General features: G+C 41.9%; 3 protein-coding genes and 1 non-coding gene across 5 annotated transcripts; all 4 read left to right on the top strand.

Annotated features, from left to right (window-relative positions):
- Nucleotides 1-9,300: 9,300 nt before the first annotated feature.
- On the top strand, nt 9,301-150,963 carry IQCA1 (IQ motif containing with AAA domain 1). 2 transcript variants are annotated; one of them, XM_069985201.1, is made up of 19 exons: nt 9,301-9,538; nt 28,531-28,858; nt 33,113-33,232; nt 40,907-41,098; nt 43,201-43,272; nt 80,884-81,089; nt 112,160-112,244; nt 114,338-114,472; nt 122,707-122,782; nt 122,980-123,086; nt 126,786-126,878; nt 127,651-127,718; nt 128,794-128,876; nt 129,100-129,207; nt 134,889-135,088; nt 141,150-141,236; nt 142,667-142,841; nt 143,892-144,127; nt 150,737-150,963. In XM_069985201.1, the coding sequence occupies exons 1-19, from the start codon at nt 9,528-9,530 to the stop codon at nt 150,854-150,856; spliced, it is 2,502 nt and encodes an 833-aa protein (XP_069841302.1). In that variant the 5' UTR covers nt 9,301-9,527; the 3' UTR covers nt 150,857-150,963. The 2 variants fall into 2 exon arrangements, with proteins under 2 accessions (XP_069841302.1, XP_069841301.1); XM_069985200.1 differs by lacking the exon at nt 9,301-9,538 and adding an exon at nt 17,300-17,458.
- LOC138802239 (U2 spliceosomal RNA) lies at nt 125,457-125,647 on the top strand. Its single transcript, XR_011364715.1, has one exon. It is a non-coding gene; the product is annotated as a U2 spliceosomal RNA (small nuclear RNA).
- A 15,526-nt stretch (nt 150,964-166,489) lies between the features above and the next one.
- ASB18 (ankyrin repeat and SOCS box containing 18) lies at nt 166,490-174,277 on the top strand. Its single transcript, XM_069985199.1, has 5 exons — nt 166,490-166,719; nt 168,231-168,498; nt 169,042-169,540; nt 173,019-173,132; nt 173,482-174,277. The coding sequence occupies exons 1-5, from the start codon at nt 166,497-166,499 to the stop codon at nt 173,671-173,673; spliced, it is 1,296 nt and encodes a 431-aa protein (XP_069841300.1). The 5' UTR covers nt 166,490-166,496; the 3' UTR covers nt 173,674-174,277.
- A 49,369-nt stretch (nt 174,278-223,646) lies between these two features.
- On the top strand, nt 223,647-226,582 carry GBX2 (gastrulation brain homeobox 2). The gene is made up of 2 exons (XM_069985198.1): nt 223,647-224,151; nt 226,044-226,582. The coding sequence occupies exons 1-2, from the start codon at nt 223,647-223,649 to the stop codon at nt 226,553-226,555; spliced, it is 1,017 nt and encodes a 338-aa protein (XP_069841299.1). The 3' UTR covers nt 226,556-226,582.
- The last annotated feature ends 1,703 nt before the right edge of the window (nt 226,583-228,285 follow it).

Raw genomic sequence — 228,285 nt, 5'->3', positions numbered from 1 at the left:
CCCAATGAGTCGCCAACCTTTCTCTTCACATAACTGTGCAGTGATGGGACAGCTTTGCTAGAGAAGTGGCGGCTGGGGACTGGCCATCGGTGGTGCACACACGCCACGAACTCCCTGAAAAGCTGGGAGTCCACAAGATTAAATGGCAGGGACTGAAGCACCAGCAGCTTAACCAGGTGTCCGGTCAGTTTCGGTGCCATGGGATGGCTGCTGCAGTACACCTGACGTTTGGCCATGGACTCGGTCAGGGATTGCTGCCTCATTAGGGGTGTATATGGCAGTGACACTGTGCTGCTGCTGGCACCTGAGGCTGACGAGCCCTGAGTTCCAGTGAGAGGATGCTGCATGATGGGATCTGCAGTGTATGGTGCATCCTGACAGGAGGTGGTATTTGGGTCACGGTTTTTCCAGGCCTGTTGGTGTTGCCTTTCCATGTGCTTCCTCATGGATTTTGTCCCAAGATTATCACCCCTGCCACGACTGACCCTCTCATTGCACAGCAGGCACAGAGCGATGTGCTTATCTGTCCCCAGGCGAAAGAACTGCCAGACGACAGAGGACCGTGGTTTGCTGCCAGCCACGGGGGGTCTTGCTGGTTGTTCACTGCCACCGCTGCCTGAGGGTGCCCTCTCAGGACCAAGGCTTAAAGGTATTGATGAAGTCTGCCTGGTAGGTTGTCTTCTACCCCTCCCTCTTGTGCCTCACTTCCTTGCACCAGTGGGATGTTGCTGCTTCGGTAGCACCTCACTTTCCTCCCCTGATGACGCCGAGGATAATGCTGCTTGAGGGCGCCACATCCGATCAGCGACATCATCATCACCACCACAGCTACTTTCCTCCAGGGACTGGGATAGCATCTCAGGTGTGGCACTGGATGCCCCTCCCTGACTCTGTTGACTGCTTACAGCCAACACCTCCTCTGCAGTCTCTGCACTTTCCACCTGCTGCCTTTGGGGGACTACTACCTCCTCCTCCTCATCACTAAAAAGTGGTAGAGACTCCAAGGGCAAATCAAGGTTTGCCAAGAGTTCCCTGGCAGAAGGTGCCCCAAAGGTGAGTGGCATATTAATAACAGGGGACGGGGCAGAGGACTGCTGCTGACCGTCCCATGTAAGGGTGGTGTCGGATGATCAAGCCGACCTCGTTTGGGAACTTTGGGCAGAGGAACTGGAGGATTGGGTAAGCCAATCTAGAACCGCTGGCTGTGTGGTTCTTACATGACCCGTGGGCGTCTGGGGTAGCTGCACCCTGCTGCCATGCCTGTTGCCCCGGCTGCCACCGAGCCTGGTGCTGCCACTTCTCCTACCCTCACCGCCTGCCGTTGCAGTCCTTGCCTGGGAAGTGCTGGAAGTAGGACGCTTGGCCATAGTTCTTTGGTTGGTGTAAATTTTGAAAAAGAAATAATCTATTGGCCAGAAGGCACAAAGTTTCAGTGACTATTGCTTTGTGGGTTTGAGGCACCCAGCAATGCAGAAATGTACAGGTTATCACAAAAAAAAACCATTTTTTTTTTTTATTTATTTATTTTTTTACTTTTTTGGTTGCGGGTGGCTAAACGGGTTTGACGGCAACCAGCAGAGCAAAAACGGACAGCTTTTGTGGGGTGCTGACTTAGTGTCACCTAGAACAGCTTATCACAAACAAACAAACAAACTTTTTTTATTTTTTTTTTAAGTTTTTTTTTTTTTTTTACTTTTTTGGTTGCGGGCAGCTAGACGGGGTTGACGGCAACCAGCAGAGCACAAACGGACAGCTTTTGTGGGGCGCTGACTTAGCATCACCTAGAACAGCTTATCACAAACAAAACAAACTTTTTTTATTTTTTTTTAAAGTTTTTTTAACTTTTTTGGTTGCAGGCAGCTAGACGGGGTTAACGGCAATCAGCAGAGCACAAACGGACAGCTTTTGTGGGGCGCTCACTTAGCATCACCTAGAACAGCTGATCACAAACACACAAACTTTTTTTTATTTTTTTTAAGTTTTTTTTAAAGTTTTTTGGTTGCGGGCAGCTAGACGGGGTTGACGGCAACCAGCAAAGCACAAACGGACAGCTTTTGTGGGGTGCTGACTTAGCGTCACCTAGAACAGCTGATCACAAACAAACAAACAAACAAACAAACTTTTTTAATTTTTTTTAAAGTTTTTTTTAACTTTTTTTGTTGCGGGCAGCTAGACGGGGTTGACGGCAACCAGCAGAGCACAAACGGACAGCTTTTGTGGGGCGCTGACTTAGCGTCACCTGGAACAGCTTATCACAAACAAACAAACTTTTTTTTTTTTTGAACTTTTTTTAAAACTTTTTTGCTTGCGGCTATACGCGGTTAATGGCACCCAGCAGAGCAGCAACGTCTAACGTCTCCTCTCTGATATGGAACAGTAGCTGGTTCAATGCTACGTGTCCTGAGTGACTCTTCTCACTTTTCTCTCCCTATTTCTTTTTTTTATCTCCCTATCTCTCCCTAGATATCACTATTTTTGAGTTAGATACCTATCTCTCCCTCTCTCTACCTAACTCTTGATTTCTCAGCCTCTTACACTATGTATGGGCTTATCAAGCTTTCCCTGGATATTGCGATTTTTTTTTTCATCTTCCTCTCTCCTGATTTTCTCACAAACAATATATACTCCTCTATCCCTCCCTGTACTTATCCAGTTGTTTGGATATGTAATCTATGTGTTTTCCCTCTCTGCCTAACATACACCTCCTTTCTCTCTGCCATCTGTAAACACAATGAGGAGCAGCCAAGCTCAGGCACTTCCTGTTCCTGGAGTGACGTCACACACCTTTAAATTCACATAAAAACAGGATACAAAGGATTATAGGAGTAATAATCCCTTGTATCCTGTTCTATTCTCTGATTAAAGTACAGTTTTGCGACGCCGTTGCGATTTTAACGAGATTCGTAACGAACTTTCTCAAAGTTCGGTTCTGTACCGAACCGAACTTTTTGCAAAGTTCGTAACGAATCTGGTTCGTATCGGTTTGGTTCACTCATCCCTAGTTCACACTATGTCAAAATTAGGCCCTCTTTTGTAGCAACGTCCATCATTGGCAAATAACGTCAATTAACGGATATTATTGCCCAATGACAGCCACTGGTATGAAAGATGGATGTCATTTTTACATATGTTTTTCACTGGCAATCAATGATAGTCTTTTCTTTTTGAGTAACATTTTTGTTTGGTCAATTGTGTTAGTTATAGTAAATAACTGAAGGAGCCATACTATACTATAATAAAAAAAAAACATTAGTTGTTATAGCTGTTGGTAAACATATTGACATGATAAAAATTATCTAGAGAACATAACATGGAGGTTGTGTGCAAATATGACAACAGATTTTATTTCCAGCATATGAGCTTCATTTGGAATTATAGGTCCCTCAGCCTCAATTACTTGAATGAGGCTGAGGGAGACTAGATAGGGTCAATTCATAAACAGCAATTGTTAGAGAATTTTCTGTGAATAAAAATTCATTTATCCATTTTCCAAGTACCTGAATGGGTTGTTTTGGTTGCAGGCACATAGGGGGACGTTTTTCAAAACGGGCATAAAAAATATGCCAGTCTTAAATAGAGCCCTGCCCCCTTTTCCCTTAGAGGCACACTCCTCTTAGTACAGCCGGATACAGGCATTGCACAAGAATCTACACCTGCTGCCTGGTTTAACTGTTGTTATAACTTTCTAAATCAACAGAAGATGTGAAATAAAGCAAGTTTGCAATTTACATTTATTATTTTTTTCAGTTATCATGCTGTAAAACAAAGCTGAACTTACCAGAAATCCAGGTCCAGTCTCCTGAAGCTTTTTAGTCTTGTGTGGATTAAAATAAAAAAAGACTACATATATGAAGTCCCGGACAGTACAGAGAGTCATGGCTTAATGTATCCATCAATCACATGACTGCCTTCTCTGTGAGCGCTCAGATGATCTGGGAAACATGGGACTTCCTGTGTTTAGACTCCTAACACAGAACACAGGAAGTGCTATCTAGTGTTTTCTATAATAACTAGAAAAAAATTATGAATGTAAATTGCAAACTTGCTTTATTCCACATCTACTGTTGATTTAGGTTTTGAAAGTTATAACAACAGTGACACTTTAATAAATCAGGCACAGAAGGAGGCCATGCCCCCTACCCGCTTTAGCCGCCTCCCGTCTCCCTGGGTTGGACTCCTCCTGGGGTTATAGCTGGTGTATGCCAGGGACAAGGCAAGAATCTGCGCCTTCTCCTTGGCATACGCCAGGGGCAAAACCTTAGTAAATCTCTCCCATAGATTTCTGCAAACCCTAGTCTAAAGAATAGAACAGTTGCTGTAATCTCATTAACAAATCTGCCACATATGAATACACCCATACAGGTGTGCTGATATGTCTAGTGAAAGGGGAAAAAAACAGAAAAAATAGGGCTTCCCCTAAAAATATTATATTGTGGTTTGTGATCTCTTTATAACCCGTCATTACTTTTCTATAAGTCACATCTGAATTGATGCCCAGACTTTATTTTCTCGGGCATATTTGGAGCTTTCATACAGCTACAATGCCCATATCTCCTTAGTGTCCCTGTGGAATAAAAGTAATAATACATCCTGCACAAAATTAAAAATTGGATGGATTATTTCATGCTGAAGGGTATCTCTTTCCTGCCATCTGCTCCCTCCTCTAGCAGTATATATATATATATATATATATATATATATATATATATATGCAGTATATATCAATAATACAGATAACAAGGAAAAAACAGTTGGCAATTTTTTTTTTTAACAATATTCCAAATCCTCCGAACAATCAGACCATAACAAAGGTCAAATAAACAAAGGTAAAACCCTCATGAGACGCAGCTAAATAATGTAGAACTGACCAAATGAACACAAATACATGGGAATATAGATAAGAGCATTTCATGCTTTAGTAATGGTATGGTCTAGTCCAGTGTTTTTGTTTAATTTTTTTTATTTTATATTTTTACTTTTTTGCAAGGGGTTAGAAGGGGTGGTAACAGCAGGACAGTCTTGATTCATCAGGTCAGTATGACGGTCATGTAAAAACCCTTCTAGAAGCAAAAACAGAGAACCAATAAGGGTGTCTCCTTTTATGACAAATCCAGCTTATGACGTATTTGTACTCAGCAAATTATTTGTAGATAAGTGCCAGGGATTCCAGTAGCTAGGATCATGATGATCAGCGAATGGCAGGAATCAGTGGTGTTCAATAGTCAACCATTTAAAAATATTACTGGAACAGTAACTAGATTTTACATTGAAAAAGGTGTACAAATGTTGACTTTATATGGTAAATATTTTCAATAGTTTCCCATGTAATGCATTATCACTTAATGGCCTAAAATGCCCCGTTTATAGCTTGTCATCTAGGGTTACAACCTGTGGTTCAAATTTTGCTTTAACTGGTCACATGGTGAGCTGTTCGGCTATGAAACAGCAGAGTATGAAAACAAAAGGGGAGGAGTACAGTCTGGAACAAATGTCAGCAATGCATGATGGGAACTGTAGTCTACTACCTTCATGGGCTGCTGCCGAGGTCCCTTCCACCCTAGCTGCAATGAAAAGGACATAGAAGGCAAAAGTATGACATAAGAGGTAAGCATATATGTTTAGGATGTAGAACTTTAGAATACACCTTTTAAAGGGGAACTATAAGCAGGTAAGATTACTCTAACCTGCTGATAGCCCCCTATAGCACCTGGGACATTGAGGATCACCTGGCTGGCCAGGTGACACTGTGGGGGCAGGGCAGTGCTCCTAACAGCTCTCCTGGCCCGAGATTACGCTACTATCAGCGCGGGAGCAGCACCGAGGAGGAAGGTAAGTCCGGGGCGCCATAGATTTGTCTAACCTGCTTCCCCTTTAAGTCTCCCATATACCTTTTATAACTGTCAGACAAATGGCCTTCAGTTATATTTCCCGCCTGACACCCATCCGCCCCATACACAGGAGCGTTCAAAACAGCTCAGAGTTCCAGTCCTTTTTATGAGTGGGGAGGGGTTGGTCGAAGTGAGAGTGCTCTCCCTGCAGGTTATCTCTCTGAACAAATGGGTTGTCTACTATTTTGCATATATACCTTACAATGGCAGCTGAGTCCTCCACGGCGGGTTCTGCTGACATATGTTGGCTTTGGGCTAAAGACATGGGCACTTTGTAGTCAATATTATTTAACTTTTCCGGTCTCCATCCGATACTTAGATTATGTATAGAAATGCTATGTCTAAAAACAACATATGGTTTTGGAGCTGTAAATTTACACTTGGGTCTAAAATAATGAATCCTGATTATTTGTTATAGTTTTTTAAATATTTTAAGTTCAGAATGGTTTTAATTAGGGATGAGCAGACCGTCAGACTTTTGGTCCGACGGCATCGACGCTCTATTATCATGCCTTTGATCCCGGCCGCACAAGGGTGTCAACCCTCCAGCTGTTGCAAAACTACAATTCCCATAATGCCTGGTCAGCCAGAGCCAAAGCTTTAGCTGTCCATGCATGATGGGAACTGTAGTTGTGCAACAGCTGGAGGGCCACAGTTTGACACCTGTGTTCTATGGTAAATGAAGCTTGGGCAAGCAGTATAACAAATCATGTATGGGCCCTATGTATTGTGCCCCACAGGTCCCAGCTACCTCTGGATTCCTAAAGATACACCCCTAAGTCTAAATAAGGCTATTCCCCACCCCATTTATTTTTTCACCCCTACTCCCTGTCCCGTGTTTATGTGCTCTACTTCCCCATTCATGTGTTATGCTTCCTTGTTTGTGCCCTGGTGCCGCTGCTCCGCCTTTAAATACTTACCTGTTTACTGTGCTTCCAGCCTTCTCTCCATCATGCTTTCTGCTCTCTCCCCTGTTTATGCCATCTTCGCTTTGTGGTCTGTAGCTTATGAAAGTTTATTACAAGCCCTTTGCTTTTTTTCCTGGTTTTAATCCATATGATGCTTCATTGTTATGAAAAAAATCTATAAGGTATAGGAAAGGATTAGTAGCTATATAACAGACAACGTTTTTATCAAAATAAAGTTCATTATATGCAAATATCACAGCTATACAGTTGAAGTCATAGGTTTACATAAACTTAGGTCAAAGTCAGCAAACTCATATTTCTCCCTTCCACAGATTCTTTGTTTCGGATATCTGCTTTGTTCATGACCCAAGCAATTTTTCCAACAAATGTTCCAAACAGATCATTTCAATTCACTATATCAAATATCCAGAGGGTCTAAAGTTTACATACATCAAGGCAACTATGCAAAATTAGTTAAAGGGCATGTAGTGACTACATTTTTTTAGTCAGATATTTATACATTCTTTCTTGTTGAATGGTTTCTATTTCATTGTTTGTAATTATTGTTTTCAACAACATTTAGAAATTCTTTACAGCAAGCCCCATGGACATACAATATACAGGAGTTGTCCCATTGACATGAGTAGGTAGGTTGCTGAGAGTGCAAAAGGTTATTCATGGAGAGGGGGTCTGAGCTGTGAGCTTCATCTTCTTATCTACTGGTGTTACCTTTTACTGTCACTCTTAGGGCCATATGAGATATTTTGAATATTTTGAAGCAAGTGAGCACTGACCTCTCATGTCAGCGCTCGCTTGCTCCTAGTTCCCTGCTTGCTGTCAATGCTATTACACACACACACAGACAGACAGACAGCGAGTGGGGAGGAGCGGGGGTGCCGTGGGAGGGGCTTCCCGGTTGATCTTTAGATCGTCCGGGTGGCCCATAAAACATAATTGCAATTGTTATCAGGATTTTGGTTCATGCAGAAAGGCAATGATTAGCCGACATTGTGCACGTCAGCTGACCGTTGCCTTTCAGCATGAGCTATTACACAAAACGATTATTGGCCAGTCGGCCAATCGCACTTATAATTGCTTCGTGTAATAGCACCCTTGGAGTTGGGCAAACTTTGAGAATGCTTAAATTCATTCGAACCTGAGCGCAAGACATTTGATTAGGGGTGGCTGCTGAATTTGGATGTAGCCCTATTAATGTTTTCCAGGATTCCCTAGCGCTGCATCCAACTTTTTCAGCCACCACTAATCAAATGCTGCACCCAAACCTGCAGCTCAGCTTTAGGCTTCAAGAAAAAAAATAGCTGTATTTAGCTCTTCTTTTACTGTGTGTGAACATAGCCTCAATATTCCTACGGTGTATGTAAACTTATAACTTTAACTATTCATATAGGTGACAATATAAATCACAAGCTTATTTACATGCATGTATGAAAAAATAGGGCACACGATGCAAGTATGACTATGTACTATCATGACATATTGTCCTCCTTTTTTTTCTCCACATATAGGCTACGTTCACACAACGTTTTCCAGCTCTGTTTAAAATGACGTCCGTCAATTTGAGTCTAAAATAACGGACGTCATTTAGCAGCCTGGCCTCCCCTTGCAATGTGCAATGTGCAATGATGGCTGCTGGTACATTATTCTAGATCGGGGTTACTAATTGGCCTTTGGGTGCGGCTTAATGGAAAAGTCCATTGAATTTAATAGTAAAAGTTGAGAAAGAACGGTGACACTGTGTGTGAACAAAAGACGTCCGATAATAATGATCATGTTCATTATTTTGACGTCCGTGGTAAAAACGTCCGTTATTCAATACATTGTGTGCATTAGACGTCCGTCTTTCCATTGACTTCAATGCATTGCCATTGCAGTCAGTTAAATCGGACGTTTTTTAAAATATCAAAATCGGCCGCCTCCTTTTCTCTATTTTTGACATTGTGTGAACATAGCCATATAGTGCTATGTCTTACTCCTTCATTAAAAAGTTTTTAAAAAGTTTAAAAAGTTCATAAAATATTTACAACAAACAGCAACACTAACAAGAAAAGTGAAGGTGGCATCGACATTTTACTGGTTTACTCGATTGCTTGTTTTGGACCCAGTGCTTTGTGCCAACTATATTCCCAGCCAGCTTCATGACCCTAAAAGTGTCCCTGGATTTTTTTCTAGAAGGTTTTTTCATAGGTATTTTTTTTCTAGGAGGTTCGCACCTATGTTACGCCTGTAATTCTACTATGGTATGGTGCACATTCTTAGACAATGTCAGGCAGATATCAGTCAGCATTGTCATTGTTCCAGCAGTCACACAAGACGGATTGTTCTGCAGTCTATGCACCGTCTTGTGTACCTGGCAATGACGAATTAATAATGTGCTGGTGGTGTCCAGCAGAGCTGTAGTAGTGACTGAAACAGGAAGCCAGAGCATTGCTAAGCAACGTCCTTTTAAATGGAGATGGCTTCTTATGCCTCTCCCTAGTGTCTCCCTAGTAACCAAATAAACAGAAGGAAGCCCAGACAGTCATGGCAGAATCACTCTTCTGTTAAAATACATATATATACACAGTATGTATATGTTCTCATTGAGATAATCAATGCAATCTTCCCCTGGGGTTAGAGGATATCCTCACCCCTCTTTCTCAGTGTGTTTCTAGGCAATATCAGATATTGGATTGTCCTTACCCGGCAGCGATCACACAGAGCTGCAGAAGTCATGTCTCACACGTAAGTACAGGCTTTGGCTATTCTAATTTTTAGTTATAAGCCAGGAACTCTTGAAATCCCCTGCACTCTTTGAGGGTTGAGGTTTTACATTCACATCACACCACGTTTTACGTAAATCTTTGTGCCTTAGAAAAAAATAAATTGCTCAATATTGTGGAAATTCTGAAACACTGTCTGCAACGCTGATCATTGCATAAGATAATCATAGTCATTGAAAGGGAATACTTGCAGGCACGTTTCACTCAGTTCAGTTATAACTAAGGCTATTGATGTCTCAATGTGTAAAGACAAATTTTAACTAATGGAATTTAGCAAGCTGCTTCTTCTTCCTCTTCCCTCTCTTTTTTTTTTCAATTATTTTTTTTTCTATTTTGTGGGGCAAACAGGGCTTTAACATGGTGCCACAATGGAAACAAGATGTAAAATACAGAAAAAAGTTCCTTCCTTACTGTTTTCTTATTTAATTTAGCTTATTCTCCTGCGCTAGGAGTGGGGTGCACTATAGCTCTAGTAATGAAAGACTCTTATTGTAGATCAACCATGTGTACCTTGTAAGACACTCATGGAATGAAAACTTTAATGAATGGAAAGAGGGACATGTTAGGTGGTGTGCCCAGCCACAATTTTCTTGTTACGCCACACCCAACCCTCCTAAGAATAAGTCCAAGAAGATACTGATGAAGTGAATCTGTGAAATGCATGTTACAGTCGAAAGCGGAGGCCCCTGGGGGATGAGGATTTACATATATATATATATATATATATATATATATATATATATATATATATATACTTGTCACATTAGGTGGTGATGTCTTACATCCTATATGGTTGTCTGTGCCCTGGCTATAGGGGCTGCACTATTCTGCCTTTGTCCTTTAAGAGTATGTTCACAATAAGGTAGAATTCCACGGTGGAACTTTCCGCCATGGAATCCCACCTGTCTCAGCGTGACACTGCTTTTCTATGGGAGAGCGTGCGCTCCTCCGCTGCCGCCGCTCTCCTCTCAGGGGAGTCACATGTCACTTCTTTGAGAGGAGAGCGGCAGCGGAGGAGCGCACACTCTCCTATAGACAGGCTATGATACACTGAGACAGGTGGGATTCCACCTGATTTACTCAGTGTGAACATACACTTAGGGGGAGATTTATCAAAGGGTGTAAATTTTAGACTGGTGCAAACTACCCACAGCAACCAATCACAGCTCAGCTTTAGGCAGTGCTGAAAGGAAAGAGGAACTGTGATTGGTTGCTGTGGGCAGTTTGCACCAGTCTAAATGTTACACCCTTTGATAAATCTCCCCCTTACTCTTGATATTATCCATCATTTCTCAATAATCATTTTCAATTTTACTTGCTTGTGTTTATGTTTTTAACATTTGTATTGTGTTCTGTTTATTTGTTATAAAGTTACAGCCCATTGTATTCTTTTAGTATGTTGCATACTGCTGGAAAATCAGTCTATGCAAAGAGGCCTGTTCTGCAGGTTCTCTTAGGGTCCTATTATGCAGCCTGATCAAAAAGTCTAAACAAGCGCCAATCTGCTAGATCGTGCAGCCCTTGCCTTAATGTAAAAAAATATATATGTACTTACCTTACCACGTTCCCCGGTGCCCCCAGGCCATTGCTGGTCTCTGCAGCTCTGACTTTTGTTCCAATCTCTACACTGACAGGTCACTCAGCCAATCACGGGCCATGGCCTGTATCGGCCAGTGATTGGCTGAGCTGCTGCGGCCTCTCAGTGCAGAGGCTGGAACAGAAAGGAACAGTAGGTAGAGCTGCAAAGATCAGGGAGGACCTGAGGACACACGGAAACGTGGTAAGGTAAGTTAATACTTTATTATTTAATACTACAATGATCATCCATTGGCCGTGCATCGCTATTACACATAGCGCTGTGTGGGCGATGCCCGATGATTTTAGATTTGGACCGATGATCGTTTCATCGGCTGATTGTTCTGTCTGTTACACGGAGCGATAATCGGACGATCAATTTCTACACTGCTATCTGCCCTTAGGTTTCCCACTCTGCTACTTACCTCATCCCCTTTAGTTTTGCTTGGCATCTTCTCCCATCTTGCAACAACCAAAATACACAAGCAGCATTGGCCAGGGCTCCGCTTTTCTGCTCCTCTATATTAGGCCTGTCATGGATGATGGGCTGAGGAGCACTTGTCATCAAAAATATGTCATCAGGCATGTGAAAAGTTAGTGATCCCATCTGGTCTCACTGCTGAGACTCACTGGAATCAGGAGACACAGCTGGGGAGAGAATGCGGCATCAGCGTAATCCACTCCCCGGCCGCCTGCTCTGTCCATATAGGTGGTCTCATAGACTTCCATTGACGGATTTTGGTACACCTAGCGGAACATGCTGTAGCCCACCTGGTATAGCGGAAGAGTAGCAGAAATGTGTGCCTGTCTTGTTGGATCTGAATTGTTGGTGGGGGGGGTAGGTAATGGTATGATGGGGGCACTGTAAGAAGTCAAGAAAGTGACAAAGAATTGCTTGTTTGCATTTGGGGATCACATATATTCTGCATGTCATAACTTGCTATATTGTAAAATACGCCCGGCTAACAAAGGATGGCAGTGGAAGCATGCTGGAGGAGGACTGTGTGCATTTGATATATAGTTATAAAATATGTTTTTGCTTTATTTATTTATCTATTTAACTTTTTTTTCCCCACACATAATAATTACCTTATATATAGAAGGTTTGTCTCTCTTAGCAGTGATGTCATTTTAGAGGACTTAAAGGAACCCTCCAGGGAGACTATTGTGCAATATTGATGACCTATTCTTAAGGCCCTATTACACAAAGTGATTATTGGCCGATATTGGCCGTTACGGACAATTATCCGATTTGTGTAATACAAGACATTGATCAGCCGACATGCACAATGTCAGCTGATAATTGTCTTTCAACGGGCTGAAACACAAACGATCAACCTGTCAACGATCTGCTGCCATCACTCCGCGTAATAGGAGCCGCGGGAGCAGACCACCGCTATCTTCTATGGGATGCCCGGACGATTTAACGATTGCCTGGGCAGCCCATCCGCAGCTCCCTACGGCCAACCCCAGCTCTTGCCCACTCGCTTTCAGTGTGTGTAGAGGGTGTGGAGCAAGACACCACACTGTACACGTGGCTGTGCCTGATACTGCATCTCAGTCTTTTTTAGTTGACTAGAGCTGAGCTGCTGTAGCTGCAGTACCAATCACAGGGACAACCAACTGTATGGCATCCTGCCCAGATTAACAATAAAATGAGGGCTGTGACCCCTTCATTCAACTGAATGCTGAGATTTGGAGCCCCACAGGTCAGATATTGATAACTTATCCTAAGGATAAGCCAGTAATGGTGCCCTTCCGGAAAACCCATTAAGTGACTACTTTTTACTGGGGAATCTTCTGTTCAGTCACCCATGTACAGTCAGGATGGGGTTAAATAATTCATTACTTTGCACACTTAAATGATGTAATATTTCAAAGTAGGTAACAATTGTTCTATTGTCATCTGTGTCACCGTGCAGCAATTAGGATGATACTTATATGTTAGAAGCTTCCAGGAACTCAGCCTACAATGTTATTTATGACGCATAAATCAGGTTAATTTGCATAAATTATAGTTCTCTTTAAGCCAATGAGTTTTGGAATGCAATATTATAAATCTTAACAGCAATTATCTATTGTTTATGTATATATGATTTGTGCAATCTTGAAAACTGTCCTTAGTCAGCAGAGGTGCTCAATCCTTTATGCTATGTTCACACGTAGTATGAGACTGGCCGGGTCACGGAATGGCCGATCTCAGAAAAGATCATCCCGATGATCCGGATGATCTCTAGCGTCGCTGAGTTCTGATGCGGGCACATCCATGAGCGTCTGCATCAGAGCTCCCCACTGCACACTATGGAGCATGAGGCCGGAGCCGCTCGCTCCATAGTGTGCACTGAAAGGGTTTTCTACATGTCAGTTTCCTACGTCACCTCTAGGGATCCCGGCCAGAGTGTATACCCTGTGTATACACTCCAGCCGGGATTCCCTCGGCCTGCAGCACAATGCAGATTCCTTACGTTGTACTTACGTTGTGTGAACATGGCCTTATATTGTATGGGATCATGCACACATTGAAGCTCCACAATACAGCTCCACTAACAGTGTCAGAGAGTAACTATGCAATGAGCTAGTGTGCCTTCCCAAACAGTGCTGGAGTGTCCTCTAAACAGTACCAGAGAGTGGTCCATAAATAGTGCCAGACAATGAGTGTCCTCAATAACTGGGCTTAGCAGTTGGGTTGGGGAACCTAATGATTAAACTTAGGTAGAGAGTTCCCACAGTCCTAGGCTTTTTTAGAATAAATAAACAAAGTGAAGGGACTGTGGTGAAAATGCTATAATACGTCTTATAGCATGTATTTATTAATATGTACATTAAACACAAACATGAAAAACAGGTTTTATAATTAGATGATTATAGGTAGAGGTATAAGGGGTAAGGGGTAAAGGTACGAGATAGGTTACCCCTGGTTTAACCCTGCCTATTACTGAAGTGGGACCCCCTGGTTTAGGCGTCCCCAAACAACAGGAGGGACTGACCCTGTGCTAGGGTTGTGTAGGTCTTTCCCGTTACAGATGTCAGTTGTCACTGTGTCTGGTAATACGGTAATATACAAAGTGTGTAGCATATAAAAGGCAGGTGTAGATGTTTTTTTGTCGTGGTTCTGATATCCCTTCTTCCGTTTAACCAACGCGTTTCCCTTGTTCTATGGCGACAAGTTCCTCAGGGAGTAGGAAGAGTGTTGGAGTATCAATGGGATATGCCTTGATACATGTCTCAGTCTGATCCAGGAAAATTTTAATTTACAGATGAATATTGTGGGTGCTCCCAAGTCTGTTGTAGGGGATCACCGTTGTATGTATAGAGATACGTGTCTGGTCTTGTGTGTTAGTTGTTTTCTGCCTTTACAGTATGATCAACTGTATAGTATTAATACGAGCTGTAGTAGATAAGTAACCAGCAATCTCAGTTCCCAGATGGTGTTAGTAAACAGATGTAGTTAGTTTGATACAGATAGTTTTTCTCCTGCAGAGTGATGAGCTGCGGAGCGTGCACTGAGTCTGCTGTGAGGTCTCAGAGATGCTGAGACATCTACCCTCTGTGCGAGGTGCCTGGTGGGGGCGCGTCCTCGTGTGCTGGCTACAGGGTCAGGGTCAGTCCCTCCTGTTGTTTGGGGACGCCTAAACCAGGGGGTCCAACTTCAGCAATAGGCAGGGTTAAACCAGGGGTAACCTATCTCGTACCTTACCCCTTATACCTCTACCTATAATCATCTAATTATAAAACCTGTTTTTCATGTTTGTGTTTAATGTACATATTAATAAATACATGCTATAAGATGTATTATAGCATTTTCACCACAGTCCCTCCACTTTGTTTATTTATTCCTCAATAACTGGGATACAAATTCTCCTTAAAGTGCCTTCACACATACAGCGGATTTGCTCGTCCTGCTCAGCCAATCAGCGCGCTGCCCCTCCACAGCCACTGATTGGCTGAGCGGGATGTCCAGCCGAGAACCCCCGAAGCAAGCCGGAGCGGAGAGCAGGTGATGTATGCTCCGGCCGGCAGGGAGTTAACTTACATACTTGCAGTGGGATGTCAATGCTGCTGCGAGTATGTGTTCTCATAGGGATGTACAGGCACTGGATCAGCTGCGGATCCAGTACACGTAAAGGCATGATTCAGGTGCGTTGACATGTACAGGATCCGCAGCAGATCTAAAGCAGATTTGATGGTGCATATTTGATGCTGTGTTCAGTTATTAAGATCAGATCTGCAGCGGAAAGTCAGCTGCGATGTGGTGTGTGTGAAGCTACCCTTAAGGAGAGTCAGTCATAAAGACATGTAAAGACTTACAGGCCATTCCACTGGATTTCTGGGGGAAAAAAATGTGTGAAATAGCCCTCACACCTCAGTTTGTACCATGTTCATTGTGGCCCTCATCAAATCTTACCTGTGACAGAATAAATCTAATCAAAGTTTGCTCCTCATAATATCACAAAAAGCTTAAAGGGGTTGTCTAGCGAAAATCTTTTTCTTTTAAATCAACTGGTTTCAGAAAGTTATATAGATTTGTAATTTACTTCTATTTAAAAAATATCAAGTCTTCTAATACCTATCATCTGTTGTATGTCCTGCATGAAATGGTGTTTTCTTTCCTGTCTGAGGGTAGGTTCACACTACGGGACCCGAGTGGAGAATTTCAGACGGATTCCGTAGCTCGTACCCGTTCACGGCCGCGCACCTCTCCGCCACACTCTCCGACACTATTCTATGCACGGGCGCATTCTGCATTCCACTGAAAGAATTGACATGTGAACGTGAACAGGTACAAGCTACGAAATGCATCGGAAATTCTCTGCTCCGGTGCCATAGTGTGAACCTACCCTCACACAGTGCTCTCTTCTGACATCTCTGTCCGAGACAGTAACTGTCCAGAGCAGGAGAGGTTATTGTTATTGTTCTGGACAATTGCTGTCTCAGACAGAGATGTCAGCAGACTGCACTGTGTCAGACTGGAAAGAAAACACTATTTCCTGCAGGACATACAACAGCTGATAAGTACTGGGAGTAAATTACAAATCTATATAAATTTCTGAAACAAGTTGGTTTGAAAGATAACCCTTTTAATATAAGGACTGGATTTTGTTTCTTGTCTTAGGGTGCGTTCACACCTACAGGATCTGCAGCAGATTTGATGCTGTGTTCAGTTATTTAAATGAAATCTGCTGCAGAAAATCAGCTGCAAATCCTGTAGGTGTGAATGCACCATTAAGCTGGCCATAAGGCAGCAATCCCTGCCAATCGCCCTATGAACCTGTACGCTCAGCTTGGACACATCCTAATCCTCGTTTCCCCCCAAATACATTCAGTCGTCAGTGTATCCTGCCAACATCACACGTGTCTGGAATTTATTACAGATGGCAGATAACAAAGAGCTGTCTGCCATTTATGAAATATGTTTTTTACTATAATCTAATATAATATGATGATATTTTCATTTGTAATGTTTTTATAGCTATTCATCATAATGATTTACAGAGTGTTGTGATATAGAATACCTTTGTCATGATTTCACTGCTGTATATATATCCGTATTATAGAAAATAATTGTACGTGTTCCCATAGTTATGCACACAACGTTTCATTACGGCTTAATGGGGAACTCTCTCCTGTCAATTTATTAGTCATCCATGAGGTATTGGGCTCGATTCACATTGCGTATTTGTGGACCCTAGTTTTATAAAGTAGCTATATGTTATACAGCAGAGTTTGTTTCCTATTGAATTACTTATAAAAAAAAAAAAACACATTGTAAAGTATCCTTTTTTTGCTGCACACAATAATATGGCTGACTACGTAAAATTAATCATAATGAAAAAGAAACTACAACACATTGTGAACTCTGCCTTAGTTTATACTGTACTAGAGCAGCCATTTATAACAGCTATCCCATTCCTCCACCATGTTGATGTGTGGACTATACCATCAGTACATTATAATGGGGGTAATCTGCCCCAGATTACATGTATCCAATGTTTTTCACCAGTTTGGGGTAGGTCCGAACAGAGCCTATGGGCCGTAGGGACAAGCCTCCAGCATTGCAGCCATCTCTCTTCTTCTGATAGCTTATATCCAGCTGTTTAGCCCCCCGTGACCCAAATGGTTGAGCTGTACAGGAAGTAGTGCCCCCAGCCATACTGTAGCTGTGCGTATGATGATCAGACAGTTGGGCACTGGGTTAAAATATAAGAATCAGACTAGAGATGGGCACAACATATACCAATGAGCAGGAGGTGCCATATACTGGAGATCCCCCCAGTCACCAGACCCGCCTTGTACCAGTGACCACCAGGTACTGGACTGTGATCAACATGGGGAGCAGTAATATTTAAAAGGGAGTCATGTGACTCAGGAACAGTGGGGAGATTTTTTAGGGGGCGACTGGGGGTCTCATACACCAATCTCAAAATGAAGAGCAGCTACCTTGGGTTGTCCTAAAGGGACAATGTGAGATGTGCACCTGATATGAGCAGTCATAGCATGTGATTAGTAGGGTCCCAGCTATCGGACCCCCTACCGATTAGTTAGGTATAATCCTTTCTATAGGGAATATCACTCGGGCTAACCCCTTTAGGTTACCCTATTCCAATCCGATAGCTGAAATACAGTTATTAGGGCACACAATATAGCTGTCGGCCAATATCTATCGGAACTCACCCAAGGGCTGGGCCCCTGAGAAAACTTTTGATTGCCTCCCCCCTCCCCCCTTCCAGACTGACCACTAAGCCCTCATAACTGCATAACTGCAAGGGACATTTGCAGAACCCAGGAGGCCCGCTCAGCCACCAGGTGCTGTATATGATGACAACCCAGGGGGGCCCAGTGTATTGCAGGATCGGACAACGGGGCCCCGTGATATGCGCCAGACCCCATAGTAGCCGCTATGATGGCTACAGTGGTAGTTACACGCTTAGTGCCACCCAAACGCTCTATGCGGTGGTAAGGATATCCAAAGTAGTGCTTTCCTTGAAGTAAAAAAAAAAAAGTTTGCTCTCTGGTGCCACCTATTGGAGGTAGTGTTATCCTCAAGGAGAAACTTTGCCCCTTTACTCCCAGGGTAATAGCAGATATTTCAGGTCATAGACCTTACTATTGGAATAAAATAGCTAATATTTGACTTTGTGTCTCTGTAGTAGTTTGCATCAAATGCAAGATGTCAGTTTAGCAGGTTGGTTACATCCATGTCAAGCAATAAAGTAGCATATAATTTATAAAGCTTCGCCTTTCACATGACTGCAAACGGTGAGTGTATTCACTTCCAGAGAGCAGATTTCCCAGTCTAGTGTTCCTTGCAGGTGTGATTTATAGAGTCACACTGACAAACTCGCACTTCTCGTACCATCTGATCCACTTTATCAGACCATCTAAAAACATTATGTTCCAGAGAGCAAGAGCGTCCAGTAGACTCTCTGGGCATTTGAGGATCTAATGTGCTGCAGCCGGGCTCCTCAATGGGGCTTTTAATAAGTTCATTGCCCTTCACGCTGGTTATATCTCCGTAAGACTCGCCTCTTATCCCATCTTTCACCAGAATGAGGAGATTTGAACACGGGACGCATGCTGCACCCATTAATTCAGCGAGGACCGAGAGAGATTTGCCAGAGTTATTTTTAAAGGTGAAATGTGTGTAGCGATCAGGAGCGTTCTGCCTCATTATATCACAGCCATTCCTCGATACGCCAGATTTGTTTAATAGGCGAGAATCAGTAGATTAAGCATTTATGACTAATCTTCCCTGGATATAAGCCTTGTATTATGTCTAACCTGGATAAATTATGGATCGTTAGGGCACTCACTGTTAAACAGCTCCTTTCTGTGGGTTATAACAGGCAGCCATGCAGAGGTACTGATTATTCCTTTATTGCTGGAGGGGGCAAAGATGAGTACATATGATATATATATACACTCACTCTACTCACATACATTGATTCAATTGTGGCTCGTTTCAGTATTTTAAATGCATGAAATGATAATGGACATCTTTTGGTTTATTATTTTAATTGCATGGCGGTCAGTAGATATAACACAGTCACAATTAGGCTCAAATTTCTTCTCTAATCTTCTCCCATGTCAGGTAACTGATACAGACAGCAGCCAAGAAGTCGTATACTTACATGTACAACCTGACAGTTCTGGTCTGGAGGCAGAAATTTTATACTTTTATACATTATTTTCAGTATAGAACAATATTATACAGGGTAAGAGAGCAAGGGAGGCCACCAAGGACCATCTCGGGATCCCTATTGTGAAGAAATAAGCCATCTAATGGGGATATGTAGAGGCCCTATTGCTGAATGGCAGATTAAACCATATTTTCTGATGTCATGAATTTACTTTATACAAGTTTCCTTTTTTGTGTAGAAAAGCAAATAATCTGTGGGGTAAAATGACACTAGGCCTCGCTACTTGGTGATTGATTTTGCTTAGAGAACGGTGGGCAACCTTCCCTTAGAATGCTGGATTGTCCGTTTTCTCTGTAACTGGAATTAATACAGAATTATTGGATATTGGCACAGCTGATTAGGGCTTGCATCTGCAGGGATCTCTTGATCGTACATTGGCTATTTGTGTTATTTAGCAGAATGCAACGAGTTGAAAATGGTGTGTGTGTGTGTGTGTGTTACCCCTAATGATGGGGAGCTGGCATTGTCTACTTGGGACTTTCTTTGGAAGACACTGTAAATAGAAAAACAATGGTGGATGCTGTAAAGTACTGTAGAAGTATCTGAGAAAGTGATTAAAAGAAAAAGCTTTTGTGTACCGTGTTAGCCAGTGAATATAAGGGATAAAAGAACGAGAGTTCGCAGTAGTTGATACCTTTCATTGGCTAAAGATGATGACAATATGTGAGCTTTCGAGGCCTCTTTATCAGACATCGTGTGAGACAACAACTGAAGAATCACTGACAATTCATATCTAGAGTTGCTGAGGGCAACATGAAAACTACATCCTATATTACAGAAGCATGACTGACTAAAATCAGTAGACATCCCACTTCTGTTTTTTGGGCAGCCCCCCAATCTGAGAAGCATTATTGTGCGGGTCACTATCCTCTCCAGTAACTCCAGGAACCTTTCCCTGCAACCAAAAAAAATGTCCATATGCCATGTGCTGGGGTAGTTATGCAGTGTTGTGGCAGCTAGGTGGGTGTTGGGTCACTTGGGCACTTGTCACGGAGGCCAGGAGTGGTGTTGGAACCCACCCCCGGACAAACCGACACTGCGTTTGAGAGAGGAATAACCCAAGTGTAGGTGTAGGTGCAGCACTCACCCAATGGAATAGTTTACTTGTAAACTTCAGTGCAATACAAGGTAATAATAGTTGGCTTTCACTTTAAGGGTTTAGGGCAGATAAATAATAGAAGAGGCAGAAGTTGTAAAGCAGAGGGTAGGATGCATCTTGGGGGTCTTGTCCAATGTGGTTGTTAGCTCTACCAGAGATAGTGTATAGAAGAAGTAGAAGAAGAAAAAGAAGAAGAGAACACTCTTAGTTACATTTAGAGTTGTGTATCTGACCTCTTTGTGCCCTAACTAGTTCACAGAGTGCAAAGTTGGGGTAATACGAGCCCTAGGCCTTTCTCACTATGAGTAGTAGACTTTCCAAGATTTCCCAGAAGTGCTGTGCATTGCACAGTAGGATACTTCAGCTCTGTTACAGCTGTTTGTCCTACTGGGGTCAGTACCTATCTCGTGGAGGCTACTGCCCTGCACCGTTTATAAGGATCACCAGCATGGACAAGGTTATCCTCAGAGGACAATTTTCCCTTTTTAAAGCTTCTTTGTAATCTATCAATGCCACATTATACACCAAAACTCCACAGAAATAGGGACTATGTTTGTCACACACACAATCTCTACTGGACTACTTTGTTCAAGCAATACAACAGTCTGACCATTCCAGATTTTCTGCGATTTTTTGTTGTCAAACTTTCAAATGATCCTAGTGTTTATCCTTGAGACTATGTTCACACAATGTACGAACAACGGCCATTGTAGTGAGTGTCAAACGTTGTTGCCCTAAAATTTGCGTTCATTTCAATGCACAACGGACAGAAATAATTGACGTCTTATTTATCTCCACAGCCGTAGGGAACAACGACCGTTGTTCAATACATTGTGTGAACTACGGCCGCTGTTTGCATTGACTTCAATGCAACACATTTTTTATGACAAGAACAGCCATTGTTTTATTTGGAAACAACGTCTGTTCTTGTCATAAAAAATACATTGTGTGAACAAAGCCTTAGGGTGTGTTCACCTTTAGCTGTTTAGCAGTATATCTTTTGCAGATTTTTGGGGTAGAAACGATACATCCTCTTTAATGTAAATAAAAGGGGCTAGCTTGTCCCCCCATAACCAGATCAATGACTGTCTGGTAACATAGTGTACTTCACAAGGCTTTATAAGAGCAGGTGCATTCATAAAAGAATTAGGAGGATGTGTTGAGCTGCACATTCTCGGCCTGGCTGGGAAATCCACATCTGAGGCTTTACTCCCCACTCTGTGGTTTTTTGTTACTTCTCTCCAAGTCGTTTTTTATCCAGTTCTTTAATGTTTTTCTGTGAGAAATCAGAGATGAAAAAAATCATAGTCTGCTAATACTTACATATGCTCATAAAATGTGTAACTATGTCTGTGCCAGGCCGCTCCAACACTATAGTAAATGGGGAAAGAGTCAATTGTTGTTGCTCAAGATGATAGTTTCCAAATACAATGGGGATAATCTTTATAGGATTTTAAATAACATCATGTAAAAGCAAGAAAAGAAATGGAAAATTGAAACTACTACATAAAAATGGTGGATGCTATAACTGTGTGGGCCGACAAAGATCTAGGCTTTTAGTTCCCTGGGAAATCAATGCCCTGTGCACTACGTGGCAGTCATGGCTCATTGGTGTTCCTAGTGAAGTGATAGGTTTGAAGATTATTTGACTCAACAAAACTTAACACTCTACCTACTCTATGTCTTCCTATGTGTCACCTTACAGCAGATTGTTCATAAATTCAATTGCCATATATTTGTTGCTTTTTATGATCACTTTATCGTTAGGCCTTATAAGTAGTGCCGATCTTCAAAAAGGGCTCTAGGACTTCCCCAGGTAACTATAGACCGGTAAGCTTAACCTCTTTTGTGAGAAAACTATAAGGGCTTATAAGGCACTACATACAAGTATATGTAGGGGGTAATAGTATTATATAAGTCATAACCAGAGGTGGCAAGCCTTCTTTACTAAGTGAACAGTGAATTTGTGAAACAGTCCACCTAAGAATCTAGTCAAAGAAAGGACGATGGAGGGCTTCAAAACATGCTAAAGGCCCTATTACATGAAGCGATTAGCAGCCGTATTTGGCTGATATTGGCTATTAAGGCCGATAATCATTTAGTGTAATAGAAGACAAGGGTCAGCCGACATGCAAGATGTTGGCTGATTGTTGTCTTTCAACAGGCCGAAATGGCAACGATCAGCCTGGCAATGATCTGCTGCCATTGCTCCATGTAATAGGAGCGGCGGCAGCAGACCGCTGCTATCTCCTATGGGCTGCCCGGACGATCTGACGATTACCCAGGCAGCCCACCCCCACAGCTCCCCATGCCCCCCCTTACGCTCTCCTCTTTGCTCACTGTCGGCGCGTGTAATAGCAGGCGGGGGAACGAGGAGCAACTGAGCGCTGACCTGACAGGTTGGCGCTCACTTGCTCTCCACATCACCCTGTGTAATAGGGGCTTTAGACAAGTTCTTAGACCTAAATAACATAAATGCACATGTAGAGAATGTACCCATCATCCCCTCCTTGGTTGAACTTGATGGACATGTGTCTTTTTTCAACTGTACTATGTAACTATGTAAATAGGTCGGATTGTGCATGTCCCAGTTTTGTTTTTTATAACTTTGGTAACCATATTATTTTAATGAAAGATTAGTGGATGCCTTGCACAAACTTCCAGTATTTTTGATTGGTGCATTGTAACACCCCAATAGGTATGTACCTTCTGTGCTACTAAACGGTTTCAAATTTGAGAAAAACTTTGGATCATGGTCTAAATACCCTGCAGGTTTTCACCCTCTATCCCATTCCAGTATAAGAAGCTGGACTTCTGCTGCTAGGGGGCACCAGGTAACTCCCACAAACCTGGTCCCAGTTCAGATCACAGCTGGCTTGGCAAGCCAGACAACCCTTGCCCAAGTCATACATAGAAGGGTTAACTGAGTACACAAGGGGTCAAGCAGGAGCAACATCAAATGAACAGGCACAAGTCAGATACCTGTACCAAATCAGGAAGAACAAACCCTCCTTTATTATCGTAAAATCAGTCTATTGCTCTGGCACAGGTGAGTGGGCAGAGTACAGCGGCATAGCTACCATGATGGCAGACCACACGACTGCTATGAGGCCCATGCAGGCCCATACTGGCATCTGGCCCTTTAACTGTGGGCATTCGTGATGAAGGCTCTCTTGTGCCCAAGGCAGCATTGCCATCAGCCACAACAGGCCACTCTCTGTCTCAATTCCCCGACACACAAGTAACATCACTGTGTGCTTCAGAGCTGGGAGAAAGTAGGAGCATTGGGGGACTGCGGACCAGGTGCATATGTGTATGGGGGTTGCATACAATTTTTTTGCTATGGGGAACCATGAATCCTAGCTAAGCCCCTGGCAGAGCAGATGTAAACAAGTAATGATGGAGCACAGATGGAGGTGGAGGCACACGTACTGGCCTTTTAAGTTTCAAGCCAGTGCACGTGTGTGACCCCTAGAGGCAGACCAGGAACTGCAGCCACAGCAAAGGAAACAGAAGAGATAAAGAGGAGGAAGCCTAGACTAGACTGTGGGGAGGCAAAGTAGCAATTGCATTCTGGCAACAGTGGGTCAAGCCACATATCAGCAGTTGCCAACCACTGCCATTACATATATCTACAGTAAACATACCTTTTATCCTAAGATAAAATATGAAGAAAATATAGTAATATAAGGGCATTCTAATGACAACTTATTGTGTGTTTTTATGATGTTCATGTTATATGAATCCATACTATGGCACCCCTAGATATAAATTATAGCCCATACTGTGCCCATGGTTTTATATCTCCTTTAGAGTAAAGTCCCCATTGATGCCCCAGTACAGCAGCATACAAGTCTATGGCTCTGTCATATGCATTCTTAGGGGTTTTATGCATGCTAACATACAGTACAAGGACTTTGCATCCAGCCTTTCCATGTGTATTCATTGATTTCCCATCATTTACAGAAACATATACATTGCAGTGATATGAAGAAAAGCTAAAAAAATAATGTCTCTTAAAAACCTTCAGCTATGCATTGACCGATTAAAGATCCCATTCGGTTTAATTGCACTTGATTATTATCAGACTCCACAAACATGGGCGATGTGATCTCTGTGTGGCCCCACATACTTGGTAAAAGGGTCTGCCCATTAATGTGGTCAGAATGTATTCATACATCACAATCAGCTCGGTACATAAAATAAAACATATGAATAGCATTCCCTTGTATAAGTTAATGGCTGTTAGATTTTACAGTGTCTTTATTTACATCAATCAGCAATAGAACACCAGTCAGCCTGTCTGATTCCACATGCTTTTTATTATTACGGGTTATGACTTTTTGCACATTAGTTCCACTTGTAATATTACTTTATTACAGGGAATTAAGAAATTTGTAAGAGCTATATTCAGTTATATTGAGCCAAAGGGAATAGCTGGGACTCTCACAATACTGAAGCAGGGCCTTGTCTGCTTTCCCTGGCCGGCATGGGTAACATTTACCCAGAAGCTCATTACGGGCCTGCATCTGCCAGGGTGTGTTAAGGTGAAACGGACGTGAGCCTCAAACTCACAGCACAAATACAGAAAGAATTTGGCAGGGTAAGCAGTCTGCACATTAAAGCTGCCCAAAGACCTTCTCAGCTGAACTTGTGCCAACCTCACTATTATCTTTAAACAAAGCGGGCACCATGGTGACACCAGAACCCATTACATATATGCATTTTCAGCCCCACCTCAGCACAGGACGCCTGGCACCTCTAACCCTTCCATCCACCCCCTCTATTGAGTTCAGAGATTTGCAGCTGCCATGTGCACCAAGTGAACTCAATAGCACAATGCCATAATATTACCTTATTGTTCTCTATACCCAGGCTTTAGAAACAGAATACTACATTCATCCATCCGGGATAAGTGGATGTATTGTGAGAAGAAGGTGCTTACCCTATAGACATTACTGTTTAGATCTAAACACCAGGTTGCACAGACCTTTATGCAAAAATGTAAACTTTCAAAAACAATATTCTCCTTGGACTGATACATTGCCGACCATCTGAGCCACACAGAGCTGAGGCGGGTGTACGAGCTGTCTGCTGGAGGAAATAGGGAATTTATAGCAATTCCCTGATTTCTAAGGGAAGCTTCACCAATGTGTTGTACTTTGCTCTAGATTAGTACACAGTCTTGTTTTATGTTTTAATGGTCTTGGGTCAAATAATTACACTATAGCACTTTATTATGAATAAGGGTATGTTTACATAGTAGTGTGAACATACCCTAAAGTGTGAATATATAGTAAAAAGCAGCACGTTTGTCATCACTGACCTCATGTATGCTGTAATCTTCTTTGGTGATGTCACTATTTGGAGTGGCGTTCCAATCCATGACGTGCAATACAGAGTGACCTCAGAGCTGGCTCATTGTGTTACCTACCTGTACAATATAAGAAATATTTTACACTAGCATATGGATATACATTTGTAATACAGATTCAAAATATGGTTGTACTAAGTATGAAATACCATCAGCATTGTATTCAGTGGCATAGCTACCATAGAGGCAGACCACTCAACTGCTACGGAGCCCATGCGGCAAGAGTCTGCCTCCCTGAAACGTGGTCTCCCTCCCTGGTAGCTACGGGTCACAGCACCCACTGGCAGGGCCCTGACAGTTTCTCTTGTGGCTGGAGGCAGCACACAAGAGCTACCCTCCCTATAGTCCTTCGGCGTTTTGTTCTCCCAGCTCCTCGGCATATCAGTTATATCACTCATTCGCTGGGGATCAGGGATAACAGAACGTAGCGGGACTGCACCGGGTCATGTATGGGGGGAGGGCGTACAATTTCTTGCCATGGGGCCCCATGAATCTTAGCTACGCCCATGATTGTATTATTTCTGAATAATAAATACTAAGGGGTTGTCTTCTAGATACATTGAAAATAGTTACAAATGTGAATACAGTGTGACTCATTTCATTCTATCTCCATAGATGGTCTGCAAAATACTGATGTAATATGAATTCTAAATTCATGTAAAAGCAGCCTTTGGTACATTTGGGAGTCCACCATATACATAAGATGGTCAACCAAAATCAGCAGGTTTAGGCTATGTTCCCACACAGTCTTTTTTTGGCCGTTTGATGGCATTCTTTAAGGATAGCCATGACTTTGAGGCCAAAAAACAGGCCTCACTTCATAACAAGGGCTGTTATGTGTAATCATACCCGTCATTATGAAATTACGCCCATTAATTGGCATCAAAATGGCAGCCGTCGAAAAAGATGGCCATCAAATGGCCAAAAAAAGAGTGTATGAACATAGCCTAAAGGAGGTTTCTGGAATTAGGAAAAAAATATCTGGTTTCTCCCAAAAACACCACACATGTCTTCAGGTTGTGTGTGGTATTGCAGCTCCATTCACTTCAATAGAGCTAAGTTGCACCACAAACAAACTGAGGACAAGTGTAGAGTTATTTCTGGAAGAAAGCAGCCAATTTTTTTTTACGCTTGGAGCACCCCCTTTGATATGTTTGACAATTTTTAAAGAGGTATTTTAAAAAATATATATTCTGGTTCAAGGTCCTGTAAAATAGAAACAGAAATATACTTACCTTACTGCTGTGCAATTCTTTGTGTCAGTTTTGGCACAAGCACCTGCCCACTCAGCCAATCAGTGATAACAGTGGTGCGCCCCTCAGCCACTGATTGGCCAAGCAAACAGGTTTTTGTGGCGACATGCAACGCACCAGGAACTGGCACCATGACAGTGGTGATGGCGGGGAGCGAGAGAGGTAAGTATATATATCTTTTCCTTTTTTACAGAAACCTTAGCAGGAATCTTCATAATAAAAGAAAAAATGTGCTGATATGGTTTTTAGATATATGAAAGAAGGTGTATGATCTCACATTTAGAACATATGGTATATTGTTTGACCTCAGATGGTCTTGGACTTTTATATCAGGATTAATATGGGAAACTGTCTGGATAACAAAGCATATCTTGACATCATCTGTTATGGTGATAAAGTGAAGAAATAACTTTTCCTTTGTCGTTTATGGATGATTTTTCTCCCACCCACACTAACAGACTACAATGGATGTATAAGTAATCCAGCCCCTCATGACGTCCAGCCTTATGTCCCTGACATATTACAGCAGTATGCATGAGCTATTTATTTAGCCATTTAGATGCAAGGACAGGACTGGACTTAGTGTATGAGAGAAGGAATGGCTTTATACAGAGGGCTTTCCTGACCTAACAGGATGTGGTCTGAACCGTCCCTGGCCTTCAATATACAGCTACTGACAGTTTTATGTTTTGTTGTGGGGAAGTGCAGTCATGTTGGCTTCTGAGAAGCTGATCTAATACTAATACATTGCTCCACAGAGAATTTACTGACAGAATTACAGGTCAGTTTCTGAGAAGCTGATTTGATGGTAATAACTGACTTTGCGGCACATTGATAAAATAATCAGTAACCATTAGCTTTGCCATGCTTTCATGGTAACCAGTTTAAGGAAGTAACTGGGCTTTCCTTTACCTTGGGCCAAGCAGTGAGGCCCAGTACCTGGCCCTGAACCAGTTTATCTAAAGGACAAAGAATAAATATAACTTTATATCCTATTCTTGAAGAACATTACAGTTAAAGGGGTATTCCGCTCAAATTAAACTTTTAATATTTTGCTGCCCTTGGGGAGAACATGACAAACAACCTTTCCATGCTCCCTCGATGTCCTTCTATGTCATCTCCAAATGATGAAAGATCCCGCCTACACTTCCGAGATTGACTCGTTTCTGCAGTGACAGACTGCTCAGCCAATCATTGACTGGGTCAGGACAGCACCGCAGTCAGTGATTGGCTAAGCGGGATGTCACTGCCAGACTAGTTTTTCTTCGATGATGATGATTAAGATGATTTAGGAGGACACCAGGGGGAGCGTGGAAAGGTTGGAAAAGGCTGTTTATGTTCATCCAAAGGGCAACAACATATTAAAAGTTTACTATGGCAGAATACCCCTTTAATCTTACCTAATCTTTGTATCTGTGAATAATGCTATTTACTTCACATGTGATCTCTTTGTAGATTCTACAACAGACTATGGGTGGAAGCCCAAGAAGATCTGTCCCAGCTGCTCCAGCAGGAGATGCCAGATGTGCCACCCAAACCAGAGAAGGATCGCATGGTGGTGGCCCAGCAGCTAGGGACCCTGTATGTCCGATACCTACAGATCTTCCGCAATCTGGAGTTGGCATACGATCAGATAACCCATCCACAGAAAAGAAGGGTGATCAGGCTGGTTCTAGATGGCGTGATGGGACGGCTATTAGAACTGAAGGAAGAGCTTGTGGAACTGGAGATCTCCGAGTTTCAGTACTTTGATGACATCTTGCAGGATCTGAAGCTGGGACCTGTGAGTATTGAGAAACCTTACCTAGACGTTCTGTCATGGAGGTCAAACAGAGGTGAAAGTGGTCTTACCGCGACTTTTATAGCTTTGGACTGTAACCAAGCTTCTTTATTGCTACACATCTGTCTAGTTTACAGCCACTGTTCGGTAATCCAGATATCTGGAAACATAAATATGAGTACAGTAGATACCCACTACAGAGAATCGCTAATACTCTCCTAAGATGTATATTCCCTGTACATTGTCATGAAGCCATGCCTCTCGTACCTCATTGAAGTTCAGTTTGTGTAGGTAAGCCTAAACATATGTTGTAATAAATCTAAAGGGGTAATTAATAATAGGGGCAACTGTGCTGAACTTTCAGTTACTATGAAAAACTTTATCCTGGTTGAGATATTCTTGTTCGTCCCATATGTTTTCAATATGCTTTCCCTTGATCAATGCTTTATAAATCTGTTATCCTTAACTTACTTATTCATTAAGAAACCTGAATACATCTTGTCTGTGACCTAAATAGAAAATGTGCTCAAAATTTGCTATCTAACTTTCATACACGCAATGTAATGGATATTGCTGGTGGTCAATAGTCTAAGGGGCCAATTCCATGGAGCGATAATCAGCCGAATCGGCCCGATTCACCCGAAAATCCCTCCGTGGAATAGAGACAATTATCAGTCGATGATCGTGTCATCGGCTGATCGCTTATTTAGGTTCAAACCCAAAATCATCGGGCACCGACCGCGCATCTCTGCATGTAATAGCAATGCGCGGCAGGCAACCAACGATTTCACAAACACCATACTTTACCTGCATGTTGCAGGTCTTCTCCTGCACTCCTTCATCCTTCCGGTCCCGCGTGCAGCAGCAGCTTCGGTGCGGCCTGTCTGAGCTGACAGACCGCTCAGCCAATCACTGGCCAAGACCTCTGCGGCCAGTGATTGGCTGAGTGGTCTGTCAGCTCAGACAGGCTGCACCGAAGCTGCTGCTGCACGCGGGACCGAGAGGAAGAAAGAGCACAGGAGAAGACCTGCAACATTTTTAGGTAATGTATGGTGTTTAAACAAAGGCTGCAAGGACATCGGTAACGATGTCCGTGCAGCCCTCGCTAAACGATTATTGGGCCGTGTAATAGGCCCAGTAAACGAGCACCGATCTAGCAGATCAGCGCTCGTTTACATTATTGATCATGCCCCTATCGGCCTGTGGAATAGGACCCTAAGGGGGAATCTAAAGTTTCCTAATCTTTACTATTTAGCAGGCCGAATAGATACCACAGGCAGTAGATGGCGTCATTGATTCCTTGCAATGCACATTGGTACTTCTCAGCGTCTTAGATGCTAAAACTGTAAGATACTTGCTACTGGAGCAAGTATTGGGACAGCTACATTTCTATACCATCTAGAAAATTTATCTTGACATGAATTCCAGTGTGGATTTAATGATGAAACCCATGCATGTCAAATCTAACAAAAATTAGCCTCTCATGCACATGAATGGTGCTTCCTCAATCCGTTCACATGCAATGGAAAATTTCCGCTTGGATTTTTGCCACCACTACAGAAATAAAATTGGCACCGGACTAAGCGGTATGTCACTTTTATGGAAAGACAAAGATTAACCCCACTAAGTGACAATGAGGTTAATCCTCGTGTGAATCTGCTACCAATCTTCAATTCACCCCCAGCACATCCAATGCATGAATATAGCAAAGACATAGCATAACAAAATCAGCAGCACAAACCTCTCTTGTATTTAGCATTAGCTACAATGTATCAGTGTAGGCAAAATGTAATAGATAGAGTCCATAGACTAATAGAGTAGTAGATTCCAGGCTGTGTAAATCCCAGGAGATCCAACCCCTAGGTTGGATATGTTTTAGCATGGAGAAAATGTATAAATGTGCACCTTTCTGACTTGTATGCCGCTCTTGATAAATGTCCCGTTACATATTGAGCCAGGTTTAAAGTGTTAATTCCAGTGAAAATCCTTTTCTTTCGATTCAACTGGTTTCAGAAAGTTATATAGATTTGTAACTTACTTCTATTTAAAAATCTCCAGTTTTCCCATAATTATCAGCTGCTGTATGTCCTGCACGAAATGTTGTTTTTTTTTTTTGTCTGACACAGTGCTCTCTGCTGCCACCTCTGTCCAAGACAGGAACTTTTCAGAGCAGGAGAGGTTTTCTATGAGGATTTGCTGCTGCTCTGGTTAGTTCCTGACATGGACAGAGGTGTCAGCAGAGAGCACTGTGTCAGACTGAAAAGAGTATACCATTTCCTGACGGACATACAGCAGCTGATAAGTACCAGAATGCGTGAGTTTTTTTTTAAAAAAATAGAAGTAATATGCAAATCTGTATAATTTTCCAGATTATTTGAAGAAAAAAAAATCTTCTCTTATATCAGATTTTGCTGCCTCCACAGTATAATATATGTAAGATGTGTGAACCCTGCCTCTGAATATAAGCAAGACGCTTCCATACAATGGTAGCCAGCAGAAATCCAAACTTATCCAAGAATTAACAAAGTATATTATAAAGTCATATATATTTTATTTATGAAATGTGTTTTTCTAGATAAAACCTGTATCACCTACAGTATCTCAACATTAAATTTCATGCACTATGTGTTACTAATAACACGATAAGTCCTTGGGATAGAGACTCATAGCTATCTCAGGGCTCCATCATGTTATGGTTAGAATTAGCACTTGGATATTGGTATGTAGCGGAATATCATTGTTCTCTATATTTTTTTTCTTTCAAATAGATGGGGGGAGGGGTCTGGATTTTAATACATTTTCCTCCGCATTTGTAAACCAGACCCATTGAATGTGGGAATTAAAAAGTACCTGCATACACACAAAGGAATAATAAAAGGAATGAAGGCTGACATTTTTCCAGACTGGGCTGGAAAAAATTGTTATAATCTCATGCCAGCAATGTCTGTGTCTCTGTGTTAATGTTTTCAACAGCTTTAGTACAGTGTGGCGCGACTATGTAATAGTAAAATGTACTGTAGCAATCACGCAATATAACATCCTAGTAATATTACAATACTGTATGGTCATACGAGTTCACTCCAGCAGTATTTCAGTAGGACAGATCATTATATCCTTATAAAAATATAATAAGATAAAAATCGTATACTAATAGCGTCAAAATAATTTAATGTTAATGTTTATTATACAGAAACAAAACGATTTTAAATATGTTTTCCAGAATTTAATATAGCAGACAGTACCGTAAAGGGGTTAACCTAGAATTAAACACATCAATATTTGGTTAGTAAGGGTCTGACTGATGGGGCCACCATACTGAGATCCCTTAACCCCTCCCCCCATGAAGAGATAATATACTGAATGGGACCACCACATTTCCAAGAATTGGGGTTCCTAACCCCCCTCCTCGGTGAATAAAATGAATAAATGCTGCTGTTGCATGAACTCGCTATGGGAGTACCGAAGATAGCTTAGCATTGCATTCGGCCGTTTTCATCAGTCCTATAGAGACAAGAAAGAGCAGCAGTATATATCTTCAGCAGCCACTTTATTCAAACAGTAGAACAATAGATGTCTATTTTCATGATTTGACGGGGTCCCTGGGATCAAACTCCCACCAATAAGATAATTACGGATATTTTATTTTGGGATAACCCATTAAAAAGATGGCCCATAGTTGTTAGATACGATCGTCATTACAATCCTTATTATGATCATTATTTCGATCGTTATTGCGATCGTTTATTCCTTCTGATCTCAGGAAAACAATGGGCAATGTGCTATTACACTGAACGATTAGTGAAAAAGTGCGGAACTTGAGCGAACGAATGTGGAATTACAGCGAATGATTGGCGAATGATTAACGATAATTTTTGGTTCAGAACTAAATCAACGATCAACGACATACAAGCGATTTTTTTAACATTGCCTGCAATTACACAGAATGATTATCGTTTAAATTCGAACGATTTAACGATTTTTCGCACGATAAACGTCCCGTGTAATAGGGCCCTAAAGTTCGGTCCCATCGACTTGATTGAGCTGAACCGCATTACCAGACATAGCCGTACTCACACAGACGTCACTGCATCTTTTACTGCAATGTGGGCCTGTGGAGCTCTACTGAGTCCCCCTAAAACTTCATTTTGCTTAGTTTGGTTCCTTAGGGAAGATGCTCGCCAATCTTATATTTAGGGCTATTAAGGATTTAAAGCCATTGAGTTTGGGGTCATTCACAAAATTTTCTTTCTTTTTTAGGAAAGTTTGGAAATTCCAATTCCAAAATACTTCATCAAAGAAAAAATGAAAGTATTAAAGGATCGTGAACAAATACTATCCCAAATACTGGATCGCAATGGAGCCAAGGACAAGGAAGAGGTAAGTTTGCTTGGAGACAAGGGGGGATATTTATCAAACATGGTGTAAAGTAAAACTGGCTCAGTTGCCCCTAGCACCCAATCAGATTCCACTTTTCATTTTCCAAAGAGTCTGTGAGGAATAAAAAGTGGAATCTGATTGGTTGCTAGGGGCAACTGAGCCAGTTTCACTTTACATCATGTTTGATAAATCTCCCCCAAGGTTTATATCCTATAACATTACATTAGTCTATGTCAGCCCTTTAAAAAAAAATATTGAAACCTAAAAAACAAGGCTTGTGTACACCGATGACTCTTGATGTAGGAGATTAGCATATTTTTTATCAATTTGGTTGAGACAGCTGGTATACGGCTCCGTGTGGGAACCGTATAATTTAGTGTCAAGAACAGAATCGGACCCGTCGTGTATATTCAGGAAAACCATTCCCAAAGGCTTATCTGATTACACATAATGGGATATAGTTCTTGACACTAAATATACAGCTCCCTAATGGGTACACGTTACAGCCTTGTGAATGGACCTTTCTCTGTAAACGTTCCCCTACGGGTATTACCTTATATTAATCATCATTAGTTTTCTCAGGGGGTGAGAACTAAAACCAAAGCAACACAAACATTTGGGACAGCAGTTTCCGACAGTCCTAATAGGAGTCTTAACACTTGATTTTATCCAGGACGAAAACAATCTTTTATAAAGATAAGTGAATTGTAGATTCAGCTATTTGCAGCCACCAGGCACAGCCTGTTTAAGCCATCTTTCAAAGTTATAGATGGGATTAAGCAGGCGTGAGAGAGTTGCGTGGGATTCCCATTTAGAGCTCACAGGTACAAAGTGTTACAGAAAGACTGGAGAAATAGCTACACCCTACACAATAAATTCATTGGTTTTAAAAGCAGATCTTTCAGGCACCGCCATGTATAAATGGGAATTCATGGATGTGTCAGGGTAGTGAAGTGACCTACTGAGACATTGTAATGTATAGTAGAAACAAATCAAGGCTTTTATGAGAGGTTATTAGGTGAACCTGAGAGCAACTGATAGCCAATAAAGACAAGCAGATCAATCTGACAACTTTGGGACTGTAAATCAGTTTGCAAATCTTTAGATATTTGTAGATGTGCAAATAGACTTGCCGCCTCTAGGCTGACTAATTGTATCCGAGAAAAGACGAGTTTCCAATGTCTAGTAATGGCTGCCAAAGTTGTGGAGTCAGATCCTCCATTGTACCAAAGTTTAAAGGTCCCCATACAGTTTAGTTAAAAGTTGGCCAAACCTTGTATAATGGTGGTCTCCCAACTTTCCCCAATAGATGATGTTGGAGAAGAGAAGGGTCAGGCATGTTGGATTTTAATGTTTTGTTTTAAACTTCTGTCAGATTGTGGCATGTTCGACTATCAGTATAAGGTGTATGAGGCTCTCCTGAGACTCCACCAACAGATTATGTTGGCATAAATTGTGGTCTGGCTTGAAGGAAAATCACTGCCCGACCTCTTAGTTCTTGGAGAGATTAGCCAATGCCAGAGCAGTCTGGCTGTAACTTACCCCTCCCCATAGATAACGCAGTAATGTTTGGCCACGATGAATGTACTTGTGAATGTGAAAGACAGGAGAACAACTGTTGGCAGAATGATTGTTAAGGCAGTGATTGAAGGTGTATGCCCACCTTAAAGAGTCACTGTCGTATTTTTATTTTTTTTTTGCAGAAATCAATAGTCCAGGCGATTTTAAGAAACTTTGTAGTTGGGTTTATTAGCCAAATATGCCATTATCTGCATTTAAAAAGCCTTTTTCCAGGTCCCCTCCTCCCTCCTCTTTACCATCCACTGCAAAAAAATCAGGAAATTGTGACTTGTTGGTACGTCTGATGCAACAAGTCACAATTTCCTGATTTTTTGTTTGTTCTAGGGAGAGGGGACAGGGGAGGAGGGAGGAGGGAGTTAGCCAACAGCAGAAAGCTAAGAACAAAGGGATTACAGGCACGGAGCTGGGTGACAGCTGTAATCTTAGCTCAGAGAGGTCAGTGGTGACTGTCAGAGGAGATAAAGGGTGAGGTATTTGTAGATTAACTCTTTGTTGTCCTGTTTTGGTCTTTTATTGCATGCAAATGCAAATGCATTTTTCGGCTAATTAACCTAATTACAAAGTTTCTTAAAATCGTCTGTACTACTGATTTCTGCAAAAAAAAAAAAAAAAATTCACGACAGTGACACTTTAAAAGAAATAAGTCTGCATTAGAACTGTCTGGCAGCAGCTTCCCTTTCCTCTCTATTGAGTATACCTGAACATCTGGCCAAGCCGGGCATTTCTATGGGGAGTTCTGGAGAGTTAAAGAGGAAGTCCAACAAAACCTAAACAACATAGATAGGTGGGGGAAGGGGGGGGGGTTGCAGGACTATAATAAAGAAAGTATACTTACCTGTTCCCATGCCCCCCATTGCACAGCTCTTATTGATGTCAGTTTCGGCCAGCATCCAAGTATGTCACGGGCCTGGCTACTGCAACGTCATGGACTCGCTGATGGATTGCTTGCTCAGCCAATCAGTGACTGCAGCGGTATCCCATCTTAGTTACTGATTTGCTGAGCAAGCAACCCATTAGCCGAGTATGTGACATTTCATTAAGTAAGGCAGCACTGTGGGGGCACAGGGATGGGTAAGGATACTTTCTTTATTAAGTCCCCACACCTCCTACCTGCCGGTGATTTTTATGTTTTGTGGGACTTCTCCTTTAAGTTGGCCATACACCTTCAGTAACTGATAGTGGAGCATTCAGCCGTCAGTTATCTCCACTGTGCTCTTCCTTTCCTCCCGATACACAGGAAAGTTTATGACAGCCAAGAATTCCAGTATTCTCTAAGGGGAAGTTGGCTGTGGCTAATCTCTCCTGGAACTAAAGGGTCAGGCGTAATTTAGCATCACATCATCTGTTGGTGGTTGTTTGGGACAGTCCCACACACCCTCTACCGGTGGCTGAATTTGCCCTAAATGGCAGGTACGGCCAACTAATGTCTACGGTGTATGGGGACATTTAACTGGTCGTAAAACAGATACGGTAGGTATATGGGCACCTTAACGCTTTATCTCCAAGTACAGATAAAAAAATTTAATTAGAAATACTTTTACTTTTGATAAATCCTCATAGCTAAGCTACTCGTGTGATTCAAGATCCCAATGGTATGGTCACCAGTCATGAACGTTAGTCAAGTGTTATCACTTTTCTGTTGTCAGAAAACTATAACCACTTGACAGATTTACATTTTTCTATGGTGTTTTCATTCACAGTCAGTCTGGAGAACAAAGACACTCTTCACTTTAACCGCAGGGTTCTGGAGTTGTGACCCCGGCTGTTAGAGATTTATTAAATTCATTGTGAATATATTGTGCGGTATGGGCGCAGTTAAGTGCATATCTAAAATTCCATATTAATTGGCGTCATCTGGATAGGGAGGCTGCATTTTATACTAACAAAATATAGACAAGAAGCCAAACAATAACAGCAATAGCCCAGCACAAGCCTTACCATGCCAGAAACAAATGCGGTTAAATGAAGCTGCTGTTCCACCCTATGAACCATAAATACCCAAGGTTAATAGCTCATACAAATGGGGATGTCATAAAACGTGCAATCCTTACTATAAATCATTAGGTTCCTATATAAACAAGAGAGCCTTATAGTGGAGAACATGGAAAATAGGAGATGAAGTTGGGAGAGGTCACAGAAAACCATAGAAGGCTATGACCTGATTGTTAGACTGTTAGACTGAGTAAGTTCGGGTTTGAAGAAGTTGGATGCAGCCTTAAGGCCACCTTGAAAATATGGATACTGCCATAGGCTGCGTCCAACGTCGTCAGCCACCGGTAATCAAATACAGAGAGTTCGGGTTCAGACGAACCTGAATGTACTCAAAGTCCACTCTTCTCTAGTAAGCAGTGAATTTTTGCACCAAAAATTGGTGCAATAATTGGTCGTAACATGCAACTGTGACTTGCTTACAACTTGATCTTTTTTAATAAAGATGAGCAAGTTGTACAGATATTTTGGTTACCCGATTGCATTTTGCTGTTGTGTAATATGTGTCACCGTGCAGCTCTAGCACCATTAGCTTGTGCACAGAACTTACTGGGAATTATGACACTGAACCATCCAGCATGGAATGTGTCTCTCCACACCAATCTGAAAGTTCAATTCTCCAGGTACCCTTTAAATTTGGTTAAAAAAAAAAAAGTATGCTACTTTTTAACTCAGACCCTTTTCCCTTTACATTTTCCAAAAGAGACAAGTATTCACCACTATAGGAATTTTTTCCCCCCCTATACCCTTCTCATACACAATTTTTAAAAAGACCGGAAAACTCTAGTTATATATATATATTCCCTCTAGAATATATATATTCCCATACACTAACTAAGCAATGTGGTAAAATTCTGTAGTTAAAGGGGTCTTCCAGAAAAAAAAATGTCAAATGGTTTCAGAAAGTTTTACAGATTTCTAAATTACTTCTATTTAAAAATCTCAATCTTTCTAGCACTTATCAGCTGCTATATGCCCTGCAAGGAGTAGTGGATTCTTTCTAGTCTGACAGTGTGTTCTCTGCTGCCACCTGTGTCCATGTCAGGAACTGTCCAGAGCAGTAGCAAATTCCCACAGAAAACCTCTCCTGCTCTGCACAGTTCCTAACATGGACAGAGGTGGCAGCAGAGAGCACTGTGTCAGACTGGAAATATTACACCACTTCCCCCAGGACATACAGCAGCTTATTAGTACTGAAAGACTTGAGATTTTTTAATAGATGTAATTTACGAATCTGTATAATTTTCTGGCACCAGATTAAATATTCTCCATAGTACACCTTTAAAAATATTAACAAACTATACAATATGGCTGTTTCCACATAGCAATAATTTGGTCAGTATTTGTAAGCCAAAACTAGGAGCTGAACAAAAACTATAAGAGAAAGATTTGCCCCTCTTCAATGTTTTAGACCTGCACCTAGTTTTGGCTTACAAATACTGATGTAAAATACAGACCACAATACTGCCGTGTGAAAGTGGCCTTGGAGCGTAGCTTAATAGAGCGGATTTCCTCCATAACCAGCCTTAGAGGTTTGGCCTCCATAAACTCCAGGGCCCAATTCATTAAGGCTTACAGGGAGGACACCTTGTATGAATTTATCAGATTTCCTGTGCCTAATCACTGCAGGAAAAGAGGGGCGAGGATGTTACGTATCTAATCACGTTTTAAGTTGTTGGTAATTGTTCAGGCAGTGAAAGGGTTAAGAGGTGTTATGGAGGACGACTCTCCAGGTCAGGCATCCTCCATGTAAAGATTTGCATAGCTGTACGACAGGCCGCTCATCAATCCTCTCTCTTCTTTCAGGAACGCCTCATACCAAGTACTCCCCTGGCACATTGCAGGAAATATCAGTTTGATCCCTGATCTTTCAGTTCCTAGACATAATTTAACGTCAGTTTGTTTAAACAATTAAGCTCTTTTATTTTGGGAGGAGAAGAACGATAGCAGGAAAGATTAGGAACGCAGCATTATTTCAATTCCCCCAAAACATACATGGAAATACATCACAGGGGTGTGTACCGGCTGACAGCATCAATAAGAATGTACAGCAAGTGATTTCATACCACCATTGTTAGGAGCGCACAGCCATTACTGTACTGTATGGGCAACGTATGTATTCTTTGGCCAGAGAAATATAACACATAACGAGGGGTCAGCTAGGTCTGAGGGGTAGTGTTTCTCTTTGTGGGGACTGCCAGCTGGCAAAGGGAATCTTATAGGCCAGGCAATGTTCCCTGGGAAAAATATTATGTAAATTAACTGCCACCTATAGGAAATAGCTACCAGGTAAATCACTATTCAGCCCATTAAAGTGCAAGGTTAGGGGACAAGAGATAGTGGGGGGGTCCAACCTCCGTGCCCCCTATGCTGTACTCTACTCTCTCTAGCAGTTTCATAGAAAATGAATAGATCCGCAGTTCATGTGCCGTATCTGTGACTGTATTCAAATGAGCTGGGGCCGATCTGGAGATGGCCGGGAGGCACAGAGGTCGGACCCTTGCAATCTTTTACTTGTCCCCGATCCTGCAGATAGGAGACAAGTATGTTTTAATCGGAAGACCCCTTTAAGTAAATGAGAACTGAATAATATCTTTGTATGGTAGTAGGGAACCTTAGGGGAACATGACCTCTCTGTACTTTGCGTGCCCCCAACAAGAGACCCCCCCCTCTTCATCAGGAAAGCATGGGGGAACCCACCAGCTATGATGGGAAATGTAGTTTTGCAACAGCTAGAGCGTCAGAGATTCCACATCCTTCTTTTGGTTGGTGGAGGACCTAGAGTACCTGGAGTACACATGTGGATTACATATACTCTGTATGCAGAAATGTTCCTATATTGAGTTAGAAAGAGGTAAAGTATCTTTGCTAGGGATGTAATGAGAAGATGAATGTATTTTATTATTCATATTGAAGAAACTAATATAAAATATATCAGACTCTCAGGACCTTGAACACTTCAGAAAATATAGTAACAGCTTTTATCATTTCCTATTCTTTCACCGTTAATATACATACTGGGAGCCTCTTACTATAAACATTTTCAAGATGTTTCATTCTTAAGGGTTTCCTAATTTTTTTTTCTTCCATTTTTAATTGGTCTATTAAAGTTTAGGGTTATTTTCCCTAAGATGTCTTGCATGTTTTTACTATGCAAATTAAGGTCAGGTTTTCTTTTATTAGGCATTATTTTAATTATAAACACACAAAAACAGAAAAAAAATGCAACAGCTTACCGCTAATGGCAAAATACAGACCCACTACAGACATGAAAATTGGTAAAAGCAGCCCCCCCCCCCCCCAACTGCTAAAAAAATCTCCATAAAAATAATGAGGTTCTTGGTTACTATTTGCAGATAGTGTAAACCATCCCACCAAGATAAGGTGGCCTCATGCTCGGGATGGCTCTACACTGTACTATGGCCTCTCCATGGCGTATAATAAGCCTATGCTCTGGGCAAGCAGGACCCATCTAATACTGGCAAATATAATAACCACCTGGGTGGGATAGGTGGAGTGCACGACCAAGTAGAGGCAGCCACTACCCCCATCTGGAACACAGGCAAAAAGAGAAATTTGGTCAGCTGTCCAACAACACCATTCACACTAGGCAGGAGGACGTTGCTATGGCTGAAATTGCATCAATAGACAGTAACATAGTAGGCTGAAAATAGACAAGGCTCCACTACGTTGAACCTATAATCCTACTGTGTTGATACAAAAGAACATAAAAACATTATTTCCCCATATAGGAGAACGAACTCTAAATATGACAATTGGAACAAATCCCTGGAACCCCGTGCTGCCGCCAGAAATCTAGTAACCATAACCTTAATATTTTCATTAATAGCACCCAGACCCCTTTTGAGCTTGTTTAATGAACTAGACTAGAAAGATCCCTGCTCTGTCAATATATAAATTTGTATATTGTGATGACATGGCATGGCCTTGACATAGCGCCAATGGCACAACACGTTTATTGGTCTGTCTCTGCAATGTGGACACCTTCTCCCAAACTAATTAACTGCAAATTAAAGTGATTGAATTAACAGTCATGTCCTTAGTTTGACTAAGTTCCTTTTTTTACATTTTCTCATACCCCAGGTAAAGCCATTGAAGTCAATGTCACTAGATGAGGCTGTACGTTTGATCCAGGTGTCTGAGAGGGCTCGACAGGGGCGGCTGAGAGCCAAATTTATGAGGGAGATCCATCTAGAAGAAAAGAGAGAAAGGATGGCCAAACTCCACGGAGAGAAGGTCCTGGACCCAGACCTGGCTGCACAGCGTATCCAGAAGGTATGAGTATTCCATTTATATAGAGTGGCCTTCTAGTGACCTTGCATTGACTCGGTATAAGTTGGTACCTAACAATGCTATATATTGCAGAGACTTAAAAGGGGTTTTGTAATCTAATAAATTGATGACATATCAGTAGGATGTATAATCACTTTATTATCAGTAGGGACTACAGATCCTTACCAGTCCTAAAAAATAAAGGGTTACAGCACTGACTCACTGAATTTTCCTGCATAGGGCAGGGGAACTGCTAGATCGGTGCTCGTTTACTCAGCCTATTACACAGCTTGATAATCGTTTAGCAAGGGCTGCATGGACATTGTTAGCGATGTCCGTACAGCACTTACCCTAAACTGTTAATACATTACCTCTCATGTAATAGCGATGCACGACCAACAGCTGACGATTGAATAAACTGTTAATACATTACCTCTCCATGCTTCTGGTCTTCTCCTGCCCTCTGCTTGCTTTAGGCTGCAGCTTTAGACCTGTCTCTGAGCTGACAGGCCCCTCAGCCAATCACTCTCTGGAACCGCAGTGGCCAGTGATTGGCTGAGTGGCCTGTCAGCTCAGTGACCTGCTCTGAAACTACAGCAGTGGCTCCAGGGAGCAAGCAGAGGGCAGGACAAGACCGGAAGCGTGGAGAGGCAATGTATTAACAGTTTATTCAATCGTTAGCTGTCAGCCTCACATCACTATTACACGTAGTGATGCACAGTCAGTGGCTGATTTTGATGTCAGACCATTTGACATGATCAGCCAATGATCGTTGTCATTGGCTGATCATTGTCTCTATGATTCGGCCAATTATCGCTTAGTGTAATAGGACCCATACTTCTTCTACAGTACCAGTCAAAAATTTGGACACACCTTTTCATTCTGTGCTTTTTCTTCTACAATGTAGATTCCTATTGGAGGCATGACAACTATAATGGGGCACATATGGTATTAGGTAGTTAACAAAAAAAAAAGTGTTAAACAACTAGAATATGTTTTATATTTTAGAGCCTTCAGAGTAGACCCCTATGCATTGCTGACAGCTCCGCTCGCTCTTGGCATTCTCTCAGCTTCACAGGGCCGTCACCTGAAATGGTTTTCATGCATTCAATATAAATCTGTAGAAAGAAGAATCATGGAGTGAAAAAAGTTTCTCCAAACTTTTGCCTGGTACTATATGTATCTCACTTAGGTGTCTAATCTGAAGATTGATGGGTTCACATAAGTAGTGTGAAGAAATGGCTCCATCATTAGGCTATGTTCATGAAGACTTTTATGGACCAAACATAGTCTACTGGTGTTTGGTCTCTTTTTCAAATGTATACTCTTTTTGTAGGGTTAATAAGCACGGTCCATGGTGCTTCTACGGCGCTCCTAAGTCCTGCAAAAAAAAAATCATAACAATAATAATAAAAAAAAAACATTACATTTGATCCAAGATTACATTTGATCCATGAAAAAAAAAAAAAAAGAAAACAATGGGGACTTTTTATATTGGGGTACCTCTTATGCTCCCTTGAGGACCCAAGCTTTGGTGGAGCTACACTTTATGTAACTAAGTACAGTATATCCACTGATGACTTTTCAGATCAGCAATGACTTTTCACATCACTGTTACATATTTTGGATCTTATCAAATAGATGAAAAATGGAAAACAATAGAAAAAGAATGAATCTGAACAAATACCTTTATTTTTTGGAATGAGAGCACATGCTGCCACCTTGAAGGTCCAGACAATGCTCCACTACTATTTTCAGAAAAAAATAAAAAAGTGAAAAACATTTTTTCTAATAGACGCAACGAAACATTCACAGTTATGCACAATTCTTCCTAATCCAGTAAGGTTAAATAAGGAAACTGAGCTATTTCCATTTCCCACATCAGTCATACTGTTTATAAATGGAATATTCTGACTTTTTCGAGGGTAAGTAATGTGAAAGGTTCACAAAGCCTTAGCCCAAAGCCAATCTGCAGTTTATTTACTGCCTATTCCACTCCACACTCCCTTCCTGTACACTTTTCTGTATTTCCCCAATCGCTCTGCAGCTCAGGAAGCCTATTCCATTCCTGCCATATCCTTACTGATTTTCCGTTCACACCGTAGGTCTGGCGAGGCTATATTCAGAGGAAGAAAACCAAGCAGCAAAGAGAAGAGGAAATGATCTTCCTGGGCATGGTAGGTTTTCCAGAGGGCACACTTCTTCAGGGCAAAATGATATGTTTACCGCATGAAACTGAAAATTTTCAGCCATACACAAATCTTATAAGTTCTCATTCTTGTGGGTTTTGTTTTGGAAAAGAAGAATCTTTTGTTTTCCCAGGAAATGTTGCTGTCACACTGTAGGAACATTCAATGTCCAGTACCGTTTTGGCTTTATAATGGGATTTATACACCTGTTACTGTGCTTAATGAGGACGTATTCAGAACAATGGAGTTAAGTTACTTTTTCAGATTCACAAGATATCTGGCCTAACTACAATGTCAACTTAAAAAACACAGCATAGGGTTCAATTTGACAGTTTACTTTCTATACCACCCATCACTTGCACGTAAAGGCCCAATCTTATTGACACCTCCTCCTGCAGGATTACAGCCCAAAAACAACTTTCCTAGTTCATTAAATAACATAAGAATGGAGACTTCAATAAAACAATGGTTAGCCAGCTCCTACCGTATGCTGCAAGGGCTGCAAGGACATCGGTAATGATGTCCCTGCAGCCCTCGGTAAACGATCATCAGGCCGTGGAATTGGCCCAGTAAACGAGCGCCGATCTAGCAGATTGGCGCTCGTTTACATTATTGATCGGCCCGTGGAATAGGGCCCTTACATTATGCAGCCATCCTGGTCATGTGACACGGCCGGCATGGAACTCACTGCATGTGGACTTCTCCCTGCTCGTTCTCCTGATTTGTCACAGTCTCAACATTCAGACCCCAGACAATCAAAACCTTTGTCATGTCTCTGTAACATGACAAAAGTTTCTTTCTAATGACAATTGCACTTTAAAGGTTTACACTTTAATTATACCTAATTTTGTGCCCCTTACAGCATAATAATGTCCTCTTTGTGCCCCTCTCCTGTATATTGCTCCATGTGGCCCCTATATTACATATATTGTTCTCTATGGCCCTCTTTCTCCCATAAACTCTTCCATATGGCCCCCTAACTCCCATAGTTTCTCATATCCCCATCTCTTACATGCTCATGCCACCATAGACTGGTCCTTAGGGCCAGTTTACACTGAGGAATCAGCGCTGAATGTTCTTGTGGAATTCCACACGGAATTCTCATGGAATTCCACAAGGAAAGTATTCCACCTGGAATCACCTCTGGCGGAATTCCGCACAAGTTAAAGGAGAAGTCCGGCCAAAATTAATTTTTGATATGTTGTTACTTATGAAAAGTTATATAGTGTCCAGCAGGGACTTTATTGTTTCTATGGATTTCTATGTAATGTAATGTAATGTAGTGTACAGTGCTTTATTGAATGAATACATCTATGGAATACTTTGGGGAGCAAGTGTCCTTGCTGCCCAAAGTATTGCATAAATGTATTCATTCAATACATTAGGATATCACAGTAAGCCCGCCGATCCGCCGCATGCCGATCCGCCACATTCCCGCCGCACTCCCGCCGATCCGCCACTTATACACTGAACTACAGCTCCCATCATCTGCTTATAGTATGAACAGGTGATGGGAGCTGTAGCTGGGTAATGGATAACACTTGCCGCTGATGCCACTGCTTATGCCGCCGGGCGCAGGGGGGAGCCGCTCAGTACACAGGAGTGCTCACCCCTCCTCCTTCTTCCGGGTTACCTTCCCCCTATAGCACTGCTGACTCCCTGCCTGGCCGCCGCTCTCCGCTCTCATATACCGGCTCCCGATGCAACAGCGCGAACACCAGGAAGCATCGGGAGCCGGTATATGAGAGCGGAGAGCGGCGGCCAGGCAGGGAGTCAGCAGTGCTATAGGGGGAAGGTATCCCGGAAGGAGGAGGAGGGGGGAGCGCTCCTGTGTACTGAGCGGCTCCCCCCTGCGCCCGGTGGCATAAGCAGTGGCATCAGCGGCAAGTGTTATCCATTACCCAGCTACAGCTCCCATCACCTGTTCATACTATAAGCAGATGATGGGAGCTGTAGTTCAGTGTATATGCGGCGGATCGGCGGGAATGCTGCGGATCGGCATGCGGCGGGAATGCGGCGGATCGGCGGGCTTACTGTGATATCCTAATGTATTGAATGAATACATTTATGCAATACTTTGGGGAGCAAGGACACTTGCTCCCCAAAGTATTCCATAGATGTATTCATTCAATAAAGCACTGTACACTACATTACATTACATTACATAGAAATCCATAGAAACAATAAAGTCCCATAGACTTCTATATAGAGAGCGCCCCCTGCTGGACACTCCATAGGAATTACACCTTTCGTCGTGACGTCACTGGATCTGAGAGAATTCTAACACTTCCTGATCTACTAAATTAAGGGAAATAGCCCTATATGTGCATTTCCCATAATTAATGTACATTAGAAATTTGCATAACTTTTCATAAGTAACAACATATCAAAAATTAATTTTGGCCGGACTTCTCCTTTAATTATTTTTTTCCAATTCCACGCTGAATTTCCATGAGGATTCCATGCTGACAAATTTCAGAGCACAAACTCAGTGTTCATTTCAATGGGATTCTGCCAGTGGAATCCGCTAGAAGAATAGATACGTGAATTTTTCTGGCGTAAAGCGGATCCGCCATGGAAAAGTCAGCCCGGAAATTCCGCTGTGTGAACTGCAGAGCGTAAATTCCATTGAACTCAATGGAATATGGCTCTGCACTATATTTTCAGGCGGAACTTTCAGTGTAAATTAACCCTTATGCGCACCTTCCTTAAAGCCCCTTCCCCTACACAATTTCCTCCTCTGTATGGCCCCTTAAATGTACAGAACCATCCTTAAAGCAAATCTATTTGAAGGAATAAAGTAAATACAGTGGTGGTTGCTGCAGCATCTCTCTCTTTCCCTTCCGCTCTCTCACCCTTTCTCGCGGTATCTTTGAAACTGCATGCTGTGAGAGGGGAGGAGGAGCAGAATATTTAATGCTGAATGTACCTTGCGCAGCACTTGGACGGGTGTGAGCAGCAGGAATCGGCACCAAAATATAGGTAAACTCCACCACAATAAAAGCCCACTATTTCAAAAAGCTTGATAGGAAAACTAATATATTTTCAGAAACCAGGCAACATGATAGGAAAAACAGGTAAAATATGCAGTACAACTGCGCCCTCTAGCTTAGTAATATTAGCACATCCTTATAAAGGCTCTATAGCGAGTTATATACAGGCCTATCCGCTGTGACGTGTTCCCCTAAATGCGGCTATAGAAGTGTTTATGTGAGGCAGCAGGGGGCGCTGTAATGAGCTGTTTTTGGCGCACATCCTCTTTATTAATAGGTTTTTTAGTATCTCAGAGTCTTCCAGTGTCATTTTTCAACGTCTGATATGTGTGACATAAACCGAAAAGAAAAAATGATGAGCATATGCCGAAAACTAATGTCTTGCACTTAATGCAGCATCTCGGGATGTAATAGAAAGGCACTCACTGTGTGGCATTAATATAGCGTGATACATAGTCTTTACAGTGTAAAATGACAGAGTCTCAGCACTATGGTGGATAATGGCTTTGTACACACGCGGGGAGCTTCTTCTGCAGTTGTGTAGCCAATCTGAATCCGTTCTATTTATATCGGCACAATCTGCCTGACAAATTAGCTGTTATGGACACTTTGCATAAATATTTATGCCTGTGTTTGCGTGGGGGCAGAACAGTTTGATTTACAGGGTAATGTTATGTTTAATGACCCACTCTCCCCTCACTGCCGAGCCAAAGCCACACATCCAAAATACACCACTAAGAAAGATAACATGCCGATTCGGCACTGCTGGGTCCAGTTAACTCTTTATTTTCCAGAAAGCTGTGTAAAAAAAAAATAAATTTAAAATTGCACCAAGATACTGTCGCTCTGTCATCAATTTATGGAGTGTGAGAAGATGTGAGGAATAATATGCCACTCGCTATAACCTGATGAAGTCACTATGAAGGGCTGAACTTTCTCAGGTTCCCAGGGTGCTGAAAACTTTACATTTTCTTCTTATGTAACTAATGACTTTCAAAGTCCTTAGAATAATATATAAACAGACTGTCGAAGAATCTGAAGGATTACAAATACTTGCCTTATTTTTCTAATGTCATTTGGGTTCTCTTATCGCGACAACCTCTTTCTATCGTGAAGCCAGTGATCGTCAGTGATCGGCTGATCTCTGCACATCCAGCTCTATAAACTCCCAGTAATGGAGGAGAAGCTTCTCCCAGACAAATATTTCCCATAAGAAGGCTGAAATGTAATATTACATGGTGACCATGGCACCTACTATGGGGCCCAGAGGTTAAAGGGTCCAACCATTGTAGAACATTGTACCTTTTTATAGGAGATCAGTGGCTTTTTGCTGTCTGATTATTTTACTCACATATATGAAGCTATCACCCATAACGTAGATTATTGTTACTATATTGGTACTGTTTCAGTTTTAGGTCATTAGGTGGTGAGGGCTCATCTCATGTAGCTACAGGCCCTATGTTACTCCATTGATGATGGACATTCATATTACCATTACCGTATTTAAAACTAGGATAAATCCTCCAAAAAATGTTTCTTTTTATTGTAGGTTTTAAATGTGTGTCTTCAGTAAATCTTGTTTAACCCCTTAGTGACTAATTTTAGCTCATTCCTATTTTTTCTTATGTGTGGCTGAATGAGGTGTTGGGACATATTTAATTAGCATGCGCCCCGGGTGTACGCCACAGAAAAGGCACAGGTTATGCCCTTTTCGGTTGAATACACCAGCCATAACCCCCTGCTCGCCTGATAGAGGGTGCAGCAAGGCAGGGAGGAGGTATGGTGTCTTCCTGCACCTAATTTATCATGGTTTACGCCTGAAAACAATGGTAAACCTTGCAAAAATGTACAGCTGCTCTGGAACTGGTATAGATTTTTGCGCAATCCCTGTGACAGGCATGCCCCTCTTAGTAAATTCAACCGAGTAATTGAGGACGGGACTTTATTTACGACTGGCATACAAGTACACCTGTTAGGACTCGAGTCAGGCGCTCGGCTCGGCTTTTTCAGCCATAATGCTTCACATGTTTTTCACATACTCAGCTCTGCTGTTCTTTGTTATAGCAGAGGCCAGGGTTTCACTCCCCTGGCTGTTCAGCATAGGTGTTGGGTGTGTGCACTGATTATTGATTGACAGCTGACTTACCAGTTAGCTTTCTGTATCTGGCAGGACCTGGAGCCTCAGCCCCAATCAAGTCTGGGGCTGGGACTCCAGGCTGAATAAATATCAGACCTGTGCTCTCATTTCTTGCCTGCGATAGAACCTGGTTCCTCCTGTGTATCTTGACCTAGCATTACTCTGACTTTGTACTTCCGATACCTGACCTTTTGGCTTTGACCTCGACTATTCTTTGGATCACGATTTTGTACCTATACTGACCGGCTGTTACCGACTCGGACCTCTGACTTTTCCTTGCTTGTTTGTTAGTCTTGTCTCTGTTTTTCGTGTATGCACTTTGCCAGGTTAGGGAACGCCGCCCAGTTGTCCGCAGCTGTTTAGAGCTGTCGCGGCAAGCAGGTAGGGCCAGCTGGGGTGGGTGCCAGTTCTAGGGCTGCACTCGTCTTGTTTTCCCAGACCCCCTACCTGACAACACCAATATTCATAAATCTCCCCCTTTGTGTTTTCTGGGGCAAGTTTTAGTTCTTTTAGGAACCATTTTAGAGTACATTTATTGTATCCATTACTTTGGTTGATATTTTTTGAGGGAAGCTGGGATGAAAAAATTCAGAAAATATTATCTTTTCTCAACAGCATTCCCAATTAAATGTAAGAAATGTGGTTAAGTTGTGTTGTATTTACGCAAATACCAAATACTGTATGTGTTTTGGTTTTTTACACTTTTGCAAAATAAAACTATTATGTTTTTTATTTCTTTATGTATTTTTTTTAAAATCACTTTATATAATGCTTGGCCTGACAAACACTATCAGGACTGCCAGGGCTGTAATGTGTATTGGACTGTGCCGAAGGAACTGACAGGAGGTAATAATGCATTGGCATAAAGAGTATACCGAAGTATCACCATTACCTGTCAGTGCCTTTGGCACAGTGTAATACACATTACAGCCATGGCAGTCCTGATGGTGTTTGTCAGGCTCCTGACTGCCATGGCAACCATCATTACATAGTGATCACTATATGCCGATGGTGACAAAGGGAGCTCCCCTCACCTGTCAAATCTATTACCTGCCACACGATTCTAATAGGGGAAGTTAAAAAATAAAAGTCACAGGGTACCTCTACTAGCCATGGAAATAGACAGATGACCAAGTCCATCAGAATGAGAGGGGCTGTTTGCATCAGCTCTCCTGTATAGCTTACGAAGTTGTTTCTCAAGTGGAGGTCCTCACGTTCACTCCAAGGGCTTATTATTATTATTATTATTATTATTATTATTATTATTATTATTATTATTATTCTTTTCAATTTCCTCCAAACTTGTAGTTTTCATTCTAGCTACTAAACCTAATGATAACCTGATACTTCCTACTGATCATCACAGACAGGAATGCAGTGAAAGTTATAACAGAATAAACATAAGACAGGGTCAGATCATTCACAACAGAGCTCAGCATCCCCCTCCCCGCACATTCACCTCTGCACTGGTCACAGAGCATGCCTAAAAACTCTCTTATAGAACTGACTAGGTCCCTTCTGGTCTATTATGCCTATGTCCATTGGGTTTGATGTACAGCATTCATCTAAATTCGATTAAAAGCTGCTCTGGCAGGATGGATACCCCACAATAATTTACTTTAAATTGCATTTTTTTTAAAATTACATTCAAAATAGAAACATTAGAAAAAAAGAACAAGTTTCTGTATCCATCTCTGAATATTAAAACAAATAAAAAAAAAACCTATGCAACACATTTATTATAATACTAATAGTTACCATAGGGTTTAAGTATTAAAGTTAATCTACATCCACATAATGAGGCATATATCCACATTTCTTGTTTACTTACACAACAGTCTGTTCTACAAAGGTGTTTTCGCACTGTATATAGGACAGATAGTTGCAATTACTGTCAACCATATAACAGCAAAGTCCCCTGGGCATCCATTTACTGTACAGTGATCCATATGCCTTCCCATGTACGCATACTCTTCTTAGCATGCTCCTCTCTGCACCCCTTCCTCTGTGATAGACCTTCTTATACATCCTTTACCTATCCTCTAGTCTTATATCTGTACTGTAAAATACGATTCCCTACATGACAGCCTATACGCTCATGTAAAAAAATAAAATAAAAAAAGTGCATTAATGCCATTATTAAATAGCAATATTGCTGTATTAAAATATTTTTTTAGAAATGCAGAATTCCAGAAATATATAGTACCATGAAGACCATGCTAAAGATTATCATCTAACAGATCAAAAATTGTTGGAAGACAGAGGATATGTCTGGGGTGAAAAATCAATCACATGGTAGAACATTTTCTTCTGTCTAATGCTCAGGAACACCTTAACAATCTCAGTATACACTACAGTGCTGGGGGAAGTGTGCAGAGCTTCACTCCAATAACCCTCTTATTGTTTGAGAAAACTGGAGACATAAACTATGCATTCTCTGCTCCATTGTGTCTCCTTAGACTTGCCAGGGAGTTAAGCGGAAGCAATATTTGTCCTGTTAGCAGAAAAGTCTTTGCTGACTATCCATTTTACAAACCATTTCATGAGCGCAAGTATATAAATTGTATCTAAACTTCTGTATATGTTGTTAGTTTTATATCTACTTTATAGCTATAATACATATTATTGTTTACTCTTGCAATAATTCAGATTGACTATTCCTCAAAATTAGATCCATTTCTTGTAGACCCAGCATGGCTGAGTAACCATTAAATGGCAACCATCCACTCAATATCAACAGTGTATGAACACTCAATTCTGTGTTTTCAATCCACTCCTGGTTTTGGTTGCAAAATACTGACCAAAATACTGAGCAAAAATACTGTGTGGGAACCCAGCCTTACTGTAAATGTATACCTTGTTTTCTGCACAATGAAAATACATAAGTAGATTTATTTATGTTTTCAGCAGTTAATACGATTCAGACAATGTTTCTACATGTAGAGAAATGCATGTGGCCTAAAGTAAACCACTCTAACCCATGCTTCCCAAGATGGGGCGTCTTCAGGTTTAGTGCCTAGGGCAGCTGCAGCTGTTAATATGGCCCTGCTAGTGACATGTATATACCCTTTAATGCATGCCCCTGGTGACCCAGCTTTCTTTATGGTCCATAAAGCTGCGTATATGAACTGCTACACAAAGTCCCTATGGCTTTTACAGACCCATAGGTATAATATTTGCCACTGTATAGCATGCAGTGGAATTTGCCACATAAATTTCTCACGGATTACATATGAAAATATCCTAGTATAGAATCAAAGGCCCATAGCAGCCATAGAATTTGGTCAGTCCCTATATACTACATATCTTAAATCACCCAAGATGCAGAATCCCAACTCAGATTCTGAGGTTCCCTAAAATATAATTTTATAATACCCATGTAATATAGTAAAGTTTAAGAAGTTCATAAAAAAGTGTATATATATATATATATATATATATATATATATTCTATTATAAAGTGCAAAAACCTGAACTCAATGTAAGCCTATATTACTTATGCAAAAAAAAAACATTGCTTTAATATTTCAGAAAACCTCATAAAATGAAATTCTACCCATGCATAATATTCATGTACACACATAGACTGCATAAATTCCCTGTAAATACGACTCTGGAGCTGACAGGCGTGAATTATATATGCTATGGCACCATGCCACACCATGCTCCCCATTGTATGCGCTATGTATACTTGGTTTAATTACACAGATCTGCTCGGTGATGGACATGACTGCGGCAGTCACATTATCTCTAGCTGAGGCCCTAAAGGGGTCTAGGCTGTTGCTGACAAAGTAGAACACTGTGCTGATCTGTGGGGATTCCTGATTGATAATTATTTATGGCTTGACAAGAAGGGGGTAATAAAATACCGAATATCAACATTCATAACACTAAACGGCATCACATGCTAAAGCTGGATGTAAATGTTTCTATATATGTCACATCCCCTTAGGCTTCCTCGAAGATACCTGAGCTAATATCACCCTTTCTTATATTAATCATACTGATCAGAAACCTGACATTTTCATCACCTACTCCTATATAGCTATACAGTAGTACCTTGGTTTCAGAGTAACTTGGATAGAAAGCGCTTTGCAAGAAGAACTCACAGTATTTTTAAAATTGTAACTTAGTTTAAGAGCATTGCTTTGGTTTAAGAGCTCCTTGTACGGGGTGGGAGGCCGAGTGGGGGAGGGGCCTGGTCTGCATAGCGTGGTCTACAGCACTGTATTCTGACCCAGCAAGACTTCCTCACCTTAATATTCATGGCAGATCCACTTCAGGCTGGGGCTTGCATCAGGGGAAAAGACTTTGGATGTAATCTCTCCATAGCTCCAGGACAGAGAGTGCTGCTATACTGTTCATACATATGGTGTCAGGTCTGGAAGACAAGGACAAGACACGACAGTGAACCCTGACACTTGCCCCAACCAATGTCCCTGCCTACTTGCCACGGACGGCCCTAAACGGCCATGGACAACCACAGAGTCGGTCCCTACGCTGAGTAGGAGTGAAACACAGAACATAGACAGAAAAACAAAAACACAATGGAGGGAAGTCAGCTAGCCGAGTCAAAACCAAAACGGGCAACGCAGTACAAAATCAGAAAGAGAGCAGATAGTCGGAGGGCAGGCAAAAGGTCAGGAAACGGGCAGAGCAATAGCAAGGGAATTAGGACAGGGAACGCTGGGAAAGGAGCACTGGAGCTGGGACTAGTATACACTAATATCCAGCAATGAGATGCTGGCTTCACTTACACTTTATACTGGATCCAGCCACATTTCAGATAAAGCACTGCAGGCCGAATGGCAGAGCGATCTGTCACTCAGCCTGAGTTCAATGCTGTTCAGCTGCACGGCCGGCTGCACGTGACGTCCTTGGTTGCCAGGGACGCTGTCGGGTCTCCGTGACGTCACCTGACTCTGGTCTCTGAGGCGGCGCTGTGTCCCAGCACCACCTGTCGGAGCAGAGCCTGAGGAGGATGCCGCTGGAGCCCTGGCAGGTGAATTACTGACATATGGCCTGATAATTCTTTTATACTCCCTGCAGTCTCTATCAGCAATTGTGATTCCTATCCTCTCCATTCCTGTTATAATATGCCTGCACATACACTCAGCTATACACACTGCTGCTATAATGTGCCCGCACTTACACTCAGCTATACACACTGCTGCTATAATGTGCCTGCACTTACACTCAGCCATTCACAGTGCTGTATAGAAAAGTTTCTGTCACTGTCCTTCTGCACAGCTCTTTGATTCTAACTGATTGATCCATGCTGAGCTCACACCCCTTCCCCATTGCTGTCATGTGACCACACAGACCTCTGACAGCAGCCCTGCTTATCTATTCTAGCATGTTGTGCTACACTACTGCATTATGGGGGATCTGCACTTCCATTCTGTATCTACAAACTGCTGCTGTTTTCTCAAGTTTATGCACTTACTATACATTATACTCCACATGCTGATTGCTATACCCTACAGTAACTTAATATATCACAGATTTAGCTGTTTCTAAATGTTTGTTTCATTTGTTTTACATGTTATTCAGAATTTAAAAAATAATAATAATTGGGGGGGGGGGGGGGGGGCGTGTGGAACCAATTGTCTACATTTCAATGATTTTTAATGGAAAAAATTGCTCTGGTTTAAGAGTGGATTTGGATTACAAGCACGGTCCCAGAACGTATGTTCATTGTGTACCACAAACGACTATAGAAGTAAGAATGAATGAAATGCTCTGCAGGTATAGCAGTGGGAGGCATACTCGCCCTCACAGCGAGGGGGAATATTTGCGACTCTACTGACCGGCAGCTTCATAACTTTTGGCTGAGTCCTCATGTTTTTCGAGCCTGAGCTCTTTGAAGAGCGGCCGCAGTATAATATGTACTTTGGAGCAGAAATAAGGATAGGCTTATAATAGAATCTTTCATAAAGCTTCTTTTCTATATTTTCTTCCTCTGCTTATGTTAGCCCCACACACTGCTCCATTATGACACAGCCCTGAAGGTTTTAGCAATGGCTCATCTTTACTGAAGTTTCTTTATTAATGAAGTCTCTGCGGGTGCATTAATCGCTTGGCTTTCACAGCTAATGGGCTCCCTCTCGCCCCGACATTCCCCTCACCCCACTGCTTGTGCAGATATGTCCTTCCATAACTGCCTTCCCCTGTTTAATGTTCTCTGCCGGCGCCCAGCACGCACATTGAGCAGCTGTTCTGGGTCATTAGCCTGAGGATGCAAGAATTGAACTGGGCCTGCACTTTGGAGAACGTCCATTAGCATGCACCCAGCATCAGCATACACGCACAACCCCGCCGCTACCACCACACCAGCTATCACACATGACAGTGGGGAGGTATGATGTATGGCAAGGCACATCCACATACGTTTACTTAATGCACCAGGCCAATTCCTTGAGTGCACAAATATTTTTCTTTACAAATTGCCTTCCTGGTCACTTTATCATTCCTTTAAAGAATCTCTCCAGAGTCCTTCTCTATGTGTCTGCAGCGAGTCCATGGACGGCCTCATGCTGGATTATTTGCCAGCTGCTGGCCCACATACAAGACCTTCCCATACCTGAAAGAAGCAAATGTAATATAGTATGAACGGGATGACAAATGTGTGAACTCTTGCTGTTACATTGAGATCAAAGATCCCTAAATAATAATAGATGGAGTGGAGGAATCTCTGCATATCTGAATGTCTAGTATAGCAATGTTTATGCCAACATAGGTTTGTGGTGTAGAATTTTACATATATATATATATATATATATATATTCATATATATATATATATATATATATATATATATATATATACAGTGGTACCTTGGATTAAGAGCATAATTTGTTCTGGGACCGTGTCTGTAATCCAAATCCACTCTTAAACCAAAGCAAAATTTCCCATAGGAAATCATTGAAATGCAGACAATTGGTTCCACCACCCAAAAAATAATGATTTTATATTCTGAATAACAGGTAAAACAAATGAAACAAACATTTATAAACAGCTGAATATGTGATATTATAAGTTACTGTACAGTATAGCAATCAGCATGTGGTGTATAATGTATAGTAAGGGCATAAACCTGATAGCACAGCAGCAGTTTGTAGATACAGGATGGAACTGCAGTTTCCCATAATTTAGTAGCGTGCTACATAAGGCTAGAATAGAGAAGCAGGGCTGCTGTCAGAGGTCTGTGTGGTCACATGACAGCAATGGGGATGGACGTGTGTCCAGCATGGACCAATCAGGACTGACAGAGACTGCATGAAGCATGAAGGATTGAGCAGGGAATGTATGGGCGCATACATGCAGTGCTCTCTGTCCGGGGAGAGAGGCAGGGACGATTCTAGGTTTTCTGCTGCCTGAGGCGAAACCTGAAATGCCCCCCCCCCCCCCGTTACGACCACACCTCCCCATCAACCCCCCCCCCCCAAGCCTATTGAAAATCATAAGTAAGGTGTATGTGCACAAAACCTGCAGCATATAAAGCTTATAATAATACGTGCATATTGTATAGACAATCCTGCTCTACCATATTTCACTCTGTCCCCGCACTACCAGGACAGAAAAAGTATCTAAGTTTCCAATTCTTCTGGGGCAGTGATCACTTGTAATAGTGACGTGTGAAGCATATACCAATACCTGCAAAGTGTCTGCAGTCCTGACTTCCTTGCATTCTAGGTCTGTGTCCAGCTATCATCTGCAGGTCATGGGGTCAGTGAAGTTAGTGGTCTGTAGCAGACAATATAATTTATGGCCACTCCATAAAACATGCCGCCCCTACAAACAACTACAAAGCTGCCGCCCTGAGCAATAAACTCATCTCGCCTCATGGCACAAGCGGCCCTGGAGAGAGGGGTTACAGCTATGAAGAGATTACCTCCACAGTCCTGTCCCCTGATGCAAGCCCCAGCCTGAAGTGCATCTGCTATAATTTGGAAGGTGAGGGAGACTTTCTGGGTCAGAGTACAGTGCTGTAGACCACCATCTGCAGGCCATGTCCCTCCCCCCACTCCCCCTCCCACCAAGTACAGGGAGCTCTTACACCAAAGCAATGCTCTTAAACCAAGTCACAATTTTGAAAAACTGTGAGCTCTTAAACCAAAACGCTCTTAAACCAAGTTACTCTTAAACCAAGGTACCACTGTATATAGAGAAGAGAAAACATATGTGAGGTCAGCACATGTCTCCTGGCTTGATTGCCTGAAACTTTTGAGCACGGAGAGTTTTCCCCTGGACTCCGGGGTATCATATACAAAAAGAAGAAGACAGATTCCTCTCCAGCTCAGATAATATTGAATGCTTTATTGGACATACATATAACACATATATGTATGTCCAATAAAGCATTCAATATTATCTGAGCTGGAGAGGAATCTGTCTTCTTCTTTTTGTATACCACTGTATATATATATATGTATATATATATATATATATATATATATATATATATATATATATATATTTGCATGTATTTCCCAGGATTAAGGCTGCATTCACACGTCCGCGACCACAGCCAATTTTAGGAACCATTCAAATTAATGCAGCCATTCACATGATCCGTGCCGTGATCCACATCGCTAAAAAATAGGACATTTTCTACTGCGGATCATGGCACGGATCCCCCAATGTGCATCCCACCCACCGCCTGGCAGCAGAAATGACAGGAGCAGAGAAGACAGGAGTGCAGAAGATAACTACCTGCCTACTCACGACCCACCCCCCGTTCCCACCCCGTGCTGGTAAACATGTGATCTGGCCGATACAGGGGGAGTAGGCGAGTAGTTGTCTTCTGCGCTCCTGTCATCTCTGCTGACGGGCGACGGGGGGCTGCACATTGGGGAATCTGTGCGACGATCCTGCTCCAGTCATCACCGCGTGGATCGCGGTATGAATCATGTGAATGAGGCCTTAGTGTACTTTTATGATAGTTCTGTATAAAGATACAAAGTTACATTTCCGCTTTCACAAGAGCAGCTCCTATGCCTTATAACCTATGTAGGGACCCCCTTTTAAAAATGGATCTAAACTCAATCGCTGTGGACAGCCTAGTCCTGCCATTTAGTTTTCCTAGAGTGGGCACCCAATGAATGTCTGTCTATGTAAAGAAAAGCATGTCACTGTTATGGGGTCCGGAACAGCTTTATATGGCCTGAATTATTATATTTACTGCTTGCGGCCTAGAGACCTACAGTGCCATGCTTTATACTTTTCTCCTATGCCTACAGACATGCAAGGTGCAGGTACAAGCGATCAATCAGCTTTCCTTTATAAAGGGAGAAATCCTCCTTTTGGTTTTAGGATCAGCAACTTTTTAATTCCCGCTGACCATTGAATGGATTATCAAACGCTGGGGAACTAGATGGTATAATGTACATTCTTCCTATCATTTTGAGCTGTCACAGATGTTATCATTCTGGGTCTAGGTTCTCAGCCCCCCGACGATTGTTAGATATAGACAAGCTATATAAGTCTATATAGGACTGATAACTTATATATGACTTACTAAAATGCAGTCATGGTAGAATAAGTGACGTATTGTACTAGGCCTGATTATAAATGCTACCATTAATGTAAGTGGCAGCAATGGGTACAGATGTTATATAGAGAGATGCAGGGAAAGAGAGAAAGGCAGGCAGAGGTTAAATGTAGGTGAGGAACAGGGTACAAGCCTGCATACTGAGCATGGGGGCTTACAGAGACCCTCAGTCATAACATCACACTCGCTCACATTCATTTCTGGAAGAGACACTTTCAACAAGCAAAGAATAGGCAGAGTAAATTCTGGTGCTTCACATAGTAAATGGCAGGGGGAGCATTGCTTCTGAAGTGTTAGGCTATGTTCACACTTCAAATTATTGTCAACTGAATTGTAGACAAAACAGTATGACAAAATGCTGATATCCTCTACAATATAAGTCATGCTGACCCTCTACAACAGGACCAGATATACTAGTGCCCCTGCAGGGGGCTAGTTGTGTCAGTCAAGTTATGGTTTAAAGCAGAGGTATGAAAATACCATAAATATTCACCTATAGGTTATGTTCACACACAGTCAAAATGATTGACGTTTTTATTGGACGGCCATCATTCAAAGGGAAATAACGTTATTTTATGATTAGCCTAACAACGGCTGTTATTTTCCTTAAAACAATGGCCGTTTTCATCAGATGGCCTGAGTTTATCAGACATTAGACTTCCGTGTACTGTGTCAAATGTGTATGGCTCTTAGAAACACGATTGTAAAGGTGGGCACTACTCTATGTATGTATGGTAAAGAAATGGGTGCTACAAATGCTGTATAGGGAATAATACAAAAGAAGAAGAAGAAGAAAGCTAGAACATATATACATTTTCTATCCTGCAACATCCTCAAATGTAGGATGTGCAACCTCACTGTTATGGCGTCTGGCCCACTCCTCAGATGATGTACAAATATAAATGAAAAATACAATCAAAATGTCCAAACAATGCATATGGGACCTAAAACCACCATGCCCTGGGATGAGAGTGGAATGGATCCATCCTACTGTTTAAGGCTATGTTCACACTATGTAAAAGTACAGCCGTTGTTGCCAGCGGCAACAACGGCCGTACTTTGTGCAGAGTGGAACACTGCCTCTGCTTCAATGTGTATACACATCAGATACGCAGATATGCCGGGATCCTGCACAGAGCCGCAAATAACTGACATGTCAGTTTTCTGCGGCCGGCGTAGGAAACCCTGTTAGTTCACACAGTGAAGCGAGCGGCTTTGGCCGCTCGCTTCTCTGTGTGCTATGGGAAGCTCTGATGCGGGCGCCCGCTGATGCGCCCGCATCAGAGCTCTGCGGCTGGAAAGATCATCATACTTAAGTACCAGCCGGGATGATCCGGGCAGAGACCGACCGTTCCGTGACCCGGCCGGGTTACGGAACGGCTGGTCTCTATACGTAGTGTGAACATAGCTACCTAACTGGTTAGACCCCCCCATACATATTAGAGAGTCAGCCTACCCACTGAAATCAAAGGGGTCAGACAACTTTTTCACCAATGTTGAAGGGGCCTTCAGTAACATTTCTCCATCGTGGTGTTTTATTAAACAGGTTATTTGAGATGAATAAAAATGCCTCACTGATTCCATAATCCCCCACCCCTGACCTCCACTTCCTGGCCCTGTCTCAGTCACAGGATATGACTGGCCAATCACAGTCATTTGTGTGGTGAGTCAATGCTATAGACAGTGATTGGCTGAGCGGGCATTTCAGCCATTTCTGGTGTGTCAAAATGACACCAGGAAGTGGAGATCAGTAGAGACCTGGGCAGTGTCAAAATACAGCGGCAGGAGATCAGAGAGGTGAGTAATCTTTATTTTATTTTCCTAACCTGAAGTGTACCAATTTTGAATTAATATATCCTTCTAGAAAACCCCCTTTTTTTCAAAACTGGAGGGGGTGGGTGAACAAAACAATATGCCTGACATCCCCAGCTCCAGTGCTGGTGTCCGCTGTTATCTGCTCTGGTCCTCCGGTCTCCAGCCGTTTCTTGGTCTGTGTGGGATCTTGGAAGTGATGTATCAGGCCACTTAGTGGCAGAGGTTGGACACTGCTCCAGCAGCTGACTGGCTAAGCGGGCTTGGAACATCACATCCCAAGCCCCTTCTCTAGACCAGGACGTGGCCAGGGATCAGGAGACTGGAGCGGATGACAGCAGACCCCAGTTGTTTCCAGTTTAAAAGCATACTTATAGCGGCTATAGTATATCAGGAGATATTATTATCAGAACAATTTTGATGTTATTTTAGTTGTTATTATTGCAGGAGACAGGAATTCCAATAAGCTTAGAGGGGTGTGTATGGACAGGTCATTAGGGTCATTGCAGTCTTGGGAGGCTTTTGATTTTGCAATTACCTTATATGTAGAAGGGTCTACAACCCAGAGTCTCACTTTAATGGTACTATTCTAACACAGTTTCAATAGTTATTATTTAGAAATTTGGGTTATATCCCAATAGAACGCGCATATATAAGCCAAACAGTATCTCAGCAGTGGTGTGCAGAGCAGAGTAAATGTTTTCCTACCTTATTGTAGCCAAGTAAGATAATGTATTACTATCACCATTTCCGGACTGACTGCTTGCTAAGAGCAACATTCAAAAGGGTAAATGTTTAAAAAGCGTGTTAAAGTATTGTTAACATATTTATCAGACATCAGCATCCGCCATCGACAGGCCACAATATGGGATAAATCAATGCACATGCATATGTAATAGACAAGTCTAAACACAGATGTCTCTTGTATAGGAGAAATGAAATGCAGAGAGTTGCACATCTACCGAGTACTTAATAGATGTAAGGAAACAATCTCAGGCAGAAAGAGATAAATCATATTCTGGTGTATAGCTGTAACATATTCCATAAAAACAAGCTGTCATCAGCTCCTCAGTGCCGTCCTTGTTTTGGCATAACATTTCAACCAGGAAGCCATTCAGACTTTTCTGGAGTTATTCTTTAATCAATCACTGACTTTATCGTTCAATTTCTGTTACCTATTAGATGATAGAAATGACCTCTGATGAAGTACAAGACAGGAAGTATAGAAAACGTGTATTACAGCCAGGGGCATACCTAGAAATGGCTGGGCCCCATAGAAAACTTTTGATTGGGCCCCCTCCGACTAACCACAACCTGTCAAGTGTAGTCATACTCTTTAACATTTAACATAAAGGTTAAATGGACATATGCAGCACTCAGGAGGCCTGCTCCGCCCTATGTGCTGCAAATGATGACAGCCCAGGGGGCTCAGTATATTGCATGAGTTGGCCACCGGGCCCCCTGATGTGGTGGGCCCCATAGCAGTCGCTATGGCTGCTACGGTGGCATTTACGCCCATGATTACAGCTAACACTATGGGAATATGGTGCCATTAGTGCAGCTCCTAATAGCATAGCATAAGAGGATGGCTGATGTGGCATGCGCCAGGTTATCCAAGGGGAAGGCCAAAAGGTAAGGCTGCAAACCAGATCATGACCTAAGGTGAAGTAAAGGTTAGATACAACACTGAAAAGGGTGTCCTCAGAATGGTGAGGGGGAGGGGAGTATCAGTTATTAACTTTTTACTTACTAAGCTCTTAAAAATACCTTTCTAGCACTGGGCACTAACTTTAAAGGGAATGTATCACTTAGATTTTCCCCATTAGAGTCAGATATTAAAACTTGTTGTTTTATTCTGTTTTGATTTTCTGACTGTAATTTCTGTTTATTTCACTTTTTGTTATGGGGGCTGCCATCTTGCCTGAGCTGTTTTAACAGCATTTAGTGACATACTTTACTGAAAGTAAAGTAGATGACAATAGACAGGTCCTGTCCAGTTGGGATAAATGTGAAACATAGTTGAGCATGCTCTGTGACCTTTGAGGAGGTCATTCCACAGAAAGCTGATATTGTCTCCTTTATCTACTGGTGTCACTGGTGTCGCTGTAATGCTGTAAAGATCACTTTACAGCAGCCTCCTCTTATCACCATAGACAAAACAGGAAGTCTCAGCTAAATTTTTGACCAAGTGGCGAGAATAAAAACTGCAAGATTTCAGTAAAATAGAAAATTAGAAAACATGTCACCAAAATGTCTGAATCAAAGAAATCAATAAATCAATAAAAGGGGCTCTGCGATGTGTAGCTCACTCTCATCAGATGAAGAGACAGCAGCCTAATGGATCCTTCACATCCCCTGTCCACCATTTAGTTGGCAATCATTTAGGACATGACATCTGAAACATGTAAGCTGAACGCTCTGTAGCAGCAGTGAGTTTTTAATATTTTCTTTTTCAGAAAAAAAAAGTCTAATTTTATTTAATCTTCTCCACTAGATGTTGGATACTTTCTTTAAATATGTGTTTTTAATGTAGTCCTGAAATTCGATCCCCAAGTGGTGATCTTGAAAACCATATATCTGCATCTGTATCTATTTATTTGTCATGTACATACATACTGGCCCCTGTAGGAACACGGTACACGACAAACACATTCAGCGCACATTTCCGGACCTTCGGAGATCAGAGATAACATTTTTAGCAAGCACCTTTTTAGGAGTACTAGATATCGTTGGTTATTTAAACCATTTTAAGGGACACTAACAGCAGGTTAGAAGACTCTAACCTGCTTTTATGTTTCTATAGGACAGGGGACATTGCATAAAAAGTATGTTTATTAGCTTGTGCCATGACCTTGGGTTGCTAGGTGTTGTTAGCAGTAGGCAAGGTGTTCCGACTAGGCACTTGTCACGGTGGCCAGGAGTGGTATGTCCACCCCCAGGGATGTACTAGGCTTTGTAAGGTTAGATGCAGGGCAGGTGCAAACTAATCTCAGAGTCCAGCACTTAACCAGGAACAGTTTACTGTTAATGTGATAACAAATGCTAACTTTTCCCCAAGCCCGCGGTGAGAGGTGGGACCAGCCTTGGGGCTCCCGCCAGGCTTCGGGATCTCCAGCTCTGCACACATCGCCACAACCTGGTTGATGGACTGGCCACTCAGCCAGTCAGTGACTGTGGCAGGACACCGCTCCAGTCACTGATTGGCTGAGCGGGCGGTCCATCAGCCAGGACAGGCATTTTCCACTGAGTCATGACGTCATGACAACAAGGGAAAACGCCTTCCGACAGAGGTCCCGTGGCCGGTCCCACTGCTCACCATGGGCACGGGGAGAGGTAAGTCAGTACTCTTTATCAGATTCCCCCCTGACCCCTGCCGACTGCCAGATTTTAAAAACGGCTGGACTTCTATATAAATCCATTGGGTAAATACCAATCTGCCTTCCTCTCCCCCACCTATTCCCTAAGAAATAAACTGAAAATAACAAATTAAAGATTCTGTATCTACAAAGTATTACTTTTGTGTTGTATTTTCTGACAATGTAGAACCCATAGAATTATCCTTGCATTGCACCTGGGATTTTGACTCTCAAGTGTAGATGTGAGTAACCCACAAGCACACATATATGGCCGTATTCATGGTTTCCAGGCACCCTTAAGGCTGCATCCAAGTTGTCCAGCCACTGGTAATCAAATGCCGCATGCTCAGGTTCAAACGAACCCAAGCCTACTCGAGATTTGCTAATCTCTATAAAAGAGTAAAACCATATATTTTTGACCTCTTCATTAAAGTCAGTGGGGAAAATCTATAATAAATCCATGGTATGCTTGGCACCAAAATTGGCATGCTGCAAATCGAAATATGCATCGCAAATCAATTTTCATGGACGAATTTTGGGTGTATTTTTTTGTCTGTAAATCTGTAAATAATATGCTCTGTGTAGCTACACCTTTAATTTTTCACCTAACAGCCGTTGGCCAACCATTCATCTTTATTTTAATGGAAAGAAAAAAAATGAGTGGTTTCCAGACACCACGGGCCGTATCCTGCCTGATCCCTTTTACATGCCTGCAACTTTTTACTCATGTTAGACCCGGACATTTCAGTTGTGAGACATCATAAGGAAAAGGATTAAAAAGCATAGATTAGTGTTGATGAGATCATCTTCCTTGAAGTGTCTTGTACCATCGATAGAATATTATTATACACCTTGGACATCATTATAAATGAGGGACATGTTCATGATTAAAATTTAGCGTTTTTTTCCAAGAAAATAAAGCAAAGGCTTCACAAATAAGATGAAGAGTGTATTATTTGCCCATTGTTTAAGAGCACTGCTGGATTAAGTGTATATCTATTGGAGTACAATATCTCATCAAAGACATGATAAAATACAATTAGCATAAAGTTCTTGTGAAATACACCAATTTCCAATGTTAATAGAAAACTAATTTGTGGATTATAGTTTTCTAATTAAAGTTACCAATCATAGAGAAAGTAAAATCTATAAAGAATTAATAATTAAAATGAATACGCGGTATCGATTAGCTGGGATAATTAGTATAGATGATTTTAATGAATGTCGTAATTCATTATGAACATTATCAGAGCGGATAGAAATGATAAAAGGAAGATAAACTGCTACAAGTATATTTATCTAGGGAAATGCCTGAAAAAGGAATCTGTGAGACGTGACTTCCCCCTCTCAGAAAGACTAGGATATATTGTTATATAGTAGGCATAATGTATAGACCACATCTCTATATTGTTAGATGTATAATGCCCATTGATTTCTTATAGAGGGAAAAGGAACCCGTTGTTCTTGGCAAAAGGCATAACCAGGTTGGGCGTGATGAAAAATCACTGCCCGAACCCTTTTGTTCTGAGAGAGATAAGCTGCAGCCAGACTGCTCTGGTAGCGCCTTAAGGTTGGGTTCACACTGCATTTTTGCTGTCCGTTTAACAAATCTGCCTAATAGAAAAAAAAAAACGGATGTAAAAACAGATGCATATGTGTCGGCCACATTTTTGTGCATGCTAAAAAAAAAAACAGATGTGTTTTGATGCTTTTTTTTTATCCTTTTTTTATAATGGAAATAAATGGAAAAAAGGATCAAAACGGATGCACACAAATGCATCCGTTTTTAGCATTAAATGGATCCGTTAAACAGAAAGCAGAAATAGAGTGTGAACCCAGCCTAACCCTCCCCTCCCTATAGAGAGAGCAGGAACACTTGGCCATGTATGGGGAGGACGGGGTAGGATGGGAGAGATAATTGATGGCTGAACCATTTGCATTTAAGATGAGCTTATCCACATTCATTTGTAGGACAGGACACAAAAGTGTTTAAAACTATTAAAAAATAATTTTTACAATAAATTTCTAAAGCTATAGTTCACAATATTTAAAGGGAACCTGTCATGTTGACAATGCAGTAGAATCTGATGCAGCTATCATGTTATAGAGCAGAAAAAGCTCAGCACATTTATATATACAAAAATCTCTGCCTTTTCTGTGGCATAAATACGCCTAATGGGGGACAGAGGCATTAACACAGGTAGATGGAGTGACCTCATCAACTTATCATGATCTACGCCTTGAAGCAGGTGTAAATCATGGCAGAAATCTACACTTGCTTTGACGCAGATGTAGATTTCGGCACCCGCTGTGCAGGCAGGTTCCGCTGGATTTACTAAGAGTCGTGCACCTCTTAATAAATCCAGCCTGTGAATGGGGGCGGGGCCAAATTTAAGACCGGCATATGGCTATGTCATTCTTAATAAATGTCCCTCTATATGTCTAATTGCCTTATGCCTGCATTATTTTACCCAGTTGTATCTGTAATGCATTTACTGATACGACACATGTGTACAGTAGTGGTGTCATAACAGTCACTTAAAGTAAATCTCTTACCTTCTGGCTGCCTACCAAGCTGGTGGCACTGATGGATAGACATTAAAAACAGCATTCAGAACATACTTTGTTGCCTGTGTCTGTATTTTTATTTTCACTTTTTTTGTGTCTGTGAATTAACTTTAAGGGTCAGTTCACACGTAACAGAATCGCAACGGATTTCACGATGTGAGTTTGCAGGGAAATCTGCTGCGATTCCCCTCTTGTCAGTTTCAATAGGATTACATACTTACAGCAGAATTGTCAGTATGTAAGCGGCAGCCCACTTAACCCCCCGCTGCCCGGAGCATACTTTACCTGGTTAGCACTCCGGCTTGTTCTGTGGCTCACCAGCGTCCTGACATCCCACTCAATTAATCAGCACTGATTGACCTAGCGGGACGTCCAGACGCTCGGAGCCACAGAACAAGCAGGAGTGCTGACCAGGTAAAGTATTCTCTGGGCTTTGGGGGTTAAGGGGACTGCTGCCTACATATGTATCCTTTTGAAACTGAAAGGAGGGGAATCGCATTATGTGTGAACCCACCCTAAAGAGAAAGATTTACTCCTGTGTGAACGTACCCTATGTATGTCATATTAAAGGGAGCCTGTCACCTGTCATTCTCTATGGGCATCGGACTCATCTGTGATGCGCGCACGCCGGGATTCTGACTGTGATATCTCGGCAGCGGGACTTAGTGCACCGGGGTAAGTATAAGGGTCTTTAGTTGGGGGTCGGCCGGGCTCTGCCCCAGCATGGGGGCAGACAGGTTCCCTTTAATATAATGTCATCATGTTTGTGTTGTAGGGGGATTAATAAATGAGTCCATCATCTATATTCCAATTGTCGATGCAACAATAGAATGAAGTTATAGTCTCATAAAGACACATATAACTCACAAAGTGGCTAAGTTCTAATTATTTATTGTATCAAAGGAGAACATTTGTTAGCTAAATCATCTGCATATGTTCATTATCTTCTGGCATCTCGACATCTGATCGCTCCTTCTATAAATTCCTCCGACCACATGCGCAGTAATTGCCATTACCTTTGTAACCTCTGACATTTTGGACCATCAAATAGCACATACAGAGAGTAACCATGTATACAATTTCACTTATTAAAAGACTCCATAACCGTTCTCTAGGAGTCGATATAATGAGCAGGCTTTCTTTTGGTATTTGCCATTTGAAGGAACGCATTCCCAGACCTAACTAGTTTGTGAAAACTAATGCACATAGGTTTGTACATGACTGATCATCTTTAAACAAGCCTGTATAGATTACGGACAATGTGGAATAAATCTTAAAGTAATAAAGAAAAACTATTATTTGGAAGAACATATCACACCATGTTTCCTAGTAAGTTATCTTGATGAGTTATGTCCATAAACATATATTACTTCTGGTAGCCATCTTGCTTCCCTTCACTTCTGTAGTCTGTAGGAAATCTCCTTGACTTGTTTCATTCATTTTCTCGCACACACCATATGCACTTTATGGGCCATTTACATCTCTGGTGTAATAGAGTCTGTAATAGTAGTAACAGTCGTAGGACGAAGGTCATTTTTACGGCGTTGCCTGAAGCCATATGATGTACTAAATTCATCTTTCTCATGATGAAGATTCATAATATATAGAAAGTGCTAAATGTGACAGGGTAAATGTACAAGACGGGGTATATCTTGTTACAAAACACACATCAAGCCGAGTCTTCAATCTGAATGTATTTCACTTAGGTCAACACATACCGATGAAAACATTGAAAAATGGCCAAGTAGAGGAGGCAGATAGGACTGAAGAATGCCTGAGCCAGCTAAAAGATTTAACGTTTCATAAACCATTGGCTAAACATTGCTAGCCAGTTATACAAGTTCACTTCCAAATCAAAAGCATGGGGGGGGGATATCTTAACAAGTTACTATGGGCTGGATTCTTGTTTATGAGAAAACCTTATAAGCTTTATGTCTCTGGGGCCTTCCATGGCATAATTTCAAGATACAGATTTTATATACGTCTTTCATTGCCGAGACCCTATGGCTAGTTCTTATGAAAAGAGGGTTCAAAACTCACAAATCTCTTGGCAGACTCCAAAATCCAGAAGAGGAGAATCTCGAACCACCAACAGGGGGTCAATAGTGAAAAGGCATAACGGTATGGGGTGAGACTATGAACTTATTTAACACTAAATATATATATTGAAACACAAATTCACACATTGGTTTAAAATTATAAAAACCACACACCATGAACAAACCCCGAACCCGTCCAGTAACAGCTCATGGAGGACCTGTGTTGTGTTATGGTCAGACCACCCTCATGCCTGGTGGAATATGATCATCTATTCAACTGGAGGTGAAATTGATTCCCAAAGAGGGAACATTTATAAATAAGCATACAGTATTTTTGGAAGGAATTTCTATAATGGAACGGTGTTGTAATATGTTCTGACAGGAGGTGTTAATGTTGAGAACAGAAAAAGTATATTTCCTATATTCACATGTAGATAGCCATTTCACCTGTCTACCATGCACCAGCACTTATGGAATCATTTACAGATGGAATTATTGACAACATTTGTACATGGCCACGCAATCGTCATAGTAATTGTTGATTTAAAGGAAAAGCCCAGCGTTTTCTAAAACCCGGCATCCTGCAGGGGTGGGGGGAAATTGCTAATCACACTTACTAACTTACCTTTTCTCATGCCTGCGGTGAGTGGCAGCAGCGGCCACAGGACCCCCTGCCAGAAGTCATTTTCCCCTGGGTTGTAATGACATCACGACCCGAGGGAAAAGGCCTGCCCCGACTGTGGAAATGAACATTCAACCAATCAGTGACTAGAGCACCATCCTGCCCCAGTCACTGATTGGCTCCGGGGCCAGTCCATTAGCCCGGCTGGTTCCCGCAACTGGTCCCGCCACTTACCGAGGGCACAAGGAGAGATAAGTTTGTCATTGTGATCAATTTCGCCCCTCCTCCTGCAGGATGCCGGGTTTTAGAAAACGCCAGACTTCTGCAGATCTGCAGATTTGTTCTTAATAAGCATTTGCATAGGTTGGGATATAAATAATTTAGAACTGCATTGCAAGTTTGAAATGTAGATTCGCATTTGTCTTTGTAGTATGATAATTGTAAAGAAGTAAATGTCTGTCTGTGGATCGCAACATTTTTGGGCAATCATCCGAGAATTAGACAGTTGTCATATGTACTTGATAGATTCAATTGTTAGGTCCTCCATTTGTCATCAGAAAACTATTTAGTTTCACAAATAGGCTATTTTCACAACAGGATGAAAACACTTTGCAAATAACGGACATTATTTTTAGTTTTTTGTTCACTCACATTTTTTTTCTTTGTCCTAACTACTATATTGTCAGGGCTCAGGTGGACAGAAGAAGGACAAGTGGGCCCTTAGGCTGGCACCGTAAGCTTTTAATATATTGCTGCCCTTGGGAAGAACATAACATACAGCCTATTCTTACCTTTCCACGCTCCCCAGGTGTCCTCTAAGGTAATCTTCAGGTCCAGGCTGAAAGATCCCACCTCCATTTCCAAGACTCAGCTCGGTAGTGACAGCCCGCTCAGCCAATCACTGTTTCGAAAGTGGAAGTGGGATTGTTCAGCCAGTAAATGACGTTAGAGGATGCCTGGATAGTACAGAAAGGTAAGAATAGGCTTTTTGTTATGTTCTCCCCAAGGGCAGGAACATATTAAATGTTTAGTTTTAGCGGAATACCCCTTAAACACACAGATATTTGAGACGTAGCCTTCTCCTAGTAATTGATGCAAAAAAAAAATCGATCATATATCATTAATGTCATCTTTAAAATAATATAAAAATAAAACTGGAGAAAATTAAATTACTGTACCTCCTTGTTACAAACAAAGCAAACAGACATAAATTATATAGCTAGAAGAGACAGGCTGACCAGAACAGTTAATCTTAGTTCAATGTGAAAGCATTAGGGAGATAGCTACTATAAATTAACAGCTAAATTTTAAAGTGCCCATTAAAAACTAGTTCAGCCATAGATAAAAATGGTGAAGCAATCACGAGGCGACTCCTCCGAACATCAGGTCATAAATATGAGCAGGAAGGTGTAGGGATATCAGGAAAGCTATAAATATGAAGCAGATTGCATTTAAACTGCAAGATAAAGAAAAATTCTGCTGACAACTCCCGGTATAGAAGCTACACAGGGGCGAAACCTTTAAGCTGTACTCACACATGGCAGATTTCTTATTTTTGTGTGGCTGTCCCATTTTAATAGGATTTGAAGAAATTCATGTGCATTTTCGTAAAACAATGAGATTCCATTCTAAAAAAAAAAATGTGTACATACACTTATGCCCCAGCAAGGTATAGGCTGAAAACTTTTCTGGACCCATAATGGAACACAGAAGAGGGACTGTATAGAGCTTCTTCTATGAAAAGCATCAGTCCTGACCTTCATGCAAAATTTGCAACCTAAGCATTCACTTAAGATCCCTATATAATAATAATTAGGGATGAGCGAACCGAACCGTAACGAACCAGATTCGTTACGAACTTTGCAAAAAGTTCAGTTCGTCACCGAACTCAACTTTGAGAAAGTTCGTAACGAATCTGGAATATTCGATATTTGTACGAATATCTCCTGATTTCGAATATTTGATAGAATATTCGATCCCATTAAAGTCTATGGGAACAAGTATTTGATTATTGAAAAACATCTATTCGACCACTTGGAGGTCTCCAAGTCCACAATGACACCTCAGGAAATGATGCCAACACCACTGGAATGCAACTGGGACAGCAGGGGAAGCATCTAACACCACAAAATCGCCGGTAATAATGTCTCAAGTCTATGTTATACAGGTGAATTACCTGGTTATTAAAGGGTGTCTGAATATTTTATAGGTAAAGCTGGGTGGCTCTATTATGTAGCAGGTAGCACTTGGTAAACAGAGTGCCTTATAGTAGCACAGCAGCCTGCTTGTACCACCCTGTGTATTTATGTATGACATAGCAGCACGTAGCACTGGATGAACACACGTACTACTCTTTATTTAGATTGCGCACTCTAGCACGTATCACTTGTTGGCATCATTTCCTGAGGTGTCATTGTGCACTTGGTGACCTCCAATTCGTCGAATATTGATTTCCAGGTCCCAAGGATTTTTCTCCCATAGACTATAATGGGATTAGATATTCGTTCGAATAGTCGAATATTGGGAGCTATGTGAATCTAATCCAATTAAATTGAATATTTCACTATTCACTCATCTCTAATAACCAGGTAATTCACCTGTATAACATTGAGTTGTAACTTTATTACCGCAGATTTTGGGGGTGTCAGATGCTTCCCCTGCTGTCCCAGTTGCATTCCAGTGGTGTTGGCATCATTTCCTGTAGTGTCATTGTGGACTTGGTCGAATAGATGTTTTTCAATAATCGAATACTTGTTCCCATAGACTTTAATGGGATTGAATATTCGAATACTAGGAGATATGCGTACGAATATCGAATATTCGAATATTTCACTATTCGCTCATCATTATTAGCAAGGTTCGTTGTAGGTTCGGTTCGTACGTATCAGAACTTCACGAAAGTTCGCCGGATCGAACCGAACCGAACTTTTCAAAAGTTCGCTCATCCCTAATAATAATAATAATTTTTATTTATATAGCGCCAACAGATTCCGCAGCACAATACAATTCATACCTTACACTTTTGTCAGCCGTAACCATAGCTTGTGATTCAGCCACCAGTATAGTGTATATGTGGCTCACCCGAACCACCACCAACAGATGATGTCGGTGCTGATAGGGATCTGGCATGATGGAAAATCACTGCCTGACCCTTTTGTTCTGGGAGAGATAAGCCACTGCCAGAGCTGTCTGGCTGAAGCTTACCCCTTCCTTCCTTTTTGAGAACACGGGAACGCTCAGCCATGCTGAACGTTCCTGTGTATGGTGGTGAATAGACACCTTTACTAAGAATCCTTTAACACCATGGGCGGGATTTATGAAGACCGGCGTACAAGTACGCCTCCTCCCCACCTTGTCACCCCCCTGCCCCCAAGCTCCCCCAGGCTGTCCATCGGGCAAGCAGGGCATACAGCCGGCATACGTCAGGGAGAAGGGGCAAATCTGCACCTTCTCCCTGGCGTACGCCTCGGGCAGACATTTCATAAATGTCCCCCCATGTGATTATCAGCCAAACAGGCCCTATGTAGCAGGGCAAACAATCAGCCAATGAACAAGCCCAGCACATATCTCCCAATATAATAGGGGATAATAGCAGCAAAGGACCACACAATAATCCAGCAATTGTGCAGCCCTCCTGTGGATCAATGTTAAATGTCCAGAAAACCTATTTGATCAGACAAATACATCAGAAATTAATTAAAAATTCTAATAAAACTTTCCCCAATATCCAACTCTTTGATCATATTCTCTCATTAAAATTTCACAGTGAAATAGACTAAACATATATTATTAGTCGCTGGCAGCGAGACGCCGTTTTCTGTGAACAGTATATTGCCCTCATATGTTTCTCTTAATAACTCTTAAACTTTTTTGAAAATTTCTATTAAAAACAAACAGAACTAGACTTTGTTATATCCAAATCTGGGTGTGAGCGTCATGGGCAGTAATTGTTGATATTTGTGGTAGGAATGTAGCATTTTCAGACTTGTTTTTTTGTTTTGGCTCCTTTAAGTTCAGTCTTAAAATAGCAAAAAATATAAAGTATAAAGTATTACTATATTTTATCTTAATAAAATAAATTAGGTTCATTATATATTGCCAAGTTAAGGACAACAATCTTGGAATGGGTGGGCAGAGCGGACTTTGTGGTGGGGAGATTTGTATATTATATAAGGTTATATGTACTCTGTATAGAAATATAGTATTTATTAATGTATACATATAGTATATACTTATTTTTGTTGGATAATTTGAGGTCATTAAAGAATCTGGAAGAATGGGGTTCACTATGTAATTACTTTTAAACTTTGAATAGAAAAACATATGTTTAGAGGGGATTTGCCCTAAAAAATACTCATCACATGTCTGCAGGATAAGTGCCTGATAGGTGGGGGTGCTGGGACTCTTATTGATCATGAGAAGGGCTTTTATGTCCCCCTAGTTGAATGGTATCATAGTTGGATATGAACATAGCGGAGATAGCATAGGTATCTTTGTAAGACCCATAAAGTTTAATAGATTGGCAATTTGCATCTCCAACAGCCACTCCATTCATACAGGGGAACAAGAGACATGCAATCTCAATATTAGTGGGGTTCCCATGAAGGGAAAACCCAATTAAAGTGTTTTTTCCAGTTAAAAGGGGAGCATGACATCATCAGAAGAAGAAGAAACAGTACAGAAGATGGGACCGCAAGATCAGACAGTGGGAGCGGTGGAGGAGCGGTGGAGGTAAGTATGCCAGCTTTTATTACTATGACATGGGCAAGCATATACCTATTAGATTTGCCTAGAAAACCCCTTTAAGGTCCTGCTGACACATGACCATGTCAGTGAATTCACAGAGGGCAGATGTTACAAAGCGTGAGTAAGATTTTTGAAATCTTATTTAAATAGTGCAGTATGTAAAGGTTTTTTTCTTTTTTTTTTTTTAAAGACAACACTGGGCAAACATAAAAAACAGGGAGGCCAGGAAGTGGTGGGAACATAATAATGAAGATACTTACCCTTCCTGGTGCCTCCGTAGTGTAGCTACATTATTCATGGTCATCCACTGGTATCTTCCAATCCTGTGACTTCACAGTTCGGCTCAGAAATGCCTGCTCAGCCAATCAGTGACTGAGGTGGGACATCTCTGCAGTCACTGAGACTGGAGACTGGAGGGTTACAGTGAGCTGTGGCTTAGTGGCTGAGGGGGCACCAGAAAGGGTAAGTATAACATTATTATTATGTTCCCACCATCCCCTGCTCTCCCTGTTTTTTTACATTTGCCCAGAGTACACCATTAAGCCTATATGGCAGGTTCTGAAATGCTTGGCCTATTTATACCATGTTTACCTTCAGTGGGATAGCCAAAATGGAGTTTGTTGGCATACAGCCGCACAGTTTTGATGGAAAGGAAGATGTTATTACAATCTTCAGCAGTAGGGACCAATGTTCTCAGAATCCTTTGGACCATCACCATTCACACTTGGATGTGTGAAACCCACTTTAAGGTGCTAATACCAAAATGAACATTGATTGAACATTTAATAATGTGTCCACATTACTTTTTAGTTGTGATTGGGGTGTTTTTGAGAAAAGGCGTATTAATTAAAAAGAATATAAAAAGAACAGGTATTAATATATACCCCAAATATTAAATAGAAAAACATTATCAATATAGTATATTACCCTTGCACACTGTAAGTACCTAGAACGGCACTATAGTTGTCCACAACTGGTGCATTTCATAAAAAATTGCATGCGACCAACAGGTAATGCATGGTGTGTATTGAATAGAAAGGGACAAATCTTTTTTTTTTTATCTTTATTTTTTAATACAGTGAGTGTCAGTACAACTACATGTGCCACGTTTCAACATAGGGTGCAAGTAGCCCTCCTGCTCCCACCTAAAAAGTCTCTGACAAGCCATATTCTTTTTGACTGAAATGTAGAAAAGATTAGCTTCATAACAATGTTTTTTCTATGTATACATAAGGAGTTGTGCAGAATGAGGGAGCCAGCATGGGCTGACATTCTATGAAGCCAGAGTCAGCCCATTGTTTAGCTTCGCTCCCTTCATTTCTTTGAGTGGCTTGTTTTTTTAGTGCACTGGTTGTTTGTTTTATTATTTAGTGTTTTTTCCCCTGCTGCTCTTGAGGAGGGAAGAGGGGGCAACACAATCATTTTCCTTCAACCACTTAACCAGCTGCATGTCAGGAAGTCACTGACAAAGCAATGGCAATGAATGTTACGTGGGATCCTAACAAATAACACGTGGCTTTGGAACTGAATCGTGGGAAGGGCACACAGGACAGCTACGGATCTCTTGTCTAACTCAGGAACACAAGGAGGCAGTCGGAATTAACTCCTGGCCAGAGGGATATGAACCTGCTACTACTGCCGGCTAATTAGTTTTCCTCCTAGACAATGAAGCATTGTGCATGCCAAGCAGGTGTCTCTGGCACAGTCCCATGATCATCAATGGTGAAACACTATAGGAGCATGAGGGGAAAGACTTTAACTACTCAAAGAGACTTCATGTAAAATGAAAGCCTTTGCCTAAAAGAGCAGTGAGATGCCGAGCAACAAAAGCGTCATTCAGGATTAGGGTTAATATATAGATTTTTTCTGCTGTTATTATTATATTTAGTCTGTTAGCCCATAACTTGCCCTGCCGTGTTTTATATCCTTTAGTCCCATGTCCTTAAATGAAGTTCTGCCTCGGAGCAAGTATACCTAATATGTTAATATGTAAATATTAAAAGACTTGTCTCCAAAGTCAAATACTGTACAACCTCTGAGCAAATTTCCAGAGTATATCAGGGAATTACTATTATAATGTTATTATTACTTATGCTCCCTAAAGATTTGGAAATTCTACAGTAATAAAGCAGCTTGTGAATGATGACTTACCTGGAAGGCAATGGAGTTTGATACAGTTTTGTGCATTACTTTTACTAAAAGTTTCTCACCAGGACCAAAGAGGGGACACCAAAGGTTGCCCGCACACCTTTGGTGTCCCCTCTTTGGTCCTTGTGAGAAACTTTTAGTAAAAGTAATGCACAAGACTGTATCAAACTCCTAAGGCTTGTAACCACTATGAATCTTAAAGGGAGCCTGTCACCCCTAGACGGTACCTGCAAACTTCAGCTTCCTCGCCTTCCTCGAATCGGACGTAGAGAGATGCATTCCATGCTTGGCAATTGTACAACGCCCAGCAAGTAACTAAAAAGGGCTTGTGTACTGAACTCACTGGTTTTGTGTGGTTGCCTCGGCAGGTGTGCTGTCCAGAGTGGAAAGCATTTCGGCACTTCCAATTCGAGGAATGGGTGGAAGTTTAAGCTTACATATACCCTTTAAGCTAAAGTGACAGTGATATGCAACGTGCTATTAAATGCAGCTTAGTTCAAGAAAGTTCTAGAAAAATATGCTTCTAAAATGATGGTATTGCTATTTTTATGACATCTTGTGAAATATGTATCTACACGGCAATGGAGCTGTTATAATTGTCTGAATAGTTATCTCTGCCCCACTTCTATTGAGTTTCAGTGTCTATAAATGCCACTAACTCTCCCAATAGAATGACAAAAACTATACTCCGGTTTGACCCTTGAGACCATAGTAAGTTTGTAAACTCTCCTGATCTCTACTGCTAAAGATCACAATTTCATTTTCTTTCCAGAGTGACACAATGTAAGGCTGTGTCTCAGAATGGAGCAGTGAATTGTCCATTGTTACCACTATCGGAGCAGTAGGAGCCCCCTACACCCAGGGCCGGCGTTAGGGGGGGGCAAAGTAGGCACTTGCCCAGGGCCCCCATCCCCCATGGGGCCCCCTAGCTCCTTCCTTCATTAGTGGAGCAGGAAGCAGAGCAGCACAAGCAGCTCCCCTGCTCCACTAATGAACGAAGGAGCTGAGCTGTGAGGACGGAGCGCCCCTCCTGCAGAGCTGCCTGTGCCCTACAGAGGAGGAGGAACGGCAAGCCCAGGTAAAGAAATAGAGGGGGGGGGGGGGGTTAGAGGGTCACGGAGACTGGGGGCGGGACTTGCGACCAGGGGGCGGTGCTTACGGCCGCGGGTGGGCGGAGCCTCGGGTGTCTTTATAAAACAGTAACCCCCTCCCCATATACTAGCCTAGCGAACAGTATACAGGAAGGGGGCAGGGGATCTTGTATGATGCAGTCCCCCCTTCCACCATATACTGTTCAGGGCCCTCCTCCCTCTGTATCTATGGCCACCAGGCCCTGAGCAGTACATGGTGGAGGTGGGTGCTGAATCACACAGTATCCTGTATGATAAAGTACCCCCATATCTCTCCTCTGCCCTACTACTACCCCCAATACTACTCCTAATACTGCTCTACTACTAACCCCTAATACTACTCCTAATACTGCTCTACTACTAACCCCTAATACTACTCCTAATACTGCCCTACTATTACCCCCAATAGTGCCCTACTACTACCCCAATACTACTCCTAATACTGCTCTACTACTACCCCCAATACTACTCCTAATACTGCTCTACTACTACCCCCAATACTACTCCTAATACTGCCCTACTACTACCCCCAATAGTGCCCTACTACTACCACCATCAATACTACTCCTAATACTGCTCTACTACTACCCCCAATAGTGCCTTACTACTACCCCAATACTACTCCTAATACTGCTCTACTATTACCCCCAATACTACTCCTAATACTGCCCTACTATTACCCCCAATACTACTCCTAATACTGCCCTACTACTACCCCCAATAGTGCCCTACTACTACCACCATCAATACTACTCCTAATACTGCTCTACTACTACCCCCAATAGTGCCTTACTACTACCCCAATACTACTCCTAATACTGCCCTACTACTACCCCCAGTAGTGCCCTACTACTACCCCAATACTACTCCTAATACTGCCCTACTACTACCCCCAGTAGTGCCCTACTACTACCCCCAATACTACTCCTAATATTGCTCTACTACTACCCCCAATAGTGCCCTACTATTACCCCCAATACTACTCCTAATACTGCCCTACTACTACCCCCAATAGTGCCCTACTATTACCCCCAATACTACTCCTAATACTGCTCTACTACTACCCTCAATACTACTCCTAATACTGCCCTACTACTACCCCCAATAGTGCCCTACTACTACCACCATCAATACTACTCCTAATACTGCTCTACTACTACCCCCAATAGTGCCCTACTACTACCACCATCAATACTACTCCTAATACTGCTCTACTACTACCCCCAATAGTGCCCTACTATTACCCCCAATACTACTCCAAATACTGGTCTACTACCCCCAATACTGCCCTACTACTACCCCCAATACTACTCCCAATACTGCTCTACTACTACCACAAATACTGCCCTACTACTACCCCAATACTACTCCTAATACTGCTCTACTACTACTCCCAATACTGCCCTACTACTACTCCTAATACTGCTCTACTACTACCCCCAATACTGCTCTACTACTACCCCCATACTGCCCTACTACTACCCCCAATACTACTCCTAATACTGCTCTACTACTACCCCCATACTGCCCTACTACTACCCCCAATACTACTCCTAATACTGCTCTACTACTACCCCCAATACTGCTCTACTACTACCCCCAATACTGCTATACTACTACCCCCATACTGCCCTACTACTACCCCCAATACTACCCCCAATACTGCTCTACTACTACCCCCAATACTGCTCTACTACTACTACTCCCAATACTACTCTACTACTACCCCTAATACTGCTCTACTACTACCCCCAATACTGCTCTACTACTACCCCCAATACTGCTCTACTACCATTGCTATTATTACCTCTACTCCTGATACTACTACTACTCCCAAAACTGCTACTCCCCTTATCTACTACTACACCCCTCATCTTATATGCTTCTACTATTGCTACACCCCTTATCCACTATGCCTATACTACTACACCCATCAAAAAATAAATAAAAAAAAATCGAGAAAAGAAAAAACGAGATTTTATTTTTTGCCCACATCACCCCAGCCCTAGGAGATGCTATGTGCTGGGGGCGGGGGGGCATTTAACTATCAGTGGAGATGCTATCTGCTGAGGGGGCAACTATCAGTGGAGATGCTATGTGCTGGGGGGGGGGGAACAGGGGAGATGCTATGTGCTGGGGGGGGGGGTAACTATCAGGGGAGCTGCTATCTGCTGAGGGGGCAACTATCAGGGGGCTAGCTAACAGGTGTAAAACCTACAGTGAGATGCCTCCTATATTGGTGGATACTACATACTGGGTGGTGGAGGTAACTACCAGAAGAATTACCTACAGAGGGATACCGACTATATGTACTATGGAGGCACAGAGGGACCTATCTACTATATAGGGCACAGAGGGGTCTTATTTAAGGTCACAGAAGATCACCCCACCTCGAGCAGCGCGCCAACCGCTGACAAAAAAGTATCGGGACCTTAAATTGCTGCTACAATGTTTTAGCATTTGGGGCCCCACCTTCAACTTTGCCCAGGGCCACATTTTGTCTAAAACCGGCCCTGCCTACACCGGGACATTCTCATAATCCATGCTGCAAATACACAACACACATTGTTCTTAGTAACAAAGTTTCTGGGTTGGCAGGAAGGATTCTCACTGATCCTACTAGATTTCTTATATATTCTTTTTAATTATCTTCTAATTTGTATATAAAGTAGCGGCCACTGTATTCAATTGGTGTCTTTGGATGCCTGAATGTCTACATCAAAATTGTCACCTTTAAGAATGTCACAGGGAGTTAAGCATTTCCACTTTCTGCAACCAAAAGCATACTGTCATTCAGCCCTCAGACCCTGTCCGATCACTAGATATAACCCAGTGAAGCACATGGCTGTGCGCTTCTCTCTCCAGCTTTCTGCTCAGTCTGACTGGTTTCAGGAGTCCAGGGAGTGAAGCACGCTACCATGAGAGCCACTTAGCTATATATATATATATATAGGTGGGGATAACTTTTAATCTTGGGCTTGATAACCCCTTTAATGGCAGAGAGTTATAACATACCATCTTTTAATAAAGGAGAACTTTGGGCAAACAGGGAGGGCAGGGGGTGGTGGGAACATACCAATCAAGTGTCACCCGCCAGAACAACCCACTCAGACAGTCAGTGACTGCAGAGGTGTCCCACTAATTGGTTGAACAGGCATTTCAGAGTGGGCCCAAGGCATCACAGGACTGGGAGATACAACAGACTATATGGGTGACCATGAGTAGTGGCGCTGTGCTGCAGGTGCACTGGGAAAGTAAGGTAAAGTGGGTAAGTATCACTTGATTGTTAGGTTCCCACCACCCCCCTGCCCTCCCTGTTTTTTTTTTTTTTTTTTTTACATATGCCCGGAGTTGCCACATATAGACATTATAGTCATCTAGGGTTAAAGATGAAGCTTTGCTTTAAGAAAATTAATAAAATATGGTTACTTGATCTAATTTTATTACGTGAAGATTGTGTATTTTATTTGCCTATGCTAATGAAATTAAAATAGACCAGACTTGATTGTTGCTGTTAATTATTGTATGCATAATTTATCAGTCTAACAAGGGATGTTGGTCATTTCCATATGTTATATTAAAAAGTAAGTGCGCTGTATAGTTATAAAGTAGCATAGTAAGAATAAATAATGGAGACAAATCCATCAAATTCACCCGGTAACTCTAAGGTGTTGATCCCAATTGAAGAATGCAAATATGGGAGTATGGCAGCATGTATTATGGGGATATATATTTATATATCATTTGGGGCAATAGGGGGATCTTATTACAGACGACCTGTGTGTGTATGTTTGTGTATGATTATAGCTATTCAGAAAACCCATTGAGCCAGTGGAGTTTGTTCCACCCCTATTTACACCCAATAAACCTTTAAACTTTGGAGGAATAACATTGTAAACTAGACAAATGCAAAAGTCACATGAATCCAACCTAACAAGTAATAGATCTTGCCATAGACATATGATATAATGTTAGGCTATTTTCACACAATGTATGTTTTGCATAAATCACAGCCGTTGTTGCAATTTACAATAACTGCCGTGATTTATACAAAATTTAATTTGTATTGGAATGAATGGAATCCCGGCCGTAGTGTATACACATAGTATACGCTCCAGCCGGGATTCCATCCGGCCGCGCAAAAAACTGACTTGTCAGTTTTCTGCAGCCGCAATGCAGCATAGAACATGTCAGTTCACACAATGGAGCGTGCATCTCCGGCCGCACGCTCCACTTTGTACAATGGTGAATTGGAATTCACCAGAAATGAAGATTATCGGCCGGTGCTGCAGTACCATGATGATCTTCAGTAACACCAACCGTTCTGTGGCCTTGCTGGGTCACAGAACGGCCAGTGTGATACATAGCATGAGTACGGCCTTAGAATGTTGTGAGACATTTCTTGGCCATCCATCAGATTAAAGAAACAATGCACAAATAACTGTGCAAAAAAGTAACCAATCTGAATAGATCTATTGCCTTACTGTATTTCCAGGTGCCACCACCACACTTCAACAAAATGAGTAAAGCAGAGGTGATTGCCAAAAAAACTGAATCCCTACGGTCAGAATTACAAGAACAGTGTGAAGCTGACTACCAGCAGGCCCTGGTCCAAGTAAAAGACACTATACGAGAGACTGAGGGACTAGACATTAAGGAAACGCTGCAAGACCAGATTCGGCAATGGTTCATAGAATGCAGGTAACAATAAATCTGTTGTACAATGTACGCATCAGACTTACTTCTATTACAGATATATACAAATTACTGACATCTGTTCATTTATTTTACATAAGGGTGAAATTATGGTAAATTGGACAGTCTCGACTTGTTAAGGAGTCCTTAACATTAAAGGGGTATTCCAGGGAAAATCTATAAATTAGCAATGGAAAGGGTTAACCAAGGTTAACCCTTTCCTAATATACTTACCTGTCCGTTTTTGGCCCCCCAAGGAGATCTCCGGTCCGGTCACGTGATGGTCCGGGCTGCAACTCGCGGATCCTCTTCTTCCGGTTCGGTGACGTCACCATAGCGGGCCGGCGTCGGCTCTCCTATTAGCAGCAGAGCACTAAACCCTGACTGGCTTGGTAGCGTGTAGCCAATCAGGGTTCAGTGCTCTGTGTCCCTGCTGTACCAAGTTAGCCGGGTGCTGATGTCCCCGGCCCCCCTCCTTCATGTATTATCACCCCGATCTCTCCCCCGGCCCTCTGTATAATTACCCCGATCTCTCCCCCGGCCCCCCTCCTTCATGTATTATCACCCCGATCTGTCCCCCGGCCCTCTGTATAATTACCCCGATCTCTCCCCCGGCCCCCCTCCTTCATGTATTATCACCCCGATCTCTCCCCCGGCCCTCTGTATAATTACCTCGATCTCTCCCCCGGCCCTCTGTATAATTACCCCGATCTCTCCCCCGGCCCTCTGTATAATTACCCCGATCTCTCCCCCGGCCCCCCTCCTTCCTGTGTATACAGTCCTATTCAAAGATCGCTCAGCCCCCGGTGTAACTGCTGCCTGCGCTGGCCCCGATCTCCGCACCTGTACTCAGCTGACAGGCGCTGTGTAAGTGAGTGCAGGAGAGATTTCTTCCTTGCTTCGTACACAGCGCCTGTCAGCTGAGTACAGGTGCGGAGATCGGGGCCAGCGCAGGCAGCAGTTACACCGGGGGCTGAGCGATCTTTGAATAGGACTGTATACACAGGAAGGAGGGGGGCCGGGGGAGAGATCGGGGTAATTATACAGAGGGCCGGGGGAGAGATCGGGGTAATTATACAGAGGGCCGGGGGAGAGATCGGGGTGATAATACATGAAGGAGGGGGGCCGGGGGAGAGATCGGGGTAATTATACAGAGGGCCGGGGGAGAGATCGGGGTGATAATACATGAAGGAGGGGGGCCGGGGACATCAGCACCCGGCTAACTTGGTACAGCAGGGACACAGAGCACTGAACCCTGATTGGCTACACGCTACCAAGCCAGTCAGGGTTTAGTGCTCTGCTGCTAATAGGAGAGCCGACGCCGGCCCGCTATGGTGACGTCACCGAACCGGAAGAAGAGGATCCGCGAGTTGCAGCCCGGACCATCACGTGACCGGACCGGAGATCTCCTTGGGGGGCCAAAAACGGACAGGTAAGTATATTAGGAAAGGGTTAACCTTGGTTAACCCTTTCCATTGCTAATTTATAGATTTTCCCTGGAATACCCCTTTAAGCTGTTACTGTTAAGGTGGACATCCACCTTCAATAACTGTTGACCGAACGAGTCTCTCCTGTCCTTCCCCTGTCCTCAATGGGGAGTGGTAAGCCACAGCCAGACTGCTCTAGCAGCAACTTATATCTCGGAACATAATTGGCTAAGGAAGTGATTTTTCATCATGCCCGACCCCTATCTCCGCCAACATCATGGGTCGGGAGAGCCCAGTACACTTTATACTGATGGCCGAACCTGCCGCAGTGACAGGTTCAGCTGAAAGAAGTATAAATTGCTATATTATTATTTCTGTTCCTGACTTCTGACCTCACCTTGTTCCTGGATTTTGCGTCAGTCTTGCCCTCCAGTTTTCTCACCTGGTTCCTGAGGTTCCTGCTTCTGGTATGGTCTCCTGACTGCAGTTATGACTCGACTGACAACCCCTGACTGCAAACTAAACCATGCTACAATTATTTCACTACTGCACACCCACCCTCAAAATGACTATTTTTGGGATAGGAAATCCAACCTTTAAAGTGTCACTGTCGTGAATTTTTTTTTTCCAGAAATCAATAGTCCAGGCGATTTTAAGAAACTTTGTAATTGGGTCTATTATCCGAAAAATGCATTTTTATCATGAAAAAGCAGTTTGAAGCTCTCCCCCCTGTCTCCATTGTTCTCCTATGGAGAGAGCTAAAGAAAAGACCAAAACAGGACAACAAAGAGTTAATCTACAAATCCCTACAAATGGATATCTCCTGTGACAGTCACCAGTGACCTGTCTGAGCTCGGATTACAGCTGTCACCCAGCTCCGTGCCTGTAATCCTCTGTTATCTGCTTTCTGCTGCCGGCTAACTCCCTCCTTCCTCCTCCCCCCTCCCCTCTCCCTAGAGCAGACAGGGTACGACTCCTGCAACAAGTCACAATTTTCAGATTTTTCAGAGTGGATGAAAAAGAGGAAGGAGGGGGGGACCTGGGAAAAGGCTTTTTACATGCAGATAATGGCAGATTTGGCTAATAAACCCAATTACAAAGTTTCTTAAAATCGCCTGGACTATTGATTTCTGCAAAAAAAAAAAAATACGACAGTGACTCTTTAAAGTTCATTCTTTCTTGTAGTGGTTAAAGGTAAAGTACTGTAAGATTCCTCAGACTCCCCACCACAGTCTAGCCAGCAGCAGACTGATAGAAACTTAGAGCATCCACTTTTCCAGTTAATAATTTAACAATGACAAAGTGTTCTGCTGCAGAGTTATATGCTGCTCTGGATACAACAAGAAACAACTCAGCCCCTGGGAAAGATGGAATCCCGTATGAAATCTATAAAACACATAGAAAGGTGTTAGTGCCTGCCCTTCATCGTGTATTGATACAAGCAATAGAGGAAGGATCTCTACCAGGATCTATGAGAGAAGCAAAGATTATAATGATCCCAAAACCTGATAAGCCACTAGAAGAGGTAGAATCTTATAGGCCCATCTCCCTCCTCAATGCGGATATAAAACTGTATGCAAAGGTGCTGGCAGATAGATTAAGCAAAGTAGTAGGGGAGATGGTGCATGAGGATCAAACAGGGTTTGTACCGGGGAGGATGACGAAATACAACATTAGGAGGGTATATGAGAATATCCAAGTTACAGGTGATCCGGAGGCCCACTCCATCCTGTCATTAGATGCCGCAAAAAACATTTGACAGGGTGGAGTGGGAATACTTATGGTGGATCCTGGAAAGATTTGGAATAGGGCAAGGATTTATAAACATGGTGAAGCTCCTATATGATAGACCTATGGCGGAAATAGCAATTGGCGGTAAGAACTCAAGGCCTTTTGTGCTTAGTAGGGGGACTAGGCAGGGGTGCCCCCTCTCCCCTTTGCTCTTCGCCCTAAGTATAGAGCCTCTTGCTTGTATGATCAGGGAAGACCCAGTTTTGCTGGGCTTTGGGGCGAGGGGCGAAGGGGACAGGGTGTCACTCTACGCCGATGATATGTTATTATTTATTAAAGACCCAATTGTAGGAGTCCCACGACTCATAGACTTGATAGGGGGCTTTGGGAGATATTCTGGCCTTAGGATAAACTGGGCTAAATCTACAATGATGCCTTTAAAAGCAGGGCTAGAAGTGCAGTGCGACCAGTTAAAAATATTACGGGAAGGAGCTAGCTTTAAATACCTAGGGGTGGAAATATCTAGAGAAATTAAAGAGTTTAATGCAATCAATGTTAAGAAGGTGGTGGAGGGGATAGAAAAGAAGGCTGAAATATGGAATAGATTTGGCTTATCAAGGGCTGATATAATTGTACTTATTAAAGCGATATGCCTTCCCAAGTTATTATACATTTTTGCGGTAGCACCGGTATGGTTAGAAGATAAATACCTAAAGAGAATGAGAACAATTTTCAACTCACTGATTTGGGGGCGGAAGAAGGTTCGAATGAAACTAGAACTGCTTTGTTCACAGAGAGAGAAGGGGGGACTAGATATTCCAGAGATGGAAAAATATTTTTTGGCTGCTCAGTTATCTTGGTTGGTCCCTTGGAGAGATAATTGTTTTTTTTTCACTGATAGGGAAAGTTCGTGAGATGCCGTTTGCAGATATATATCAAAAGCTGGAAGCAGGATGGTTGGAGGAGGGAGAATGGAAGGAGTGGGATATGGTAAAAACAATGGTTAAAGCATGGAAAAAAAATGAAAAAAACTATTGGGATGGTAGGTTTTTGTGACTTTGCCCCTCTATGGGGAAACAAAAAATTATTGGAAATTAAAAAATTGGGGGTACTGGAGAGCCTCTGTGAGAGAGGGGTTCATACGGTAGCAGATGTATTAAGGGGTGGATGCATAAAAGAGTGGGATATCGTGAAAGGGGAATTTAATATTGGAGATGGGAAATGGTTGGACTATATGTGTTTAAGTAATGCCATAAGGGTTACAATAAGGGAAAAACAAGCGATTTTTATCAACAAGGAACCATTGATTGAAAAACTTAGCGGGAACTCCTTTCATAAAAATACCCTGTCCAAAATGTATAAATACCTGATTGGGTGTAAAGATGTAGTATTTAATAGTCAGATTAAATGGCAGGAGGAATTAGGGACAATTCACCCAGATGAGTGGAGGAAAATCTATAGGAATATAAGAACCGTGTCCCAATCTGCAAATCATAGAATGATACAATATAATATAACACATAGAATTTATTACACACCTGTCTTGCTAAAAAGAATCGGCAAGTGGTCTCATGATAATTGTGCTAGATGTGGGGTAGGGGCAGCAGGGTTTATACACACGCTATGGGAATGTCCTAAGCTTCAAGAATATTGGGTACAAGTTCATGCAAAAATTAATAGTATAGTGGGGGTTGACATGGAATGGTCTCCTAAGGTGGCTTTACTGAGTTTGGTACCAAGATTACAGGTCCCCAGGTATAAAATAAAAAAGACTTTGAGGCTTCTATTTTATGCCAAATTGTTAATAGCCCGGAAGTGGATCATGCTCCAAGTTCCGAGTCTAGAAGATTGGGAATCTTGTGTTAGATTGTATGAAAGTTTTTATGTTTGATTTTTTTTTTTTTCCCCTTTTGCAGCGAAGCCCCGGGGGATGGGGGGGGGGGGGTTTGATAGAAATCCAAGCGGATTGTGGTTATGTTGGGTTATGTAACCTGTGGAGTACTCTCGGGGCGCCTGGAATAATAACTTTCTTTGGAGTAAGAAGTAACTTTTAGGTGCGGAGGAGGCGGTCCGGCTGTTTCCTCTTGGCCTGGGGGCAGGGGAAGCCGGCGCTGCGGCAGACTACGACATGTGTCATATTGGTAAATAAGCTAAGTTAAGTGAGTTTTGTAACAAGTATGAAGTTTTATTTATTTATTTATTTATTATTTTGATTATTTAGTTATTTTTTTTATTTTTATTTACTAATCTACTTATTCTTTTTTTTCTTTTTGCTCCATCTCTCTCATCAGCACGCCTTTGTGGAAGTATAATATAATGGATTGAGTGTGGTTATGTTTCTTTCGGGGGGGACTCCTTGTCCATGATATATGGGCTGGAAGGCAACCTGGGAGGGACATGAGGGAGTCCAGGGGTTCGGGAGACCGGACCTCTGGAGATCCGGTGATGATATGGCAGTAAATGAGTTGCAGGCATTAATTGCGACCCCGGGAGGGGTGTGATTGGTGCGAAGGCAGCGAAAGAGTGTCTGAAAGGGTTTTGATGAAGAGGATGGGTATGTAGTTATTATTATAAATAATTGCGAGGCGTGTGGTGTTTTTTTTTTTGTGGTTTATGGTTGACGGTGTCGGGTCGGCTGGGGGGCCGGTTTCGGTCTGTAGCCCAGCCTCCTGGGGGCGGGAAGGGGACTGGACCGCCTATAGGAATTGAGATAGATATTAAGGTATCTAGCAAAGTGGTAAGAAGGGAGGAGAGGGAAGCTAGATTTGGTCAGGGTATAAAGGCGCCCCGCGAGGTAAACTGCAACAGGAAGTTGTAAAATAATGTAACGGTTACGGGTTGTGATTTCTGTCTAATGGGTTGGGAGGGGGGGATATAAGGATAAATATTATTGATAATGAGGATTATCGATTTTATATAATCTATTTGGAATTAATAAAAATATTTAATTAGAATCAGGTTAAACTAATTTAACTTGCTAATAGCACCCCAATGTGCACAGGGCACCGAATAAGAAGGCATGTCCCTTACCATCCACCTCTGTGCCATTCCCATGCAGTTAGTAGTTAAATCCACGGCCCGGAGCACCGCTAGGGGCACTGCCCCCTTCCCATCATGATGATCGACCTGCCTACTCCATTGATTATTATTAGAAAGAGTGGGCCGGCTAACCACAATGGAGGTGGGGCAGCTCATACAGGTGCTCCGGGCCATTGATTCAACTACTAACTGCATGGGAATAGCGCAGAGGAGGATGGTAAGGGACATGTCTTACTCCTCAGCATCCTGTCCGCATTAGGGGTCTATCAGCAGGTTAGATTCATCTAACCTGCTGATAGTTCCCCTATAAGCATTACACAATTTCCATTCTGTAAGTAAAATATACATATACACATTGAATAACATTGCAGTCCAGTCAAACTATCAATTAAGTTGCTATTCCGTGTATATGACTGATAAAAAAAAATCTTAGTTAAAAACAATATACCGTATTTTTCGCTTTATAAGACGCACTTTTTTTCCTCCCAAAGTGGGAGGAAAAACTAAGTGCGTCCTATAAAGCGAAGACGGCTCCCAAGCAGTGCTGAGCACCGCAAGGAAGCCGTCCCGCCCGCCCCCTGTATTGCCGCTCACTATGCATATGCATAGTGAGCGGCCCTGAGTGATCCTCTCCGCCCGCCCAGCCCGCCCCTTCTATCGCCGCTCAGCTGCACTGTATGGGGGCATTGGCTACTGTATGGGGGCATTGGCTACAATGGGGGCACTGTATGGGGGCATTGGCTACTATGTGGGGCATTGGCTACTATATAGGGGCATTGGCTACTATATGAGGGCATTGGCTACTATGGGGGGCACTATATGGGGGCATTGGCTACTATGTGGGCACTATATGGGGGCATTGGCTACTATGTGGGGCACTATATGGGGGCATTGGCTACTATGTGAGGCACTATATGGGGGGATTGGCACCAATCACACTGCTGCTATCTCCAAACTGTGACAATGAGCAAAATATTTTTTTTTCTATTTTTCCCCCCTAAAATCAGGGGTGCGTCTTATCAAAAGGCGCGTCCTATAAAGCGAAAAATACGGTACTTTTTAATGTCCTCCAGTCTCTGTAATAAATGCATGGGTTTCAATATTGGTAAGTGATAGTAATGTGATATGTGTTAAATCCATGTAATAGAAGTAAAAGTGTATACTTTTTTATTTACATCAAAAGACAAACCTGGAAAAACTATCAATGAGAAAAACCTCCATTTATATGGGCCCACACACTTAGACAAAACCACTTATATCCATGCTTGGTATCCCTATAAATTATAGACATTACAGAATACGAAGTTGTGGTATGTTTGGTTAGTAAAGTTAACTACCCAAATAAAAATACACTTTTTTTTTATTTTAAAACACCTTTGTGTCTGTTTCCAGACTTTACCGACCCCTTATGACCTGAAAAGAACATGATATGCCCTAAAGCTGAGTTCAATACAACATGTTATAAATAATCTTCATGCAGAATAAATAGTGAGACTAGCTTAGGTACAGTATGCTGATCCTAGGATTTGCCACATTTGTTCGAATATAGCTACATAAAGGCCACTTTTCAGCAGCCATATTAGGAACACAGGGCTTGTTGTAAAGCATATTACTAAATGCTGTTAACAGCTCAGGCACAATCTGAGGCTATGTTCACACTACGTAAAAGTATAACCGCTGTTGCCATCGGCAACAACGGACGTACTTTGTACGGTGTGGAACTGCCTTTTCTTGTATGGGATCCCGGCCGAAGCGTATACACATCGTATACGCTCTGGCCAGGATCCCATACGGGGCCACAAATAACTGACATGTCAGTTTTCTGCGGCCGCAATTAAGTGAATTGCGGCCGCAGAAAGACCTGTCAGTTCACACAATGAAGCGAGTGGCTCCGGCCGCTTGCTTTATTGTGTGCTGTGGAGTGTTCTGATGCAGGTGCGCGCTGATGCGCCCGCATCAGAACCCTGCGGCCAACAGATCATCGGGCCAGTACTGCAGTACCGCCTGAGATGATCTGTGCAGAGACCGGCCGTTCCGTGACCCGGCCGGGTCACGGAACGGCCGGTCTCTTCACGTAGTGTGAACATAGCCTCAAAATAGAAACAGATTAAAAAAGCATAGCATGCATCTGGCACTAAACAGCAAAAAAAAAAAAACAGGTGATACATCCCCTTTAAGACTATGGTCACACAGTTAAGGGATATGCCAATAATTGTACTTGGCAGTTTTTTGGCAGCTCCATAGACAATGAATGGAGTGGCACCCATGCACAACTTGCAGCCTTATTCTTATTAAAGGCTTGAAGCCTCCTTGTGTCCCAGTGGTCACACTCTCCATGATCTGACACTTATTCCTTATACTGTTAACAGGGGATGCATGATTTAATTCGGAATACCCCTTAATGATTCTCCAATACACCATATAATCCATAAACTTCACTTACTTCTACAAGGGGAGAAGGCTTCCTTATTCTCTCTTCTGGTCCCACTGTAGTGTGTAGAGTTGGCTCATACTTTCCACACTGGAACTGCGAGTGAACTCTATCGCTTACCTGCCGTACATACCACACTCTCAACTTCTGGCAACACAGAATCTTTATTCTTCTTGACATATGCAGTAAAACATTAAAAGAATGGCCGGTGTGTATCAGGGATTGTTCCCCTTCTTCAGGGACTAGTACATACTCAAATCTCTGTTCCATCTGCCCACCATTAATCCTTCACTCTTGTTTATCCTTCCCATCATTCTTTAGGTACTTTAATGCATACTAGCTTACAATAGTTAATATATGAATGTTACATTGATGTGACTTGTTATTCCCAACATTAAAGAGCTCAACTCCAATATTTTCCCTCTTCTGGAAAGGCCAGGTCATAAGTCGCTTTTGTAGACATACAGTAGTAGGTAATCCAAACATCTCCTACTAATGCAAGGACAGTCTCATCATTATTATAGCCTATTGCGTAATGTTAATGAATCATTGGAGATTTAACAATAAATATAAGGAGGCATTTAGATTTTGACATCTAAGACCAGAAGTGATTTAGTCAGGTCATAAAATGTATGCATTAAGCATTCTATACAGAGGAATATACCTGTCAGTAATGCTACATGCATCATCATGCAGGCTCCTTGTACAATGCTGCGTCTTATAGGCTGCTATGGGCCATTGGACCCGTAAGTATATGAGTACAGTGCAATGTAAAATATAACTTGTATACCTTTTAAAAAATATATATAACTTGTATACCACTCTCCATATCATATACCTATCTGCACTGGCCACTAAACACAAAGGCTAAAGTTAACCATACACTTAAACGGGCACTGTCATTAAAAAAAACTTTTGACATGTCAGAGAGACATATCTAATATAAGTAGATCCAACAGCACCATGGGACCAGGTCCAAACGTAACAGAAGAAGGAGTCCAATAGCAGCCACAGACTTCTAAGTATTTGGTGTTTATTCCATAACCAAGCAAACTCGGTCGAGACATTGCAGTATAGTGCTCGGTTACGGAATAAACACCAGATACCTTGAAGTCTGTGGATGCCGTTGGACTCTTTTTTCTGTTGTCAGACAGACATGTCAAAAGTTTTGATCAGTTGGGATCTGAGGGTTCAGACCCCTAGGCGCACTCTCAATGTAAGTCTATTGGGTCCATCTAGGCCCCAGACACAGAATGAGAAGAGGAGCACAGGGCAGCGCAGTTGTGTCCCCGTTCATTCTACTGATCTGACCGATAAAACACTCCGACCCTGACCAATAAAAACTAAGTTTTTATTTTTTACTGACAGGCTCTCCTTAAAATAAAAGTTTACAGAACATATAATTTTAGTTCATCCTGGCCATCACTTTGTCCTCATATTAAATAAACCCTATATTTACCCTTATCATTCAAGTAAAAAATGGGTGTGGCTATGGGGTGGAGGTTTCAGCAAAATATGTTCTCATTTTCCATCAGTCTATGTTGGGCTGCATTCCCGAGACATGCTATTCTGATTTACAGTTCCCCGTTCACAGGTCTTGTGGGGAACAATTTACACTCTCCTTATAACGTGCAGGTATTTTGTTGTATTGTTCAGAAATAAACGTCACTTATTATTGCCAGTTCCTGCTATAAAGTGCCCATTTGGTGTTGATAAACTCTCATGTATGTAGCTGACACTGCTTTTTTTTCGTCTGTGTATCGTATAGAATATTACTGTAAAACAAAATAGTATATTATTCTGTAAAACAAATTTGATACAGAGCTGTAAGGGGTTGACATTTTTGATGGTAAAATCAGCGGACATTGACAGTCACCAACAAGCATCAGAGCTGGCTCCTATTCTTGTTATTCACCATTGTCACCACAACCACCAGCTGGTCACTTCCAGCATCTGTGATATAAATGCAGGTTGCTGATCAGTTGTAATGGCTGCTGAGGCCTTCTGAAGGCCTCTATTGCTGCCAGGATATGAGCCCTATTATACTATGCCATAGGCAGCAAGTAATGGGAGATCAATAATCGTACAGTACACAGTCATAAGTAACTAGGCTACAGCAATTATAATATGTTTTCTGTTTAAAAAAATAAAAAAATGTCGAAAATGCTAAACATCCCAGAAAACATAGAAGATGTTAGGAAATGTCCTCTATACCAGTCACTGGTCACAGCAGCGACCAGCCTCACCAAATGACATTTCCTGCATAAATGACATCATCAGAAGAGGGAAGCGGCAAGGACATTGGAATGGCAAAAATATACGAGGGATTTATCAAAGCTTTCACCAAAAAAACACTTTTTGTGTGTTTTCTTTTTGCACGTTGCTCTAAAATGTTGTGCAAAACGCATGAAAATTCACAAATTGTGGCGCAGATAAAAGACTGCTTAAAATTGCAACAATTATACACCAAAACCTACAAAAAATTATTTATAAATTCCCCCAATATTGTGTATATAATATAAAAACTAAAATGCCATGTAAGAGGTAATAAAGTAAAGTTATATCATTTTGGGGTGGCCAAGACCTATGAACACAAAGGACATGTCTTTAGTTTCTATTTTTTTTGCCTGTTGGATAAAGGGTCGTCTGTGTTTTCCCTGCACAGTTGGGCTTAAACCAAAGTGTGTGCAGGAACAGGCTCATCGGAGGTAAATGAGGCATGGGACATTGTGCTGTTCTGCCATAAATTACTATCCGTGTATGCATCTCACCACCAAGGTTCATGTATGGATTTTATGGAAAGCAAAAGATTTGTTGGTTATGAAAGGAAGAAAAATATCAGTTGAATAGTTGAACATTTGAATAGTTTGGAAAATCCTGCATGCTATGACATCATGTGTTTTTTTTTGTTTTTTTACATATTTTTATTTGTAAAATGTGAAGGGTGGGATTTCAACTTTTATTGGGGGACGATCGGCAACTGACAGGAAATGAAAAATAGAAGAACTACAGAATATGTTTTGCCTCCAGCTACCGAACAACTCTATTCAACATAGACCAATCAGGATGTGAGAATCACAGAGCTGTGCAGGAGGACAGTGACAGAAACTTCTCTATACAGCAGTGTGAGTGCAGGCACATTATAGCAGCAGTGTGAATGGCTCAGTGTGAGTGTAGGCACATTATAGCAGCAATGTGTATAAGCTGAGTGTAAGTGCAGGAACATTATAGCAGGAAAGGAGAGGAGGGGAAACACAACGGCTGACTGAGACTGCAGAGAGCATGAAGGAATGAGCAGGGCAGATGTGGGCAAATAAAGGGGTTACAGCTATGAAGAAATTACCTCCACAGTCCTGTCCCCTGATGCAATCCCCAGCCTGAAGTGGATCTGCCATGATTTAGAAGGTGATGGAGACTTCCTGGGTTAGAGTACAGTGCTGTAGACTATGCTATGCAGACCATGTCCTTCCCCCACTCCCCCTCCCACCCAGTACAGGGAGCTCTTAAAGCAAAGCAATGCTCTTAAACCAAGTTACAATTTTGAAAAACTGTGAGCTCTTCTTGCAAAACGCTCTTAATCCAATGAATACCAGATCTGCTTCAATTTTTGACCAGGGTCCCAGCTCTCCATTAACACAGCCCCGCAGCTATCACAAGTACACATTCTAAGTTAATTAAAATATATAGACATGTGTCTATTTTTATAAGGAAACAGACTTCCAGATTTTACAGGCTATATATATTTAGTTTTCTGGAGCTTCACGGTTCTGTATTTATTACTACAGCATAACTCTAACATATTACTGAATGCCGTATACAGACTGCCCTTACATCTACTACCCGGTGGGGATGGCAATCTTATTTCCCCACATTAAGCAGAAACTCAGGCACATGTGTTTGTATTGGAGGACACCACAGTACCCAGAGGAAACCCACACAAATATGGGGATACCAAAAAAACAGACACATATGTTTTCCAGGATGTGAGTATAGATGAGACGGTGGTTTCAGGACAAGGGTCAGGTATACATCTTGGAAATAAGACCTGATTAGAAGAATACTGGTTTACATCAGTAGATGTTACAGTAATTCTTTTCCATCCATTTCCTCCCACCATTCCCTTTTCTCCGCATACTAGTTAACAAGACAAAATAAAACTTAACACAAAGGGCTGAACATACCATCAACTCCCTATTGTGTTGCATACAGTTACATGCCTGAGCGGCAGACTGTCGAAATGTATTCCTAGAATTCTGGAAGGAGGGGAGATTTAGGAATAGGGCATGAAATGAATTCTATGAACCCTCACAAGTCAGCAGAGACTTTTATACATAGGTAGTGAAGCAAAAAAAAAAAAAAAAACACAACGCATCGGACAAAAGAAGCAGAATTCCTCACGTGTTTTCTATAAGCGGAAAGGGCTAATGAATGAATAATGCATGTCCCAACCAGGGAGTGAAGAAAACTAATGAGTAAGTGAGGCTAGCACACAGCCTGCCCTTCTAATGAGTGAGCGCTGTGCACACACGGCCTGTTCCATATAATGACGTGCCACTCAAATCTGTTGACTTAATTCTTGTACAGGAATATTTACCATAAGGAATTCAAGACGAAGCGCTTTACATCTGCGGAGACAATCAGTCCAAGGTTTAACTAATGTCTGTTCCTGCCCCGGTTACTAAGGTTAATGAAAGCATGTCTAGGATATCCTCATCAAGGCATCCCTCATGTCTCATGGACAAGCTATATGTCCATTAGTAGAAGCTAGTCTTATCTTTATCGGAGTAATAGTCTCATTGATAGATAATGTCTCTCAGTGGATAGAAGTATTTTCCACATTGAAAGGCAATATAACATCCCATGACATAAGCAAGTACGGAAACCCAAGCCATGTGCAGCCAAGTGTAGCTCTTCTATCTGTCTCCAAGCTCCTCCGACACATGAGCAATTAACAAAAGCTAGAGAGCTACCGTTGGACATCTACGGGGATAGAAGCTTTCAAATTACAGATCCTTCCCTTATTACCAGTAACCGCATTCGAAGGCCGCTCTACTAATTAATGGCCATTGGAATTCCCTATAAAGCGATCTCACGTTTTGAAAGGCCTCTTCTCTTCCAAAAAAAAAAAAAAAGAATCCTTGCTCATTGAAGACGTTCTTGCCGGCTGAAAGATAGTTTAAACTTGTGTGAAATTCTTTATGCGGGTGAGCTTTAACTCGGGGGAGAGTACCAACCATACGCCTTCGCATTGTTGATTTTAGCGACACAATTGTTTGACTCAGCCCCATTTATTTCAATGTATCTGTTTGCCGGAATGGCATAGAAGATTAAGCAGCCCATTGTATTTAAAGGAAATTGTCTGAGGAAATCCAGAAGCAGTTTATAAGACAGAAGGATGTAATATTAGATGTTGTTTTTGCCTGAAACAAGTCCCCACTTGTTTGGAATGCTTCCGACTTTGTGAAGGAACTGTGGTGCATTCCCAGTATCAGTGGTCGACAACTCGTTCAAATAGGAACTATATTGTTTCATTTTTTTGCTTTTTAAACTATACTTTGTAGAATCCCAACATACTTTTTGTATTGGAAGTAAAGCCAAACAGGAAGTGTACTGCTTTTATTAATACAATTCACTTTTGTGGTTGACCTCAACTCCTTCAAACAGAGGTACTCGGTTGCATTTGATCTGTCCAAAAGTTCCTTTGGTTGGATTGATATTGCTTAAACATGCAAGCTTTCACATTTTAAAACTGCTATTTTGAAGATCTGCACGATGGAAAAAAAAAACAGATTTAGTCTCTGAGTGACTACAATTTTCGATGGTGACATGTGAAGACCCACTTATGTTCCAATAGAAGTCCACAAAGGTTTCCAGACATCTGGACTCAATGTTCTTTATGGGGTGACACTGGATTTGTAGGTGGAAAGGGACCTTTACAGAGCTTCTGTACGTAAAGATTTATAGGCTTGCTGACACTAATGAACAAGTTAGGGCAGTCAACATGGGGTTCAAGCGGAATTTCATGAGCTCCTTTGTTTTTCATGCTCACTTGGATATGGATAACTTGAACTTATTGAAAGTTGGATGGGTAAATGACCATTGGACCTACAGCCCTGAGGGTCATTTATCAGTGTTACGTTTGTAGATGCGGTGAACATTTGGCTGTAATGGATGGGACATCTGTACTCGTTCCTAGTTCTGATTACTCTTTGGAGATCTCTGTAGCCTTTTAACCCATCTTCACAGCCCTCCAGCGCTGGAGGTATTTGTATAAATATCACTGACAGACAGCTGAATCTACTGAGACGTTAGTACATTTTGTGACTGTGTTACGTGTTAGTTGTATTATCTTTGTCTCTTCCTTTGGGTGCTATAGGGTCATTTATGGAAACTTTCAACTATGGTGGCCAAAGTAAACAGCTTTTACTTTTTATTTGGAAAATCAAAGGATTAACTGGCCTGCTATTTCTAACTGGGCAACTCCTCTAGGTTATTTTTGCATTAGATACTATAAATCGATAAAATTGTTATCTCTGTTATTTTATGTTCCTGAACCTACAAGCGCTGCAGCATGGAGACCAGAGCTATATATTACCCCCTAAGCATATATCTCATTCCCAGGTGAAATATTATTGGAAATGTTAAAACTAACATGTCCAATCCATCCCCTCTTACACTTAAAATCATTGGGTGAATTTAATCTAATGTGTATGGCCAAATTTAGATTTCAGTTCTTCCAAAATGGGCAGCTGCCAAACATCCTCCTCAATTCCACTATTTAGCATCTACTCTGCCCCAGTAGACCATTTATGCACTGCTGCTGAACTTATCCAGCATTAGAAAAACATTCTTTCAGAGACAACACCACTTTTGTCTCCAGTTTCAGTGGAGTTTTGCAACAAATTTTCATTGAAGTAAACGGAGCTTAAAGTATACATTTTAAACTTAAAGCGTAACTGTCATTTTTTTTATTGCAGAAATCAGTAGTATAAGCGATTTTAAAAAACTCTGTAATAGGTTTTATCAGCAAAAAAGGCTCCTTCTGTACTCAAGAAGCAATCTCCCAGCCTCCCCCCCTGACTTCTTATCTGTGCATTATCAGGCAAACACGTCTTCATTACAGAGAAGCCAGTGAAGACTGGTTCTGCTCTCTCCATTGTAAGCCTATGAAGGGGGGAGGGGCCGAGGGAGATGAGGGAGCAGGAAGAGGTGACATGAAGGTCAGCTGTTTGTAGACTCTCTGGGCACCTAAAACGCTGGATTCTGGGGTCAGAAAGGTCAGTGCTTATCTATAACCTTACTGAGAGAAGATTGCAGGGTGTTGTGCTTTGCAGGACTGCTCCGTGCTCAGTCACTCCTAACAGCCCCTCCCCTCTCCATAGCCACATAATGGAGACAGAAATCCTGCTTCATTTGATGTGGGGGGGGAGGCTGGGAGATTGCTTTTTCAGTACAGAAGGAAACTCTTTTGGTTTATAAAACCTATTACAAAGTTTCTTAAAATCACTTGCACTGTTGATATTTAATGTTTTCAAAAAAATGACCCTGAAATGACAGTTACGCTTTAAAGTTTAACTTTTAAAACCTAAATCAACAGTAGATGTGATATAAAGCAAGTTTGCGATTTACATTCTTTTTTTTGTTGTTTTTGTTTTCATGGAAAACACGACACTTCCTGTGTCTTGACTTTTTTTTTTTATAAAGAGTCTAAACACAGGAAGTTCTATGTTTCCCAGGTCATCAGCGCTCACTGAAAAGGCAGTGATGTGATTGAAGGAAACATTGAGCTGTGACACACTGTACGGGCCAGACCTCATGGGGGACATTTATTAAGTCCGGTGTTTTTTATACTGGGCTTACAAATGTCTCCACAGCACCGGAGCTGTGAGGATTTATGTTGAGGCGCATTGTGCCCCTCCATGTGAATAAAATAAAACGGTCCATCAGCTCAGAGCTGGCAAAGGTTTCACTGTGATTTTTCCTCTGGAAAAATGATAAATGCGGCGCAGCCTCTCCGTGCTGCTGCACCCCCTGTAGTGCCCCCTCCCTGGCGCAAAAGGCGCAGATGGGCCCAATGCGCACAAAATATTCGCAAACAGACCATTTTTACGCCGATTTGGACCATCTGCACCTAAAAAAGGCATTCTAGCCTTTTATTAAATGTCCCCCATTGTGTTTAGTCTCTTTTTTTCAAACAACACAAGCTTTAGGAGACGGGACCTGGATTTCTGGTAAGTATAGCTCTGTTTTACTGTAAAATAACAAAAAAATAATAAAATAAAAAATAATGAATATATATTGTATCTGTTGATTTAGATTTTCAAAGTTATAACGACAGGTACAATTTAATTACATACCACACCTGAACTAGAGAGAAGAGTCATGTTGTCTCTGAAAGAAAGTGGCCATGTTTTTCTAACACTACATAATGGTGTACCAGGGAGGTAAATCCACACCCACAGCAGCCCAGTTTATTTGTACTATATGCACTCCATCCTCTGTGTACTCACCTGTTACCAGTATAAATTATGTCATCCGCACACACCTTTTTACACAGTTAGGTATAGACATTGAGAGGTCACCCATTAAACAAATGGGAGAGTAACGACTAAGCCTTGCATTCTACCAGAGAGCTGTCATCAATCTCTCATCATACCCATTGTAATGCAAGAAGAATCATCACATCCATTTTCATAACGCTTAATGTGCTATTCAAGTAGCTTAAAATTTTAAATAAAGTTCTAATAGTGATTGCATTACCAAATATCATATCAGTAGTATTTAGAATAATGCAAAAGAGCCTAATTATGTAGATTTATGGAGGACTTAGTTCTCATCTCATTTGGTTGTATAATACTATATTTTTATATCAAAATGAGCTAGCAGCTTCCAGCAGGACACATAGAAGCATGTCCAATAGATTTTGTCTTCTGCAATTTACGGCATTATATTTTATCCTGTTATATATACATTCCATAAACTTTGGTGGTGCTGAAATATATTAACCTTTAAATTTTAGAAATAAATAAAAAATGTAAAAAAAATTTGAAAGCTCAAACTTCTTAACACCAGTTGTTTGTATCACTAGTTTTCATAAATTTGCATTCCCGCAGAATAAGGTGTGATGTCATACCCTTAGGTGAGATGCAGATGCATTGCATTTTTCTTTTTTGCATACACTATGTATATGTAAGTAGGTCACCGATGCCAGATTTAATTTGCAAAGTTTTTATATCTTTCAGGCTGTAAAACGTCTGTATACAGAATGACTGTAAATGCCTTTTAGTACTTTTGTACGCAATCTAAACAAGACAAATGTAAACCAGACAAATCTGTCATGTTACATTTAAAAACAGGAGCGACAAGATTCCATAATAAGCCTTTAAAGTATAGCTAAGAGGCAGCTAGAGAAAGGTGTTCAGGTTTCAGCTGAATCTCATGGATTTAGTCTTTGAGCCCTGCAAATATTTGCAATGACATGTTTGTTACCCCCCGGGCCCCAAATATCCACCAGACAGACCTGGTGAGCGCCGGTTGGCACTAACATACAGAGCTCTGTATCCAGATTACATACATTCGGCCCCTCCTCTGCAGAACTCCAGGAGGCCAAGTAAGCCAATGTTACAGGTGCAAGTTTAATGAAGAGTGAAGTAAAAAATGAGGTTGTGGTCAGACGGAAGGAAATCCCCCAGACGTGGCATGAAGTCCCATTAATCCAAGAGGATGTTTTCCTTTCAGTTAACCATAGGAACGAGGGGGCATTATCAGCCCCATTCAGAAAAAGCCTTAGGTTTTGCAAATAGCCACACCTGTGGTTTTTGGAGACATACATGAGAATTTTGTTCTTTTTTCTGCTTTCCCCAGTTTGCTGTTTCTAATTGAAAAGCCTCACAATAAAAGGTTATCTGGGTGAGTGCTTTCAGTGTATTGCGTTTTCACTAGATCATGTGAAGTGGAACAAGTACGTTAATCCCTTCGGTTTGTGGAAAGGCAGAAACATGGAAAGTTCAATTAAACACAAAAAACCCAGCCCTCCCCATGTGCCACTTTCACTTCTTCGCATGAAGTCACAGTCTGTTGTTAATAAACTGTTATTTTTCTCAGCTCCGGCTATAAGACTCGCTGTTTTGGTAATCCAGAATTTTTTTTATTTATTTATTTTTTTGGCACGGGAAGGGTGCCATGACTGCAGTTGGTGATGGGGATTAGTACATGACACAAGTGGAATCTGTTTAACCCCAGTGGGTCAAAAGCTTCTTATCTGCCATCAAATTCTGTGTTTCTGTATTTCTATGTCTCACGCTCCTCACATGCTTGATTTACCCTGGAGCAGGTTTCTAATCCTAAGAAAAGAAAGGCAGGCCTCCGAGCCAGACAGGGGATAAATCTCAGTGCAAGACAGAGATGTAGAAATCACAACCTCCCATAAATCAAGTCACCATTAGTGCAAGTGGGAGGTGGCACATGGGCCTCTATCAGGAGCCTCTAGTTTCCTGAATGTGATCAGCAGGGTGGAATCCTCCTGAGAACCATGATTATAAACCATGCCTTAATCCCCATGTTATTCCCTAAGCATTAAGTTCATTGAGCAAGAGTCCTCCTCCTTTTTCCTGTTCTATGCTTCTAGTATACTGTAGGTCTAATGCATGGCAATGACCCTTACAGTGCGATCTGAGAAATAACCTTGGTGTTTTAGTGAAGACGTTCCTGTCTAACGTAACAAAGATGGATTCGCTTTTGTTTGTCCACTATACCGAAAATCCAGTAGGTTGCGGGAGTATACAGATTAATCATCCAGGGGTAGACAGCATAGTTTAGCAGAGAGACTGGGTGGTAGGTGGAAATCTACTTAAATTCAATGTCATTTTATGATAAGCCTGAAAAATTCAAAGCAGCCTTTAACCTCTTAAGGACATAGGACGTACCGGTACGTCCTATGTCCTCACTTGCACTTCAAAGCGGGGCCGCGCGGCGGCCCCGCTTTGAAGTGCCGCGATCCCGGGTGCCGCGTGTAGCCCGGGACCGCCGCTATTAGCGGGCACGGTCTGATCGCCGTGCCCGCTAATTAGCTAATCGGAGGCAGCTGTCAAAGTTGACAGCTGCCTCCGATTACCGGAGGCAACGTTTCCCTGGGGTCTAGTGGGGGAGATCGCTCCTCCGGGACCTTGTCCCGGAGGAGCGATCTCCGTTACTGATGCCGGCCGGGGACGCGTCCAAGATGGCGCCGTCCTCGGCTCGGCACTCGTTCGTTTTCGGCTGCAGCAGCCGAAAGCAAACGAGTGCCGATCTCATGGATCTCTGCAGCATATCTATGCTGCAGAGATCTCAATGAGAGATCCAAGTGTATATACTAGAAGTCCCCCAGGGGGGCTTCTAGTATATGTGTAAAAAAAAAAAAAAAAGTGTTGTTAATAGTAAAAAGCCCCCTCCCCTAATAAAAGTCTGAATCACCCCCCTTTTCCCAGGTTTTAAATAAAAGTAAACAAATAAATAAATAAATAAACATGTTTGCTATCGCCGCGTGCGTAATCGCCCGAACTATTAATTAATCACATTCCTGATCTCGTACGGTAAACGGCGTCAGCGCAAAAAAATCCCAAAGTGCAAAATTGTACATTTTTGGTCGCATCAAATCCAGAAAAAATTTAATAAAAAGCGATCAAAAAGACGTATATGGGCAAACAAGGTACCGATAGAAAGATCACATCATGGCGCAAAAAATGACACCTCGCACAGCCCCATAGACCAAAGGATAAAAGCGCTATAAGCCTGGGAATGGAGCGATTTTAAGGAACGTATATTGGTTAACAACGGTTTGAATTTTTTACAGGCCATCAGATACAATATAAGTTACACATGTTATATATCGTTTTAATCGTAACGACTTGAGGAACATGTATAACAAGTCAGTTTTACCCCAGGGCGAATGGCGTAAAAACACAGTTCCCCCAAATAAAAGAAATGCGTTTTTTTTTTCAATTTCACCACACTTTGAATTTTTTTCTGGTTTCGCAGTGTACTTTATGCAAAAATTCAGCCTGTAATTGCAAAGTACAATTAGTGACGCAAAAAATAAGGGGTCATGTGGGTTTCTAGGTGGAAAAATGCAAGTGCTATAACCTTTTAAACACAAGGAGGAAAAACCGAAAACGTAAAAACGAAAATGGGCCATGTCCTTAAAGGGTTAAAGATGAGGGTAATGTGGGGGCGGCCATTGATGCAACTGTTGCTTACATACATTGTACACCCGCAGTCTGTTAACTCGATACAGTTTTTCCATGTATGTTTGGAAATTGCTCCCCATCTGTTCTTTTAACCCTCTCCAGTTATCTTACCCTTTTGCACTCTGGAACATACCACAGGTGCTGTGTGAATAGTAATCTTAGCGAAGCATCTGTACTCGCTTTCATGCTCAGTGGTTGTCAAAGGAAGACAAGGATTATACAAAAAGCAGTGACTTTAAAACGCTAGATGTTAAGTCTGAAAGTGTTGCACTTAAGTCGGTGGGATCTGGTCTATCGTTTTCCTGACATTTATATATGACGGTTGTAGAATGATCAGGAAGGCAGCTAAAATAATACAGGTACACAAATACACAGCGTGCTTTGTTAAAAGCGGGGGAAAAAATTAAGAATGGAGCATTTAATCCAGTGCCATGAGTTGGCTTGCCTTGTGTGGGGTGCTGTTTGTTAGCAAAGAACATAATGCATTTTGTAAACACAAAATGCAGCACAAAATATGGTATAGTGAGAGATGAGTGCAACTTAAGCATGATCGAGTCTAATTGTTTGGGATTTTAATACCATTGTCTGAAGAGGTTTGATGCAGCCCTATGGCTGCCTGAAAAACATGTATACAGCTATAAGCTAGGCTCACACTATGCAAAAATGACGGCCATCTTTTATAGCAATAGTCATCATTGCAAATAACATAATTTGTTTTTGAAATAAAAGATGCTAGGCTTACACTATGTAAAAATGACGGCCATCTTTTATAACAATGGTCATGATAGCGCAAATAACATATTTTTTTCTTGAAATAACATGTTATTTGCACAATGATGGCCATTGTTATGAAAGATGGCCATCATTTTTACATAGTGTGAGCCTAGTCACAGGTTGTGTCCATGTTTTCCTGAACTCCCTAGGGCAGCATCCAACGTCATCCACCACTATTCAAATCCCGAACAATCAGGCACGATCATGCTCGATTTTGTTTACAAAAATGATATTTTGATGACAAAAGTTTATTTGGTTACACAAGATTTGATTTTGTTACATAATATCTTTAGTATGGTTTAGTATAGTTACTTTACAAAAATTAATTGTATAGTACGAAATAAAAATTTCTAAGACAAAATCAAATTCTGTGTTAGGGTCTGATCACACCGAGGAATCAGCAAATAATTTGAAATGGAATTCACACTTAATTTCCCGTGGATTCTGCTTAAAATTCCGCTCGTAAAATATGAACAGAGCAATGTCTCATTGTGTTCAATGGAATTTCCACTCTGTTGTTCACACTGCGGAATTTACTCATAGAATCTTCCGCCGCAGATCCGTTTTCCGTCCAAAGAATTAACATGTCAATTCTTTGGGCGGCGTCCAATAGAGAAATCCCATAGAAGTCAATGGAACTTGAATTCTGCTTGAATTCCACACCTAGAGCCTAAGCTTAATAGGCGAGGAATTTCAAGGAAAAAGTTTTCCTCTTCAATTCCTCGCCTATTGCTCAATAGGAACATACAAAAGAAGGGTCCGTGGAGTCTCAGTTACGAGTCTCAAAACACGGGAATAGCCAGATATCCCTCCAGGGGAAGGAAGCCTATTGCCAAGGGGGTGCCTCCCAGTGGGGAGTACACCAAACCACCCTGATACGTAGCCCCTTAAGTCCCACTCGGTTGCGAGTATTGGAACATAAATAGGGAAATACCAGGGTGGCCCCTTATACGTCAAAGTCTAACTCTGTGGCGAGTATTGCGACATGACAAGGGTTTACCAAGGCAGGCATCCATCCACAGACAATCGTTTCGGGGTAGTTGCCCCTCGTCAGTGTGGAGTAGGATTCTGGCTATCAGGAGTAATGAAAAATAGACCAACAAAACACAGCAATCGCTGAGATCAGGTAGACCAGCAACAACAAAAAAAATCAATGGAGTACTCACTGAAGAGTCTCCACTGATGCATTGCCCCCTATAAATTTACAAAAGAAGGGTCCGTGGAGTTTCAGTTACGAGTCTCAAAACACGGGAATAGCCAGATATCCCTCCAGGGGAGGGAAGCCTATTGCCAAGGGGGTGCCTCCCAGTAGGGAGTACACCAAACCACCCTGATACGTAGCCCCTTAAGTCCCACTCGGTTGATTTTTTTTTGTCGCTGGTCTCCCTGAGCTCAGCGATTGCTGTGTTTTGTTGGTCAATGGGAACATACCACTACAGAATAAAGTTCTGTGTGACAAAACCAAATTCTGTTCTAACCTAGTTGCCGCTGTTTTGTAACAGTATGTAAATTTGGGTGCACAGGGTTTATTTTGTAAATCTATAGTCACAAAAAATGTTTTTGGTGTGACAGAGTCAATGTTTATAAGACTAAGACCATGTTCACATGGTGTAAGACACTGGCCGTTCTGTGACTGGATTTCGGATGAATTCGGATGCAGGAGCATCCATGTGCGCCTGCATGCGAATTCCCCGCTGCCACAATGGAGCATGCCACACGCTCCATTGTGTGAACTGACAGGTTCTCTGCAAAGTGTATACACTCGGGCCGTGATTCCACAGATGGCAGCACAATGTAAGTTTCATATTAATAACGGCCGTTGTTGCAAATCGGCATTCATGCAACAAAATTATATTTTGTACAGATTTCTGAAAAAGCATACACCCAAATAATTTTTGTACATTCTGTAAAAAACAAATTGATTTGAGCACAAAAATTATTTCTGTCATCGCAAGATTCTGTATGCACAAAAACATATGAAGGCTAATAGATTTTTGTCTCACAGACCATATTTTAGTCAAACAGCACCCCAAAAGTTAGGGGACCCATTACATGTTTTGCATTGGGGCCCAGGAACTTTATGTTCTGTCCTTTGCCTACATGGAAAAAAAATCTAACCAGAACAAGCCAATTGTTATACAAATGGGTTCAATCATACATATACCGGTTGTCAGCAGACCTTATATATCTTCCATTTTTAGATCCTGGTATTTAGCTGAACTTCCTCTGATGCGGCCGCTGAACCATGATGTTTACAGCTTTTTTCCCTTAGCTAGTCTTCCTGGATCAAGGACGATATAGTGATATGCCTCTTGGTTTTAGGCTGATGGTAAATGCTTGTCATTACATTCCTTTGACAAGCACTCCACTAATTTCAGCTATCAACTCCTTCGCTTAAAGGGATTTTATAAGATTTAAAAATGGCCTGCTGATTTCCAAAAACATCACGACTCTTATCCATGGCCTGTGTCATGTATTACAGCTCAGCCACAACTGTACTAGAACAGCACACCCCATTTAATCTCTTCCAACCTTCTCAGTAAAATAGTAAAAAAAAAGTTGATCCAGACCCTTCTGGTCTTTGCCGCACCATAAGCCTTCTCAAATCCTCCTGCTCTGTGTAATGGCTCTTGTATCCAGGAGATCAGGCTTCCTCCTTGCCTCCTAATTAGTTCTGAACTAACTAAACAAACTTAGGAGAAAGATGGATGAAAAAAGACTATTGATCAAGAGCGCTTATTCCTATGTTCCCTATTTCTTCATAATCTTCTAAAAGAATGTTAGGAAGAGGTAAGGGCCATATTACATGGGGTAATTATCGGCTGAACAGGCCAATACTGCCCTGTGAAAAAGGCCCAGTGATCAGCTGGTAAGCAAGCAAACACTCGTTCGCTGGGCGATCGTGTCATTTTAGGTGGTTGCACTTCACTATTTGTACATAGGGATGTCTGGCCAACAATATAAAATTGTTATATAAAGGAAACACACAAGCAATCCAGCAATCATCAATATGGCCCTTCCTGTACAATAATTCAGCCATGTAAGCACTCTCTAAGGCTAAGATCACACAACGTAAATTTTAATATTAATCACAGCGATCAATTTACGTTGCGCTGCAGTCAATGGGATCCCGGCCGGAGTGTATTCACATAGTATACACTCCGGGCAGGATCCCTAGCGGCCGCAGCAAAAACTTACATGTCAGTTTTGTGCAGCCGCTATTCATTGAACAGAGGCCACACAGAACTGTCAGTTCTTACAATGGAAAGTGCGGCTCCGGCAGCACTTTCCATTGTGTGCAATGGTGAATTGGGATGTGGCACACATGGAGGCGCCTGCATACCAATTCAATAGAAATGAATTCATCTGGCCGCTACTGCAGTACTAGCCTGGACAAACTTTACTGACATTGGCCATTCTGTGACATAGACGGGTCACAGAATGGCCGCTGTCTTAGGCTGGGTTCACACTACGTATATTTCAGTCAGTATTGTGGTCCTCATATTGCAACCAAAACCAGGAGTGGATTAAAAACACAGAAATGATCTGCTCACACAATGTTGAAATTGAGTGGATGGCCGCCATATAACAGTAAATAACGGCCATTATTTCAATATAACAGCCGTTGTTTTAAAATAACAGCAAATATTTGCCATTAAATGGCGGCCATCCACTCAACATTGTGTGAACAGATCCTTTCTGTGTTTTCAATCCACTCCTGGTTTTGGTTTCAATATGAGGACCACAATACTGACTGAAATATAAGAAGTGTGAACCCAGCCTTACCCTGTGTGAACCTGGCCATAATGGGTGCTGATCCTCTCAAGATTCTGAAAAGGTTCCTAAGAAACTCAGTGGAGTATGACTGCATGATCAGACTAGAGCTATGTTCACACAATGTACTATTTTTTTAAAAGAACGGGAACTGTTTTCATTAAAACAACGGCCATTCTTTTCATACTGCAATGATATGCATTGGAGTCAATGGAACAACGGCCATTGTTTTCACAAAATGCATTGAACAATGGCACTCAAAACAACAGTCGATGTTCCATTGACTTTAATGCATAACATTACAGTATGAAAAGAACGGCTGTTGTTTTAATGGAAAAATAGTAATAGTAATTAAAAAAAATAGTATGATGTGTGAACATAACCTAGGAGTGTTAGCTAGAAAACTATGATATAATTAAATGCATTGGACCAAGGATGGCTGCAAGTGTTCATGTACTGTAACTTTTATGAAGGAATGTTATTTAGGAAAGCATCTGCGTGAATCTAAGCGATTCATAATGTGCGTCACTGTGAATCAAGACAGATTGATTCAATTCTTTAAATTGGCAAATGATAGGGGAGCACAAGTAATCATATATAAAATCAAGCCGCTCACCCCTCCCCGAGTATCTGTAAAAAAGTACAGAGGCTAGCTTCATGTTACCACTTTAATTGTATAAATAAAACCAAATGCTGCGCTCCTCGCTCCCTATAGTAGAGATTTCAAACATCATTTCTGTAACAGGCAACTAAAAAAGGAGCGGCTCCAGCAGTAACACAGCCGCGTGATTTCACAAAGCGATTATCGTCCATATTCGGCCAATATCAGCCGTTACGGACGATAATCGATACGTGTAATAGAAGACAATGTCGATGACGGCTGATCTTTGTCTTTTAACATCTGCTCCCTTCGCTCCACACTTACCCGCTCGATGTCGGCACGTGTAGTAGCATCGGCAGCGAGCGGGGGAACGAGGAGCAAGCAAGCTCTGACCTGACACGTTGGTGTTCGCTTGCTCCCTCTCATCGCCCCGTGTAATAGGGGCTTAACATTGGAAGACTATATGAGAAGAGTAGGAAACATTCTCACTATTGTTCTCTGCATTCTATCGACCTCATACTGTATCCATAAAGCACTAGGTTAGAGACAGTGACACATTAGGGCTAATGATGATGTGATTGGAGAATAGTCTCTGTGGAGAGACAATTACAATTTACTCAAGGAAACATTTTTTCCATGGTTTTAACATTTTCCTTGGCCGCTAATGATCGAGTAATAATAGTTAAGACTGGTAATCATGTTCAGAATCCTCAGTCCCATTGGGGCTCATTTATCAGTCATGTAGTTTGAATGACATGTATGATCTGGGAGTGATGGCCTCTATAATAGACTGATGAAAATATTATACAACACTTTGTAATCTTGGAACAACAACAAATGAGGACAGCATTAAAGGGGTTGTCCAGCCAAAATCTTTCTCTTTCAAATCAACTGATATCAGAAGGTTACTGTATATAGATTTGTAATTTACTTCTATTAAAAAATCTCAGGTCTTCCCATACTTATTAGCTGCTATATGTCCTGCAGGAAGTGTTGTTTTATTTACACTGCTCTCTATTGACATCTCTGGCTGAGCCAGGAACTGTCTTGGTTTTTTATGAATCCCCATAGAAAACCTCTCCTGCTCTGGACAGTTTTTGTCTCGGCCAGAGATGTCAGCAGAGAGCACTCTGTCATACTGAAAATAAAACAACACTTCCTGCATGACATACAGCAGCTAATAAGTATGTAAAGACTTCAGATTTTTTAATAGAAGTAAATTACAAATCTATATAACTTTTTGACACCATTTGAGTTGAAAGAAAAAGATTTTCGCTGGACAACCCCTTTAAAGGGGTATTCTAGAAAAAATTCTTCTATTCACGGACTGCTCTCTCCATGTAATTCCCCTCCCGCACTGTACTTCTTTGATGTCTGTGTCGCACATGTAACTTCCCGCTTAGCCAATCAGTGGCCACAGTGATGTCTAACCTCCACCACTGATTGGCTGAGCAGGAAGGTCGTTGTGTGACACATACACATACACAAGCACATGCAGTACAGTTCTGTCCTGCATCTAAATAACTTTATTTCACATTTTTACAATTCTATTTTTTTATTATACTTTTTGGTTTTCACCTATGATTGACTTATGGATGTAAATATTGATTTTTGGCAAATATTTGGCCCATAGCATAGCCTTTATTTTGTATGGTGTGTTTCTGAGCTGGAGGTACAGTACTTATTTTTCCATAATACAATGTCTGTGTGTATTCAGTGTCTTTGTGTACCTGCAGTTGTGGGTTTCTAAGCAGAATCAATAGAACACAATACAGGAAAGCCCTGGCTGATAGGAGATCTGTGGGAGAGGAATGTTAAGGTTGCCTCTACACAGAAGGTGTTGAGAGGACAGGCAATAAATAATGATTCTGTCTTTGTCCTTTTGGCTTTTGCTTTCCTGGCAAAGCAGATGGGCTGCAGCAGATCAGCAGGCCATGTTATGTCAGACCCTGCTATTAGTAAGGAGATGCCGGTGAATGAAGAAAAGGTCTTGTATGCTCTCTCATTCCATTTATACTTATGTTAGGTCAGTTCCCACCATTAATAAAGGATCCCTGCCAAGAGTTGCTTAGCAGTCACAACATGAAGATCCATCACTGGAGACCTGGATGTCAAATTCGTACCTTTCTCTATGCCCAAATAAAGTCTATTTATACCACCCACAAGGATTTTCCACTGACACCTTAAGCTATGTCATTAAAGGGGTAGTTCACAAAAACAATTTCTTTCAATGAATTGGTGCCAGAAAGTCCAGAGATTCTAAATGTACCTCTATAAAAACAAAAAAATCTCAAGTCTTCCAGTACTTACCAGCTGATGTATGTCCTGCAAGAAGTGGTGGATTCTTTCCAGTCTGGAGAGCAGGAGAGGTTTTCTATGGGGATTTGCTACTGCTTTGGACAGTTCCCGACAATGGCAGAGGTGGAAGCAGAGAGTCTGTGTCAGACTGGAGAGAATACACCATTTTCTGCAGGATATACAGCAGCTGATAAGTACTGGAAGACTTGAGATTTTGTATTGAAGTAAATTACAAATCTCTGGCAGTTGATTTGAAAGAAAATGTTTTGATGAACAATCCCTTTAATATACTGTCACACTTTTAGGCCATGTTCACACAACGTAAGTTAAGTATTCATCACGGCCGTTGTAGCCGATTTGCAACAACGGCTGTGATTAATACTTAACTTACATTGTGCTGCAGCTAGAGGGAATGCCGGCCGGAGTGTACATAGTATACTAGTCTATGTATCGCTAGTGGCCGCACAAAAAACTGACATGTCCTTTTTCTGCCGCCGCTATTCATTGAATAGCGACCGCAGAAGACATGTCAGTTCACACAATAGAGCGTGCGACTCCGGCTGTACACTCCATTGTGTGCAGCGGTGTATTGGGATGCATCACAATTCTTTAGAAATTAAGATCTGGCCGGGTCACAGAATGGCCAGTGTTTTACAAAGTGTGAACATGGCCATATACAGCAAAATCATATGACCGGCAATGATATCCTAAAGAAGCATTAACTGATAGAGGTAATACAAGATTTCATGTGCTATGGGACATACTGGGGACATTTATTCAGACCAGTGTCCGTAAAGGAACGTTTCCACTCTTCCTTTGCACTAATTTGATAAGTCTTTCTCGTTGTACCATAGTAAGCCTGTATTTTCTAGTTACATCACAACCGCTTCTTTCTAGGAAAATAACTTGTTACATTGTGTTCACATAGAAATGTGTTAATATTGTGAGATATTCAGTGTTTTAAAGCTGCATCCATTATTCTGTTGAAGTGTGAACCTCGCACGGTGAGTTTTCTAACAAAGTTTGCAAATTTTTTACCAATATCATAAGATACCATTATATATAAAATAGGTCATCTCCCTGAAGGGGTTAATGTTCTCTTCTTTCAACAAGATTATTGAAAATCAATTATATAAAACTTTATGGGGTAATATATCACGGGGAACAATGGAAAAATATATGTGCCTATATTTCTATCGCCAGTTAAAAAAAAAAGAGGGATTTCACTGGTATTTTTGCTATTAAGCCCTATTTATGGATCTTACTGCCATCAACCTAGCAATGGATACCTAATCAAGACCACCAACCTTCCAGATAAAAAGGTAAAAATCTCTATGTAAGATGGAACCATCATAAATCCTGTTTTCACAAAACGCACTTAGTTTTTTTATGGTTTATATATGGCATCAAATCAATATTAACCAATATTAGCACTGCCACCAATGGCTGCAGTTTATTTATACAGGTCAAGGAACTTCACATTGCCTTCTAATGTTAGAGGGGTCATTATTTTTTTACAGTACACACCTCCACTGTTGCAGAACCTATTTTTGATGGGTAAGGGCCTTATAACATGGAGTGATATCTGCTTTGCTTCATGTAATAAAGACAGCAATCAGCCGAGGAGTGGATCATCAGCTGATTGTTATTTTTCAACCTGTTTTTAAATCATCGGTCGCTAGCCAAGCATCGCTCTGTGTAATAGGCCGACAGCTGATGAGAGGGATACTCAATGTATAAAAAATAATAAACACCAATGACACTTTCTAAATGATCTCTGAAGTGATAGACCACTTAGCCAATCACTGGCCACAGTGCTGTCCCATCCTGGCCAGTGATTAGCTGAGTCAGCAGGGTAGGAGGTGTCTGGGGCAGCTCCGGTCAGCAAAGAAAAGGCAGCAGGACAATTAAATGAAATATTTTGTAATTCCTATCACCTAATATATATAATTGAATGTAGATCCTGTCATCTGAAATATGTGGGATGCACAATCAGCCCTCCGAAAACACGTAGTGGAGAACATCGCTACAGCATTAACAAAAGTGTGGGCTCCAGCCAAACACTTCCTAGAGCAACATGGAGGAGATGTCTCCTCCTTAGTGTGCTACGGTATAAAGAAAATATACAAACCGCAACGGGGTGGCGATTGGAGAAGAAAAGCATAAGGAAGCAGAGTACATTTTTCACCTCGATACTAGAATACCCCACGGTTTGAACTATAGAAATGACCTATTATTCCATTACCGCTATTAAATGGTCAAACTTTGGTTTACATGCTCCACGCCCCTCAGATATTGTGTTTGGTCTTTAGTCAGTATACTTTATCATATACTTTATTACATATTATTTACAATTCAGTATTTACCAATTATTATGCAATGCGCTATGTTATTTGTTTACACAATATGTTATATTTCTATTTAGTTTGCATGCAGCTAGGTAAGGACTAGTCATGGTAATACATTTTCATGCAGTGACGTTCTCACCATCTATTGGTTGTCACTAGCTTTTAATCTTCATGTTTTCTTCATTTTGTATGTGACCATGACTAAGCGCTATGGCGCGAAGCGCGTTGGTTTTAAAATATTTATGAATTAAAAGTTATGTTTTAAGTCTTTCTATCACATGGGAGTGCTGACCGACCACAATCTTCTCCAAAACCGCTCCCTTCCTACAATACATATTTCTGTACAATGTTTCCCAAAAGTGTTATTTCAACAAATATAGCCTCGCTGTAAATGTACATGTACTAAAAGTGTATGTTCCGTTGTATTAGGCATGCTACTGGAAAATTTCCAGATTTCCCAGATGAGGAGGACGGTGGATCGAAGGCTATCTTTGCTCAGAAGACTCCAGAACAGGTATCACAGCTAAACATCCTGATATCCTATATGTCGAGGAATTGTACATTGTCCACTGACCAAGAGTAGAGGAGGCACAGGTCAGGGCTAAAAGTCTCTTCCTAGGAGACTGGTGTCTCTCTGCCTTATCCCAGCTGTCAGCTGTCGCTTTGCATCTCCGAACAATAAAAGATGGAAAGTGAAGCCACACAATGCAATGTAACATTTCCATCTCTGGCTGCCGCACTCATTTCTTTTTTCCCCCAGTTTTATCCCTGTCACTAGATCTGCAGCCTGGTGGAACAGGATCCTAATCTCCCCTGTGCATGTTACTGCTCCGCTTCTGCCTAGGCTTTGTACTCTGGCTCCTGCCTTTGATCCCTGGAGCGATAATAAGTATTAAATGTTAGCACATGATACCGTATACCCCTGGAGAGCGGTGCCTTAGTCTACCGGGTCCAGTCAGGATCTTGCTACTATGTCAGGGTCTGTTCACAAGAACGCCAAGAGCTTTCAAACAAAATACAGATTCTTTCCAGATTTTGATTTCTTTATTAAATAAATTGTAAAGATTTTGGCAGATGTTACATGTCAGCTCTCTAGGCCAATAAAAAAAGGACTATCGTGTTCCAAATCAGCCATGTTAAACAGCATGTTAATCACAACCTGTCTGTGTCCGGCTGTCAATATAGTCTTTCTTGACAGTCTGGAGAATCTGAAAGTAATAGCGGACAGTAAAGATGGAAGGGAGAAAGACTGAGAGGATAAAATATTAAAAATTCCTCCAAAGATTGTAGCAGACATCTTGTGTCCAGAACGCAGGAGATTATTCCATCAAAATGCCAATGCCGAGATGAAAACCATGTCTATTATCACATAAAGAAAGCTGTAATGTATAATATATATTAATAAAGGAATCATATAAAGAAACATGTTCAGGTGAATGTTATATCAGTTAAGCTGCCCATATACCTTCAGTAGCTGTATACCGAATAGTCGGTCAGCCAACAGCTATCTTACCCAATCACCACATACACATGAACACTGGACTCATGGTCCATGGTCTGTATGTTCTATATGGAGAGAAGAGGCCGAAGGATTGAGCAGTTGTAATCCATCATCTGTCCGGGAATAGTCAGGACCCCCATACACATTAGGCTATTTTCACATCACGTTTTCAGCCCCATGTCGGGCTACACGTCAGGAATCAATGAAAAAAAGATGCTGACGTGCAGCTTGGGGTGCAGCCAACAGCCCCATTGACTTGAATGGGCAGGACAGCGTAGAAGACTAGGCTTTTGAGTCATGCACAAAAGAAGTACTATAAAAGTGCTATATCTGCAGGCAAAATGTTGTCTTATGTGTATAGGGCCTAGTTTAGGAAAACATGGCACAAAGATGAAAGAAAAGTGAAAGGCGTATTCCCATCTGATAAAGTCCCCACTGCATGGGGATAACAAGTTGATCAGTCCAACCACTGGGTTCCCCCACCAATCTCCAGAAAAGGAACTAAATTCTGTCTGGATTGAATGATGGACACCACACGTGCACAGCCAGTGCTCTATTCTTTATGCAGCCACTGAACATTGCGGAGTAGTGATGAGTGAACTTCAGGAAAGTGTCTGGGTTCAACCACTTGGCCGAATTCAAACCCTTGATATTCAACTCCTGACGTCTGGAGAAGTTGGGCAGTATCTATGTCTTCCTAGCAGCCCTAGGGAGGCATCTCCACTTGAACACCAAGTTGAATGCCATGTAGCCGAACCCGGACACTTTTCTGAAGTTTACTCATCACTACTGTTCAGTGACAGAAAGTTTGGCACCATAGAAAATGAATAGAGTGTGTGCTGAGCAATTAGCCCAGCAAAATGGCAGCCCCATGTTCACAACTTTATTGCATCTGTAGCTCTCAGCAACTCCACCAACAGCTCCATATTACTGAACAATATTACCACTAATTCTGATTTAAGAGTCTTGTTTTTAACTGTGGTAGGGAATTATTATAAGAGCCACTTGGGCAAGTAATACAGCCTTATAAATACTTGCAATATAAAATCATTATGCACAAAATACAACTGGTCTGGGTCTTTCCCTAATTTTGTCCTATGCTTTAGGTTGCTGCGGAGTTAGCAGCTAAAGAAGAAGCCAAAGATAAGAAGAAGAAGGAAAAGGGGAAAAAAGAGGGGAAAAAGAAAGGAAAGAAGGAAAAAGATAAAGGCAAAGGAAAAAAGGGTAAAGGCAAGGAGGAGGTAAGAAGGCATCCCTGCTGGTTCTATATGCAGAAATAGAAAATCCCAAGAGCCCTTTAAGTCTGTATTAAGTTTCATGAGTACAGCAGATACATACACATGGCCTAAAAGTGCTGTAAACTGTATCAAATGCCAGAAAAAACAACATGTAGTAGCAACAGAGGAACTTTACAAGCACATGTAATGCTGACTACAATTACTGCTCATAATCAGATAGAAATACATTAGGTTGCAGAATGAGGCAGAACAACACTGACTAGATGCTTACTGAATTACTGTACATATATAAGAAACATTCTATTGCAACTAGTTTCCGGCATGTTAGTTTTTCTCAGAGTTTTTAAATGATCCCAGGCATTTATACCAGCACCAGGTAACGGACTGCAGCACATGCATATGGTGTTCCCAGCACTCATAAAAGGAAACTTTTACTTAGATTTATGGAGAGTTACTGGACAGATAAGGATTGCTAAATACATGGAGATTCTAATAATGATGAGGCAATGTGTGCAGAATCTGGACAGTAAATATACATATACAGTGGTACATTGGTTTAAGAGTAACTTGGTTTAAGCGCGTTTTGGTTTAAGAGCTCACAGTTTTTCTAAATTGTGACTTGGTTTAAGAGCATTGCTCTGGTTTAAGAGCTTCCTGTACTGGGTGGGAAGGGGAGTGGAGGAGGGGCATGGTCTGCATAGCAGGGTCTACAGCCCTGTACTCTGACCCAGGAAGTCTCCCTCACCTTCCAAATCATAGCAGATCCACTTCAGGCTGGGGCTTGCATCAGGGGACAGGACTGTGGAGGCAATCTCTCCATAGCTGTAACCCCTCTCTCCCCGGACAGAGAGTGCTGCATGTATATGCCCACATCTGCCCTGCTCATTCCTTCATGCCCCTACAGTCTCTGTCAGCCCTTGTGTTTCCCATCCTTGTGTTTAATTTGTTTTACATGTTATTTAGAATTAAAAAAAATCATTATTTTTGGAGTGTGGAACCAATTTCTGCATTTTAATTATTTGGACTACAAGTGCGGTCCCAGAACGAATTATGCTCATAATCCAAGGCACCACTGTATAAACATACTGTATAAACATACTGTATATATATATATATATATATATATATATATATATATATATATATATTTGACCTTGGTTGTCTTCGACAGATAGTTAACACTTTTTATAGCTCATGCACTTGACCATGTTACAGCTCCATACAAACTCCAGAGTGACTTTATGAGGCCATATTGCTCCTCTGTTTGGCTCAGTTTTCTGATGCATTAGGAAAATAAATGGTGCATATACTATGAGGTACCATGTTACTGAGGCTATGTAATGTGGTATCATTATGTGGTATGTTCTAATTAATGTCATGTTACAGAGATATCATTGATATCTCGTGGGAGAATGGAGTGGCAGGTCATGCAAGCACAAGTCTGCTCCATTCATTGTTTACAGGAGCACAAGAGTTAGGCAAGCACAGTGCTCGGCTATCTCTGACACTCCCATAGACAATTAATAGAGTGAAGGTATGAATGAGTTACTGACTGCTCCATTTTGAGGTCCCCATTCTCAAGTTCATGAGTGGATACAGGAGTGAGCCAACCCAAACCCCCCCCCCCACCCCCACCCTACCCTCCGACAATCTGACTCTCATCCCCTACCCTGTTTTTAGTTGGGATACTCCTTTAAGATGTTTGTATTTACATGAATTGTTGACTATGTCAAGATGTACCCGGGTAGAGTATGAGTAGATCCTTCCAGAATGAAGGGTGCCTTGGAGGTGCCAAAAAGGCAAATTCTTTGGAAAATATAGTCAGAATAAAGCTCAAATAAAGAAAACCCTTGCTCCTACTACTGTTCAGCTATGGTATTTAGTTAAAAAAAACTTTAAACGTTACTAATGCATTCAAATAATTGAACTCAAACTGAATAGCTGACACATTATAACTTATTCCCCATTAGATTCTCATACAAGGTCGCTGTAGAATGTATATTTTCTCTATATACTGAATTCAGATGGGCCATTCATTCCCATTTCCCAAACTAATTTTGACATTGACTTTTCGCAATGTGAATGGATTAAGTGGTCCCCTTACAACTTCCTATGTTACACCGAGAAGGATTCAGTGACGGCAACAATTTTAGAAACACTGCCATAGGGGACAGCATTATTAGATTATACTATCAAAAAGTATTAACAAGTAACAAAAGTCTAATCTAGTCCACATGTTATGTGTCAAAAACATCATATTATTCCCATTAAGGTCTAACTCCTTGTGGCATTAGGGTTTAGTGTCAAGCATAAAAAATCTCAGCTTTAGTTCAGAATATGAGCTCCTAGTATATACCTCAAAACTGAGGTGTGCGATAGGAATTGTGGATAGCTAAAAGATTTGCCTTGTATCCTCAGAGTTCTACTTACATACAAAACTTTTAACAAATTCTTCAATTTAACCAATTTTAGACTAGGTGGTTATAATGTTAAAGTCCACCTTTGACAAAGTCTGGACCCGGCACAGAATGCAATCTATTTGCAGACAGAAGTTCACATGTGGTGGCGACCATGCTGTGTCAGTACCATGCACAATCCACATTCTGATCCAATTGGGGTTGCACCTATTTCCGACCTGGTGTGGTCATCTCCATGGATAAACAATCTTCAAGTGGCAAATGGATTGCTTCCCACGCCAGGTCCAGACTTCTTGACAGGTACACTTTAAATATATCAATCAATTTTGTTTTCAAGATAATATGTAATCCAAGCTACATTTTCTAGCACTCCTTTTGATTCTCTTCTACAATCTAGGCTTACTGTATTTAACCACTTGACATGTTTGTATCAGGAGGGGTTCTCAGCAAGCAGATTAGAACAGAAGACACAATGGATACTGCCGGCCACCGAGCTGCATTCAGCACGTTAGTGCAGTTGATACCTCTGTATCTGCTGTAGGAACATTCTTTTTTTTTTTTACATTGACTGTCGGGTGTGCCCACAAATCAATTAACCATTCACTTCAATGTAATGTGCGGCTGCCCGCCGTACTTTACATTACGTGAACAGCTATTATTTCCATACGCTGGTCACTGAACAGTGTCCTAAAATAATAGGCATGTACATTATTTTCTAAAGAACTCTAAATTCTAAAGAACGGGCGTTAAAATAACAATTTGTGAACACAGCGGGCAGCATTGCATTGACTTCAAAGCAATGCCGCCCCCGCAGTAAAGAACGGACACTGATTCCATTGCAATCAGCATTTGTTCTTTACTGAAATATAACGTTGTGTGAACATGGCCTTAGACTTGAGAACGATTAACAATGATTTTGAGATCAGCTCAAAAGATGCGATCAACGGCACACAAACGATTTCTCGTTCATAGTTTGCTTGTTGCCTCATTTACACCAGATTATTATTGCTTTAATTCGAGAGCTTTGCAATTTTTTGCACAATAATTGGCCCATGTAAAAGGCCCTTTAGGCTATATTTGTACTTTAGTATTTTGGTCAGTATTTTTAAACAAAACCTGGAGTGGATTAAAAAGGTACAAATCTTTCCATTATAATTTTTCTCTCTCTTCCATTCCTGGTTTTGGCTAAAAAATACTGACCAAATACTATGTGTGAATATATCCTAAGTGCAGAGTCCTGTGGAATATGTTGACACTATAAGACTATGTTCCCACAATGACTCTTTTAGATGACAAAACAGCATTTTTTTATGATGACAACCAGTAATAATTATGGTCATTATAAGTTTTCTTTTTAAAACAGTCGTTATATTACCTAAAAAGACGTTCTGGGAACATAGCCTAATACAGGTAATTATTAACAAGTATCCTTATAATGAGGGTACCCTGATGACACCATTATATGGGGATTCTGATGGTGGATGAGAGTACCCTAATAGCTTTGTTAACAAAGTTTTAAAGTCTAGGATCCTTTGATTATTTCTCTGCACACACTATTTAGAGAGAAAACTTCCTTTTCTAGGTTTCCACTCTCTAGGGATCCATAAGAGACACACAGACTGTCTCTCGAGTTCACGAAACTTGATAAAATGTACATGTAAGCTTATTTATTGTCCAACTTGCAGAATGCTACCTGTGTAACTTTCCACTATACATACTAGCCTGTAATTTATTCTTATCAGAGTCAAAGTCGCCAGAGATGTCTGCAACAGTTTTCCTACAGTCAGACAACTCTTGTTAAATTATCTTCTGAGAGGAGAATCCACATCTTAAATAATAATTAAGATAGCAATGTTCCCTTACATATGAGTTTTCTTTTTTACTTTAATATCATTACAATAATATTTCTCCTATACTTTAGATGGTGAAACATTAGATTGTATCTTAGTAAAAGCTATAAATGCGACACTTGGCTCGGTGCTGAAGGAAGGCAAACATTGTGTATATTGTTGAATGACACAAGCTGGCATCAGAGGGGATGCTGGCTCAGGGGAGTAGCCGCCAAAGTTCCAAGAAAGCCAAGTGCGGCCTACAGGTCAGAGAGGAAAGATGTGGTTACAATCTGATGTCAATCTCTACAAATATGCATTTAATCAGTGTGTAACTGTAGTCCTCTCACCATCTGCCCTCTTCCTCGGCCCCAGGAATAACACAAAATCGGCTCCATACATCCCACTTGAAGGACGGGGATTAGGGAAAGATTATTATTGAGACTTATTTTTTACAAATCTTTCCTGACATACAAACGTGTTTTCTAACAGAGCTAGTTAATATTGAGCAAATTAGAAGCTGGTTTATTGCCCAATTTCCATGAAACTTCCCTATAATCAATATATAGTAGCTAAGATCTGACTCGGCTATGTGACAGCTACTTACCTGGAAGACATATATCAGGGTGCACCATTAGTGCCCTATAGGTTTAGTAAAAATACATGTCCTACTGTATTTCATAGCTGTTTTCTGCTAAGATTAGTTGAGTTTATGTTCCTAGCGATTGGGTTGCCCTTTATGTATCCTTTATGGTTTTCCTTTGATTACTAATTCCAGCAGGTAAAAATGGTTCAAGGTTATGGCTATTGCAGAAAATACACAAAATTGATGGACAGAAGTGGGTGATATGCTGTATATACTTGTATGTAGAATATATGTGTCTATAGGCCCCAAAATGGTTGACATGTTTGAAAGTTCCTGTCACCAATAACGATTGTAAAATCAGCTCTGAAGCACAAACTGCAGCTCAAAAGGAAATTACTGTGCAGGCTAATATGTGCATAAAGTTGTATAATCTTGTCAAAGAGGATCTTTAAAAGTAACATGGCTCTATATATTAAAGGGAATTGATTACTAAACAGCTATGCATTGCTGTATTTACAGCTTATATTGCCCTAGGCGCTCGGACTGAATACAACCCATTACTGTGATTTCACATGCAACTGAATTTTTCCATGCAGATCTGTCACAAACACTTCATGCGGTACATGTGGACTTTTGCTGCCCTAGGCACAGGCCTATAGATGCTTAGTGGAAAATAGCCCTGGTGCTATGTAAACCCTTTTGTTTCATACTCAGGAAATGGGATTTGTGTCTGATCATGGAAGGTCCACTTGACTATATAATGCTTTTATTTGTATAGCGCACACAGATTCCGCAGCACTTTACATAGTTTTGCCAATTATTGCCCCTGTCCCCAATAGGGCTCACAATCTAAATCCACCTATCCGTATGTTTTGGGTGTGGGAGGAAACCGGAGTACCCGGAGGAAACCCACGCAAACATACAGAGAACATACAAACTCTTTGCAGATGTTGCCCTTGGTGGGATTTGAACCCAGGACTGCAAGGCTACAGTGCTAACCACTGAGCCACCGTGCTGCCCACTATGGGGCTCCTGAAGCTCATAAGTTCACATACTAGACAACTGCCCCATTCATTGTTCTTGGGAAACGCGAGAATAGCCAACTATGGCACTGGGCTATCTTTGGTAGAGATGATCGAACATCGGGATTTTGCAGGTTTGATTGAACTCGAACGTTCTCAAACCTCCAGCATTTGATTCCCGATGCCTTCACGTTCCGTGGGGAAGGAGTAGACAGCCCGAGTACCGCCTTAAATTCCTGGATACAGCCTAGGTAATAGGCTGTATCCCGAAATTCCAGGCGGTGCTTGGGCTGTCTCCTACTTTTCCACGGAACGGGAAGGCATCGAGAATCAAACGCTGCAGGTTCGAGAACGTTCGAGTTCGATCGAACCTGCAAAATCCCGATGTTCAATCATCTCTAATCTTTGGCACTCCCAAAGACAATGCATGGAGCAACGGTTGAGTATGCGCAGTGCCACTCCATGCAGACAGGAGTTTTGAAAGTTCTGTTCTTGAGATCCCAGGCGATGGCAGAAACCAGACCCCTCTCAGACACTTATCCCATAGCCTGTGGATAGGAGAAAGTGTCCATGGTGGCAAAACAAAACAAAGTAGCAAAAGACATATTTTCAAGGCCATCCCAATTTCCATCATATTCTTTTACTTTAACGCTAATGTTACTTTATTTTTTCCATAAACGATAATGATGTCAATTACATTATTACATGACATATTACTGTGAATTTATTTTTAGAAAATCAAGGAAAAGAAAGTTTACTAGTAAGATAATACGAGATAAAATCACCGGCTATTTTACATTTTTGAAATTCAGATGACCCTCAGTCGATGAGCTAATTCCCTGCAGATATGGATAATTGAAAACTGTGCCACACTAAAATAAGCAGAGTTCTAATGAAATGTATGGAGGGCTGCACATGAACCATAGATCTATAGGATCATGCGTTGTATCTATGTTTCCAATCATCCGTGCTTTCCAAGCATGAACTTATGAACCCTTATTACTTTCTACTTATCGACTTGAGAGAACAAGATTTGACACCCCATCAGGCATGTGTTTCTCCATTATACTATCAGTAATATAGGGGGAAAAATCTGGATATTGTTTGGTGTTTAGCCAACATTAGACATAAGGCGGCTGTATGACTCTATAGGAATAACATTCATATTACACTTCTGTAGTGATTTCATATTAATGACTTCACCAAACGCCCATCTGACACACTTAGATTATACTTACTTCCTCGGTTTCATTTGTTGTACAATATATATGTACACATTTACAATTATGAAAATTTGGCGTATATATAACAAATTTGTACAGTTAAAGGGATTCTTTGATTTAGAAAATCCATTAGAGAATTTAAGTGCTCAGGACCCTCGTGTTGCTAGAGGCAGTGTTGCTATTAGCGATGTTGTAAAACAGTCCAATTAGACTAGACTCTACGGTAGACGACTCTCACTGATTTGGTGAACTGCAGTGTAGTTTACTGCAAAAAGACTTCATTGATGGTCAAGTTTCGGCATGGTCCCACACAAAGGACATATTCAGAAAACCATGTTGTGTTGTGGAAGGCATGTTGCGTTGCACTTACTCTGGCTTTAAACCCCTAAAAAGTTAAAGGGAATGTGACTTATTGTTTAAACAATGATTTTATGTTAAACATAGCTTTTAAAGAATTTTTGATGATATTTTTTCAAATTTTCCATTTTTGGAAACGATAAAATAATATAAAATAATAAATAATATAAAATAATCCTGATATCTTGCAGTTTTCATTCTCACGAATGGGGCTAAAACTAAGCTGAGACTTTCTGTTGTGTCTGTAGGGATAAGAGGAGGCTGCTGTAAAGTGATCTGTACAGCATTGTAGTGACACCAGTAGATAGATAGCATCAGTACAAGACAATAGTAGCTCCGTCTGGAGTGACCTTTTCAAAAGTCACAGAGCACGCTTAGTAACGTTTCACATTCATCTCAAGGGGACAGAGTTTGTCTATTGTTGTCTATGTCCATGAGGCTTACTGTAAAGCATGTCACTAAATGCTGTAAAGAACAGTCCAGGCAATATGGCTGCCCCCATAACAATGTACCAAAAAAAAAAATTACAAAAAATTAAGTCAGAAAAAAGAAACAGATCAGAATTAAAAAAAAAAGTTTCTAATCAGTAAAAAGACAAATTAGGTGACACACTCCCTTTAAGTGTTGCAAGAAAGTCCTTGAAAGCTTTACCTCTCCTGTCTTGCCATGCTTATGAAACCCAACTTACGATATAGTTTTTTTTAAGGGTAATGAGTCACTTTGGTAAATGATATCACCTGGAGGGAAGTTCATTTAAATGACAATGTCTATTTAAACTTTTTCATAATTTTCTTCTTCTTTAGGAGGAAGAGCCAGGTTGGAAAATGAACCCAAGCCAATTTCTGCCTGACGTAGCATCTGCAAACCACACCTATGAAGGTGAGGCTATTTAAGAAAAGTAAAAATTACAAGTAGAGATAGAACATGCGCAGGCCTCTATATATATTTTAGGACTCATCCATAATAGAGAAAAGGGGCTCGGCACATTCTAATGCCCCTCAAAGACACATATAGACAAACGGTAAGGGTCAGCCTTTCCATTAATCTTCAGTTCTCATTGTCTGCTTCACTTGCAGGAGTTTGGCAAAATCGGAATGAGTCTTGGAATCTACATCAAACCCATGATCCTGAACTTATCAAAGAAGATAAAAGGAAGGAAGTAGAAGAAGAGATTAGAATACAGGTTTGGCTAAAATACAGTCTACAGGCCTACCCATACACATTAGAGACATGTTTGCCAAACCCATTGATTTTAGCAGCATTTTAATGTTCATGGAGGCCCCCGACTTTCCCCTAGTCATAGCCCCCCTCAACTAAAGGTTCCTATACACCTGCAATAACTGATAATTCAGCCCACAGTTAAAGGGGTAGTGCCGCGCTAAGAAATTATTCACAAAATAACACACATTACAAAGTTATACAACTTTGTAATGTATGTTATGTATGTGAATGGCCCCCTTCCCGTATACCCGGAAGTGTAGTGCAGTATACATACCTGATCCGTGTCGACCGACTCTGTCTGTAATCTTGTCAAAGACGTCATCTTCGGGAGGCCGGCCGACCCGCCATCCCTCATGCCGGCCCCCTCTGCCGCATCATAACTGTGCTCAGCCGTGATTGGCTGAGCAGCTGATGACGCGGCAGAGGGGGGCCGGCACTAGGGACAGCAGGAGCGGGTCGGCCAGCCTCCCGAAGATGACGTCTTTGACAAGATTACAGACAGGGTCGGTTGACACGGATCAGGTATGTATACTGCACTACACTTCCAGGTACACGAGCGGGGTCGGGGAACACGGGAAGGGGGACATTCACATACACTCACCGGCCACTTTATTAGGTACACCTGTCCAACTGAACGTTACCACTTAATTTCTAATCAGCCAATCACATGGCGGAAACTCAGTGCATTTAGGCATGTAGACATGGTCAAGACAATCTCCTGTAGTTCAAACCGAGCATCAGTATGGGGAAGAAAGGTGATTTGAGTGCCTTTGAACGTGGCATGGTTGTTGGTGCCAGAAGGGCTGGTCTGAGTATTTCAGAAACTGCTGATCTACTTGGATTTTCACGCACAACCATCTCTAGGGTTTACAGAGAATGGTCCGAAAAAGAAAAAACATCCAGTGAGCGGCAGTTCTGTGGGCGGAAATGCCTTGTTGATGTCAGAGGTCAGAGGAGAATGGGCAGACTGGTTCGAGCTGATAGAAAGGCAACAGTGACTCAAATAGCCAACCGTTACAACCAAGGTAGGCAGAAGAGCATCTCTGAACGCACAGTACGTCCAACTTTGAGGCAGATGGGCTACAGCAGCAGAAGACCACACCGGGTGCCACTCCTTTCAGCTAAGAACAGGAAACTGAGGCTACAATTTGCACAAGCTCATCGAAATTGGACAGTAGAAGATTGGAAAAACGTTGCCTGGTCTTATGAGTCTCGATTTCTGCTGCGACATTCGGATGGTAGGGTCAGAATTTGGCGTCAACAACATGAAAACATGGATCCATCCTGCCTTGTATCAACGGTTCAGACTGGTGGTGGTGGTGTCATGGTGTGGGGAATATTTTCTTGGCACTCTTTGGGCCCCTTTGTACCAATTGAGCATCGTTGCAACGCCACAGCCTACCTGAGTATTGTTGCTGACCATGTCCATCCCTTTATGACCACAATGTACCCAACATCTGATGGCTACTTTCAGCAGGATAATGCGCCATGTCATAAAGCTAGAATCATCTCAGACTGGCTTCTTGAACATGAGAATGATTTCTTTGTACTCAAATGGCCTCCACAGTCACCAGATCTCAATCCAATAGAACATCTTTGGGATGTGGTGGAACGGGAGATTCGCATCATGGATGTGCAGCCGACAAATCTGCGGCAACTGTGTGATGCCATCATGTCAATACGGACCAAAATCTCTGAGGAATGCTTCCAGCACCTTGTTGTATCTATGCCACGAAAAATTGAGGCAGTTCTGAAGGCAAAAGGGGGTCCAACCCGTTACTAGCATGGTGTACCTAATAAAGTGGCCGGTGAGTGTACATAACATACATTACAAAGTTGTATAACTTTGTAATGTGTGTTATTTTGTGAATGATTTCTTAGCGCCGCACTACCCCTTTAAGATAGCCATACACCCTCAATAACTGTTGGCAAGCCATTGTTCATCTGCCAGTTTATCCCCATACATAACGTTTAGTGTAGCTAAATATATCTGTGTTCTCTATGGAGAGGTGTAGGCTGCAGCCGGACAGCTTTGGCAGCAGCGTATCTCTCCGAGAAAAAAAGGTGTAGTAAAATTCAGCAAAAAAAAATTTTTTCAGATAAACTGGTGCCAGAAGGTGCCAGAGATTTGTAATTTACTCCTATTAAAAAATGTCAAGTCTTCCAGTACTTAGCAGCTGCTGTATGCATTGCAGGAAGTGGTGGATTCTTTCCAGTCTGACACAGTGCTCTCTGCTGCCACCTCTGTCTGTGTCAGGAACTGTCCATAGCAGTAGCAAATCCCCATAGAAAACCTCCCCTGCTCTCCAGACTGGAAAGAATATCACTTCCTATCGCTTCTCAGACTTTTGGCTAAGATCAAGTGTAGTATCTGTTCTTATCAGTTTAATATCTGATACGTCCCCTATCTGGGGACCATATATTAAATGGATTTTTAGAACAGGGAGATGGAAAAAGAGCTTGCTCTGTCCTCTCCAAGCGTTGACCTGGTATTGCAGTGCCTCCAGGTTCAGTGCACAAAAAAATATATATATCACTTCCTGCAGGATATACAGCAGCTGATAATTACTGGAAGACTTGAGATTTTTTAATAAAGCTAAATTACAAATCTCCAGCACATTCTGGCACCAGTTGATTTGAAAGAAAACATTTTTTGCTGAATTACCCCTTTAATTCCGACCCCTACCTCTACCGGCATCATGTGTCAGTGGAGTCCCAGTAGACCCCCATCATGGCCAACATACTGTAAGTATAAAGTGTATGGGGACCTTTTTCTGTCCACCCCAAACACTTGGACATTTGACATGGAGAGAGGAGTACACCACCAAGAACAAAAGGGTGGGCAGAGTAAATCCATCTAGCCCGAGCCTTATCTCTACTGACATCATCTGCTGGTAGAGAGTCCGGAGGCCCCCATACACTCTACACAATTGGGTTCCATGCTATAAAGTGTATAATCACCTTAAATCTGCCTGTTCTTCAATCATTATGATGAAAACACTTAAATAATCAGTTTATTCAAATTTTAAGATTTCTGTTTTCTTAAAGGAGAAGTACAGCAAAAGATTTTTATTAAAGTATTGTATTGCCCTCCAAAAGTTATACAAATCACCAATAAACACTTATTACGGGAAATGCTTATAAAGTGCAGGAGAATGCTTATAAAGGAGAAGTACAGCAAAAGATTTTTATTAAAGTATTGTATTGCCCTCCAAAAGTTATACAAATCACCAATAAACACTTATTACGGGAAATGCTTATAAAGTGCTTTTTTCCCTGCACTTACTACTGCATCAAGGCCTCACTTCCTGGATAACATGGTGATGTCACGACTCGACTCCCAGAGCTGTGCAGGCTGTGGCTGCTGGAGAGGATGGTGGCAGCCACAGCCTGCACAGCTCTGGGAGTTAGGTCGGCACCATTTTACCCAGAGAGTGAAGCCTTGATGCAGTAGTAAGTGCAGGGAAAAAAACACTTTATGTGCATTTCCCAAAATAAGGGTATATTGGTAATTTGTATAAATTTTGGGGGGCAATACAATATTTTAATAAAAAAATTTGCTAGACTTCTTCTCCTTTAAGTGTGTTTTATACCCCCTGCCCACCAAAAAGTGAAGATACTATTACACTAAAGCTGACTTTAGTCTTTCTATTTTTACAAGGTGGATGAGCTAATGAGACAAGAACTTCAAAACCTGAAGCTGTCTGTAGACAGGGATAAAAACAAAAAGAAAAAAGGGAAGAAAGGAGGGAAGGTAAGTAAGAGGATTATAGCTATTAAAGTTCACAGACAGACAGACATTTACATCATTAATTGTATACAGGAAAGCCTAATTCCATTCCATAGAGCATTACAGAGATTAAGCCGAGATTATATTTACCTGCACTAAACAAATCCACATTGCCATGGTGACTGGAAAGTTTAGAAGGTGCTTGACTTCTTTCTGATCCTAATCTTTTTGAGATAGTCCATAATAACAGACTTTATGCCGTCCATATGATGGGAATTACAGTACTAGAACTGGTTCCCAAATGAGAATTATTACAGGTTAGTAAATTACAGCAAAGATTATAGATTCCATAGAGTGAATAGGGGCATAATAACTATGGACATAACTATGGACAAAATTATTATGATCATTACTTACAGCCATCCTTAAAAAATAAAAGAAGGCCACTATTATTTAAAAAAAAAAAAAAAAAAAAAAAAAAAAAGCCATTTTCGCATTTTAAAAATGGTGTGTCAACATAGCCTATTGGTGTTTTTGTAGTTTTCTATACTGTACGTCCATAAGAATAAATACTCAGAAATGTATCTGATTAAAAAGAAAACAGGTCTGTGGGTAGAAAGTTGTTACAAAGTTATCAGCTCCTAACATGCGGTAAAATCCTAGTGCTAAACTGTGGCTGCGCTTTGTGAAAGCGGATGCATACATAAATCTGATACCTGCAGCATTCTGTATAATTATGGTGTATGTATAGGCAGCATCTATATATCTTAACAGATTTAATGTCTTAAAATTTTAGAAAAAGAAAAAAGGGAAGAAAAGCGGAAAACGAAAGAAGAAGAAGGAAAAGGACTTAACCCCAGACAGGTATGCAGAGACATAAATTTAAACCTAGTGGCCACTATTACTTTGGGGAAAGCACTAAACAGACACAATTACTGTGAGTAGTGGCAATAAGGGGTACTGTTACTACTGTATGTTGGAACAGTAAAAGGGCACAGTTACTGTGTTGAGGGCACTAAAGAGCATTGTTAATGTAAGGATGGCACTTCCTCTGGGATCAGATGGAGTAAACAATCATAGTAACAATCGTAGTATTGATCGTAACTTATGACTATCGTTTTGTGTAATATAGTGAATGATTTCAGGTTAACGATAAACAATCGTGTTTGCGATTAATCGTTAGTCATTAAAAAGCCCTCACCATCTCTTTCACCGGGGCCTCAGTGCTTAGTTTAGTTGTAGTTTATAGAAGTAGTTTATGAAACATATAAGACTAAGTTAGACCCTGTTCACCTTAAGGCCACATTCAGACGCTGTGAAAACAGCGGCCATTCTCTGATACGGCCATGTCACAGAACGGCCACTGTCTGTAATGTACTGGCTGGGTGAACATCACTTCATGTTAATTGGAAAGTGGGCAATTTTGGGTGTGCCCGCACTCCAGTTACCCATAGAACACAATGTAAAGTATGGCCGACTATACATTGTAGGAAAACTTTTGACACATGTCAAACATATTTATAGTTCCTATTCACCTTTTGGAGGCCAAAAGAGTGTCCACATAATAGGTAATAAATATCTACTTATGAGGGGCTCCAGCGATGGGATCCCCAATGATCACAAGTGTCCTGAGTCCCCACTTTCTCCTCACTTACAGTACTGTGAGGTTTTTATGGCGCACCATTAAGCTCTATGGGCTAAAAAGCTGAGCATAGTGATTGGTGGGCGCCTCTAAGAATAGGTGATAAATGTATTTGGGGAAAAAGATGTTCCACCTATAACACAACTGCTCGTCCTTGATGAAGTTTGGAGTGATGTTCTCTGGCTGAACGCTCTATGCAGCTGTGAGCAGTAAAACATTTACTACTGTCTTTTACCACTTCGGATGCTCGATCATAAATATTTATTGTATTATTACAATGTGTTGTTCTATCCACAGGACCATAGACTCTCTATATGAGGAGCTGGTCGCAGAAGGTCTTCTCATCAAACCAAAGCCTGTGAAACTCTCTGATTTTATTGGTAAGGTGCTGTTTTGTGGCCAGCAATACTTCTGTGTCTTTACTGTAAATGACATCACTGTTTTCATCATCATCAGAATATTGTACAAGATTAAATTCACAACAGAACAGTTTCAATTGTGTTTTTTATAGTAATTGTACCTCTTGCTCCTTGTCTACCATCTTGATTACTGAACATTATATAGTGTACAGTGCTAACTAGGCTCATGTGTGTTTGTTTCCAGATGAATATAGTTATTTAGGCACTACTTTGCGCCAGGCTGACATAGAACCAATGCCATCTCTCAGCGATGTCAAACAGCTTCTTGTCCTGTATGGAGTCCTGCCATTAGGTGAGCAAAGATGGTCTTAATATTTTGTAATGCAGAGCAATCAGACTGCCACGTTCCGCTATAGTGTCAGGGAGCCCATTCGGGACCCTCCTCTATATAGTGCTGTGTGCCAGCCCTTGATCAGAGCAGGGTGCCAGAGCTGCTCGACTTATACAGTTTCCAAAATAAACATTGGTTGCCGCAAAAGAGGGCCCCTTGTTGCCCGTTACCGCTGCCACTCAGGTATATTAGCAAATTAAAAAAAAGAGTACCCCAAAATGTAGTTTATGGCAGAAACAAGAGTTTAAGCTTATTGCTTGAAAATCTTCCCTTTAGTGTAGTTATATGTAGTCGATACCTGGCAAACAGGGAATGCCTATAGGTTTGTTCCATACAGTGTATATAGTAAACTCTAAGGCTATGTTCACACTATGTTACGCTGAACAGACACTGTTAAACTGCCGGCAGCTGGGCTGCATTGAGCACTTCCTGCAACCGATACCTCTGTTGGGTGTGCCTGCAAATCAATTAGCCATTTACTTCAATGACAAGTGCGGCCGCCGGCCGACTTTACATTGTGCGAGCAGCTATTATTTCCAGACGCTGTTCATTAAACAGCGTCTAGAAATAATAAGCATGCCCAATCTAAAGAACAGGTGTGAACACAGTGGGCGGCATTGCATTGACTTCAATGCAATGCCGCCCCTGCAGTAAAGAATGGACACTGATTCCATTTCAATCAGCGTTCGTTCTTTACTTCAAGAGTACAAACCCACTTGACGTATTTGCTGCGTGAATCAGTCTTAAAAATAAGCAGGCAAAACGCAGGTTGGCTTTATACGATTGTTCTGCGTTGAAATACGCAATTGCGTATTTTTGAAGCGTGAAGCTTGTTGTTAGCAAAGCATCAGTTGTTAACAACCTGTGCGAAAAACGCATGTAGCTTCACGCTTCAAAAATACGCAATTGCGTATTTTACCTCAGAACAATTGTATAAAGCCAACCTGCGTTTTGCCTGCTTATTTTTAAGACTGATTCACGCAGCAAATACGTCAAGTGGGTTTGTACCCTAAAATAACGTAGTGTGAACACAGCCTAAGCTTTTTAAAACATAAGAAGACAATAACAAATGCCAAGGAAACTATTCCGGCCAGGGGAGGTAGAACACCAGTAGCCATAATGTTATGAATTTATTTATTGTTATCCCAGTGCTGAGTCATTCTTGTATACCGCTTAGCATGCAGCATGTCCTGCTTCTCAGCTCTCTTTCTTTTTGTGTTCATAAATGTTCATATTGTACCATATTTTATAATAGTAGTTGTGAATGCAGATGTGTGCAGGCACAATACAATGGTTGGCAGCTAGACTGCCAGGTCTCAGGAGGGATATAGATTGATCTATAAACTACTTCAACTACAGTCTCAAAAAACATCCATGTTTTCCTTCCTCATGCCAAGGCTCACAAGAATTACTACAGTTTCTACAGTGAGAAGATGCACCATTCCCGGGTTAAATAACACGCCTCATTGATGATTATCAGACATGATAAGGCTAATGCAAATGAAGACTGAGGATTGTGGGAGTCGATTAGCATGTTTGCTAAGGACCAAGGAAGAAGATTGTTAGAGATTTAACACTCGGTGCGGTGCGAACAGTGTTATTGATAACTTGTATAGAAGATATCACAGGATTTATTCATTGTCCAGTAGAGGTCAAGGTTTAATAGAAATTCATATACAAATAAAAAAAAAACTGTTAAAAAAAAAAAAATACTGATTGTTTGCAGGGTCCATTACTGTTTAGCCATCACGTCTGTACCTTGGGAGATTAGTATAAAAACAAAATAACTAAAATGTGGCAGGTTGTAGTAGGTGATACCTGCATAATACTATTGTATACACAACACAATATTTGTTCATCCAAGCTATTAAAAAAAAAAGACACAGATTCAGAACAGAAGCAATAAAACTGTGCAAATTGCCATGAAATATCTACCGGAATTTGGAGAAACAAGTACTTCAATATTCATCTTCATTTTGGATTTTTTGGGCTTTAAAGGGAATGTGTCGCAAATTAAAATTTTTTTTTGAAAGTCTTAAAACTGAATTTGTTGATTTTTTTGTTAATTTATGTGTTTTTCATTTTTTTTTTACATGTAAGGAAATATGAAAAATTTACGATCTAATTTTTCATATTTCCCAGTGATGGCCACCAGGGGGAGCTCCACCAGTACACTGCTGGTAAAAGCAGCCTGAAAGCCGAATGCTGAAAAAAAGAGGCTGTCCCTGCTCAACTGCTCTGACATCATCACCTCCCTCCTCTTTTCACAGGAGAACAAAGAGGGGAAAGGTGATACTATGTGTACTGCTGGGCAGCACCATTTTGTTGTTGTCTGCACAGCAGTGCAGATAGAAGGAGCATGCCCCTAGCCTTTCATAATGCACCTCAGCTGCTGCAGAACCGTATACAGCTCGCCCACACTCACCTCCCTCACTTCTCACTGCCCATCCCCCGCATGCACATAGGTAGAGGGTGTGTGTGCGTATATGTGTGTATATATATATATATATATATATATATAAATAATATGTATGTACAGGCTAATGCTCTGGTGTCAGTAGTGTCACACATTACACACGTAGAGAGAGAGAGTGTGTGTGTGTGTGTGTGTGTGTGTGTGTGTGTGTGTGTGTGTGTGTGTGTGTGTATATATACACACACACAGTGGTGCCTTGGATTACGAGCATAATTTGTTCCGGGACTGTGCTTGTAATCCAAATCCACTCTTAAACCAAAGCAAATTTTCCCATAAAAAAATCATAGATATGCAGACAATTGGTTCCACACCCCAAATATAATGATTTATTATTCTGAATAACGTGTAAGACTAATGAAACAAACATTCAGAAACAGCAGAATCTGTGATATTGTAAGTTACTGTACAGTAATGGAGAGGATGGGAAACACAAGGGCTGACAGAGACTGCAGGGAGCAGGAAGGAATGAGCAGGGCAGATGTGGGCACATACATGCAGCACTCTCTGTCCGGTGAGAGAGGGGTTACAGCTATGGAGAGATTACCTCCACAGTCCTGTCCCCTGATGTAAGCCCCAGCCTGAAGAGGATCTGTTATGATTTGGAAGGTGAGGGAGACTCTCTGGGTCAGAGTACAGGGCTGTAGACCCCGCTATGCAGACCATGCCCCTCCCCCTCCCACCCAGTACAGGGAGCTCTTACACCAAAGCAATGCTCTTACACCAAGTCACAATTTTGAAAAACTGAGCTCTTAAACCAAAACGCTCTTAATCCAAGGTATCACACACACATACATACTGGAGAGTACAGGCTATTGTTCTCTGGTATCAGCAGTGCCACACATTACACAGGTAGAGGAGGTATATATAGATACAGAAGAGAACAGGCTATTGTTCTCTGGTGTCCGCAGTGTCACACATTACAAAGGTAGAGGTGGTAAATATATATACACATACACCTCCTCTACCTGTGTGATGTGTGACACTGCAGACACCAGTGATACGAGCGAGCAATATCCTGTACTAATATATATATATATATATATATATATATATATATATATATATATGACAAACACACACTTACGTACAGGCTATTGCTCTCTGATGTCCGCAGTGTCAGACATTACACAGGTAGGGCTGCGGGAGAAGCCGGGGGTAGGAGGAGCCGCTGGGGTGACAGGGGGGAGAGAGAGGCTGGGGTGACGGGGAGAAGCTGATGTGGCAGGGGGGAGAGAGGCGCTGGAGTGACAGGGGCGGAGAGGCGCTGGATTGACAGGGGCGTAGAGGCGCTGGGGTGACAGGGGCAAAGAGGCGCTGGGGTGACAGGGGCGGAGAGGCGCTGGGGTGACGGGGGGCGGAGAGGCGCTGGCGTGACGGGGGGGGAGAGGCGCTGGGGTGACGGGGGGGAGAGGCGCTGGGGTGACGGGGGGGAGAGGCGCTGGGGTGACGGGGGGGCGGAGAGGCGCTGGGGTGACGGGGGGGAGAGATGCGCTGGGGTGACGGGGGGGAGAGATGCGCTGGGGTGATGGAGAGGGGAGAGAGGCGCTGGGGTGACAGGGGCGGAGAGGCGCTGGGGTGACGGGGGGGCGGAGAGGCGCTGGGGTGACGGGGGGGGAGAGGCGCTGGGGTGACGGGGGGGGCGGAGAGGCGCTGGGGTGACGGGGGGGAGAGATGTGCTGGGGTGACGGGGGGGAGAGATGCGCTGGGGTGATGGAGAGGGGAGAGAGGCGCTGGGGTGACAGGGGCGGAGAGGCGCTGGGGTGACGGGGGGGCGGAGAGGCGCTGGGGTGACGGGGGGGGGAGAGAGGCGCTGGGGTGATGGGGGGGGAGAGAGGCGCTGGGGTGATGGGGGGGGAGAGAGGCGCTGGGGTGATGGGGGGAGAGAGGCGCTGGGGTGATGGGGGGGAGAGAGGCGCTGGGGTGATGGGGGGGAGAGAGGCGCTGGGGTGATGGGGGGGAGAGAGGTGATGGGGGGGAGAGAGGCGCTGGGGGGGAGAGAGGCGCTGGGGTGATGGGGGGGGAGAGAGGCGCTGGGGTGATGGGGGGGAGAGAGGCGCTGGGGTGATGGGGGGGGAGAGAGGCGCTGGGGTGATGGGGGGGAGAGAGGCGCTGGGGTGATGGGGGGGGAGAGAGGCGCTGGGGTGATGGGGGGGGAGAGAGGCGCTGGGGTGATGGGGGGGGAGAGAGGCGCTGGGGTGATGGCGGGCACGGGGAGAAGACGCGGTAAGGGCAGGCTGGTCCCCCGCAGTACAGTTACGGGGTCGGAATGAGCTTCAGGCACGGACAGGCTGTAATACACCGTCCCGGAAGCTCACAGCTGCAGCCTCTCGGTTACCGGACTTCTCTCCTGCTCTGCAGCGCCGCAATGTCACATGGCCGCCGAGCAGGAGAGAAGTCCGGGCACAGAGAGGCTGCAGCTGTGAGCTTCCGGGACGGTGTATTACAGCCTGTCCGTGCCCGAAGCTCATTCCGGCCCCGTAACTGTACTGGGGGGACCGTACTGGCTGGCTGCTGGCAAGTTCAGTGCGGGCGGGCGGGCGGGGGGGCGGGGGGAGAGAGCTGCACAGAGTTCTCCTGCCCACTCACTGTGCGGTCTCTCTCCCCCCGTTCTAGTTCCTCTCCTGGACGTCAAAAAAATGGCCACCCCGCCCCAGGTAAGCTGTGTACTGCGCATGTCTATGCACATGCGCAGTACACAGTGACGGAGCCTCCAGTTTGAGTGAACCAGACGGACTCCGTCGGTTGACTCGAATGTTATGGAGGTGCCGTATAGTGTCTGTGTGTGTGTCGTGAAATGACGTCACACACAGACACTATTAAAATGGCAGCCCCCTGTGCATACATTAGTTTAAATAAAAGACACTCAAGCCCAATGTAAAAAAAAAAAAAAAAAATACAACACATCTATTTTTTCTTATTACTTTTCATTAAAAAATTTTAAAAAATGTGACACTGTCCCTTTAAAGAAAAAGAATTACAAATACATAGCTGCTTTCTTCCGGAAACAGCGCCACCCCTGGTATTAAAGCTTGGCTCCATTAATTTCAGTGGAACTGGGCTGCAGTACTGCACATAAACTAAAGACGAATGGTGATGATGTTTGAGAGAAAGGAGCTATGGTTTTCTAATCCTGGATAACCCCTTTAACCTTTATTCTGTTTTGCAGGTTGTGAATCAGTCCATGAGAAAGCACCAGAGGTGAAAGCCCTTCTTCTGGCCGGACCAACTGGTGTGGGAAAAAAGATGCTGGTAAATGCCATCTGCAATGAAACCGGAGCCAACCTGTTTAACCTATCACCAGCTAATGTTTCTGGAAAGTACCCCGGCAAAAGTGGACTGCAAATGATGCTGCATATGGTGATAAAAGTAGGTACTAGTATAAAGATACTGTGATAGTTTGGTACAGTACTTTTTTTTATTATTATTTTGCCATACCATATGGTGGAAAAACATTCTCTGTTAAAAAAAATTCTGCTCACTTTCTAGGGTTAGTCTACAGCATGGGTCTCCAAACTGCGGCCCTCCAGTTGTTGCAATATTACATTTCCCATCATGCCTGGACAACCAAATCCAAAGCTTTAGCTGTCCTGGCATGATGGGAATTGTGGTTTTCTAACAGCTGGAGGCCTGCAGTTTGGAGACCCATGGTCTACAGTCTCTGCATCCTTCTGTATGAGCTCTGTTTTCTATGATTCTTCTCTACAAATTGTCTTGTATCTGCTATCCTCTTTCTCTCCAGTCGGTGTGAGCTATCCTCCAGGATTTATATACTCCCTGTCTACTATATTAACTGTTGTGTAATCCCCTCCCGGGTGTTATCTCTAATTCCTGAGGGAACAGAAAGTTAATTTGATTGACATCCAACTAACATCTGGCCACTGGCTTTAAAAAACAAAATTAGTATTTTTTTTCCATTTTTCCTACATTTAAAGGCAGCGTGAAGCCAGCCTTAGAATGAAAACAGAGGTTTTTCTTGAAGATTATATATCTAAAAAAAACATTCTTTTTAAAATCCTGCATGCTTTAAGGTCTGCTGTGTTTGAAGTGTGGGCACAGACTTTTTTTCAAGGTCTGAGTGGGGCCTGGGACATGACTTGTCTGTGGCAGTGGCAGGACCCTGCTACAGGCGCTGACTGGCTGAGTGGGATGAACGTCCCAAGTTCCCTCTTTCTAGACCAGGAAGTGGCCGGGGACTGGAGAAGAGGACAGCAGACCCTGCGCTGGAGCACGGGGGGTAAGTGCATGTTTTGTTAACCCACCTCCTCCCCAGAAGTTTTGAGGAAAAAGTCTCTGTCTTCTTGAAGCCAATTTATATATACACATAAATAAATGTTCCCCAATATTAAAAACATGTAAAAACATATAAAACATGAAGCAAAAAAAAACATTAAATACGAAGCAAAAGGACTATGAAGGTAACAATGGTCCCAGGACCTGTTATCACGCTAAATAGGCCTATAACTCCATCCAAGGCAAGATATAAACATAATATGAAACGGCCAAATTAGTATGTGAATCAGTATATAAGTATAAAAATGCTAGGTGCTAATCCATATAAAAAGACAATACTAGAACAAGTTCAATGAAAGTACAGTGACAACCTGTGAGCAAAAATATGAAGAATTATCACCACACATGGAAAGAAGTAATAAGTAACGGTCCACACATTTCATCCCCTACTGGGACTTTCTCAAGGGTGAAGAGGAGATCAAAGAGACATACATTTATATCTGTAATAACAATACAAATGGATAACACATGATATGGTAGTAGTGGCCGGCAACAGAGGAGACCCCACTGTGGACTTGCAGGAAAAAATAGCCACCATGACTACAGATGTGTGTGGAGTATCATGTACAACTGAGCGGATGACAGCATGTCCAGGCACCCCATGATTGGTTATATCCCAAATAACTCACATTCACAGGCTAAGGCTATGTGCACACACAGTAAGAGACCGGCCGTTCCGTGACCTGGTCATGGAACGGACGGTCTCTGAAAAGATGATCCCGGCCAGTAGGGCCGCAGAGTTCTAATGCGGGCGCATCCACACACGCCCTCATCAGAACTCCTCACTGCACACTATGGAGCGTACGGCCGCAGCCGCTCTCTCCATAGTGTGCACTGACTGGGTTTTCTGAGGCCGCTATTCAATGAATAGCGGCCGCAGAAAACTGACATGTCAGTTGTTTGCGGCGCCACTAGGATCCTGACCGCAGCGTTTACTATGTGTATACGCTCCGGACGGGATTCCTAGGCAGCAACACCGCGTATACTTCCGTATAAATCACGGCCAAACATACAACAGCCGTGGTTTTACAAAAATATATGGTGTGTGAACATAGCCTAACACAGATTATTAACCCTTATACATGCCAAATATAGCCAGATATAACTCCAGTGTCCTTAGATCCCACCATGAGCATAGTGGAATGTAAAAGGTTGCATATGTGTCTTTACAATAGTGGTACACGCACATAACGTGTAAAGACTAGAGTGTTATATACGGAAGAAGGGACAAGCTATGATTCCGCAATTGAGCATCAGTAAGCGGCAAAATATTTGAAGCTGTGCGCACGTTCATACATTGATCTATTAGCCGCTATTACAGATATCAATTAAACCTCACTATATTGGTTTGTAAACATATTATTTGCTTGAATATCCAAACCTCTGCACCTGTGGCTAGATATTAAATGTGATGTCACTGGCCGAAACCAAGAAGTATGTCTAATGCATTAGAAGTATCGCAAGTGCATTACTAGCAAGCCACAATGCCTACTTACACTTATACTAGAGATGATTGAACCAGGCGGAACTCGGGCTGTCTCCACCTTTCTCACAGAACAGGAAGATTGCAGGAGTCGAATGCTGATGGTTCACCCCTGGTTGCTCATTTCTAACTTCCACCATGACTAAAAAATGCAAATCCATGCCCACACCAAAATGGAAGTAAACCTCAGGGAACAAGGCACAAATATAAACTTATAACTGCATAACTGTAATAGGAGGAGGGCAGAATAATTATGAAATGATGACTATGCTGGGAGAAAAATTAGTGACATAGGTCCCATATATAGGATATCCAGGAACAATGTACATATATATATATATATATATATATATATATATATATGAGTAAAGGATGTCATTTCATGTATTATCGGCCATCAGCCGCTTGCCTGTGTGCTGATGTACAGGAGGGGGAGGACGATGCGGTGACATGGTGAAGTAATGTCAGGGATTCCGGAGTGTGCAGGAGTTATTTATCCAGGCCAGGCCCGACTGTAACATTTTTCAACAATTAATTATCCAATCGCACAATTGTAGAACAGCTGCGGCCTAGATCGCCGACACATACTGATCCAGATTTATTATCTGCCAGCAAGGCTTGACATCTCAGAGCCAGGCGCGGCACCCGGAGGCTGGTGACATCACAGGGTTATAAGACAGAATAAAATATACAGTGCATGTGGAGGGGGAATGTAAACATGGCAAAGGTAGATGAAGGTGGAGAAAGGGAGAAAGCGGGAAGTACAGCATGGCAAAGCAGCGAACTCCTATGTCTCTCAATGAGTACAAAAACCTGGTAAAGGGGTACTAATACATTGTTTAACAATGTATATAAACAATATAATACTTTCTAATATAAGCTCATAAAAAGTATACATTTTTCGTAATATATATACAGTTCTGTTGAGTGTCAGCAGTAAGGGGCGATACAGGGCTCTCTGCTGCCACCACTTTGGGTTCGGGAACTGCAGGGCTTACCACTCGAAGTGTATATATACTATATATAGATATATATATTTATATATATATATATATATACTGTATGTAAAAGTATACATTATTTTAGTGAGGTTATATTACTTTATTAAAGCAATGTATTAGTAATTTAAAAAAAATAATAATTGTGTACCCCTTTAAAAACATTATAAACTCATTGTGTGAACACAGCTTTCATTTTTTTTTTTTTTGTGGCTTGAACAAATTTATTATAAGGATATTAGAAGGACGTATGTATGTATCGAGTCGAGTAGTGCCATCTTGCTTTTAACTTTGCTTAAGTTTATTATAAGCTTTGTCTGCTAGCTGAAGAGTTCTTGGTACTACATAACATTTGTCCACTCCTATCATGTCAAGGCATGCTGGGAGTTGTAGTTATGCAAGTTGGCGAACACTGCTGTACAGGAACACTGCTGTTTCCTCTCACATCTGAAGCTTTATAAAAGAGAGCAATAGCATCTACACTGCTAACCACTGACCATAAAATAGGGTATATGTTCAAAATCTGGGATTTCTTCATGTACCTTAAATAGCTATAAAAAACAACTAAGAACTATACAAAAACAGCATGACATGTGTATCTGTAATCTGTTGTCCCTGTTTCGATACACATGGCCACAATGATCACAGTGAGCGGCTTATCTCCGCTGCATTCCTGGCAGTAAATCTGATTATGTTGCCTTTATGCGAACGGCAAAGGAAATTTAATTAAAGTTACACTACATCGCAATTTTCAGTTTTATGCATTTTATCTTGACATTCCGTGCAGGTTTTTTAAAAACTGAAAGTTATTACTATATCCACATGTGCAAAGTGCTTCAGAACTATTCTAAGACACAGTGTGAAAAGGTCAATTTAAGGGTTATCTGGAATTTGTAGAAAATGGCTAAGAGCTGGGACTAGCAAGTAATAGAAAACAAGGGCTACTTATATCTGAATCCTCCTTTACTCCATCATCACCGCTGCAATGACATCATGTACATATCATACTTATCTGTCTCTCTTTGCATGTACAGCTCAATAGCTCAGACTAGTGATTGGCTAAAGTGCCCATCGCAACTCTGACCTACCTTTTAAAATTGAAAAATCTACACTTAAAGGGGTACTCCGCTGAAAATATTTTTATTTCAAATCAACTGGTGTTAGAAAGTTATATAGATTTGTAATAGACGTCTATTTAAAAATCTCAAAAAAATCTTTTTCTTTCAAATCAATTGTCTTCAGAAAGATATATAAATTTGTAATTTACTTCTATTTTAAAATCTCAAGTCTTCCCATACTTATCAGCTGCTGTATGTCCTGCAGGAAATGTTGTTTTCTTTTCAGTCTGACACAGTGCTCTCTGCTGACATCTCTGGCCGAGACAGGAACTGTCCAGAGCAGCAGCAAATCCCCATAGCAAACCTCTCCTGCTCTGGACAGTTCCTGTCTCGACAGAGATGTCAGCAGAGAGCACTGTGCCAGACTGAACTGAAAACACCATTTCCTGTAGGACTTACAGCAGCTGATAAGTATAGGAAGGCTTTATATTTTAAAATAGAAGTAAATTACAAATCTATATATCTTTCTGAAAACAATTGATTTGAAAGAAAAAGATTTTCACTGGAGTACCCCTTTAATGCTTCAGACTCCAGACTCCACTTAATGCTTCAGGCAATAAATAGTTAAACACTAGCCGTTACAGATCACAATTTAATATGATGTTAAAAAACGTTTTTATTGTTCAATTTTGAACAAAAAAAACTAATAAAACTTACCCACTCTCATTGATGTAAAGACAAGAAAAAGTTTCAGTTTTGTAAATACTTTGCCAACCTAATATTTTATTTTTTAAGACTCACATATTCTTTTTCACGAATGAGGGAATGGGGATTTGCATGTTGAGCCTGGCTATAACTTTGCAGGACATGAAACTATAAGTGTATCTGTAAAGCTGCCATCATTTACAGGGGTTGTCTCATCAGAAATGCGCCCCCCACAATAAAATGCAGATTGTATCGGGAATATCTGCCGTTAGCCAGGCTGCACATGTAGTATGACATAGCTCATTAGATCTCCTTTCAACCACATAGATGTGGGTCCCAAGTGGGGGATCCACCTCTATGAAGTCCATATGCCCTAACAAGATATATGGACAGAAGCTGCCTTAAAGAAAATAGCCGTCCCCACTCTGTGAAGTATAAATCATGGACATTTTCATATGTGTAGTATTAGGGAATATCCCTGTACTTTATTCATAATATATAGGTATTCTGGAAAGTGCATTCACACTGTGCAGGTGATGTCAATGAGGCACATGTGGTTCTGTGTAGCAGTGATGGAAGGACATCCTCTAGTGGTCATTGGAGGTAATTGCATACTTGAAAACTTGCCAAAGACATCGATCTATACATCCGTTTATTTATATGAGACCACAATGTATGTATTCCTTTCCAACACATGAATCAAACTAATCAGGAATAACAGCAAATGCAAACATTTGGATAAGATGCGAACAAAAGTTCAGTTTAAATTCGAGTTTCAGAAGCAAATGCAACCCACAAATGTAAAATTCTAATGATGAGAATTGACTACCCTTCTATTGAGTATATGGTAATGATGATGAAGATAGATTCAGATTACTGTCAAATATTTCCAGGTGGCCCGTCAGCTGCAGCCGTCCATCATCTGGATCGAAGATGCAGAGAAGATGTTTTATAAGAAGGTACCGAAGACGGAGAAACAGGTAAATGCCAATCACAGGACGCATATGTACTTTATATCATTGCAATAGATCAGTAATCATTTCCTACATATAATCCTATACCGCCCTGCTAATACATGCTATGTGCTGAGTTAGCTTTCCTCCACTTGTTTTAGGACTTTATATAAAGTTTATTCTTTATTCTTTTTTTTTATTATTTTTGCTTGGAACTTTTATATCAATTATCTCTGTGTTACATTAGCACTAATACAGTGAATAAAATATAACACATTTGTCCGGTAAATTTCCACTATACTGGTTATGCTTCATTGATTTACTGCCCCCTGGTGTCCATTGTGTGTACAATACCGCACCTGCAACATCCATCCCATATGATTAGAGTATCTGTCATTACAAACTTCTGACATGTCACAGAGATATGTCAAAAGTTTTGATCGGTCTGGGTTCAGACTGCAACCGATCAGGAGAACTAGCTGGGAGAAGTCGACACTGCCGTGCGTTCCTTACCTTCCGACCCATAAGCATAATGTAAGTGTATTCATCTGTCCAGGTTGGATGAACACAGAGCAAGGAGAAAAATGCGTAGTAGCACACACTTCTCCCGGCTGGTTCTCCGGATTGGTTGCAGTCTAAGGCTGGGTTCACACTACGTATATTTCAGTCAGTATATTTCAGTCAGTATTGCAACCAAAACCAGGAGTGGATTAAAAACACAGAAAGGCTCTGTTCACACAATGTTGAAATTGAGTGGATGGCCGCCATATAACGTAAATAACTGCCATTATTTCAATGTAACAGCCGTTGTTTTAAAATAACAGCAAATATTTGCCATTAAATGGCGGCCATCCACTCAATTACAACATTGTGTGAACAGAGCCTTTCTGTGTTTTTAATCCATTCCTGGTTTTGGTTGCAATACTGACTGAAATATACGTAGTGTGAATGCAGCCTAAACACTCAGACCCAGACCAATGGAAACTTTTGACATGTCTCTGTGACATAACAGTAAATAGGGTCCAATAGGATCAAACGTCCACAGGGTCAGCAGGACGTGGGATGCACAGACTTGAAAAAGAGTGTCTGACAGCAACCAAAAGTAAAGTTTAAAGTTCTTTTATTGCATATTCAGGTACACCAGTAAAAATGTGAGGTTTCGACCTCTCTGATGCTTGATAAAGACCAGAGAGGTTGAAACATCGCATTTTTACTGGTGTGCCTGGTTATGCAATAAAAGAACTTTGAACTTCACCTTTAGATGCTGTCGGACATTCTCTTTCAAGTCTGTCTATGTGACGTGTCCAAAGTATTTATAAATGACACAGATTCTTCAATAAGATTGTATAATTAGGAATCAGAGGTCCACGTGAATGTTATTATGTTATTATATAGAATTCATCTGTTATTGTTAACATGTTTTGTGTTTTGGTCTCAACCATCTTTGTCATTTATAGTCAGATCCCAAACGTTTGAAGAAGGATCTACCGAAACTGTTAAAATCCATTAGAGACGATCGGATTCTTGTCATAGGAACCAGTCAGCGACCATTTGATGCTGAAGTCAAACCTCTGTGTAAAGTGTACAAGAAAATAGTTCTGGTGCCGCGGCCGGATTATGCAGCACGCCTGGGTGAGATGGAACTCCAAATTGGTACACAATTTATCTGGGCCCCATACAGACCATTGGTCATGGCCCCCGAATTGCATACTGTATTCGACAACCTTCATCTTCTGCCATATGGGATACATTCTAAGCACTTCCGGTGATGTATTATGCATAGCGATTTAAAGGGTATCAATGCCCTAGAAAACCCTTTAACTAATCAAAGAAGAACATGATCTTTATGCAGTTTTTCTGTCCTGTAATATATATTTCTTGGCTTCTCAGGTTTGGAATAATAGGATAATAATTGAGGCCTCTGCATTTAAATATATGTAAATTAAAGGACAACCATGTGTGCACATCACTGCTTAATAAACTGGGTCCTTGCATTTTTAGCAAACTCCATCCTCCAATGTAATGACTAGGTGGCGACGGGTGCAACGTAGATGGCAGATGAGGCTGTGCCCCTTATTTTGCCCGAGTGCCTACCGACAGCTACCGCTCTGGTGACAGCTCTGTTTGTAGGAGCATAAACGCTAATGTTTGTCACTATATCTAACACCATCACATTATCTACCGTGTGATGAATAAATAAACTATACTGTAGAAAATCAGGTAAAGTCATAGAAAGTTTATATATGCAATACTACATCTTCTAAGTCATTGCCAGGATACCATGTATGGAATTTTAGCCAAGTGCTATGGAAATACTAAAAGGGCAGACTAGATGGACCAAGTGGTCTTTTTCTGCCGGCAATCTTCTATGTTTATGTGTTAGACTTTCTCCATTTTAATTGTTGCCAAACTATCATTCATGCACCAAAAATATATTGGGCATATATATATATGGACTGGGTTGCTGATATTTTTATCACTGTATCAGGCCATATTTCTTGCCTGAGCACAAGCTGTAAAATCTAGACTTCTATATCTATAAATGCAACCTAATGGGAAAAATATTAAACTAACATGCATTATCTTTCGCAATAGAAAACATTTTCCAAATGAAGTCTCTCCCCCTGTTATTCCTATCTGCTGTATATTATATAACCTGTGTCACATATCTTCTCTCTCCAGTTCTATGGAAGCAGCTGATCTCCCTTCGAGTAGACGACGTGCCATCTCTGAATTACAGCGCTTTGGCTAAGATCACAGATGGGTTTACCCCGGCTCACATGATGCAAGCGGTGGACACAGTGCTTAATGAAAGAAGGATAAGGCAGCTTTCTCAGAAACCACTGGTAGCAGCAGAATTTCTGGGTTCATTGTCCAAACAAGAGCCAGTGTACAAAGAAGAGGAGGAGGCCTTTAAGGTTAGTGTGTTGTCAGCCTAATACAATTCATGTAAAACAGTGGACATCAACAGTCTTCTGCCTTTACTTATATATTAAGAAGGAAAGGATTACCCAAAAATAGGATGCAGAACAGATGATACTGAAAAAGTAGGCTAACAGCCACATTGCCTCAAATGGTACAGATCATGCAGGGTAACTTGGGTGGGTACTATTACTTAATGTCCAGGGTATCTAATGTTAGTTCAATTACTAATATCTTTGCTATCAAGGTGGCCTCCTCAGCTTCTTTTTGCCCCAACAGCCTTGATTGATAGAAGTTTCCTCAGTCCCAAAACGAAAGGGCTGGTAGGGCAAGAAAAAGCTGTTAGGGGAACCACCCAATGACTTGTGGTTTAAGCAGCATAAAATAGATGCCAGGTTCCTCTTTATATACTTCCCTTGGGTGGTTATATTGGAGGAATACACAAAGTAAGGTCACTGCTGAAGTTAGATAAATAACCAAACTTTTTAAAATTTCGCTTAATGATATATAAGATAACTACTGATCATGCCCCAGTCTTTAGCTAAGCTGAGAAATTAGCTGTTCAAGGTAAAGTCTGCCTTTTGGGTGTATACCAGTGACCTGTGTGAAATCTGGATGTCACATATAGCACTGTCTGCATTGTACTGCCAATTTCCAGCTCCAGCACCATGAAACAGACGTGCACTAATGATGCCAGATAAAGATTTTACGCAGTAAGATTCTCCAGACACTTACCTTAGTATACAAGGCCCAAGAGTTTCCGAAAAAAAGTAACATTTATGCAATCTTTATAAATGGCTACAGATGGCAATGTTTCTGCCTCACAAGACATTTGCTGGAGTAAGGTCTTATGTGGCCAAAGTGTGTCTTTATAAGGAATTACATAAATGTGTTTGACCACACCGGGATAAATATGGAGGACTATAAGAGGAACATGGGATAAATATTATTTGACGACCCTTGTCAGAGAGCCAGTATGTGGTCAGTTGTCATTCTCTCGGTTGTCCAACCACACCTTCCTGAAGAAGTAAAGCAATAGCTAACTCATGCCTGGTTCTGGTTTTGGAACTGTTGCTGTGCAATGTGTACTACAGCGCTGGACCTTGTTCCTGTGCTTGTCTTACCAAGCTGGGACCATATTCCCGCTCTAAGCCACATTCCTGGGGTCTGTTATTTCGTTTCCTGCTCTTGGTTTGCTCTTCATGTTTATGTTCCTGGTTTTGGCTTCTGCTGCGATCCTGCTATTTGTCTTCATAGTGCCAGATTCTGGTCTGTTAAGGCCCTATTCAAATCAAATCTCTTAAATAAAACAATAAAGCCCTATTCAAATATTCCCGATACTGTAGTGACACTGTATGTTCGGAGCTCTAGGCATCATACTGGTACATGACACTGGGAGTCCCCGTTGTCGGCCCACATTTTCACGCTCCATAGCATTTGTGATCTACAGAGCATGTGATTGCGCCTTAAATGGGCCAGCGATCAGCCGACAAGCGAGTAAACACTTCCTAGTCAGATGATTTCATCTTTTATGTACCCGGTAAAATCAGCGTTATTGGCTGCACATCTCTCTGTGTAAACAGCAGAAGTGCGGCCGATAACACTGCATTAAATGGCCACATGAATGATACATTGATCTTTAGTGCTCCCCGGCCGCTTAGTTAAACATATGGTGTAAAGGCAGAGCAAATGAGCATCTAATCTTCCTGGTCCATGTCCATGCTTTACATATGTAGCACTGTCCCTGTCTTGTCATTGCTGTTGTATCTGGCTGCCAACCAGTGCCTAACCGGAATAAAACTGATTGTGGCCTTCGGCATTCAGTATTTAGTCATACTATAAGGGCCCTATTACACAAAGCAATAATCAGCCAAATCAGGCCGATGTATCGCTCCATGTAATAGAGACAACGATCAGCCGATGACAACGATCATCGGCTGATCATGTCTTTAAGTCTAGACCTAAAATCATCGACCACTGACTGCGCATTGTGTAATGCAAGGCCGATAGCTAACGATTGAATATATTACCTCTCCATGCTCCCAGTCTTCTCTTGTCCTGTGCTCCCTCCCCAGCGCCGCGGCTGCAGCTTCAGAGCAGCCTGCCTGAGCTGACAGGCCCCTCAGCCAATCACTGGGCGTGGTGGTCCCAGCCAGTGTTTGGCTGAGCGACTTGCCAGCTCAGAAAGGCTGCTCTGAAGCTGCAGCTGCCGGGTAGTGAGCAGAAGGCAGGAGAAGACCGGCAGCGTGGTGAGGTAATGTATACGTTTAGGGCAAGGACTGCACAGACATCACTAACAATCTCCTTGCAGCTCTTGCTAAACAATTTTTGAGCTCAGTAAAATGAGCGCCGATCAGCAATCATTTACATTATTAATTGGCCCCTCTACTAGGACCCTAAGTTCCAAAACACTGATTACTATGTAAATAATATATAAAAATTCAGTGGTACCTTGGTTTAAGAGTAACTTGAATTAAGAGCGTTTTGGTTTAAGAGCTCACAGTTTTTCAAAATTGTGACTTGGTTTAAGAGCATTGTTTTGGTTTAAGAGCTCCCTGTACTGAGTGGGAGCAGGGAAGGGGCATGGTCTGCATAGCGTGGTCTACAGCCCTGTACTCTGATACAGGAAGTCTCCCTCACCTTAAAAATTATAGCAGATCCACTTCAGGCTGGGGCTTACATCAGGGGACATGACTGTAGAGGTAATCTCTCCATAGTTGTAACCCTGCTCTCCCCAGACAGAGGGCGCTGTCTACATCTGCCCGGCTCATTCCTTCATACTTGCAGTCTCTGTCAGTCCTGATTGGTCCATGCTGAACACACACCCCTTCTCCATTGCTGTCATGTGATCACACAGACCTCTGACAGCAGCCCTGCTTCTCTATTCTAGCCTGTTGTACTACACTACTGCATTATGGGGATCTGCAGTTCCATCCTGTATCTACAAACTGCTGCTGTGTTATCAGGTTTATGCAGTTACTATACATTATACTCCACATGCTGCTTGCTATACTGTACAGTAACTTATAATATCACGTATTCAGCTGTTTCTCATTGTTTGCTTCATTTGTTTTACATGTTATTCAGAATATAAAATCATTTTTTGGGGTGTAGAACCAATTGTCTGCATTTTTTTTTTTAAAATATACTTTTTTATTATTTTCAATTTTCAAAACCAACAACATATGCATGGCGAACTGACAATTTCGCCTCCATTTATAACAAAGAGTTCAGCAATCAAAACATATCCTTTGATGGAACATAGAGAAAGTGAAAAGAAGAAGTCGGTCCAACCATCATAGCAATCTGTGTAATAACATCTCCGAAAAGAAGTGCCCAACAAATAAACTGTTGCATACATCTTGAATCCCCCCGCCCACCCCCACCCCGCCACCCCCGTGCCCACGTCCAGTCTCTTAGCACTCCCGGCTCCTTCGAGTTAGGTCTCGGTCGTCTCTGGTCCCACTAGACCTTCAGCCTCCCTAACGTGCCAGCTATATCGCTGCGCATATACCAGACAGTGTCTTTAAGGGGTGTCATGACGTGCACTATTTCATCTCTTGTGAGAAATGCTAAAATAAAAGTTTTCCATTTTTTCAGGAACCCTTTGATCAGTTTGTCCTTAGATCTACACACCTCCATTTGGTCCCATGTCATGTACTGTTTCACTTGCGCAACCACATCCCTAGAGGACGGCATTTGTTGCTCCAACCATCGCGCAAGAAGGCAACGTTTTGCCACCAACACAAAGACATGAATCAATCTGGTCACCCCTCCATCCTCCGGCAACACATGAAGTGCCAGGAATGAGGGCTCCAAGGAAATGGATATATGTAGTTTTTCCCTCAGCAGATCCTTCAAATTTAGCCAATAAAGTCTCGAGAATGGACAGGTGACCAGCCCATGTAGGAGATCAGTGCCCCTTTCATTGCATTTTGGGCATGCTTCTATCCTGTCGGGATGGTCAGGGGTTCTGGGGAAAGAAAAGCCATAAGTGGCATGGTGCATGATTTTGAACTGGGTTTCTCTCCACGCCTCACTTACCACTGCTTTACATACCGCCGACCATCCCTCCAGGACAGACTTGCAGAGGTCCGTTGTAACCAACTTAGTTTCCCAGTATTTAAAGATACTCTGCGCAAACTGTTTAGAGGAGGACCTCCTTAGTGTCCAGTAAATGTGGGACAAAGAGTGGACCGGGTTCTCAGTTTGTGTCAACTCTTGCAGAAAATGGGATTGGAACAGCGGGGTCAGGTTACACAATCTGCTCTTAAGGAAACCCATGACTTGGTTATACAGCAAAAAGTGCCCCTGTCCCAATCCATATTTGTCCCCCATCTCTGTAAAGGTCAAGTACCTATGCTCCGTTGGGTGCAACAAGTGTTGAACAGTCAAGATGTTTTTACTTTTCCATTCAGTATGGAATGTATTCAGTACCTCAGCAGGAAGTTCCGGGTGTGACCACAGAGGCATCATCTTATCGATCAAAAAAGGTCTGCCCGCGCTTTTGAGACACGCTCTCCATGCCAATATAGAGTCCCGAAGCAGGACGTTACGCTTGACCGACCCCGGGATCGCAGAAAATTTAGTAAATAGAATGGCCGAAAGAGGCCAGGGGGCAGCCATATTCGCCTCCAACCCAACATTTGAGTATGGTCCTCCCCCACGTACCCAATCTACCCCGTGGCGCAATAAGCATGCCAGGTTATATGACCTGACATCAGGGAAATTGAGACCCCCTTGGTCTCGAAAAAGCATCAGTTTTTTAAGGGCTATACGAGGCCGTTTACCCCTCCATAAGAAGTTCGTAAAGGCTGAATGTAGTTTGTTAATATCCTTATGACGCAACAGCATGGGTAGGGTCTGCATTGGGTAAAGCAGCCTAGAAAAGGCTAGCATTTTCAACAGATGGCTTCGGGCCATTAAGGGAAGGGGAAGTTTTTTCCATCTGTCCAAATCCTGTAGGATGGACTGAAAAAGGGGAGGGTAATTCAGGCTATATATCTGGCCCGGTTGAGGGCATAGCTGGATCCCTAGGTACCGTATCCGTGACCTTGTGATAGTCACCTGGACGTCAAAACGTCCTCCGGGGGTTTTAGATAAATCAAGCAAAATGCTTTTCCCCACATTCACTCGGAAGCCAGATCGGATTCCGAAGTCGGTCAAGCATTCAAATACCGTCTCCAGGTCCCTATGAGGATTTTCTAAAAACATCAAGAGGTCATCGGCAAAAAGGGCGAGTTTGACAGGTGTACCCCCCACCTTTATGCCCTCAATACCGCTATGCTGAGCTAATACTCTGGACAGCGGTTCCAGGGCTAGGTTAAATAGCAGCGGGGATAGGGGGCACCCCTGTCTCGTTCCCCTCTCCAATGCAAAAGACGGGGACAGGAAACCAGGTGTGCTGATTTTTGCATGTGGAGAGGAGTATAGGACCCGCAGGTAAGACATAAATTGTCCCCTAAATCCCATTTTGTCCAAAACTGTCCACACCCACTCCCACCGCACATTATCGAAAGCTTTTTCAGCGTCGATAGATAATATGGCGGGGGAGGGGTGCAGGTCAGGGTGCCAATGGACCTCATCCAGGACACCCATAGCTTTTCGGAGGTTGGACACCGCCGACCGCCCCTGTACAAATCCTACCTGTTCTGGGGAAATAATATAAGGAAGCAGCGTGGCCAACCTGTCAGCCAAGATCTTCGACACTATTTTAAGGTCAATGTTGATTAAGGATATGGGTCGGTATCCTCCCGGCAGCGTGAGGTCCTTCCCTGGTTTGGGCAATACTTTAATATACGCAGTATTCATATCACGTGACATGGGAGATCCCTGAAGGTAGGAGTTGTACAGCGGGAGGAGAGCTGGAGCCACCTCCTCCGCAAGCAACTTAAAGAAATCGCCCGTGTAGCCGTCTGGGCCCGGGGCCTTGTTAGGTTTCAACGCCTTTATAGTTCTAGTGATTTCCTCCAGTGTAACATCTAATTGTCTGCATTTTAATGATTTCCTATGGAAAAATTTGCTTTGGTTTAAGAGTGGATTGGGATTACAAGCACGGTCGCAGGACAAATTATGCTCGTAATCCAAGGCACCACTGTATATAGGAGTCAGTTTGTAAAAACCTGTTTTCTGTCATTTTCTTATGATGCATTCCCTACATAACTTACCAGCCACATTGTTTCATTGTTGTTATCTACTCTACACATTTCTTTCTATGTTGGTCGAATAAATGTAAAATGTAATAGTCTGTAGCGGATTATAATAGGTCCTTTTTGGGCGGTAGCCCGGGGCTCTGAGCTTCTGGGGGGCCCATGGCCACCAAATCAGACTTATACTCTCAGTGGTGTATTGTTCCTGGCTACAGTTCTGCCATGATTTGCAAATAATTGCTAGTTTTTAACCTCCATTTTGCACAAATCAAGGCATCATGACATGATCTATCCCGTACTATGTGCTGCCAGTGGGGTGGGGGGCCCAAGCTTGGTGAACAGCCCAGGGCCTATGGTAAAGTTAATCTGCCCCTGGTAATACTAGTCAGATGGTAATAGTGACCCAATACTTCCCAAGTCCTTTACAATAACTAGACTTTTTCTCCCCTGTAACAGAGTTGGTACTCGAAGACACCACTTGGGAAGAAGAGGAGCAAAGCAATGCCTGGTGCAGAGGAAGAGACAGGGAAAGATAAAGGCAAGAAGAAAGGAGCAAAGAAAGGGAAGAAGAAATAGTCCCCATCATCAGTAATGTCCATATGTTTACACCAATGTGCCTGTGCAATATATCTATGAATGCTATCTTATAATGATTTCTAATAAATATTCTCTGCATACTTTGAATACCGCAATGAAGTTGGTAATGAACCATGTACGCTGTCAGAAATATGGATAAGACTTTATAGTTTCTGTTGTCTGATATTTTCCCAGGGTCACTACTCACCTTATGAATTAGTTGGGGATAGCTGATCTATTCTATAATACTGCTACATATTGATTCCTTCTAGCCTTGAAGATCACACAGTGTTACCTTTGTAAAAGTTAAAGGGACACTCTAAGCAGCAGATAGAGAGCATAGATGTAGCATAAAGGATGTGAGAGGCTAATTATACACATTCCCAATGATATAATAAGTTAGGTCACAGCTTCATTCACACGCAGCAGCTCACCCTTCACACAAAACCACTGAGGACTTCCTGCTGGGGAAGCAATGATATGGGAGCAGGTGTTAAAAGGTATCGGCCATTTTCATCTCTTACCTCTAGCGACAGACAGAAAGAGTAATTAGTAGAATACGTGATATTATTATACAGCAACCAGCCATAACATTAAATCCGCTGAGAGGTGAACTGAATAACCTATCTTATAGCAAGTTGCTGGATAACTTGTCATTTATTCATATAAATCTCTGCTAATTTTGGACTACATAGTCACCTTATTATGAAGAAGGAGCGGCACTATGGATTTACCGCAATAAATAAGCACAATGTTCTGCCCGATTTGATGGTGAGTGCCGCTCCTTCTTCATAATAAGGTTACTTTGGACATTGATGTTTTCTGGCTGAGCACCCCATGTAGCAGACGCACCCCTCCGCACCACTGCACCCAGCAGCTCACCTGCGGGAAAAGGCTCCTAGAAGCATCACTAGCAGTATTGGTCTGTGTCTTTATTTCTTGTACTACATAGTGAAATGGGTGAGAATAATTAAGTCGATGGTCGGGAACGTTTTAGCAAAATGGGGTCTGAATGAGGCTGAGGGGGTGTGAATCATGTTCAGGGGGTGGGATAATGAAGTTGCTCTTCACAATAGATACAAAGATACAAAAATTATAGTTTTGGGTTGTTTTTTTTTACCCTTATGACATATATCTCTTTATGCACACTTATACAGAGAGCTGTCAATCAAGCAGTAGGACCACCCACTAGTGGGACTAATGGGTTCAGAATGAGCAGAGATTTATATATAAGTTATCCTGGAACTTTTTCCTTAAAACTATACTGTATATCAGTCTGCTTAGCCTGAAATACATGGATAGAGCCATAGGCTGTGTTCATGTTTTCTAGAACATCCAACTTCTTCAACCACCAACAATGAAACGGTGCATGCTCATCTCTAATTACAATATTAATATAAACTAAAAGTAATGCAATTGCACAAGTTCGCTGATCAGATACAAGTTGCTATCAAGCAGTGGTATGTTATTATTTCATCATTCATGGTAAGTGGAACATGGTCAGCAGAAGATGGAGGTTCAGTAGAAGGCCATTTGCTTAACTGAGATGTAGCAAAGCAGGATCACTATGATTACATGGTGCTGAAGCTCACCTCCCTTCTGCCAGGGGCACAAGGAGGGCTGACATAGTGATATATGGGTACAGATGTGTCCTCATTGTTCTGTGTCCTTCTCTCAGCAATTTGGCAAGAGATAGGAGGGCCCTCCCCGCCTTCACTGTCAGCCATACTAATGAAGGAGGAGTAGGAAATAGGTAACTGAAAAGACCCAGGTGCATGGAGACATAAGCATCAGTTTGTTAAAAATAAGTACATTTTGATGTGGTCCACATACTGCTGCCATTACAGAATGATAGGAAAACTTATTAATAAGCAATTGCCATCTAAAGTTTTTGTTTTATATTTGACATGCATTTTAGGTTTTGATTGGTGAACCCCCATGTCCTGCAATGAGTTCAATAATCTAAGCAAAAAAACACATTAATGGTGCGTTCACACCTACAGGATCTGCAGCTGATTTTCTGCAGCAGATTTCATTTAAATAACTGAACACAGCATCAAATCTGCTGCAGATCTGCTGCAGATCCTGTAGGTGTGAACGCACCCTTAGGCTATGTTCACACACTGTACAGACAACAGCTGCTGTTTGCATTGACTTCAATGCAACACATTTCACTATGAAAATAATGACCATTGTTTTAATTGAAAACAACAGCCGTTCTTGTCATAATAGGTACATTGTGTGAACATAGCCTAAAAATGCAGCAACAACACACAATGGCCTTGATTTATTAAAACTATCTTCGTGAAAACTTAGGCAGTCTTTAGACGTGTCAGATTTATCTTTGTGGCTCTACTCTCACTTTAGAATAACTATTAGTTTCCTTTAAAGGAGAAGTCTGGCATCTGTCTTTTTTTTTTTCAAAAGAGGCAGGGAAGAGGTGGCTGAACATAACATGCACTTACCTCTGTGGTGGTTGGCTATGTCACCTCAACCAGTGATGTTAGTGTTGTGACGCCAGTGCTAGTCCAGCACACAGGTGTCATGTTGATACCTGCTTGTTTAGTATGGCTGGCTGTGTTCCCCAAAAGGTTGGTAACCTTCCGGGTTGTTGTGGGTACCTTGGGCTTTAGTCACGGTAGTCCTGAGTGGTAACTAACCCACCCGGACTATCGATACCGCCACCCACAGAAGGGGGGAAAATAACCTGAGGTGTGCGGTGTTGTGTGTACAGGTGCAGGTGCGGACAGAAGATGACCCATTCTTTAGTATGAATCCCATTCTTAAGTATAAAATATAACAGTACACAGTTTCGCAAATAGTAAATCTTTACACACTCTGAAATGCTTGACCCTAGTGCTTGGAGGAGGTGCTTTAGAGAAGCAAGAGAGGTAGTTGTAGCGGTGCTTGTAGAGTGAAGAGTAGAGCAGAGGAGAGAAGTTTGCCAGAGGAGCCCTAACCCAGTGTAGCTTTTTACTCTGCCAGAACCCTTAGTAGGTATTTTGAGTGAAGTGATACTCATACTCATGTATAGACACTGTCTGACCGCCTTCTGCCCTCTGGTAGCGTAGAACCCATCCCAGTAGGGTAGTATGAGCCCCAGCTGTGGTTATCTGGGTGTAGCTAGGAGTCCAAACCTTCCCGATTACCTGCGCTGCGCAGTGGGATACGTAAACCTTTATATACCGGTTGTGTTGTCCTAGTGATGCTAGTTCCTATCTTGTTCAGAATACTGACTGCCCTGCTCTGTTTAGACATGTTCCTGGCATGGGTCAGAGTGTTCCTGGGTGACTACTCTCCATGTTGTGTGCTTAGCACTGGATAGTAGATATAGTGGTAGTTATAGAAAAACTGTTAGTCTTTAGTTGAATCTGTTCACACACATGGCTAGACTTAACTTCGTACTTCCTCCCACACAGAGCTAACTAACTCCTCTTACAGGGGGTGAGTGTGTGTAGAGAGCAAGGATAGGCTGAGAAAGAGAAAGCACCTCCTATTGGTCAGCATAGAACACATGATACACAGAAACACTAACCCATGACCTTCCCCAGCTGTGCAATAGAATACATATATATAAGTAAAAGAAACATTGACACCTAGTGGAGAAACTACAACTACCTCATCCACCACTTAACCTGAGAGAAAGCTTTTTGACAGGTGCATAGAACACTAACAGTGAGACACCACATCTCCCTGGCTCGAAGTGCTGGAGTCCTCTGTCCTCCGCTCCGCTTCCCGTTTACCCTGCCGCTTCCTTGTTTCAGAGGGGACCTGGGTTGCTGTGCGTCAGGCCCGCTAAGCCAGTCAACAGCCATCACGAGACACCGCTACGACAACTGACTGGCTAAGCGGGCCTGACACATCACAAGCCGGAGGACCAGGAACCGGAGCAGAGGACAGAAGACTCCAGCACTGGAGCTGGGGAGGTAGGTGCATGTTGTTATGTTCAGCCACCTTCTCTCTGGCTCTTTAAAAAAAAAAAAAAAGGCCAACTGCAGACTTCTCCTTTAAGTGTAGCTGTCATGACTTTGTGCTACCAGATCATTTATAAGTTCCTCTTTTTATCCTGAAGTTCAGGTCTCCATGGATATAAACACGCAATAAGACCGCAATGCGTGCAGCCCCCAATGGGAGTTGTGTGCATTATGGTCTCATGGCGTGTTCATATCCATGGAGACCTGAATTTCTAGATGAACAGAGGAACTCGTCAATGATTTGGCAGCACAGCATCATAACAGGTACACTTTAATGTGCGCCAGAATGTTGAGCCAGATTTTAGCGCATTTTTGGTGCACAGTGTTGCCATGACACTTAGGCCATGCCACTTTTTCAGACCTGTCAGAAATGTGTCTTTTAAGCATCTTAAAAGAATATTAAATGTGGAGAACAGCACCACATTTTGGACAGAATTCTGGGCACATTAGTACATCTGGGTCAATGTGTACAAAGCCTTAAAGGGGTTACCCAGTTAGGCAAAGTTTTTACATATTATTGCAAGTATAGAGAAAATAACAACCAGCCTACTTTTACCTCGCCGCATTCCCCAGTGTCGTCCTACAAGCCTCCAGGTTTCCCCACTGAATGCTCCCACTCAGTGGCGTAGCTACCATGAAGGCAGGGAAGGCAGTAGCTATGGGGCCCCGTGCTGCAGAGGGCCCAGGCCCCGCCTGGCCTGTCTCCCCTGTCTTTATGGTGCTACAGCACTGACAGTAAAGCACCCTGTCAGAGATGCAGAAGGGAGCGTCTGCAATCCCCTCTCAAGCACCTTCGCACCTCCGCTGACACAGACTCAGAGCGTCCTGCACCAGTGTCCCCCTCTCCACAAGTGTCCAAAGTCCCGGGTAGGTTCCGCTAAGCCCCGCTCCCATCGCGGCAAGCCCCACCCCCAGTGCCCACCGCGGGTGGGATATTAGCTCATGGCAGAGTGCACAGGGCCTGAGGAGGAGAGACACAGCAGGAAGGATGGTAACTATCACTGCCAGCTGGAAGTCACCAGCTTCCCTGGCATCCTGTATAATGGGGTCACCAGCTTTCCCAGCATCCTGTATAATGGGGTCACCCAGCTTCCCTGCATCCTGTATAATGGGGTCACCCAGCTTCCCTGGCATCCTGTATAATGGGGTCACCAGCTTCACTGGCATCCTGTATAATGGGGTCACCAGCTTCCCTAGCATCCTGTATAATGGGGTCACCCAGCTTCCCTGGCATCCTGTATAATGAGGTCACTCAGCTTCCCTGGCATCCTGTATAATGGGGTCACCCAGCTTCTCTGGCATCCTGTATAATGGGGTCACCAGCTTTCCCTGCATCCTGTATAATGGGGTCACCCAGCTTCCCTGCATCCTGTATAATGGGGTCACCCAGCTTCCCTGGCATCCTGTATAATGGGGTCACCAGCTTCACTGGCATCCTGTATAATGGGGTCACCAGCTTCCCTAGCATCCTGTATAATGGGGTCACCCAGCTTCCCTGGCATCCTGTATAATGAGGTCACTCAGCTTCCCTGGCATCCTGTATAATGGGGTCACCCATCTTCTCTGGCATCCTGTATAATGGGGTCACCAGCTTTCCCTGCATCCTGTATAATGGGGTCGCCCAGCTTCCCTGGCATCCTGTATAATGGGGTCACCAGCTTTCCCAGCATCCTGTATAATGAGGTCACTCAGCTTCCCTGGCATCCTGTATAATGGGGTCACTCAGCTTTCCCAGCATCCTGTATAATGGGGGTCACTCAGCTTCCCTAGTATCCTGTATAATGGGGTCACTCAGTTTTCCCAGCATCCTGTATAATGGGGTCACTCAGCTTTCCCAGCATCCTGTATAATGGGGTCACTCAGCTTCCCTAGTATCCTGTATAATGGGGTCACTCATCTTTCCCAGCATCCTGTATAATGGGGTCACTCAGCTTCCCTAGCATCTTATATAATGGGGTCACCCAGCTTTCCCAGCATCTTGTATAGTAGTATAATGGCGGTCACCTAGCTTTCCCAGCATCTTGTATAGTAGTCAGTATATGGAGGTCACCCAGCTTTCCCAGCATCTTGTATAGTAGTCAGTATAATGGAGGTCACCCAGCTTTCCTAGCATCTTGTATAGTAGTCAGTATAATGGAGGTCACAAACCCCCCCCCCCCCCCTGGACTCAGAGCAACCCCCAGACCTGCAGGGACTTAGGGCGGCGCCTAAACCCTTCCCCCCCCCCCCACACACACACACACACACTGTCCTAAAGCAGCCCGCACCCCGCAGATGTCTCAGAGCTGCCCCAGTGGCCAATGATTGCAACAATATATAAAAACTTTTCCCTAATCACACGATTCCATTTCAAGTTTTGTCTTTAAATCAACTGGTTTCAGAACAATAAACAGATTTGGAATGTACTTCCATAAAAAATTATCTCAAGCCTTTCAGTACTTAGCTGCTGTATGTCCTGCAGGAAGTGATGTATTATTTCCAGTCTGACACAGTGCTCTCTGCTGCCACCCCTGGCCATGTCAGGAACTGTCCAGAGCAGCAGAGGTTTTCTATGCAGATTTGCTCATCCTCTACACAGTTCTTGACAAGGACAGAGGTGGCAGCAAAGAGCACTGTGTCAGACTGGAAAGAATACATCACTTCCTGCTGTGCATACATCAGCTGATAAGTACTGGAAGACTTTATTTATTTATTTTAAACAGTTGATTTAAAACATTTTTTTTCTAAAGCATCCCTTTTATATGTTGGGGAATTATTGGCAGCAAATAAGACTAATACATAACCTGGTTGTAAATTTTATTGTTATCTACCATAATGTACTCTCAATTTTTCACGGCATTTGCTTGTATTAGGAGTCAAGCTTTACAAGTTAGCTATGGGATTGAACATTTTCTTACAGTAAGCAGACATCCCTTCTCTGCTCGGACTCCTGCAGCCTCCGCTGTGCTTTGCTCTGGACAGTTACTGATAAATCACATGCTTAGTTCTATCTATAGAAATCACAGCATGAGCCGGTGACACCAAATAGCACAGAAAAACACACAGCCTTCTCTACACCACCAATCTAATACACTGTATTTGTTTGCAATTCTCCCTCTCTGAACAGCTAGCACTCCTTTATAAGACCCACATGACCAAAATTAGCAGGAGATGCCTGTGCTCACATGTCTGGACCCTATGTTTTCCCCATTCTGTGAGAGCAGCAATGGTAAGTGTAATACCATATCCATACTTGTGTCGTTTGGGGGCAGCCTTCCCCGCCGGTGGTGCTGGCTGGGTTTTGGTGGGGCTTTTTGGGTCTGGTCCTGTGACATTGGGGTTGCAGGGCCGTTCCATGGCCTCCCTTCCCTGCACGTGCACGCTTTGCGGGGTTGGCGGTCGCTGACCGACACGGTGTGGAGTTAGCGTAGGGACCCGTGTGGACCAGAGGACCTGCGCGGTGGTACACGGGGCAATATGGCTTGATCAATTCATATACAGACACTCTGGTGTTGATTTTTAATATAGGCCTAGCGGCATTAGTATCAGCCATAGATGGGATGTGCAGCCGTTCCATTCTCTCCAGTTCGTCTAATACACTGTATGCCTTCACTTCATATTACTGAAAAATACTGCCGCAGAATCCAACATGTGTGCTTGGAGCAAGAAAAGTACAACTCCATCCCATATTTGTAGGCCGGACCATTCAGCACGGTCTCCATTTGTTGCTCATCTTAATTCATTGCTGGCCAAAGGGGAAGAAGAAGCAATCACTGACCTGCTGAAAAATCACGTCAAGCATGTTGACGCCATCATCGAGCTCTCCAATGATGACTGGATGAAGGAGGTGGATGCACCAATCCCCCCGCAGGTGTTATTGGGTAACTAGTGGGCTCTCATTAGTCTTTATGTAACATCTAATGATATTTTCAGCTTCTTACAGTTATCTTAACCAACTTTCAGTTTCCAAACATGGTATCAATTACAGATCTGTCCCCGACTTCTTATAGAGCAGAGAAGGCGCTCCCTAGGTGCTTATTGCTGGAAAGGCTCTTTAAAGGAGTACTCAGGTGAAAATGTTTTTCTTACAAATCAACTTATTTCAGAAACTTATATAGATTTGTAATTTACTGCTGTTTAAAAATCTCAAGTTTTCCCATACTTATCAGCTGCTGTACGTTATGCAGGAAATGGTGTTTTCCGTCTGACACAGTGCTCTCTGCTGCCATCTCTGTCCATGTCAGGAACTGTCCAGAGCAGCACAAAATCCCCACAGAAAACCTTTTCTACTTTGGACAGTTCCTGTGTCGGACAGAGGTGGCAGCAAAGAGCACTGTGTCAGACTGAAAAGAAAACAACATTTCCTGCAGGACATACAGCAGCTGATAAGTACTGGACAAATTGAGGTTTTTAAATAGAAAAAATTGAAATAACAAGAATTTATCTAGAGTACCCCTTTAATGTAAACTCTGTGCCTTAGCTTTCCATCACCATAACATCAAAATTTACTTGAATGGTAGATACGAATCTTAATTGGAAGTATTTACTAGCCTTGCGGTAAATTTGTATGCTTCTCTGTGTATATTATGTATCTTTGTTTTCATCCATTTAAAATAATACCACTTTTTATGCTGTCTTTGGATAATTCCTTTGGCTTGCTGATTCTGACACTGATATGTAAGATATTAAAGTGTCCCTATCATTATAACTTTCTAAATCAACAGTAGATGTGATATAAACCAATTTTTAATATACATTCATTATTTGTTTTGTTGTTATCATGCTGTAAAACAAAACTGAACTTACCAGAAATCCAGGTCCGGTCTCGTGAAGGCAGATTTTCTGACATGTGCTGGTTGAAAAAAACAGACTAAACACAGGAATTCCGGCCAGTACAGAGAGTCACCGCTTAATGTGTCCATCAATCAAGCTCTCTCTGTGAGCGCTTGGATGGCCTGGGAAACACAGGAATACCTATTTTCTGACTGAAAAAAAACCTGTCAGAAAACAGGAAGTGCCGTGTTTTCCATGATGACTAAAAATAAATAATGAATGTAAATTGCAAACTTGCTTTATATCACATCTACTGTTGATTTAGATTTTAAAAGTTGTAACGACAGTGACACTTTAAGGTGTCCACATAGTTTAGACAGAAGACGAACAAACCCTCCAACTTGGTGTGTTTCAGTCAACTGTTTAAAGTATATGGTGGCCTCCGGACTCTTTCTCAACAAATGACATTGATGAAGACATGGGTCGGATGTCTCGGATTTCAAATGTTCAGCCAACCGCTACTGCAAAAATATGGCCACCTTCAGCATTTGCTATACTAGCCCTCTGCTCAGACTTAAAGGGGTTACAGAAAGTATAAAAGATTCCAATTCATAGGATGAGACAACTAGTTGGTGGATGGTGGAACAGGGGTCAATTGACCATGAAGGAAATTGAGAGGCAACATGCATACTGGGCCACCACTCTATTGACTGTCTATGGGACTTACAAGCATTACCAACTTTATTTGGTAAAAACAAACTTTCAATTACTACATCTCACAAGGACTGCAAAAATCCAACATGGCGGGTCAACTTTTCACAAAACATATTCTGTTGTTAACACTACTGTTATGATGTCACAAAAAAGCACCAATAGTCTATAGAAATCTCTTTGAATGGTTGGTTGGCTACAGCTGATCGCCGGGGCTGGGAAAAAGTGGATCCATTGCGAGAGGCTAAGGGCACTATTACACCAAGCAATCATCGGCCGTATTTGGCCAATTACCGGCCATTCCGGACGATAATCATTTGATGTAATAGCTATTGTTAAAAGGCAACGATCAGCTGACATGTACAATGTCGGCTGATTGCTGTCTTTCAGCATGTTGAATCAAAACCCCTGCTGCGTGCCGCTCCATGTCATTGTAGTGGCGGCTTCAGATCGCCACTGACTTCAGTAAGCCACCCGGATCATCTGGGCAACTCCTCCTGCAGCTCGCGCCACTGTCTGCGGCACAGATCATGGCCTCAGTGACAAATGCTGATGTGTGCAAGGGCCATAGAAATAAATAGTCAAAAAAACTGCAGAGACACCATCACGTTTCTCAACGTCAGTGAACTAGCCAGACCTTCCTCTGGGAAGGAGCAACCAAGCCAAGGAATGTCTCCAGTCAAGGAAACCACCCAAGCAAGGTATCCATCCACAGACAGCTGTTTCGGGGTATTTTCCCCTCATCAGTGTGGAGTAGGATTCTGGCTAGTGGGAGCAAATACCCCGAAACAGCTGTCTGTGGATGGATACCTTGCTTGGGTGGTGGTTCACATGTCTCGACACTGACATCGAGACGTGATGGTGTCTCTGGTGACCAGCGTCCTTTTGCATAAAAATAAATAGTGTCCAAAATTACAGATCCATATTTGCGGACAGTATTATACTGATAAGTGAAAGTTAATAAAATTTAACAAAACAGGTATATGAATCTCAAAATGGTTCCATTAAAACTACAACTGGCCCAAGAAAAAAATAACTAGAATTTTAGAATACAACAATATTAAAATGGCGAAAACTGCTCGGCCACTGGGGTCCAGAATACATCCTAGAGGAAGGGGTTAACAGAGAAATATTTTAGCCTCAAAATAAAACACTACCTGTCCCCTAATTGTAGATTTAGAAGGTTTAACCATAACTAACATGTGGAGGAGAACTCTTATTTGTACAGAACTATCTGTGTAAAGAATAGCATTATAAATGGATCAACAGCCAGACACTTGCGAGCTATTATTATCCCTGCTGTGTACCGCAGCATCTGGTTAGAGTCTGGCATGAGGTCATTGTTTCCAGCTACTGATTACAAGCATCTCACATTTCCTGGTAATACACTAAACCCCAGTATAACACTGGGTCGGCCTCTCTACATTCACCCACTCCAGCCAAGGGTTATTGCAGCTACATTAATACATCATCTACTTCCCTACTTTTGAACTCTGCAGTTAATAAACAAGTAAAAGACTACAAAGAAAATTGGAAACATCCAGACAATAACATCACTTTCATCTTACCTAAAAACATGACCGAAAATGATGTAACTGTTCAAATATACTGAACGCAAAATCAGATGGCATATAACACATAGAGACGAGAAAGCTCTGTCAGCAACAACAGTGAATTCATGCAACTATGTAAGATATCATATATCTAGACAGTGACATCTTTCTCCTTCCCCCAGTTCTGAGCTGCTGCTTTCTACTGAGAACACAAAAAAGTGTGTGTGAGAGTTTTTCTCTAAATCTCCCCATCCTCCCTTTCCGAGATGGCTGAAGTAAACAAGTCCCTGAAAGGCTTTATCTGCAACTTTGTAGCTTCTTTGTAATGTAGAAGGTTAATCTGAGGTCAAGTTTCTGATGAACTCACTGTGATTAATCCTCCCAGTGTTACAAAGTTGTAGATAGGGACTTGTTTACATAAGCCGTCTCAGAAGGGAGGGGGAGGAAGGGGAGACAGAGAGAAAAACTCACATTCTGTTTTTTTGTGTCTTCAGCAGAAAGCAGCAGCTGAGAACTGGGGGAAGGAAACTGAATAGATAATAACAAGTATAGAAAGAATTGTTAGTCTCACCCTGGGCAAAAACATATGAAGAATTATCTTTGAGCAAAATACCCTTTTAAATGTTCAACATTGACAGCCCATGAGCAAAAATGGAGAAAGGAAATATGAGGCAAATAAAAAAAATTATACTTAGTATACATTTCCAGCCGTCTAAAGAGTGACACGGGGTTGCTTTTGTAATGTTAGGTATGGTTTATTTGTTTTGGTATGCCTTAAAGGGATTATCTATGATTAAAAAAGAAAAAAAAAACATAGCTGTTTTCATCTAAAAACAGCACCACCCCTTTCCTCAGTTTGTGATTGGTATTGCAGCTCAGTTCCATTAAAGTAAATGAGGCCTCAATATAATAGGTGTGGCGTAACTTGTGTCTTGTCACATCCTGATGGTGAAGTCCAAGCAGCTAAATTCCCCAGACAGTATTATTTCTATAAATCTAGGACAGGCTCCAACCAGGCAGAGATGTCAGTCAACACTTCAGGAGCAGTCACAATGTTACATTACTTGTCCCTAGCTGTAAGATGACATGGCGGAGTACAGGGGATGATGCTGAGGACCTTACAGCAGCCACAGGATAACAGTTTCTACAGAAGTTTACATGAGAAAGAGAACTTCAATATACATCCAAGTTACCACAAAAGAATTTGTGTAGTCTGGAAATAAATGTACATGAAACAGAAGGACATGTAGTCTGGTGTAGTACTGAGAGATAAAACAATGGCCCACATTTACTATGTCTGATGCACCAGTATTTTGGCTCCATATGAGACACACTCTCAAATGCCTCACAAGCTCCGTGCATAAAGAACAAGTAATTGTACCTTACCTGACCTGAAAAGGGGCCTGGCCTAAAATGCCAAACCATGCAACAGATGGTGGTGTAAAAATGAGAACCGGTATCTGACTGGTTGCTTTAAATAACATGGTGCATTGTTATAACACATACCTTTACATTAATTCTTAGATTAGTGTTTCCCGGCTGATCAAGTCATGTAAGTTTTCTGGTCATAACTAGGCTTGATCGAACATCGGGAAAAGCTAGGTTCGATTGAACTCGAACCTAGCCGGACCTTCCGCATTTGATTGCTGATGTCTTTACGGTCCGTGCGGAAGGAGGAGACATCCCAAGGACCGCCTGGAATTCCTGGAGTTCCTGATAGCTCTACCTGATACTGTGGTGAGCTGGACAAACTCTGCTATGGACTGCTAAGGATAACTGGCAGCTAGACAGACCAGACAGACAAAACACCAAGGGATGGTCGTACGGGCCGCGGCAAACCTAAAGAACAATGCAGTACAGAATCAGGATCCAAAAGAGTATTCAGTGGTCCAAGAGCCAAGATATGATAACCAGGTAAAGAAATAAAGATATATAGATACAGGGTATGCTCAGCTCGTTTATTAAAATGTATAGCCAGCAAAGACTACTGGAAAACCAAACACTTTATAGGAGGCCAAAGACCTGATCAAACAAAGCAAAGAATGATTGGAAAGGTACAGCGTCAGTCACCTAGCAACACAAAGGTTGACTCATTACTGACAAGAGGGAACTGGGGAGGGAAGGGATGGGTGTAGTGGAGAATCAATTACCAAGCAGAAGGAATTGAGCAGTGTTCAGACAGTGTTCAGACTGGTGCAACTGAAACAGTCAAATATCATATATAACTTTAGGAATGATTGTCTGTAATAAAGCAGAGCATATTGACTTTGCCTTCAGAACACACCCTCGGGGCTAATTTTTTCACTGGGGTATTGTTATTCTCTTCCACCCCTGTCTATCTGTCATTATTTCAGTCCACTATTTGTTGTACTAATCCTTGGTCTAGTATATCACTTCTCGCTTTCTTTATCAGGCTCAGCTTTAGAAGTTAAAAAAAGAAATTATAACCTATATGGATTAGAATAGAAAAGATCTCCATCTGATGAGATTATCCCCAGGATGCCATGTCCAGTCCCAGGCTCAGCTCTAGCACGATTCTATTATCAGGAGTAGCGGTCTGTGAGCAGACTACAGAGGAGAACCAATATAGAATGTTTAGGAACTACTCTTGGGATGATGGACATATTCTACGCTGCTTTTGTGAAGGTGATTTGGATGGGATCATCATGCTGTTTAGAGAGTGTCTGGAGATTGTGAATCATACCCTGGTTAAAGGGGGAGAAGAGATGAGATGGAGCTGCAGGAACCATGGTAAGTGCTAACAATGTTATACAAATGGTGCAAGAACCAAAGAAGCCGGAGAGGAGGACTAAAGATAGGTGAGAATATAGGCCTCCTTTACTGAAAGTCTCTGTGCAGTTATCTAGACAATGAATTCTCTTAAACTACAGGGTTGTTAAGTTGTGATGGTTGGATTTGGTTATAGTTCGGTTGACAGTTGCTTTATCAGCAGTAATACTTTAGTGTTGCTTGGAGAGATGTATCCATACAGTCCAATTAGATGTAACGCTGCTGTAAAAGACCCCCATAGACTGGTTAACTGCACGGTACATACAGTACTTATTAGAACTTTACTCACGGTTAGGCACAGCATGATGGTAGGATATACACTAACTCTGACAGGAAGCCCACAATGAGTATTAACTATTACAGAAGAGCGCTTGGTAGGTAGGCTGTAGTAGATGAGATGGTGACCCCATTTAGAGCCAAGAGGCACATGTCATTTCCAGGGGGTCATCTTGAGATCACACGGTTCAACTCAAGGAAATGATTCTGGATCTTTTCAGATAGAAAGGAGCAACAGTAATGAATTAAAAAAATGGTTGTGCTTTGTTAGTGTGTTATTTATCCAGGAACTGATTAAAGAATTCTAAAACCATAATACATACATTATTGCCCGGAACGACCGGTAATTGGCCAAGTACTGACGATAATGGTTTTGTGTAAGGGGGCCCTTAGGTTCCTAACACCAAACTTCTTTGAAAGGTTAAATAGTGACGTATTATACATAGTACATTGGAAAGTTACCTAACTTTCCTTTATACGAAATACCAATAGAATAGAGAAAAGGTCACCAGGGTCCATGATGGCCATAATAATGACCTTTCCATTTCTCGATCCACTGCTGATGTTGGTTGTGCAGCAGTGAAGTCCAAATCATTGCTTTGCTATGGGGCTCTCTAGCTCCTTGTAATCCCCTTATGTTTACTGCTCATAAGGAAATTCATGATTTTTCTACTAATATTACCAGATTTTAAAGCTTTATTACCAAACAGAAAAATAAATATTAGTTGCATAATGTATTTAATGATGTGCCCAATAGGTAGCACTGGTCTGTTACTTCTCTGTCCTAGAGACATGTCAAAAGTTTTCATCGGATGGATTTGGGTATTCACATCCCCACTGGTCATTTAGTAGAACTGGGAGAAGCGCTCAACAAAGCTTTTCACTCCCCAGCTCGCTGCATCTTGCATCTTCTTTAGGGCCCATCTTCTGTAAGACAGAGATCACAGGAAACCAGGGAATGAAGCCCTTAACTGAGCGCTTCTCTTGGCTCTAACAATCGTGGGGGTGTGGTTAGATCTTATTTTGAGAGCCTATGTTACTACTATAATGGACCTGTATAGCCAAACAGTGTATAGCCAACCAGTCACTGTCCAATCTGGGCACTGCATGTAAGGCCAGCCATCTAGTATGCATTTAGACTATGCTTGTATATTCTGTATACATGGTGGTACATCTGAGTGGACTGTCCTCTTTTGGATATTTTTCCGGTCACTGGGAGTATGTACTATGAATAAATAATAATAACTTCTATGCAAGGAACAAAGCCATGCTTTGCTTTGATGCCAGCAGCACCTGACTCCACAGCTCAGATGCTTCCTGGACTACATCATGTTGTTATGTATCATTCAACAGGGCTCAGTGTTTGTGTGTAGCATATTAGTATGTATATTTATAATGTAGCCGAAGAAGAATGCAAGCCTGGGCACAATGCCGATAAAATAATCACAAGTAGCTTTGTGTAGTCCGCATGTGACCTGGGATACTTTGTTATCAGCCCCATGCCTGACATACACAACCAGAGGCCTATAAATACTCAGCAGGTGGGCTATGAGGAGTGTGCTGATACAGTGGTGGGCTATTGGGATGGACAGCCTGAAGGGCAGAGTGCTGCACAAGCTGCAGGTCCTATCAGATATGGGGCAGCAGCAGCATCCGGCCCCAGAGAACATTTTCTTTGCTGCACTGGAGACAGGAAACCTTAACCTGGTGCAAATCCTGGGATCCAGACATGCAAACTGTGTGCTGAATATCCGGGGAGAAGAAATGGAGTATAAGGCACAGACCCCAGCAAGGTTTGGCTTGACAGGTAGGATGGTTTAATGTATATATTTGGTGCATTAGTTGTGGTTGTTTAGTACAAAAAGACAACAGGGAGTCACAGTTGGGCTACATTCAGTGACTTTATTCAGCAGATTTTATTAGCGGAGAATTAATTTTATCCTTCACCATAATATCTATGGATGCAGAATGTAACAGCAATGATTCTAACACTCAATGGGGCAGATGTATTATTGCAGAAGGGTCAGTTTTGTCATAACTTGGGCTAACAAAATAGCTGACATGATTTACATGACTATGGCTATGTTCCCACACAGTATTTTTGCTCAGTATTTTGGTCAATATTTTTCAACCAAAACCAGGAATGGATTGGAAACACAGAAAGGCTATGTTCCCACAGTGTTGAAATTGAGTGGATGTCATTTAATGGCGAACAACAGGCATTGCTTTAAAATATCAGCAATATTTTGCCATTAAATGATGTCCATCCACTCAATTTCAACAATGTGTGACCATAGCCTTTCTGTGTTTTCAATCCACTCCTGGTTTTGGATGCAAAATACTGAGCAAAAATACTGTGGGGGAACATAGCCTTAGGCCCCGTTCCTACAGCAAGATGCGCGCGCCGCATCGCTCAGTGTCTCTCGGTGCTGAAGAATAAACATGTTCATTCTTCAGCGCAGAGAGATGCAGTGCGCGCACCTCCCATAGAGTGTCATTATGACATGGAGGCTGACGGAATTCCGCCCCTCTTCCTCTGTGTGAACGGGGCCTTAAAGTACATTTCGGCTATGTTCACAGAGTGTATTCTTCAAAGCAAATGTACATCAGGTACATCACTGTAAGTTTTTACATGAATAGACTGGTGGGATGCCAGTGCCGAGGTCCTGTGCATAGTGCTGGTCTATTCCGGGGCACTGCCCGGCCAGAAGCAACGGAGGCAGGCCTGCCGGCCCCCAGTGTGACAATCTCACTTCCCTCTGGGAAGCAGCTCCATTGATTCTGATGGTGCCACGTCACAGAGGGGAGGGGGTTTCATAACACTGGGGGTCGGCAGGTCCACCTCCAGTGCTTCAGGCTGGGCGGTGCCCAGGAAGAGACCGGCACTATGTGCAGGAACCAGGCAGCATTTAAAAAAAAGGGCCGCGGCTCCAGCATCCCTGCACCAGCACCAGTCAATTCATGTAAAAACTTATAGCGATGTACAAGTGAAGGCAAGAATGGCCATTGTTGGCGATTAAACCAAAGGCTGTTCTTGCCTTAAAATAATACACTGTATTGAACCCTATGGGAACAACAGCCATAAGAGCATGCCATTTCTTTTATCCTCCCCAGCACTTGCTAAAAAAATGGGTCTGGCCGGACTTCTCCTATAAACAATCTGAGAGTGCATGTTTATTGCACACTTGAGAGAGACAGTTATCTTATGTTCATTACATAGACATCCACTTAAATATTAGTATTTCCAATGTTTTTATTACCTTTTACCACAATGTTTCCAGTTATCTTTTCCCCATTATCTGTGATTATCTGTCTCAGGATTGTGGACGCTGGAATATACACAGGAGCTAACATCACCCTTATGTATAACTGCTTCCCATGGTTACACAGAATGTGTCCGCTATCTACTACACCGTCGGGCAGATCCCAACGCTGCACCTGGAGGGCGCTCTCCACTACATGAAGCCTGTGCTGGGGGGCATGAAAGCTGTGTCCAACTACTGCTGGAACATGGAGCTAATCCTAACCACCGCAGTGATGATGGCCTCACCCCTCTACACCTCTGTGACAATGAAAACTCTGTAAGGTAGGATTGCTGCAGGTTATATTAGCTTAGCGTGTAAGTACTGTAAAAATAGCTCATGCAAGATAAACATAAAATAGAAATATTAGAAAAAATATTTTTTTTCTGGCTACAATCAGTAAAAAATTTTAGGGATTTCCTAGTGCAAAACTATGTTTGTTGTCTGTCCCTAACATGGCTGACATGGAGGAGCATGTGGCCATGCCCCGCCCCCAGCTCCACCACTGAGCCTATGGTGGACACTGGGTGCAGGGCATGGTCACATGCTCCTCCATGTCGGCCATCTTATGGACAGACTCACCAGAGCAGGGTAGCCCAACCTGAAGGAAGAAGTCTGATTTAATTGAATGTCTTTAGTTTAGGAATGACTAGTTGGTTAACTTAAGCTCAACTGGTGGCGTTTAGCTTGACTGGTCTTCCATATAGAGAAGTAGAATGAGTTTTTCTTTTTACTTGCCTCCTCTCTATATAAAACTATTAGCTCATCTCTGCCATTGATCATGTGAAGAAAAAGTTCCATTTGTCCTTTTGTGTATTTTGTTGTAGATGTGCGGAGCTGCTCCTACACCATGGGGCCCTTGTGAATGAAAGCACAGAGGCAATGCAGGACACTCCACTCCACATTGCAGCACGGCTGGGTCTTCTGGCCCATGTAAGATTATACCTACGATGTGGAGCAGACATTAATGCTAAGAACGTTGATGGTGAGACTCCTCTAATATCAGCTTGTGGAGGAAAATGCAGTAAGAAGAATACCTGCCTGCAACTTTGCAACCTTCTTCTAGAGAAAGGGGCAGACCTAGAAGCCCGAGACCAGCAGGAAAGAAGACCACTACACCATGCCTGCAGAAAGTCTGAACACCATCTGGTGGACTTGTTCTTGAATTACGAAGCGGATGTCAATGCTGCTGATTATAATGGAGTCCTGCCACTCAGCTGTGTGTTACAAAATGCTGAACTCTACCAAGACAAGAGACCTCATCTTACTGTGCGAGCTCTGCTTAACCATGGGGCCCGCCCTGTGTGTCCTGAGGCCTTTGGAAAGGTAAAAGTTCATCTTTGTATGAGATTACAAAAACATTACTTCTGTCTTCCATAAAAGCACCACACCTGCAGTTCACTTAAATGGGACTAAGCTGCAAGATCCCTCGGAGCCCATAGACCAGAGTAGAGAAATGTGACATGTTTTTTATGCAGCTCATCTAACTATAACATCAGTTTACCAAACTAGTCAATTAAAGGGGTTATCTATAGAGCAAAAGGTCCTACCTCTTCTGCTCTCTAGCGCTTCTGCAGATGAGAGGGAGGCAGGAGCATATTGCAGGCGTTATGTTGTGGTTTTGCCTGCAGGCAATGTCTAATAGCTGCCCAGAGCTGCTGTAATATCAGTAACATCAGGCAGCCATTGCTCATTGCCCGCACAATGCTCCCTCCCCCCTCATGTCTGCGGGAGTTATCAGCACAGACATCCAGACGAAGTGGAGCAACAGAGAGCAGAAGAGGCAGGACCTTTTCTATTCTCTGGATAAGACCCTTTTAACCCCAAATAAGCACTGTCGAATAAAAGAAAATTGTAGAGAACAAAAAGTTTGATCAATCAAGGCCTAGATGTTCAAAGCCCCACTGATAGCTAGCTAGAGCTGAGAGAAGTGCATGCTAAATGCGTTCCCTCCACATGCATGCATGTGCATGTGCATGTGATGGACTACTAATGGGATTGTCTTTTGCCACAGACACACACAGAGGAGATCCTCTGTGTGTGTCTGTGGCAAAAGACAATCCCATTAGTAGTCCATCACATGACTGCCCTGCGTTCCTCCCCACTAATTCTAAAGATCAGTGGGGGTTTGAGCACCCAGACCCTGACAGATCAAAACTTTTGACATGTCTCTACAATATACTACACAATAGGGGGGCAACAGCACCAGGTAATTTTTCAGAATTGCATTTTCAAAAGTAGATATGGGATACACGCCAGAGGGTCTCCAATCCCAATCAGAGGCCATGTGACATCAAATATAAAGTGATCCGACAGCATCCAGTCGCATAAAGTTCAGTGGGTTTTTATTTAAACAATACACAGGAGCATTGTTTCGATCTGACAAAGACCCCGCTGGGTGGAAATGTTGCTCCCAAGTATGTTGCTTAAAGCGTAACTGTCATTTCAGGGTAATTTTTTTAAAAACATTAAATATCAACAGTTCAAGCGATTTTTGTAATAGGTTTTATAAACCAAAAGAGTTTCCTTCTGTACTAAAAAAAAACCTACCTTCCTCCCCCCTCACTTCAGAAGAAGCAGTATTTCTGTCTCCATTATGTGGCTATGGAGAGGGGAGGGGCTGTTAGGAGTGACTGAGCACAGAGCAGTTCTGCACAGCACAACACCCTGCAATCTTCTCTCAGTAAGTTCATAGATAAGCACTGACCTTTATGACCCCAGAATCCAGCGTCTTAGGTGCCCAGACAGTCTAGAAACAGCTGACCTTCATGTCACCTTTTCCTGCTCCACCATCTCCCTCAGCCCCTCCCCCCTTCATAGGCTTACAATGGAGAGAGCAGAGCCCGTCTTCACTGGCTTCTCTGTAATGAAGACGTGTTTGCCTGATAATGCACAGATAAGAAGTCAGGGAAGGGGGCTCGGAGATTGCTTCTTGAGTACAGAAAGAGGCTTTTTTGGCTGATGAAACCTATTACAGGGTTTCTTAAAATCGCTTATACTACTGATTTCTGCAATTAAAAAAAACATGACAGTTACTCTTTAAATAAAAACCCACTAAACTCTATGCTACTGGAGGTTGCAGGATCACTTCCTATTTGATGTCTCTATAATATGTCCAATTTTTTTCTTTTAATTACCTTAGACTTTACACACGTGATCTAGACACAAGTCTCGTGCCACAATTCTCATCGCTTCTTTTTAAATATTACTTTATAAACAACCTGTAAATTATTGCAACAATGTAAAAGAATGACCATAACATTGGATGAGTTCCAAGCTTTATAATGGAGAGAAAAGGATGTAGGTTACATTTACATTTTAAAACTAAATTGATATATGTGAAGTGAAGGAGGAACAATTACCTTATAATTACCCTTCACCATGGAAGTTCAGGTCTAAGCAATATATCTAGGTGCAGAGAGGAAGTTCTTACGGCTGTGGCACAGCAGATAGAAGAGTGATGTTAGAAAGTTGTGCAGTTCTATATGGGGCCAAAGCTTTCAGGACCAGGTTGTAAATTCTTTGCACTCCATGCAGATGAGATTTGCAGGGTATATAAACCATAATTTTATGTAGCATTATGGGACCTTGTAGCAAGGGCTTTAGATGGAGTGTGGGGCCCATTCACACTGCAGAAAACAAGCAGAAATTCTGAGCGGAATCCCTGCTGAGGAATTCTGCCTGCCTCAGTGTCTCAATATTATGTATAGGGCACCTCCGCTCTCCGCGGCTCTCTGCTCAAAGAATTGACATGGGTGTTCAGACCCATACCAATCATAAGAACAATCTGGGGGAAGACTGCACTAAGGATGATCCTGTCCTGGCTCAGTTTCATGTGATCATTGGGCTCTGTCTTTGTAAGTCTATGGAGCCCGACTGATATCACCGACACAGTGTGGGGAGTGGATCATGCTGCAATGGCGTCTTCTCAAAAAAAAAAAAAAAAAAAAAGCAAAAATTGGCAGCACCCCTATGCCTCTGTTCACACTGTAGGTTGCACGTTGCATGTGGCTACCTTCTGTTGGCTTGCACTCCAACCATGTCTTCTGGATGCTATAAATAGAGATTTGGCTCCTATCTGCCCAGTTGTAGGCTCATTTAGCCCAGGAGAGGCCACTGCTAGTGTGAGAATACTAAAGTACGACCATGTCTCTGAGGACGCCTTAACATGGTGATATGGTGCACTCTGTTTGGTCAAATAGTTTGCTAAGATCTTCATTTATAAATCTACAGAGTGGGTTTTTATTGTGTGTACACCGGGGGAGTATGTAGGGTAAGAGCTTGTACCTGTAGGTTGCTGTTGCACTCTCTGTTTTTTGTCTGTACTTCAGCCGCATGCAGCGTGCAACCTACAGTGTGAACCACATGCAGCGTGCAACCCACAGTGTGAACAGAGGCATAGAGGTGCTGGCCGCACCTCTATGCCTCTGTTCACACTGTAGGTTGCACGCTGCATGTGGTTCACACTGTAGGTTGCACACTGCATGTGCTTTGCTTTTTTTCTGGTGTCTCTATGACATGTCAAAGGTTTTTCCAAACGACAGTGACACTTTAAGCCTTGTCATAAGACACCATATCATTGATGATACTGCTGCCAATGATTTTACTGTGAACTGTAACTTTAATGTCATTTTTATTCTTATACTTTGTTCTTTGAATATGTACTGTATTATAAAAATATGAAATGTAATTTTGAAAATAATTATTGGTGTTTCATAATATACATACGGCAATTATGTCGAGTAGTGGTTCCCTTATATCCATGATAGTGATACTTAAGATACATATGCTTCATACTGTGCAGGTTCTGCGTTGCTGTTCTGGACTCCCTGAAGTCATTGCCCTGCTTTACAACTCATACTTAAACCTTCAAGTCTGCAGCAAATGGAGACGAGACATCCCACAGGATGTGTTTCAGGTCAGAACCATTTGGGATAACTGCTGATCACACAATCCTATTTGCAGTAGCATATACCTAAATGTGATACCTAGTGCCATTCTCTCCATGATCTGCTCGGTCATTGCAGGTTTTCTGGGTTACCTCATCCACACTCCAAAGACCTGTGCCTGGAGCATGTATAGTGGTACATAGAGTTCCTCTAGCTCTGTACAGCAGAGTTATAGGCTGTTGGAGTTCTTCCATATTGTGTTTATTATTGTGGTCAGTGTATAGAGGCCAGAACAATGATTTTACAATAGGTTTCAAAGCAATAAGTTAAAAAAACAACACTGATGTCCCCTTTTCTCACACTTTATTTTACTTCCAGGCTCATCATTCCTTCTACACAACATTCTTCGATGACGGTGGAGGTGTGCGATCCCTGCAGCACTTGTGCAGATTTACACTCCGCAAATATTTTGGTAGCCATTGTCACCTACTCATTCCTTTACTACCAGTCCCAACTGTTATTAAAGACTATCTTCTGCTAGCCACTGAACAGAGTACCTGTCTACGTTAGACTGTCTTCTGCTTGCCACTGAACAGAGTAGCTGTCTAAGTTAGACTGTCTTCTGCTTGCCACTGAACAGAGTACCTGTCTACGTTAGACTGTCTTCTGCTTGCCACTGAACAGAGTAGCTGTCTACGTTAGACTGTCTTCTGCTTGCCACTGAACAGAGTACCTGTCTACGTTAGACTGTCTTCTGCTTGCCACTGAACAGAGTACCTGTCTACGTTGACTCATTATGTCACCATGAACGCATCCTCTTTTTGTAAATGTAAAACCCTTATTTTATATTGATTATAATCACTTTCTTTTATGATGCTTGTAAAATGTAGGGTTGGAGTTAATCCAGTACCCATTAGAGTGCTTATACACTGTGCGAGCGAGCTACAGTAACCACATAGGGTTCACGGCTGATTGCCATGCTTCATCTCTACTTGCTGTAAAACCATCACAATTAGCAGTAAACCACATGTGACTACCATGGCTAACCACTTCATGTATGTGTGTTTTTGCTATGATGTAAAAAAAAAAAAAAAAACATTGCATTTAAGGGCTTTTTACACAATGGAACCTATTTTAAGCGATCAAATAAACAAACATACAGAATTTTGGTAAATACAGCTATTTGACTACCTTTCTGTGACCATGATTTATTTCTGCTTCTGATTCAAACTGTTAGACAGTTCCCTTCTCGGACAGAGATGTCAGCAGAGAGCACTGAGCAGAGAACAGAAAAATATTTTCGCCAGAGTACCCCTATAAATATTTCTGACACCAAAATACAACCTTCAATGCTTAAGTGCTCAGTGGGGTTCAAGTAATGAACCCCACTGACATCTCGAGGAGACTGTAGAAGACTCAACCATTTCACCAGGTGCCCCCGTTCAGCAGAGAGGAGGGTACCTGGTAAACCTAATGTATTTTGTTTATTCTATTTTTTGTATATTTTCTCCCTTGAAGGAATGTGTAAACAAAAATTAAAATGAAAAAAAAATGCAATGGGTTTCTGCAAGACACATTAAAACTCCGGTGTTATGCAGTAAATTGCTGACGTTTTTCTGGAGTTCTGTGTCTTGCACAGAACCTTGTAAAAACTAAGATGCTGTCCAGCTGCTATAGTTAAAAACAATAAAGCAGCCATACTCACCTGTCCGCACTTCCCCATATGCCCTTCACTCCTCCGCTCAGTGACAGGAGCCAACGCCGGAGCGCATCAGAAGGGCTAAGGATAGAAACCTTAGGACAGTTTCAGAGCTCCTGGCATAATATTGAATGATAATGCCAGGAGCTCCAAAACTGTTTAAACATTTGTGCTACTGTGCTGATACGCTGTGTCAGTACAGTAGCGCAAATACTTAAAAAGCACCCCGAGGTGCTTGGTATAGCATCAAGCGTCCTTATGTTTTATCAAACACTATACGCCACCCAGTCTTTAGATACTTGAGACATCCATTTCCTAGCAATTTGTTGCAGAATAAAATTGTTCATTGGATTGTCTCTTTCTAATTCTTGCAATCTAGTTCCGCCTGGCATCTTGGTACCAATTCCGTAGTGTGAATGGGGTCTTAGTTCTTGATTAAAGTCACAAAAATTTAATTTAAAAAGAAAAAAAAATACAAAAAACTCCTTCCATGCAGCATAGCACAATAGCTTGGATGAGCTCAGAGCTGCTTTCTTTTCTTCTGTTTGGGGGCTTATCTCACAGAAAACTAAAGGAACAGGCAACTGAAATCCTACAAGCTCAATCCTGCTAGAGGGGTGTTCCCCCATAGTGAAAGGTGTCATTAACTATATGGATATCATCATTAGAATATGTAGGTGGAACATAAAATAAAGACTCTTGAAAGATTCTTTAGGGTATAAACACACACCGTATAAGCAGCGTATTTACTGCTGCGATACGCAGCAAATACGCAGCAGATTAGATCTAAATAACTGAACACAGCATCAAATCTGCACCATCAAATCTGCTGCAGATCTGCTGCGTATTTGCTGCGTATCATGCTGCGTATACGGTGTGTGTGTGTTTGTACCCTTACAATGAGACGGCAGTGAGTCCTTGCTCTCTGTTATACTGTAAGTACTGCAAACATTACACTTTTTTGGACCAAATGTTTTGACAGATCAAAGAGACAGTAATTAAACAAACATCAAATGAAAGAGAATTATTTTTGACATCCAGTAATAGGAAACAGTCATCCACAGACATTACCATTCTCTCATCTAGATCAACACAACAGCTTGTGGCAAAGACAGAGGCTCCGGCGGCACAGCAACTTGTGGTCCAATAAAAGTGGAGGGAAAACCTTAAATATTACTAGATGTTTGTATTGCATATGGAATAACAGTGCTAAACAATCTTTTCTTTGAATTGTAACTTGTAATATGCCATTGCTGTTATTTATCACATAAACCCATGAATGTGTAGTGTCTCAGCACAGGGTGCTGGTCTATTGCACCTAAGTAAGTAACTCCCTCGGGCTCACACAAGTGGGAGATGGTATAACTGTACTGTTATGTTTTCCCCACTAGGTGTCACTACTTTTATTTTCAGTGTATATTGTGTATATGAAGAGCCAGCAGAAGGAACTGAAGGGTTAACTATATTGTGTGTCACATGTTGTCTAACCACTTACAGTAGTAGGTGCTTTTCCCTCTGATTCTGTCCTTTCCTATCCTCTCTTTTCTACACACACACACACACACACACACACACACACACACACACAGGCCCCACCACTCACAGAAGAGTTAGTTAGTCCCTGTAGGAGCAGTTAGTTCTTGGTGGGAGGAAGTAGTCAGTCAGTCAGTCTAGTTCTCACTGTGAGAGGAAGCAAACAGACCAGTCTCTGCTGAAGTTAAGCCAGGTCCCCTGTCAAGGATACCAGATAGCAGCTTAAGACTTTCTTTCTTTATGCAAGTAATTACTTAACTATGCAGTGCTAAGTTTTACAAAGGGGAGAGAAGTCAAACAGGGAACACTTTGCCCATGCCAGGAACCGTTCTAAAACATGCAGGGCAGTTACCTCAGAAGCTATAAGAACTGACCTCAGTGGGAGAAAGGTACAGAATGTCTACGTATCCCAATGGGCAGTGCAGGACAACTGGGAAGTGTTGGGAGTCTGCTTCACCCAGATTACAAAGGCCTGGGCTCGTACTACCCACCTAGGACGGGAAGCTCACAACTAGGGGGCATAAGGCGGTCAAGACTAGAAGTCATTCGTGAGTAAGAGTATTCTCTTTCACTTTTATTCACCTCTACTGTTCTGGCAGAGCACACTACTACCTTGGGCAGGGCCCCTCTGGCAACTCCTCTATTCTCTCTCTACTGCAAAACATCTTTCTACCAAAAGCACCGGTTTTCTGCCTCAACTACAAGCACCTATCTATTCTACGAGATTGTAACCGTTATACTGTACTGGACTGCAGTGTTACTATATGTACTGTTCTTGATTTGCACTACTTTAGTCCAAAGAAAAAGTGCTCTATTTTTGCCAACGCACTAGACTCTGGCTTCCTCCTTGTGTGGTATCCTACCACGGGTGTTACAGTTATACACACCCTTTGTAAAAGTCTGTACCTATTGTGCTTGTGTGATGATCAAAGTAGAACTGAAGTTTCACCACTAGATGTCACTGTGTTATATGTGCCTCTTTGGAAGCTGCACAGCTGAAGGATGTAAAGGGTTATTGTTTCTTTATGTGTTACACAAATCTGTAGACCAGTAGGAATCTGTCTTTCTTCTCTCCTATCAACTCTCTCCTTATTTCTTGTTGCACTCTTCATCCACTCACAGCGCACGTTAGTTACACTGGGGAAGTAGGTCACGTGGGAGACAGGAAGAGTAAGTCAGTCTTAGCTAGAACCTCGTATGGGTAGGAAGCAAGACTGTACTCAGCTCACAGTTTCTACCAGTAACGCTACACAGCACTATGCACTGTGGAACCACTCTTAGGAGAGGACAAGCCAGAGACAAGCTTAATCCGCGCTGTGGACAAGGAAAAGTAACAGAGCAGGACAGTATCAACAAAACCCAAAGAGCTAGGAACTGATCTACATAGAGTTAGCCTATTATCTCTATCTCGCAAGTATTTGTCTGGAACTATTGTCAAGTATATTATCAAGGGCTTTATCAAGAGAAAACTCATAATCTTGTAACCTACTGCAAGCAAACACTTTCTAGTAAACAACAAGCCTATTTAAGTTAAAGAGACTCTGTGATTTTTCCATTTACCACCAACACAGCACACACCATAACCTTGGGTTCTGTGGGTGGCAGTTCCGATGGTCCGGGAGGGTCACTACACAACTCTGGCCATCTGTGATCACTCTAACCCAAGGGTCCCCATAGCAACCTGGCAGGATACTGACCACAGGGGTAAATTTACAATTGGCCTTGTCAAATAAAAGCAGGCGTGCCATTACACCTGTGCGCCTACCTGGCACTGGCGCCACAAAGTAACACTGCAAGGTCTGGCTGTATCTCGGCCATCCACCACAGGAGTGGTGTCACACCACACCATCTAGAAAGTGACCGACCGATCCTCCGATATAACAACATCACCGGGACATACATCACATTTGTACACCTGCATCTACACACACCTGTACACTTCGGTTAATCTCTTTTGTGTGCTGGTGAGGCACCAAATGTCCAGGGTTTGTCCAACACCACTCCAGGCTACTGTGACAAGTTCCCAAGTGACAGTAGACCCACACAGCTACCCCACCACCATATCAGCTGACATGGCAGGGAAGACCACCGATTCCCCTGCGCCTCACCGGGCATCGCAAATGGATTGAGGACTGGGTGTTATCATGTCCCTTGTGAGTTAGGTGTGTCCCTCCCCAATCTGATACTATTAGGACTAATAGGATCTTGTTATTAATATATCATCAAATGTATAAATATAATTTTTTCACAGATCACGTGAAAAGTAGGAAACTTCTGTAGTTCTGTTGGTCTTTTTAAAAGGAAAACGTCAGTTCCCAGGACCGGCGGCCATATATTTTCTACAACTCTCGGCCAAGCAGTTATCGCTCCCCATTCATATCAATGTTCCTTCCTGTGCAGTAAAGGGGTAAACCGCAGTCAGACAATTTCCTTTCCCAGAACAATAGGATACGGCAGTTCAAATCCAATATGCTTGATCCTTCTCTCTCCCAACACCACATATCTAGGGAGAGTCAGGAGGATGCCATATACTTTAGACAATCATCCGCCAGCCCCCAGTGGGATGATCTCCCCTCCCCTCTGTGATGCGGTTCCAGTAGAATCAATGGAGCCACGTCACAGGGGGGAGGGGGTTTCGTCACACTGAGGGCCGATTGGCCCGCCTCCAGTGCTTCATGCTGAGCTGGTGCTTGGGAATAGACTGGTGTCACGTGCAAAAACCGAGTGCCGGATGAAAAAAAGGACCACGGCACTGGCATCCCCGCGTCGGTGCCGATCCATTCATGTAAAAAACCTATAGTAATGTACCTGATGATACATTCTCTTTAAAGTAGAAGGGAGACTCTTCCATTACAGGCAGATGTAATGCTTAGTATAATGTCTGCATGGAGTACATCAGGCCTGATTTCCATTTGGTATAAGCTTCTTGTTTAAAAAGACTTATTATGAGAAATGCAATTTCCACACTTAATAGGTACCGATTGGTATACTGTGAATAAGAGAATGGTATGCCAACTTACACCATAGCACACATGCACTGGGTCCATTGAGTTCAACAGACCAAACGTTTAGTTAATTTCCAATGCATACTGTAATTTTAGACTCTATTTGGTCCATTGGACCCAATCGACATGATGCAGGTATATGTATACAACTTTGCTGGTATACCAATATATACCTGGAATATATCCTACATATGAAGAGTAAACAGCCTTTGTGGAAATGTCTCAGAGCAGTAGACCCTTGGTTGTACATTCTTCCCAGTGTGTGTAAGACTCCCTTTTTTCTTAGCTACATAAGGATTATAGAAATGTTAAAGGGGCCCTATATAACCTGCCAACCTCATTTATATGCTATAGGATTGCTCTCAGCCAAATGACTACTGGAAGGAGGTTTTTGAAGTTATTAATAGATCCTACTGTGTGGAATTGACTAGAGATCCCAAGGTATGCCTATTGGATTATATGGATGAGCTGACACTGGCCACACATGGCTAAACTGCTGTCAATTGTTATTGTATACTGCACCTAAGATAATAACCTTTTATTGGACCCAATCATCCCCTCCCACGAGGCGTAAATTTGTAGATAAAGTAAATACACTGTTTCTATATGAAAAGGCCTTGGATGGACACCCTGGGATTGGTTACAGGGACACTCTTGCGAGACAGGGTTATGGCATTACCTCTAATGATATCACTCTTTTCAGCCAATGTTTTGGTCGGGTAAACAGTCATGGCTATGGGAATTTTCCCTGTGTTCAGTATGATCTGTGATGGTACTGTAATAGACATATCAGATGGTTATGTCAGTATCATAGTATATAGTATATATATATTGTACCTTCTCCTTTTACATATATGTACATTTCTCTTTATATGATTTTGAATGGGGTGGGTGTTATTTTGTTGTAATTCAATAAACCATATCTGTTCAAATTTTAAAAAAAATCTGAAAACCTGACCTGTTTGGACAGGAGGTAGTTCAGGTGCTTTTATATATAGGAGCAGATATACTGTAGACCAGAATTTTAAATGCTACAGCCCATATGAGTAAGCTGCTATATTAAGAAGCTGATACATTAAGAAGTGAAGACCTCTTTTAAAACATATTGTTCACATCTGTGGTTGTCTATAAGCCCCAGAATGACAAGTCACAGATTAAATAGCTGAGGGGTGTAATACCTCCTCACTCCCTTTCCCATCCCTATCCCTGCTTAGGGCATAGCTTCTAGTTGACTGCTAATCATGGACATGGGAAGAGGTAAGTTCCTACTTGTTTTACTGTAGAATAAAACAAACAATCACAACTCACCTCTCCCTGTGCTGTTGCAGCGCTGGATTAAGGTGTCGGGGCCCACGGACTCCGGGATCTCCTGCAAAGCCAACGTCATGAACCAGCTAATGGACTGCCTGCTCAGCCAGTCAGTGACAGGGGCGGAACACCACTGTAGTCACTGATTGGCTGAGCAAGCAATCCATCAGCCGGGATGGGCATTCTCCCCCGAGTTGAGACCTCATTGGAAATTAAAGAAGATGCCATCTGGTGGAGGTCCCGGAGAGGTAAGTAGTGAATGTTTATTATGTTCTCCCTGCCCCTACCCGCTGTGAATTTTTTGTAATTACTAGACTTCTCTAACATTTCTAGTTCTGTGGCAGTCTCTACACAATGCGGCGTGCACAGACTTCCTAAGTTCCATGTGTAAGGCTGCTGTCACACATGGTAGTTTATATGGACAAATTCCACTGCAGTTTTTGGGCCAAGGCTAGAAGTGGATCCAGCAAGAAGCTGAAGTAGATGATGTCACTTTATAATTACCATTCCTGTGATGGCAGATGGGTAATGTGTGTTACATTTTTGTGTGTGTGTTTAGAGATGAGCGAAGCGAATCTGACAAACTATGATTTGTAGCCAATCAGGCATTAATTTTGATGCACAGCAATTCACGAATTCGCCAGCTTTACAAATTCACTAAACATGGCGGCTGCAGTAGCACATGTTAGCTTAGAGAAGTGTCTTTTGGCAGGAGCAAGGGATTATCCATCATGCCTTGTGCCCATTCAATCAGCAGCAAACCCCAATGTAATGTCAACAACCCCACTCACCCTCTATATAAGGTGATTGGCTTCCTGGAGGCGGCCAGTCGGCTGTGTATAGTGGAGAGTACGTTACAGCAGGCAGTAAGTAGAGGGAGAGAAATACAGAGAGATAGGGACAGACAGGAGAGGAGGGTGGATTGTGGGAGGTTTTCTGTGAGCTCAGTGAAGCCATTGTCCAGTATACCAAGTAACTGGGTGACTGTTGTTCATTATACCAAGTCACTGGGTGCTGGGTGTGCATTATACAAAGTCATAGGGTGCTGGGTGTGCAATATAGAAAGTCACTGGGTGCTGGGTGTGCATTATAGGAAGTCACTGGGTGCTGGGTGTGCATTATACCAAGTCACTGGGTGCTGGGTGTGCATTATAGGAAGTCGCTGGGTGTGGATTATAGGAAGTCACTGGGTGCTGGGTGTGCATTATAGGAAGTCACTGGGTGCTGGGTGTGCATTATAGGAAGTCACTGGGTGCTGGGTGTGCATTATAGGAAGTCACTGGGTGCTGGGTGTGCATTATAGGAAGTCACTGGGTGCTGGGTGTGTATTATACCAAGTCACTGGGTGCTGGGTGTGCATTATACAAAGTCATAGGGTGCTGGGTGTGTATTATAGGAAGTCACTGGGTGCTGGGTGTGCATTATACAAAGTCATAGGGTGCTGGGTGTGTATTATACCAAATCACTGGGTGCTGAGTGTGCATTATAGGAAGTCACTGGGTGCTGGGTGTGTATTATACCAAGTCACTGGGTGCTGGGTGTGCATTATACAAAGTCATAGGGTGCTGGGTGTGTATTATAGGAAGTCACTGGGTGCTGGGTGTGCATTATACAAAGTCATAGGGTGCTGGGTGTGTATTATACCAAATCACTGGGTGTGAATTATAGGAAGTCGCTGGGTGTGGATTATAGGAAGTCACTGGGTGCTGGGTGTGCATTAAAGAAGTCACTGGGTGCTGGGTGTGCATTATAGGAAGTCACTGGGTGCTGGGTGTGCATTATAGGAAGTCACTGGGTGCTGGGTGTGTATTATACCAAGTCACTGGGTGCTGGGTGTGGATTATAGGAAGTCGCTGGGTGTGGATTATAGGAAGTCACTGGGTGCTGGGTGTGCATTATAGGAAGTCACTGGGTGCTGGGTGTGCATTATAGGAAGTCACTGGGTGCTGGGTGTGCATTATAGGAAGTCACTGGGTGCTGGGTGTGCATTATAGGAAGTCACTGGGTGCTGGGTGTGCATTATAGGAAGTCACTGGGTGCTGGGTGTGCATTATAGGAAGTCGCTGGGTGTGGATTATAGGAAGTCACTGGGTGCTGGGTGTGCATTATAGGAAGTCACTGGGTGCTGGGTGTGCATTATAGGAAGTCACTGGGTGCTGGGTGTGCATTATAGGAAGTCACTGGGTGCTGGGTGTGCATTATAGCAAGTTCCTGGGTGCTGGTTGTGCATTATAGCAAGTCACTGGGTGCTGGGTGTGCATTATAGGAAGTCACCGTGAGCACAGTGTCCATCTTAATAACTCACTAGGTGCTCATTTTCCAATGTCCTGCTCTCCTGGGACAAAATTGATATTACGTCCGCTGATCAACCAACGTCCACTCCTGTCCATGGCGGAAATTGAATAATTGACAGGCTGATTGACATTTTTTTAAAGTTGACATTTTCCAATGTTTGACACTGTCACAGCAACAGCTGTTCAAAAAATTGCTACTCTGTAATATTCCAACTATTGTAGCTACTACAGTTTGCCTTTTTTAGTAAAAATTAGGTTGTATGGGATCTGCAAATATTTGCAAACTTCGTGAAACTTCTTCAAATTGCAGTATGTCTTGGCATTCACACGTCCACAGAATTCCAGCCACGTGGCTGTGTCAGTACACTAGAGCAAACTTTTATGCTGTTTAGGAGCTCCTGACATCATAGTTATTTATGATGCTGGGAGCTCCGAGATCCAGTCCACAGAACACTGTCCGTGCCAGACGCGTGAATGACCCCTAAGACATCGTTTCCACATGGTCTGTGGTGTCCTATTTCTCATAGACCTCTATCGGTGGGAAAAAATGTAAACATGTGTGGGAATTTTTCTTCCTGCTATTTTTTCATTCTTCTAGAGAAATCTTTGAATCATGTTGAAAGAATCACATTAATTGTACTAAGAAAAACACATGTGAAAGAACACCATATTTAAAAAAAAAAAGTACTAATATGTATTCTTTTGTGGGAAAAACACCATAAAAACTACATCATAGAGGAGAAAAAGAGGGCAGTTGTTTTTGTTTTACAAAATGTATTTCTGAAGATATGTTATGCTTCTTTCTCCCTCCTTTAATCAATTTACATTTTTTAGCTCAAAAACTTCAACCAACTTCAGCTGCATTTTTCCAAAAATGTACCGTGTGACACCAGTCTAAAGAAAGCGTTAACATGCTGTTTTTGTGTAATTATAAATTGTGTACTTCACAGAGGAACCATTAAACCTTATCATATGATCTTGTGGAGAAAACAGTACAGAAAATGATGCCACTAAATATGCAGATAACAAAACATGCTATATAAAGCACACCAAGGGAAAATAACAAAAAATTACAACAATAGGCAAGTACAGTAAAATAAAATAAATAAATTACATACAATACTTCTTTGCCAAACAAAAAAGCCACAAAGTGTAAAGGATACCTATAAGACTTTAGAAATGTAAAACTAACACCTGTTTATTCAGCAATTAAAATCAGGTTTCACTAAAACTTGTTCTTGAAAATGTCTGTTTTTCCCAAACTGTCCAGCAGGTGGCAGTGCATGCATAGCAGAAACTCCATAGAGAACTGTTTAGGCTCTAATCACACACAGGAATTGTACTAATTAAAATATTGATTAAGCAGAGCCTAGAGGCCCCTCACCTCCCTGCTATATATAGCATACTTCCTGGCTCTGCACATCATGAATTGTTTTATATACAAGTCTACACTCTGCCACAGACAGTAACCATTTCACATCTGGATCCTTAGCCTCAAAAACTCAAACACTCTGAAAGACATTATAGATCATTTGCAATTTCTATAAAAAAAAATATATATATTACAACAAAGTGCAAAATAACTCTGATCAGGTAGAATTCATGTACATTATATTAGGTGGAACTTCAAAAGGTCAGTCCTGCAACTGTGATGGTTATTATTTATCCCAGAATAGTTGATGATGAGTGTATTACAGCCACATATTTGTGTCCACATAACGGCAGTAAGGCCGGCCTAACATCAGGTCTAATGGCCTACACTGAAAGCATCATAAGATCTATCATGGGGATCATGATGTACAGGTCATTAAATCAGCCGTCAGGCCCAGGTCGCCATAATACAGACTAAGGCGATGTTCACATGTGGTAAGACACCGGCCGTTCCATGACCAAGCCAGGTCACGGAATGGCCAGTGTCAGAAAAGATCATCCCAGCCAGATGATCTTTACAGAATTCAGATTCGGGGGCATTTGTGCGCACCCGCATCCGAATTCCCCGCTGTTCACAAAGAAGCGTGTGGCCAGAGCCGCACAATCCATTGTGTGAACTGACAGGGTATTCTACGGCCGCTGTTCAATACTATGTCTATACGCTCCGGCCAGGATTCCCTCAGCCTTCAGCACAAAGTAAGTTCCGTACTAATCACGGCCGTTGCAACAATGTCCGTGATTAGTAAGGAACTTACGTTGTGTGAATATAGCCTAAAAATGCAGCCCTAATAGGCTCATCAGAAATTGGCCTAAGACTGGTTTTCAGTAAGAAGTTATGTGCCTTTCAGAACATTTGCTTGAATTTTCCCTTGGTCCTTTGATTCTCTAATACACTCCAAAAACCATACTAAAAATGTTCCTAATAAATTGCCCCAATTTAAAGCTCCCATGAAAAAAGCATCTGATTATAACTAATATAACACGTGTACATCCCTGCAGAATATGTCAGCATTATATTAATAGTAAAGAGTAAACATTAGGTTTTATATGTACAAATTATAGCTGCACAGTCCTGCACAAGTGTCCCTATTTTACCATCATGCTGAGTCCACCTAACTTCATAATTTAACAGGTGGAGTTCTGTTTATCTGATATAAAGCTTCACTTTTCTACCCATTCATACAGTTAGATGCTAAAGTCCAGCTGCCCAGTCACCAGTAGTGCGAGCTTTGGAGCTTCTCTATACTGTTTTACCATTAATTTGAAAATTAAACTCTTAAGCTCCCCCTTGTGGTGGCTGTAGGTAGTCGGAAGACTCTGATTTAACTACATGGCAGTGGAGGGGATGTGGAGCGCTGTGTTAGAACAAAGCTGTGACTGCCACAAAGAGGTATTAAAAATAATCAGCACTGAATTTTGACCTATTAGTGGAAAAATGGCATTTAAGGGCAGACAGTCACTCTAAAGACTCAGTAAATATAGCCTTGTGTTATTTGTCTTTATTGCGTTCTGTGTGGCTATGTCTCATTTTCTACCTAATTAGCAGAAAGAGCATAATGCTCTATTACAGGGGTCAAGTACATTTAGTGACTGGAGCAAATGATGACACGAGTCCAAGTTACTGTGCAAGGATATTGAGTATCTATGATATCAGATGTATGGAGTAAATACTATACATTAATGTACTTATACTGTCTAATCCTCAGGCAGTGTGAACTTGACTAGACAGTCACATGCTTATCACTCAGGCTGTTTGATAAATCCAATGCATCTTTAGTCTATGTTCCCATGACGTGCTAAAGATCGGAAAGAACGGCCATTGTTGTTATACAACGGGCAGAAATAATGATCATGAATATTTTTCCCAGCCGTCGTTTAACAATGGTCGTTCTTTCCGATCTTTAGTACGTCATAGGAACATAACCTTACACTGTCTAGCCCAGTGGTGCACAATCTTTTACCATTAAAGGGGTACTCCAGCGAAAAGCTTTTTCCCAGAAATTAAAACACACTACAAAGTTATATAACTTTGTAATATGCTTCAATCACCTATCTGCCCCCCTTCCCTATCTTTTCCCCCCTCAACCTCCCACCAGGAAGTGAAGTTAACTTATTCTTACCTAATGACTGTTGACCCCAGGCTGCTTTCTGGCAGTCATTTTGTGACAATGATATCATCAAGAGGGAGGCGGGACTAAGCCCTGTTAAACCAGCCTCCATTTGTGAGATGACTCAGGTTGCTCAGCTCTGATTTGCTGAACAAGCTGTAAGCCATCTAACAGTTTTACAGAGTCAGTTAGACATCACAGGAGACAAAGTGCATCATGGGAAAGCCTAAACCAGGAAGTAAAGAAAAAATGAAGACACCAACTAGAGCTTCAGGGACCTGCAAACAGCGGGAAATTTAAAGGGAGACAGACTCCAGAGGGGTGGTAAGTGTAAAAACTATGTTTATGATGGATTGGGTTTTTTTTTATCAGCGCTGGACTACCCCTTTAATCTCAAAAATTGGAGAAGATATATAATAAAAAGGACTTGAGTGTTGAATTTTGTATAATTTTAAAGTTTTGGGTTTCCAGATAAGATTTTTATTATTTTGCTATTACATGCTTATTATTTGTTGACTTTTCCTTGAATAGTTAGGTGGGGGTAAACGTAATTACAAAAAGGAATATAAATGTCTAGTTTCTTCCCCTCAGCCGCATAGTAACAACCCTGGGCCTGATATATACCCCCCACAACTGCATAGTCACAACCCTGAGTCTGTTTATACCGCCACAGCTGCATAGTCACAACCCTGAGCCTGATTTATACCCCCACAACTGCATAGTCACAACCCTGAGCCAGATTTATACCCCCACAGCTGCATAGTCACAACCCTGAGCCTGATTTATACCCCCACAGCTGCATAGTCACAACCCTGAGCCTGATTTATACCCCCACAGCTGCATAGTCACAACCCTGAGCCTGATTTATACCCTCACAGCTGCATAGTCACAACCCTGAGCCTAATTTATACCCCCACAAGTGCATAGTAACAACCCTGAGCCTGATTTATAGCCCCACAGCTTCATAGTCACAAACCTGAGACTGAATTGTACCCCCACATCTGCATAGTAACAACCCTGAGCCTAATTTATACCCCGACAAGTGCATAGTAACAACCCTGAGCTTGATTTATAGCCCCACAGCTTCATAGTCACAAACCTGAGCCTGATTTATACCCCCACAGCTGCATAGTCACAACCCTGAGCCTGAATTATACCCCTACAGCTGTTTAGTCACAACCCTGAGCCAAATGCTGTGTTTACATTTGCTGTGTTTACACAGAACAATTAACGCTCAAATGTGATCATTATTGTGAAAATTTGAACAATAATCGTTCCATGTAAAAGCAGCATAAATCATACCCCCACAGCTGCATAGTCACAACCCTGAGCCTAATTCATACCCCCACAGGCCATGCCACAGCCAAAAGTATCTAAAACACATAGCCGTGGTGCATGTGAATGATGGCACACAGAGCACAATTGTAAATCTGCAGGTCTCAATGCACAAAACATATACAGTACACATCAATGGATGAATAGACAGACACACAAACAGATGCAATTAGAAAAATTCAACCACCAAAATTTCATCAATTCATCTTTGTGCAAAAAGCAAGATTCTGCTTTGGATGACTTCTTTATGAATTGAGTAATACAGAAAATAATTGCATAAAAAGTATAATGTAATATTTGTGTGTAACAGGATATTTATAGTGCTTGAAAAAGCACTATATTGTAATCCGTATTCTTCTTCTTCTTCTTCCGCTTCTTCAAGCCATTCTTCTGCGGTTTATACAGCCCGAACCGCTTTGCACACAGACTGCGTTCAAACTGCGTTTCGAAGCCCTCGGCGGTGAAAGGTGTGCTATCTATTTTTGGTTTCGATCGATTTGTCGTTTTTAAGAGATTTAAGTTTAAAGACCCCTAATTTCCCATAGAAAATAATGGCACATTGGAAAAAATGGCCACACTGTTACACGCTATCAGCCACAGCACATATGCAAATAGCTAAAATATAGCAGCCAATAGAAATTCTAAGGTCTTGTCAGTCAATGCCTCACAACATCCACACAGTCACATGTCCACTATTGGCTAATAGAAAATGTAGAAGATAAAGGTCCGCTCTTAAAGGGAAGGTACCCAAGTGGCTCTTAAAGGGACGGTACCCAAGCCGCTCCTAAAGGGACGGTACCCAAGTCGCTCTTAAAGGGTTAGTATTTAAACTGATCTTCAAAGGATGGTACCTAAGTCTCTTTTAAAGGGACTGTACTTAAGTTGGTCTTAAAGGGACAGTATATAGGTAACTCAAAGCGCTGGCACCAAAGACGCTCCCTAAAGGACTGTACCAAAGTTGCTCTTAAAGGGACTGTACCAAAGTTGCTCTTAAAGGGAGGGTAGCAAGGGTAAAGTTTTTCTTAAAGGGAAGTCATTGTTAAAGGGGCACTCTTTTCAAGCACTATGTATTTTCCTGGAAATGCAAATCTAGTTTGTTATGATGTCACAATTTTTCAATACCTATATTTATATAATAGTGTTTTTAAAACTTTTTAACAGTTTAATGGCCTGAAGTGGAGTTAAAACATAAGAAAGCCTTTGGGAATTCTATAAACTGTGTTCACACGCAATGCAGTTTTATTACAGAACTGTTACATAGTTAGGCTATGTTCATAGTTAGGCTTATGTCAGGTCACGGAATGGCCGGTGTTAGAGAAGATCATCCAGGCCGGTACTGCAGTATCGGCCAGATAATCTTTAGCACCGCTGAGTTCTGATCTGTGCGCGCCCAGATTAGAACTCTCCACGGCACACAATTAAGTGTGCTGCCGCACGCTCCATAGTGTTATCTGACAGGGTGTCAGTTTCTCGCGGTGCCGCTAGGGATCCTGGTCGGAGTGTATACTATGTGTATACACTCTGGCAGGGATTCCCCAGCCTGCAGCACAACGTAAGTTCCGTACTAATCACAGCCGTTGCAACAACGGCTGTGATTACCACGGAACTTATGTTGTGTGAACATGGCCTCACATAGTATGGTTAAAAAAGACACATGTCCATCAAGTTCAACCAAGGAGGGGATGGATGAGGGGAAGGGGAGAGGTGATGGGTAGGTTCTATACATATGCATTTATATTATTTTGGTCTAAGAACTTGTCTAGGCCGGTTTTGAAGCCCTCTACTGTTTTAGTTGTGACCAGATCCTGGGGTAGACTGTTCCACAGATTCACAGTTCTCATGGTAAAGAAGGCTTGTCGCCTCCGGAGATTGAACCTTTTTTTCTCGAGGCGGAGACAGTGCCCCCTTTACCTGAAACATCTTTTACCCAAATTTCTTGTGGGGGCCATTTACATATTTAAATAAATTAATCATATCTCCCCTTATACGTCTCTTCTCGAGACCAAACAAATTTAATTCTTTTAATCTTTCCTTATAACTAAGATGCTCCATCCCCCTTATTAGTTTAGTTGCCCATCTTTGTACCCTTTCCACATCAACGCTTTATAAAGCGGTAATATTATATCCCTGTCCCGAGAGTCCATGCTTGTTTTAATGCATAACAATATCCTGCTGGCCTTAGGGACCTATTGCACGGCCCAATGTTTAGGAGCAAGCGAGCATCGATGCTAGCACTGGTGCTACTACACACACAGACATAGAGCGGAGAAGATTGGGGGGGGGCGCATCGGAAGCTGCGGGAGGGGCTGCCCGGACGATCATTAGATTGTCCAGGTGGCCCATAGAAGATAGCTGTTCTGTAGTCTATTATCTACAAGTACACCCAGATCCTTCTCTACCAGGGAGTCCCCTGTCACTTACCGATCGGGACCCCCGCAGTCTGACTGCGCGGGTTCCAATTGTTAAAACGATCCGCCGAAGGTCTCTCACCTGCCTCCATGTGGTCCGATCGGCGCTGTGGTCACTGAGCCTGCACAGGCAGGCTCAATGAGCAGATCGCCGATAACACTGATCAATGCTATGCCTATGGCATAGCAATGATCAGTGTAAAAATCTAAGTATTGTATGTACAAGTCCCCCAAAGGGACTTAAAATGTATAAAAAAAAGTTAAAATCACTAACACACTACCCCAAAACCCCTCCCCCAATAAAAGTTTAAATCACCCCCTTTCCCATTATATAAATGAAACATACAAAAATAAATAAATAAATAAACATATAATATACCGTAGCGTGCGTAATTGTTTGATCTATTAAAATATAACAAGTGTCATTGCGAACAGAGCACGGCGTACACTAAAAGAGGGAAAAAAGTGCGCAGATTACCAATTTTGTAACAATATATAGAAAAAAAATATAATAAAAAGTGATCAAAACGTCCCATCTTCACAAATATGGGATTATTAAAAACTAGAGATCATGGCGGAAAAAATTACACCCCATACAGCCCCATAGGTGAAAAAATAAAACTGTTATAAGCGTCACAATAGGGCTATTTTATTAATAACTAATTGCCATAAAAAAGGATTTCATTAAAAAAATATATATAACATTAGAGAATCTGTATAAACCTGCATATGGTTGTGTTCGAAGTGACCTATAGAGTAATAGTATCATGTCGCTTTTACCATATAGTACATTACATAGACACAGGAACCCCCCAAACGTTACCATATTGCATTCTTTTTTACGATTTCACCTATTTATATCTTCATAAATAATATATTTGGGATTCCATCATACATGTTATGGTAAAATGAAAGATGCTATTACAAAGTACAACTATTCCTGTAAATAACAAGCCATTACATGGCCTTGTAGATAGAAAATTGAAAGTGCTAGAGCTCTTAGAAGGGGAGGAGGGAAAAACGAAAGCTCAAAGATCAAAATTTGCACGGTCCACTAGGTCATTTTGGGCCTGGTCCTCAAAGGGTTAAAGAGGACCTTTCACCCCCGTGCTGGGGTTACAAGCTCCCGACCCCAGCTAGATCCCCTTATACTGACCTAATCTCGATGAGTCCCGCTCCCGGAGCGGGTCCCGGGACGGGGAAATCCCGGTCAGAAGCCGGCGTGCGCTGTGGAGATAGGTCCAACATCCGTAGAGAATGAATGGAGCCGGACTCATCTCTGCAGCGCACGCACGGCTCCATTCATTCTCTATGGACACCGGACCTATCTCCACAGCACGCGCCGGCTTCTGACCAGGATATCTTCGTCCCGGGACCATCTCCGGGAGCGGGACTCGGCGAGATGAGGTCAGTATAAGGGGATCTAGCTGGGGGTCGGGAGCCTGTCACCCCGGCACGGGGGGTGACAGGTCTCCTTTAACTTACCCATCAGACGCCCATGAGGGACTGTGTCAAACGCTTTTGCAAAATACATGCACAATATATCCACAGCTGTCCCCCCTATCCAGACTTCTACTCACCTCTTCATAAAAACATATTAGGTTGGTTTGACAGCTTCTGTCCTTAGTAAAACCATGCTGGTTATCACTTATAATACTATTACCCACTACATATTCCTGGATGTAGTCCCTTACAAGCCCCTCAAATGGTTTCCCCACAATGGACGTTAAGCTTACAGGTCTATAGTTACTTGGAGAAGTCCTAGAGCCCTTTTTGAAGATAGGCAAGAGATTTGCTTTATGCCAGTCCCTCGACACAATACCAGTCACCAAAGAATCACTGAATATTTCATACAAGGGTAAAGAAATTACAGAACTGAGTTCCCTAAGAACTCTGGGGTGTAATCCATCAGGCCCTGGAGCTTTGGTTACATTCAGTTTATTTAATTTTTCTTGGAGCATATCTATAGTGAGCCAGTTCAGTACATTACACATGTTACCAGCACTGGCCCTGCCTACCTCAACACTGGCCTCACCCACCTTGCCTCCACCCTCTTCTTTTGTGCATACAGAGCTGAAGAACCCATTCAGTAGCTCAGCTTTCTCTTGATCCCCAGTTATAAAGTCCCCATCACCATTATTAAGGGGTCTTACATGATCTGACCAGTTGTTTGTTTTGTTTTGCATTAATATATTTATAGAATTTTTAGGGGTTTCTTTTGCTATCTATGGTCACCTGCCTTTCATTGTGGAGGTAGTTGGTTCCCATTAAACCTTGGTCATTATTAGACTTTCCAGTAAGACAAGCATAAATTCAAGTCAACCAAAGGTTGGCTGAGGTAAAGCACCTGTAATGTCCTAATTCTGCCTCAGTCACCAGTAAATCCACCTGAAAAACTTTGGTGGCCACATGAAAGCATCAGACATCAATAAGCTAGAGGCTTCTGTACATGGAGAATGGGCAACGATTCCAATAGAGGAGGTGTAAGAAACTTTTTGGTATTTACCAAAGGCATTTGTTGGAAGTTATAAAAGCCAAAGAGTACTGACGCCGGGTGCTGGGTAATAGTGCACATAACCATGTGTCAAAATAACTCAAATATGAATAAATATTTTTTTGTTGTTGTTTACTTGGGTTTGTCAATTATTGTCATTATCTTATATCCACATAAATATAATGTCTTTTGAGGTGAGGGGGTTCAAAATTATAGATAGATAGATAGATAGATAGATAGATAGATAGATAGATAGATAGATAGATAGATAACAAGTATTTATAGGCTAAAATCCAAAATACAGCATTTAGCCCCAATAATCTTTTGGGGCCTCACATTAAAGTAGACTTGAATGAAGTGAATTTGTATATTAAAGCAATTGGCTTATATCCTCTAATTTTTAAGGCTATGTTCACACTACGTATAAGTACGGCCGTTGTTGCCATCGGCAATAATGGCCGTACTTTGTGCGGGGTGCATCATAGCCTATTCAGCTATGGGATCCCGGCGTATACACATCGTATGCACTCCACCGGGATCCCGCATGGGGCCGCAAATAACTGACATGTCAGTTTTCTGTGGCCGCAACTCAATTAATTGCGGTCGTAGGAAACCCTGTCAGTTCACACAGTGAAACGAGCGGCTCCGGCCGCTCGATTCACTGTGTACTATGGGAAGCTCTGATGCGGGCGCGCGCTGATGCGCCCGCATCAGAGCTCTGCCGCCGGACATCATCCGGCCGGTACTTAAGTACTTAAGTCACGGAACGGCCGGAATCCATACGTTGTGTGAACATAGCCTAATACTGTATGTACTGCTTAGTTGTAATTGTGGTCACTTGGTCCTGGGGTTCGGGGGGGTTTCCTGTAAGATATGAAGGGTCATTAAAGTTTCATAATGGCATACTATCCTCTCTAAATTACTAATGTGGACACAGCCATGCTGGAGAAAGGCTTAGCTGTAACACTAAGAGTGCTAGCCACTTTATATATCGCTGGTCACATGTTGACACTCGAGGAGGAAGAGCTTCCTTCCATGTCAGACTATGACCCACACCTCAACTTACAGGAAAGCCTCCAAACTTCTGGGTCCACGTGATCATGGCTGCAGTTAGGCTAATGGTAAAAGGTTTGACTGTTTGTTTCCTTGTTTTTCATTTTATTTTACTTTTTTCTATGGGAAAAGTTTCAGAATAACTTGTAATTTATTCATGTAAAACCTTGCTCATTCTAGGCTAAGTGGTCATGTGGATGGTCTCACTTGGTGATTGACAGCTGTGTGAAACTAAGTATGTACAGAGAGCCATCAATCACTGAGTGGGGGACCGCCCACATGACTACATAGGCCAGAATGAGCTGTTAGATATCCTGGTACTTTTCTCACTAAACTACTGTATATATTTGCTCATCTCTCTCTGCTTTATAATGGCCCTATTATGCACTGATATCACCCTATGTATGTGATCAACTGATGAAATTGTAAATGCTCATTCATCAGTTTATCAGGTTATTTTGATCTGCTTAAAAATCATCGCTCATCAGCCGCACATTTCCCCCTATGTGTGGGTAACTGCAGATTGCAGGAAAGGGCCACATGAATGATACAGCAATTGTTTGTGTGGTCCTTCCTGACTCTTGAGCCTTGGAATATGCTCCGCAAACAGGTTCCAATCCACATGTGTGTTCACACTGTCCATGGTACTGCATTTCTAATATGGTACAGTCCCTTTCAAGATTTAAATACTCTTCTCAATTTCAATAAAGGACACCATGACTACTGTAAAGTTAGCCTATCCTATGTAAAGAATCTTCAGTGGGATCCATATGCTAATTTCTGCAAATAAAAAAAAAAATCCATGACAGATGGGGCATCCTTTGCCTTTTTATCCACACAGATTTTTCCACTACATATGAACAGTATTAGAAACATTCATGTATTTGTAGAGAGCACAATATACAGCTAGTAAGAGATGTCTAATGGTTACCATTAGTGATTGTCAGCACATTACATTGACTTGCCACACCATGTCTTACCCATAAGTCATGTCCATGTGTCACCATTAACCTGCACGTTTTTAGTTTTTTTTATATAATGAATGTGGGGGGTAATGTGCTTTCTATATGTACAGACTATACCCTGCCTTTGTCTTTGCTCATTCAGCATAAGCACTGTATTGATAGGCTGATGATCTTTATTGATTTGATCATTGTGATTTATCCAGTCCCGGTGTACAATCTGTGTACTGTAATTATCTGAAATTAAATAGCTGTTATATTCTGCCCAGGCTCCTGGACTTGATTAAATCATAAAAAAATCAGTTTTAGATATTGATTGAAACTTGCAGCCCCACTCCTCCACTCCACTTGTGTAGTATACGCAATCACAGATTACAGGGAGCCATATCTGCATAGCTTTAGATTTTAATATATATATATATATATATATATATATATATATATATATGTATATATATATATATATATTTGTGACCGTGTACATAGAAATCATACAAATCTGATATATATATATATATATATATATATATATATATATATTTGTGTGTGTGTACATACAGTATTTATGCATACACATTATATATATGCCATTTCTCATATATATATATATATATATATTTATATATATATATATATATTTATTAGAAGTCACACTTTTAAAAGAATGTATCGTCTAGTTTCACTGATGAAGTTTTAGAGTTAGAACAACATTTAGAAAGAATAATTGTTCTTTTCTTGGTTTTTTTCCCCAATGCAATCTGCCTTTTGTGATTGTCTTGAAACAATTACTGTGTATCAGCGAGCGGTGAGGGGGGGGGGTTGGGGGGCAGACCCATTAACCGGTAATACAGAACCACATAAAAATGTGATTAGAGCTTCTAAAAGGAGCACAGTGGGTTCCTGGTTAACACAATGAGATTCCTGGCAAGTGAGGCATGGACTCTCCTCAATGACATCCACTATCTTGCACATTTACTTCCAATTAAATTACTGAGGCAGCACAGGCAGCAATGAAAACACGTCCAGTACGTTACTGGGGAGGAGAGAGGCCCCCCCCCCACCTCTCTTCTATAATGAATCTCCCTGAAATGTCTCAAACTCACACTTTGTACCCAGAATAGAGAGACCCTCGCTTGGGGAAATGATGTGTGGTTTGTTTTATCAGAACATTAAAGCTGACAACCCCCCCCTCACCACCTTCTAGTTATAAGAACAGATACAAGACCCCTCAATTTCTCATTACAGATCCTGGACCCCTCATTCGTATGTACCGTCATTAGATCCAAGGCTCTTAATACCTCCATAGGAAGAGATTTGAGATTCTTCATTATAGCAATAGATTTCCCACCTCTCATGCTTGTACAGTATAAATAGATATGAGCACCCCATTACCTCCAGACAAAACATACGACTCCTTCTCAACACACATAAGATGAATTGGAAATGGCTCCATCCTCTCGTTAGGAGAATCTCATATGCCCTTGTTATAATAAAATAATTCCAGGCCGGAGATAAGTGGGATGGCCTCAGAGCTGAAAGCGAAGCGCCTAGTTGTAGCTTGGATAGACTCTTCAACCATCTGTAAACTGACCATATCTTGGTTTGTTCTGACACACCTTAAAGGAATCTATAGCCATTGAAAATGATCAATGGTATGATAATCTTTGGTCTATGGTGGCGACGATCTTTGCTGGTATGGCGTTATTGGATACATATTCCAATACTGAATATTATCTTATACAGGGATGATCGTTCCATCTTGAAGCTTACCTTAATATACTGAAAAACAAGCAAAAAAAAAAAAGTGCTGTACACTCCGAAACACACCCCACCCCACCTCACATTAATCTTTGACACCCACTGGTTTAAATGAATCCGGTCCTCATCAAAAGAGCAGCACAGCTGAGCGGGGAGGGGGGGAGGTCTGGGGCGATCAGAGGGAGGTGATATTAGGCTAGATGCGCCTCAGATATTGATGTTTGAAATGATAGATCATGTGAGAGTGGCAGATATACTATTTGTCTAATAGCCCTGCAATTAAATCTCGTGTAAATGACCCATGCCTCATTTCATCCTAATCTATGGAATTTTGATTGAATTCGTCAGCTCTAATTGAAAAATACTGCACTTTAATGTCTGAATTGCAGGACGGGCACCGCTGACTGTAATAAGACTCTGTCCCTGTGACCTGACTGAGCCGCGACTCCGTGTCTGATAAAAAAAAGGACATTCTGTTACGGCTTGGCCCCATTAGTTGGTCCAAAGTCTCCCTTTAAATCATATGTCAGCTTCCCTATGGAGAGAAAGAGTGTAGTATATGAACTTGTACTGTGATACTATGATAGCCCATTTTGCACATCTACTCATATATGATTTACTTGCTTTTTATTATTTTTACTCTTCTAATATTATTATTATTATTATTATTATTATTATTATTATTATTATTAATAATAATAATAATAATAATAATAATAATAATAATAATAATAATAATAATTATTATTATTATTATTATTATTATTATTATTATTATTATTATTATTATTATATTGTTGTTGTTATTATTATTATTAATATTATTATTATATTTTTATATATATATGTCAGGATAAATATTATTATTACTGACAATTTAAATTTATATACCACAATCCATCTTCTATAACAAAGCGGAACAAGAACCTTGTGGAAATAATCAATTAATAGCATTGAATATAATAAATAATAACAACTATGAAGACATTGTAAACTAAATGACCTTATAATTTAGATGTTTGCGTGCGATACAATCTACACATGCGCAAAATAGAAATTCAACAGTTAAAGAACACACATGCAATGACAATAGAAAGGCAATGGAAAACTACTGTTGCATGGTAACTAAAGACAAGCTTGCTAAAAAAGATAGACTTGAACCTCTTTCAGCTACATAGTCAGAGATACACAGTGACTTACTGTCACTGACCTGCAGATACAGACACACACTGTCATATATACAGCTGTCCCCATGCAGGCAGATACTGACAGTCTGTCATAATAGGGATCTGCATGTGACACATTCAGACTGGCAGATATAGAAAAGAACACATTGACACAAGCAGACACTGTCATGTAGATAAACAGAGACGCCGCAGAACACTTACATACTCAGTGGCTCATTGTTACTCAATGACAAACTGTCAGACATGGGATGGCATCGTGCTTTATGGCAATGGCAAGTGACTGTGTAAAACAAGCATAAATACATTGACATATTGTGATGCAGATGTGTATGCAATCATACAGAGTGACACAGGATACAGGCGATATTAATGGAGCTGCTGCTAGACTTCAGCTATAAAATCATAGAAAGCCACATTTACTAGCTATAAAAATCCTTGCGCTATGGTATTACAGAAGTGACTGACAGGGATCTGTGACACCGAGTCTGTAACTATATTGTTACGTTCATATGGACGTACGCAATGCTTAGGTCCAAAGCGGTTATGGGGCTGTCAATGGGGTGATATCAATGACTTCAAATAATATGACACAAGGAATTCTTATAACACTATGGGTAATTGCACTTCCTATATATATATAGAAGTACAGTCATTCTGCACAATGTACAGTAGCTGGCCTCATTATGTAAAATAGTGTATTACACACCTACTATTGTATACGGGGAAAGTTCTTTTCATCACCCACAATGAGAATGAAAAATGGTCTTCAAAGACAATGGCCTACTAGGTGGGCAGGTGGGCAAATACATAAACTAGACGGGTTAATAATTTGTCCAAAAAAATCTCTTTTTAAAGAAGTGCTGTCACTGTAAATATACTGCATCTTGATAATGGACCAGAGTTACTAATACTTTCTACAACTTCAGGGTTTGCCAAGTTATTTTTACTTGTCCCCTAGCTAGAAAATAGGGGACAAGTCTGACCTCTGGGCCCCTTCAGGGATCTCTAGAACAGCCCCCAACTCCCTTGTTTTGAATGGAGCCGATCCATTCATTCACTATGGAGCCTCCGGACAGTACTTGGCTATCTCTGGCAGCTCCATAGAGCATTCCTTAGATTGGTGGCTAAATCTAAAGCCCCTATTACACAGGCCAATGGTGAGGAGCAAGCAAGCGCCAACCTGTCAGACCAGCACTCGCTCCTTGTTACACGCAACGACAGCGAGTGGGTCAGAGCGGGGGGCCGCGGAAGGCTGCAGGAGAGGCTCCCCAGATGATCTTTAGATCGTCCGGGGAGCCCATAGGACATAGCGGCGGTCTACTCCTATTATACACGTTGAGAGATAAGGATTGGCCAACATGGCTCATGTCGGCTGATTGTTGCCTTTTAACAGGAGCTATTGCACCAAGGGCCATATCGGCCATAGCTGCTGATAAGCATTAGGTGTAATAGGGCCTTAAGGTGTGTGGGGACTAGTGATGAGCGAACTTCCCGATCTTCGGTTTGGATCTAAAAAAAAATTGGTTTGTGTTCACCAAACATTCACAAACAAATAACAAACGTACAGTAGAAGCGGACGTTTAAGTCTATGCACTTGCGTTCAGATTATCAGGTGCAACGCGTAAATTGCAAAGTTGTGTACATGGCGAGATAAACGTTTGCATGTTCGAAAATAATCTTTATAACCATTCTGATCATTGAACAAATTGAGATTGGCGAACACGAACTATTAGCGTCATTTTCATACAAACATATGAACCTTTATGAACATGTTCGCTCATCTCTTATGGGGACCATTATAGTATGCAGTCTCACAGACACAGGAAAAGGAACTGCAGCTGACTCCCTCTATATTATGCTTCATTCTTTCAGATAGATTTAATGGCAACTAAGTTGATCTGTGAACATTTATAGAGACTCTAAGCAAGCAAAGGAGAAGTACACGCTGCTAGAAAGGGAGATGTCACTTTACCTAATAAGATATATTGTAGGTTTTAACATATTCACAGCAAGAATTGAAGAATTAAAACAATATAGAGATATAAAACTGCCAAACATGTTTGTTTATTGACCAATTAAAGTGCTTCCTCTGACAATTACTTTTGGGCCTGAAATAATCATAGATTTTATATAAACAGGAATCCTAAATATAGCCACTTCCATTATACAAATAAAAATGGGAAAATTATTCAAATTCTAGACATTACGGGGGGATTTATGAAGACCAGGATACAAGTACACTGGTCTTATGTTAGGCCCCACCCCCTTTCCCCCGGCAGGATTCACTAAGAGGTGCATGCCTCTTAATGAATCCGGCCGGGCGCCTGAAGCTGCGCCCAGCGTACTAAGCCATCTACACCTGCTGGAAGCGTACGTCTGCCTTCTCCCCGTTTCGTCACGCTCCCCCAGCTTGCTCCCCCACCATCGGGCGAGCGGGGCGTACAGTAGGCGTACGCCAGGGAGAAGGGGCAAATCTGCACCTTCTCCCTGGTGTACGCCTCAGGCAGACATTTGATAAATGTCCCCCCCCCATATGTTTAACAAATGACATCATGCAGATGAAGAGATATAGTATCTGCTATGATACAGGTAGAAAGAAGATTTTGAGATTACCAAATGCTTGACATACAGAAATGGAAAGGAGTTATGAGTCAGAGAACAAAAAAAGGGAAATAATCAATAGCCTGATGCAAAGTAGTAGAGACTCCCTCAGGGAATGGAAATCCAAATTTAATCATTTAGGCTGCGTTCACACTACGTATATTTCAGTCAGTATATGTATATTTCAGTTAGTATATTTTAGTCAGTATTGCAACCAAAACCAGGAGTGGATTAAAAACACAGAAAGGATCTGTTCACACAATGTTGAAATTGAGTGGATGGCTGCCATTTAATGGCAAATATTTGCTGTTATTTTAGAACAACGGCTGTTGTATTGAAATAATGACAGTTATTTACTGTTATATGGTGGCCATCCACTCAATTTCAACATTGTGTGAACAGATCCTTTCTGTGTTTTTAATCCACTCCTGGTTTTGGTTGCAATACTGACTGAAATATACTGACTGAAATATACGTAGTGTGAACGCAGCCTTAAAAATGAATTTGACAATTGAAAAGTTTATGCCAGGCTTATGCCATGGAATAGGCAAAGATCATTAATAAATCTGCCAGTAAGGAGGCTTCCCGGCATTCTGTGCATGGTTCGGGAGCTCCAAAACTATTTAAAACATCACGCTACTGTACTGACACAGCATGTGTTCTCTCTCAAGATGGACTCCTATAGTAAGTCTATGGGACCATCTTTTTCCTGCAAATTCTTGTGATTGGTGGAGATCTGAGCACCCAGACACCCACTGATTAAATCTTTCAACATGTCTCTACACTTGAAAGAAATCTGTCAGGAAAGCTACAGCTGATTCCACAACTGAATCCGATACATTGTTTTGCACTCTCTGAAACCCCTCAACTGGCCTGGGCATATGGTACTGTCACACGCAACCCTGTGCACCACAAAGGTGTCAGCATCAGCTATTATTTATTTACTGGGGGCTCAGAAGTATTATATATTTCTAGGGCACAATGACCATAATTATTCATTTCAGGAGGTACAGTGTATGTTATTATTAATTCCAGGAGGCACAGTGTGCATTATTATTCATTTCAGGAAGCACAGTGTACATAATTATTCATTTCAGGAGGCACAGTGTACGTTAATATTCATTTCAGGAGGCACAGTGTACGTTAATATTCATTTCAGGAGGCACAGTGTACATAATTATTCAATTTAGGAGGCACAGTGTACATTATTATTCATTTCAGGAGGCACCGTGTACGTTATTATTCATTTCAGGAGGCACCATGTACGTTATTATTCATTTCAGGAGGCACACATGTGGGACCTTTTTTTTTTTTTTTTACAAACCCCTATATCACGTTAACCTGATTGGCAATTAGTTTATTCGATTATTACAGTAGGAATCTTTTCCACAGCGCACTACACTTCAGTCATCCTGAACATGAATTTAGAAACCTGGATCCCTTTCCTGCTTCTAACCGGTAGGCATTGTCTAGACTGGACCACTCCTTAAGGAGATCATATTTGCAGTAGAAATTGATGTATTCATTTGGCAAGCGTGGGACAAAATCAGCATCAGCGCTTCAAAGCAAACAGTTCTCCATCTAGCTATGTTCAATGGTATTAGCTATTGAATCCCTCCACATTAAGAAGTCATTGGTTTGAAACATTGCCTCTTCGTTCCATATAAAGGTTTCATAAAAAGAAGTTATCATTTTCTGTTGCGGTTTGGGAATGTTGCAACGCTGTATTTTTCATATTTATACATTAAATTACACTCAGTTGTTTAATGACTATACACTAAGGAGGTTTATATAGCCACTTATATAGTGGTGTAACTAGAATACACGAAAGATAACCGGTTTAGAAAGATTAAATCAATAAAACAGGAAAACTCCTTCGCCCATCGCGCCATCAAATGTGCTTGACAAAATGGCCCCATTTTTGTCGTGGGTAAATTAATAAATCTATATAACGGTTTTATTAATTCTAGAGTGGATGAAATATATCTAATACAAATTTTGCAGATCAGCTAATGTTGTGTGCAGTTAGTCAGCTGACAGGCTGTGGAATATTGCACAAGTCATATAAAAGACTGCACACATGGTTGCACATTGACACAGCTGGAGTATGGAAATTGACAATCTTACAGCAAACTACATCTTCCATAGAAAATAGAAAGTAAGGTTGTTGCAGGCTAAGAAGCATCAGTCTCTCAAAGAACTTTGCCTGGTTTGATGAATCCTTGTTTCTACTGGGTTTTCTGGGATGTGGGGTAAGCCATCAATATCAGATCAGTGAGGGGTCCAGCTCTGGGTACCCCAAATTGATCAGCTGCTTGAAGTAGCCATGAAGCCTGCAACCTTTTTACTAGTGATAAGCGAAGATATTTGTAAATGTTCATACGCTCTTAGGCTGCATTCACACTACGTATATTTCAGTCAGTATATGTATATTTCAGTCAGTATATTTCAGTCAGTATTGCAACCAAAACCAGGAGTGGATTAAAAACACAGAAAGGATCTGTTCACACAATGATGAAATTGAGTGGATGGCCGCCATTTAATGGCAAATATTTGCTGTTATTTTAGAACAACGGCCGTTATATTGAAATAATGGCAGTTATTTACTGTTATATGGCGGCCATCCACTCAATTTCAACATTGTGTGAACAGATCCTTTCTGTGTTTTTAATCCACTCCTGGTTTTGGTTGCAATACTGACTGAAATATACTGACTGAAATATACGTAGTGTGAACGCAGCCTTACAAGCATGACGGTATTTGTTTGTGTTTGCTGATCACAAACAATTTGTTCGATGATCGGAATGGTTATAACGATAGTTTTCGAATATATTCAAACAACAAACGTACACAATGGCGTAATTTACATTTTGCACCTGATAATATGTACTCATGTGCGTAGACCCAAACATATGCTTCTACTGTATGGTTGTTATTTGTTTGTGAATGTTTGGCAAACACGAACTGATCACATTTTGAACCGAACATTGGGATGTTTGCTCATCACTACTCTTTACTACACTTTGCAGTGGCTCTGCCTTGTACTTCACTTGGATGGGACTAAGCTGCAGTATCAAGCACAACCACTACAGAATGTACAGCACTGTGCTTGGTAAACAATAAAGCTAAATAGTGCTAGAAATAGGATCCCCATTAGTCTGATATAGATAGCTTGTCATACACCCTAAGGCCACGTTCACATTTTGTAAGACAGCGGCCGTTCTGTGACACGACCGTGTCATAGAACGGGCGCTGTCTGTGTAGTTCACCCTGACAGGTACTGCAGTACCAACCAGATGAACATCACTTCTTTGGAATTGGAATACGGGCACATTCGGGTGTGCCCAAGTTCCAATTCGCCATTGCAGACAATGTAAAGTCCGCCAGAGCCGCACTTTACATTGTATGCACAGGCAATTTTGAGCGGCCGCTATTCAATGAATAGCAGCCGAACAAAATTGACATGTCAGTTTTTTGTGCGGCTGCATGAAATCCCAGGATTCAATAGTAATTAAAACAATCAGCCGCTGTCATTAAATAACAGCCGTTGTTGCAAACCTCAAACTACGGCCATTGTTAAAAGAAAATATACATTGTGTAAACATGGCCTAAATATTTAAGGGGTTAATCAGGCTTACAAAAACACTTTCAGAAACAGCGCCACTCTTGTCCTCTGTTTGGTACTGCAGCTCTGTTCCATTAAAGTAAATTAAGCTGAATTGCAATACCACACATAATATGAACTGTGTACTTTGCAAAAGCACTGCTTATGGCACAGTATGGACTCTCAGGAGTCTGCTTTCTTTATGCTGACATGCTTTCTGTGATATGGTTTCCTTAGGTATCTACAGTTAAAGGGGAACTAGAAGAATGTTAGACCAATCCCTCACCACTTCAGGAGCTTGGGAACGCCTCTTGGGTAGTTTGGCCCAGAGAATAAAAAGTTTTTTTTGCCTTCTGGAAGTACAGACAGACATATGAAAGGTACCAGGTGTGTCCCTGTCCTAACAGCATCTAACAGTGTCAGCAATTTGAAACGTGAATTGCAGACAACAGACTTACACAATTTACTCTGGATCTACATCAACCTGGAAGGGGATTCTTTACTATAAGTTCATGATGCCATGGAACTCTGTCAGAAAAAGCTGTCATCGTGACTATGTTACTAAATTAAAGGGGTTTTCTGGGCTTATATTTTATAAGGCCTATCCGCCAGCACCCAGCAACCTGGCCAATTGGCTGTTTGGTGCCCCACACTAGACAGTGTACAAGGCCTGTACCATTATATATTCATTATATAGTGGTGGCACTGGGTAAATACAGCTCAGCTTCCTTTGAAGTGACTAGGAACTGACCTACATTCACCCAGGGCCACCACTACCCAATAAAACAGTGGAAGTCTTTTGGCCCTGTTCATTGGGAGATGCCAAATAGCTGATCAGCGACAGTCCTCCGTATCAGCTCCCCTCCAATCAGCAATTGATGGCCTATCCCTGAAACCTCAACCATGGAAGCCCGGAAAGCCTTTTAAGGGTCCATTCACACGTACAGGATCTGCAGCATAAAATGGGACATCAAATCTGCTGCAGATATCACTGTAACTGAACTGAATGACTGAACAAAGCATCAAAAATCTGCTGCGGGTCTATGTGAATAGACCCTTCAAATGATAACTATATGTAACTCAAAGATAACCGTATGTTCAACTCAGTTTTTAACTTTAGTGTGTAAAAAAGTTAATTATTTCATTAGTATGGAGTATCTGAAAGTAGAGCGCTTTATCTTCCTAGAAATGACTATGACACACTCATGAATCATGATCTATTGATGCCAAGCAGGACAATCAAGAATGTAAAAATTGGTCGCCAAACAAGACGAACTGCTCAGAGACAGAAGGTGAAGAGAGCCCTGTTAGTGTAATTGCAGGTAGTTATCTATGACCATTTGACCCCTGCAAATGTATCCAGTCTCCTGCAGTAATAGGGGATTAGTATGTTAGGCTTAGTAACTGAAGTAAACAGTAAATAGCACATGAGAGCTTCAGTGACAGGAGGGGTTTCCTGGCTGACCGAGAAATTCTATTTATTTTATTATTGTTCTACCTTACTGTCCCTTTAATTGTGGTGCGGCAGCTGCCTCTCTGTTTGTTTGTTTGTGAGCGGTGTGTTTCCTGCTTAAATTTACCCCGTATATTTGGGAACAATAGTATAGCTATTAACAAGGGATGCAACAGTGTGGTTAAGTATTATTGTGAAAGCATTATTGCTTACTATGCAAACCAGAAAAAAGTGGCTCCTAGACATCATATAGTAATTGTATCAAACCCCAACTCTTCACTTCACTCAGACTGAAGGCCCTATTACACTAATTATCGGCCGTACATGCTGTGATTATGGTTCAAAAATTCGCTATAACTGGAAATGAGCGATTATCTGCCCGTGTAATAACGCCCAATGATCAAAGGACGAACAGAAAGTCAGTAATTGTTGTCGTTTAAGATGTCGAAAAATCATTGTTGATAGTTCGACGATCGTTTGCCTATCTGTTCGTTTAATAAGTTGTTCGCAGATAAAACATGTTTTGTTGGACGTCCTGAGGAACGATAAGCAACCATATGACAATGCAAAAACAATCGTTCATAAAAGCAATCAGTGAATGTAATAACCTCAAACTCATTTGCTAATAATCACAATTGAACATTATAGCAAATCTTTACACGATAATCGCTACGTGTAATAGGGCCTTTGGACTATTACCGGTAATTCCTAACGATAATCGTTTTGTAAAAGTGATGTTGCCTGATTGTGGTCTTTCAACATGTTAAAACAGCCCGATCACAGGGACAGTCTGCTGCTCGCCGCTCTGTGTGATAGGAGTGGTGGCGCAGTGGTGGCCCAGAACCCCTCCCCCCTGCTCACTGTCTGTGCGTGTAGTAGCACAGGCAGCGAGCAGGGAACGAGGAGGAAACAACTGCTGTCCTGACAGGTCGGCGCTCGCTCCCTCCTCAATAGCGTGCTGTGTAATATTGCCTTTAGGGGCCATGTGCAGATGTACGGCCAATTCCTCAGTGAGGAGAGTGGAGTTGCCAGACTTATCTCCTTGAAAACTTAAGGCCCTATCACACAGAGCGATAATCTGCCAAATCATTGGCCCATCGTTGTCTTTCAGCATGCTGAAAAATCATCGTCCAACAACCGCGCATTGCTACTTGTAATAGTGATGAGCCACCAAAAGCTAATGAATATGTAAGAAAAATAATAAACCTTATACATACCTGTCCACACTTCTCTGTTCTTGCTTCTGCTCGCTCCCCGCAGCCTCTGCTGGAACTTCAGAGACGTTCTCTGCAGTGACAGGCCGCCCAATCATTGGCCAAGACAGGACAGCAGGGAGCAGACAGAACTAGAACACCACGGAGTGTGGACAGGTATGTATAATGGTTAACAATAAATATATACAGCCCTTGCTGCTTTGTGGATACGCTCCAGCCGGGATTCCATAGAAGACAAGGCAAAGTATCTTTTCGTAAAAAGTACAGCTGTTGTTGGCGATTGCAACAACGGCCGTACTTTTACGAAAAGATGTATTGTGTGAACATAGCCCAAAGGAGTATTCCTATCTGGACATTTATGGCATATCCACAGAAAATGTTATAACTGTGTAGGAGGTGTGGGTCCTCCTTCTAGGACGTGCCCCTATCTTGAGACTGAGCCATCCAGTCTGCTTGCCATGGCTGGAGGTGATCAGGAAGCCAAAAAAAGCCCAATGGGATGTTCTACATACTTTATTTACCTTTAATTATCATAGAGGTTAATAAGAGCTGAGTTAATGGCTTAATACCTAGCTCTGATTTATAGTGTAAACTTAGACTAGACAGTTTAAGAGATTGTCCAGGAATATCACAATTGATATCAATACTTGAGAGGCAGGTTGCCGACACCCCATGATGATGGATTACCACGCCGGACCAGTTTTGTTCACGAGCTCATACATGGAACTGACCTAACGTGGTCGTATCCATAGTTTCCCAAACCTCCAGCAGTAGGAGTGACTACACGCTGAGGTGTGTAAACCTAATGACAGGTACCCTTTAAGCCATGCCCTTTTTTTCAATATGTCTTTGTTGAATAAGAAGCAAAAATCATGTAAGCCAGTTTTTGGTGCAAATAATACCAGATTTTTGGTGCACATAGCTTTAATTATTTCCTTGTTTGTCAATACTTGTCTAGAATTACACGGCCTGATGATAGGGGTAAGGAAGCACTGATCTGCTAGATTGGCGCTCTCTTATAGGGCCCATTATATGGCTCGGTTATTGTGCAGCAAGGGCTGCATGGACATCGTAGTTATGTCCGAGCAGCCCCTGCTTTGAGGCTGGGTTCACACTTCGTATATTTCAGTCAGTATTGTGGTCCTCATATTGCAAACAAAACCAGGAGTGGATTAAAAACACAGAAAGGCTCTGTTCACATAATGTTGAAATTGAGTGGATGGCTGCCATTTAGTGGCAAATATTTGCTGTTATTTTAAAACAAACGGCTGTTGTATTGATATAATGGCAGTTCTTTACTGTTATATGGCGGCCATCCACTCAATTTCACCATTGTGTGAACAGAGCCTTTTTGTGTTTTTAATCCACTCCTGGTTTTGGTTGCAATATGAGGACCACAATACTGACTGAAATATACATAGTGTGAACCCAGCCTAGGCTATGTTCAAACTGCGTATGAGTCCGGCCGTAGTTTGTACGCCGCCGTACATGTGCGGCTGAAACTACGGGCGTGGGAATAATCGACATGCGGCCGGATGTGTACTAACCGCGAACATAGCCCGCAGTACAGTTATGCTTCCCTAGCTTGTTTCGTAGCAATCTGAAACAGGTCATTTACTTGGAAATTTTCGCCCAGCCCAATAAAACTCACAGAACCTTTTGGATCGAAAAATCAAGTTCAATTTGGCTGAATTAAGTACTTCGTACGGGACCGCATGGAAATCCACGGCCGTATACGATCCGGCCGTAAGCTCATACATAGTGTGCATTGTGCGGGCGTATATCGTATACTTTCAAGCGAACGCATCAACCTCAAAACTACGTGCGTATATTCGCGGTTCGCACTACGGACGGAAACATACGCAGTGTGAACATAGCCCCCAGGTGTAAAATAATAAAGAGAAGTACTTACCTGCCCACACTCCCCCAGTGTCCTCCAGCCTTGTCTGTGGGATTCCCCACTCACCGCAAATCCCACTGACACTTCTCATCCTATCTATAAAGGCTGCTCAGCCAATCACTGGTCAAAACGGACGGGTTCAGAAGTGGCAAAAGCGGCAAACAGGCCTTGAGCACTCCGAAGGAAATTAGACAGGTAAACATTAGAGATGAGCGAACCGGGTTCGAGTCCATCTGAACCCGAATTTTCGGCATTTGATTAGCGGGGGCTGCTGAACTTAAAGCTCTAAGGATAAAGCCAATGACTATATCCATGTTTTCCACATAGCCTTAGGGCTTTATCCAACTTCAGCAGCCACCGCTAATCAAATGCCGAAAGTTCGGTTTCGGATGGACTCGAGCATGCTCCAGGTTTGCTCATCTCTAGTAAACATACATGTTTATTATTTTCCTTATCTTTGCATCAGTCACGGATCACTTTTACACGGAGCGATTAGCGGCCAGCGGCCAATGATTTTATAATCTATTCAAAGACATCGATCAGCTGATGATCGCTCCTCAGCTGATCATTGTCTTCATTACATGGGGCGATATCTGCCTGATTCTACATATAATTGCCCCGTGTAAGGGTCCTATTACATGGGCCAATGAAGGCTTGCATGGCCAGTGATTGGCTGAGCATCCTGTCAGCTCAGACAGGCTGCTCTGAAGTCACAGCACACAGTGCCAGGATGCATACAGAGCGCAGGAGAAGAGCGGGAGCATGGACAGGTGAAGTATTTACTATTTTGACAATGGTCAGCTGTCGGACGCCCATCACTATTATATGTAGCGATGTGCACCGATGCTTTAAAGTCTGGACCTAAAGAAACGATTAGCCAATGACTGTTTCATCGGGTTTTCATTGTCTCTATTAAACAGAGCAATAATCGGTGGAATAAATAAATACGTTTAAATTATATTATTAGTTCATTGTAAAATCCTGCACTGATCACCTATTATTAATATAGAAGGACATAGGGTGTAATCCAATTTGCTGTGATGTTTCGGAATCACATGTAAACATTGTTTTGTTTTGTTTGCTCAATTACGAGGCTATCATTAGCCAGATATGCAAATGAATCTGATAAGAGACGATGAACCTTTAATTAGTTAGGTGACCCAAAGTGTATTGCATTAGCAATTGCTTCAGCTCCCTAGGCAAAATGAACTGACATAAACGCTTTTTCTCTAGAAACTCTCTGCAGGTATCCACAACAAGGGATTTGGTGGGTTTAGCTAGCAGACAAGAAGTACTTCTATCGTGGTAACTCAAACAAAAATGCAGATATGTAAGTAGATGCATTTACTCTGTAAATCAGGGATGAAGAACCTTCAGCCCTCCAGCTGTTGCAGAACTACAACTCCCATCATGCCTGGACAGCCAAAGGCTGTCCAGGCATGATGGGAATTGTAGTTTTGCAACAGCTGGAGGGTCGAAGGTTTCTTATCCCTGTTGTAGACCCCGAACTAACATAATACCATAGAACACTATAAATCCAAAGAGATAGACGTCATATAATGTATGAGAGCTTTGATGCACACAATGAAGATGAGCAACCTCTAGTTGAGTACAAATTTTAGAAAACAATTACTCTAAACTATATGACAATGGCCGCCTCCTATCACCAATAAACGTGTGCATCTCAGCAGACCGCTTCTAGAAGACCGCGCAGGATTCTGACTGTCAGTCTCTAACCTGACTCTTTAATGCATTTCTGTATAAAAGACCTTTCAGACAGGACGCTCTATAACAAATTATAGTCGGGTGATTGACCAGCAGAGCAGAATGAAATATAACTGCCTATCTTAACAAAATAAATGGGAATCGCAAACCAAGTGAAAGACAGAAAGACAGGCCTATTTAACTGCTAAATAAATGTGCATTGTATAATGGGATTAATGGAATAAACAGCGTCCAGACATGAGTGTATTACCGCATCAATCTGTTTAGTCTGTAAGAATAATTCAATGTGCCCCATAGAGGGATAGGAGGGCCAGATATGTGCAGATTGTTAGAAACATGTGAAGGATATCCGAGTACAATGGGTCACATATAAGTAATGACATGTGGTTGTAGTGTTTTAGAATATGTGATATTACAGAAACAGACATCAAGCAGGTTGAAGCAGGAGGGTGCTGCCCGGACGATCCTTAGATCGTTCGGGTGGCCCATAGAAGATATCGGCGGTCTGCTGCCGCCACTTCTTTTACGCGAAACGACGGCCTGCCGACCATGGCTATCATTGTCTTTCTGATAGAACACTTTTATGACAATGATCAGCAGACATCGTGCATGTTGGCTGATTGTTGCCGTTTAACATTAACTATTAGACTAAACGATTATCGGCCAGGATGTCCGGGAGTCGGCCAAGTACAGCCAATAATTGTTTGGTGTAATAAGGTCCTAAATTAAAATTAGATAAAGATCTGTTTGATCTAATATTTTCTTTTTAAATATGTTGTCCCTTGCAATACCACTTTTCACCACTGCTGGCAGCAAATACATTCCAATGATTCCAAAGCAACAGTATAGCTTAAAGAAGCCAAGACCCGCATTGTATTTCTGTATTTATCTATATTATTAGGTGTCTACTACTTTAGGCTGGGTTCACACACAGTATATTTCAGTCAGTATTGTGGTCCTCATATTGCAACCAAAACCAGGAGTGGATTGAAAACACAGAAAGGCTCTGTTCACACAATGTTAAAATAGAGTGGATGGCCGTCATTTAACGGCAAATATTTACTGTTATTTAAAAACAACAGCCGTTGTATTGAAATAATAACAGTTCTTTACCGTTATATGGCGGCTATCCACTCAATTTCAACATTTTTTAGTGTGAACAGAGCCTTTCTGTGTTTTCAATCCACTGCTGGTGCAGGCTATGTTCAAACTGCGTATGATTCCGTCCATAGTTCGTACAAAGCCGTACATGTGCGGCTGAAACTACGGGCGTAAGAAAAATCGACATGTGGCCGGATGCGTACGAACCGCGAACATACGCCCGTAGTAGAGTTATGCTTCCCTAGCTTGTTTCGAAGCGATCTGAGGCAGGTCATTTACTTGGAAATCTTCGCCCAGCCCCGTAAACCACACAGAACCTTTTGGATCGAAAAATCAAGTTCAATTTGGCTGGAATAAGTACTCTGTACGGGACCGCATGGAAATCCACGGCCGTGAGTTTCAACAATTCCGTCCTCAAACAATGGTCTTGTTCATTTTTCACAGCGCCGTATACGATCCGGCCGTAAGCTCATACGTAGTGTGCATTGTGCGGGCGTATATCGTATACTTTCAAGCGAACGCATCAACCTCAAAACTACATGCGTATATTCGTGGTTCGCACTACGGACGGATTCATACACAGTGTGAACATAGCCTAAGGTTGCAAAATACCAATGACCAAATACTGACTGAAATATACTGTGTGTGAACCCAGCCAAAGACTGGAATAATGTAGATGGTTCTGAATATCCACTATATTACAAATATATGCATTTTCACAAAGAGTGAAATCACAGGGAAACTAGAAGCCAACAACTTCAATATAAGAACAAAGAAAGTAACAATTGCATACTACTAGTGGTCACCTACAGACTTAGGCTATGTTCACACAGCGTAAAAGTACGGCGGTTGGTGCCATCAGCAACAACCGCCGTACTTTGTACAGTGTGAAACACTGCCTATTCTTCTATGGGATCCTGGCCGAAGCGTATACACATAGGGGGACATGTATCAAGCGGCGTATTTTATTTTTTTGGTGGAAAGTGCCGATTTGCGAATATTTTATTCGCAAATGGCCGTTTTGCGAATAAAATATTCACAAATCGACACTTTCCGCCGGGTACGCCAGGGGGGCGGGGAGGAGGTGTGGAGGGGGAGGAACTGGGGGGGCCGCAATTCATGTTTAGTTTCGCCACAAAAATACGCAGGAAACCTACTCCAGCTCTCAGCTGGCGTAGGTTTCCTGCTGAGCGCAACGGCGCGCACAGGATTTATGTAGAGGCAGTCCGCCTCTACATAAATCTCCGTAGTGCCAGAGCTGCGGGGACATTTTTAAGTCCGGCACAGAAAACGTCGGACTTAATAAATGTACCCCATAGTATACGCTCCGGCCGGGATCCCATGCGGTGCCGCAAAAAACTGACATGTCAGTTTCCTGCGCCCGCAATTCAGTGAATTGTAGCCGCAGAAAGACCTGTCAGTTAACACAATGAAGCGAGCGGCTCCGGCCGCTTGCTTCATTGTGTGCTATGAGATTTCTGATGCGGGCACGCGCTGATGCACCCTAATCAGAACACTGCGGCCAGAAAGGCCGGGATGATCTTTACAGAGACCGGCCGTTCCATGACCCGGCCGGGTCACAGAATGGCCAGTGTCTTACACCATGTGAACATGGCCTTAAGCTAGAGGTACTCAGGAAAACTATAAGAAAGTAAATAGTATTCCCACACCTTCTTATGCTGTGTTAAAGACAACCCTCACATCTAAGGAATATTATGGTAAGGAGCTCACTGCCCTCTGAGACTCAACAAGGAACCTATCCCTGCAATGTAAGGAGCTGCAAAACCCAATCCAATATAATAACTATGGGCAGGATCCATATCCCTAAGACACAATGGGAGACATCAGAGTGAAATATTAGTGCCATCACAGTACAACCAATAACAGTGCCAACAGGGTACAAGCAATAACATTGCCAACAGGATACAACCTATAACAGTGTCAGCAGAGTACAACCTATAATAGTGCCAGCAGAGTACAACCTATAATAGTGCCAGCAGAGTACAACCAATAAGAGTGCCAACAGGATACAACCAATAACAGTCCCAGCAGGGTGAAATCTATACTATAACAGTGCCAGCAGGATACAACCTATAACAGTGCCAACAGGGTACATCCAACAACAGTGCCAGCAGGATACAACCAATAATATTGCCAGCAAGGTACAACCAATAACAGTGCCAACAGGATACAACCAATAACAGTGCCAGCAGGATACAACCAATAACAGTGCCAACAGGGTACATCCAACAACAGTGCCAGCAGGATACAACCAATAACAGTGCCAACAGGGTACATCCAACAACAGTGCCAGCAGAATACAACCAATAATATTGAAAGCAAGGTACAACCAATAACAGGGCCAACAGGATACAACCAATAACAGTGCCAGCAGGATACAACCAATAACAGTGCCAGCAGAGTATAATCTATAACAGTGCTAGCGGAATACAACCAATAACAGGTCCAACAGGATACAACCAATAACAGTGGCAGCATTGTACAACCAATAACAGTGCCAACAGAGTACAACCAATAACAGTGCCAACAGGATACAACCAATAACAGTGCCAACAGGGTAAATCAAACAACAGTGCCAACAGGATACAATCAATAACAGTGCCAGCAGGATACAACCAATAATAGTGCCAGCAGGGTACAACCAATAACAGTACCAACAGGATACAACCAATAACAGTGCCAACAGGATACAACCAATAACAGTGCCAACAGGATACAACCAATAACAGTGCCATCAGGATACAACCAATAACAGTGCCAACAGAGTATAATCTATAACAGTGCTAACATAATACAACCAATAACAGGTCCAACAGGATACAACCAATAACAGTGCCAACAGAGTACAACCAATAACAGTGCCAACAGAGTACAACCAATAACAGAGCCAACAGGATACAACCAATATCAGTGCCAACAACATAAAACTATAACAGTGCCAGCAGGGTATCCATTTGAGCCCCTACTAATTTTGCCTTTCGAATGCCTAATGATTAGTTCCAAAAGTTTAACTACAAACTTACTATATTTACCTTAAAAATGACACTTGACACTTTACAAAGCCAAAACTAGACATTTGTGTCATTAATACATTTGGTGCAACCATTGCAGATGCTCATGTAATGCATCACCTTAGAGATGCAGAATATCTGATTGTTATACCCACTGTCTGGTGATAAAGCTGGTAATACAGACATCATCACTGTCACATCCAAATACTGCTCTTTCCTCTTACCCTTGCACACAGGTAATGCACACGTTCTGATCAGCTAATGTCTTTATATTTATTTCCATAGAGAGACCTAGATGAGAGACTATTAGAAACCTCTGCCAGCACTTGAAAAACAGTAGTCAGGCTTCCCCCAATACACAGAATTGCTTTATTGTGTATGGCCATCTTTAGGCACCTGTACAACAACTCTAATTTCTTGATCTGAGGCCTGGTATTTACTTTGATGAGTCCAGGAGAAAGACTCCTTTAATTTGCCTAATTGTTGCCTGGAGCAAATAGCTAAAAAGAGGGGATGTCTCCCATATTAGACTGCCCATGTTCACCCTTTCACCCTGTATCCCTCTACAGGTAGCTGGGATTTCCATATCTCCAATCTCCCTAACAATCCGCCCTCCTCCCCAGCCCTAAATAAAGACAGTTTATTTTCTCTCGCCTTTGAAGGCCTAATGAGGAGCAGATCAAATGATAGAGATCAAGTCTTCACCTTCTCACCTCAGACCTCCTACTGTAAGGGATTATCTGCCTAGGACCACACTATCACTAGCAGCCCAGGAACAAAAAAACCTTTGGCAGGGCTCTCCGCAATTACAAACAAGCTGACAAACATTTGGATGGCTCTGATCATTACAGTGTCCTGTGAGTGACATGATGGGAAATTGATATTACGTTCATCTGTGTAATGCGGCATAGAACTCTAACGTCAATTATAATAATTCAGAATGTGTGCAAGGACTGTAAATTACAAGTACATAACTAAAGTTTATGAACAAAGGCATATACCAACATATGCCAGCACTTAATGATGAATTAACACACTACAGCAAAGTATAAAGCATGTGTGTATAAGTATCATGGAAAGGTGAGAACTGTTGTTCTGTCAGTTTATATTAATAGGGAACACCTATAAATGTCAGTGCCACCATGCCAGGTTATTTAAAGTAAATGTACCCCTTTGATTAGTTAAAAAAAAAAAAAAAGTGTATCACAGTGGTGCGGTCCATTTTTTAAACCTCCATCCGTTTCCCACCATCTGTGCCAGTTTCTAATTTGCAATTTGGCCCACTCTATGCACGGGAGTTGGGCCTGGTGCCCCGGTGCTCCAATATCCTGTCCCCTATGTGATGCAAATAGTAAAAAGAAGTGAAGCCGCTGCCTCAACCTTATGATTCATGCAAATTTTCCAAAATCTATATTATGTACAAAAGGTCAAACAATAGCAAAACAATGATGATATTTCATATGTACAATAGCCTGTTATGTCCCTGCCTCCCAGCTAAAGTATGCCCCCCCTTCCACCCCCCCCCCCCCCCCCCCCCCGGTATGGGCGTCCCCACGCTGCCGATTGCAGGGGGCTGTCCCTATGCTGGAGACATAGCCAGAATCAACAATGAAAATGATAAACAATAAACAATGCAATCTATTCTTGTCTATAAGCAGATAGAATTAAATGAATATAAGCACAGTAAGACTATGTATAATCTATATAGACACTGGATTATGTTGTCTTTTGTCGAACTCCAGTATCCGATACTGGTACCAGGAGTATCTGCATAGAGCAATTAAGCACCCTATTCCAACGCGTTTCCCCCTTTTTTTCGTGTTACACAATATGCGGGTTTCTCAGGGAGTATTTGGGTGTTCATGTATGGAATATAAGAGATATCTTGGTCCCAGATAATTTGTGTTCTGATTAATATTGATAGATCTTGCTTGAAGACGCTCTCTACATCATGGGACGCAGCCCGACTCTCACCTAGACCGTTAGACCCTTTTAGTTATCTCTATATTGGTGGTTATCTTAAACTAAGGGATCTGAGGGATCTGACTAAGAGACCTGACTGATGCCATATTGAATATATTGGATAAATCTACCTAGCCATATGTGTTATCTATCAAGGTTATATCAAGCCACTTGCTACACGTATAAAAGATATCCACAAATCAGGACCTCATATGATTCTTAGGAGACTCGATTCACATGATTGAGCATAAACTTTCAAGCAAGATCTATCAATATTAATCAGAACACAAATTATCTGGGACCAAGATATCTCTTATATTCCATACATGAACACCCAAATACTCCCTGATGAACCCGCATATCGTGTAACCAGAAAAAAGGGGGAAACGCGTTGGAATAGGGTGCTTAATTGCTCTATGCAGATACTCCTGGTACCAGTATCGGATACTGGAGTTCGACAAAAGACAACATAATCCAGTTTCTATATAGATTATACATAGTCTTACTGTGCTTATATTCATTTAATTCTATCTGCTTATAGACAAGAATAGATTGCATTGTTTATTTTTTATCATTTCCATTGGTGATTCTGGCTATGTCTCCATCATAGGGACAGCCTCCTGCAATCGGCAGCGTGGGGACGCCCATACCGGGGGGGGGCATACTTTAGCTGTGAGGCAGGGACATAACAGGCTATTGTACATATGTAATATCATCATTGTTTGCTATTGTTTGACCTTTTGTACGTAATAAAGATTTTTAAAAATTTGCATGAATCATAAGGTTGAGGCAGTGGCTTCACTTCTTTTTACTATTTGTTTATGTTAAAACTGCCAACCATACGTACTAATCATAAGAGGTACCATAGGTTTCCTGCTATATATTTACACCCTATGTGATGCAGCCAGACCTGATTCTGATGGAGGCGACTGCCTGTCTCCAGTGCATAGAGGGGACCAAATTGCATATCATAAACTGGAGCAGATGGTGGGAACTGGGCGGTGGTTTTAAAAATGGACCGCACTACCGGGATATACAAGCCAGCGGGACACATAATGTACATTCTAAGTCCATTGGCATTAATATGGAGTTGCTCCCCATTTTGCAGTTATAACAGTGGTAATTTGTGAGGTTAGACATTAAAGCGAATGTACCATCGGCACTGTCACGGGGGTGCCGGTGCCACGGTCCTTTTTTTTTAAACAGTGCCCGATTCCTGTGCATGGCACCCATCAATTCCCGGGCACCAGCTCAGCATGAAGCACTGGGGACAGACCCGCTGGCCTCCAGTGTGACGTCTCCCCTCTGTGACGTAGCTCCAGTAGAATCCATGGAGCCACTTCATCCCTGCCCCTTAATATTGGATGAGAGGGCCTGGCACACAGTCCGCATTCTACTTGGGTTTTGGATGGGGTTGAAGTCAGAGCTCTGTGCGGCCAGTAATGTTCTTCCACACCACACTCCACTTCCATGCCTTTTTAGACACTGGGGCACAGTCATGCTAAAACAGAAAAGGACAGAACCCAAACTGTTCCCACAAAGTAGAAAACATACGATTGTCTAAAATGTCTTGGTAAGCTTAAACATTAAAGGGGTTATCCGGTGTTAGAAAAACATGGCCACTTTCTTCTAGAGACAACACAACTCTTGTGTCTATTTTGGGAGTGTTTTGCAATTAAGCTCCATTCACTTCAATGGAACTGAGTTGCAAAACCCCACCCAATCTGGAGACAAGAGTGGTGCTGTCTCTGAAAGAAAGTGGTCATGTTTTTCTAACACTGGATAACCCCTTTAAAGGTTCCCTTCACTAGAACCAGGGGTTATAGTCCTGAAGAATAATCCCCACCTCCACCAAACGTTATAGCTGGCACAATGCAGTCAGGCAGGTAAGATTCTACTTGGATTGGCCAATCTCAAAGTCACCCAGCAGACGGCCACATACAGAAGTGTGATTTATCCCTCTACAGAACAAGTCTCCAGTGCTCCAGTGTCCAGTAATGGTGGCTTTACAATGCTCCATCTGATGCTTGGCATTATGCTTGTCATGTAAGGCTTCCATGTAGCTACTCATCCATGGAATCCCATGCCAATGTGCCCTAGGTGGGGCGCAGCTTTTGTGCTCATTGTATTTCCAGCTGAGGATTGAGGAACTGACTCTGCAGCTATTAGGTTAGCAGAACATTGGGGACTTTTATGCACAATGAACCAAAGCACCAACCCTACTCCTTAACGGCGGAGTTGCTTTGGTTCCTCAATCCTCCATTTTTCAGTAATACCCCTCATAGTTGATCATGGAAGGTCTAGGAGGGAATAATTTCATAACCTGACTTGTTGCAGCAGTCGTTTTATCCTATTACAGTATCACATTGGAATTCAGTCAGCTCTTTCGAATGACCCATTCTCTCACAAATGTTTGTAAAGGCAGACTGCATTGGTAGGGGCTGGATCTTATATATCAGTGGCAATGGGACTGAATAAAACTTCTTTATTAAGTAACAAAGAGCCGTGCTCCACCACTTTGTCCATATAGTGTTCTTACAGGACGTTTAGAGGGTTTTCTAGTCTTTAGGTAACAAAGCCTTATCATTGTGTTGTAAAAGTTACTAAACTGTAAAGGCTGAACCTATATAGACATGATAGTTCTCACAGCTGAGAGTTGTATCCAGTTCAAGAACTGACATATTTTCAGAATATGCTTCACTCACCAGCAGCGACCACCATGTATCACAATGCACATTCATGTGAAGACCCACAACCACACAATGTCTTTTTTTGGCCGCTTAACGGCTGTTTTTTTGGACGGCACATTCAAATATGAGCATTTACTGACGCTTATAACTCCCTTCTATAAATCTGTCATCCTTTTGTTTATAGGAAATGTTAACAAATATTAGAATATATTCCACGCCTTTAAATTATATACATGCAATGATTTTCAATTCAAAAAATTCAAAAATGTTAAGGTTTACATCCCTCTATATTTTCGAAGGGCCAATACACTATGTTTTTCCTTATATGTCACCATTTGCCCTCTTTCTCCACCCATTACCAGTCATACTCTGTTGGATTGACAAAAATTACTGATAAATCTATGTTCGGAGATGACGGTCTAAGAATACATCCCCATATAATTGTATAAATCAAGTGAGAACTTTCTCCTACATGAAATAACTGCTGCTTTACTGAAAAAAGTTCACTTCTGCACTTCGTCTTGTTACACATATCCCATCCGTGAAAAAGTAAAGAATTTTAAGTGTGCCAGGAATAATAATATTAGTCCACACTGGTTGTTGTTATTCAGAGTAGGGGACTGGGCTGGACTGTCCCCCCTCCCACTCCATCTATTTAGAGAGACAGTAAGGTGGGCATCTCTAGCTCAATTATTCACTATGTTCCCACCCCTGCTATTAGCACTGGGACAAGTGACATGGGAAGCTGAGCCCGGAACATATCGATTAACCTAGGGCTGTGTCACAGTAGCGGTTTATCACCGGTCTATTCATAACCCCACCGGATACTACCCACATTCTGGGGTGCAGGGGGTTAACAGCAGGCATCAAGGAGGGCACAAAACTATAACTTAGGCACACAAAAACTACACTTTTGAAAGAAAAGAGTTAAAATAACCACACCCACAATAACTACTCTCAGAGTTAGAATTTTTAACACTTTGTTCTAAAGTGGGTACAGCTGCATGTCCCCAAAATTACAGAAAAACATCAAATTCTATTATCAAATTCTACTTCAAATTCTACTATCAAATTCATATCAAGTGTGAAGAATATTAACAAATCTTTTTATAAGGCTGGAGGCTCCTTTAAACTTTTAGCCTTTTAGCCCCCTCCTCTATGTACAGCACATAATGCACATGGTAAAGTTTCTCAGATTACATCAGTCCATCTGAGTGTTGGCTCAGTGGGTAAGTCACCATGGCATGTTTGGGGTGTCCATAAAGGTCCCAAACCTCTATGGGATCCCCAGTTTCTACAATGTTTCTGATCCTGTGGAGAGTCATTTACAAGTACTTGATCTCTCCTATTGCTCAATTCTGCTCATTATTTATTGGTCTTCAAATTGTTTCTAGTCTTTTGACATCCAATTTACAAGTCTGGGGACTGTTTTGTCCTCCCCTTTGTCCTCTAGAAAGAATCCGTGTTGGGGATGCTTTGAAAAGCCAAACATGAGAGTCAGGCAATGAAAGGGGACAGGGCTGGGGGGCTTTTGATTCCTGCTGGAGAGTCAATAGTTACTTTACATAATTGCAGGAGAGAGTTTTCAAAGCCACAATCACATGGATCCCCCTTCTCTTCCAGAAGTCTATTGGGGGCTTTCAGTCCTGTATAAAGGGGGATGAATACTCTCAGGCAAAAAGATGGAGCTTTCATGTTTTGCAAGTTGCAGATTGCTGTGTCCAGATGGGGAGAGGACACAAACTCCCTTTGTTGTCCCCAAGGAAGAAGGGAGGGAGGGGGGATCTCACCCCACCTCACTCACAACACTTCCCCAACGTTTGGCAATGGTAAGACTGAGCGAGCAAAGAGAATAAATAGCCATAAATAAATAGGAGAAGGAGGGGATTGCAGTCCTAGTCCTCCTTACAAGCAGAGGGGACAATAGCACTGAGTGGTCGGTGTAATCTGTAGGGTCTGGGCTGGGGGGAGTAGGACAGCTTGTAATGAGTTGGGAATGGACTGAATTATCTAAATGGAGATTCAACTACCCCTGGGAGCCCCCTATACAAAACCATAGCACATCCAGTGCAGAGGGAAGCCATCAGCAGGAGTGACAGGCAGCAGTCACCTAGTGACAGCAGAGAGCTGGATGACACCAGGATAGGGGCTGATAACGTCTGGTCTATGTGATAGTGCACACTGCTCAGTACAGGACAAGGAGTCTGATACACACAGGATATAATGCTATGATATAAGGCGAAATGGAGCAGCAATAATACGGGCTTTGGTTTCTCATAGGATTGCAGGTGCACCTTGTGAGTTACCCAACTACTGGGATGGTCAGAGACAGATACAACTTTGTTACATCTCTAGACAGGAGAGCAGCTTGCTTAGTATGAATTACTGTGGCAAATAAAAAGCGACGGTATAATACAGTATACAAAGTACACCGTGGTGGAAACGGTATATATATATATATATATATATATATATATATATATATATATATATATATATATATAATCAAGTGAGAGCATATAAATATAGAACACAACAAGGAGAGAAAAAAAAAATTACAAAATAATTATTGAACTAAAACTGTTCTGAGATGGAAATTATAAAGTCTGTCGAAAATCATAATAAAAGTTACAAAGTAGAAATCACAACGACTACAATAAAAGGGCAGAGGTGTAATAGAGAGGACAAGGTATAAGATGATAGAGAGATAGATAGATAGATAGATAGATAGATAGATAGATAGATAGATAGGAGATAGATAGATAGATAGATAGATAGGAGATAGATAGATAGATAGATAGATAGATAGATAGATAGATAGATAGGAGATAGATAGATAGATAGATAGATAGATAGATAGATAGATAGATAGGAGATAGATAGATAGATAGATAGATAGATAGATAGATAGATAGGAGATAGATGATAGATAGATAGATAGATAGATAGATAGATAGATAGATAGATAGATAGATAGATAGGAGATAGATAGATAGATAGATAGATAGATTAATAGATAGAAGATAGATAGATAGATAGATAGATAGATAGATAGATAGATAGATAGAAAATTATATTCTCTAATAAATCAGCTTCTTACATATGACTTGTATAAAATCGTCCACAGTCCGCTGCTGAGAACAGGTGTATTCTCCTATACAAATAAAGTCCATCATTATGGCATAAGGAATAATTCAGCAAATAGTGAAGATCAAGTAGAAAAGGTTCCTTACACAATTATGCTCCAAATATTAAAATATAATTTTCACAACAAAGAAAATAATAAATATATATATATATATATATATATATATATATATATATATATATATATATCTCACAATGGATTCGCGATTGTCACAACAAATATAGGAAGAATAACCATAAATTAGAAGGTGTATGCGATCAATACTTGTTGTACCAAAATAAAATGTAACTATATAGGTATAAATACTGTAACTGTGATATTCTTAACCTATCTATCTATCTCCTATCTATCTATCTATCTATCTATCGTCTCTTCATTTCCATATATTGAGTATTGAGATAGAAAGAAAGAAAGAAAGAAAGAAAGAAAGAAAGAAAGAAAGAAAGAAAGAAAGAAAGAAAGAAAGAAAGACATACAAGAGGAGGACAGTTGGCTGTGTGTGTATACGATCATACGATTAGGTGGGATTCCTTCGCAGCCCGATATTATATAGAGAGATCGATAGTGGATTGTAGTTTTACGAGCACACTGTACAGACTAGAACTGACCAACATAACAGAATATATATATATATATATATATATATTAAGAGCAGCAAGAAGAAGGATCATCTGTAAATGGAGCAGTCCTGACCATAAAGCAATCACTTGACTATACACAGCAGACTCCATACAGCAGGATGGAGCTCTCTATTCCCTACACACAGTGGGCACACAGGGCTGGGTGACCGGGTCCCTTACACGGGGACATGTATACGATTCCACTCCATCCTGACACTCTGCGAGGGGTGTGTGCTGGGTTAGGTCTGGGGACACAGCCAGCCAATCACAAGGCAGGAAGCGGCACACGTGACCGAGGGAAGGTTCTAAAATGTAGCAATATGTGAATGGGAAATAGGATCCGAGTTTGTAGCAGCTGAGACCCGGGAGAGAGAGAGAGGAGCCTGCACAGCACACAGGTCACCCAGAGATCGGACACCCCAAGAGCAGGGGGCTCCAGGAGACTGAGGGGGACAGCAGACACACTGAGGGGAAGACTCCACAGGGGGAGGAGGATCCAAGTCACTCAGGGAACCATTCTCCACTCCATACACCTGACACTAGAGAGGAAGAAGAAGAGAAGATCGGACCCAAGGAGGACAGAACTATCAGAAGACAAAGAGAAGACTGCACAAAAGCCTCAGGGGAAGCAAAGGACAAAGTTATACAGAGAGCACCTATAGAAAGCAGCCAACCTCTTATCCCCTGAAGAAGTGTCAGCTCCACTAGACAAGACGCGGGAGCTGATGCCCACAGCCTGTGCCCTCCTGCCAGGGTTACTCCAGGAGCTCACCCCCTGCTGCTGATACTAGAACTCTGGGAGTGAGTGACACTATGACAGGGTGAGTGCCCATCTCCAGCCAGCTCCTCAGCCGCCTGTGTGCCCTCTATCTGGGGTCTCTACCTGTTCTCCTCCAGCCCCCTCTGCCAGTAGCTTATATGAGTGCAGCTTTCCAGCCCCCTCTCATGATGATGCAGCGTCCTCTGGGCAGCAGTACAGCTTTCAGCATAGACTCCCTGATAGGGAGCCCACCACAGCCCAGTCCTGGGCACTTTGTCTACACAGGATATCCAATGTTCATGCCATACAGGCCTGTAGTGCTGCCACCCCCACCCCCTCCACCCCCAGCACTGTCCCAGGCCACGCTGCAGCCCACTCTCCCCTCTGCCCACCCCCATCACCAGATCCCCAGCCTGCCCAGTGGATTCTGCTCCAGCCTGGCACAGGGCATGGCCCTCACCTCCACCCTCATGGCCACTTTGCCAGGCAGCTTCTCAGCATCAACTCAGCACCAAGAAGTAGCCAGGAAGTTTGGAAGCCAAAGTCTTCAAGGAGGATTCGATAAAGGTGATGGGGGTCAGTCAGATGGAGAAGATACTGGTAAAAGCTATGTGACCAAGGATGGGACCTTACTGCCATTCTCTGCCTCAGAGAGCGCCCTAGGTAAGTGCCCACACCTGGCTGTAGCCGTATATATATGTCACTGGATAAGTCAGGCAGAAAGTTTCCTGTTCTTATGTACATAGCCAGGCAGGTAACACACGTGCGGAATAATTAGCACCCGGCTCAATTAATTAGCAACAATATAAACAGCAATTATCCAGGATACATTTTACATCCATAATTCCGCGACTGAAACGCGTTGGCCAGGAGGATTTGTACATTTGGGGGATCTCAGATATGGGAACACTTGAAAAGTTTCTCATTCTGAAATTTAAACTTCAATATTTAGGATAGGATTTAATCATAATAATAAAAAGAGAATAATAGTAGAAACGCGTCAGTGAATGAGTGAATTATAAAACGCCTAAAAAAAGCGTCGGATCGCGTTATGTCTAGAAGTCGATTTATAAACTAAAGTGTGAACCAAACAGGGACAGCGGATTGCCTTAGTCCCCTACAACATAATTATAAGGCTGATATTATCTATGGATATCAGGTATATAAGCGGCTGTAATAGCAGGGTCCATGGCTCCGTAATACAGCGCGGTAATATTAGGAGTTCTCTGCTTATAGATATGGAATATCCACAGAGAACAATACACGGGATATAGCGTGAACGAAATCCACGATCTCACGAGCAAAGCAAGGGGAACAGAGTAACAGAAAGGAGCGTGTGATTTTTGTTATTTCCACTGGTGGATTTGATTTGTGTGGGTTTTTTATTATTTATAATTTACCATTATTTATTATGGAACAGAAAATAAGATAGAGAGAAATGGACAGATAGATAGATAGATAGATAGATAGATAGATAATAGATAGATAGATAGATAGATAGATAGATAGGAGATAGACAGATAATAGATAGATTAGATAGAAGATAGATAGATAGATAGATAGATAGATAGAAAGATAGATAGATAGATAGATAGATAGATAGATAGGAGATAGATATTTACTTGATTTAAATCAGAAAAATATTAATTGGAAATTCGGTAGAGTTTCTGAATCTCTATTATATAAACAATGGTTAAGTATTTGTAAAACAAATGTATAATCAGGCATATATAACAGAAATAGAAACATGAGATAGATAGATAGATAGATAGATAGATAGATAGATAGATAGATAATAGATAGATAGATAGATAGATAGATAGATAGATAGATAGGAGATAGATAGATAGATAGATAGATAGATAGATAATAGATAATAGATAGATAGATAGATAGATAGATAGATAGGAGATAGATAGATAGATAGATAGATAGATAGATAGATAGATAGATAGATAGATAGATTACAGATACTGTAACTTGGGCGATAGGCAGAATAATAGATATCTAGATAATAGATACAGTGAATTAAACGATAGCTAACTGTGTACTGAGACACTGAGCGATAGTTGAGGAGTAGAGACTATATATATATATATATATATATATATATATATATATATATCGCATTAATATATCAAACAGGTAAATAAAATAGGTAGAACTATAGATATTCAGAGAATAGAGAATAGATACTGTAGATTGGCAAACTGATAGATTTATAGTTTTCATTACACCAAGTCGCTTCTATGTGTTAAAGTAAAACATTGTTGATGCTGATTTTTCCTGTTACTAGTCAGTGTATGTGACTGTTGTTTCTACATATGTTCGTGTCGTTTCTATATATTTGACTGTTGTTTCTATATATGTGACTGTTGTTTCCATATATGTGACTGTTGTTTCTCTATATGTGACTGTTGTTTCTCTATATGTGACTGTTGTTCCTTTATATGACTGTTGTTTCTCTATATGTGACTGTTGTTCTATATGTGACTGTTGTTCTATATGTTCGTGTTGTTCCTCTATGTGACCTGTGTGCTGTGTCCTTTGTGCAGGTGCTGTCCGGGCTCAGGGGAAGGAAGACTCTGGGAAGGATGAGGAGGTGAAAGGGAAGGAAGACTCCTACTTGATGGACAGTGACCTGGACTACAGCTCAGATGACAACATCTCCTGCCAGACGACCCACAAGGAGGAAGACACCCCTGAGGAGAGCCCCCAGAACCCCAACCCCTCCAGTAACAGCACATCCACCGGGAAGAACCGGCGGAGGAGGACGGCCTTCACCAGCGAGCAGCTGCTGGAGTTGGAGAAGGAGTTCCACTGTAAGAAGTACCTGTCCCTCACCGAGCGCTCCCAGATCGCACATGCCCTCAAACTCAGCGAGGTCCAGGTCAAAATCTGGTTCCAGAACCGCAGAGCCAAGTGGAAGAGGGTCAAGGCTGGGAACGCTAACTCCAAAACTGGGGAGCCCTCCAGGAACCCCAAAATCGTGGTCCCCATCCCAGTCCATGTCAGCAGGTTCGCCATCAGGAGCCAACACCAGCAGCTGGAGCAGGCTAGACCCTGAGCTCCTGGCCAGCACCAGACTATAGACTGCAGCAGGTTGGTGGTGCTCCCATAACTCACTGTAGCCTGAGATGCCAACCTCTTACTATTTATTAGGAGAACTGGGAGAACCTCAGCACAGGGTCGGGGTCTCCTCATCTTGGACACTTAGCCAAGTCCAGACCATTTGGGACAAAACTTCTCTCTGGCCCCTGTGTTTTTTCTTTTCTTAAAGGGATTCGAGTCCCTCTTTGGATAAACTGATGTTCTGGTTTAGCTCCCTTGAGCTTGAGATTATGTTGTGATTAATTTATTCAGTGTCTCATACTTCTCTTTAAGTTATGATGAATTTCAACAAAAAAAAAAGTCTTGTGAATCCTAAAATGTCACTAATAAATAATCCCACTCGGACCAAAGCAGTCTGGGAGATGTGGGGTCATTTCATATAGGTCCTGACTAATCCCCTCTGAGACTCATTTTGTCAAACCTGATCTGTGTGATGATGTGGAGGGGAGGGGGGTCTGTGTGGGATTTAATAGCGCAGGACATGTGGGGTCTGTTGGACAAGAAATAAATGAATGTACATTTCTTTTCTGAGAGACTATTTAATTGCAGAAGGTTGGAAGTGTCATCATCTGTGGCTGGGGAGGGGGTGCTGGGACCACAATGAAGGTCACTTACCAGGGCTCAGGTTTGTGGGGATGACTGGAGGAGGGGGGGGGAAGCTTTTTTTATTCTGAGGCAGATCCATAATTGTTATAAAGTAGCAGATCAGACCCAGAGCTGCTCTTTGGATGTTGATGCCTGGGATCTATCAGGTTATTTGTGGCAATTGCACAAAGTGAGTTGGGATCCCAGCAAGAAGCAGGCAGGGTCAACTCTCTCTGTGTCACTTCATGCCAGTGCTTGGATGTGCTGCTAACCAGCTGAATGGCAGATAAAGGCAGGGCATGCTCAGGTCTCTTATATTACCATGTTGTAAGGGGGATCTTCTTCTCATCATACACCAATTCTACAGGGATTCCTGTTATGTTTCATTTCAGAAAATAAATACCTGGTTATAAAATCATATAAATATATAAGATATAACACATGCAAGCTTTATATATATATATATATATATATATATATAGTAGGGTCCACAATGTAGGTCAGAAAATACTGAAAAAATTCTCATGTATTCTAGATTAATTCACATCCACACAAGCGCTCTGTCTAGATGCATAGTTAAAGTAGGTACATGTAGGTTCAGTGATTAGAAATATGGAGCGGACCAAGGCTGTTAACACCCACTTAATATAAATTATTCACATGGGAAATCATACACACAATGCTATATAATTAGATACTAGATAAGTACATGTGTAGGTATGTACACGTTACAGCAAATGATTTATACCGCAATAATAATAGGTTACCATCAACGTCAAAATAATAATTACTATATGTACTGCCCTTAGCTCTGTTCTGCAGATCCTCCAATGGTTCCAGGTAAATTAAGTTGATTCTATAAATTAGGTTACAGTGATTATCTGGAATTTAGATGACGTGAAAATTATCTAGATTTTAGATATTACATTTTCCTGGTGCATGTGAATAATACCAATTTATTTATCTGTTTATTTATTTATTTATTTTTATTTATTTAGTTTTTCCATTTGAAATGAATCACAGTAAAATATTAGTATAACAGTTTGCGGGAAAGTTTTTAATAGGTGATTCTACTACTACTACTACTAATAATAATAATTA

The sequence above is a fragment of the Dendropsophus ebraccatus genome, chromosome 9, assembly GCF_027789765.1.
Source record: "Dendropsophus ebraccatus isolate aDenEbr1 chromosome 9, aDenEbr1.pat, whole genome shotgun sequence".
Lineage (NCBI taxonomy): Eukaryota > Metazoa > Chordata > Amphibia > Anura > Hylidae > Dendropsophus > Dendropsophus ebraccatus.
The sequence above is the reverse complement of the archived record's forward strand: the minus strand, read 5'-3'. Positions and strand labels throughout refer to the sequence as shown.

Bases quoted from the DNA above. Each gene is read 5' to 3' on its own strand.
- IQCA1 (XM_069985200.1), top strand. From the start codon at position 17,370: ATGGGCACAACATATACCAATGAGCAGGAGGTGCCATATACTGGAGAT. The intron at 41,099-43,200 runs GTATGAGTATTC...TTCACACCGTAG, and splicing joins CTGCACAGCGTATCCAGAAG to GTCTGGCGAGGCTATATTCA. The intron at 114,473-122,706 runs GTAAGAAGGCAT...CTTCTTCTTTAG, and splicing joins AGGGTAAAGGCAAGGAGGAG to GAGGAAGAGCCAGGTTGGAA.
- ASB18 (XM_069985199.1), top strand. From the start codon at position 166,497: ATGGACAGCCTGAAGGGCAGAGTGCTGCACAAGCTGCAGGTCCTATCA. The intron at 169,541-173,018 runs GTAAAAGTTCAT...CATACTGTGCAG, and splicing joins GTCCTGAGGCCTTTGGAAAG to GTTCTGCGTTGCTGTTCTGG. The intron at 173,133-173,481 runs GTCAGAACCATT...TTTTACTTCCAG, and splicing joins TCCCACAGGATGTGTTTCAG to GCTCATCATTCCTTCTACAC.
- GBX2 (XM_069985198.1), top strand. From the start codon at position 223,647: ATGAGTGCAGCTTTCCAGCCCCCTCTCATGATGATGCAGCGTCCTCTG. The intron at 224,152-226,043 runs GTAAGTGCCCAC...TCCTTTGTGCAG, and splicing joins TGCCTCAGAGAGCGCCCTAG to GTGCTGTCCGGGCTCAGGGG.